Source organism: Hevea brasiliensis, chromosome 4, assembly GCF_030052815.1.
Source record: "Hevea brasiliensis isolate MT/VB/25A 57/8 chromosome 4, ASM3005281v1, whole genome shotgun sequence".
NCBI lineage: Eukaryota > Viridiplantae > Streptophyta > Magnoliopsida > Malpighiales > Euphorbiaceae > Hevea > Hevea brasiliensis.
The window spans coordinates 47,598,521-47,886,878 of record NC_079496.1 but is presented as its reverse complement, the minus strand read 5'-3'; the positions used below and the strand labels follow the sequence as shown (position 1 = coordinate 47,886,878).

At 36.7% G+C, this 288,358-nt stretch overlaps 1 non-coding gene across 1 annotated transcript; it reads right to left on the bottom strand.

Moving 5' to 3' along the window:
* Positions 1-12,100: 12,100 nt before the first annotated feature.
* On the bottom strand, positions 12,101-12,207 carry LOC131179641 (small nucleolar RNA R71). The gene has a single exon (XR_009148530.1). It is a non-coding gene; the product is annotated as a small nucleolar RNA R71 (small nucleolar RNA).
* Between the last annotated feature and the right edge of the window lie 276,151 nt (positions 12,208-288,358).

The window sequence follows — 288,358 nt, the reverse complement described above, 5'->3', positions numbered from 1 at the left end:
CATTTATACTCTAAACAATCCATTTGTGTTAATTACATTTTATATTTCAAGTTGTATTACTTATGTAATATGTGTCATTTTGTTTACTATTCACTTTACTAGTCAACCAAAATGTTGACTTTTTCATACACAATAAATTTATTGAACCTAAGTTCTCCAAGATACCACATTTTGCATTTAAAACTTGTTGGAATTGAGCACCCATACCATTTCTAAACTTAAAACCAAGGGAAACAAAATTTTTAGTTTTTGAAGCTTAAATTTACTATTCCATTAAACACTGTTACAGTGGGAATTTGAGGAAATGATAAACATGAAAGTTGTTCCTTATTTTGTCTAGTTGAATTTCGTTTTTTGAATCACTCCATTTGGAGTTTTGTAGCTCAAGTTATGGCCAAAATAAGTTTACTGTTCACGTGTACTGTTCCTGCTGAAATTTTGGGTTTTCGCAGATTTTGGTCCAACTTTGGTCAGTAATTTGACCAAGTTAAGTTCATAATTTGGTCTAACTTTCTTCATATGAAATGTTCTACCATGCCTTAGGTTTCCATCGGTTCAAGAATCGCCTAAATCCGAGTTTTCTAGAGAGAGTTATAGCCATCCAAACATTACTGTTCAAATGTAAATCTGCAGAGTTGCAGGTTTGATAACTCAACTTTGTTCAATAATTTGAATGGGTTAATGGCATAATTTGGGGTGATGTTCTTCATGAAAGTTGTTTGTCTATATCATATCTTATTGCTGTAAAAATTTCAGGTCAATTGACCATATCTACAGTGAGTTATGGCCAAATGAACAATTACTATTCATTTGGTCATTTCTGCAGGTGCTGTTGCAGGGTATCCGGATTGGGGCCAACTTTTGGTCCTCTTGCTTTAGTCTTTTGGGCATGGTTTCTTCAGCAAAAATGTGCCATTATAAGCCTAGTTTCATGTCCAATTGACCAAACACCAATTGGACCAACACAGCCAAAGATATGGCAGTCCAAGTAGACTAAAATTTCAGTCACTCTGCTGCTGTCCTTAGGCAGCCTACACATTTACTTTGCCATGCTATATTTCAGTCCAAATTGTGGTCAACTTACCTAAAATGGTCACTAATTGACCCTTATAATTTTCTTTCACAATTTCATAAGCTAAATCCAAGTTTCACACCTCAAAACCCTAATTTCCATTATAAATTTTCACAACTACCTTAATTAATCACTTTCATTCCTTACATATATATATATATATATATATATATATATATATATTTAAACATACTCTCTAGTTCACTCTAAGTCCATCAAGACACTCAATCATGTTCCTTCTTTAGGGCTGCCAAAAATCATGGTGGACATACACATAACTTTTATTCATTTAAGTTACAAATTCATACTTGTTTCAAGTCTCTAGCATGGGATTAAAGAGTTTTAAGTATATATGTGCACTAACCTCTTGTAGGGCAGAATTTTCCCAAGTTAATCTTCACTTTCTTTCCCTTTCTAGGCTGTCAAACACTTCCCAAGAGGTAGAGACAAGTTTTTAGTGAAGGGACTTAGGGTTTTGGGGTGAGGAAAGCATGGAAATTGAAGCTTTAGAAAGTTTGTTAATGGAGTGAGGGAGGAGGTGAAAACTGTTTTTGAAGGAGAAGAAGGGCTGCTGTTTGCTTTTTAATTCTTTGGTCTCTTTTTATTAATTAATTTGATAGTTACTTAATTGTGATTGGTGGACAATTTTAAATGACCTCATAATATGTCATAATTGGCATTTTATTGTATTTTCTTTTCTCTTCTTCTCTACTCACTTTCAATTAATTTTTTTATCAATATTAATTCATATTTTATGTCATAATAATTATTTACTCAACTGGACAAGTCGGCCAAAAATCACCTCTGAAGGCGAAATGACCAAAATGCCCTCTGTTTGGCTTAACGGGTCAAAATTGTCTGTACCGATTGAAAAAATTTTCTAAGTATTTTCTTGGCATTCTAATGCCATGGGAACCTCAATGACCCTTCTCTGGAGTCCCAAAAATAATTTTATGAATTTTTACCTGGGTCTAGGGCTCCTCGTTGCGAGAACCGCAACTCCCCTCTGGGTTACCCATCGCTAGGGCACCGGCTCATTTAACTTGGTTGTATTTTATTTCAAAAATTTTTACTAAATTTTTCTTATTAATATTTGAATTAATTATGGTTCCTGACTTTAGTTTAAATATTTTTCCAGACGTTCTAGCTATCCGGACCGACACCGGTCACTGGAACAGTAGAATGTACGGAGTTGCTACCGGGAGGGTGTTACACTAGCTGTGTTATTCCTCATTAGCCATCGGCTCTTGGGATGAATTGGACTTTGGAATATAATTAAGCTATGTGTGATTTATTGATATTCATTGTGATATTGTGAAATGGAGTTTAAATTCTTATTGATATTCACTGTCTTTTGAATTTAATTATGGTTTTAAGTATCCACTATTTATATGACTTATGATTTATGTTTTAAAGTTGTATTTTGTTAATGTTGTGTGCCACTGAGACATTGGCTCAGCGATAGCTTTTCATTGCTGTCGCAGGTAGACAGATAAACAGAGCAGTAGACTAGGCTGCTAGTACTACACTGAGAGATCATCGGGTATATTGAGTATACCATATTTTGCATTTTGTATTATAATGTATATTCACTGTATGTATATAGTGTTCTTGGTTTTGAGCAGTTGTAAATTAAAATTATACATTGAAGTTGTAAAATAAATTGTGAATTATTTTGGCTTGTAAAATTTGTAATATATTCTTTTATCTCAGCTTTTGAAAACACTGGAAAAGTTATTGCGGATTTGAGTTGGCAAATGTTGAGAAACATATTGTGTTGATTGAACGTTGGAGTTTGAGATTGAGAAATATATTTGGAGTGTTTTATTTTTTACAGGTTTTTGAAGAACTATTTTATTCAAAATACAGATGGCACTCTGCCAAAATTTTTACAGAAATTATTAATTCTTCAAATGTATTATCTGGTTTCACTTCAGTTAAAAAATTTTTAATACCTGTAAATAGTGCTCACTACTGTAAAAAGAAGTAAGAAAAGGTTTAAAATCTCTTGTAGTGTATTTAATTGGTTGTCAGTAGACGAAGTTGGTAATTCATTAGGTATACTACGGGATCATATTATGCCTTACGGAGGGGTAGGGTGTGACATGTTTTAGTAGTATCAGAGCTAGTTTTTAAATTCTATTTTCACCTGTAATTTGAATATTCTTTCTTCATAGTGCAACTGCTTAATGTCATTGTTTGATACATACAGTACATTACATTATAAAAATGCACTAACAGGAGGAAATCTCCTTATGTTATTTGTTCAGGAGGTCTAAGATCCTCAAATTGACTATGGAAGAGGGTGATCGTTCAGTTGATCAATTGATAGAGGCTGAGGTACAAGGGGATGCCCCAGCCCTACACAATGTCAGTGGATCAGTCGCACCAGCTCCCTGAGTACTGCAGTTCCCTACTCAGTTCGCTAAGCAGATGGCTCCAACAAATGGGTGGTAACATGCCTACTCAAGTCCCACTACAGACACCAATGGTACAACCATAGTCTTCAGCTAGGCAGTATGACAAGTTGATTAAATATGGGGCTACTGAGTTCAAGGGGACAGTAGATCCTCTAGAGGCAGAACAGTGGTTAGAGAGAATGGATAGGGTGTTCAAGAAGCTACATTGTATAGAGGAGCTCAGATTTGAATATTAAGTGTCTCTGCTACAGGGGGATGCATATGACTAGTGGAAAACCATTCCCCATAGTCTGGTAGAACCTTCAGTGCTAACATGGAATGACTTTCTCAGGGAGTTCAGACAAAAATATATCCCTGATGCTTATGTGGACCAGAAACTGCAAGAGTTCCTAAGTCTAAAATAGGGGAGTAGATCGGTGGCTGAATATGAAAGGGAATTTTCCCACCTGAGCCATTATGCAGTAAGTCTACTTTCTACTAGTAGGGAGAGATGTAAGAGGTTTGAAACCGGCTTAAAGCCTAGTATCAGATTACAAGTGGTCGGATTCAAACATAGTAACTTCTTTGAGCTTATTTCTCAAGCACTGGAATTAGAGAGAATTGAGTTAGAAGCGGCCCCAGAGAAAAAGAAATAAGAGAAGACAGAAAAAAAGGGAAAGTCAGTAGAACAGAGTTCCAGTGGTCCTACTGGAAAGAGGAAGAACCATGGGGGACACAGCAGAGGTGGTAAAAAGTTCGGTAGGGGAAGATATTCAGGACAGAAACCTCCTCTATCTGGTCAGCAGAGTACCAGAACTTCTTACCCTCCCCGCCAATGTGAAACTTGTGGAAGAAATCATGGTGGGGTGTGCTACAAGTCCATAGGAGCCTGTTATAACTGTGGAGGCACAGGGCACTTTGCCAAAGACTGTACCAGTAGTCGTAGAGTTGGACCACCTCTTACTACTGCTGAAGGGTCAGTTCAGAATCCTGTTACCAAAGGTTCACAACCACCTAGCAAAGGTAAAGGCAGGGGTAGAGGTAGTCCAGTGACGACCAAGGCACGATGAATCAATCGAACAAAGGCGGTGCTCGGTCAGAGTCTATGCAATGAGACAGAGAGAAGAGGCCGAGACATCTGATATTGTGGTTGGTACCTTCTCAACTTTTAATCAAGATGTATTTGTGTTATTTGATCCGAGTTTTACCCATTCCTATGTGAGTGCTAGCATCATTGATTGCATTGTTGTTCCATGTACAAAAATGGACTTTGAGGTGCTAGTAATAAGTCGGCTAGGATAAGAGGTCAGGGTTAATAGAATGTATAGAGATTGTCATTTGATGATCCAAGGACACACTTTTCTATCTGATCTCATTGAAATGCCCTTCAAAGATTATGATATCATCTTGGGCATGGATTGGTTAGCCAGGCATCATGCCATGATTGATTTGTAGGCGATGTGATCACTTTTCGTCTTCCTCGATGCTGATGATGTGGTAATACATGGGGAGAGGCAACTATTGCCATCAAACATCATTTCGGCTGTACTAGCCAGAAAAATGATTAGAAAGGGGTGTGAAGCATAGTTGGCACATGTGGTAGACAACCAAGTGGGGAGTCCAGTGTTGAGGGACATCCCTACAGTATATGACTTTTCATATGTGTTTTCTGATGAATTGCCAAGATTACCTCCAGAAAGAGAGGTGCAGTTTGAAATTAATGTTATGCCTGGTGTGGATCCAATCTCCATAACACCATACAGAATGGCACTAGCAGAGTTGAAGGAGTTGAAGGTACAGTTGCAAGAACTACTTGAAAAGGGCTTCATCCGCCCTAGTGTGTCACCTTGGGGAGCACCAGTATTGTTTGTTAAGAAGAAAGATGGCACTCTTCGCTTATGTATTGACTACCTACATTTGAATAAGGTGACAATAAAGAATAGATATCCAATGCCTCGCATTGATGATCTGTTTGATCAGTTGAAGGGTGCAGCTGTATTCTCCAAAATTTATTTGCAATCTAGTTATTATCAGTTAAAAGTGCAAGAGCAGAGTATTCCAAAAACTACTTTCAGAACTCGGTATGGCCACTATGAGTTTCTAGTAATGCCATTCGGGTTAACTAATGCTCCAGCTGCTTTTATGGATCTGATGAACACTATTTTCATACCATATCTCGACCAATTTGTGGTGGTGTTTATTGATGATATTTTGATATATTCGAGGAATGCAGAGGAGCATGACAGACATTTGCGGATTGTACAGCAGACCTTAAGGGAGAAACAGCTATACACCAAATTATCGAAATGTGAATTTTGGCTGAAAGAAATCTCCTTATTGGGACATGTTGTGTCGGCTGAAGGGATCAAGGTAGATTCCAGCAAGGTAGAAGCTATCCTTAATTGGAAGCTGCCCAGGAATATCACAGAAAATCGCAGTTTTCTGGGTTTAGCTGTATATTACCGTCGATTTGTGAAAGGGTTTTCTATGTTAGCTTCTCCACTGATCAAGCTGCTTCGGAAAGATGTAAAATTTCAGTGGACAGATAAATGCCAGCAAAGTTTTGATGAGTTGAAGAGGTGTTTGACTAAAGCTCCAGTCCTTACTTTACCTATACCGGGTAAAGAATACACAGTTTATAGTGATGCTTCTCATAATGGGTTAGGCTGTGTGCTGATGCAATATTGGAATGTCATTGCTTATGCATCACGCCAGCTGAAACCGCATGAGAGGAACTACCCAACACATGATTTGGAGCTTGTAGCTATTGTTCTTGCTCTAAAGATCTGGAGACACTATTTGTATGGGGAGAAATGCTACATTTACGCAGATCACAAGAGCTTGAAGTACTTGGGCACCGAGAAGGAATTGAACTTGAGGCAGAGGAGATGGTTAGAACTGATTAAAGACTACGATTGCTTAATAGACTATAAGCCTGGGAAAGCAAATATGGTGGCTGACGCCTTAAGTCGCAAGACTATGGCAAGTCTCAGAGTTTCTTCTTTGCCCATGGTACATGAGTTGAAAGCACAGCATGCCAGTTTGGAGATTGATGATGAGGGACAGACAGAAGTTGCATGGCATGTACAGTTAGTGTTGATTGATCAGATCAGAATGGTTGTTTAGAGTGATGAAAAATATCAGAAGCTACTGAAAGAAGTCCAGCAAGGCAAGAAACCTGAATTTTCTATGAGGGATGATGGTTTATTGCTACATCAGGGCAGAATGTGCATTCCTAGTGATGTGGAATTGAGACAGATCATTATGAAGGAAGAACATGAGTCTCCTTTTGCTATGCACCCTGGTGGAACTAAAATGTACAGAGGACTGAAAGAGCATTACTGGTGGATGGGTATGAAGAAGGATATAGCTGAATTTATTTCCAAATGTCTAACTTGTCAGCAAGTAAAGGCCAAACATCAAGTACCAGCAGGTTTGTTACATCCATTGCCAATACCAGAGTGGAAATGGGAATGAATAACTATGGATTTTGTGATGGGACTTCCGAGGACACATAATAGTCATGATACATTATGGGTTATAGTTGATAGACTAACCAAGTCTGCTCACTTTTTGCCAGTTCGGATGGACTATAGTTTAGAGAGATTGGCTAGATTGTACATAAATGAGATTGTAAGACTGCATGGAGTGCTAGTATCGATTGTATCTGACAGAGATCCTAGGTTCACTTCTAGATTCTGGGGAAGTCTTCAGAGAGCCCTAGGAACTAGATTGAACTTCAGCACAACATTCCACCCACAGACAGATGGCCAGTCTGAGAGGGTAATTCAGATATTGGAGGATATGCTATGACTTTGTGTGATTGAGTTTGAAGGTAGTTGGGATACACACTTGCCTTTGATTGAGTTTGCTTATAACAACAACTGCCAATCAAGCATTGGGATGCCTCCATATGAAGCTTTGTATGGCAGAAAGTGCAGAACTCCCCTATGTTGGGATGAAGTAGGTGAAAAAAAGATGATTGGGCCAGAAATTATTCAGCAGACAGAGGAAAAGATCAGATTGATCAGAGATCGACTCAAGGCTGCATCAGACCGTCAGAAGTCCTATGTTGATCTGAAGAGAAGAGATATTGAATATGCAGTGGGTGATAAGGTATTCCTTAAAGTTTCTCCTTGGAAAAGGATTATGAGATTTGGCAGAAAGGGGAAACTGAGTCCTCATTTTATCAAACCATATGAGGTTCTGGAAAGAGTAGGTCCTTTGGCATATCGACTAGCATTACCTCCAGAGCTAGAAAGGATACACAGTGTCTTCCATGTGTCCATGTTAAGGAGGTATAAATCTGATCCATCTCATGTTCTATCAGTTGAAGAGATTGAGGTAAATCTAGACCTCTCATATGAGGAAGAACCCATAGAAATTCTGGTATATGAGGTGAAGCAGTTGAGAACAAACAGATAAACCTGGTTAAAGTGCTGTGGAACCATCATTCAGGCCCGGAAGCTACTTGGGAACGTGAAGAGCACATGAGGAGACAGCACCCACAGCTGTTCAGAAACTAATGCCAGGTAAAATTTCAAGACAAAATTTATATTAAGGGGGGGGAGAATTGTAACACCCCTATGTTCGGTAGTGCGTTCTACTGTTCTAGTGACCAGTGTTGTCCGAATAGCTAGAATGCCTAGAACTACACTTAAATATTGATGAGGAGACATAAAATAATGAAATACAAGAAAAATAAAGGAAAAATAATAGCAATGAAATGTAACCAAGTTAAACGAGCCAAGAACCCTAGCGATGGGTGACTGCGCTGGGAAGTTGCGGCGTTGATCGTTTACTAGCCCTGGACCGTGGGGAACCTTGAAAAATATTTTTAGGACTTAAATAAACATCTATTGAAGTATAGATGTCATTAGAAATATCAAAGAAAAATTAATTAATTAGTACAAAGAAAAACGAGAAATTGAGAAAATAACAAAACTCGGTGTTATCGAAAAATCGGGAATGCAACCCAAACAGGGGCATTGTGGCCATTTGACACCCTGAGTTGCCTTTTGACCTAAATGCCCATTAAAAATAAATGATATTACACTTGGAAAATATCATGAAAAATTAAAATATTGGTACATAATCTAAATAGCAAAAGATAGGACGAAAATGAGGAAAATTGGAAAGTTTAACATTAAAAATTATTTTTAATCCTATTAGTGCTCCGCTAACACCACTAAAGTAGACCATTAAACATAAAAAGGGACTTTAATTGTTGTAAATGGGACTTTGGAAAATTCTGTACTATAATGTGTATATTGAGAGTGGTTATAACCTGCCAAAATGACCAAAAATGTGTTGCTAAATGTGTTAATGTTATGGTACAAACCAGAATTGGCATGGAAGAGTGAACTTGGTAAGCATAGGATGTGTAATTGGTAAAGGATGAACAAATTGTAATAGGGCAGTGTATGTTTTGGCTTAGAACCTTAAGTGTGTGACTCCAATTGGTATGAGACCAATTGGAGGTGAAACTAGGCACAAAATGTGCCAACTTTCATGAAGGAAGCTTATGAAAATTTTTCCTAGAAGGTGACTTGAAAAATGACAAAATCCGGATTAGTGCTTTGAAATCCTGAAAATTGACTATTTGGGCAGTAGTTAGTGTTTTGACCATAACTTACTCAAAACAAGTCCAATGGACCAGAAATTTTTACCATGAATAGATGAGACATATATCTACAATTCTTATGAAGACACCAAAGCCTATAAATGGCCAGAACCAAGCCAAATAGGTTGCACAAGTTCAGGTCCAAAAACTGGCCGAACCAAAAGTGACATAAAAATGACCTAAAGTTACCATTTTGGTACATTCTGTCCAGCATTGGTAAATTGACAATAACTTGGTCTACACAACTCAGAATTACCTGAAATTTTTCCCCACGTGCAATAAGACATAGACCTACAAGTTTGTAGTTTGGACCGAAACCTGAAAACCGAGGGAACTAGGTCATCCGGTTAGGTCAAATTAGCATACCGAAATCCGACAAATTGCAATAAAATGTAATATACTTGAAAATGAATTCGGTAAAATGTACCAACATTAAAAGGCTATTAAATGTAACATATTGGTAACATTAAACCTAATTCACCTAGAGTGGATCGAGTGTCAACATTTTAGGTTCACTAAGGAAAATAATAGAATTCAATAAATTAATTATTAGGCCTTGTTGTTAGAGACAGTTTAAATGAGTACTGAAACACTCCAAATTGTGTGTTTCAATTAGCAAAGACTCAGGGAAGGGGAAGGAAACACTGAGTGAGGGCCAAGAGGCTACAATTCAGAGGTTTGTCTACAACAGTTATTTCTTTTGAATTTTTCAATTGAAATAATTATGATTATTTGTATGTTATTGTTTTAAATTGTGAAAAATTGTTTGAATGGATATTTGATGGATACTTATTGCTTGAAAAACATTGTAAATGGTTTGAAACCACAGCTATCATGTATATTGATTGAATTCCTCGCTAGCTTGTCTAGTGGGATGAATTGACTTTGAATTCCCTCTCTGGCTGAAGTGTTGAGGTGTATGCCTGTTGAGGACGAATAGAATGAGTACTCATATTATTGCTAGCTAGCTATCTTATTCCTCATTAGCCATCGGCTCTTGGGATGAATTGGACTTTGGAACATGATTAAACTGTGTGTGATTCATTGGTATTCATTGTGATATTGTGTAATGGAGTTTAAATTCTTATTGACATTCACTGTCTTTTGAATTTAACTATGGTTTTAAGTATTCACTTTTTATATGACTTATGATTTATGTTTTAAAGTTATATTTTGTTAATGTTGTGCACCACTGAGACATTGGCTCAGCGATAGCTTTTCATTGCTGTCGTAGGTAGACAGATTGACAGGGCAGCAGACTAGGCTACTAGTATTACACTGAGAGATCATCGGGTATATTGAGTATACCATATTTTGCATTTTGTATTGTAATTTATGTTCACTGCATGTATATAGTGTTCTTGGTTTTGAGCAGTTGTAAATTAAAATTGTACATTGAAGTTGTAAAATAAATTGTGAATTATTTTGGCTTGTAAAATTTGTAATATATTCTTTTATCTTAGCTTTTGAAAACACTGGAAAAGTTATTATGGATTTGAGTTGACAAATGTTGAGAAACATATTGTGTTGATTGAATGTTGGAGTTTGAGATTGAGAAATATATTTAGAGTGTTTTTTTTTTTTTACAGGTTTTTGAAGAACTGTTTTATTCAAAATACAGATGGCACTCTGTCAAAATTTTTACAAAAATTATTAATTCTTCAAATGTATTATCTGGTTTCACTTCAGTTAAAAAATTTTTAACACCTGTAAATAGTGCTTACCATTGTAAAAAGAAGTAAGAAAAGGTTTAAAATCCGTTGTAGTGTATTTAATGGGTTATCAGTAGACAAAGTTGGTAATTGATTAGGTATACTATGGGATCATGTTATGCCTTACGGAGGGGTAGGTTGTGACAAAAATCAAGATCTTGAACCTAGGAATTCTGACCTAGACATAGGCTGATACCTTTGTGGAACTTCAAAATTGGTCAAAAATCTTAATGAGTTTTAATTAATTTGATCACCACGAAAGTAGGGTTTGAGTTAATTAGAATACACCCTAGGTGCCTTGAGAGAGGATCTAGGATAACTTAGGACTGATTTCCATTAAGGAAAACGATCCTCAATTCAGTAAATAAACGAGATAACATCCCTAGTAAGATTCAAGTGTGAAATCTTAATTTCAGAATTGTTCCAAAATAGATTACTTCATTTTAAGTTTACCCTTCTAGTGTTTAAGGTTAACAAACTTTATTCCCTAAGTATTCGATAGCCTAGACAGTCAAAATTACTGTGTAGATTGGTACTTGCTAAACAAATTCCTCGTGGGAACGATACTCTACTCATCACTTTATTACTTGTTAGCGATCTGTGCACTTGCGGGGTTGTAAAACCAGCGAAGCAAGTTTTTGGCGCCGTTGTCGGGGATTTTTGGTTTTAGTAATATCAAGCGATAGGCAATTTAGCTGATTTAGGCAATTATATTTATTATCTAATTTTATTTTACTGGTTGTATTTCTCTTCTTTTCTTTTAGGTGCCCAATCTGGTATATGACCAGAACAAGGCCAGAAGAAGAAATTTTGGATTATGATCTGGAGATAGGCAGAACTCTGAGAACCATTAGGAGGGAAAAGGAAACATCAAGAGCATGGTCAAGGAGATCCTGAAATTCCAACCATGGCCGATAATAATGACAGACCAAGACTCTTGAGAGATTATGGAGCTCCGTCTGTCCAAGGATTTCAGCCTAGTGTCACTAGACCCATAGTGGAAGCCAAAAACTTTGAATTAAAACCAGCATGGCTCCAAATGATTCAACAAACCCAGTTTGCAGGTTCACCAACAGAAGACCCACATTATCACCTCCAGTGCTTTCTTGCCCTTTGTGACACATTGAAGATGAATGCAATGTCTGATCAAGCAATAAGACTCAGAGCATTCCCATTCTCCCTTCGGGACAGAGCAAGGAAGTAGTTACTTTCTCAACTGGCTAGAACGTTCACCACTTGGGAAAACCTCTCTCAAGCTTTTTTAGCAAGATATTTTCCAACTGTAAAGACTGCAAAACTAAGGCTTGAGCTCAACAGCTTCAGACAAAAGGAAGGAGAATCACTCTATGATGCATGGTAAAGATATAAAGACCTACAGAGGTAATGTCCACACCATGGCATAGAAGATTGACTATTAGTGCAAAATTTCTATAATGGATTACTACCCTCTACAAGGAGCACAGTTGATTCAGCTGCAGAGGGTGATCTAATGGAGAAAATAGTGACACAAGCACTTGAACTTCTAGAAAGGGTTGCATACCATAATTATGAGTGGTCAAATGAAAAAGGAAATGCAAGGAGAACTACAGGGGTCCTTGAAGTAGACGCCCTAAGCATGATAAATGCTCTTTGATCAACTCACAAAGAAACTCGAAAGAATGCAAGCCAACACAGTTGGTACAAACAGTCAATATGAGGACAGCTATGGAGGAGGATACATGAGTTCATAATACAACAATTTCAATAAACCCTCCATAGAATAGATGAACTATGTGAATAATGGAGGAAACTTCAATCGGAGGTAGCCCAACAATCCATATTCAAATACTTAGAACCCTGGATGGAGGAACCACCCAAATATCTCATGGTTCAATCAGCAGAACCAGCCAATAAACAAGTAACAAGGGTACAAACCACTAGCACCCCTTGGATTTCAGAACAGAGGTCAAAACTTTGCACAGCCATCACTACCTCCAACTTCAACAACCTGAACTGAAAATGACCATGGAAACCATGATGGAAGGATTCCTAGCAGCTCAACAACAACAAAATGAATTGATTAAATAGTTGACTTCCAGAGTGGACCAACTTGCTACTCATAACGAGATGCTAGAAAATCAAATCGCTTAGCAAGCAAGTTATTCAAGTAAGGCTGCTGGCAAACTGCTTAGCTAACCAAAAATGAACCCAAGGGAGCATTATAAGGCAGTTACACTGAGGAATGGGAGAACTCTAGTACAACCAGAGGTAGAACCGACAGAGGAAACCATAGAAAAATCTAAAGGCCAAGCAGAGAAAAAGGAGGAAGAAGCTAAGAAAGATCAAGAAGAGGAAGCAAGGAAGATAAAGAAATTACCAGAGCCACACTCGCCTCCCCTACCTTTTCCTTAGAGATTTCAGAAAGCCAAATTGGACAAGCAGTTTGGGAAGTTTTTGGAGGTTTAATAAAAACTTTACATCAACATCCCCTTCACTGAAGCACTTTCTCAGATGCCATCCTATGCCAAATTTCTTAAGGAAATTCAGTCAAAGAAAAGAAAGCTAGAAGACTATGGAACAGTAGCTCTAACAGAGGAATGCAGTGCCATACTACAAAACAAACTGCCTCCAAAGTTGAAGAATCCAGGAAGCTTCTCATACCCTGCCTCATTGGTAATAAGAAAATAGACAAGGCCCTCTGCGATCTTGGGGCAAGCGTCAGTTCAATACCTCTATCAATATGCAAAAAGCTGGAGATCAGAACTGAAGCCCACAACAATCTCATTGCAATTGGCTGATCGATCTGTTAAATATCCTATGGGAATACTTGAGAACATTCCTATCAAAGTAGGCAAATTCTTCATTCTAGTGGACTTTGTTGTCCTTGAGATGGAAGAAGATGTTCAAATTCCTATCATCTTGGGAAGGCCATTCTTGGCAACCGCCGAAGCCATCATAGAAGTCAAAAATGGGTGACTAACCCTCAAGGTAGGAGAAGAAGAAGTGGAGTTCAACTTGTTCGATACAATGAAACACAAATTTGAACCTGATGAATGCTTCAAGGTTGACATAATTGACGAACAAGTTGAAAAGGAATTTCATAAGACACATCCTAAAGATCCTCTTGAAGCATGTATTATGCACAGCCACACAGTGGATAATGAAAATACAGAAATAGCAGCCTTTGCATAGCTCATCCACCCTTACCCTTAGCTAAGGCTTTCGAGATGGAGAAGTTAAAAGAGGAACAAACCAAAGGTAAGCTCCAGGAAAATGCCAAACAAGTAGAGCTTAAACCTCTCCTCACTAACGTACACATTTCTAGACTCAAATTCTAAATATCTTGTTATAATCAATGCTAGCCTATCAAAGTTAGAAGAGGAAAAATTGTTAAGAGAACTTAGGATCCATAGCAAAGCCATAAGGTATAAAATAGAAGACCTGAAGGGAATCAACCCTTCGATTTGCATGCATAGGATACCCATGGAAGAAAACAGTAAACCCATGATCGAACACCAAAGAAGACTTAACCCAAACATGAAAGAAGTAGTCAAGAAAGAAATTTTAAAACTATTAGATGTAGGTATCATATACCCAATTTTTGATAGTAAATGGGTTAGTCCAGTACATGTAGTTCCTAAGAAAGGTGGGACAACTGTTATAAAAAATGCAAACAATGAACTAATCCCTACTAGAGTAGTCGCTGATTGGCGAATGTGCATAGATTATAGAAAATTGAACAGTGCTACTAGAAAAGACCATTTCCTTCTCCCTTCATCGACCAAATGTTAGAAAGGTTAGCGAAACACTCTTATTTCTGTTATCTAGATGGGTATTCGGGATTCTTTCAAATTCCTATTCACCCAGAAGACCAAGAAAAGACAACATTCACTTGTCCCTATGGAACATTTGCATATAGGAGGATGCTTTTTGGTCTTTGTAATGCCCCTGCTACCTTTCAAAGATGCATGATGGCTATCTTTTTTTTATTATATTGAAGATATCATGGAAGTTTTTTATGGATGATTTTTCTATCTATGGAACTACTTTTGATGATTGCCTAGCTAATTTATCTAAGGTGTTGCAAAGATGTAAAGAATCAAGCTTGGTCCTAAATTGGGAAAAATGCCACTTCATGGTAAGGGAAGGCATAGTTCTTGGACATTTGATATCAGAAAGAGGAATTGAAGTTGATAAGGCAAAAATTGAGATCATTGAAAACATGCCACCCCCAATATCAGTCAAGGGAGTGCGAAGCTTTTTGGGACATGTAGGATTCTACAGAAGATTCATCAAGGACTTTTCCAAAATAGCTAAGTAACTTACCAACTTGTTAAGTGAAGATGTTCCCTTTAATTTTGATGAAAATTACCTTGTCTCCTTTAAAAGGATCAAAGAGGCCTTGATATCAGCACTAATAATGCAACCACCAAATTGGGAGCTACCATTCGAGGTGATGTGTGACGCGAGTGACTTTGTAGTTGAATTAGTGCTCGGGCAAAGAAAAGATAAAAAGCTCCATGCTATCTATTATGCTAGCAAGACATTCGATGATGCGCAAATTAATTATGCCACCACAGAGTAGGAATTCCTAGCAGTGGTGTTTGTAATGGATAAGTTCAGATCTTACCTCATTAGGTCAAAAGTCATTGTATTCAAAGATCATGCTGCAATATGGTACCTTTTGAACAAGAAGGAAACAAAACCAAGGCTGATTCGATAGATTTTACTCCTGCAAGAATTTGACCTTGAAATCAAGGACCAAAAAGGATATGAAAATGTAGTAGCTGACCATCTTTCCAGACTAAAATTGGAGTACATAGAGGACTTTGAAGATTTTCCAATTGATGATTCATTTCCTGATGAGCAATTACTTGCATTCTCCAATGCTCCATGGTATGCTGACTTTGTTAATTTTCTTGTATGCAGGGTACTGCCTCCAAACATGACTTATCAGCAAAGGAAGAAATTCCTACATGATGTGAGATATTACATATGGGAGGAACCTCTACTGTACAAGATATGTAATGATGGGCTGATAAGAAGATGCATACCAAAGGAAGATATGGAAAGTATCATTCATCACTGCCATTCATCACTGTATGGAGGACACTTCGGCACCTCAAAAACTGCAGTCAAGATTTTGCAAGTAGGGTTTTACTGGCCACATTTGTTTAAGGATGTAAGATCCTTTGTGCTAGGTTGTGATCAATGCCAAAAAACAAGTAATAGTTCAAAAAGGAATGAAATGCCATGGCATGGTATACTTGAGATAGAATTATTTGATACATGGGGAATAGACTGCATGGGACCATTTCCCTCTTCCCGTGCAAACAAGTATATTCTGGTTGGAGTTAATTATGTGTCAAAATGGGTAGAAGCAATTGCATCACCAACCAACGATGTTAGAGTGGTCACAAGGTTCCTTAAGAAGAACATCTTCACAAGATTTGGCACACCACGAGCAATAATCAGCGATAGAAGAAGTCATTTCTGCAACCAACAATTCGAAACACTACTGAAAAAGTATGGAGTGACTCACAAGGTGGCCACACCTTATCATCCTCAAACCAGCGGTCAAGTAGAAATCTCAAACAGGGAACTGAAGCAGATTTTAGAGAAAACTGTAAACAAATCCATGAAGGACTGGTGCATGAAGTTAGATGATGCACTATGGGCATACCAAACTGCATATAAAACCCCAATTGGCGCAACACCCTTTCGACTAGTTTATGGAAAATTATGCCATCTCCTTGTTGAACTTAATCATAAAGCTTATTGGGCAATTCAAATCCTAAACTTTGACCTTAAAGCTACTGGTGAGAAAAGACTCCTACAACTGAATGAGTTGGAAAAAATTAGACAGGATGCATACGAAAACGCCAAAATTTTCAAGAATAAAACCAAAAGATGGCATGACAGGCACATAGCAAGGAAAGAAATAAAAGAAGGAGATCTTTTCCTCTTATTCAACTCTAGATTGAAACTCTTTCCAAGGAAGCTAAAATCAAAATGGTCCGGACCTTTCAAGGTCACCCAAGTCTTCCCACATGGAGCAGTAAAAGTGTGGAGCGAAACCTTAGGTGCATTTAAGGTCAATGGGCAGAGGTTGAAGCCTTACTTTCAGGGAGAACCTATAGAAATGGGAGTCAATTGCACCCTTGACCATCCTACTGACAGACCATAAACAAGCAAAGTCCAGCTAAAGACTATAAACAAGCACTTTTTGGGAGGCAACCCAAAAATTTTTCTGAACTTTTCTTCTTTTTTTTTCTCCTTTTTCATATTAATTTTTGTTTTATACTTATTAGCATTTCATTTTGTAGGATTTTTTTTGGAAATGGGAGTAAAGAACAAGAGAGGAAGGAATCACCAAGTCAAAACCACAAAAGGGAAATTTGGACAAAACCAGGGAAGTAGCTCTATTGCTAAACTTTACATCCATTTCATATGTTGTGATGATAAAACTTTTCATTTGACAAAAATTTGGAAAATCAGAAAATTACACAGGTCGAGTACTGGTTTTACACACCTCGTGTAACTTTTTAGAAGTCCGTAAATTTCTAGCATTTTTAACTCTGAGGGAGATAAAAAGTTACACGGGTCCATAACCCAATTTACACGGACCTTGTAATGTCTCTAGCAGAATAACTTAAAGCCAGGGAGTTACACGAGCCTCCTTGTATTTGACACGGGCCGTGTAACATATCCAGTAAAGCATCTTGGGAGACAGAAAGTTACATGGGTCCCAGAGCTCATTTACACGAGCTGTGTACTATGACAGAATTTGAAATTTTCATGCAGAAATTTACACGGCCTTACATGTCGGGACCCTTGTAGTGATACATGACCCATGTATCATGTCGCAAACGCGACTCCTGGGGCACGAAACGAAGAGTCCTAACGGCTCTTTAAATGCACCCCTAGCATTAAAACCATTCATAAAGGCAAAACCCTTCATCTCCACCCCTCCTAGGCTATAAAAACCCCTCAAATCTCATCTCCCTTCACCAAACCCTACTCTTCTCCTTCCCAAAAACTCATCAATGGCTCCTGCAAAGCGATCTGCGAGAAGAATTGGCTCTTCCTCAAGGCAAAGAGGAGAATCCTCATCTTCTCCACCTCAGCCTCCACCCCAATGCCCAAGAACAAAGGTAGCCTCTCCCCAACCATCTCAACCAGTGCATCCTCCACCGTAACCCCAACCACAAGCTGTTCCACAACCTGAAATCTCTATTCCTTGGGGATTCCATAATGATGCCCATAAGGCAATGTGCACCCGTCTTCACACCCAAAAAATAAGCTCCACTAAATACATGGATTTTCCACTGCTAGAGCAAATTGGGCTGCAGAATGAAATCAATGGGCCACTCGATAGAGTCGGGTGGATAAGGTTCGGCCAACTCCAATTTCGAACATACAAGGACACCACACTGGAGTTTTTGGGCAATTTCAAGGCCACCTTATGGCCTACCGACAAGGAGGATAAGGGCAGGATTGAATTTCGCCTCCTCGGTGTCGACCGGGTGATGAACATAGATGAGTTCAATGCCATCTTCAGCTTTGACAGCGTCGGCCACCAGGAGATCCCTAGAAGTCGCATGCTCTACAATAGCATCAACTTCTGGAGTTCCATTGCCCCAAACACAGAGCCATATAACTCCAGCAAGTCCAAATCCATAGGCATCACAAGTCCAGCCTTGCGCTATATGCATCGGTTTGCAACCCATGCCATCATGAGCTGTGGGGACAGCCTTGGCGTTGTAAATGCCAACGAGCTATTCTTCTAGTCGTGTATGGACACCGGACAGCGGTGCAACATTGGCTTCTTTTTGTGCAACCATCTCTGATGCCTCTGTCATCAGTCTACCGGGCACATCGTGCTTGGTGGCCTTGTCACAACCATTGCCCTCCACTTCGGCTTCGTTCCAGGACATCACAGGCTTCGCTCTATCACTGGAATGTTAAGAATAGATTAAACTATCTGTATATCCATGGGGATATGTAAGAAGGTGGGCAACACATGCTACCTATTGGATGCCGAAGGAAATGCCATCCCTCAGAGAGATGAAGCACAAGAAGGACCTGGCGAGACTTCACAACCTCAAGAAGAAGGCCAAGAGCGGATGTTTCAAGAGTCCCCCGTTCGAGTGTCTCCATACACACCACCACCAATAGACTCGGTCCTCGCATACCTACAGTGCATGGAAACCACAATATACAGTAGAATGCGAGCAATCGAGGACAGCCTTCAGGAAGCCCATAATAAATTGGACATGCTAATGGAGAAGCTAGATGATGAGGAGGACGAGCCAGCATCGCCGTCATCACCATCAGAAACCTTTTAGAGCTAGGACTATAGGATAGGATCTTTATTGTAATATTTTACATGCCTTAGTCCTAAGTTGCAATCATAGGTCTCTTTTATATGCTTAATGTCCAAACTTTTCAATACCTAATAAATAATATGCTTCCTTATAATCTTTGTACATTTTCTATGATTTTGCATATTATTTTAACATTGAGGACAACGTCTGGTTTGAGTTTTGGGGGGGGGGGGGGGATATCATTACATTTGCATATCATTACATGCACATCATTACATTGTTTAAATTCAGCTACATTATTCTTGTGTATCAAAATTTTTAAAAATTTTTGAAAAATTTTGAACTTAAAATTGTTGAAAAATTTTGGACTTTAAATTGTGAAACTTAGCACTATAACCAAATTCTAGTAAGCTAATAATTGGACTCCACGGGATAGAGCAATGAACATATCTTGATAGGCAAAAAGGGATTCTATCATGTTGTTTGTGAAGAAACTAATCTCTTTAATGGAACTAAACTAGTTAAACCTCTTCATAACTACTAATTTATCACATTGAACTTGTAACATTAGGAGAATAATTTTTAAAATACAAGCAAACCTAAAAAATGCCTCACTAGCACTAGAACATATCTCTTAGACCTATCAAGGCAAAATCCTAGCATATGCTTGATGAAGAAATGATTAAGGCATTCTTTGATATAGCCTCACTAAGCTTTAGCCACCCCTAATTAAAATTTATATCCCTTGTAGCCAACTTGAAGTCTATGTTTATCCCTTAAAATTTATTGCTTACCCATGTTATTTACCTAGCACCTAGCCTAAACACCTACCATACCCTTTTGAGGAAGCAAACTGCATAAGGAAAATGAAGAGGGGATGTAGAACTCAAGAAAGAGTGCAAGTGTGCAATTGAAATCAAAGAGAAATTTGCTTTTCCAACCCAGCAAAAGCAATGAGTTTGGGGGAGAAGACAAAAGGGACATCAAAAAAAAAAAAAGAGAGAAAAGAGAAGAAGTCCCAAGATAAGTATCATGGAAGCATGCTTAGCACTATAAAAAAAAAAAAAAAAAAAAAACCAAAGCCCCTCTTCTCTATACAAAATATATAGAAACGAACTTAGTATACTTGGTATTTTATGCATACATGCTATCCTCATATTTGCATTTCCTAAAAACCTTTCATTGGCAATCAAGTCATTATCCCCTTAGCCCCTTTACAACCCTTTTTAAAGACCTTTTGATCTTTTGAAAAGTGCATGTTATATTAGTGGAGATAGAAAATTGAGATATGCCTATGGAGTTGGAATTGAATTACTTCATCATAATTATTCACAAAAGAGACAAATTTGGGAGAGTTAGTGTTTCTCAAATCTATCCTGATAAAGCAGGCTATTTGTGACTTATTAATGGCCTTGCAAAGAGGAATAATTAGTTGAAACACCATGAAAGGAGGTGAAGTTCTAAACAAGCAGCTATTAGAACCCTTATGCCTTGAAAGAGGGAAATTGGTATGAAGGTTGAAGGAGTTCAATTCTATGCTTATTAAATTGTTGGTTATATTCCTAAGTATCCCTTGAAATTTGTTTTAAAATAGAGTTTTACTTTGCTTGAGGACAAGCAAAAGTTTGAGTTTGGGGGTATTTGATACACTTGAATTGTATAGATGTTTTTAAGCACGTTTGTATACTATCTCATAGCATTTAGGCAAGTATTTTCATGCATAGTAGTTGATTTCATTAGTTTTTGTAATTTATATTATCAAGCCCTTAATTCCATGTCTTCTACATCGTTTCAGGTGTTTGGGTAAAGCCCCACAATATAGGAGTGCAAAAGGAAGCTTGTAGAGGTCAAGAGACTGAGTATTGCTGTTGATACAAAGTACACGAGTCATGTATTCCAAGCCCCAGACTCGTGTAACTTTCTGCCAGAAGAAAGCCAGATAGCCAATGGAGAAAAAAAAGTACACGGGTCGTGTAATTAGACCCGTGTAATCTGCAGGGACCCATGTAAGTCTCTGCTAGGTGCAAGCTTGAAAAACCTTATGGGAACAATAGTACACGGGCCATGTAACCAGGCCCGTGTAGTTGGCGCAGACCCGTGTAACTCTCTGTGCCAATGCAAGACTCCGTAGTTCCACTCCAGCAAGTTACATGGCCTTGGGCCGTGTAGTGACACATGGGCCGTGTACTATGTGGTAGCCAGTTTTATAACTCGAATTCTCTCTCTTGTTTTCTGATTCAAATGAGACTCCTAAAGCCATTTGAACTCAAAATGACCTAACCCTAGAGCAACCATTATAAATAGAAGAGAAAACATCAAAAAAAGGGGCTGGCTCTCTCTCTTTTTATCTTTCGACAGCGCTTTTAGGAGTTTTAGAGAAACTCACATTCTGCACTCTCTCCAGCTGTCCTAAGGAGAAGAACATCAGTATCAAGGGGAGTTCTCCAGCTGAAGCTCCATAAGATCAAAGCTGCATACTCTCTTCGGTTCCTTTATTTCATCTCCCTAGACAGATTTTTATTGTTTTAGTTCTTCTACATGATTTTTTTTTTACTATTTTTACCTTTTACTGTAACACCCTCACTGTAGCAATTTCGTACATTCTACTGTTCAGGTGATCAGTGTCGGTCTGGACAGTTAGAACGTCTGAAAAAAATATTTAGACTCAAGTGAGGAGCTATAATTAACTCAAATATTAATAAGAAAAATGCAGAAAAAATTTTAGAAATAAAATACAACCAAGTTAAATGAGCCGATGCCCTAGCGATAGGGAACCCAGTGGGAAGTTGCGGTCCTCGCAGCTAGGAGCCCTAAAGCCAGGAGAAAATTCATGAAATAATTTTTGAGACTCTAGAGAAGAGTCATTGAGGTTTCGATGGCATTAGAATGCCAAGAAAATACTTAGAAAATTTTTGAGATTTGTACAGACGATTTTGGCTCAATAAGCCAAACGGAGGACATTTTTGTCATTTCGTCTTTAGAGATGAGTTTTGGCCAACTTGTCCAGTTAAGTAAATAATTTTTATGACATAAAATATGAATAAATATTGCTAAAAATTGAATTGAAAATGAATAAAAAGAAAAAAAAAAGGAAAAATTGAAGAAAAATGAGACTTTTGACATCATATGATGTCAATTAAAATCCCTCCACCAATCACACTTTAACAAACATACTTAAAACTAATTAAAAGAGAGGAAAATGAGGAACAAACATAAAAGAACCATCTGCTTCTTCTTCCTTCCATACCCAGCCAAAACCCATCTCTAAGCCATTCCTCCATTAAAGCTTTATCAAGCTTTATATCCCACTCCATTTTACCTCAAAATCCCTCACTCTCTTCACTAAAATTTTTCCTCACCCCTTAAACTCTCTCTAGCCAGCAAAAAGAAGAAGGAAAATGAAGGTTTTGCAAGCTTGGGAGTTAGCTCCAGCAAGGTTAGTGCCAATTTGATTTCATAATAGTTGTGTATAGCTACCATTGAACATGATTTTGGTGTTTTAATTCATGGATTGTATGTATATAGAGAATTGAAATTGTTGGAGTTAGGGTTTGGGAAAAAGCTAGGGTTTTGCTCATATATTGGTGAAAGGAAATTCTAATGGTCAATTAGTGACCATTTGGTAATGTTTGAGTAGGAATTGAAGTGAATTGTGCCATGGGAGTTGAGGTTAGAGATGTTGCCTTGAGTGCCCTGTAGGTCTAGATGTAAGTCCAGCATGTTAGGGCAGCTATAAATTGAGTTGTGTATGTTCAATTGATTCAAGGCCAATTGGACATGAAATTAGACACATAATGGCACAACTTTGATGGAGAAACCCTGTCCAGAAAGCAAACTTAGGATGCCCTAAAAATTGATCAAATCCGAGTAACTTACATTCTACCTGGGCAGAATGACCAAATGAACACTGTTCATTCATTTTGGTCATAACTTAGTGTAAAAAGGTCCAATTGGTCATATCAATGAAAGCTTAGACAATTTAGAACAACTTTTATGTTGAACACAAACTCTAATTCTGGACTTAACTAAATGAAATTATTGGCTAAATTTGAACTACCAAATCTGGCAGAATGGTATTCTGCCCAGAATTTCTGAGTAGATACCAATCTGGCCAGCCTTGGACAAAATGGCATATCTTGAGCTAGAAAACTCCAAATGGAGTGATTTAAAAAGTGAAATGTAACTAGACACAATAAAGAACAACTTTGATTAAGAACACTTGGCCAAATTCTCACTGTAGAATGGCTTAATGGAACAGTGAATTCTAGCACCCAAAAACTGAAATTTTGATTTATTCTCCATTGGTTAGAAGTATGGATTGGCAACTAATGCCAACACTTTTGGGAATCAAAATATGGTAAATTTATGTGATTAGGACTCATGTAACTATTATGCGTTGGAAAGTCAATAATTTGACCAAAATAGTAAACTGGATAGTAACCTTACATGTAAAACATGAAAATTCAATCAATAACTTTATAATGTGCCCTAGTACACCTAGTAAGATTGGTTTGGATAGGGTGGCATGCCAAAAGGGTTCAGTTAGCAGCACTGCACATGGCATCATGACATTCTGTGATTTTATGGCTTTTAGCCATTCTGATATTATGATGATACTTGGCCTTGTGCCTAATGTTTATTACAGCTTATCAGCTGTTCTGTTGCACACCTGGAGACACATTGTGACAGATGGTGTGATGGCCAGAGGTACTTAGTACCCAGTGCCAGTTTACCCGTATATCCAGTCCAGTCATCCAGTATAGGTTACTTGGGCAACCAAAAATGGAAGTTGATAAATTTAATGAAATAATCGATATAACAAGTAGCAAATAAATAGAATACAAGTAATTACTAAAAATTTGTCTACATGAGACATCAATATATACACTGCATGTTTATTTCTTTTTAGTTCTTTTTATTTTATTATTGGCACCACTAAGCATTATTGCTTAGCGCGTTGCTTTTTGCCACGCGTAGGTTCTGGAGAGACTGACAGAGAGCCAGTAGACCATAGATTGGGTGAGGCCATTCACAGTTCTGCATAGTGTCCGTGTCACCTCACAGACTTCAGTGCATTGGTAGGATACTAGGTGCCATTTTGGTATTTTGTACTGTTTGTATTTTGTAATTAAACTTTTATTTTCTTATGTATAGTTGAAACTCATGTAATATATTTTGGTATTAATGCAAATATTTGTAATTTGTGTTTATAAATGAAAATTGAATATTTATTTATGATTTGTACATGATTATCATGTGAAATGAATGAATGACAAATGGAACCATTTTTGAGAAATGGTTGAGAAATATTGAGATCATGTTGATACAATGGAGTTTGAGAATGATTGAAAATGTATTGGAAGTGTTTTTCACAGGTTCCGAAGAACTATTTTCTCCATTTTTAGCCGGTACTCTGCCGGATTTTCTAAAAAATTTTCGAAACCTCAAATGAATTTATAATTTCAATAAATGACTTAAATGAGTTAAATTTCACAAATTACAATTCATAACCATGAAGAAATAAATTAAGGAAGGACAAAAATAATTGAGATAAAATATGGTGTTCCGGTACACTGTGTGGCATATCTTGCTCGGCTATACTGTAAACGGTAAATGGGTGTCATATTTATCATGATGTTTGCTGAACTCACCATGAGTGAGTAGTTTTCTTATTTTGGATTTAGGAGAGTAATGCTTGTAATTATTATTATGGATGAACACTAAGTTTTATTTATTGGATTTGAGATTCGTTCCTTGATTTAATTTCTTGTGATCTTAATGCATGCTATGTGCTGATACCCACTTAGCCATGATTGTAGATGTTAATTGAAGGACTGAAAGGTGAAGATTAATATTAGAAAATCAAGATCTTAAACCTAGGAATTCTAACCTAGACATAGGCTGATACCTTTGTGGGACTTCAAAATTGGTCAAAAATCTTAATGGGTTTTAATTAATTTGATCACCATGAAAGTAGGGCTTGAGTTAATTAGAATACACCCTAGGTGCCTTGAGAGAGGATCTAGGATAACTTAGGACTGATTTCCATCAAGGAAAACGATCCTCAATTCAGTAAATAAATGAGATAACATCCATAGTAAGATTCAAGTGTGAAATCTTAATTTCAGAATTGTTCCAAAATAGATTACTTCATTTTAAGTTTACCATTCTAGTGTTTAAGGTTAACAAACTTCATTCCCTAAGTATTTGATAGCCTAGACAGTCAAAATTACTGTGTAGATTGGTACTTGCTAAACAAAATCCTTGTGGAAACGATACTCTACTCATCACTTTATTACTTGTTAGTGATCCGTGCACTTGCAGGGTTGTAAAACCAGCAAAACAGAGTTCTCATGGCTTTTCACAACAGCATGAGAATCCTGAGTTTTCAGGCATGGAAAGAATGGGAGAACATAGTTTTTTTGAGGGAGGAGATGAGTCAAAATTCGTGTCTCCACCTAAACAAGGGTATGGGTTTGGATATGGTTACCCATAATAGGGAAGTTTTGGATACCTTGGGTTTACAGGCTACCCCTAATATCCCTCTTTTATGCCCTACCCACCTTACTTCCTGCCTTTTAGCCTATATCCCATGTATCCTCCCCAATAATGCCCCCAAAGTTCTTTAACCACCATGAGAACTCAAAACTCCATGGAGGGAGTTACAAGAGAGTAAGTGCTACCACCACCTCCTATAGACCTAACATTTCCTACACAAGAGACTAGAATAAAGGGTCAAGGCAAGGCAAAGATGATAAACTACTTGAAGCTGGATGCAACTAAATGCAAGGAAAGAGATGACCCTTTCAAGTATGTTAAGATTGTCAAAATGATAGCTGATGAGTTAGGCACTAGTAATAATAGAGCCATTCAAATGGCCAATTTTACCTTGAAATGTAAAAATCAAATGAATGGTATAAGACCTATGTTGTTGATAAGGCCGATAGCATGACCTGGTTTTAATTTGTGATAAAATTTACCATTAGTGCTTTTCCAGGGAGCTCTAGGGAGCTAAAGGTGGTAGAGTTTGAACAGTTGAGACAGATTACTAGTATAAGTATGGATGAATACATAGACAAGTTCATGGATCTCTTATAGTATGTGAGACAAGAGTATGATACTGATGAAAAGAAGGCAAAGAGGTACAGCCAGAGGCTACATTCTAGATACTCATTGATTTTGGCTGCAGAAACCCACTGTTTCCATTCAATAGTAGATGCTGCAAGGAAGATAAAAGCATGGGCTATCATTGAAAGGAGTCTAAAGCTAAAAAGTATAAAGACTGAACAGTCTGCAATTCCTAAGGCTATAAATGCAGGGAGGTTTAGACGCTTAACAAAAATTGTTTCCTCATTCGAAACCAAGAAGGATAAAGTAGGGAAGTTTGGCAAGAAATAAAAAAAGAATAAGTTCTGAAGCAAAATCAAATCAGGCTTCAGATGGGAATCGAATCTAGTTTGGGTTCAGACACTTCGAGTTGTGTTGGATGCGAGAAACCTCATCAGAGACCTTGTAGGTTTGAAACCTCATAGTGTTACAGTTGTGGTCAGGAGGGACACATGTCAAAGGAGTTTCCCAATATGGAAAGGGTGCCTTCATAACAGTAGATAAGGTCAGGTAGTGTGGCCCAACTAGTAGTGAGACAGACATTTATGGGTCCCGCTTCAGGAAAGGGATAGGGTAGAGGACAAGGTTTTTCTTCCTTCATGGCAGGCTCATAAGGGAGGGGTTCAACGGCACTAGTTTAGATCTTCACCATGAAACCACAGGAAGCCAACACTTCCAACATGTTGGTAACAAGTAATCTTCTTATAAGAAGTTTTGATGTGCATGTTTTTACTGATCCATCACACTCTTTTGTTTTAACCAAAGTAGTCCAAAGGCTAGGATTGGTAGTCTCAAGTTTAGAATGTCCGTTGCTTGTTAGTGGACCAAATTGTAACCCTTCGATAACAAAAATGATTTGTTATGCATGTCTAGTTATGGTTAATGATAGATGTTTTCCAACTAACCTAGTAGTTCTAGAATTGACAGATTTTGATGTCATGTTAGGAATGGATTGGCTTTCAGCCAATTATGCTATCCTCGACTATAGAGGCAAGATAGTAGAGTTTATAGGACAAGATGGATCAGTTGCAGTGTTCTAAAGAGATCAGGTAGCACCTGTAAAGGGTATGATCTCAGCCATGCAAGCCAGGAAGAGGTGTAGAAGGTTTTTAGCCCATGTCAGATAAGTTGTGGGGAACATAAGTGGGCCAAGGTTAGTTCCTTTGGTAAGAGTGTTTCTAGATGTGTTTCCAGAGGAACTATTTGGTTTACCACCTAAGAGGGAGATAGATTTCAATATTGATCTCGTGCCAAGTAATAGACCCATATCTATCCTCCTTATAAGATGGCTCATATAGAGTTGAAAGAGTTAAAGGAACAGCCACGAGATTTAGTGGATAAAGGGTTCATCAAACCAATTACCTCTCCTCGAGGTGCTCTTGTTTTATTTGTGAATAAGAAAGATGGATCCTTAAGACTGTGCATAAACTACAGATAGTTGAATAGAATGACCACAAGGAACAAGTACCTTTTGCTCTATATTGATGATTTGTTTGATCAACTAACTAGAGCTAGTTGATTTTCTAAGGTAGATTTAAGGTCTGGATATCATTAGTCGAGGATCAAGGAGATGGACATTCCGATTACTACTTTTTAGACTAGGTACTAGCATTATGAGTTTTTTATGATGTTGTTTGGGTTAACTAATGCCCTAACTGCATTTATAGATCTCATGAATAGGGTATTCAGACCTTATCTGGATCATTTTGTGATCGTATTGATTGATAACATATTAGTGTATTTCAGAAGTCCTGAAGAACATGCACAACATCTAAGAATGATTCTACAAATTTTGAGGGAGTATCAATTGTATGCCAAGTTCTCTAATTGTGAGTTATGGCTAAAAAGCATATCTTTCTTGAGACATGTATTGTTAGAGAATGGAATTAAAATGGATCCCCATAAGGTTAAAGTAGTGGGAGATTGGCTGAGACCAATTACAGTGACTAAGATCAAGAGTTTTTTAGATTTGGCTGGCTATTATAAGAGATATGTGTCTGATTTCTCCAAGATAGCTACTCCAATAACTAGGTTAACTCAAAAAAATAAGAAGTTTTAATTGATTAATTAGTGTGAAGAGAGCTTCCAAAAGCTTAAAGAGTCTTTAACTATGGTACAACTGTTGGCTTTGCCTTCAGGCAATGAAGATTTTACTATTTACTGTGACATCTCCAGAGTTGGTTTAGGATGTGTTCTTATGTAGAAGGGTAGAGTAATAGCCTATGCTTTGAGGCAATTAGAGAAGCATAAAGCTAATTATCCCACTCATAATTTAGAGATGATAGTTGTAGTTTTCGCCCTAAAGATGCGAAGGCACTATCTGTATGAAGCTATGTGAAATCTTCACAAACCACAAAAGTCTCCAATACATCTTTAATTAGAAAGAGCTGAATCTTAAGTAATGGAGATAGGTAAAATTTCATAGTAATTATGATTGTACTATTCAATAACACATGGGTAAGGCAAATGTAGTTGCTGATGCCCTCAGTCAAAAATCATTTAGTAGTTTAGCCCACATATTAGTGGAAAGAAGACCAACTATGAAGGAGTTACACCAGCTAATTAGAGAGGGGTTATAACTAGAATTATCAGCTAAGGGTACCTGGATAGCTCAGATGAAGTTAACACCAGTGTACCTAAAGCAAATAGCAAAGAAACAACATGAAGACCGTAAGTTGGTAAGGATAGCAGAGACAGTATAGAAACATAAGATCAGTGAGTTTTGATTTAATGGGAAAGGGGTGCTAAGGTATGGCAACAGATTGTGTGTACTAGATGATATTGGACTTAAGGGAGACATTATGAGAAAAGCTCAAAATGCTAGGTACAGTGTGTACCCAGGAGCCACCAAAATGTATCAAGTTTTAAAGAAGGTGTATTGGTGGCCTTCTATGAAGAAAAAGATTGCGAAGTTTGTGTCTGCTTGTAAGGTCTATCAGAAAGTGAAGTTGGAACATTAGAAATCTATAGGGATGCTTAACCCACTACCCATTTTAGAGTTGAAGGGAAAATATAGCAATGAACTTTATTGTGGAGTCACCAGTAACCTCCAATAGACATGACTCGATATAGGTGATTATGGACAAGTTGACCAAGATTGCTCACTTCATTCCTATAAGAGCTAACTACTCTATGGATAAGTTGATTTAGGTGTACGTAGCAGAGATAGTAAGGTTATATGGAGCTCCAGTGACAATATTCTCTGATTGAGGATCACAATTCATATCAAGGTTTTGGCACTATCTTCAGAATGAGTTAGGAACTAGGTTGGACTTTAACATAACTTTCCATCTCAAATAAATGGACAGAAAGAACTATACAGACCTTGGAGGATATGCTAAGAATGTGTGTACTTGACTTTGGAGGAACATGGAAAAAGTATATTCCTCTAGTTGAGTTCACATACAATAATAGTTATCACTCGAGCTTCGGAATGACACTATATGAAGCTCTCTATGGAAGAAAGTGTAGGTCTCCTATGTGTTGGGAAAAAGTAGGTGAAAAGAGTTTAACAAGGACAGAGTTGGTGGAAATCACCAATCAAGCCATGCCTTTAATTAGGGCAAGGTTGAAGATAGCTACAAATAAATAAAAAAGCTATACGAATCTTGATAAAAGAGAAGTGATCTTCCAGGAGGGGGATATGGTGCTTTTAAAAGTATCTCTGATGAAAGGTGTTATCCAATTTAGGAAGAAAAGCAAACTAACTCTGAGGTATATTAGACTACATAAAGTTTTGCAAAGGGTCAAAAATATATCTTACAAGCTAGCCTTGCCACTAAAAATGGAGAGGACACATATGGTGTTTCATGTTTCCATGTTACAGAAGAATGTGTTAAATCCGAACAAGGTTATAAGTGAACCCGATATGGAAATTTCAAAAGATCTTTCTTATGTCAAACAACCCGTCAAGATTATGGACACACAGATAAGTAAGTTCAGGAACAAGGAGATACCTATGGTCAAAGTGTTGTGGAATCGCCAAAACATGGAAGAATGTACATGGGAATCTCATAACTCCATGTTATAACAATTTCCCCATCTGTTTTAGATATGTATATTACATATGTTATGTTTGTAAGCTGATATATTATGTTATGTTGCTGCGTGAGTTGCTTTAACATTCGAGGATGAATGTTCTTAAGGGGGGAGAATGTAACACCCACCATTTTCTGATATTGGAATATCTGTTATTGACAGAAAATTCTTGTAAAATTTAAAATTACATGGACTAGGCAACGGTGGTAGGATATGAACATATATGTATGAATGTTTTTGGTTATGTGTAGATGTATAAGGTGTTGGGAGAGTTTAAGTGCATGTTTAGAGTAAGTGAGAAATTCAAGTTTCACTTTTGTATAGAATGACTTTTGGCAGTTATAAGCATGACTTTTGGCAGCCAAAAGTCCCTTGATAGTAAGGGTATAAAAGGGACAAAGACTCTTTTCTGGCAAAAAGAAACTTAGTTTTCTCTCTTTTCTCCCTCTAGCTATTGTTACATGCAAAAGAGTCTTTGAAGAGGAATTTCATGTTTGCATGCTTGATCCTTCTTTTGGAAGTCTACAGAGAGTGGATTGAAGCTTGGATTGTCATTTCTCCTCTTCCTCAAGGTCAAAGGAATAAGAGGTAATTCTTCTTTTCTTTTGATCTTTTAGAAGGATCTAAACTTATTTATGAATGTTAGGTTGTTTGGTCTTATTTTCATGTGTGGTGAGAGGAGCTTTTGGTTTTTGGTTAAGTTAAAAGAGATTCTTGCATGATTAGGGTTACGATTTTTGGCATCTTATCAAAATTGTATGTTTTGCTTGAAATCTGCCAAATTTAAGTGTCTATAAGCCTTAAATGGAAAGTTTCCTTTGATGGATTCAAGAATTTCTTAATGGTATTATGTTTGAAGTTTGGTTAAATCTTGAATTCAAGTTCGAATTGTATTGCGTGTGTAAATTGAGCTTGATTTCAAGTTGTTTTTTGCCCCAATCATGAGTTTATATGATTGGATTGTGTTTTAGAACTTTGTGGTGGGTTTAGGTGCTGTTGGGAGATGTTTTTTGTAGGTTTTTGACTTAGGAATTCTAGAAATTCTTAGGTTCAGCTGTCAAAAACTATTATTTCGATAGCCAAAGCATGCAATTTCTTTAGAAAATCTAGAAAATTTTTAAGTTCAGCGGCCAAAGTCTAAGACTTTGCCAGCTGCAGTGGCTATTGGACTAAAGAGCCAGGCAATTGATTTTATGGTTCCTAAAAGCCTAGAATAAGATATTTTATATGTGTATAGAGTTTTAGAGCTTCAAATAACTCTTTAGGGTCCGATGTTGTAAGATCAGGCTTTAGGGACTCAGAAATTTAAGGATTCGAGGATAGCTTCCATTTGTGTTAGGTGGTTGATAGGCTATAAGAGGTGAGTAGCTCTAACCTTAACAAATATAAATTCCTTAAATGTAATACATGATCATCCACATGCATCATTTCATTTTTTGCTAGGATGTATCTATTGAAAGCATAAATATGTTGCATTTTTGCATAACTGTTATTGATGTATTATGGAATTTAGATGACCCACTGATTCCCCCTATCTTATGTATATGTTATGCTTATGATGTGATCATACATGATCTGCGGTGTTACGACCCGGTGAGGCCTAATAAGCCCCTGGTGCACTACTTTTAAACGAAAGTCCTGAGAAGCCTCTATATGAGCCAAGCACATTGGATATATTAAGCGAAAGTCCTGAAGAGTCTTTGTATGAGTTGGGCACATTAGATCTGGGGAATCACTGTTGATAAGTCCATTTTATATGGAATATTTTTATGTGAAAACTCATTTGGATGATGTATTGCATATGTATGAAATGAATGTTATAATTAAATTATATTGGTTAGTTTACTCACTGAGCTTGTATAAGCTTACCCCTTTCCTCTAAACCCAGATGTACGAGTGTAAGAATAGAAGAGTTCTTGGAGAATGAGCAGTAAGAGTAGCTGTAGAATTTTTCTATGTATGTTATATGTTTAATTGGACTTTTAAACTGTAAATGGATAGTTACTGTGCTAATATTCAAGATTATTGATAAATTTTTTATCTTAAGTATAAGTGATGTAATTATGAATGTTTGAAATCTAAGCTAACTTGTAATACCCCTCACCCGTCTACAGTGTAACCGAGCAAAGCGTGTCACACGGAGTGTTGGAGCACCTGATCTTATCTGATTTCATTATAGTTCTAGATTTACTTGTTCAAAAACTTTATCTGAGGTTTAGACTATTTTTACTGTTTATCAAAATCTGACTAATTTGGAAAATTCAAAAATTTTAATGACAATCCAGCAGAGTGCCAGCAGTAATTTGGACTAACAGTTCTTCTGAACCTGCTAAAAACAATTTCAATATATGCTCAAATTCATAACTCAGATTATCTAAAAGCATTCTCATCAGTTTCTCAAACTCAGATTCAGTCTCAAAATTTCTCAAACTCTGTCTCATTCAGAATCATTATGATTACATAATCAATTTAAATATCAGAATTCTTATATTTCATTAACTTATACAAATTTGCTAATTAAGCACATAAATTTATCAAGTACAGGATAGACAAATGAAATTACAATTACTAATTCACATTACAATAATAGCAGTAATTATAATGTACAGATTATAAAACATGCTTAAAATGAGCCCTATCTACATGCATTGCTGAGGAGGTGACAACCTTGAACTCTTCTAACACTTCTGCAGATCTGGACTCCAAAATTCTCAGTACACAGTCTACTGGTTTTACCTTCAGTGCCTGCTTGAGGAAGCAATTCCATTGCGGTAAGCATTTTTGCTTAGTGGTGCAATAGTATAACAAGAAATAATATATACAATTAAAGAAAGAAATAAATCATAATTCGAATACTCAAGAATCAATTTAATTTGGTATGGTATTTCTAGTATCAACGATCTTATATACTAGTTTGTTCCTCTTTGGAAGTGCTTAGTTTATAACTTTTCAATAATACTACCTAGTATACAAATTATTCTAACTGTATTGTATTTCAAGTCTCTACGGTTCTGCAATTTATATTTTTGTTATGTTTCCTTTGCTAATCTCTTTTACTCATTAATTCAATACTTAATTTAATTGTACTGAAATTTCATTATACTTAACTTAGCTTCCTGAATTGAATAATGTTTTAAATGACTGCCCATATAACCTATACACTGACCAAACTGGATAAATGGATATACTAGCACTGGGTACCTAGTACCTCGGACCGTCACACTATCGGTCACAAAGTATCTTCTGGTGTGCAAACAGTGTGGCTAAAAAGCCATATAATCAATCAGGCCTTAAGCCGAGTATAATAACACAAACTGTATAGCAATAGGCTATTAAAATCATAGTATGGCATAATAAGCCATAAAACACAATATGACGTAAAGTCATTTACAGAACAGCTGTCGGAATCCTATTGCATGCCAACCTAGCCAAACTAGTCAACTAGGCAAATTAGAGCATAGTACAAGATTAAATATTTATTTTTAGGGTTTACTGGTCATTATACAATTCACTGGTCAATGAAAATGTTGACCTTTTCATACATCATGCATAAGTTGATTCTAGTATCAACATGTCACAATTCGTAATTCAATATGCTGCTAGTATAGTGCAATTTACCATTTTACAAGTTGGCATTCATTGCCAAATTGCTTTAAGCATCATTGTATGTAAATGTCAAATTCTCAATTTTAGTGTGCTAGATTGGTCTAGCTTAAAGTCTTATTTTTCTTGGTTTTTAGCTTCTAGTCAAAGAAGCAAAATTGTAGCTCTATGTCTTATTGCACTCAGGGCAAAATTTCAGGTCATTCTGAATTGTATAGACCAAGATATAATCAATTTACTAAAGTTAGATAGATTGCACCTTTAGTGCAAAATTTGATCAATTTTAGGTCACTTTTAGTTCTGGCAGTTTTGGTACCCAAACTTGTGATAGCTATTTGACTTGATTCTGGCCATTTGTGGGCTTTGGTGTCTTTATAAGAATTTTAGCTCGATGTCTTATTGCACTCGAGGCAAAATTTCAGGCCATTCTGAATTGTATAGACCAAGATATGGTCAATTTACTAAAGCTAGACAGATTGCACCTTTAGTGCAAAATTTGGTCAATTTTAGGTCACTTTTAGTTTTAGCAGTTTTGGTACCTGAACTTGTGCAAGCTATTTGACTTGGTTCTGGACATTTCTGGGCTTTGGTGTCTTCATAAGAATTGTAGCTCTATGTCTTATTGCACTCGAGGCAAAATTACAGGTCATTCTGAGTTGTATAGACCAAGATATGGTCAATTTACTAAAGTTGGACAGATTGTACCTTTAGTGCAAAATTTGGTCAATTTTAGGTCACTTTTAGTTTTGGCAGTTTTGGTACCTGAATTTGTGCAAGTTATTTGACTTGGTTTTAGACATTTCTGGGCTTTGGTGTCTTCATAAGAATTGTAGCTCTATGTCTTATTGCACTCGGAGAAAAATTTCAGGTCATTCTGAGTTGTATATACCAAGATATGGTCAATTTACTAAAGCTCGACAAATTGCACCTTTAGTGCAAAATTTGGTCAATTTTAGGTCACTTTTAGTTTTGGCAGTTTTGGTATCCGAATTTGTGTAAGCTATTTGACTTGGTTCTGGCCATTTTTGGGCTTTGGTGTCTTCATAAGAATTGTAGCTCTATATCTAATCTATCCATGGTAAAAATTTCAGGTCAATTGGACTTGTTTTGAGTGAGTTATGGTCATCCCAGTGACTACTATTCATATGGTCAAAAATCTAGGTTTGTAAGGTTGCCATTCTGGATTTGGTCATTTTTAAGGTCAGTTTCTAGGCAGAATTTTGGCAACATTTCTACATGAAAGTTGGCCTATTTGGTGTCTAGTTTCACCCCCCATTGGCCTCATACCAATTGGGTTCACAGTTTTGTACTTATGACCTAATTTAGGTGCTGCCAACATACACAACCTGCATTTGAACATCACACTTCCAATTTTGACAATTCTGCTCCTCCCAATACTTCAACATTTAATCATGGAACTTCTATATATATTGTACACAATTCCAGCAAGGTATTTTGAATAGAACACTCTAGTGTTCAATGCACACAATACACCATTCAAGTTCAACATTTACTTCCACCAAAATTCAACATACCTCAATATCAATCCTACACATACACTTCCATGGCAATTACACAAGCTGCCCACCATTCAACACCATCATATTTCATTGATAAATTTCATAAACTCACACACAAATTCATGATATTTAAGGTTTCCCAACATGGCAGTTTACTAAAGCATCAAAGTCCCACTATTAAACCCTTAATTCAAGCACTAACATACACATACTTGGATATTAACTTACTATAACTTCCATTTGAGTTAATCAACCTTGATTCCCATCCATTAAATATAAGAATAAGTCACTAACCATGCATTTTCATGGCTGCCAAACTAAGGTTCACCAATACTCAATCATTTCCTCAAATTTTCTTAGCAATTCAACTTACCCAAAGCTCAACACAAGGATTAGTGAAGGAAAATGGAAAGATTAAGCACTAACCTTTATTTGGAGTTTGCTAAACCTCACCAAAACTTCTTCTTTTTGCTGCCTATGTGTTGCCCATGATGTGTACACTAACCTTAATGAAGAACTCTTGAAGAAACTAGGGCTTGATCATGGAGGATTAGAGCTTCATGCATGAATGGCCATGGAGTTTTATGGGATAGCATTTTCAGCCATGGATGAAGAATTGAAGGAAATGAAATGAGTTAGTGGAGAAATCTATCCACTTTAGCCCTTTTATACCCCATTATCTTTAGGTTAATTAATGTATATTATGCTCCACTAACCTTAGGTTAATTAGTTTAATAATCCACTTTTAATTATTCCAAATTATACCACTCATTTTTCCTTAATTGCAAATATCATGTATAATTTCATTTTTCATGAAATTTTCAAAATTTAATTTTTAATGGACATTGAGGTCAAAAGTCAACTCTAGGTGTCAAATGACCAAAATGCCCCTCTTCGGGTCAAATTCGGACTTTTTCGGTAACACCGATTTACTCCTTGTACCGCCGATTTCTTTAATTTTTGTTTTTCATTTATACTAACTTATTAATTTTTCTTTGACATTTTCAATGTCAATTACACCTCAGTAGACCTTTAATTATGTCTTGAAAATATTTTCCTAAGTTCCCCGCAGTCCAAGGCTAGTCAACGATCTTCGCCATAACTTCCCGGTGCGGTCACCCATCGCTACGAGTTTGGCTCATTTAACTTAGTCACATTTTATCTCTTTTATTTTTTCTTAATTTTTCTCTTCACATATTTCATTATTTTATACTTCCTCACTGTCAATTAAGTGTTGTTCTAGACATTCTGACTTTCTGAGGCAGACATTAGTCGTCGAAACAGTGAAACATGCGGACTACGAAAATGAGGATATTACATAACTCCTCATTTGAGTATGTATGTATGAATTAATTGCACTTTAGTGAATTTATGTATGTAAAGGTTCAAATTTTAAACCACATTTATGTTAAGAATTTTTAAGTATGAATGAAATGACTCAAGTGTAATGGTTTGGCATAATGCCCCGAATTTGCAGACTGTATTCATTATATTTTAGTGAGAATTCAAATATTAAATATGGTATATAAATTGGGTTAAATGAGAGGTTAAATTAAAATTTTGAAAAAGATACCTACAGACTTTGCTGCAAAATTAATGAAGTTTGGGGGAGGAAAATTAAAATTTCTGAACTTAACACATAATTGAGTTTAATTAGAATTATTAAGTATGATTTATTAAGTTAATTAATCACTAATTAAACAAATCAAAGAAAGGACCAATGGCAACCTAACACATGTAAAGAAGAAAGAAAAATCTAAGCATATAAAACAAAATGGTCTTCTTCCTTCATCTTCACCCAACCGGCCATACTTCTTTCTACTCCTCCATATTCTTTCGCCTAAATCCAAATATAAACCCTAATTCATTAATTTAAGATGATGCTTTGTGTTGGAATTGAAGGATTTTATGATCAAAGCATGAAATCAAAGTGAAAGTAAAGAAAGGATTCAAGATTGGTGAGGCAAAATTTTTGATGTGCCTGATCAAGATCCATATACTGATTTGGCTTTGAGATTTTTAGTGAAAAGTGGTTGTAATTGGGAGTATATTACTAGAACTAGGTTGAGGTAATTGCTTGTGATGACCCAATCTGGGAAAGCAGTCCAATGAGGATGGGGAGTGGCATAAGAGAGTAAACTCCTAGCAGGCTTTTAGGATGGGGAGGCTACCTAGGGTAGTGAAATATGGGGCACAGAAATGAATCAAATCATATATTGAAATAGGAGAAACTAATCACTAGAGGCACCTTTTGATGGAATGACATGGAGAGTTAGAAGAACTTCGGGATTAAGTGTGCTTGCTTGAGAGAAATCCTAGGATGGGTGACCTCCTGAGAAGTTCTCCATTCCACCTATGGGACAAAACCGTGAGGCTCAAGATGGGGTGGCCCAAAGTGGACAATTTCTCTAGTGGTTGGAGCAGGGGCATTACAGTTGGTATCAGAGCCGGACCCCCTCTAATAGATGTGTAGTTCAAGGACGAACCAAGCGAAAGCTGGTGAGCTTGTGACGACCCGGGAAAGCGGTCCAATGAGGGCAAGGAGTGGCATAAGAGAGTAAGCTTCTGGTAGGCTTCTAGGATGGCGAGGCTACCTAAGGTAATGGAATACGAGGCACAAGAATAAATCAAATCATTCATTGAAAAGGGGGAAACTAATCACTAGAGGCGCCTTTTGGTGGAATGGCCTAGAGAGTTGGAAGAACTCCGAGGTTAAGTATGCTCGCTTGAGAGAAATCCTAGGATAAGTGACCTCCTAGGAAGTTCTCCATTCCACCTATGGGACAAAATCATGAGGCTCAGGATAGGGTGGGCTAAAGCAGACAATTCCTCTAGTGGTTAGAATAGGGGCATTGTAGTGCTTGTCTAAGCTTGTTATATAAATTGTTACTTTATGAGTTTTTTGGTGATGGCTGCTAAAATAGTATATCCAGTGAGTAGTCTATACTAATTTCGTTATAAGTTGAGTTATAGAGCTCCAATTGATATGTAATTTATAGCAAATTTTTCTTAAAACATAGACCTACAATTTTTATGTTTTGACCCAGACTTAATTCTTAGGGCAAAGTGGTTGAAATTTTACAGTAAATTGGAGTTGTAAAATTGGAATTCCTTGAATTCCAACAATTAGTGCTGCGACCTCTGTGCAGTAAACAGGGCATATCTTCCTCTGTACAACTCTAATTGAGGTGATACAAGATGATTTAGAAACTTAAGACATAGGCCTAAAACTTTGCTTTAGAGACCCTATACAAATTATGGACGTAAAGTATTTAATGTTGAGTGCAAATTTGAGTTGAAAATTTGGAAACCTGGAATTCTTAGGGCTCTGTATCCGTGAACAGTAGGTGGTAATTTAGCTATAACTCATGATTTAGGCCTCTAAATTAGATGATTGTTGAACCATTGGAACCTTAATACATGTAGGGACATATCTTATGAGGACTACATTGATTGAATCTGTCTTTAAGATGGTCAAATTGGCCTATGAATAGGAACTATAAATTCTTATTGTATCTGCACTTAGTCAGGTAGAAATTGAACAATATGCAAAAAAATGAGCATAACTTAAGATCTAAACCTTGAAATGGGGTCATTATTGATTTAAATGAAAGCTAGACATAAGGCTAAAATTGTGGGTAAGTAACTTTAAAATTAACAAGAAAATAGGGCATAGAATCTGGAACCTGGTAGGAGTGCATTCTAGACTATCCGGAATAAAAAGGGTATAACTTACCTTAGGGAACTCCAAATGATATGATTCTTATTTAGTGGGAAAGCTAAGATCCAAGGCATCAACTTTCATGGAGAATAAATTAGCAAAATCTGATTGCAACTTGTTCAAATCTAGACTCTAAAACATATCCAGAATCTGCCATGTAACTGGTGACGTTGAAATTTTGCTTAAGGACAGCTGTTGATTAATTGACCATAACTTTTGATCCTTTAATCCAAATTAAGTGATTCAAAAACTATATTAAAGTTAAGATAGATTTAAAAATCTCATGAAAAATGTTGAATTTAAATCCTACAAATACTGGGTCAAAATGCTTGAGCAAAGTAATGCATAAAATCTGATTTTTGTTAGATTTTGACAATGGACATCATAGGTGTGAATTTTGTGTAAGAGTATGAAATTTACATGCATGCAATATGAAAATACGATAATGGCATAAGTTTATGTGCATACAAGTATTATTGATTACATCATGTGAAAAATAGAAATGATAATTACGTTATTAAGCCCAGGTAAACCTAAACAGTGAATTATAGTTTTTGATAGATTGAAATGCCAACAGGGGACATCATTAGCAGTAGTGCATTAATTATGTTACTGGATTGATAAATGTCTATTAGAGGCACCAAGTGCCCATTGTTGAACTGGTCAGAGACACCGAGTGTTCAGTACCGGGAGCTCCACATCTAGACAGTTATATAGAGGCACCGAGTGCCCATTGTTAAACCGGTCAGAGGCACAGAGTGTCTAGTGCCAGGAGTCCCATATCCATTCCATATAGTTCTCTCATAGGTTACTATGGGCACATGACAAATCTTAAATTGTGATTTTAATTAAGAAAATGCACATAAATATAATAAGAACTATGTTAAACCTTGAGCATTATTTATAAAATCTCTTATGATATATATATAAGTTTTGCTTTTATTCTTTTTAAATTATTAGTGCACCACTAAGTTGTTAAGCTTAGCATGTGGGCTTTTCCTTGCATAGGTATAGAAGGTAAAGAATAGATAACCAGAGATAGGAGAAGAGGGAGTGGATCTACAGGAAAGTTCGAAGTCACCTCATACTTGGACTTTGTGGTAGATATACTGCCAACACTAGATGTAATTTTGGTTGCTCATTTTTGTATTCCAATTGTCATATATCAAAATACTAGATGTAAATTTATTTTGGATGACTGTAAATTGAGTATAAACATACTTTGTCACATTTACCAATTTATGTCTAAATACATGTTATGTAAATATTTGCATTGTAACACCCCTATTTGTATAGCCTAGTATATTTCACTATTCCGGTGACCGGTGTCGATCTGGACAATTAAAAGGATTAGAACCACACTTAAGACAACTAGGTAAGCCCTGAACACAAATAATTAGTAATTTCCAATTAGTTAATTATAAATAAGAAAAATAGAACATAAGAAGTTAAATGAGCTGGGAGTCACAGTGATGGGTGACCTTCTCAGGAAGGATTGCAAGGTCGATTTAAACTCAAATTTTGAGTCGTAAAATGTGACGCTGCGGTCCTTAGGACTATTGCAAATACAGTGGAAAAGAGAAAATCATGAAAAAGAATTGTTAAGCCAGTCAAATAATTAGATCAAGGAGCCGGAAGAAATATTGAATTATTTACAAACCGGGTTGAACCGGCTAGGGGCAATTTGGTCAATTGACCCCGAGAGCTGACTCCTAACCTAACTGTCAAATAAAATCAGAGAAAAGAAAATTTCAGAATCGGAAATTAAATTAAAGAACTAATGGAAAAATAAATAGAAAAAAAAGAAAATGAAAAAGTGAAAAGAGATGACATCATGCATGATGCCATAAATATTATAATTAAAAATTTATTTAATTTAATTTATGGTCTTCCTAATACACATAAAAGAAAAGAAAAAAAAATAAAACTCATTTATCTTCATCTTGTTGCCGTCCCTCTCCCTTAGCTCTCTCTCTCTCATTTTTCTTTCTTGAAACCACCATGGGAGCTCACCTCAAGCTCTCATAAACCCTAAATTCAGCCACAAATTCCCTAATCCTCTTAAGCAAACCTTGCAAGTGGACCTTGATATGAAGCTTGGATGCCATTAAAACCAACAAAGTGAGGAGAATTGAAGATTAAAAATCTACACTAAGGTTAGTGATCCAACTTGAATTTTTTTGGTTTGATTCTAGTGTTTATGATTGAATGAACTTGGAAATAAACTTAAAATGAAATAAAAATAAGTGTTAGGGGAAAAAGTTAAATTTCAGCTAGCTAGGGTTTGATGGGTGTATACATGTGTTTTGATTGAATTAAAAGTGTAGGTAAGTTGTATGAGTGTGGAAGTGATGTTGGTATGCTTAGAATTAATTAAGTGTAACAAATTGGTGAATTAGGGTTTGGACCTAGGGTTTGGAAGACAAAAATTTGGAGAATGATGTGTTTGACCTCGTTTGCGATGAAAAATGATCATTTGTGACCAATTGAGGTATGTTAGAAGTGTTAGAATTACGCTTGAATTCGGATTGGTTGTGGGTAGCCTGTAGGCAGTAGGACCAAGGTCCCTTTCAGGGACCAAAACTGAAAATTTACAAGTCCAATTGGTGTGAGGCTAATTGGGAATGAAACTAGACACAAAATGACACATTTTTCATTTAGGAATCATGCCCAAAAAGTGACCAAAACCGAGTGAACAAATTGACCAAATCCGGATTAGGCAATCTGACCTGTACAAAAATGACCAAATGAACAGTGTTTGTTCATCTGCTCATAACTTGGGCTAGGCAGGTCTAAATGACATGAAAGTTTACCAGTGGAAAGTTGAGATATAGACCTAAAACTTTCATGAGGATCACAAACCCAAATTATGCCCTTAACCAAGTTATTTGGCCACCCAAATTTGGTGACCTAAAACTGCCAGAACCAGTTTGGTGGCCAGAAATCTGGGTTAAGTCCAATCCTGTAGCCATGATTCAAATGGCTATAACTTGAGCTACAAAACTCTAATTGGACTGATTCAAAAAGAAGAATAAATTTAAGACAATAAGGAACAATTTCTTTGAAGAAACCTTAGCCAAATTCTAACAACAACATGACCAATGGAACAGTACAAAATAGGACACCAAAACTGAAAATTGGCAATTTTGCTTAAAAGACTTAAGTTTTGAGAAGACAACCAAAACCAATAAAATTGGTGACTAAAATGTGGTATGTGGGTAAAGTTGTATTTCTCATACCTATTAAGCCTTAGAAAGTCAACAAATTGACTTGAATAATATCATGAATAGTAACCTCAACATGAAATTGCAAGAATGCAAGTTTAAACATATTGAAATTATTTAATGGAATTGTTATGAAGTAAAGATACTGAGACATTATAAATTTTGTGTTTCAGCTTAAAAAGACTCGGAAAGTCTAAGAGACTGAGTCAAGGCCTAGAGGGGACTCACATTAGGTTTGTGCACAATAAACTCTATTTAAGCATTTTATCATTGAAAAATTGATTTAGTATGCATTATGAGTTTAAGAACTTTTGTGTTGCCACTTTGTGAATGAAAATGTAATTTTGGAAATTGATTTGATTTTTGTATGCAATATTTGAATAAATTGTTTAAATTGATTTCAGATTCACACTTAGCATGACTGTGCCATATTATTCCCCCATTTATGGGGTTGAGATCGATTATTTTCCTCTCTCTCTGGTTTACCAGTTGAGGTTGTAGATCCGATGAGTACTCATTAGCTAGCTAGCCACCTCCCTCATTGATTTCGATTAATGGGGTTGTAGATTGCTTTTGTAATACCCCTATTTGCATAGCCTGGTATATTTCGCTATTCTAGTGACCAGTGTCGGTCCAGATAATTAAGGGGATTAGAACCACAATTAAGACAACTAGATAAGCTATAAACACAAATAATTCGTAATTGCCAATCAGTTAAGTATAAATAAGAAAAACATAACATAAGAAGTTAAACAAGCCGAGAGTCATAGCGATGGGTGACCTTCTTAGGAAGGACTGCGAAGTCGATTTAAACTCAAATTTTGACTCGTAAAATGTGACGCCATGGTCCTTAGGACCATTATGAACACAGTGGAAAAGAGAAAATTAAGAAAAAGAATTGTTAAGTCAGTCAAATAATTAGGTCAGGAAGCCGAAAGAAATATTGAATTATTTACAAACCAGGTTTAACCAGCGAGGGGCAATTTGGTCAATTGACCCCGAGAGCTAACTCCTGACCTAACTATCAAATAAAATTGGAGAAAAAAAAATTTTAAAATCGAAAATTAAATTAAAGAACTAGGGAAAAATAAATAAAAAAAAGAAGAAAAAAAAGAAAAGTTGAAATGAGTGACATCATGCATGATGTCATAAATACTAATATAATTAAAACTTAAATTTTGGATAATTATAGTCTTCCATAGGACTAAAAACATAAAAGAAAAGGAAAAAAAATAAGGAAAAACCCTCATCTCTTCTTCCTTGTCGCCCTCACTCTCTTTCACCCTCCCTCTCAAAATTTCCATTAAAGCTCATTTTGGGCTTGAAGAAACCAAACCTTAGCCATAAAAATTGCAAATCCCTTAATTAAACTTGGTCTTTTAGTCTTGAAAAGAAGTTTGAGCAAGAAAGAAAGAAGAAAGGAAGGAGTTGAAGATGAAAAAAATTATGCAATTCAAGGTTAGTGAGTTCACTTTAAGTTTTTAGTTTAATTTAAGTATTTATAGCATGAAGAACTTGGAAATATGCTTAAATTGAAAAGAAATTAATTATTGGAGGATTAGAGGAAAATTCAGTCAGCTAGGGTTTTGATGTGTGTGCATGAATTTGATTGAATTCAAAGTGAAGGTAAGCTTGCATGAGTATAGAAGCAATGCTAGTATGCTTGAAATTAGTTAAATGCATCAAGTAGGTGAACTAGGGTTTTGGCATCTAGGGTTTTGGAGAAAAAAATGTGAGAATGTGTTAAATGGTGTGTTGGACATGGTTTGAGGTGAGAAATGGTCATTTGTGACCAATTGGAGTATGTTAGAAGTGTTGGAACCAATTGCAAATTCGGATTGTTTAAGGTCATGCTGCAGGCAGTAGGACCAAGGTCCCTTTGAGGGACCAAAACTGAAAATTTACTAGTCCAATTGGTATGAGACCAATTGGGAATGAAAATAGACACAAAATGACACAATTTTCATTTAGGAATCATGCCCAAAAAGTGACCAAAACCTAGTGAACAAATTGACCAAATCCAGATTTTTGCAGTCTGACCTGTACAAAAATGACCAAATAAACAGTGTTTGTTCATTTGGCCATAACTTGAGCTAGTCAGGTCTAAATGATCTGAAATTTTACCAGTGGACAGTTGAGATATAGACCAAAAACTTTCATGGAGAACACCAATCCAAATTATGCCCTTAACCAAGTCATTTAGCCACCCAAAATTGGTGACTCAAAACTGCCAGAACCAGAATTTGCCCATAAATCTGGGTTAAGTCCAATCTGGCAGCCATGATTCAAATGGCTATAACTTGAGCTAAAAAACTCCAATTGGAGTGATTTAAAGAGGAGAATAAAATTAAGACAATAGGGAACATTTTCTATGAAGAAAATTTTGCCAAATTCTAACAGCAAAATGACCAATGGAACGGTGCAACCTAAGACACTAAAATTGAAAATTTGCAATTTTGCCTAAAAGACCTAAGTTTTGAGAAAATGACCAAAACCAACAAGTTTGGTAACCAAAATGTGATATGTGGGTGAAGTTGGAGTTCCCATACCTATTAAGCCGTAGAAAGTCAACAAATTGACTTGAATAGTACCATGAATAGTAACCTCAACATGAAATTTACAAGAATATATGTTTAAACATATTGGAATTAATTATTGGAATTGTTATGAAGTAAAGATACTGAGACACTATAAATTTTGTATTTCAGCTGAAAAAGACTTAGAAGGTCTGAGAAACTGAGTCAAGGCCTAGAAGCGACTCACGTCAGGTTTGTGCACAATAAACCCTATTTAAGCATTTTATCCTTGAAAAATTGATTTAGTGCGCATTATGGGCCTAAGAACTTTTGTGTTGCCACTTTGTAATGAAATTGTAACTTTGGAAATTGATTTGATTTTTGTATGCAATATTTGAATAAAATGTTTGAAATGGATTTTTGATTCACACTTAGCATGATAGTGCCTTATTATTCCTCCCCCAATTATGGGGTTGAGATCGATTATTTTCCTCCCTCTCTGGGTTACCAGTTGAGGTTGTAGATCGGATGAGTACTCATTAGCTAGCTAGCCACCTCCCTCATTGATTTCGATTAGTGGGGTTGTAGATTACTTTGTCATGGTGTACAACACGGCATTGATAAGAAATTTTGTGTCATGGCTTAAGTTGTGTATGAATTGGCAACACTGTGTTTATTAAATTATTTGACCTAAAAATTTTACTATAATGAGTTTTGATAATTGGTGAAATATAATTGTGCAATATTTAAATTGTGTTTTGTCAATGAATGATTTATGTATTGTATTTTAAATTTTTATTGTGCACCACTGAGTATTTTTATATTCAGCGATAGCTTGTTTTGCTGTCGCAGATAAGGGCAAGGAAAAAGTAGCAGAGTGAGCTACTAGATTGGCAAGAACTTCTTGATCACTTTTGTACAGGTATTTATTTATACCCTTGTAATTATTTGATGTAAAAATTTTAATGTTGTATGTATCAATGTAAAGTTGAGCAGTTGTATAATAAATTGTAATAATATTATTTTTTGTATTTAATATCTGTAAATTAAACTTGTGAATGTAAATTAGCTTTATTGAATGAAATGATGAAATGTTTTGAGATGACAAACTTGGATTAAATTTTGGAATTATTTTAAAGTGGAATTGACTTGAGTTATGTTGAATTGAGATTATTTGGAGGTTGGGAGTTGTGGAAAAATTTATTGGAAGTGTTTTTACAGGTTTTTGAAGAATTGTTTCTCTAAATACAGACGGCACTCTGCCAAAATTTTTATAAAATTTGAGGAAGAATAAAATGGATAAAAATTTTTACTAATTTTGAGACTTCAATTAAATATTTTTAATTCCTACCAAAATGCTCACCACTTCCAAAATGTAAGAAAATGGTTTTAAAATCCCTTGTAGTGTACTTAATGAATTATCGGTAGGTGAAGTTCGGTAGTTCATTAGGTATTCTACGGGATTGTGTTGTGCCTTATAGAGGGGTAAGGTGTGACAGTTTTGTCGTGGTGTACAACACGACATTGATCAGAAATTTTGTGTCATGACTTAAGTTGTGTATGAATTGGCAACACTGTGTTTATTAAATTATTTGACCCAAAATTGTGCTATGATGAGTTTTGATAATTTGTGAAATGTAATTATGCAATATTTAAATTGTGTTTTGTCAATGAATGTTTTATTTATTGTATTTCAAATTTTTATTGTACACCACCGAGTATTTTTATACTCAGCAATAGCTTATTTTACTGTCGCAGATAAGGGCAAGGAAAAAGCAGCATAGTGAGCTACTAGATTGGCAAGAACTTCTTTGATCATTTTTGTACGGGTATTTATTTATACCCCTGTAATTATTTGATGTAAATATTGTAATGTTTTATGTATCAATGTAAAGTTGAGCAGTTGTATAATAAATTGTAATAATATTATTTTTGTATTTTATATCTGTAAATTAAAACTGTGAATGTAAATTAGCTTTATTGAATGAAATGATGAAATATTTTAAGATGAAAAACTTGGATTAAATTGTGGAATTATTTTGAAGTGGTTTGATTTGAGAATTTTGAGTTGATTTGAGTTGGGAGTTGTGGAGAAATTTATTGGAAGTGTTTTTCTTAGGTATTTGAAGAACTGTTTTCTCAAAATACAGACGGCACTCTGCCGAAATTTTTATAAAATTTACAGAAAAAAATGGGCAAAAGTTTTAACTAGTTTTGAAACTTCAATGAAATGATTTTAATTCCTACCTAAATGCTTACCACTTCCAAAATGTAAGAAAATGGTTTCAAAATCCCTTGTAGTGTACTTAATGAATTATTGGTAGGTGAAGTTCGATAGTTCATTAGGTATTCTACGGGATCATATTATGCCTTACAGAGGGGTAAGGTGTGACATATTTTAGTGGTATCAGAGCATGGTTTTCCAATAAATTTTGACTATTTATGTGAAAATTTCTTTGATAAGTACAACTGATCAAGTGTCTTTAATTGATACATATGACATATTTACATCATGAATATGCACTAACGGAGGTCAACCTCCTTGTGTTTGATCTCAGGAAGTAGAAATTTTTGGGAAATGGAATGGAAGAAGGAGATCATTCCGTAGAACAATCTGTTGAGGCTAAGGTTCAAGGGGAAGCCCTGGCACTCCAGAACGTGAGTGGGTCAACCACTCTAGCTCCTACTCCAGCACTGCAATTTCCTGCTCAGTTTGCACAGCAGATGGCTGCATTTTTCCAACAACTGGCGGGAAATGTGCCACCTTAAGCTTAGATGTAAGCACCTGTAGCACAACCACAGCCCTCGGCTCGGCAATATGAAAAATTTCTGAAATTTGGGGCCACTGAGTTTAAGGGCACTGTGGATCCACTAGAGGCAGAACAGTGGTTAGAGCGAATGGAACGGGTTTTCAGAAAGCTGCAATGTGCAGAAGAGCTGAAGTTCGAGTACTCTGTTTCTTTGTTGCAAGGGGATGCATATGAATAGTGAAAGACCATCCCCCACAGCCTGGTTGAGCCACCTGTGTTGACTTGGTCAGACTTTTTTAGGGAGTTTCGACAGAAGTGGGTTCCCGATACTTATGTGGATATGAAGTTACAGGAATTCCTGAGTTTGAAATAAGGGGATAAAATAATAGCAGAGTATGAACGGGACTTTTCAAGGCTAAGCCACTATGCTGGAAGCTTAGTCTCCTCCCCCAGAGATAGATGTAAGAGGTTTGAGGCTAGGTTCAGGCCTAGCTTAAGAATGCAAGTTGTGGGATTCAGATACCAGAATTTTTTTGAGCTGATTTCACAATCCCTGGAACTGGAAAGGATAGAATCAGAAGGGTCAGTGAAGAAGGGTACACAAGAGAAAGAGAATATTGAAAAGACTGCTAGTCAAGCACCTAAAAGTGGTTCAGGGAAGAGGAAACAGTTAGGGGGATCTAGCTCTCGTAGATCTGGCAGAGGCAGATTCTCAGGCCAAAGACCACCCCGGTCTGGTCAGCAGACCCAACAAGCTTCTCGAGGATCTTTATCAGTCCGGCAGTGTGAAACCTATGGCAGAACACATGGTGGGGTGTGTTTCAAGGCCATAGGTGCATGCTATAACTGTGGAGGGAGCGGACATTTTGCCAAGGATTGTACTAGTCTGCGCTGGTCTAGACCTTCTGCTACATTTGAGGGATCAGCCCAAGTCTCTACACCTAGAGGTCACGATCGGTGGTAGAGGTAGAGAGCAGGTAGGGGTCCCGTAATACTCACGGAAGTCAAAGCACATTAACCAGCCCGGTACCAGTGGTGCACCAGTCAGAGTGTATACAATGCGTCAGAGGGAGGAGGCTGAAACATCAGACGTAGTAGCTGGTATTTTCTCCATCCTTGACTAAGATGTATATGTGTTGTTTGATCCTGGCTCCACACATTCATATGTCAGTGCCAGTGTGATATGTTCTACTGCTATTCAGTGTGTACCAATGGACTATGATGTGCTAGTAACTAGTCCATTAGGCTAGGAGGTCAGGGTAAATATACTATATAGGGATTGTCCTCTGGTGATCCAAGGACACACTTTTCTGTCTAGTTTGATTGAAATGCCCTTCAGAGATTATGACATTATCTTGGGCATGGATTGGTTAGCCAAGCATCATGCAATGATTAACTTTAGACTGAAGACAGTCACTTTTGGTCTCCCTTAGTATGGTGATGTAGTAATACATGGGGAGAGGCAGTTATTGCTATCAAACATTATTTCAGCTACACTGGCCAGAAAAATGATTAGGAAGGGTTGTGAGGCGTACTTGGCACATGTGATAGACACCCAAGTTGGTAGTCCAACATTGAGGGACATCCCTACGGTATGTGACTTTCTGGATGTATTTCCTGATGAATTGCCAGGATTACCTCCAGAAAGAAAAGTGCAATTTGAGATTGATGTTATGCTTGGTGTGGACCCAATCTCCATAACGCTATACAGAATAGCACCAGCGGAACTAAAAGAATTGAAAGTGCAGTTGCAAGAGCTGCTTGACAAGGGCTTTATCCGCCCTAGTGTGTCGCCTTGGGGAGCGCCAGTGTTGTTTGTAAAGAAGAAATATGGCACTCTTCTGTTATGCATTGACTATCGGCAATTGAATAAGGTGATAATAAAGAATAGATACCCATTGCCCTGCATTGATGACTTATTTGATCAGTTGAGGGGTGCAGTTATGTTCTCTAAAATTGACCTGAGATCAGGTTATTATCAGCTGAAAGTACAAGAGCAGAGTATTTCTAAAACTGCCTTTAGAACCCGCTATGGCCATTATGAGTTCTTGGTCATGCCATTCGGGTTAACTAATGCTCCGGCTACTTTTATGGATCTGATGAATACTATCTTCAGACCATACCTTGACCAGTTTGTTGTGGTATTTATAGATGATATATTGGTCTATTCGAGGAATGCAGAAGAGCATGATAGACATTTGCGGATTGTACTGCAAACTTTGAGGGAGAAACAGCTATATGCCAAATTAACGAAGTGTGAATTTTGGCTGAAGGAGATATCCTTTTTGGGACACATAGTATCAGCAGAGGGTATTAAGGTAGATCCTAGCAAGATAGAAGCTGTCCTTAATTGGAAGCCACCCAAAAATATCATGGAGATTCATAGTTTTCTAGGTTTAGCTGGATACTAATGTCGATTTGTGAAGGGATTCTCCATGTTGGCATCTCCATTGACCAAGCTACTTAGGAAAGATGTGAAATTCTAGTGGACAGATAAATGCCAGTAGAGTTTTGATGAATTGAAGAGGTGTTTGACTAAGGCTCCAGTCCTAACTTTAACTACACCGGGTAAAGAATATACAGTTTACAGTGATGCTTCTCACAATGGGTTAGGCTATGTGTTGATGCAAGATCGAAATGTCATTGCCTATGCATCACGTCAGCTAAAACCGCATAAGAGGAATTATCCGACACACAACTTGGAGCTTGTAGCTATTGTGTTTACTCTTAAGATCTAGAGGCACTATTTGTATGGGGAGAAATGCTACATCTACACAGATCATAAGAGTTTGAAGTATTTGGGCACTCAGAAAGAACTGAATTTGAGACAGAGAAGATGGTTAGAGTTAATAAAAGACTATGATTGTCTGATAGACTATCAGCCAGGGAAAGCTAATGTTGTGGCTGATACCTTAAGTCGTAAGACTATGGCAAGTCTATGGGTTACTCCTTTGTCTATGGTACATGAGTTGAGATCATTACATGCCAACTTAGAGATTAATGATGAGGGGCAGACAGCAGTTGCATGGCATGTACAACCATTGTTGATTTATCATATCAGAATGGCTGCTCAGAATAATCAGAAGTATTAGAGGCTGTTGGAAGAAGTCCAGCAGGGCAAGAAACCAGAATTCTCAATAAGAGATGATGGTCTATTGCTACACCAGGGCAGAATGTGTATTCCTAATGATGTTGATTTAAGGCAGATCATTTTGAAAAAAGCACATGAGTCTCCTTTTGCCATGCACCTTGGTGGTACAAAAAAGTATAGAGGGCTAAAGGAGCATTACTGGTGAATGGGTATAAAGATAGATGTGGCAGAGTTTGTTTCCAAGTGCCTAACTTGTTAGCAAGTGAAGGCAGAGCATCAAGTAGCAACTGGGTTGTTACATCCACTACCAGTACCAGAATGGAAATGGGAGAGAATAACAATGGATTTTGTGATGGGACTTCCGAGGACACAGAAGAGTCATGATGCAGTTTGGGTCATTGTTGACAAACTGACTAAGTTTGCTCATTTTCTGCCAGTTCGAATGGACTCCAATTTAGAAAGATTAGCCAAGCTGTACATTGATGAGATTGTGAGACTACACGAAGTGCTTGTATCCATCGTATCATACAGAGATCCTAGGTTCACTTTTAGATTCTGGGGTAGTCTTCAGAGAGCCCTAGGAACTAGATTGAACTTCAATACGGCATGTCACACCCTACCCCTCTGTAAGGCATAACATGATCCCGTAGTATACCTAATGAATTATCAACTCCGTCTACTGATAACCCATTAAATACACTACAAGGAATTTTCAAAACTTTTCTTACTTCTTTTACAGTGGTGAGCACTATTTACAGGTGTTAAAAACCTTTTTGAACTGAAGTGATAAAACTGACACATTTGACTTAATTGGAGTTTCTGTAAAAATTTTGGCAGAGTGCCATCTGTATTTTGGATAAAACAGTTCTTGAAAAACTGTAAAAGCACTTCAATATGTATTTGCAAATCTCAACTCCAATATATTTCTCAACACAACATATTTCTCAATTCAAATCCATAGTGATTTTTCAAAGACTGAGATACAAGAAATATAATACAAAACTATTTAAGTAAATGAAATCTCAGATTTACATTCACGATAATTTACATTTACTTACAGACCAAAATATTTTACAAGAGTTTCTATACAATGCTCAAATAATTTACATACATATTATTACATGCTTACATCAAAACCTATGTACATGGGTATATCTATGATATACAGGTGATCTGAATGTATCCTCAAAGCAACTTAATCAACGCTCTATGCTCTTACCTGCGACGAGATACAAAGCTATCATTGAGTGGTGAACTCGATGGTGCACAACTATAATTTAAAACATAGTACAATATCGTTGACAAATTTCTGATAAATAATTTGAGAATCGAATCTGATCAAATTTCACAACTCAAAATATTCATTGCCAATAATGTAAATCATTTGTATAAATAACTTGGAGCACAAAATTCAATTTATCAAATCTTGACTATCCATTTAAGTAATTCCAACAAAATCAATTACACACAAATCATAATTGAAATCACCATTCCTTACCATTCAAAAGCCATTACGTATCTCAAAATCATTTTGTATCTCAAAATCATCTTTGTATCTCAAAAGTCATTATGCATCTCAAAAACCATGTTGTATCTCAAACATCAATCTTTATCTCACTAACTATGCAAGACTAATCCGAAAGGGCCATATTCGATGTGATTCTAACTCCCTATGGTCGGGGAGGTCGAATCTGATTCTAACTCCCTATGGTCGGGAGGTCGAATCATCGTGCCTGATACCATCACAATAATGAATCTTCCGCAAGGGCCATAACGATAAAATAAACTTAGATCTAACCTCAAATCAGAGGAAAATCTAAGCCTGTGCATGTACCATGGTAATCAAAACACAACTAACTCCATTGTCTTCTCAACAAATGAGAGAGCGGGTAATAACCTAGTCAAGCATCTATAGTGAGATATAAAACAATATCACAATCCATTTAGTGAGCATAAATCACAATACAATTCGATTCAAAGTCAATTTCAATATCCAATAAAGTTTTATGCTCATCACAATTCAAATCATACAATTGCATTTTCCATGAAAATTGCCATCACAATTCAAAACATGTTCTATCACAATTTTCCAAAACATAATTTGTTCAATCCATAACAATGCTTAATACTTGTGGAAATACCATTTCACAAAGCTGAATTCATACATACTATAACAATTTCAATAATCATTGAATTAAATCCAATGCTTGGTAAACATAATTCATAAGAAAAATATATCATTTAATCATATGAAATATTCAAAACAAAATCGATTAAAAACTAGTTGTGCACAAACCTCGATGATCGTCTCCACGATCCGACTCGGTGTTTCCTTCCCTTTTCTTTGAGTCCTTGTTAATCGAGAAACACAATTTGAAGTGTTTGATTACTAAATTAAGCTCTCTATCGATGGTGTTTGGTAAATAATGCACTGAACTCAATTATTCACTTAATCACCTAATATACCGACCCTCATTGCGTTTTAGGTAAATTAGGTTTTAGTGTCGTTAATATGTCACATTCGATAGGGTTTTAGGTTTGGTACGTTTTACCAAAGTCATTTCCTTGTTTAGTGCATTTTAATGCAAATTGCTGGATTCCGGAACACTGGTTTGACCTAACCGGACGATCTAGTTCCCTCGGCTTTCGGGTCTCGGTGGAAACTACAAACTTGTAGATCTAGGTCTTATTGCACGCGGTGCAAAATTTCAGGTCAATCCGAGTTAAGTAGACCAAGTTATGGTCATTACACTATTGCTGGTCAAGTGGTACCATTTTAGGTCAATTTTAGGTCAAATTGGTCAATTCTGGTTCGGCCAGTTTTTGGACCCGAACTTGTGCAAGTTGTTTGACTTGCTTATGGTCATTTCTGGGCTTTGGTGTCTTCATAAGACTTGTAGGTATGGGTCTTAACTATTCTTGGTTAAAATTTCAGGTCAATTGGACCTGGTTTGAGTGAGTTATGGCCTAAACACTCACTGCTGCCCAATTGGTCATTTTTCAGGTCCTAATTGCACCTAATCCGAATTGGTTATTTTTTTAGGTCACCTTGCAAGCAGAATTTTGGCATGGTTTCTCAATGAAAGTTGGCACATTTTGTGCCTAGTTTCACCTCAAATTGGTCTCATACCAATTGAGGTTACACATTCAAGGTTATAGGCTAAAATATACACTGCCCTCAATATGCATTTCACACCCCAACTTCAAACACACACTTACCTTTGCCATTTGTTTACTTACCTACCAAACTTTTTTGGCACATTACCAAAAGCATTTTCTACATTACATTAGCATTATTTTGGGCAGATTCCAATCACCCTCAACACACCAAATATCATTCACAATTACAATTTCTAAGTACCATTACAAACACACCTAAACATTACAAACTTTACATACACTTTACAATGTTAATTTACATACATATCATCAATCCTTCTAGGTCAATATTCTGCCCACACTTCCTTCAATATATACCATTACTCAAGTGTCCACAAGCTGCCACAAACCATTCTTCAACATCACATTCCCAACCATATACCAATCCCCATAAAGTGCATAATTCAAAATATAAACATGAAATAATTCACTAAGTTACTAAATCACCATGATTAACATTATTTCTCATCAATTATATGCACAAATACCTCATCAAAAACGTGACTCATGGCTGTCCAAAATGAAAACAACAATAACCCTTCAAACTCAAAATTTTCCTTCACCAATCTAACACCCATAACATGAACATAAACTTTAACAAAGAATTTCTCAAAAATGCAAACTTACCTTTAATTGTAACTTGCTAAACCTTCACCAAACTTCTCAAAATTGGTATCAATATCTTCCTTGTGGTGTTTAGACCATGTTTTGTGAATGAACTTAAAGGATTGGAGTTGAAAATGGGAGGTTAAGAGAGCTTGCATGAAAAATGGCCATGGTTTTTTTCATTTCCTCTCAATTCGGCAACTTTGGTTGTTTTGGAGAAGATGACTATTTCTGCTGGTTTAGTGGAGTTACAGCTACCCTATTATGTATTTAATTTATGCATTAGTGGTCCACTCACAAATTTAATCATTTTATAAACTTAACTCCCACTTATTCCACATTTAACCCATGATTTTAGCTATTTACTTTAGGTACCACTAAACTAATTTTTCATTTTATTTTCTAAGTGTAATATTATTTATTTTTAATGGACATTTAGGTCAAAAGACAATTCGGGATGTCAAATGACCATAATGCCCTGTTAGATTCGTTCGATTTTTCTGTAACACCGGTTTTTCTGCTTTTTGATTTCTCACTTTTCTTTGTACTAATTATTTAAGTTCTCCTTGATATTTCTAATGATATTTATACTTCAATAAGGTTCTATTTAAGTCCTAAAAATGTTTTTCGTGGTTCCCATGATCCGAGAGCTAGTCAACGGTCCACGCCGTGACTTCCTGTCTGATCACCCATCGCTAGGTTTCCGGCTTAACTTGATCACATTTCTTTGCTATTATCTTTCCTTTGTTTTTCTTGTATTTTCTTTTCTTGTATTTCATTATTTTATGTCTCCTCACTCATATTGAGGTACGGTTCTAGGCATCCTAGCTGTCCGGACAACACTGGTCACCGGAGCAGCAGAGCGCATTACCGAACTTTGGGGTGTTACACGGCATTCCACCCATAAGCAGATGGCCAGTCTGAGAGGGTAATTCAGATCTTGGAGGACATGCTACGAGCTTGTGTGATTGAGTTTGAGGGCAGTTGGGACACACACTTACCTTTGATTGAGTTTGCTTATAACAACAGCTACCAATTAAGCATTGGGATGCCTCCACAAGAAAATGTAGAACCCCATTGCGTTGGAATGTCGTGGGTGAAAGAAAGATGACTAGGCCCGAAATTGTTCAGCAAACTGAGGAGAAAATCAGGGTGATCAGAGATCGACTTAAGACTGCATCAAACCGTCAGAAGTCCTATGTTGATCTGAAGAGAAGGGATATTGAATATGCAGCGGGTGACAAGTATTCCTCAAGGTTTCCCCTTGGAAGAGAATTATGAGATTCGGCAGAAAGGGGAAACTGAGTCCTCGTTTCATTGGGCCATATGAGGTTCTGGAAAGAGTGGGTCCTTTGGCATATCGGTTGGCACTACCTCTAGAGTTAGAGAAGATACATAATGTCTTCCATGTGTCTATGTTGAGGAGGTATCGATCAAACCCATCTCATGTACTACTAGTAGAGGAAATTGAAGTGAATCCAGACCTCACATATGTGGAAGAACCCATAGAGATTCTGGCTTATGAAGTGAAGCAGCGATGGAACAAGCAGATTCCATTAGTGAAAGTACTGTGGAACCATCATTCGGCCTAAGAGGCTACTTGGGAACAAGAGGAGGACATGAGGAGACAGCACCCACAGCTATTCAGAGATTGATACCAGGTAAAATTTCGAGACGAAATTTATTTTAAGGGGGGGAGAATTATAACACCCCTATTTGCATAGCCTGGTATATTTCACTATTTCGGTGACCGGTGTCGGTCTGGACAATTAAGGAGATTAGAACCACACTTAAGATAACTAGGTAAGCCCTGAACACAAATAATTAGTAATTGCCAATTAGTTAAGTATAAATAAGAAAAAAGAATATAAGAAGTTAAATGAGCCGAGAGTCACAGCAATGGGTGACCTTCTCGGGAAGGATTGCGAGGTCGATTTAAACTCAAATTTCGAACCGTAAAATGTGACGCCGCGGTACTTAGGACTATTGCAAACACAGTGGAAAAGAGAAAATCAAGAAAAAGAATTGTTAAGCCAGTCAAATAATTAGGTCAAGGAGCCGGAAGAAATATTGAATTATTTGCAAACCAGGTCGAACCGCCGAGGGGCAATTTGGTCAATTGACCCCGAGAGCTGACTCCTAACTTAACTGTCAAATAAAATCGAAGAAAAGAAATTTTCAGAATCGAGAATTAAATTAAAGAACTAATGAAAAAATAAATAGAGGAAAAAAAAATAAAATTCATTTATCTTCATCTTGTTGTCGTCCCTCTCCCTTAGCTCTCTCTCTCTCTCATTTTTCTTTCTTGAAACCACCATGGGAGCTCACCTCAAGCTCTCATAAACCCTAAATTCAGCCACAAATTCCCTAACCCCCTTAGGCAAACCTTGCAAGTGGACCTTGATATGAAGCTTGGATGCCATTAAAACCATCAAAGTGAGGAGAATTGAATATTAAAATTCTGCACTAAGGTTAGTGATCCAACTTGAATTTTTTTGGTTTGATTCTAATGTTTATGATTGAATGAACTTGGAAATAAAGTTAAAATGAAATGAAAATAAGTGTTGGGGGACAAAGTTAAATTTCGGCCAGCTAGGGTTTGATGGGTGTATACATGTGTTTTGATTGAATTAAAAGTGTAGGTAAGTTGTATGAGTGTGGAAGTGATGTTGGTATGCTTAGAATTAATTAAGTGTAACAAATTGGTGAATTAGGGTTTGGAAGACAAAAATTTGGAGAAATGGTCAAATTATGTGTTTAACCTTGTTTGAGATGAAAAATGGTCATTTGTGACCAATTAAGGTATGTTGGAAATGTTAGAATTAGGCTTGAAATCGGATTAGTTGTGGGCAGCCTGCAGGCAGCAGGACCAAGGTCCCTTTTAGGGACCAAAACTAAAAATTTACAAGTCCAATTGGTGTGAGGCCAATTGGTAATGAAACTAGATACAAAATGACACATTTTTCATTTAGGAATCATTCTCAAAAAGTGACCAAAACAGAGTGAACAAATTGACCAAATCTGGATTAGGCAATCTGACCTATACAAAAATGACCAAACGAACAATGTTTGTTCATTTGGCCATAACTTGGGCTAGGCAGGTCTAAATGACCTGAAATTTTACCAGTAGAAAGCTGTGATATAAACCTAAAACTTTCATGAAGAACATAAACCCAAGTCATTTTGTCACTTAAAATTGGTGACCTAAAACTGCCAGAACTAGTTTGGTGCCCAGAAATCTAGGTTAAGTCCAATCCGGCAGCCATGATTCAAATGGCTATAACTTGAGCTACAAAACTCCAATTGGAGTGATTAAAAAAGGAGAATAAAGTTAAGACAATAAGGAACAATTTCTATGAAGAAATCTTAGCCAAATTCTAACAGCAACATGACCAATGGAATAGTACAAAACAGGACACCAAAACTGAAAATTGGCAATTTTGCTTAAAAGACTTAAGTTTTGAGAAAACAGCCAAAACCAACAAAATTGGTGACCAAAATGTAGTATGTGGGTGAAGTTGGAGTTCCCATACCTATTAAGCCTTAAAAAGTCAACAAATTGACTTGAATAGTACCATGAATAGTAACCTCAACACGAAATTGCAAGAATGTAAGTTTAAACATATTGGAATTAGTTATTGGAATTGTTATGAAGATACTGAGACACTATAAATTTTGTGTTTCAGCTAAAAAAGACTCAGAAAGTCTAAGAGACTGAGTCAAGACCTAGAGGCAACTCACGTCAGGTTTGTGCACAATAAACCCTATTTAAGCATTTTATCATTGAAAAATTGATTTAGTACACATTATGAGTTTAAGAACTTTTGTGTTGCCACTTTGTGAATGAAAATGTAATTTTGGAAATTGATTTGATTTTTGTATGTGATAGTTGAATAAATTGTTTAAATTGATTTCGGATTCACACTTAGCATAACAGTGCCATATTATTCGCCCATTTATGGGGTTGAGATCGATTATTTTCCTCCCTCTCTGGTTTACCAGTTGAGATTGTAGATCGGATGAGTACTCATTAGCTAGCTAGCCAACTCCCTCATTGATTTTGATTAATGGGGTTGTAGATTGCTTTGTCGTGGTGTACAACACGGTATTGATAAAAAATTTTGTGTCACGGCTTAAGTTGTGTATGAATTGACAACACTGTGTTTATTAAATTATTTGACCCAAAATTGTGCTATAATGAGTTTTGATAATTTGTGAAATATAATTGTGCAATATTTAAATTGTGTTTTGTCAATGAATGTTTTAAGTATTATATTTCAAATTTTTATTGTGCACTACTGAGTATTTTTATACTCAGTGATAGCTTATTTTGCTATCGCAGATAAGGGTAAGGAAAAAGCAGCAGAGTGAGCTGCTGGATTGGCAAGAACTTCTTTGATCACTTTTGTACGGGTATTTATTTATACCCTTGTAATTATTTGATGTAAATATTGTAATGTTTTACGTATCAATGTAAAGTTGAGCAGTTGTATAATAAATTGTAATAATATTATTTTTGTATTTTATATCTATAAATTAAACTTGTGAATGTAAATTAGCTTTATTGAATGAAATGATGAAATATTTTGAGATGACAAACTTGGATTAAATTGTGGAATTATTTTGAAGTGGTTTGATTTGAGAATTTTGAGTTGATTTGGGTTGGGAGTTGTGGAGAAATTTATTGAAAGTGTTTTTCTCAGGTATTTGAAGAACTGTTTTCTCAAAATACAGACAGCACTCTGCCAAAATTTTTATAAAATTTGCGGAAAAAAAAGGGCAAAAGTTTTAACTAGTTTTGAAACTTCAATTAAATGATTTTAATTCCTACCCAAATGCTCACCACTTCCAAAATGTAAGAAAATGGTTTCAAAATCCCTTGTAGTGTACTTAATGAATTATCAGTAGGTGAAGTTCAGCAGTTCATTAGATATTCTATGGGATCATGTTATGCCTTACAGAGGGGTAAGGTGTGACATGCATATGATGAGGAAATGAATATGATTACAAGTATGATGAGAGTTGATTAGCAATATTATTGCAATTGAAAATATGAGTATTAACAGGTGGATGTTTAAAGTTTAGGGGAAACTCTTTTAGTTTTTTCCTTTCAAATTTATGATTAAAAATTAAAAGTAAACATAAATTAAGTAAATTGTTCAAATACAAGTTTAGGTGCTTCATGCATAGAATGTGGCATTCCTTGCTCAGTTTCACTGTAGATCTAGTAAGGAGTACTACATTTAGTGATATCAGAGCTTTGGTTTAGCCATTCCTAGACCGAGATAAATAGAAAGACATGACATATGTGTCATCATGCATTGCATCTATAGGAAATTAAAGTGACACAGATGCATATCTACTCTCTTATCTATTTTTTGTTAAGAAAATGGAGTCAGAATCACAAAGGGCTATTGATGAAGAGGTAGAAAGTCATTCCCCTAGTAGTAGTGGTGACAAAGGCATGAGAGATCTAGCTACATAGGCATCTGGACAGCCTGCATAGCCGCAGCAGTTATTTTTCCATCAAATGATTGATTTCTTGAGTGAGATGATAGGAGCCATCCCACAGGCTCAGCCTTCACAGAAGTCCCACTTGGAGAAGTTTAGGAAATATGGGGCAGTGGATTTTAAGGGAAAGAAGGAAGATGATCTAGCAACTACTGAGTATTGGATGGAGAGGATAGAGAGGATTCTCCAGCAGTTGCATTATACTCCTAAGCAGAGTTTAGAATGTGCAGTTGCCTTACTTCAAGAAGATGTATATTAGTAGTGGGACACAGTATCACATGTGGTCCAGCCTGCTGAGTTGACCTGGGAGTTCTTTTTGGATGAGTTCAGAAAGAAATATATCAGCCATATTTATCTTGAAGATAGGAGGAGAGAATTCATTAACTTGACATAGAGACATCTCACTGTGGCAGAATATGAGAGGGAGTTTATTTAGCTTAGCAGATATGCTAGGGAGATTGTGCCTACAGAGGCTGATAGATGCAAGAGATTTGCGAAGGGTCTTAATGATAACATTAAGCTCCACATCACAGCACTACAAATGAAGGAATTCACTCAGCTAGCTGTTGCAGCTATGAGTGTTAAGAAAATAAAAGATAATGAGCAGAGTAGGAGGACTCAAGAGTAGCAGAAGAAAGGTATTTGGCAGTCCAATTCTACCTATACAACTAGTAAGAGACCCAAGGGACCCCAAAGATAGGCACAGTCCCAGAGACAGGGATAAGGGTCTACATTGAGGAGGAGTCAGCCAGTAGCTTCAGTGGCTAGTGCTCCAGGGTCTGCAGTGAGGGGACTAGCCCCCAGCCATGTGTGGCCATTATGGGAAGAGGCATATAGGCAAGTGTTGGCAACTGACTAGTGCCTATTATAGATATGGCGCCACTGATCACTTTTAGAGAGATTGCCCCAAAAAGAGGACTACCACTGCACCATCGATAAAGAGGTCCATTCCTACAGCACAGAAGGGTAGGGGACCTAGCAGATCTGAGGTAGCTGGGGGTGCTCAGAGAGCTGCATCTGAGACAGTAGCGAGACCTGACACCCAGACACCAATACATGCCTATGCCATCAGAGCCCGTAACGAGCAAGACGCACCCGATGTGATTATTGGTATATTTATACTTTTTAACTCCTTAGTACATGCATTGATAGATCCATGTTCTAAACATTCATATATTTGTAACCCTATACCTACAAGAGGGTATAATTGAACAAGATATTCTATTTACAAACCCTTTAGGCCATAGTGTGATAGTGAACAGGGTCTATAGGGATTGTCCTGTAAGAAATCAAGGACATGAGTTTCTAACTGATTTGATAGCATTACCTTTTCATGAGTTTGATGTGATTTTGGGGATGGATTGGTTGTCAAAGCACTAAGTTATTGTGGATTGTTGCCTAAAAAGAATCACATTGAGAACTTCAAACAATGAAGAGGTAATAGTTGTGGGTGAGAGAACAGATGATCTCGCTAATGTCATATCAGCCATTACAGCAAGGAAGTTGATAAGGAAGGGTTGTGAAGCTTACTTAGCTAGTGTGGTTGATACTAGGAAGGCAGGGCCTAGTATTTATGACATACCCACAATGTGTGATTTCCTGGATGTATTTCCTAGGAATTGCCTGGTTTACCACCAGAAAGAGAAGTGGAATTCACCATTGAGGTGATGCTTGGTACAGCACCAATATCTGTTGCTCCTTATAGGATGGCACCCACTGAGTTAAAGGAGTTAAAAATACAGTTGCAGGACTTACTTGATAAAGGGTTTATACACCTTAGTGTGTCACCCTGGGGAGCACCGGTGTTATTTGTGAACAAGAAGGACGGCACACTCATATTTTGTATTGATTACAGATAACTAAATAAGGTGACTGTGAAGAACAAATTTCCCTTACCTAGGATAGATGACTTGTTTGATTAGCTAAAGGGAGCAAGCATCTTTTCTAAGATTGATCTTAGTTCTGGGTATTACCAATTGGGAGTAAAGGAGTCTGATGTACCTAAAACAGCCTTCAAAACCCGCTATGGGCATTATGAGTTCCTAATGATGCCATTTGGGCTAACTAATGCACCAGCAGCTTTCATGGACCTTATGAACCACATCTTTCATTATTACCTGGATCGATTTGTAGTGGTCTTTATTGATGACATTTTGGTATATTCTAAGAACCGGGAGGAACATGGTGAACATCTGAGGATTGTACTATAGGCATTGAGGGAGAAAAAGCTATATGCTAAGTTATCCAAGGGTGAGTTCTAGTTGAATGAAATTTCTTTCCTTGGACATACAGTGTCAACTGATGGGATTGGGGTTGATCCCAGAAAGATAGAAGCCATTGTGGAGTGAAAGTTGCCTTAGAATGTGATAGAAGTTAGAAGTTTCTTAGGGTTAGCAGGTTACTATAGGAGATTTGTGAAGGGGTTCTCACTCATTGCAACTCCATTGACCAGATTATTGCATAAGAATGTCAAGTTTGAATAGAATTATAAATGTCAAGCAAGCTTTGAGAAGTTAAAGGCAATGCTTACAGAAACACCCATTCTTACACAACTAGTTTCGAGGAAAGACTTTGTGATCTATAATGATGCCTCACACAATGGACTAGGGTGTGTGCTAATGCAAGATGGGAAAGTGGTTGCTTATGCTTCCAGGCAACTTAAGCCACATGAAAAGAATTACCCAACTCACAATTTAGAACTTATAGCAATCATGTTTGCATTAAAGATATGGAGGCATTATCTATATAGGGAGAAGTGCTATATCTATACGATCACAAAAGTATCAAATACTTGCCAACTCAAAAGGAGCTAAATTTGAGGCAAAGAAGATGGATCGAATTCTAGAAAGATTATGATTGCATAATTGATTACCACCCTAGGAAGGCAAATGTAGTAGCTGATGCTTTAAGTAGGAAATCACTAGTAGCTTTGAGAGCTATGAATGCTCACCTAACCCTAGCACCAAATGGAGCTATTGTAGCTAAGCTGCAAGTAAAGCTAAGTTTATTACAGCAAATTCAAGAAGCTCAGAAGCTAAATGAAAGATTGGTAACTATTATTAAACAAATACAAGAAGGGAAAGAGAGTGAGTATGAGATCAAAGGAAATGGTCACTTATATTATAAAGGGAAGATATATGTTCTAAATGATGAAGAACTTAAGAGAAACATTCTTAAAGAGGCACATAGCAGCTTTTATGCCATGCATCTAGGAAGCACCAAGATGTACAGAAACTTGAAGACTCATTATCGATGGCCTGGTATAAAGAAAGATATTGCCAATTATGTGACAAAATGCCTAATGTGTCAATAAGTCAAGGCTGAACATTAAGTTCCATCGGGTTTGTTGCAACCAATCGCAATGCTCAAGTGGAAATGGGATCGCATCACAATGGGCTTTATCATTGGTCTACCTCTTACACAGAAGAAGCGTGATGCAGTATGGGTGATAGTTGAAAGGTTAACCAAGTCTGCTCACTTTTTATCTATCAAAACTAACTACTTATTAAAGAAGTTAGTAGAGCTGTACATAAATGAGATAGTTCAGTTACATGGAGTGCCTGCATCCATCATATCTGATAGAGACCCAAGGTTCACATCGAGGTTTTGGAAAAAGCTATATGAAGCCTTAGGTATTAAGTTGAATTTTAGCACAGCTTTCCATCCACAAATAGATGATCAGTCAGAAAGAGTGATTTAGGTACTTGAGGAAATACTTAGAAATTGTATTATTGATTTTGGAGGCAGCTAAGATAGGTACCTCCCATTGATAGAATTTGCATACAATAATAGTTATCAATCAAGCATAAAGATGGCGCCATATAAGGCTTTGTATGGAAAAAAATGTAGAATACCTCTATGTTAGACTGAGCTTGGTGAAGATAAGTTAATAGGACCAGACTTAGTGAGACAAACTGAGGAGAAAATAAATATCATCAAGGATAGTTTGAAAGTTGCCTTAGATAGACAGAAGTCTTATGCAGATTTGAAAAGGAAGATATAGAGTACGAGATTGGTGATAATGTCTTCTTGAAGGTGTCACCATGGAAGATAGTGCTCAGATTTGGGAAGAAGAGTAAGTTGACCCCTAGGTTTATTGGTCCATACGAGATCATTGAACGTGTGGGTTTAGTAGCCTATAGGCTAGCATTACCACCAGAGCTAAACAAGATTCACAATCTATTTCATGTCTTGATACTAAGGAGATACAGATCAAATCCCTCACATGTCTTATCGACGAAGACCATTGATATACTTGACATATGAAGAGGAACCAGTAAAGATCTTAGCATGAGAAATCAAGGAGCTAAGGAATAAAAGAATTTCATTTGTGAAAGTGCTTTAGAGAAACCACAAAGTGGAGGAAGCGACATGGGAGAGCGAAGAGATTATGAGATAACAACATCCATAGTTATTTGAATCGGGTAAATTTTAAGGACGAAATATCCTAAGAGGGGGAGAATTGTAATACCTTGAATTTACATACCATATTCAGTATATTTCAATGAGAATTCAAATAATGAAAATGGTATGTAAATTGGGTTAAATGAGGGGTTAAATTAAAATTTTGAAAAAGATACCTATGAACTTTATTGCAAAATTAATGAAGTTTGGGGGAGGAAAATTAAAATTTCTCAACTTAGCACATAATTGAGTTTAATTAGAATCATTAAGTATGATTTATTAAGTCAATTAATCTCTAATTAAAGAAATCAAAAAGAGGACCAATGGCAACCCAACACATGTAAAAAAGAAAGAAAAATCTAGGCATATAAAACAAAATGGCCTTCTTCCTTCATCTTCATCCAGCCGACCATACCTCTCTCTACTCCTCCATTTTCTTTCACCTAAACCCAAATACAAAACCTAATTCATAGATCTAAGATGATGTTTTGTGTTGGAATTAAAGGATTTGATGATCAAAGCATGAAATCAAAGTGAAAGTGAAGAAAGGATTCAAGGTTGGTGAGGCAAAATTTTTGGTGTGCCTGATCAAGATCCATATACTAATTTGGCTTGGAGATTTTTTGTGAAATGTGGTTGCAATTGGGAGTATATTGCTAGAACTAGGTTGTGGTAAGTGCTTGTCTAAGCTTGTTATAGAAATTGTTACTTTATGAATCCTTGGTTGGTGGCTGTCGGGATAGTATATCCAGTAAGCAGTCTGTACTAATTTAGTTATAAGTTGAGTTATAGAGCTCTAATTGAGATGTAATTTATACCAAATTTTTTTTAAGACATAGACCTATAATTTCTATGTTTTGACTGGACCTAATTCTTACGACAAAGTGGTTGAAATTTTAGAGTAAGTTGGAGTTGTAAAACTGGAATTCCTGGAATTCTAGCAATCAGTCCTATGACCTCCATGGAGTAAACAGGGTATATCTTCCTCTATACAACTCCAATTGAGGTGATATAAGATGATTTAGAAACTTAAGACGTAGGCCTAAAACTTTGCTTTCGAGACCCTATACAAATTATGGACGTAAAGTATTTAAATGTTAAGTGCAAATATGAGTTGGAAATCTGGAAACCTGGAATTCTCAGGACTCTATATCCATGAATAGTAGGTAGTAATTTAGCTATAACTCATGATTTAGGCCTCCAAATTAGGTAATTCTTGAACCATTGGAAACTTAAAACATGTAGGGACATATCTTATGGAGACTACTTTGATTGAATCTATCTTTAATATGGTCAAATTGGCCTATGAATGGGAATCATGAATTCTGATTGTATCTAGACCTGGTCAGGTAGAAAATGAATAGTATGTAGAAAAATGAGCATAACTTGAGATCTAGACCTTGAAATGGAGTGATCCTTGATTTAAATGAAAGCTAAGATATAAGGCTGAAACTTTCATGAGGGAATGCTATCCAAAAATTGTGAGTAAGTAACCTTAAAATTAATGAGAAAATAGAGCACAGAATCTAGAACCTGGTAGAAGTGCATTCTGGACTATCCGGAGTAAAAAGGGTATAACTTACCCTAGAAAACTCCAAATTAGATTCTTGTTTTGTTGGAAAGCTAAAATCCAAGGGATCAACTTTCATAAAGAATGAATTGGCAAAATCTGATTGCAACTTTTTAAAATCCGGACTCCAAAATGTTTTCAAAATCTGCCCTAGAACTGTTGAAGTTGAAATTTTACTAAAGGACAGTTATTGATTAATTGGCCATAAATTTTGATCTATGAATCCAAATTAAGTGATTCAAAAACTATATTAAAGTTAAGATATAGATTTAAAAATCTCATGAAGAAAGTTGAATTTAAATCCAGCAATTACTGGGTCAAAATGCTTGAGCAAAGTAATGCATAAAATCTGTTTTTTGTTGGAATTTGACAATGAACACCATAGGTGTGAATTTTGTGTATGTGTATGAAATTTACATGCATGCGATATGAAAATATAATAATGGCATAAGTTTATGTGCATACTGAAGGAGCGGAAGCATGAAAAACATAAGTTTAGATTATTGAATTCAAAAATTTTTCTTCTAGGGTCTCATGCATCATGCAAGATTCGTTTTTATCTATTTGATTTCAATGTTAAACAGTATATTAAAACTCTTTTAATATGTTATTGAATCTACATTTGCCATTTAAGATTTTAGAATTAATAGATTAATTCACTAGAACCCTAGATTAAATCAAGAACAAGTGCACTAACCTTTTGATGCACTGTGGTTGTATTTGGTACCTTTGGGATGCACCTAAGACACCAGATGTTATCCCTCTTGCTTGTCCACAATAAGATCACCAATGGCAGCCCCTTGAACAGCTTCTCAAGCCTTTCCAATCAATTAGAAATTTAGGTTTTGCCTTTAGAGAGATTACAAATGTATACAGGCTACTATAAATAATTTCTAGCAATTTTAATTTAAGAGAATGTTGGCAATTCTCTTTGAATTGATGAGAGATGAAGAAGAAGAGAGGAAGAGCACTCCAAGGGTGGCAGCAACTATGAAGAATAGCAGCTTGTTATTTTACTATATTATAACAACACATTATATAGCTAGGTCACCACTTAAAACCCTTGCCACATGTCACCTTCTGATTGGCTCTTAGTTTAATTGACCCAATCACATTATGCCAAGTGTCAAACTTAGATTTAATCTTGACTTTGATCATCTTACATGATTAGAAGACAATTGGCAAGCTTATGTGTAGCGCCATGTGTCACCATCTCATGGTGCCATATGTCACCCTGTGAAATGACCAAAATACTCGTGTCTTAATTTTGAGTTCTCAACCCAAAACAATTATTTCTCTTCTTCTAATCAATTTATATCAAATATAAATTAATTAATTAATCTCTATTAATTAATTTCTCATAATTAAATTCATATTTAAACACTTTAAATATAAATTTAACTTATACAATACATCCAATAACCTAGATTTGGTTTCAAGCCATGCTAGGGACTTTGCAATCTAATTGCAAACCAAACCTATTTAATAAATCAATTAAACTCTTTAATTAATTAATTAAATCACTTTGAACTTGGTGATTACTTGTGTATGTGTGTGACTCACTAGGCTCATCACTAATTGGCAATGAGATATGATATTAACTCTTAATATCATCAGAACTCTTTCTTACCATAAATGATTTCTCTAAATCATTTTATGCACCTCATAGACCATGGTTAACACCTAGCATAGCATGCCATGGCCACTCAATTATTAATAAGGAATACCTTAAATGAACCTTTAATCATATGTTACCATGCACTAGAATATCTCTGTTACAAAATCCCAATTCGAGCTGGAGTCATGATTTATGTCAAACCCCATTTGCTATGAATATTATGTTCTCTTTTAATTCCAGTTCTTGATTAAAAAGATTTTCTCATCAGAAACTCTTTTCTTATTAAATCTATCTGTCTTGGCCAGGAACTTTAAACATCAAGAATAATTAAATAAACATAGGATTTTATCCCTATTTACTTAGGGTAACAGATTCCATCTTGATCAACACCTACTGCCATTTATAACTAGTAGGAGCCAACACATGCCCATATACCCATACACAGTACAAGTATGAAAGCAGTATCAAACTCAAACCACTTATATACAAGATAACTGTGCTATCTCAGGTCTAAAAATTATATGCACTGATATAATTTATGACAATACATTGACAAGAGTAAACTCCATGTGATTGTCATAAATGTCACTGGTTCAGCCTACTTATCATGTATAAGTGTCTATCATATTTGTTATATGGCATAAGACTCACCATTCCATCTTATTTACATCTCATATAAATAACTTGGGAATAAACATGATTATAATCTTTCTGGATAAGTCATATCCTTATTGTGAAGTATCCTCGATTGTGAACCAATTTATGATACTTTGTGCTAGAAATATTATCACTCATATTCTTAACAACTTAAGTAACAAAATATCAATGGACCTTTTCTATTACACATAAATATGTTATGTAAACGGAAAAGTGAAAATGCATTTTATTAATAAAACATGTACGAGATATATACTAAATGATATGCTCTAGGGCATACTACTAACAATCTCCCACTAGCACTAGAGCCATTCATTACAATACCTTAAACCTATCTTTTCAGGATGTCAGTCTAACTGTGCTTGTGACGCAAGCTTAGTGAATGGATCAGCTGGATTTTCAGCTGCTGCTATTTTCTGCATGGCTTCATCGCCTCGCCCAACTATTTCTCTAATAATGTGGTAGCACCCTTCTATGTGTTTGGATTTCTAGTGAGACCGGGGTTTTGTTATATCCAAACAACTTCTTTTGTAGCATCTGATGCAGCAATATACTCTGCCTCTGTAGTGGAATCAGCAGTCGTACTCTGTTTGGAACTCTTCCAACTAACTGCACTTTCATTACAAATGAACACAAACCTAGAGGTAGGCTTTCTATCATCGATATCTCATTGGAAATCAGAATCATTATAACCATCCAATTGTAAGTCACCACCTCCATATATCAAGAATAAATCCTTAGTTCTTTTCAAGTACTTAAGGATATTCTTGATAGCTATCCAGTGTTCCAAACCTGGATTGGATTGGTACCTGCTAGTCAATCTAACTGCATATGCGATATCCGACCTAGTACACAACATTGCATACATCAAACTTCCAATAGCCGAAGCATATGGAATCCTGGCCATTTTATCTCTTTCTTCAAGTGTCTTTGGAGACATCTCTTTAGAAAGGTGGATACCATGCCTCACTGGTAACAATCTTCTCTTGGAATCAAGCATGTTAAACCTCTTTAATACCTTTTCCAAGTATAGACTTTGGGATAAACCAATTATTCTTTTTGCTCTATCTCTATAGATGCGAATCCTAAGAATATAGGTTAACTCTCCTAAGTCTTTCATGGAGAATGTATTTGACAACTATACCTTTATAGTTGTCAACATACATGTGATAGCACTATCAGTAACCTTCTTATATACACATGGCTCATTCTCATTTTTTATAAAGCTAAATGACTTAATGGCTTCATCAAAATGGATGTTCCAACTCCTTGAATGTTATTTTAACCCATAAATGGATCACTTTAGCTTGCGCACTTTGGAACCATCTTGGGATTCAAAAAACCCCTAGGTTGTTCCATGAAAATGTTTTCTTTAATATATCCATTGAGAAAAGTTGTTTTGACATCCATCTGCTAAGTCTCATAATCATGGCATTCAGCTATTGCTAATAGAATCCTAATTAATTTAAGCATGGCATCAGGCGAGAAAATCTCCTCATAGTCGATTCCTTACCTTTGGCGAAACCCTTTCGCTACTAGCCTTGCTTTATAGGTCTCTACCTTTCCATGAGAACCAATTTTCTTCTTGAAAACCCATTTGTTCTATATAGGTACAATACCTTCAGGTGGGTCAACAAGATCCCAAACTTGATTCTTATACATGGAATCAATCTCGGATTTCATAGCATCAATCCATTTTGAAGAGTCTATATCTGATATAGCTTCTTCATAGGTAAATAGATCATCTCCATGATCTACTTCTTCATGAGTAAACAACTCTTATTCTTCTTCATAAAGGAAACCATATCTCACTGGTGGGTGAGATACCCTGGTTGATTTACGAGGAACAACTGTAGATGTTTCATCAATAGGTATAGGTTGACTAGATGGATCTATATCCATCTGATCTGTTAGTTGGTCAGAACTCTCCAATTCTAACTTTATTTGCCTTCCTTTGCCTCTTTGAACAAACTGTTATTCAAAAAATGTGGCATCTCTACTTACCACAACCTTTTGTGATGTACGCAAATAAAAATAATATCCAAAACTATCTTTTGGATATCCAACAAATCGACCCTTTTTCTGATCTGGTTTCCAATTTATCAGTGTTCAGCTTTTTGATATAAGCTAGACAACCCCAAATCTTAACATGCTTAAGACTTGGTTTTCTTCCATGCCATATCTCATAAGGTATGGAAGATACTGATTTTGATGGAATCCTATTCAGAATATACAAAGCTGATTCTAATGCAAATTCCCAAAAGGAGATTGGCATATCAATATAACTCATCGTACTACATACCATATCCAATAGGGTACGATTTCTCATTTCAAATATACCATTCAGCTGTGGTGTTCCTGGAGGAGTCAGCTAGGAAACAATGCCATGTTCTTTCAAGTATTCATCAAATTCAGTATTCAAGTATTCACCTCTTCGATCTGATCGAAGAGCTTTAATACTTTTTCCTGTTTGATTTTCTACTTCAGATTTAAATTCTTTGAACTTTTCAAAGGATTCATGTTTGTATTTCATCAAATACAAATACATAAACCTTTAATTTATCATCAGTAAAGGTAATAAAGTAATGAAAACTGCCTCTAACCATTTCCTTAAATGGACCACATACATCACTATGTATTAGTTCCAAAATATTTTCAGCTCTTAGTCCTTGTCCAACAAAGGGTGATCTAGTCATTTTTCCCTGAAGGCATAATTCATAAGTTGGAGTAAGCTCAGAGCCCAATGAGGATAAAATTGCCATTTTCTCTAGTTTTGCAATCCTATCTTTTGCAACCTGACCTATGTTAGTAGTATGCCCTAGAGCATATCATTTAGTATGTATCTTGTACATATTTTTATTAATAAAAGGCATTTCCACTTTTCCGTTTACATAATATATTTTATGTGTGATAGAAAAGGTCCATTGATATTTTGTTAGAAATATTATTCTTAAGTTGTTAAGAATATGAGTGACAATATTTCTAGCACAAAGTATCATAAATAGGTTCACAATCGAGGATACTTCATAATAAGGACATGACTTATCCAGAAAGATTGTATTCATATTTGTTCCCAAGTTATTTATATGAGATATAAATCAGAATGATTGGTGAGTCTCATGCCATATAACAAACATGATAGGCACTTATAAATGATAACTAGGCCGAACCAGTGACACTTATGATAAGCACATGGAGTTTACTCTTGTCAATGTTTTGTCATAAATCATATCAGTGCATATAATCTTTAGACCTGAGATAGCACAGTTATCTTATATATAGGTAGTTTGAGTTTGATACTGCTTTAATACTTGTACTATGTATGGGTATATGGGCATGTGTTGGCCCCTACTAGTTATATATGGAGGTAGGTGTTGATCAAGATGGAATCTGTTCCTCTTAGTAAATAGAGATAAAATCCTATGTTCATTTAATTGTTCTTAATGTTTCAAGTTCCTAGCCAGGACAGATAGAGTTATTCAGAAAAGAGTTTCTGATGAGAAAATCTTTTTAATCAGGAACTGGAATTAAAAGAGAACATAATATTCATAGCAAATGGAGTTTGACATAAACCATGACTCCAGCTTGAGTTGGGATTTTGTAACCGAGAAATTATAGTGCAGTGTAACATATGATTATAGGTTCATTTAAGGTAAACCTTATTACTAATTGGGTGGCCATGGCATGCTATGCTAGGTGTTAACCATGGTCTATGAGGTTCATAAAATGATTTAGAGAAATCATTTATGGTAAGAAAGAGTTCTGATGATATTAAGAGTTGATATCATGTCTCATTGCCAATTAGTGATGAGCCTAGTAAGTCACACACATACACAAGTTATCACCTATTTAAATATGATTTAATTAATTAATTAAAGAGTTTAATTGATTAATTAAATAGGTTTGGTTTGCAATTAAATTGCAAAGTCCCTAGCATGACTTGAAACCAAATCTAGATTATTAGATGTATAGTATAAGTTAAATTTATATTTAAAGTGTTTAAATATGAATTTAATTAATGAGAAATTAATTAATAGAGATTAATTAATTAATTTATATTTGATATAAATTGATTAGAAGAAGAAAAATAATTATTTTGGGTTAAGAACTCAAAATTAAGACACAGGGGCATTTTGATCATTTCACAGTGTGACACGTGGCATGATGAGATGGTGACATATGGGATTACACATAAGCTTGCCAAATGTTTTTTAATTATGTAAGATGATTAAAATCAAGATTAAATATAGGTTTGACACTTGGCACAATGTGATTGGGTCACTTAAACCTAGAGCTAATCAAAGGGTGGCATGTGACAAGGGTTTAATGTGTTAACCTAGCTATTTAAGTGTTGTTATGAAAAGAAAAAGCAACCAGCAGCCACTCCTCTCCTTTGTCATGCCACTTTGGGGCTTTTCATCTATTGTTCTTTATCTTTCATCAATTCAAAGAAATTAGCCATCAATCTCTTGAATTAAGAACACTAGAAATTGTTTCTAGTGTCCTGTTTACATCTCTAATCTCTTAAAAGGCAGAACTTGAATTTCTAATTAATAGAAAAGCTTTAGAAGCTGTTCAAGGGCTGCCATATGTGTTCTTGGTGTGGACAAGCTAGAGGGAAAACATCTGGTGTCCTGAAGACGAATCTCAAAGGCGCAAACACGCTGCAGTGCATCAAGAGGTTAGTGTAATCGTTCTTGATTTAATCTAGGATTCTATAATTAATCTGATTAATTTTAAAATCTTAAATGGCAAATACAGATCCAAAAACATATTAAAAGAGTTTTAATATGTTGTTTATAATTGAAATCAAATAGATAAAAATAAATCTTGCATGATGCATGTGACCCTAGGTGAAAAGTTTTTTAATTCAATGGTATAAACTTGTGTTTTTCACGCTTCCGTTCCTTCAATTGGTATCAGAGCCACTATATTTGCCATTTAGATTGTTGATTATATGATTTAATTGTGTGATTTGATCATGAGATGATTGATCCATTGCTGGTTGGATCAAGAGGTGTGGCGGCATGCATGATGAACTCCAACATGGTGCGCATGGCTTGGGAAGATCATGGTGCGCATGGTTGTTATTAAATTATGCAATTGTTGCATGATGAAAGGTTCATCATATGACTAATTAAAATGTTTAATTAGGATTTTTAATCACACAATTAAATTATGATTCAAATCAGATTTTTAAAAATTGTTTGAATGTGATTCAAATATAAATTTTAAAAGTTGTTTGAATGTGATTCAAATCTGAATTTTTAAAGTTGTTTGAATCATATTTAAATCTGATTTTTTAAAATTGATGAATAAAATTCAGATCTGATTTTTTAAAAAATGTTTGAATGTGATTCAAATCTAAATTTTTAAAGTTGTTTGAATGTGATTCAAATTTGAATTTTTTAAATTTGTTTGAATGAGATTCAAATATGAATTTTTAAATTTATTTGAATCATATTCAAATCTGGATTTTTAAGTTGAATATGAGATATTCAATTTAATTTAAGTATGTATGTTTTATTTAATTGTTAAATAGTGATATGCATGATGGATGATCATGGACTATAAAAGACCAATGTGATTGGATTTATTTCTTTTATGTTTCTTTGGGATTGTAAATTAATTAATTTATTTTAGTTTATTTTGGGCACGTATTATTAAATTTGTAATAATTTTTGGGTTGTAATTTCATTTATTTAAGTTCTTGTAAATTCACCTTGGTATGCCAAGGATTACTATGTAATATTGGATTGCAAGAAGTTCAAGGAGGTCAAGAGCATTGGTGGGACCAGTGGGAGGAATTCAAGATCAAGTGTTGATTATGTACTCCTTCAGCAACTCTTGTAAAATGAATGAATGAATGGAATGCACCTAGGAATGCCCTGATTCAATTCTTGGTGGCTCAAAATTGAATCCCTTAGAAAGTCCATGATCATACCATATTTATTGCTTATCCATGAATGCATGAGATGTATGGGAATGTATGCTATTATATGATATATGCATGCTAATTGGATAATGTGCAAAGTGAGACCTTAATAGTAATTAGAATGACCATAAAATCTTCCAAACAAATGATTAAGTTGAAAATGCTATAATTAAAGTAATTATAACATAGGCCCTCCATTAGGGCAATTATTTTAAGAAATTTTAAATAGTTGCATGAGATGCAATTAATTTAAGAGATTTTCTTAAGAATAATTGTTAAGCATGAGATGTTGTAAATATGTAAATGGTTTAGTGGCCAATATTGGATGTACCTGAGGACATTAAAATTATTTGCATAATTACTGGCTCAATGGGATCAACTTAACTAATGCAAGATAAGTCAATAATGGATGTACCTGACATTTTGAGCATTAGGGGCAAGGTAAAGCATTGAACCTCACATGAGATGTGATGGGCAAGGAGTTGCTCACTTATAGTTTATTGTAATTCCAATAATGGATGTACCTGAGGATGATCAATAGAATTATAAGAATTCAATCACCCACTAGAAATCTATCCAACTAGGATTTCCATTTTCTACTTTGGAAGTGTAGGATTCGCTAAGTTAGTGGGAGGACCAATTTTATTAAAAGACCATAATCATTTTGGTTAATTATATGATACATTTACTAATTAATATTGTTATTTTCTGCAGTTAATTTTCTGATAAAAATGAGCACAAAACAACCACCACCATCTAATATCCTTGCAAGCATACTTGATCACAATAGGTTAACAGGACCTAATCTGTCTGATTGGCTAAGAAATTTGAAACTTGTCCTGAACCTTGAACATATAGGATATGTTCTAGATTCAAATGTTCCTAGTCCCTTAACTCCAGAGGCCACACAAGAGGAACATGAAACTTTTGACAAGTGGAAGGAGCATGATATGAGAGCTAAGTGTTACATGCTTGCTTCCATGAGTAATGAGTTACAGAAGCAACATGAGAACATGCAGAGTGCGAGTGAGATCCTTCCTCACCTACAAGAGTTGTATGGTGAGCACAACAGGAATGCTAGGTATGAGATATCTAGACAGCTATTCCGTATGAGGATGTGTGAGGGACAGAATGTTGGGGATCATGTCCACAAGATGATTCAGCTGATTGAGCAGTTGGAACATCTTGACTTCAACATGGATTTCCAACTACAGACGGATTTGATCCTTCAGTCCCTTCCTGAGTCTTTTGGGAATTTTGTGACAAATTTTGATATGACTAAACAGGAATGCATCTTAACTGGTTTACTCAACATGCTACTTATTGCCCAAAAGAATATGCCAGGCAATAAAGAAAAAGAGGTAGCTTTGGTTGCATCTTCTTCTGCTGGAAAGTCCAACAAGAAGAAGGGCAATAAGAAAAAGAAACCTCAGATTCCTGGTCCTTCCAAGAAAATAGCTAAACAGAAAAGGAAGACTAAAGCTGATGGAGGCAAAGGAAAGTGTTTCCACTGCCAAAAGGATGAGCACTGGAAAAGGAACTGCTCAGAGTATCTTGCTTCTCTGAAGGACAAGAAGGATACACATTCGGAACGTATGTCCATATCTTGTTATTTAGATTCTGATGATACTCATAGTTCATCTACAGCTTGGGTTTTAGATACTGGTGCCAGTTCTCACATTTCTAATGATATGCAGGAACTAGCAAACAGTAGCAGCTTGCGTTCTCAAGATATTAGAGTCCGGATTGGCAATGGCTCAACTATTGAAGCTTTAGCCATAGGATCTAAATCTTTTTACATGTTTAGACATGTTTTGTGTTTGGATAATATTTTATATGTACCTGATGCTTTTAAGAACATCATTTCTATATCTAGTTTGACTAGAAATGGCTATGAATTTCAGTTCACAGATGATGTTTGCAATATTTATTTTGGAAATAAGTATGTTGGTTCGGGTTATATGAATGATGGTCTTTATTATTTGGATAATAATGACAAACACAAATTGAATGCAAGTGATCTAAAAGAATGCAATGCCATGGTGAAAACCAACTCAAGTTCAAAATATATTTGGCACTTAAGGTTATGTCATGTTGCAGAAGATAGGATTGCAAAACTGGAGAAAATGGGGATTCTATCCTCATTGGGCTCTGAGCCTACTCCAACTTATGAGTTTTGCCTTTAGGGCAAAATGACTAGATCACCCTTTGTTGGATAAGGGCTAAGAGCTGAAAATATTTTGGAGCTAATACATAGTGATGTATGTGGTCCATTTAAAGAAATGGCTAGAGGGGGTTTTCATTATTTTATTACCTTTACTGATGATAAATCAAGGTTTGGGTATTTGTATTTGATGAAATACAAACATGAATCCTCTGAAAAATTTAAGGAATTTAAATCTGAAGTAGAAAATCAAACAGGAAAGAGTATTAAAGCTCTTCGATCAGATCGTGGAGGTGAATATTTGAGTACTAAATTTGATGAATACTTGAGAGAGCATTGCATTGTTTCTCAGCTGACTCCTCCAGGAACGCCACAGCTGAATGGTGTATCAGAAAGGAGAAATCGTATCCTATTGGATATGGTACGTAGTATGATGAGCTATACTGATATGCCAATCTTCTTTTGGGGATTTGCATTAGAATCAGCTTTATATATTCTGAATAGGATTCCATCAAAATCAGTTTCTTCCACACCTTATGAGATATGGCATGGAAGAAAACCAAGTCTTAAGCATGTTAAGATTTGGGTTGTCCAACTTATATCAAAAAGCTGAACACTGATAAATTGGAGACCAGATCAGAAAAAGGTCGATTTGTTGGATATCCAAAAGATAGTTTTGGATATTATTTTTATTTACCTACTTCACAAAAGGTTGTGATAAGTAGAGATGCCACATTTCTTGAACAACAGTTTGTTCAAGAAGGAGGCAAAGGAAGGCAAATAGAGTTAGAATTGGAGAATTCTGACCAACCAACAGATCAGATGGATATAGATCCATTTAGTCAACCTATACCCGTTGATGAAACATCTACAGCTGTTCCTCGTAGAACAACCAGGGTATCTCACCCACCAGTGAGATATGGTTTTCTTCATGAAGAAAAACAAAAGTTGTCTACTCGTGAAGAAGTAGATCATGCAGATGATCCACTTACCTATGAAGAAGCTATATCAGATATAGATTCTTCAAAATGGATTGATGCTATGAAATACAAAATTGATTCCATGTATAAGAATCAAGTTTGGGATCTTATTGACCCACCTGAAGGTATTGTACCTATAGGGAACAAATGGGTTTTCAAGAAGAAAATTGGTTCTGATGGAAAGGTAGAGACCTATAAGGCATGGCTAGTAGCAAAATGGTTTCGCCAAAGGCAAGGAATCGACTATGAGGAGACTTTCTCGCCTGTTGCCATGCTTAAATCAATTAGGATTTTATTAGCAATAGCTGCATACTATGATTATGAGATTTGGCAGATTGATGTCAAAACAGCTTTTCTCAATGGATACATTGAAGAAAACATTTTCATGGAACAACCTAGGGGTTTTGAATACCAAGATAGTTCCAAGGTATGCAAGCTAAAGCGATCCATTTATGGGTTGAAACAAGCTTCGAGGAGTTGGAACATCCGTTTTGATGAAGCCATTAAATCCTTTGGTTCTATCAAAAATGAGGATGAGCCATGTGTATATAAGAAGGTTAGTGACAGTGCTATCACTTTCCTTGTCTTATATGTGGATGACATATTGTTGATGGGTAATGACACAGGTATGTTGACAACTATAAAGGTATGGTTGTCAAATACATTCTCCATGAAAGACTTAGGGGAGGCAACCTATATTCTTGGGATTCACATCTATAGAGATAGAGCAAAAAGAATAATTGGTTTATCTCAAAGTCTATACTTGGAAAAGGTGTTAAAGAGGTTTAACATGCTTGAATCCAAGAGAGGATTGTTAACAGTGAGACATGGTATCCATCTTTCTAAAGAGATGTCTCCAAAGACACCTGAAGAAAGAGATAAGATGGCCAGGATTCCATATGCTTCGGCTATTGGAAGTTTAATGTATGCAATGTTGTGCACTAGGCCGGATATCGCATATGCTGTTAGTTTGACTAGCAGGTATCAATCCAATCTAGGTTTGGAACATCGATAGTCAAGAATATCCTTAAGTACTTGAGAAGAACTAAGGATTTATTCTTGATTTATGGAGTGGAGACTTGCAATTGGATGGTTATCACGATTCGATTTCCAATCAGATATCGATGATAGAAAGTCTACCTCTGGATATGTGTTCATTTGTAATGGAGGTGCAATCAGTTGGAAGAGTTCCAAACAGAGCACGACTGCAGATTCCACTACAGAGACTGAGTATATTACTGCATCAGATGTTGCAAAGGAAGCTGTTTGGATAAAGAAGTTCATGACAAAACTTACAGTAGTTCCTTCCATTGAGTCAGCAGTTCCACTACACTGTGACAATAATGAAGCAGTCATACAGGCTAAGGAACCAAGGTCTCATCAGAAATCCAAACACATAGAAAGGCGCTACCACATTATCAGAGAAATAGTTGGGCGAGGCGATGTAGCCATGCAGAAAATAGCATCAGCTGAAAATCCAGCTGATCCATTCACTAAGCCTATGTCACAGACTCAGTTAGACCGACATCTTGAGAAGATAGGTCTAAGATATTGTAATGAATGGCTCTAGAGCTAGTGGGAGATTGTTAGTAGTATGCCCTAGAGCATATCATTTAGTATGTATCTTGTACATATTTTTATTAATAAAAGGCATTTCCACTTTTCCGTTTACATAATATATTTTATGTGTAATAGAAAAGGTCCATTGTTATTTTGTTAGAAATATTATTCTTAAATTGTTAAGAATATGAGTGACAATATTTCTAGCACAAAGTATCATAAATAGGTTCACAATCGAGGATACTTCATAATAAGGATATGACTTATCCAGAAAGATTGTATTCATATTTGTTCCCAAGTTATTTATATGAGATATAAATAAGGTGGATTGGTGAGTCTCATGGCATATAACAAACATGATAGGCACTTATAAATGATAAGTAGGCCGAACCAGTGACACTTATGACAAGCACATGGAGTTTACTCTTGTCAATGTTTTGTCATAAATCATATCAGTGCATATAATCTTTAGACCTGAGATAGCACAGTTATCTTGTATATAGGTAGTTTGAGTTTGATACTACTTTCATACTTGTACTATGTATGGGTATATGGGCATGTGTTGGCCCCTACTAGTTATATATGGAGGTAGGTGTTGATCAAGATGGAATCTGTTCCTCTAAGTAAATAGAGATAAAATCCTATGTTCCTTTAATTGTTCTTGATGTTTCAAGTTCCTGGCCAGGAAAGATAGATTTATTCAAAAAAGAGTTTCTGACGAGAAAATCTTTTTAATCAAGAACTAGAATTAAAAGAGAACATAATATTCATAGCAAATGGAGTTTGACATAAACCATGACTCCAGCTTGAGTTGGGATTTTGTAACAGAGAGATTCTAGTGCATGGTAACATATGATTATAGGTTCATTTAAGGTAAACTTTATTACTAATTGGGTGGCCATGGCATGCTATGCTAGGTGTTAACCATGATCTATGAGGTTCATAAAATGATTTAGAGAAATCATTTATGGTAAGAAAGAGTTCTGATGATATTAAGAGTTGATATCATGTCTCATTGCCAATTAGTGATGAGCCTAGTAAGTCACACACATACACAAGTTATCACCTATTTAAATATGATTTAATTAATTAATTAAAGAGTTTAATTGATTAATTAAATAGGTTTGGTTTGCAATTAAATTGCAAATTCCCTAGCATGACTTGAAACCAAATCTAGATTATTGGATGTACAGTATAAGTTAAATTTATATTTAAAGTGTTTAAATATGAATTTAATTAATGAGAAATTAATTAATAGAGATTAATTAATTAATTTATATTTGATATAAATTGATTAGAAGAAGAAAAATAATTATTTTGGGTTAAGAACTCAAAATTAAGACACAGGGGCATTTTGGTCATTTCACAGTGTGACACGTGGCATCATGAGATGGTGACATATGGGATTACACATAAGCTTGCCAAATGTTTTTTAATTATGTAAGATGATTAAAATCAAGATTAAATATAGGTTTGACACTTGGCACAATGTGATTGGGTCACCTAAATCTAGAGCTAATCAAAGGGTGACATGTGGCAAGGGTTTAATGTGTTAACCTAGCTATTTAAGTGTTGTTATGAAAAGAAAAAGCAACCAGCAGCCACTCCTCTCCTTTGTCACGCCACTTTGAGGCTTTTCATCTATTCTTCTTCATCTTTCATCAATTCAAAGAGATTAGCCATCAATCTCTTGAATTAAGAACACTAGAAATTGTTTCTAGTGTCTTGTTTACATCTCAAATCTCTTAAAAGGTAGAACTTGAATTTCAAATTAATAGAAAAGCTTTAGAAGCTGTTCAAGGGCTGCCATAGGTGTTCTTGGTGTGGACAAGCTAGAGGGACAACATCTGGTGTCCTGAAGACGAATCTCAAAGGCGCAGACACGCTGCAGTGCATCAAGAGCTTAGTGTAATCGTTCTTGATTTAATCTAGGGTTCTAAAATTAATCTGATTAATTTTGAAATCTTAAATGGCAAATACAGATCCAAAAACATATTAAAAGAGTTTTAATATGTTGTTTATAATTGAAATCAAATAGATAAAAATAAATCTTGCATGATGCATGTGACCCTAGGTGAAAAGTTTTTGAATTCAATGGTATAAACTTGTGTTTTTCATGCTTCCGTTCCTTCAACCTAATCTTAAGTGCCAAATATATTTTGAACTTGTGTTGATTTTCATCATGGCATTGCATTCTTTTAGTTTGCTATACACTGGGCAGTCCCTTTCCAGTGCCCATCCTGCTGGCAGTGGAAACACTTTCCTTTACCTTTGTCAGCTTTGATCTTTGTTTTTCTGTTTGGCTATCTTCTTGGAAGATCCTGGAACTTGAGGTTTCTTTTTCTAATTGCCCTTCTTCTTGTTGGACTTTCCAGCAGAAGAAGATGCAATCAAAGCTGCCTCTTTTCCTTTATTACCCGACATATTCTTTTTGGCAATAACCAGCATGTTAAGTAAACCAACCAAGGTGCATTCCTACTTAGTCATATGAAAATTTGCCACAAAATTCCCAAATGACACGGGAAGGGAATGAAGAATCAAATTCGTTTGCAGTTGGAAATCCATGTTAAAGTCAAGATGTTCCAGCTGCTTAATCAGCTGAATCATCTTATGGACATGATCCCTAACATTCTGTCCCTCAGACATCCTCATGCGGAACAACTGTCTAGATATCTCATACCTAGCATTCCTATTGTGCTCACCATACAACTCTTGTAGGTGAAGAAGGATCTCAGTAACTCATTACTCATAGAAGCAAGCATGTAACACTTAGCTCTCATATCATGCTTCTTCCACTTGTCCAAAGTTTCATGTTCCTCTTGAGTGGCCTCTGGAGGTAAGGGACCAGGAACATTTGAGTCTAGAACATATCCTATATGTTCAAGGTTCAGGACAAGTTTCAAATTTCTTAGCCAATCAGATAGATTAGGTCCTGTCAACCTATTGCGATCAAGTATGCTTGCAAGGATATTGGATGGTGGAGGTTGTGGTGTGCTCATTATTATTAGAAAATTAACTGCAGAAAATAACCAGATTAATTAGTAAATGTATCATGTAATTAACCAAAATGATTATGGTCTTTTAATCAAATTGGTCCTCCCACTAACTTAGTGAATCCTACACTTCCAAAGTAGAAAACGAAAATCCTAATTGGATGGATTTCGAATGGGTGATTGAATTCTTATAATCCTATTGATCATCCTCAGGTACATCCATTATTGGAATTACAATAAACTATAAGTGAGTAACTCCTTGCCCATCACATCTCATGTGAGGTTCAATCCTTTACCTAGCCCCTAATGCTCAAAATCTCAGGTACATCCAATATTGACTTATCTTGCATTATTTAAGTTGATCCCATTGAGCCAGTAAACATGTAAATAATTTTAATATCCTCAGGTACATCCAATATTGGCCACCAAACCATTTACATATTTACAATATCTCATGCTTAACAATTATTCTTAAGAAAATCTCTTAAATTAATTGCATCATATGCAAGTATTTAAAATTTCTTAAAATAATTACCTTAATGGAGGGCCCATGCTATAATTAGTTTAATTATACAATTTCCAACTTAATCATTTGTTTGGAAGATTTTGTGGTCGGCCTAATTACTATTTGAAGGAGCGGAAGCGTGAAAAACACAAGTTTATACCATTGAATTCAAAAATTTTCACCTAGGGTCACATGCACCATGCAAGATTTATTTTTATCTATTTGATTTCAATGATAAACAACATATTAAAACTCTTTTAATATGTTTTTGGATCTGTATTTGCCATTTAAGATTTTAAAATTAATCAGATTAATTTTAGAACCCTAGATTAAATCAAGAACGATTACACTATCCTCTTGATGTGCTGCAGCGTGTCTGCGCCTTTGAGATTCGTCTTCAGGACACCAGATGTTGTCCCTCTAGCTTGTCCACACCAAGAACACCTATGGCAGCCCTTGAATAGCTTCTAAAGCCATTTCTATTAATTAGAAATTCAAGTTCTTCCTTTTAAGAGATTAGAGATGTAAACAGGACACTAGAAATAATTTCTAGTGTTCTTAATTCAAGAGATTGATGGCTAATCTCTTTGAATTGATGAGAGATAAAGAGAAAAAGCTGGAGAGGCTCAAAGTGGCGTGACAATTTAGAGGAGAGGCTGCTGGTTATGTTTTCTTTTCATAACCACACTTAAATAGCTAGGTTAACACATTAAACCCTAGCCACATGTCACCTTTTGATTAGCTCTAGGTTTAAGTGACCCAATCACATTGTGCCAAGTGTCAAACCTATATTTAATCTTGATTTTAATCATCTTACATGATCAAAAAACATTTGGCAAGCTTATGTGTTATGCCATGTGTCACCATCTCATGGTGCCACGTGTCACACTGTGAAATGACCAAAATGCCCCTGTGTCTTAATTTTGAGTTCTTAACCCAAAATAATTATTTTCTTCTTCTAATTAATTTATATCAAATATAAATTAATTAATTAATCTCTATTAATTAATTTCTCATCAATTAAATTCATATTTAAACACTTTAAATATAAATTTAATTTATACTACACATCCAATAATCTAGATTTGGTTTCAAGTCATGCTAGGGACTTTACAATTTAATTGCAAACCAAATCTATTTAATTAATCAATTAAACTCTTTAATTAATTAATTAAATCATATTTAAATAGGTGATAACTTGTGTATGTGTGTGACTTACTAGGCTCATCACTAATTGGCAATGAGACATGATATCAACTCTTAATATCATCAGAACTCTTTCTTACCATAAATGATTTCTCTAAATCATTTTATGAACCTCATAGACCATGGTTAACACCTAGCATAGCATGCCATGGCCACCCAATTAGTAATAAGATTTACCTTAAATGAACCTATAATCATATGTTACCATGCACTAGAATCTCTCTGTTACAAAATCCCAACTAAAGCTGGAGTCATGGTTTATGTCAAACTCCATTTGCTATGAATATTATGTTCTCTTTTAATTCCAGTTCTTGATTAAAAGATTTTTCTCATCAGAAACTCTTTTCTGAATAAATCTATCTGTCCTGGCCAGGAACTTGAAACATCAAGAACAATTAAATGAACATAGGATTTTATCTCTATTTACTTAGAGGAACAGATTCCTTATTGATCAACACCTACCTCCATATATAACTAGCAGGAGCCAACACATGCCCATATACCCATACATAGTACAAGTATGAAAGCAGTATCAAACTCAAACTACCTATATACAAGATAATTGTGCTATCTCAGGTCTAAAGATTATATGCACTGATATGATTTATGACAAAACATTGAAAAGAGTAAACTCCATGTGCTTGTCATAAGTGTCACTTGTTCGGCCTACTTATCATTTATAAGTGCCTATCAAGTTTGTTATATGGCATGAGACTCACCACTCCATCTTATTTATATCTCATATAAATAACTTGAGAACAAACATGAATACAATCTTTCTGGATAAGTCATGTCCTTATTATGAAGTATCCTCGATTGTGAACCTATTTATGATACTTTGTGCTAGAAATATTGTCACTCATATTCTTAACAACTTAAGAATAATATTTCTAACAAAATATCAATGGACCTTTTCTATTACACATAAATATATTATGTAAACGGAAAAGTGGAAATGCCTTTTATTATTAAAAATATGTACAAGATACATACTAAATGATATGCTCTAGGGCATACTACTAACAATCTCCCACTAGCACTAGAGCCATTCATTACAATATCTTAGACCTATCTTCTCAAGATGTCGGTCTAACTGAGTCTGTGACATAGGCTTAGTGAATGGATCAGCTGGATTTTCAGCTGATGCTATTTTCTGCATGGCTACATCGCCTCGCCCAACTATTTCTCTGATAATATGGTAGCGCCTTTCTATGTGTTTGGATTTCTGGTGAGACCTTGGTTCCTTAGCTTTGTATGATCGCTCCATTATTGTCACGGTGTAATGGAACTCTTGACTCAATGGAAGGAACTCATGTAAGTTACATCACGAACTTCTTTATCCAAACGACTTCCTTTGCGGCATCGATGCAGAATATACTCACCTCGATGGTGGAATCTGCAATCGTGCTCTGTTTGGAACTCTTCCAATGATCGCACCTCCATTACAAATGAACACATATCCAGAGGTAGACTTTCTATCATCGATATCTGATTGGAAATCAGAATCAGTATAACCATCCAATTGCAAGTCTCCACCTCCATATATCAAGAATAAATCCTTAGTTCTTCTCAAGTACTTAAGGATATTCTTGATAGCTATCCAGTGTTCCAAACCTGGATTGGATTGATACCTGCTAGTCAAACTAACAGCATATGCGATATCCGGCCTAGTACACAACATTGCATACATTAAGCTTCCAATAGCCGAAGCATATGGAATCCTGGCCATCTTATCTCTTTCTTCAGGTGTCTTTGGAGACATCTCTTTAGAAAGGTGGATACCATGTCTCACTGGTAACAATCCTCTCTTGGAATCAAGCATGTTAAACCTCTTTAACACCTTTTCCAAGTATAGACTTTGGGATAAACCAATTATTCTTTTCGCTCTATCTCTATAGATGCGAATCCCAAGAATATAGGTTGCCTCCCCTAAGTCTTTCATGGAGAATGTATTTGACAACCATACCTTTATAGTCGTCAACATACCTGTATCATTACCCATCAACAGTATGTCATCCACATATAAGACAAGGAAAGTGATAGCACTGTCACTAACCTTCTTATATACACATGGCTCATCCTCATTTTTGATAAAGCCAAAAGATTTAATGGCTTCATCAAAACGGATGTTCCAACTCCTCGAAGCTTGTTTCAACCTATAAATGGATCGCTTTAGCTTGCATACCTTGGAACCATCTTGGGATTCAAATCCCCTAGGTTGTTCCATGAAAATGTTTTCTTCAATGTATCCATTGAGAAAAGTCGCTTTGACATCCATCCGCCAAATCTCATAATCATAGTATGCATATTGCTAATAAAATCCTAATTGATTTAATCATTGCAACTTGCTTGAAAGTCTCCTCATAGTCTATTCCTTGCCTTTTGCGAATCCCGTTAGCTACTATCCTTGCCTTATAGGTCTCTACCTTTACTTCTGAACCAATTTTATTCTTGAAAACCCATTTGTTCCCTATAGGTACAATACCTTCTGTGGGTCAACAAGATCCCAAACTTGATTCTTATACATGGAATCAATCTCGATTTCATAGCATCAATCCATTTTGAAGAGTCTCAGACGATATAGCTTCTTCATAGGTAAGTGGATCATCTCCATGATCTACTTCTTCATGAGTAGACAACTCTTGTTCTTCTTCATGAAGAAAACCATATCTCACCGTGGGTGAGATACCTGGTTGTTCTACGAGGAACAATTGTAGATGTTTCACAATGGGTATAGGTTGACTAGATGGATCTATATCCATCTCGATCTGCTGGTTGGTCGAATTCTCCAATTCTAACTCTATTTGCCTTCCTTTGCCTCCTTCTTGAACAAACCGTTGTTCAAGAAATGTGGCATCTCTACTTATCACAACCTTTGTGAAGTAGGCAATAAAAATAATATCCAAAACTATCTTTTGGATATCCAACAAATCGACCTCTTTCTGATATGGTCTCCAATTTATCAGTGTTCAGCTTTTTGATATAAGCTGGACAACCCCAAATCTTAACATGCTTAAGACTTGGTTTTCTTCCATGCCATATCTCATAAGGTGTGGAAGAAACTGATTTTGATGGAATCCTATTCAGAATATATAAAGCTGATTCTAATGCAAATCCCCAATAGGAGATTGGCATATCAGTATAGCTCATCATACTACGTACCATATCCAATAGGGTACGATTTCTCCTTTCAGATACACCATTCACCGTATGGCGTTCTGGAGGAGTCACCGAGAAACAATACCATGCTCTCTCAAGTATTCATCAAATTCAGTACTCAAATATTCACCTCCACGATCTAATCGAAGAGCTTTAATACTTTTTCCTGTTTGATTTTCTACTTCAGATTTAAATTCCTTAAACTTTTCAAAGGATTCATTTTTGTATTTCATCAAATACAAATACCCAAACCTTGATTTATCATCAGTAAAGGTAATAAAATAATGAAAGCCCCCTCTAGCCATATCTTTAAACGGACCACATACATCACTATGTATTAGTTTCAAAATATTTTCAGCTCTTAGCCCTTGTCCAACAAAGGGTGATCTAGTTATTTTGCCTTGAAGGCAAGATTCACAAGTTGGAGTAGGCTCAGAGCCCAATGAGGATAGAATCCCCATTTTCTCCAATTTTGCAATCCTATCTTCTGCAACATGACATAACCTTAAGTGCCAAATATATTTTGAACTTGAGTTGGTTTTCACCATGGCATTGTATTCTTTTAGATTGCTATACTCTGGCCAGTGGAAACACTTTCTTCGCACTGGAAACACTTTCCTATTGGCAATGGAAACACTTTCCTGCTGGCAGTGGAAACACTTTCCTTTGCCTTTATCAGCTTTAGTCTTCCTTTTCTGCTTAGCTATTTTCTTGGAAGGACCAGGAATCTGAGGTTTCTTTTTCTTATTGCCCTTCTTCTTGTTGGACTTTCCAGCAGAAGAAGATGCAACCAAAGCTATCTCTTTTCCTTTATTGCCTGGCATATTTTTTTGGGCAATAACCAGCATGTTGAGTAATTCAGTTAAGGTGCATTCCTGTTTAGTCATGTAGAAATTTGTCACAAAATTCCCAAAAGACTCAGGAAGGGACTGAAGGATCAAATCCGTTTGTAGTTGGAAATCCATGTTGAAGTCAAGATGTTCCAACTGCTCAATCAGCCGAATCATCTTGTGGACATGATCCCCAACATTCTGTCCCTCAGACATCCTCATACGGAATAGCTGTCTAGATATCTCATACCTAGCATTCCTGCTGTGCTCACCATACAACTCTTGTAGGTGAAGGAGGATCTCACTCGCACTCTGCATGTTCTCATGTTGCTTCTGTAACTCATTACTCATAGAAGCAAGCATGTAACACTTAGCTCTCATATCATGCTCCTTCCACTTGTCCAAAGTTTCATGTTCCTCTTGTGTGGCCTCTGGAGGTAAGGGACCAGGAACATTTGAATATAGAACATATCCTATATGTTCAAAGTTCAGGACAAGTTTCAAATTTCTTAGCCAATCGCATGATTAGGTCCTGTCAACTGTTGTGATCAAGTATGCTTGCAAGGATATTGGATGGTGGTGGTTGTTTTGTGCTCATTTTTATCGTAAAATTAATCGCATAAAATAACCAGATTAATTAGTAAATGTATCATGTAATTAACCAAAATGATTATGGTCTTTTAATCAAATTGGTCCTCCCACTAACTTAGCGAATCCTACACTTCCAAAGTAGAAAACGGAAATCCTAGTTGGATGGATTTCTAGTGGGTGATTGAATTCTTATAATTCTATTGATCATCCTCAGGTACATCCATTATTGGAATTACAATAAACTATAACTAAACAAAACCATGCCCATCACATCTCATGTGAGGTTCAATCCATTACCTAGCCCCTAATGCTCAAAATCTCAGGTACATCCATTATTGACTTATCTTGCATTAGTTAAGTTGATCCCATTGAGCCAGTAATTATGCAAATAATTTTAATGTCCTCAGGTACATCCAATATTGGCCACCAAACCATTTACATATTTACAACATCTCATGCTTAACAATTATTCTTAAGAAAATCTCTTAAATTAATTGCATCTCATGCAACTATTTAAAATTTCTTAAAATAATTGCCCCAATGGAGGGCTTATGTTATAATTACTTTAATTATAGCATTTCAAACTTAATCATTTGTTTGGAAGATTTTATAGCCATCCTAATTACTATTAAGGTCTCACTTTGCACATTATCCATTTAGCATGCATATATCATATAATTGCATACATTCCCATACATCTCATGCATTCATGGATAAGCAGTAAATATGGTATAATCATGGACTTTCTAAGGGATTCAATTCTGAGCCACCAAGAATTGAATCAGGGCATTCCTAGGTGCATTTCATTCATTCATTTTACAAGAGTTGCTGAAGGAGTACATAATCAACACTTGATATTGAATTCCTCCCACTGGTCCCACCAATGCTCTTGACCTCCTTGAACTTCTTGCAATCCAATATTACATAGTAATCCTTGGTATACCAAGGCGAATTTACAAGAACTTAAATAAATGAAATTACAACCCAAAAAATATTACAAACTTAATAATATATGCCCAAAATAAATTAAAATAAATTAATTAATTTACAATCCCAAAGAAACATAAAAGAAATAAATCCAATCACATTGGTCTTTTATAGTCCATGATCATCCATCATGCATATCACTATTTAACAATTAAATAAAACATACATACTTAAATTAAATTGAATATCTAATATTCAACTTAAAAATCCAGATTTGAATATGATTCAAATAAATTTAAAAATTCAGATTTGAATCTCATTCAAACAAATTTAAAAATTCAGATTTGAATCACATTCAAACAACTTCAAAAATTCAGATTTGAATCACATTCAAACATTTTTTAAAAAATCAGATTTGAATCACATTCAAATATTTTTTAAAAAATCAGATCTGAATTTTATTGTATCAATTTTAAAAAATCAGATTTAAATATGATTCAAACAACTTTAAAAATTCAGATTTGAATCACATTCAAACAACTTTTAAAATTCAGATTTGAATCACATTCAAACAATTTTTAAAATTCTGATTTGAATCATAATTTAATTGTGTGATTAAAACAACTAATTAAACACTTTAATTAGTCAAAGAATAGGCCTTAGATCATACAACAATTGCAGAATTAAAAGCCAAACCTTGAACCACCCAAGGAACCATTGTTGCCGCCACCAATGGTGGCTTCACCATGTGTGACGCCACATCTCATGATCCAACCAGCAATGAATCTCTTGATCTCATGATCAAACACACAATTAAATTATATAATCAACAATCTAAATGGCAAATAACCTGGCTCTGATACCAATTGAAGGAGCGGAAGCGTGAAAAACACAAGTTTATACCATTGAATTCAAAAATTTTCACCTAGGGTCACATGCACCATGCAAGATTTATTTTTATCTATTTGATTTCAATGATAAACAACATATTAAAACTCTTTTAATATGTTTTTGGATCTGTATTTGCCATTTAAGATTTTAAAATTAATCAGATTAATTTTAGAACCCTAGATTAAATCAAGAACGATTACACTAACCTCTTGATGTGCTGCAGTGTCTACGCCATTGAGATTCGTCTTCAGGACACCAGATGTTGTCCCTCTAGCTTGTCCACACCAAGAACACCTATGGCAGCCCTTGAACAGCTTCTAAAGCCTTTTCTATTAATTAGAAATTCAAGTTCTACCTTTTAAGAGATTAGAGATGTAAACAGGACACTAGAAACAATTTCTAGTGTTCTTAATTCAAGAGATTGATGGCTAATCTCTTTGAATTGATGAGAGATGAAGAGAAAAAGCTGGAGAGGCTCAAAGTGGCGTGACAATTGAGAGGAGAGGCTGCTGGTTATGTTTTCTTTTCATAACCATACTTAAATAGCTAGGTTAACACATTAAACCCTAGCTACATGTCACCTTTTGATTAGCTCTAGGTTTAAGTGACCCAATCACATTGTGCCAAGTGTCAAACCTATATTTAATCTTGATTTTAATCATCTTACATGATCAAAAAACATTTGGCAAGCTTATGTGTTATGCCATGTGTCACCATCTCATGGTGCCACGTGTCACACTGTGAAATGACCAAAATGCCCCTGTGTCTTAATTTTGAGTTCTTAACCCAAAATAATTATTTTCTTCTTCTAATTAATTTATATCAAATATAAATTAATTAATTAATCTCTATTAATTAATTTCTCATCAATTAAATTCATATTTAAACACTTTAAATATAAATTTAATTTATACTACACATCCAATAATCTAGATTTGGTTTCAAGTCATGCTAGGGACTTTGCAATTTAATTGCAAACCAAATCTATTTAATTAATCAATTAAACTCTTTAATTAATTAATTAAATCATATTTAAATAGGTGATAACTTGTGTATGTGTGTGACTTACTAGGCTCATCACTAATTGGCAATGAGACATGATATCAACTCTTAATATCATCAGAACTCTTTCTTACCATAAATGATTTCTCTAAATCATTTTATGAACCTCATAGACCATGGTTAACACCTAGCATAGCATGCCGTGGCCACCCAATTAGTAATAAGATTTACCTTAAATGAACCTATAATCATATGTTACCATGCACTAGAATCTCTCTGTTACAAAATCCCAACTCAAGCTGGAGTCATGGTTTATGTCAAACTCCATTTGCTATGAATATTATGTTCTCTTTTAATTCCAGTTCTTGATTAAAAGATTTTTCTCATCAGAAACTCTTTTCTGAATAAATCTATCTGTCCTGGCCAGGAACTTGAAACATCAAGAACAATTAAATGAACATAGGATTTTATCTCTATTTACTTAGAGGAACATATTCCTTCTTGATCAACACCTACCTCCATATATAACTAGCAGGAGCCAACACATGCCCATATACCCATACATAGTACAAGTATGAAAGCAGTATCAAACTCAAACTACCTATATACAAGATAACTGTGCTATCTCAGGTCTAAAGATTATATGCACTGATATGATTTATGACAAAACATTGACAAGAGTAAACTCCATGTGCTTGTCATAAGTGTCACTTGTTCGGCCTACTTATCATTTATAAGTGCCTATCAAGTTTGTTATATGGCATGAGACTCACCACTCCATCTTATTTATATCTCATATAAATAACTTGGGAACAAACATGAATACAATCTTTCTGGATAAGTCATGTCCTTATTATGAAGTATCCTCGATTGTGAACCTATTTATGATACTTTGTGCTAGAAATATTGTCACTCATATTCTTAACAACTTAAGAATAATATTTCTAACAAAATATCAATGGACCTTTTCTATTACACATAAATATATTATGTAAACGGAAAAGTGGAAATGCCTTTTATTATTAAAAATATGTACAAGATACATACTAAATGATATGCTCTAGGGCATACTACTAACACTATTATGGTCTCACTTTGCACATTATCCATTTAGCATGCATATATCATATACTTGCATACATTCCCATACATCTCATGCATTCATGGATAAACAATAAATATGTTATGATCATGGACTTTTTAAGGGATTCAATTCTGAGCCACTAAGAATTGAATCAGGGCATTCCTAGGTGCATTTTATTCATTCATATTACAAGAGTTGCTGAAGGAGTACATAATCAACACTTTATCTTGAATTCCTCCCAACTAGTCCCACAAATGCTCTTGACCTCCTTGATCTTCTTGCAATCCAATTACATAGTAATCCTTGGCATGCCAAGGCGAATTTACAGGAACTAAATAAATGAAATTACAACCAAAAAAATATTAAAACCTTTATAATACATGCCCAAAATAAATTAAAATAAATTAATTAATTTACAATCTAAAGAAACATAAAAGAAATAAATCCAATCACATTGATCTTTTATTGTCCATAATTATCCATCATGCATATCATTATTTAACAATTAAATAAAACATACATACTTAAATTAAATTGAATATCTCATATTCAACTTAAAAATCCAGATTTGAATATGGTTCCAACAAATTTAAAAATTTAGATTTGAATCACATATAAACAAATTTAAAAATTCAGATTTGAATCACATTTAAACAAATTTAAAAATTCATATTTGAATCAAAATTTAATTGTGTGATTAAAACTCCTAATTAAACACTTTAATTAGTCATGGGCCTAATTATGGGCCTTGAAACAAAGCCCACATTCAAGCCCAAACAGCCATGCGCACCCTAGGTTTGAACAACCATGGACGTCGCCACCCATGGTAACTCCAAACAAGCATGCCGCCACCATGTTGGTCCAACCAGCAATGAAACAATTATCTCATGATCAAATCACACAATTAAATCATATAATCAACAATCTAAATGGCAAATATAGTGGCACTTATACCAATTGAAGGAGCGGAAGCATAAAAAGCGTAAGTTTGGATCATTGAATTCAAAAATTTTTCCTCTAGGGTCTCATGCATCATGCAAGATTCATTTTTATCTATTTGATTTCAATGTTAAACAGCATATTAAAACTCTTTTAATATGTTTTTGGATCTACATTTGCCATTTAAGAATTTAGAATTAATAGATTAATTCATTAGAACCCTAGATTAAATCAAGAACAAGTGCACTAACCTTTTGATGCACTGTGGTTGTATTTGGTACATTTGGGATGCACCTAGGACACCAGATGTTGTCCCTTTAGCTTGTCCACACTAAGATCACCAATGGCAGCCCCTTGAATAGATTCTCAAGCCTTTCTAATCAATTAGAAATTCAGGTTTTGCCTTCGGAGAGATTACAAATGTATACAGGACACTAGAAATGATTTCTAGCAATTTTAATTCAAGAAAATGTTGGCAATTCACTTTGAATTGATGAGAGATGAAGAAGAAGAGAGGAAGAGCACTCCAAGGGTGGCGGCACGTATGAAGAGCAGCAGCTTGTTATTTTACTCTTTCATAACAACACATTATATAGCTAGGTCACCACTTAAAACTCTTGCCAGATGTCACCTTATAATTGGCTCTTAGTTTAATTGACCCAATCACATTGTGCCAAGTGTTAAACTTAGATTTAATTTTAACTTTGATCATCTTACATGATTAAAAGACAATCGGCAAGCTTATGTGCAGTACCATGTGTTACCATCTCATGGTGCCACATGTCACCCTGTGAAATGACCAAAATACCCCTACGTTTTAATTTTGAGTTCTCAACCCAAAATAGTTATTTCTCTTCTTCTAATCAATTTATATCAAATATAAATTAATTAATTAATCTCTATTAATTAATTTCTCATAATTAAATTCATATTTAAACACTTTAAATATAAATTTAACTTATACTATACATCTAATAACCTAGATTTGGTTTCAAGCCATGCTAGGGACTTTGCAATCTAATTGCAAACCAAACCTATTTAATTAATCAATTAAACTCTTTAATTAATTAATTAAATCACTTTAAACTTGGTGATTACTTGTGTATGTGTGTGGCTCACTAGGCTCATCACTAATTGGCAATGAGATATGATATTAACTCTTAATATCATTAGAACTATTTCTTACCATAAATGATTTCTCTAAATCATTTTATGCACCTCATAGACCATGGTTAACACGTAGCATAGCATGCCATGGCCACCCAATTAGTAATAAGGAATATCTTAAATGAACCTTTAACCATATGTTACCATGCACTAGAATCTCTCTGTTACAAAATCCCAATTCAAGCTGGAGTCATGGTTTATGTCAAACCCCATTTGCTATGAATATTATATTCTCTTTTAATTTCAGTTCTTGATTAAAAAGATTTTCTCATCAGAAACTCTTTTCTTATTAAATCTATCTGTCCTGGCCAGAAACTTGAAACATCAAGAACAATTAAATGAACATAGGATTTTATCCCTATTTACTTAGCGTAACATATTCTATCTTGATCAATACCTACGTCCATATATAATTAGTAGGAGCCAACACATGCCCATATACCCATACACAGTACAAATATGAAAGCAGTATCAAACTCAAGTCACCTATATATAAGATAACTGTACTATCTCAGGTCTAAAGATTATATGCACTGATATGATTTATGACAATACATTAACAAGAGTAAACTCTATATGCCTATCATAAATGTCACTGGTTCGGCCTAATTATCATTTATACCTATCATGTTTGTTATATGGCATGAGACTCACCATTCCATCTTATTTACATCTCATATAAATAACTTGGGAACAAACATGATTACAATCTTTCTGGATAAGTCATGTCCTTATTGTGAAGTATCCTCGATTGTGAATTAATTTATGATACTTTGTGCTAGAAATAATGTCACTCATATTCTTAACATCTTAAGAATAGAATTTCTAACAAAATATCAATGGACCTTTTCTTTTACACATAAATATGTTATGTAAACGAAAAAAGTGAAAGTGCCTTTTATTAATAAAACATGTACAAGATACATACTAAATGATATGCTCTAAGGCATACTACTAACACATACAAGTATTGTTGATTACATCATGTGCAAAAAAGAAATGATAATTACGTTATTAAGCCCAGGTAAACCTAAATAGTGAATTATAGTTTTTGATAGATTGGCATGCCAACAAGGGACATCATTAGTAGTACTGCATTAATTATATTACTAGATTGAAAAATGTCTATTAGAGGCACCGAGTGCCCATTGTTGGACCGGTCAGAGACACCGAGTGTTCAATACCGGGAGCTCCATATCCAAATAGTTATATAGAGGCACCGAGTGCCCATTGTTAAATCGGTCAGAAGCATCGAGTGTCTAGTACTAAGAGTCTCATATCCAGTCCTTATAGTTCTATCATAGGTTATTATAGGCACATGACAAATCTTAAAATGGGATTTTAATTAAGAAAATGCATATAAATATAATAAGAACTATGTTAAACCTTGAGCATTATTTATAAAATCTCTTATGATATATATACAATTTCTGCTTTTATTCTTTTTAAATTATTACTGCATCGCTAAGCTGTGAAGCTTAGTGCATAGGTTTTTCCTCGTGTAGGTACAGAAGGTAAAGAGTAGATAACCAGAGATAGGAGAAGAGGAAGTGGATCTACAGAAAAGTCTTAAGTCACCTCATACTTGGACTTTGTGGTAGATGCACTACCAACACTAGATGCAATTTTGGTCAGTCATTTTTGTAATCTAATTATCATGCATCAAAATACTTGATGTAAATTTATTTTGGATGACTGTAAATTAAGTATAAACATACTTTGTCACATTTACCAATTTATGTCTGAATACATGTTATGCAAATATTTACATATGATGAGGAAATGAATATGATTACAAGTATGATGAGAGTTGATTAGCAATATTGTTGCAATTGAAAATATGATTATTAATTGGTGTTATTAGTAGGTGGATGTTAAAAGTTTAGGGGAAACTCTTGCAGTTTTTCCCTTTGAAATTTATGATTAAAAATTAAAAGTAAACATAAATTAAGTAAATTGTTCAAATACAAGTTTAGGTGCTCCATGCACAGAATGTGGCATTCCTTGCTTGATTTCACTGTAAATTGGGCAGGGGGTGTTACATTTAGAGTATGCTTGGATTGTGACATATAGGAAAATGTTTATGTTTAACAGGTTTTTAAGCTTACAACGGGTTCTGACAACCTTAAGCTAACCCAATCTCTAGCGCCAATAACAGCCCCCTAGTTTGAGTCGTTGCAAAATATGTTCGGTAAAACAAATTGTTATTTTATGTGGCATGAATTTATTTAATGCAACTATTGTATATACAAGTGATACACTTTCACCATTATATTTTAAAATTTTTCCATAGGCACAAGAGGAGTTCATAAGAAAGAATGTTACTTGGTCATTAGTATCAGTATTTTCTATTTACTTGCATTTGGACATTGCCAAAGATAGGTTCGATAAAACTAATTGTTATTTTATGTGGCATGAATTTTGAAGGTCTTTCATGGACCTAAATTGTTACACCCTTACCTTAGGTAGTCCGTATATCCTACTGTTTCGACGACTAATGTTTGTTCAGACAGCTAGAATGTCTGGAACTACACTTAAACAAGGGTGATGAGACATAAATTGATGAAATAAAGACCAAGAAAAATTAAAGAAAAATAAAAGAAATAAAATGTAACTAGATTAAAGGAGCCGAGACTACGGCAATGGGTGACCTTACTGGAAAGTAACTGAGAAGTCAGTTACTGACCCCAGACCCGTGAGGAACCCTAGGAAATATTTTTTAGAACTTAATTAAAGGTTTACTAAAGTACAAATGACATTCAAAATGTCAAAGAAAATTCAGGAAAATTTAGTTAATTGGTACAAATGAAAATAAAAAATGAATTAGACAGTATAAAAATTAAAGAAACTATCGTGTCAGGGATTTAATCAGTATTATTAAAAAAGTTGGACTATAACCCGAAGAGGGGCATTTTGGTCATTGGCACTTAGAATTGACTTTTGACCTAAATGTCCATTAAAATGAGTGACATTAAAATTTTAAAAATTTCATGAAAACATAAAGCTATATGTAAAGTAATTAAAGGAACATAAAGGGAATTATTAGAAATGTTAAAATTATATTTATTATAATTAATAAATAAATTTTTATTAGCATAAATGGGACTATATAAGGACAAAATTCATTAATCAAAAGCCATCTTCTTCCCATTTCTTCCCTTGAGGCCGAAACTCCATGGGAGTTTTCTTCCTTCACTTTTCCAGCTTTCAAGCTTGATTTCTCTAGCCAATCTCACCCTAAATTTCATAAGTCCCAACATTAAACCTTAATCTTTCATCTTGGAGAAGCTAGTAGTGGCAAAAAGAAAGGAGAATATAGAAGATTTTCAAGCTTGGAAAATTCTTGAACAAGGTTAGTGCATGATTTATCTTACCTCTCTTCTTTAATCATGCTAAGCATATTGAAATGGGTTGGTATGATAAGAAATATGAAGAAAATCATGAGTGTTTGAGAACCCTAGAATTTGGCAGCCTTGGGAAACATGGGAGTTTGATAACTTCATGCATGTAAATGGTGATTTTTGATGTTCATGAATAAGTAGATGTGAGTTATATGTTGAGTGATGAAGTTACATGTACTAGAAATTTGATTGCATGTGTATATTTGAGATTGACAATTTGAGTTAGGGTTTTGACCTAACTATTGGAGATTTTGTATAATTGCTAGAATTTGACTTTCTTGAGATGAGTTGATGATGTTTATAAGTGCAGTGAATGCCAATTTGTAGTTTGGGAGTTGGACGAAATGAAATTTAGAAGTGTACATTTCTTTGCAGGCATAGGACTTTATAATCCAGTGTATGTTTTAAGCCATGATTGAATTTGTTTTGCTCCAATTGGTATGAGGCTAGTTAGAGGTCAAAATAGACCTAAAATGATCCATTTTTCATGAAGAAACCATGCCCAAACTCTGTCCATAACTTGACCTAATTACTGTCCCAATCCGGCTGACCATATAATGAACCCAGAAAAATGACCAAATGAACAGTACACATTCATTTGGTCATAACTCTTTCTAGACAGATCCAAATGACTTGAATTTTATACCATTAGAAAGATTAGACATAGGACTACAACTTTTATGAAGAACACAGAGCCCAAAAATTCTTCTAACCAAACTAAGTTGCTTGCCCAAGTTAAGTCACCCAACTATCCAGAACCATATTGTCCAAAAATTGCTGGACATAGGCTTACCTGACCAGTTTTAGCAAAAAGGCCATAACTTGGTCAACAAAAATGCAAATACAATGAAACTAGTGTCACAATTTCCACAAGACATAAATCTATAATAATGGTATTTTGAACAAAACCCAAAAATCAAGGGAAATAGGTCAATTAGCTAGGTCAATTTAATATGCAAATTCTGGAAATTACCTAAGTGACCACTTGACCCCAGAACAGTCTTTTAGTCATATCTCCCACAAGGAAACTCCAATTGGGATGACCCATATTATTCTGAAAACCAAAGAAATAGGGCTCCAACCTTGTTTCAGACACTTTCCTCAAATTATGTATGTAAGAATCCTAAAGGTTGAGTCAAAGCCACTGACCCGAACTGGAATCCTGTTGGCATAGGCTACATGAGTCCAGGCTAGTGATTTGGCTATAATTAATTCTAAAAAACTTGAAAAATTGCAATCCAAAATTCTGAGTAACCATATGACATAGGGCAACAATTTTTATGAAGAACACTAAGCCTAAAAGTGTAACATCCTCACTTTAGCTAGTCCGTACAGCCTAATGTTCCGGTGACCAATGTCAGTCCGGGCAGCTAGAATGTTTGAAATTATAATTAGACTAAAATGGGGAGTTATAAAGAAACTAAATAATGCTCATAAAAATCAAGGAAAAATTTTTAGAAACGAAATACACTAAGGTTAAACGAGCCGAAACCCCAGTGATGAGTAACCCGAAGGGGAAGTGACGGTGAAGGCCGTTAGCAACCCTAAACGAGGGGAAAAAATTATAAAATAATTTTTAGGACTCCATAGAAGGGTCATTGAGCTTTTTATGGCATTAGAATGCCAAGAAAATGCTTAGAAAAATTTTTCTATTGGTACACACAATTTCGGCTCGTTAAACCCAACGGAGGGTATTTTAGTCATTTCGTCTTCAGAGATGATTTTTGGCCAACTTGTCCAGTTAAATAAATAATTTATATGACATAAAATGTGCATAAATATCATTAAAAATTTAATTGAAATTAAATAGACAAGAAAAGGATAGAAAATGAGAAAAAAATGAGGATTATGACATCATTATGATGTCATTACTATTCTCCCACCCAATCAAATGTTGACACATGGCACTAATTTGTTTAAAAAGACTTAATGGGCAGAAAAGAAAAGAAAAAAAAATCAGAAAGCTCTTGCATCTTCTTCTTGCCGTCCTACCTCACTCCCATGCCCACCATTTTCAAGCTAACCAAAGCTTGATTTCCTTGGTTCTCATCCATTAAAACCTAAGTTTCCCAACACAAAAACTTGTTCTTTCATCTTGGTAAATATTTTGGCAGCAAAAAGAAGAGAAAAAGAAGAACCCTAGCAAGTTTGAATTTCACTCCATTAGAGGTTAGTGACTTAAACTTGTTTTTCTCTTTAAATTCATGTTGAAGGAGTGGTAATTGATGCAAATTTGCAAGAAAATTTAGTAAACATTATGTGTATGTCTTGCTCTAAATTCCAGCAGCCTTGAACTTGGTAGTGTTTTGAAGAATTCTTAGAATTAAAGTGGTATAGTGGCTGCCCTTAACATTAATTTATTGGTTAGGATAGTGAAAGGTAAGTGAATGCAAGTTTTGAGATGGTTGAGCTAGGGTTTGAGCTTGAGATTGAGACTTGTTCATGTATCTGGTGAAAGAGAGTTTTAATGGTCAATTATTGACCATTTGGCTATGTGTGAATAAAAAATGAAGTGGTTTGTGTAGTAGGAATTGAGTTTGGTGTGGCTGCCCTTAGTGACCTGCAGGACTGGGCATGAGTCCAGCAGGTTTGGGAAGCAATAAATGGAGTTGTAGAGGCTTAATTGGTGTAAGGGCAATTTTACATGAGACTAGACACATAATGGCACAACTTTGGTAAAGAAACCATGCCCATAAAACTAAACCAAGTTGACCTAAAGATTGCCCTAATCCGGATGACCTGCATTCTGCCTGGGCAAAATGACTAAATGAACACTGTTTAGTTATTTGATCATAACTCAGTGTAGAAAGGTCCAATTGACCTAAAATTTTACCAGCAATAAGCTGAGATATGGACCTACAATTTTATGAAGAAACCTAACCCAAATTATGACCATAACATATTCAAAAAGTGACTTGCACTCACTATTCAAACTATTATAGATTTGGTCAATCCAGAAATTCTGGAAAAATTATAATCCGGCTAGTTGTGGTTTTTGGGCCATACCTTGAGCTATAAAACTCCAAATGGCGTGATTCAAAAAAGTAAATGTAACTAGACAAAATAAGGAACAACTTTCATGTTTCTCATTTTGCCAAATTCCCACTGTAAAAATGACTAATGGAACAGTAAACACAAAGCTTGAAAACTGAAAATTTTGAACAATTAACATTAAACTTAGAAATGGTATTGGCAACCAATACCAACAATTTTAGAATGCAAAATGTGGTATATTGGGAGTATTAGAACCAATGTACCTATTGCCTATGCAAAAGTCAACATTTTAGTTGACTAATGAAATGAATAGTAACGCCTAAACTTAAATTTCTAGAATTGTACAATTTAAAAGTGTAACATGCCCTAGTACACCTAGCAAGATTGGTTTGGATAAGTTGGCATGCCAATAGGGTTCTATTAGCAGTACTGCATATGGCTTTATGCCATTCTGTGTTTTATGGCCTCACGTGCCATTTTGTGATAAAATAGCCTTTGGCTATGTTGATTGAGGCATTATACTTGGATTTCATCCCCGATAATTATTACAGCTTATTAGCTATTCTGTGGCACACCAGCAGACACAATGTGACCGATGGTGTGATGGTCCGAGGTACTTAGTACCTAGTGCCAGTTTACCCGTTTATCCAGTCCAGTCGACTAGTAAGGGTTACTCGGGCAATGATAATAAATCTTACCAAATTTTAATCGAATAATACTGCAATAAATATCAGGAATTAAGTCTACCAAAAATGTAAACACACATTCTGCATATTTACTTTATTTTAGTTATTTTGTTTTATATTGTCACCACTAAGCAGAATTGCTTAGCGCGTCGCTTTTGCCATGTGCAGGTACTTGAGACATAGCTGGGGAGTCCAGCAGACCTCATACAGGGTGAGCTTTCAGATCTGCACACGGAGTCCAGAGTCACCTCACAATTGCAGTGTATTTGGTAGGACATTAGGCCACTTTTGGTATTTTGATATTTTGGTATTTCGTATTTTGTAAACTTTTGTAATGTATATTATAAACTCATGTAATTATTTTTTTTTATGTAATTATCTATGAACTATGTTTAGTAATAAATGTGAGCATTTCTCATTGAATTGAGTGTGATATGAAATGAATTGAATTTTGAGATACTGAAGTCATTTGAGAAATTGTTGAGAATATATTCGTGGTTGACTGAGAATGATGTGATGATTTTATTGGATGTGTTTTTAACAGATTCAGAAGAATTATTTTTCCAATTTACAGCAGGCACTCTGCCAGTTTTTCTATAAAATTTGTGAAAAAATTCAGATTAATAAAAAATTGTAAATAAATAAGTAAAAAGGGTAAATTGAATTGAAATATGATTTGGTGCTCCGGCACACTGTGTGGCATATCTTGCTCAGCTACACTGTAGATGGGTAAGGGGTGTCACATTTAGTGGTATCAGAGCATCGGTTTAGGTGTTTCTGTGCCTAGATAGAGTGCATACCATTGCATTGCATTTGTAAGTGTTGAGGTGATACTGATGCAGATTTGTTTGTTTTCTTACTTTGAATATGATATGGATCCTACTTCTCAAAGAGCAGTTGATGAAGAGGTGGAGAGTCATGCTCCACCAAGGGCTGAATTTGGAGGCAGGGGAGAATCTGCTCCACCAGCAGCTGAGGCACCTGCCCAACCTCAGTTTGCACTATTTCAGCAAATGACTGAGTTTTGCCAGCAAATGATGGGGGCAATTCCACCACCATAACTACAACCACAACCTCCACCAGCACCACAGAAGTCGCATATAGAGAAACTGCGAAAACATGGGGCTGTGGATTTCTTTGGGAAGAAGGAGGATGATCCCATGACAGTAGAAAATTGGTTGGATAGAACAATCAGAGTGCTGAAACAGCTTAATTGCACCCCCGAGCAGAACCTGGAGGGTATTGTGTCCCTACTTCAGGATGATGCATATCAGTGCTGGGACACAGTAACCAGTGAGGTGCAACTAAAACGGATCACCTGGGAATTCTTCCTCACAGAGTTCAGGAAGAAATATATCAGTAAAGTATATTTAGAAGAGAGAAGAAGAGAATTTATTAGTCTGAGATAGAGGCAATTATCAGTGGTAGAGTATGAGTGTGAGTTTGTCAGACTGAGCCGATATGGGAGGGAGATAGTCCCTACAGAGGCAGAAAGGTGCAGAAGGTTCGAAGAAGGGCTCAATGACAATATCAAGGTCATGATAACAACGTTGGAGATTACGAATTTTGCTAAGCCAGGTGATACTGCAACGAAAGTAGAAAGAGTCCAAATAAATGAACAAAATAGAAGGGAAAGACAGCAGAAGAGGGGTCCAGGTCAGTTCAGTACATTTTTTGCTCCCAGTAAGAAGAGTAAGGGTCCTCCTGCTCAGGGTTCAGGACAACCACAAGGTCAGGGTCAGTCTTAGGGGCCCAGACCACAGTTTACACCTAGCAGAGGCCAGTCCACACCATCAGTGGGCAGCTCTCCAGGGATGGTGTTTAGGGGACAACCCTAGCATCTTCTGCATGTCCGTACTGCCAGAAGTGGCATAAGGGGGACTGTTGTCGAGTGACTAGTGCATGCTTACGGTGTGGATCTATAAAACATCAGATCAAGAATTGTCCGAAGAGAACTACTACAGTTGCTCCAACACAAACTAACAGACCTGCTCCTGCACCACAAAGGGGTAGAAAACCTGGTAAATCTGAGGCAGCTGGTCCATCACTGAGGCCTGCATCTGAATCAGCTGAGAGGCCAAAGACTAGAGTACCTGCCAAGGCCTATGCCATCAGAGGTCAGGAGGAGCAAGATGCCCTGGATGTCATCAGGGGTACGTTCTTCCTCTACAACACTTTTGTACATGCATTGGTGGATCCAGGATCCGTTCATTCACGTATCTGCATCAAACAACCCGTAGAGAGGGGAGTTCCAGTAGAGGAGAGTGATCAAGACATTCTGGTCACAAATCCACTAGGCCACAGTGTGGTAGTGAATAAGGTGTATAAAGGTTGCCCGTTGAGGATTCAAGGGTATGAATTCTCGGCATACCTAATTGAATTACCCTTCCACGAGTTTGATGTGATTTTGGGAATGGACTGGTTATCACATCATCAAGCAATAGTTGACTACAAATTGAAGAGGATTTCTTTGAAAACTTCTGAGGATAATGAGATTACTGTTATGGGTGAAAGGACAGATTTCCTGTCTAATGTTATCTCAGCCACAGTTGCAAGAAGATTGATAAGAAAAGGCTGTGAAGCTTACCTAGCACATGTGGTTGATACTAGGCAGGCTAAGCCAAACCTGTGTGATATACCCATAGTAAGAGACTTCCCATATGTATTTCCTGAAGAGTTGCCTGGTTTACCACCAGAAAGGGAAGTCGAGTTTGCTATTGAGGTAATGCCGGGTATAGCACCGATTTCTATTGCCCCTTATAGGATGGCACCCACTGAATTGAGGGAGTTGAAAATTCAGTTGTAGGAGTTACTCGATAAGGGGTTCATATGCCCCAGTGTGTCACCATGGGGAGCTCCGGTGCTGTTTGTGAAGAAGAAGGATGGAACCTTGAGATTGTGTATTGATTATCGACAACAAAGTAACTGTGAAGAATAAATATCCATTGCCCAGAATTGATGATCTGTTTGATCACTTGAAGGGAACCGGTGTATTTTCAAAAATTGATCTCAAATCAGGGTTGTATCCGTACAGTCTACTGTTCCGGTGACCAGTGTCGGTCCGGACAGCTAGAACGTTTAGAAAAAAAAAATATTTAAACTAAAGTGAGGAACCATAATTAACTCAAATATTAATAAGAAAAATTTAGAAAAAATTTTAGAAATAAAATACAACCAAGTTAAATGAGCCGGTGCCCTAGCGATGGGTAACCTAGTGAGAAGTTGCGGTTCTCGCAACCAGGAGCCCTAGACCCAGGGAAAAAAATTATAAATTAATTTTTGAGACTCCAGAGAAGGGTTATTGAGGTTCTTATGGCATTAGAATGCCAAGAAAATACTTAAAAAAAAAATTTTCAATCGGTAAAGACAATTTTGGCCCGTTAAGCCAAACGGATGACATTTTGGTCATTTCATCTTCAGAGATGATTTTTGGGCCAACTTGTTCAGTTAAATAAATAATTTATATAACATAAAATATGATTAAATATTGTTAAAAATTTAATTGCAATTAAATAGACAAGAAATGGAGTAAAAATGAAAGAAAATAGATTTATGACATCACCATGAAGTCATTTAAAATTCTCCCAACCAACCCAATGTTGACACATGGCATAAGCTCACTTAAAAGAGACAAATGGGCTGGAAATGGAACAAAAAAATCAGACTTCTTCAACCTTTGGGGCAGCAAAAAACGTGGAGAGAGAGAGAGAGAAGAAGAAGAAACTCCATTAAAGCTCACCCAAGCTCCCAACCTCACCAAATCTCACTCCAAAACCCTAGCCTTCTTCACAAAAAAATTAACCTAGCACCTTGAGGACACTTTGGGCAGCAAAAAGAAAGAAAAATCAAGAATTTTTCTAAGCGAGGGAAACTCTCCAACAAAGGTTAGTGACCTAACCCTAAATTTTTTACTTTGAATACATGTTTAGGGACTTGAATAAGTGTGAATTGCAAAGAAAAATTATTGAATACCATTTGGATGGAAACCCTAGATTTTGGGAAGCCATGGTTAGGGTTTGATTGGGTTGAGTTTAATGAAATTAAAAGACCATTATGGCTGCCCACAACATGTATTTACTAAGTGGATTGATGAAATGCAAGTTAAATGCATGATTTGAGATGTTAGGGTTAGGGTTTGGGGTGGAAAAATGGGACTTTGAGCATGTAATGATGAAAGTGAGATTTAATAGTCAATTAGTGACCATTTAGTTCTGTTTAAATTAAAAATGAAGTGTGTTGAGCGATGGGATTGGGTTTGGTGTGGCTGCCATTAAAGGGACCTGCAGAATAGAGTGACCTGCAGAATTAGACTTGAGTCCAGCAGGTTTGGGCAGCCATAACTTGAATTGTAGAGGTTCAATTGGTGCAAGGCCAATTGGATATGAAACTAGACACATAATGGCACAACTTTCATGAAGAAATCATGCCCATAAAACCAAACCAAGTGGACCAAAAGCTTGCTCAAATCCTAGTGACCTGCAGGCTGTTTCTGCAGAATGACCAAATGGACAGTCTGTTCATTTGGCCATAACTCAATGTAGAAAGGTCCAATTGACCTGAAATTTTACCAAAAATAAGATTAGATATAGACCAACAACTTTCATGAAGAACCCTACCCCAAATTATGAACATAACCTATCCAATAAGTGAGTTGCAGTCAATGACCTGCAGTCTGATTCTGCAGAATGACCAAATGAACAGTGATTATTCATTTGGCCATAACTCAATGTAGAAAGGTCCAATTGACCTGAAATTTTACCAGAAACAAGCTAAGATATAGACCAACAACTTTCATGAAGAAATCTATCCCAAATTATGAACAGAACCTATCCAATAAGTGAGTTCCAGTCAGTGACCTGCAGTCTGATTCTGCAGAATGACCAAATGAAAAGTGATTGTTCATTTGGCCATAACTCAATGTAGAAAGGTCCAATTGACCTGAAATTTTACCAACAACAAGCTAAGATATAGACCAACAACTTTCATGAAGAAACCTACCCAAAATTATGACCAGAACCTATCCAACAAGTGAGTTGCAGTCACTGTTCACTGCACTGTAGATATGGTCAGCCCAGAAAAATTTTAATCCGGCCAGTTGTGATTTTTGGACCATAACTTGAGCTAAAAAACTCCAAATGGAGTGATTCAAAATAGGAAATTCAACTAAACAAAATAAGAAACAACTTTCATGTTGATCATTTTGCCAAATTCCCACTAAAAAAATGACTAATAAAACAGTAAAAATGAAGCAAGAAAACTGAAATTTCTGCTCAATTAGCATTAAGCTTAGAAATGGTATGGACAACCAATACCAACAAATTTTGAATGCAAAATGTGGTATGTTGGGAGTATTAAAACCAATGTACCTATTGTCTATGCAAAAATAAACATTTTGATTGATTAATGAAGTGAATAGTAACACCAAAACTTGAAATTCAAAAATTGTAAAACTCAAAAGTGTAAAATGCCCTAGTATACCTAACAAGATTGGTTTGGATAGCTTGGCATGCCAATAGGATTCTGTTAGCGATCGCATATGGCTTTATGCCATTACGTGTTTCATGGCTTTCCCATGCCATTCAGGAAATAATAGCCTTTGGCTATGTTATTTGAGTTGATATACTTGGGTTTTAACTCGATCATTATTACGACTTATTAGTACATTGCACACCGGGAGACACAATGTGACCGATGGTGTGATGGTCCGAGGTACTTAGTACCCAGTGCCAGTTTACCCATTTATCCAGTCCAATCACTTAGTATGGGTTACTTGGGCAATGTTAAAGAACCTTACCAAAATTTTAATTGAATAATAATGCAAATAGTATCAGAAGTTAAGTCTACCAAAAATTGTAAACACACATTCTGCATCTTTGTTTTATTTTATTTTATTTCATTTTATTTTATTTTATATTGTCACCACTAAGCAGAATTGCTTAGCGCGTCGCTTTTGCCATGCGCAGGTACTGGAGACCTAGCTGGTGAGCCCAGTAGACATCAGGCCGGGTGAGCCTTCAGATTTGCATCCGGAGTCCCGAGTCATCTCACACCTGCAGTGCATATGGTAGGACGTAGGATTTTGGGAGTATTTTGTATTTTGGCATTTTGTATTAATTTGGATTGTAACTATAAACTCCTGTAATTATGTATTAATGTAAATATATGAAATTTCATATTATTGAGATTTTCTGCATTATATATGTTGATAAATGAAATGTTGAGAATTATTTGTGAATATGCTTCAAGTGATGAAGTAAACAGAAAAGTTTTGAAAATAATATTGTGTGATTGAGATTGAGATTTTGAGATTGACTTGAATATATATAATGGAGTTTGGATTTGGAAATTATTTTGGAAGTGTTTTTAAGCAGGTTCAGAAGAACTGTTTTTCCAATTTACAGCAGGCACCCTGCCGGATTTTCTATAAAATTTGCGATTAAATTCAGATTTATCAAAATTGAAAATAAATGAATTATGAAGGGATAAATTGTAATAGAAACATAAATTGGTGCTCCGACACACTGAGTGGCATAACTTGCTCGGCTACACTGTAGACGGGTAAGGGGTGTCACAAGGGTATCATCAGTTGAGGGTAAAGGATGCAGATGTGTCAAAAACTGCATTCAAAACCTAGTATGGGCATTATGAATTTCTAGTGATGCCGTTTGGGTTAACAAATGCACCAGCAGCATTTATGGACCTTATGAACCGTATCTTTCATCCATATTTAGATCGGCTTGTAGTGGTCTTTATTGATGATATTCTGATGTATTCCAAGACCAGGGAAGAACATGATGAACATTTGAGGATTGTTCTGCAAACCCTGCGAGAAAAGAAGCTATATGCTAAGTTGTCTAAGTGTGACTTCTGGATGAGTGAAATCTCTTTCCTTGGACACATAGTATCAATAGAGGGGATTAGAGTGGATCCCAGAAAGATAGAAGCAGTGATGGAATGGAAGCCTCCCAGAAATACAACTGAGGTCAGAAGTTTCTTAGGGCTAGCTGGGTATTACATAAGATTTGTGAAGGGGTTCTCTCTTATAGCTGCTCTAATGACCAAGTTGTTGCACAAGAATGTGAAATTTGGCTGGAACGACAAGTGCCAACCCAGTTTTGAAAGGCTGAAGGCTATGTTGACAGAAGTTCCAGTGTTAACACAGCCAGTGTCGAGAAAAGACTTTGTGGTCTACAGTGATGCCTCACATAATGGGCTTGGGTGTGTATTGATGCAAGAGGGGAAAGTGGTTGCCTATGCTTCCAGGCAGTTAAGGCCACATGAACAAAACTACCCTACTCATGACTTGGAGTTAGCAGCAATTATCTTCGCATTGAAGATATGGAGGCATTATTTATATGGTGAAAAATGCTACATCTATACAAACCACAAGAGTCTAAAATATTTGCCAACCCAGAAGGAGCTCAATCTTAGACAGAGGCGATGGATTGAGTTCCTAAAGGACTATGATTGTGTGATAGATTATCATCCTGGGAAGGCAAATGTAGTTGCTGATGCCTTGAGCAGAAAATCCATCATAGCTTTAAGATCATTAAATGCCTGTCTGTCCTTAGCTCAAAATGGAGCTATTTTGGCTGAGTTACAAGTGAGGCCATACCTACTATAACAGATACAAGATGGGCAGAAGTCCGATGACAAATTGATGGCTATTGTGGGTAAAATTCCAGAGGGAAAGGAAACTGATTATTAGGTGAAAGCAAATGGGTGTCTGTACTACAGAGGAAGAGTGTGTGTACCAGATGATGGGGAACTAAAGACTAGTATTCTGAAAGAAGCACACACTAGTGTTTATGTTATGCACCCAGGAAGCACAAAAATGTATAATGATTTGAAGCCTTATTATTGGTGGCCTGGTATGAAGAAGGATATAGCTGACTATGTGACTAAGTGTTTGACATATCAGCAAGTTAAAGCAGAACATCAAGTTCCATCAGGATTGCTATAACCTATAAGCATACCTGAATGGAAATGGGACCGGGTCATTATGGATTTTGTTAGTGGTCTACCTCTCACCTAGAAGAAGCATGATGCAGTATGGGTGATGGTGGATAGATTGACGAAGTCAGCATATTTTCTGCTAGTTAGGACTAACTACTCACTAGAGAAGTTAGCAGAATTATATATCAGTGAGATAGTTATACTGCATGGAATCCCACTTTCCATCATATCTGACCGAGACCCAAGGTTTACATCGAGATTCTGGAAAACGTTATAAGAAGCCTTAGGCACACAACTGTGCTTTAGCACGGCTTTTCATCCTCAAACGGATGGACAGTCAGAACGAGTAATCCAGGTAAACCTAAGAACGAATTGAATTTTCATAGTTAATAAATTGAAATGACAGTAACAATTTGAATTATGTGATAGATCCTGGAGGATATGCTAAGGAGTTGTGTCATTGAGTTTGAGGGGAGTTGGGATAGATACCTCCCACTGGCACAATTCGCATATAACAATAGCTACCAAGCTATCATTCAAATGGGTCCGTATGAAGCACTGTATGGGAGGAAATATAGAACCCCAGTGTGTTAGACTGAATTGGGCGAAGATAAGCTGGTAGGACCAGACCTGGTGAAACAGACTGAGGAGAAAATGAAGATAATCAAAGCTAACTTGAAGGTTGCCTCGGATAGATAGAAATCTTATGCCGACTTGAAGAGAAAAGAGAAAGAGTATGCAGTTGGCAATAAAGTGTTTCTCAAAGTCTCACCATGGAAGAAAGTACTGAGGTTTAGAAGAAAGGGTAAGTTAAGCCCTAGGTTCATTGGCCCATTGAAGTCATTGAACGTGTGGGACCAGAGGCCTATCGACTAGCTTTACCACCAGAACTGGATAAAATCCATAATGTATTCCATGTTTCTATGCTGAAAAGATATCGTTCAGACCCTTCACATGTCATCTCCATGGAAGAGATTGAAATCCAATCGGACTTGACATATACAGAAGAACCTATACAGATCCTAGCTCGGGAAGTGAAGGAACTGAGAAATAAACAAAATCCACTGGTAAAAGTGCTTTGGAGGCACCACAACACTAAAGAGGCAACTTGGGAAAGTGAAGAGACGATGAGGCAACAGTTCCCTCAACTGTTTGCATCAGGTAAATTTCAAGGACGAAATTTTTATTAGAGGGGAAGAGTTGCAACATCCTCACTTTAGCTAGTCTGTACAGTCTATTGTTCTGGTAACCAATGTCGGTCTGGGCAGCTAGAATGTTTGAAATTATAATTAGACTAAAGTGGGGAGTTATAAAGAAACTAAATAATGCTCATAAAAATCAAGGAAAAATTTTTAGAAACGAAATACACTAAGGTTAAACGAGCCGAAACCCCAGTGATGAGTAACCCGAAGGGGAAGTGACGATGAAAGCCGTTAGTAACCCTAAACTCAAGGAAAAAATTATAAAATAATTTTTGGGACTCCAGAGAAGGGTCATTGAGCTTCTTATGGCATTAGAATGCCAAGAAAATGCTTAAAAAAAAATTTCTATCGGTACACACAATTTTGGCTCGTTAAGCCCAATGGAGGGCATTTTGGTCATTTCGTCTTCAGAGATGATTTTTAGCCAACTTGTCCAGTTAAATAAATAATTTATATGACATAAAATGTGAATAAATATTGTTAAAAATTTAATTGAAATGAAATAGACAAAAAAAGGATAGAAAATGAGAAAAAATGAGGATTATGACATCATTATGATGTCATTACTATTCTCCCACCCAATTAAATGTTGACACATGGCACTAATTTGTTTAAAAAGACTTAATGGGTAGAAAAGAAAAGAAAAAAAATTAGAAAGCTCTTGCATCTTCTTCTTACCGTCCTACCTCACTCCCATGCCCACCATTTTCAAGCAAAGCAAAGCAAAGCTTGATTTCCTTGGTTCTCATCCATTAAAACCTAAGCTTCCCAACACAAAAACTTATTCTTTCATCTTAGTAAATCTTTTGGGAGCAAAAAGAATAGAAAAAGAAGAACCCTAGCAAGTTTGAATTTCATTCCATTAGAGGTTAGTGACTTAAACTTGTTTTTCTCTTTAAATTCATGTTGAAGGAGTGGTAATTGATGCAAATTTGCAAGAAAATTTAGTAAACATTATGTGTATGTCTTGCTCTAAATTCTAGCAGCCTTGAACTTGGTAGTGTTTTGAATAATTCTTAGAATTAAAGTGGTATAGTGGCTGCCCTTAACATTAATTTATTGGTTAGGATAGTGAAAGGTAAGTGAATGCAAGTTTTAAATGGTTGAGCTAGGGTTTGAGTTTGAAATTGAGACTTATTCATCTATTTGGTGAAAGAGAGTTTTAATGGTCAATTATTGACCATTTGGCTGGGTGTGAATTAAAAATGAAGTGGTTTGTGTAGTGGGAATTGAGTTTGGTGTGATTGCCCTTGGTAACCTGCAGGACTGGGCATGAGTCCAGCAGGTTTGGGCAGCAATAACTAGAGTTGTAGAGGCTTAATTGGTGTAAGGAAAATTGGGCATGAAACTAGACACATAATGGCACAACTTTGGTGAAGAAACCATGCCTAGAAAACCAAACCAAGTTGACCTAAAGATTGCCCTAATCCGAGTGACCAGCATTCTGCCTAGGCAACATGACCAAATAAGTAGTGTTAGTCATTTGATCATAACTCAGTGTAGAAAGGTCCAATTGACCTGAACTTTTACCAGCAACAAGCTGAGATATAGACCTACAACTTTCATGAAGAAACCTAACCCAAATTATGACTATAACATATTCAAAAAGTGACTTGCATTCACTATTCAAAATATTGTAGATTTGGTCAGTCCAGAAATTCTAAAAAAATTATAATCCGGCCAGTTGTAGTTTTTGGGCCATAACTTGAGCTACAAAACTCCAAATGGAGTGATTCAAAAAAGGAAATGTAACTAGACAAAATAAAGAACAACTTTCATGTTGATCATTTTGCCAAATTCCCAATAAAAAAATGACTAATGGAACAGTAAACACAAAGCTTGAAAACTGAAAATTTTGAATAATTAACATTAAACTTAGAAATGGTATTGGAAACCAATGCCAACAATTTTAGAATGCAAAATGTGGCATATTGGGAGTATAAGAACCAATGTACCTATTTCCTATGCAAAAGTCAACATTTTAGTTGACTAATGAAATGAATAGTAACACCTAAACTTAAATTTCTAGAATTGTACAATTTAAAAGTGTAACATGCCCTAGTACACCTAGCAAGATTGGTTTGGATAGGTTGGCATGCCAATAGGGTTCTGTTAGCAGTACTGCATATGGCTTCATGCCATTCTGCGTTTTATGGCCTCACGTGCCATTTTGTGTTAAAATAGCCTTTGGCTATGTTGATTGAGATATTATACTTGGATTTCATCCCTGATAATTATTACAGCTTATTAGCTGTTTTGTTGCACACCAGGAGACACTATGTGACCGATGGTGTGATGGTCCGAAGTACTTAGTACCCAGTGCCAGTTTACCCATTTATCTAGTCCAGTCGACTAGTAAGGGTTACTCGGGCAATGATAATAAATCTTACCAAATTTTAATCGAATGATACTGTAATAAATATCAGGAATTAAGTCTACCAAAAATGTAAACACACATTCTGCATATTTACTTTATTTTAGTTATTTTATTTTATATTGTCACCACTAAGCAGAATTGATTAGCACGTCGCTTTTGCCACGCGTAGGTACTGGAGACATAGCTGGGGAGTCCAGCAGACCTCATACAGGGTGAGCTTTTAGATCTGCACACGGAGTCCAGAGTCACCTCACATTTGCAGTGTATTTGGTAGGACATTAGGCCACTTTTGGTACTTTGGTATTTTGGTATTTCGTATTTTATAATTTTCTGTAATGTATATTATAAACTCATGTAATTATATTTTTGATGTAATTATCTATAAACTATGTTCAGTAATAAATGTGAGCATTTCTCATTGAATTGAGTGTGATATGAAATGAATTGAATTTTGAGATACTGAAGTCATTTGAGAAATTGTTGAGAATATATTGGTGGTTGACTGACAATGATGTGATGATTTTATTAGAAGTTTTTTTAATAGATACAGAAAAATTGTTTTTTCAATTTATAGCCGGCATGTAACACCCTCTCTGTAGCAATTCCATACATTCTACTGTTCCGGTGATCGGTGTCAGTCCGGACAGCTAGAACGTCTAGAAAAATATTTAAACTAAAGTGAGGAACCATAATTAACTCAAATATTAACAAGAAAAATTTAGAAAAATTTTTAGAAATAAAATACAACCAAGTTAAATGAGCCGGTGCCCAAGTGATGGGTAACCTAGTGAGAAGTTACGGTTCTCGCAACTAGGAGCCCTAGACCCGGGGGAAAAATTATAAAATAATTTTTGGGACTCCAGAGAAGGGTCATTGAGGTTCTTACGGCATTAGAATGCCAAGAAAATACTTAGAAAATTTTTTCAATCGGTACAGACAATTTTAGTCTTTTAAGCAAAACGGAGGGCATTTTGGTCATTTCGCCTTCAGAGGTGATTTTTGGCCGACTTGTCCAGTTAAGTAAATAATTATTATGACATAAAATGTGAATAAATATTGCTAAAAATTGAATTGAAAATGAGTAGCAAAGAAAAGAAAAAAAATAAATTAAAATTACAATTTTGACCTCATGCTTATGTCACTAAACACTCTCACCCAATCACATTGTGACACATGTCCATAAACCACTTAAAAAGAGTCAAATGGGCAGAAAATTGAAATGAAAAACTGAATTCTTCTTCCTCATTTGCCATCCACCATAGCCAAGAAGCTTTCTCTCCATTTTTTTTCTTTTAAAGGTTGATTTTCCTAAGCTTCCTCACCTCAAAACCTTATCCTTCCTTTACTAAAAATTATACCCACACCAAGGAGAAGTATTTGGCAGCCAAGAAAGAGTAAGAAAGTAAAGAAAAATTGAAGTCTTCGTTAGCTTGGATTTAAGCTACAAGAGGTTAGTGCATATTTTCATATCTCTCACTCTTTATTCCATGTTAGAGGCTTAAATTGAGTAAGAAATTATAAGGAATTGAAATAAAATATATGTGTATGAACACCAAGAAATTTGGCAGCCATGGGAGGAGTTTGGAAATTATTGATTTGTTTGAGGTAAATAGCTTAGAAATGGTTGTTGATAAGGATATTTGAGCTAGATGTTGATTTGGGTATGTTAGATAAAGTGATGGATTGTTAGGGTTATGGTTTTGAGATTTAATTGAGGATTTAATGCTTAGATGTTTAAATTAAATTCTAATGGTCAATTAGTAACCATTTGATGAATTTTGACCTTAAATTGGAGACTGTTGTGGTATTGGAATTGAAATGGTATGCTGCCCATGGCTGACCTGCAGAATTGGACATGAGTCCAGCAGGTTTGGGCAGCCATAACTTGAATTGTAGAGGTTCAATTGGTGTTTGGCCAATTGTACATGAAACTAGACACATAATGGCACAACTTTGGTGAAGAAACCATGTCCATAAGACCAAACCAAGTGGACCAAAAGCTTGCCCCAATCCGGGTGACCTGCAATCTATTTCTGCAGAATGAGCAAATGAACAGTGATTGTTCATTTGGCCATAACTCAGTGTAGAATGTTCCAATTGACCTGAAATTTTACCAGCAACAAGCTAAGATATAGACCAACAACTTTCATGAAGAAATCTACCCCAAATTATGACCATAATCTATCCAACAAGGGAGTTATAGTCACTGTTCACTGCACTATAGATATGGTCAGTCCAGAAAAATTGCAATCCGGCAAGTTGTGGTTTTTGGACCATAACTTGAGCTATAAAACTCCAAATGGAGTGATTCAAAAAAGGAAATTCAACTAGACAAAATAAGGAACAAATTTCATGTTGATCATTTTGCCAAATTCCCACTGCAAAATTGACCAATGGAACAGTAAATATAAGGCATAAAAACTGAAAATTCTGCCCAACTAACTTTAAGCTTAGAAATGGTATTGGCAACCAATACCAACAAATTTTGAATGCAAAATGTGGTATGTTGATGATATTAAAACCAATGTACGTATTGCCTATGCAAAAGTCAACATTTTTGTTGATCAATGAATGGAATAGTAACACTAAAACTTAAATTCCAAAAATTGTGAAACTTAAAAGTGTTAAATGCCCTAGTATACCTAACAAGATTGGTTTGGATAGCTTGGCATCCCAATAGGGTTCAGTTAGCAGTACTGCACATGGCATTATGCCATTCTGTGATTTCATGGCTTTTAGCCATTCTGACATTGTGTTGATACTTGGCCTTGTGCCTAATGTTATTACAACTTATTAGCTGTTCTGTTGCGCACGGAGAGACACATACGTGACCGATGGTGTGATGTCCCGAGGTACTTGGTACCCAGTGCCAGTTTACCCTTTTATCCAGTCCAGTCGTCCATTATAGGTTACTTGGGCAACCAAAAATGAAAGTGGACAAATTTAATGAAATAATGAATATAACAAGTACAAAATAAGTAAGACTACAAATACTCATCGAAAATTTATTTGCAATAAGAAATCAATATATTCACTGCATATTTATTTTATGTTATTTCTTTTTATTTTATTATTAGCACAGCTAAGAATTATTGCTTAGCTCGTTGCTTTTGCCACGCGTAGGTTCTGGAGAGATTGACCGAGAGCACAGTAGACCACAAACTGGGTGAGACCTTCTGCAGCTCTGCATAGTGTCCGTGACACCTCACCGACGTCAGTGCATTGGTAGGACACTAGGTTTTATTTTGATATTTTGTAATTAACTTTTATTTTCTCATATGTAATTGAAACGTATGTAATGTATTTTGGTATTAATGTAAATAGTGAAAATTGTGTTTATGAATGGAAAATTGAGTATTTATTTATTGCTTATATATGAATACCATGAGAAATGAATGATTGAGAAATGGAAATGTTGTGGAAAATATTGAGATTTTGATAATTATTGGAGTTTGAGAATGATTAGAAATGATTATTGGAAGTGTTTTTAACAGGTTCCGAAGAACTATTTTCTCCATTTTTAACCGGTACTCTGCCGGATTTTCTATAAAATTTGCGGAACCTCAAATAAATTTATGACTTCAATAAATGACTGAAATGAATTATATTTCACAAATTATACTCCATAACTATGAAAAAAAAAATCAATTAGGAAGAATAAAAAAGATTAAATTAAAATAGGGTGTTCTGGTACGCTGTGTGGCATATCTTGCTCGGCTACACTGTAGACGGGTAAGGGGTGTCACATTTAGTGGTATCAAAGCATAGTTTAGGCATTTCTGGGCCTAGATTGAGTCCATAGTATGCATTGCATTTGTAAGAGTCGAGGTGACACTAATGCAGATTTGTTTGTCTTTGTTATTTTGATTAGGATATGGACCCCACATCTCAGAGGGCAGTTGAGGAGGAAGTGGAGAGTCATGCTCCACCTGTAGTAGCTGAGACTGGGGGTAGGGGAGAAGCTGCTCCACCAGCTCCATCAGAGCCTGCTCAACCTCCACAGGCCGTGTTCCAGCAAATGGCCGAATTCTTCAAACAAATGGCTAGGGTAATGCCACCACCACCACCACCTCCACAACCGAAGTCACACCTGGAAAGATTGAGAAAATTTGGAGCAGTGGACTTCTTCGGCAAGAGAGAAGATGATTCTGTTGCAGTCGAAAATTGGTTGAACAGAACAGGCAGAGTTTTAAAACAACTCCACTGCACTCCTGAACAAAATCTAGAAGCTGCTGTATCTCTATTGCAAGATGATGCATATGAATGGTGGGATACGGTGTCCAGTGAGGTACAGCCAGAAGTAATAACTTGGGACTTCTTCCTCTCCGAATTCAAGAAGAAATATGTGGGTAGTGTATATCTAGAAGAAAGAAGAAGGGAATTCATTAACCTAAGGCAGAGACAGTTGACAGTGGCCGAGTATGAAAAGGAATTTGTCAGATTGAGTCGCTACGGAAGGGAGATAGTCCCTAATGAGGCCGAAAGGTGTAAGAGATTTGAAGAGGGATTAAATGACAACATAAAGATCATGATCACTGCCTTGGGAATCACCGACTTCACCAAGTTAGTGGAAGCTGCAATAAAAGTTGAAAAAGTAAGAAAAAGTGAGCAGACCAGAAGAGAGAGACAGAAGAAGAGGGGCCCAGGTCAGTCTAGTTCATCTCCTGCATCTGGGAAGAAGTTCAAGGGTCCACCTGTACAGAGTTCAGGTCAACCACAAGGTCAGGGTCAGTCTCAGGGGCCTAGGCCATAGTTTACCCCTAGGAGAGGTCAGTCCACACTATCAGTGGGCAGCTCTCCAGGGATGGGGTTCAGGGGACCAGCCCCAGCATCTTCTGCATGTCCATATTGTCTGAAATGGCATAAGGGGGAGTGTTGGAGAGTGACTGGTGCCTGCTTAAGGTGTGGGTCGATAGAGCATTAGCTGAGGAACTGTCCACGCAGAACTACTACAGCTGCTCCAACACAAACAGACAGACCTGCTCTTGCACCACAAAGGGGTAGGAAATCTGGCAAATCTGAGGCAGTGGGACCATCACAGAGGCCTGCATCTGAGCCAGCAGAGAGGCCTGAGGGCAGACCACCTGCCAGAGCCTATGCCATGAGAGCTCAGGAGGAGCAAGATGCCCCGGACGTCATCAGGGGTACGTTCTCCCTCTACAACACATCTGTGCATGCATTGGTGGATCCAGGATCCACTCATTCATACATCTGCATCAACTTACCTATAGAAAGGGAGATATTAGTAGGGGAGAGTGACCAAGACATTCTGGTCACTAATCCATTGGGCCACAGTGTAGTGGTGAACAAAGTATACAAGGGTTGCCCGTTAAGGATTCAGGGGTATAAATTCTTGGCAGACCTGATTGAGTTGCCTTTCCATGAGATTGACGTGATTTTGGGAATGGACTGGTTGTCACGTCATCAACCAATGGTTGGTTGTAAATTGAAGAGAATTTCTTTGAAAACTCCTGAGGGTAATGAGATTATAGTTATGGGGGAAAGGACAGATTTCTTGTCCAATGTTATCTCAGCCACAGTTGCAAGAAAACTGATGAGAAAAGGCTGTGAAGCCTACCTAGCACATGTGGTGGATACTAGGCAGGCTAAGCCAGATCTGTGTGACATACCCACAGTAAAAGACTTCCCAGATGTGTTCCCTAAAGAATTGCCTGGTTTGCCACCAGAAAGGGAAGTTGAATTTTCTATTGAGACACTGATGGGTACAACACCAATATCTATTGCTCCTTATAGGATGGCAGCCACAGAATTGAAGGAACTGAAAATCCAATTACAGGAGTTGCTGGATAAGGGGTTCATACGCTCTAGTGTGTCACCATGGGGAGCTCCAGTGCTGTTTGTAAAGAAGAAAGATGGGACTTTGAGGTTATGCATCGATTACCGGCAGTTGAATAAAGTGACTGTGAAGAACAAATATCTATTGCCTAGAATTGATGATCTGTTTGATCAGTTAAAGGGAGCAGGAGTATTTTCTAAAATTGATCTCAGATCAGGGTACCATCAGTTGAGGGTGAAGGATGCAGATGTGCCAAAGACTGCATTCAGGACCCGATATGGGCATTATGAGTTCCTAGTGATGCCCTTTGGCCTAACAAATGCACCTGCGGCATTTATGGACCTTATGAACCGTATCTTCCATCCATACCTAGATCGGTTCGTAGTGGTCTTTATTGATGATATTTTGGTGTATTCCAAGACCAAGGAAGAGCATGATGAACATTTGAGGATTGTTCTACAAACCCTGAGAGAAAAGAAGCTGTATGCTAAGTTGTTAAAGTGTGACTTCTGGTTAAATGAAATTGCATTCCTTGGACACATAGTGTCAGTTGATGGGATTATAGTGGATCGCAAGAAAATAGAAGCAGTGATGGAATGGAAGCCTCCCAGAAATACAACTGAGGTCAGAAGCTTCTTGGGGCTAGCTGGGTATTACAGGAGATTTGTGAAGGAATTTTCCTTAATAGCTGCTCCAATGACCTAGTTGTTACACAAGAATGTCAGATTTGACTGGAATGACAAGTGTCAGACTAGTTTTGAGAAGTTGAAGGCTATGTTGACAGAGGCAACAGTGTTAACACAGCCAGTGTCAGGAAAGGACTTTGTGGTCTACAGTGATGCCTCTCATAATGGGTTAGGGTGTGTATTGATGCAAGAGGGGAAGGTGGTCGCTTATGCTTCCAGGCAGTTAAGGCCACATGAACAGAATTACCCTACCCATGATTTAGAACTTGCAGCAATTATCTTCGCACTAAAGATATGGAGGCATTACTTGTATGGTGAAAAGTGCTACATTTACACAGACCACAAAAGCTTGAAATACTTGCCAACCTAGAAGGAGCTCAACCTTAGACAAAGGCGATGGATTGAGTTCCTGAAGGACTATGATTGTGTAATTGACTACCATCCTAGGAAGGCAAATGTAGTTGTTGATGCTTTAAGCAGAAAATCCATCACAGCTTTGAGATCATTGAATGCCTGTCTATCTTTGGTTCGAGATGGAGCTATTTTGGCTGAGTTACAAGTGAGGCCAAACCTGCTACAGTAGATTTTAGATGGGCAGAAGGTAGATGAGAAGCTAAAGGCTATTATGAGAAAAATCCTAGAAGGGAAAGAAATTGACTATGAAGTGAAAATAGATGGGTGTTTATACTACAAAGGAAGACTGTGTGTACCAGATGATGGGGAATTGAAGGCCAGTATTCTAAAAGAGGCACATTCCAGTGTTTATGCTATGCACCCAGGAAGTACAAAAATGTATCATGATTTGAAGCTTCAGTATTGGTGGCCTGGTATGAAGAAGGACATAGCTGACTATGTGACTAAATGCTTGATATGTCAGCAAGTTAAGGCAGAACATCAAGTTCCATCGGGTTTGCTACAGCCTATACGCATACCTGAATGGAAATGGGATCGGGTCACCATGGATTTTGTAAGTGGTCTACCTCTCACCCAGAAGAAACATGATGCAGTATGGGTGATAGTAGATAGATTGACGGTCAAGACACTTTCTCGCGATTAGGACTGACTACTCACTAGAGAAGTTAGTAGAATTATATATCAGTGAGATAGTTAGACTGCATGGAATTCCACTTTCCATCATATCTGATCGAGACCCAAGGTTTACATCAAGATTTTGGAAGAAGTTGCATGAGTCCTTGGGTACACAACTCCACTTCAGCACAGCTTTCCATCCTCAGACGGATGGGCAATCAGAAAGAGTAATCCAGGTAAATAATTGAAACCAATTGAATTAATACAAATATTGACCTAAAATGATAATAATAACATGAAATATATGTCAGGTCCTTGAGGATATGCTGAGGAGTTGTGTCATTGAGTTTGAGGGAAGTTGGGATAGATATCTTCCACTGGCAGAATTTGCATACAATAATAGCTACCAAGCTAGCATCCAAATGGCCCCATATGAAGCACTGTATGGGAGGAAATGTAGAACTCCAGTGTGCTGGACTGAATTGGGCGAAGACAAACTGGTTGGGCCCGACCTGGTGAAACAGATTGAGGAGAAAGTAAAACTAATCAAAGCCAATCTAAAGGTTGCCTCAGATAGACAGAAATCTTGTGCCGACCTAAAGAGAAAAGAAATAGAATATGTGGTTGGCGACAAAGTGTTCCTCAAGGTGTCACCGTGGAAAAAGGTACTGAGGTTTGGAAGAAAAGGTAAGTTGAGCCCTAGGTTTATTGGCCCATATGAAGTCATTGAACGTGTGGGACCAGTAGCCTACAGGCTAGCTTTACCACCAGAGCTAGACAAGAACCACAATGTATTCCACGTGTCTATGCTAAGAAGATACCACTCAGATCCTTCACATGTCATCTCCATGGAAGAAATTGAAGTACAACTGGATTTGACATATGAAGAAGAACCCATACGGATCCTGGCTCGGGAAGTGAAATAGTTGATAAATAAGCAGATTCCACCGGTGAAAGTGCTTTGGAGGCACCACAACACCGAGGAGGCAACTTGGCAAAGTGAAGAGACGATGAGGCAACAGTTCTCTCAACTGTTTGCATCAGGTAAATTTCGAGGACGAAATTTAAATTAGAGGGGAAGAGTTGTAACACCCTCCGTACATTCTAATGTTCCGGTGATCGGTGTCGGTCTGGACAGCTAGAACGTCTGGAAAAATATTTAAACTAAAGTGAGGAACCATAATTAACTCAAATATTAATAAGAAAAATTTAGAAAAAATTTTAGAAATAAAATACAACCAAGTTAAATGAGCCGATGCCCAAGTGATGGGTAACCTAGTGAGAAGTTGCGGTTCTCACAACTAGGAGCCCTAGACCAGGGGGAAAATTATAAAATAATTTTTGGGACTCCAGAGAAGGGTCATTGAGGTTCTTACGGCATTAGAATGCCAAGAAAATACTTAGAAAAATTTTTCAATCAGTACAGACAATTTTAGTCTGTTAAGCCAAACGGAGGGCATTTTGATCATTTCGCCTTCATAGGTGATTTTTGGCCGACTTGTCCAGTTAAGTAAATAATTATTATGATATAAAATGTGAATAAATATTGCTAAAAATTGAATTGAAAATGAGTAGCAAAGAAAAGAAAAAAAAAATGAATTAAAATTACAATTTTGACCTCATGCTTATGTCACTAAGCACTCTCACCCAATCACATTGTGACACATGTCCATAAACCACTTAAAATGAGTCAAATGGGCAGAAAATTGAAATGAAAAACTGAATTCTTCTTCCTCATTTCCCGTCCACCATAGCCAAGAAGCTTTCTCTCCATTTTTTTCTTTTACAGGTTGATTTTCCTAAGCTTCCTCACCTCAAAACCTTATCCTTCCTTCACTAAAAATTATACCCACACCAAGGAGAAGTTTTTGGCAGCCAAGAAAGAGTAAGAAAGTAAAGAAAAAATTGAAGTCTTGGTTAGCTTGGATTTAAGCTACAAGAGGTTAGTGCATATTTTCATATCTCTCACTCTTTATTCCATGTTATAGGCTTAAATTGAGTAAGAAATTATAAGGAATTGAAATAAAATATATGTGTATGAACACCAAGAAATTTGTCAGCCATGGGAGGAGTTTGGAAATTATAGATTTGTTTGAGCTAAATAGCTTAGAAATGGTTGTTGATAAGGATATTTGAGCTAGATGTTGATTTGGGTATGTTAGATAAAGTGATGGATTGTTAGGGTTAGGGTTTTGAGATTTAATTGAGGATTTAATGCTTAGATGTTTAAATTAAATTCTAATGGTCAATTGGTAACCATTTGATGAATTTTGACCTTAAATTGGAGACTGTTGTGGTATTGGAATTGAAATGGTATGCTGCCCATGGCTGACCTGCAGAATTGGACATGAGTCCAGCAGGTTTGGGCAGCCATAACTTGAATTGTAGATGTTCAATTGGTGTTTGGCCAATTTTACATGAAATTAGACACATAATGGCACAACTTTGGTGAAGAAACCATGTCCATAAGACCAAACCAAGTGGACCAAAAGCTTGCCCCAATCCGGGTGACCTGCAATCTGTTTCTGCAGAATGACCAAATGAACAGTGATTATTCATTTGGCCATAACTCAGTGTAGAATGGTCCAATTGACCTGAAATTTTACCAGCAACAAGCTAAGATATAGGCCAACAACTTTCATGAAGAAACCTACCCCAAATTATGACCAGAACCTATCCAACAAGGGAGTTGCAATCACTGTTCACTGCACTACAGATATGGTCAGTCCAGAAAAATTTCAATCCGGCCAGTTGTGGTTTTTGGACCATAACTTGAGCTACAAAACTCCAAATGTAGTGATTCAAAAAAGGAAATTGAACTAGACAAAATAAGGAACAACTTTCATGTTGATCATTTTGCCAAATTCCTACTGCAAAATTGACCAATGGAACAGTAAAAGTAAGACATAAAAACTGAAAATTCTGCCCAACTAACTTTAAGCTTATAAATGGTATTGGCAACCAATACCAACAAATTTTGAATGCAAAATGTGGTATGTTGATGATATTAAAACCAATGTACCTATTGCCTATGCAAAAGTCAACATTTTTGGTTGACCAATGAATGGAATAGTAACACTAAAACTTAAATTCCAAAAATTGTGAAACTTAAAAGTGTGAAATGCCCTAGTATACCTAACAAGATTGGTTTGGATAGCTTGGCATGCCAATAGGGTTCAGTTGGCAGTACTGCACATGGCATTATGCCATTCTGTGATTTCATGGCTTTTAGCCATTCTGACATTATGTTGATACTTAGCCTTGTGCCTAATATTATTACAGCTTATTAGCTGTTCTGTTGCACACCGAGAGACACATATGTGACCGATAGTGTGACGGCGCGAGGTACTTGATACCCAGTGCCAGTTTACCCGTTTATCCAGTCCAGTCATCCATTATAGGTTACTTGGGCAACCAAAAATGAAAGTGGACAAATTTAATGAAATAATGAATATAACAAGTACAAAATAATTAAGACTACAAATACTCATCGAAAATTTATTTGCAATAAGAAATCAATATATTCACTGCATATTTATTTTATGTTATTTCTTTTTATTTTATTATTGGCACCACCAAGCATTATTGCTTAGCGCGTTGCTTTTGCCACGCGTAGGTTCTGGAGAGATCGACCGAGAGCCCAGTAGACCACAGACTGGGTGAGACCTTCTGCAGCTCTGCATAGTGTCCGTGACACCTCACCGACGTTAGTGCATTGGTAGGACACTAGGTTTTATTTTGATATTTTGTAATTAACTTTTATTTTCTCATATGTAATTGAAACTTATGTAATGTATTTTGGTATTAATGTAAATAGTGAAAATTGTGTTTATAAATGGAAAAATTGAGTATTTATTTATTGCTTATATATGAATACCATGAGAAATGAATGATTGAGAAATGGAAATGTTGTGGAAAATATTGAGATTTTGATAATTATTGGAGTTTGAGAATGATTGGAAATGATTATTGGAAGTGTTTTTAACAGGTTTCGAAGAACTCTTTTCTCCATTTTTAACCGGTACTCTGCCGGATTTTCTATAAAATTTGCGGAACCTCAAATAAATTTATGACTTCAATAAATGACTGAAATGAATTATATTTCACAAATTATACTCCATAACTATGAAAAAAAAATCAATTAGGAAGAATAAAAATGATTAAATTAAAATAGGGTGTTCCGGTACGCTGTGTGGCATATCTTGCTCGGCTACACTGTAGACGAGTAAGGGGTGTCACACGGCACTCTACTGGATTTTCTATAAAATTTGTGGAAAAATTCATATTAATCAAAAATTGTAAATAAATAAGTAAAAAGTGTAAGTTGAATTGAAATGTGATTTGGTGCTCCGGCACATTGCGTGGCATATCTTGCTTGGCTACACTGTAGACGGGTAAGGGGTGTCACAAAAAGTGGTTGGAACCTGTTCCATTAATTAGGTAAAATCTAAGTCCAAAAGTTGCCTAGTTAAGGAACCAGAATTAGGAAATGAACCAGTTATGGTTATTTGACCATAACTTGAGTTCTAGGAATCCAATTGACATGATTCAAAAAGAGAAAACAAAGGCAAGACATAAAGGAACAACTTCCATGAAGGAAGTATGGCCAAACAGTGGCCACAATTTGACCAAATTGATAAGTAAATTTAAGACATTAAAACTGGGCCTAAAGAAAGGTTCACAGGACAAATTATTTTATAGTAGGGTTTAACCCTAATATGTTGCTAAACACTAAATTACATGAAATAGATATGTGGGACCCACTATCCCACTACAAATTGACATGAAATTTCTAATAAGAAATTAATAATGCTTAATTGCCCAAAGTAAACCTAGGCTTATGTATATAGTTTGGATCAATTGGTATATCAATTAGGGACTACAGATAGCAGTACTGCCTACATGAATAATCATTTATCGACAAAATATGTCTGATATGATTGTTCTATAGGTTATATGCCTGCCCATTGGCCATTGGGCCTAATTTCATTTCTGGCTTTAAAAGCCTGCCCGCTGGCCTTGTGCCTGACATGACAGTTATATACAGGGTTGACATATGGTTGTCTAACCAGTATACTCCCGTGTATCCAGCCTTTATAGTCTATTATGGGTTACTTGGGCACTGATATGATTTTCAAAAGACTAAAAATGAAATAAATGCACAGATAAGATTCTGATAAATAAATTGATTCCAAAGTTAAATAAACCTGTAAAGACTTAGAATTTATGAAATTTACCTAGAATTATTATTTTACTTATTTAGTCACTTTTATTTAAAGTTATGCACCACTAAGCAATTTGTTTGGCGCATTAGTTTTCCATCGCGTAGGTACTGGAGACTAGACATAGCCGCAGCAGTAGCCGCAGCAGTAGTGCCCTGACCGAGATTGACTAGATTTGCCAGTGTCTGCTAGTCACCTCAGTAGTTTATATTTTTTTGGTAGGGCCCATATATTAGATTTTGTATTTTGGTTTATTGTACATAAATATCATATAATTACTGTAACACCCCTATTTGTATAGCCTAGTATATTTCACTATTCCGGTGACCGGAGTCGGTCCAGACCATTAAGTGGATTAGAACCACACCTAAGACAACTAGAGAAGCCATAAAAATAAATAATTAGTAATTGTCAATTAGTTAAGTATAAATAAGAAAAACAGAACATAAGAAGTTAAACGAGCCATGAGTCACAGCGATAGGTGACCTTCTCGGGAACGACTGCAAAGTCATTTTAAACTCAAATTTCGAACAGTAAAATGTGATGCTGCGGTCCTTAGGACCCTTACAAACACATTGGAAAAGAGAAAATCACGAAAAAGAACTGTTAAGCTAGTTAAATCATTAGGTCAAGGAACCGGAAGGAATATTGAATTATTTGCAAACCAGGTTGAACCGACGAGGGGCAATTTGGTCAATTGACCCTGAGAGGTGACTCTTGATCTAACTGTCAAATAAAATCAGAGAAAAGAAAATTTCAGAGTCGGGAATTAAATCAAAGAACTAATGGAAAAACAAATGAAAAAAAAAGAAAAGAAAATGAAAAAGTGAAGAGAGATGACATCATGCATGATGCCATAAATATTATAATTAAAAATTTATTTAATTTGATTTATGGTCTTCCTAAGACATAAAAAAGAAAAGAAAGGAAAAGAAAAAAAAATTTAAAAGTCTTCTTCTTTCTATAACCTTGCCGCCTCACTCTCACTCTCACTCTCCCTCTCCCTCACCAAAACCTCCATTAAAGCTCATTTTGATCTTGATCAAACCCACAATCCCACCATAGAAAGTTAAACCACCAACATTAAACCTTGATTTCAAGCTTTGATAGAGGACTTGACAACAAAAAAAAAAAAAAAAGAAGAGAATTGAGGAAGAGGAACTTCAAGTGAGGTAAGCAATCTAAATTGACAATTTTAGTTTATTGGTTATGTTTGTGGTTTGGGTAACCTAGAAATTTATTTACAATCAAAAGAAAACATTTGTGGAGGACAAAAGGGAATTTCAGCCAGCCTATGAAGGGGATGAATTGCATGAGTTTGATTGCATTAAACTTGTTAGAATGCTTGAATGAGATGTAAGAGTATGTTAAGATGTGTTGAATCAATCAAATGTAACAATTAGTGTGAATTAGGGTTTTGGACCAAGGGTTTGGGAGACAAAATTTGGAGAAATGGTGAAATGATGTGTTTGACCTAGTTTGAGGTGAGAAATGGTCATTTGTGACCAAATGAAGTGTTTTGGAAGTGTTGGAGTTGAGTTTAAATTTGGATTCAATGTGGTCATGCTGCTGGCAGCAGGACCAAGTTACCTTTGAGGGACCAAAAATGAAAATTTACAAGTCCAATTGGTATGAGACCAATTGGGAATGAAAATAGACACTAAATGATACAATTTTCATTTAGGAAGCATGCTCAAAAAGTGACCAAAACCTAGTGAACAAATTGACCAAACTTGGAAAATCTCAATCTGCCCTATATAAACTGACCAAATGAACAATATTTGTTCATTTGGCCATAAGTTGAGCTAGGCTGGTCTAAATGACTTGAAATTTAACTAGTGGATAGTTGAGATATAGGCCTAAAACTTTCATTAAAGAACACAAATCCAAATTTTGCCATTAACCAAGTCATTTGGCCACCCCAAATTGGTGACCTAAAACTGCCAAAACCAAAATTGCCCACAAAATCTGGGTTGAGTCTAATCTGGCAGCCATGGTTCAAATGGCTATAACATGAGCTACAAAACTCCAATTGGAGTGATTCAAAAAGGAGAATAAACTTAAGACAATAGGGAACATTTTCTAAAAAGGAAGTTTTGCCAAATTCTAACAGAAAAATGACCAATGGAACAGTGCAACCTTAGACACCAAAATTGAAAATTTATCAAATTGCCTAAAAGACTTAGAATTTGAGTAAACAACCAAAACCAACAAATTTAGTGACCAAATTGTGGTATGCGGGTGAAGTTGGGATTCCCATACCTTTTAAGCTTTAAAAAGTCAACAATTTGACTTGAATAGTGTAGTGAATAGTAACCCCGAAACACAAAATTTAAAGAACGCCAAGTTTAGCACATTAGAGCTAGGTAAAAGTGAAGTTAAATTTATTTTTGGATTTATGCTAAGTTATGGTACTGCAACACTGTGAAATTATGTGTTTCAGTTGAAAGGAACACCGGGAAAGAACCCGAGGAATCGAGTCAAGGCCAAGAGGCGACTCGTTTAAGGTTTGTGCACAACGTATAAATTACATAAATTATTTCCTGCATATGGTTTTGAATAATTTGATATAGTGAATTGTGACATTATTTATGATGCTTTGATTTAATTGTTGAAAGTTATTGTGTATATTTGAAATGGCAATGTTTGGTAAATTGTTAAGATAAGTTTTGAAACCACAGTGTCATGACCATATATTTGAACACCTCACTAGCATGACTAGTGGGGGTAATCAGTTTCAAATTTTGATTCCTTCTCTGGATGAAGTGTTGAGGTGTGCCAGTAGAAGAGGAATTTGAATGGATATCCATATATTTGAGCTAGCTAGCCTTGTGATGTGACTTCTCCTTAGCCTCTGGCTATTGAGATTATATTTGTTTCGAATGGCATGATATAACTGTGGGTTTTATGAAATGTGTTTTGATACTTCAAAATGAACTTGTTTGGATTAAAATCTCATAATTCATATTTTGTATTTAATTCTTATGCTCGGTCCAATTTTTGAATAAATGTGATTTAAATTCTATATAAAGATTATTTTAGTATGTTGTGCACCACTGAGTCCTAGTACTCAGCGATGACTGTTATTGCTATCGTAGATTTAGAGACTAGAGGAGCAGCAGAGTGAGCTGCTGAGGATTGTGGAGAGACTTACCTTGAAGTTATATCATGTAACATCCCTAAGTTCGGTAGTGCGTTCTGCTGTTCCGGTGACCAGTGCTGTTTGGACAGCTAGGATGCCTAGAACTACACTTCGTTATGAGTGAGGAGACATAAAATAATGAAATACAAGAAAAGAAAATACAAGAAAAACAAAGGAAAAATAATAGCAAAGAAATGTAACCAAGTTAAGCTAGTCGAGAACCCTAGCGATGGGTGACCGCACCGGGACGTCACGGCGTGGACCGTTGACTAGCCCTGGACTGCAGGGAACCCTGGAAAATATTTTTAGGGCTCAAATAAATATTTATTGAAGTATAAATATCATTAGAAATATCAAAGAAAAATTAATTAATTAGTGCAAAGAAAAGTGAGAAATCGAAAAACGGACAAAACCCGGTGTTACCGAAAAATCAGGAATGCAACCTGAACAGGGGCATTGTGGTCATTTGACATCCCGAGTTGTCTTTTGACCTAAATGTCCATTAAAAATAAATAATATTACACTTGGAAAATGTCAAAGAAAAATTAGTAAGTCAATATAAATAAAAATGAAAATTTAGAAATCGATGGGTCAAGGATTTAATCGGTAACACTAAAAATTTCAAAATACAAACCGAATAAGGGCATTTTGGTCAATTGATACCCCGAGTTGACTTTTGACTTAAATGTCCATGAAAAATTAGTAGTATTAAAAATTTAATAATGCAAAAAAAAAAAAAAATGAAGTCAAATGTGTGGAGTAATTAAGAGGAATTAAGGGTAAAATGTGGAATAATTAAAAATTTAGATTATTTAAATGTTAATTATGTTAGTGGAGCACTACTTATCAAGCAAATAATTTAGGTTTGTGCACATATATTAGGTGATTAAGCAAATAATAGATTTCAGTGAACTACTTATCAAGCATTATCGATAGAGACAATTTAATTTAGTACTGAAACACTTTAAATTGTGTTTCTCAGTTAGTAAAGACTCAGGGAAAGGGAAGGAAACACTGAGTCCGCATCAGAGACAGTCATCGAGGTTTGTGCACAACTAGTTTTCAACGATTTTACTCAATAAGATTTCATATGATTAATTGTATGTTATTGTTTTAAATTGTGTTTGTGCACAACTAGTTTTCAACTGATTTTACTCTGAATAAGATTTCATATGATTAATTGTATGTTATTGTTTTAAATTGTGTTTGTGCACAACTAGTTTTCAACTGATTTTACTCTGAATAAGATTTCATATGATTAATTGTATGTTATTGTTTTAAATTGTGTTTGTGCACAACTAGTTTTTAACTGATTTTGTTTTGAATATTTCATATGATTAAATGACATATTTTCTTATGTATTATATTTAACAAGCATTGGATTTAATTCAAGGATTATGGAAAATTGTTATAGTATGTATGAATTTAGCTTTGTGAAATGGTATTTCCACAAGTATTAAGCATTGTTATGGATTGAATAAATTATGTTTTGAAAAATTGTGATAGAACATGTTTTGAATTGTGATGGTAATTTTCATAGAAAAATGCAAATTTATGATTTGAATTGTGTTGAGCATAAAAATTATTGGATATTGGAATTGACTTTGAATCGAATTATATTGTGATTTATGCTCACTAAAAGGATTGTGATATTGTTTTATATCTCACTATAGATGCTTGACTAGGTTATTACCCGTCTCTCTCATTTGTTGAGAAGACAATGGAGTTAGTTGTGTTTTGATTACCATGGTACGTGCACAGGCTTAGATTTTCCTCTGATTTGAGGTTAGATCTAAGTTTATTTTATCGTTATGGCCGTTGCGGAAGATTCATTATTGTGATGGTACTGTGCACGATGATTCGACCTCCCCGACCATAGGGAGTTAGAATCTGATTCGACCTCCCCGACTATAGGGAGATAGAATCACATCGAAGATGGCCCTATCGGATTAGTCTTGCATAGTTAGTGAGATAAAGAATGATTTGTGAGATACAGTATGGTTTTTGAGCTACAGCATGGTTTTTGAGATACAACATGGTTTTTGAGATACAACATGGTTTTGAGATAAGGATTGATTTTTGAGATACATAATGATTTTGAGATACAGAATGACTTTTGAATGGTAAAGAATTGTGATTTCAATTATGGGTTATGTATAATTGATTTTGTTGGAATTACTTAAATGGTTAGTCATGATTTGATAAATTGAATTTTGTGATCAAAGTCATTTATACAAATGATTTACATTATTGGCAAGGAATATTTTGAGTTTTAGAATTTGATGAGTATTCAGATTTCCAAATTATTTACTGTAAATTTTGTCAATGTATATTGTACTATGTTTTAAATTATAGTTGTGCACCACTGAGTTCACCACTCAGCGATAGCTTTGTATGCTGTCGCAGGTAAGAAGAGCATAGAGCAGTGAGTAAGTTTCTTTGAAGACACTTTCAGACCAGCTCCAGGTATATTATAGGTATACCCATGTACATAGGTCTGATGTATGCATGTAATAATATGTATGTAAATTATTTGAGCAGTTGTAAATTAAAATTGTACATTGAAGTTGTAAAGTGAATTATGAGTTATTTTGACTTGTAAAATTTGTATTATATTTCTTTTATCTCATCCTTTGAAAATACTGAAAAATTGTTGTGGATTGAGTTGAGAAAAATATTGTGTTGAATTTTGTTGGAGTTGATATTTGGAAAAATATTGAAGTGCTTTTTACAGGTTTTCTGAAGAACTGTTTTATCCAAAATACAGATGGCACTCTGCCAAAATTTTTACAGAAATTCCAAATAAGTCAAATGTGTTAGTTCTATCACTTCGGTTCACAAAAGTTTTTAACACCTGTAAATAGTGCTCACCACTGTGAAAGAAGTAAGAAAAGTTTTTAAAATCCCTTGTAGTGTATTAATGGGTTATCAGTAGACGGAGTTGATAATTCATTAGGTATACTACGGGATCATGTCATGCCTTACAAAGGGGTAGGGTGTGACATGTTTAAGTGGTATCAGAGCAATGGTTTTAAAGTAAATTTTGAACTGTGAATTTGAAATCTTTTTGTCGGTAACTACAACTGCTCAAATGTTTGATACATATAGTACATTTACATCATAAATGTGAACTAATGGAGAGGAATCTCCTTGTGTTGGTTGTACAGGAATAGAAAATTCTGTGAGAAAAATGGAAGAGAAGAATGAGATAATAGAACAGTCTATGATGGCAGAAGAACAAGTTGAGGCCCCAGCTCCACAAAATGTCGAAGGCCTGACTGTACCAGTTTTACCGGTACAAATTACTGTAAAAATGGCCCAGCAAATGGCCACTTTCTTTCAATAAGCCCAACTACAGACCCAACCCCCACAAGGGCAGTGTGAAATGGAAAAGAGGGAGAAACCTATGGGTCAGAGTTCGAACAGTAATTTGGGGAAGAGAAAAAAATTTGAGGAGCCCCGAACTCAGAAATATGATAGAGGCGGATCATCAGGGCAGAGACCACCAAAATCTAGTCGTCGAACAACCAGAAGTTCCTATCTTGCCCGTTTCTGCCATGTTTGTGGTAAGCTACATGGAGGTATTTGTCGTAAGGCCTCTGGAGCCTGTTACAATTGTGGAAAACTTGGACACTTTGCTAAAGATTGTGCTAAACCACCTCGATCTGCTCTCCGGAGTTCACAGACCGTCAGTCAGAGTCAAGATAGAAATAGAGTTGGTACTCCTCACCACTATAACACAGTGAATCAACCCGAATATAGTAGCACACTAGTCGGAGAGTCCACTATGTGTAACACCCCTAAGTTCGGTAGTGCGTTCTGCTGCTCCGGTGACCAGTGTTGTTCGAACAGCTAGGATGCCTAGAACTACACTTCAATATGAGTGAGGAGACATAAAATAATGAAATACAAGAAAAGAAAATACAAGAAAAACAAAGGGAAAATAATAGCAAAGAATTGTAACCAAGTTAAGCGAGCCGAGAACCCTAGCGATGGGTGACACTTAGGAAGTCACGGTGTGGACCGTTGACTAATACTGGATGCGGAAACCACGGAGAACATTTTTAGGACTTAAATAGACCCTTATAGAAGAATAAATATCATTAGGAAGATCAAAGAAAAATTAAATAATTAGTACAAAGAAAAGTGAGAAATCGAAAAACGGACAAAACCCGGTGTTACCGAAAAATCGGGAATGCAACCCGAACAGGGGCATTATGGTCATTTGACATCCTGAATTGTCTTTTGACCTAAATGTCCACTAAAAATAAATAATATTACACTTAGAAAATAAAATGAAAAATTAAATTGGGGGTACTTAATACAAATAGCAAAAAATGGAGTGAAAAATGTGTAAATAACACATGTAAGCTTATTATATAGTTAAATTTGAGTGAGTGGGCCACTAAAGGAATAAACTAAGGATAATGGGGCAGGTGTACACCCATTATACCATCTGCATTTCATCTTCCTCATTTGGATTCAAAGTTGCCGAAATGGAGAGCTAAGGAAGAACTCCATGGCCGTTTTCTTCAAGCTCTCTTTACTCCTCCATTTTAACTCCAATCACTTAGGGTTTGTAACACCCTCCCGGTAGCAACTCCGTACATTCTACTGTTCCGGTGACCGGTGTCGGTCCGCACAGCTAGAACGTCCGGAAAAGTATTTAAACTAAAGTCAAGAAGCAAAATTAACTCAAATATTAATAAGAAAAATTTAGGAAAAATTTTAGAAATAAAATACAACCAAGTCAAATGAGCCGGTGCCCAAGCAATGGGTAACCAAGAGAGAAGTTGCGGTTCTCGCAACGAGGAGCCCTAGACCCGGGAAAAAATTCATAAAATAATTTTTGGGACTCCAGAGAAGGGTCATTAAGGTTCCTATGGCATTAGAATGCCAAGAAAATATTTAGAAAAATTTTACAATCGGTACAGACAATTTTGACCCGTTAAGCCAAACGGAGGGCATTTTGGTCATTTCGCCTTCAGAGGTGATTTTTGGCCGACTTGTCCAGTTAAGTAAATAATTAATATGACATAAAATATGAATAAACATTACTAAAAATGAAATTGGAAATGAGTAGTGGATAAAAGAAAAGGAAAATGAAATAAAAAGCAATTTATGACATCTTGATGATGTCATTTAAAAGCCATAACCAATCACAATTAAGTAACCATTTGACTAATTAATAAAAGAGATAAATAAAGACCAAGGAAGACCAAAAACAAGCAGCCATCTTCTTCTTCAAAACGTGATCCTCTCCTCCATAACCCTCCATGGAAGTTTTCTTTAATTACTTCCATTTTCCCATAAATTTGCACTATAAAACCCTAAGTCCCTTCACTAAAAACTTGTCTCTACCTCTTCGGAAGTGTTTGGCAGCCTAGAAAGGGAAAGAAAGTGAAGATTAACTTGGGAAAATTCTGCCCTACAAGAGGTTAGTGCACATATATACTTAAAACTCTTTAATCCCATGCTAGAGACTTGAAACAAGTATGAATTTGTAACTTAAATGAATAAAAGTTATGTGTATGTCCACCATGATTTTTGGCAGCCCTAAAGAAGGAACATGATTGAGTGTCTTGATGAACTTAGAGTGAACTAGAGAGTATGTTTAAAAATATATATATATATATGTAAGGAATGAAAGTGATTAATTAAGGTAGTTATGAAAATTTATAATGGAAATTAGGGTTTTGAGGTGTGAAACTTGGATTTAGCTTATAAAATTGTGAAAGAACATTATAAGGGTCAATTAGTGACTATTTTCGGTAAGTTGAGCACAATTTGGAATGAAAAATAGGATTGCAAAGTGAAGATGTAGGCTGCCCTAGGACAGCAGCAGAGGGACTGAAAATTCAGTCCACTTGGACTGCCATAACTTGGGCTGTGTTGGTCCAATTGGTGTTTGGTCAATTGGACATGAAACTAGGCTTATAATGGCACATTTTTGCTGAAGAAACCATGCCCAAAAGACCAAAGCAAGAGGACCAAAAGTTGGCCCCATTCCGGACACCCTGCAAACAGCCCCTGCAGAATGATCAAATGAACAGTAACTGTTCATTTGGCCATAACTCACTGTAGAATGGTCAAATTGACCTGAAAGTTATACAGCAACAAGATATGATATAGACAAACAACTTTCATGAAGAACATCACCCCAAATTATGCCATTAACCCATTCAAATTATTGGGCAAAGTTAAGTTATCAAACCTGCAACTCTGCAGATTTTCACTTGAGCAGTAATGTTTGGATGGCTATAACTCTCTCTAGAAAACTCGGATTTAGGTGATTCTTGAACCGATGGAAACCTAAGGTATGGTAGAACATTTCATAAGAAGAAAGTTAGACCAAATTATGAACTTAACTTGATCAAATTACTGACCAAAGTTGGACCAAAAATCTACCAGACCCAAAATCTCAGCATGAGCGATTGCGTGAACAGTAAACTTATTTTGGCCATAACTTGAGCTAAAAAACTCCAAATGGAGTGATTCAAAAAAGGAAATTCAACTAGACAAAATAAGGAACAACTTTCATGTTTGCCATTTCTTCAAATTCGCCTTATGCGATTGCTTAATGGAATAGTAAAGTTAAGCTTCACAAACTGAAAATTCTGCTTCCCTTGGTTTAAACTTAGAAATGGTAATAGTAATCAATTCCAACAAGTTTTAAATACAAAATGTGGTATGTTTGGGTGTTAAAACCAATACACCTATTTTCTATCCAAAAGTCAACATTTTTGTTGACCAATGAGGTGAATAGTGATACCAAAACTTGAAATTCAAAATTTGAAAAATTTAAAAGTATCAAATGCCCTAGTATATCTAACTAGATTGGTTTGGATAGTTTGGCATGCCAATAGGGTATTGTTTTAGCAGTACTGCGAAAGGAAAGGCTTTGTGCCTGTATTCATGGCTTTATGCCCATATCCATGGCTTTTATGCCCGTATTCATGGCTTTTATACCCGATTATGTGATATCATAGCTTTTAGCTATATTGACTGCATACGTGGTTGACGTTCTGCGTCCCATGGTATGACGGCCCGAGGCACCGCGGTGCCCAGTGCCAACGACCCGTTATCCAGTCCAGTCATCCAGTATAGGTTACTTGGGCAACCAAATGAATGGAAAAGTATAACTGTGAACTGATTATTAAAGAAAATACGAAAATTAAGTATTAGGAATGATTACAAAAATACAAGGAAGCTCAAGATCATGAAAAAAAAAAAAATTAACGAAATGCATGAAGAAGTTAATATCATAAAACATGATTAGCCCTCGACTAAACAATAAGTTAGTAATTACTCATTTCTTATGAACACAATAGCAAGCTTTATGCTTAGCGCGTTGCTTTTGCAACGCGTAGGTACTGAAGATTTGGACAGAGGGCCCAGTAGACCACTGATTCGGTAAGGCAGTTCACAGTTCTACATAGTGTCCGTGTCACCTCACCGTCTACAGTGCATTTGTAGGACACTAGACTTCATTTTGGTATTTTGTAATTGATTTTTATTTTCCTTTGTGTAAATGAAACTTATGTAATGTATTTTGATTTTCATGTAAATAATGCAAAATTGTGTTTGTAAATGGAAAAGTGAATATTGATCTGTGACTGTTACATGACTATCAGATGTGATGAATGATTGAGAAACGAATGGTTGAAAAATATTGAGATTTTGATATTGGAGTTTGTGAATAGATGAATATGATTATTAGAAGTGTTTTTCACAGGTTCCGAAGAACTGTTTTCTCCATTTTTAGTCGGTACGCCGCCGGATTTTCTTTAAAATTTTCTGAACCTCAAATAAATTACAATTTCAATAAATGAATTATATTTCACAAGTTATATTCAAAACTACGATAAAAATGAATTAAGATAAAATAGAGTGCTCCGGCACACTGAGTGGCATAACTTGCTCGGCTACACTGTAGTCGGGTAAGGGGTGTCACAGGGTTCTTCATTAAAGTTTGTCTACACATCATAAGGAAGAACTTGATACCAAAATCAAGAAGTTTAATCAAGGTTTAACAAGTTCCAACCATAAGGTAAGTTAGCATTTTTGAAGATAGCTTTGTTAAACTTTGTGTTCATGTTATGGGTGTTGGTTTTGTGAAGAAAATTTTTAAGTTTGAAGAGTTATTGAGATGTTCATTTTGGACAGCCATGGAGTTATGTATTTGATGAAATATTTGTGCATATATTTGATGAGAAATGATGTTGGTTATGGTGATTTAATATCCTAGTAAATTACTTCATATGTATATGGTGATTTTTGCACTTGGATGGAAATTGATGAATTGTAGGACACTTTGGTATTGAGAAACATTTTCGGCAGCCTTGGGACACTTGGATAAATGTGTGTGTTCATGAAGGTGTTGGCAGAATATTGACATAGAAGGTTGATGGACATGTATATAGATTGATTGTGTAAAGTGTATGTAAGAACTAGTAAGGTTTAGGTGTGTATGTGATTGTATTTAGACTTTGTAAATGTAAATTTTAATTGGTGTATTAAGGATGTTTGTAATCTGCCAAAGTGATGTTAATGTAAAGTGGAATATGGTTTTGGTAATGAACCAAAACAGAATTGGTAAGGGAAGTGGACATATAGTAAAATAAGTGTGTAATTAATGTATGTTAAGTAAGGTAGTTAAGGGCAGTATGTATTTTAGTCTATACCTTTACATGTGTAACGTCAATTGGTATGAGACCAATTGGAGGTAAAACTAGGCACAAAATGTGCCAACTTTCATTGAGAAAGCATACCAAAATTCTGCTTGCAAGGTGACATAAGAAAATGACCAATTCGGATTAAGTGCAAGTGAGGCCTGAAAATTGACCATTTGGGCAGCAATTAGTGTTTAGGTCATAACTCACTCAAAACAGGTCCAATTGACCTGAAATTTTAACCATGAATATTTAAGACCCATACCTACAAGTCTTATGAAGACACAAAAGCCCATAAATGACCAGAAGTAAGTCAAACAGCTTGCACAAGTTCGGGTCCAAAAACTAGCCGAACCAAAGTTGACCAAATTGACCTAAAATTGACCTAATTTGATGCCATTTGACCAGCAATAGTGTAATGACCATAACTTGGTCTACTTAACTCGGATTGACCTAAAATTTTGCCCCGCGTTCCATAAGGCATAGATCTACAAGTTTGTAGTTTTGACTGAAACCCGAAAACCGAGGGAACTAGGTCGTCCAGCTAGGTCAAACTAGTATCCCAGAATTCAGCAAGTTGCATTAAAACGCAGTATACATAGAAATGAGTTTGGTAAAACGTACCAACCCTAAAACCCTATCGAATGTGACATATTAATGACACTAAGACCTAATTTACCTAAAACGCATCGAGGGTCAGTATATTAGGTGATTGAGCAAATAATAGCCTTCAGTGAATTACTTATCGAACATTATCGTTAGAGACAGTTTAATTTAGTACTGAAACACTTCAAATTGTGTTTCTCAGTTACCAAAGACTCGGAAAAAGGGAAGGAAATACTGAGTCCAGACCCGGAGACAGTTATCAGAGGTTTGTGCACAACTAGTTTCAACTGATTTTGCTCTGAATAATATTTCCTATGATTAATTGTATGTTATTGTTTTAAATTGTGTTTGTGCACAACAACTATTTCTTTTGAATTTTTCAATTGAAATAAATTATGACTATTTGTACATTATTGTTTTAAATTTTGGAAATGTGTTTGAATGGATATTTATCGCTTGAAAAGTACTGTCAATGGTTTGAAACCACAGCTATCATGTATATTGATTGTATTCCTCGCTAGCTTGTCTAGTGGGACGAATTGAATTTCCTCTCTGGCTGAAGTGTTGAGGTGTGTGCCTATTGAGGACGAATTGGATGAGTACTCATATTTTTGCTAGCTAGCTATGTTATTCCTCATTAGTCATTCACTTTTGGGATGAATTGAATACCTCATTAGCCATCGGCTTTTGGGATGAATTGAACTTGGGAACATGATTAAAGCTGTGTGTGATTTATTGATTTGTATTGTGAGATTGTGAAATGAATTTAAACTCTTATTGACATATACTGTCTTTTGAATTCAACCATGATCTGACTTATTGAAATTTATTGTGATATTGAGAAATGGAGTTTAAATTCTTGTTGACAATTATTGTCTTGAAATTAACTATGGTTTTAAGTATCCACTATTTACATGACTTATGAATTGTGATTTAAATTGTATTTGGTTAATGTTGTGCACCACTGAGACATTTTCTCGTGATAGCTTTATTATTTGTCGCAGTGAAATGAGACAGGCAACAGACTAGGTCGCTAGTACCTCTAGCGAGACTACCGTATAATGAGTATACCAATATTTTGTATTTTGTAATGTAATGATGTTCCTTTGTATGTACATATTGTTGTTGGTTTTGAGCAGTTGTAAATTAAAATTGTACATTGAAGTTGTAAAGTAAATTATGAGATATTTTGACTTGTAAAAATTGTATTATATTTTCTCTATCTCAGTCCTTGAAAAATTACTGTGAATTTGACTTGAGAAATGTGTTGAGTTGAGAAAAATGTTGAAGTTGAGATTTGGAAATTTATTGAAGTGCTTTTTACAGGTTTCTGAAGAACTGTTTTATCCAAAATACAGATGGCACTCTGTCAAAATTTTTACAGAAATTCTAAATAATTCAAATGTGTTAGTTCTATCACTACAATTTAAAAAGGTTTTTAATACCTGTAAATAGTGCTCACCACGGTAAAAGAAGTAAGAAAAGTTTTTAAATTCCCTTGTAGTGTATTTAATGGATTATCAGTAGACGGAGTTGGTAATTCATTAGGTATACTACGGGATCATGTTATGCCTTACAGAGGGGTAGGGTGTGACATGTTTTAGTGGTATCAGAGCAAAGTTTTTAAATTCTGTTTTCACTTGTTATTTGAATATTCTTTCTTCATAGTACAACTGCTCAATATCATTGTTTGATACATACAGTATATTACATTATAAATATGCACTAACGGGAGGAAATCTCCTTGTGTTATCTGTTCAGGAGATCTAAAATCCTCACATTGACTATGGAAGAGAGTGATCGTTCAGTCGATCAATCTATTAAGGCTGAGGTGCAAGGGGATGGCCCAGGCCTACAAAATGTTAGTGGTTCAGCTGCACCAGCCCCTGCAGCACCGCAATTTCCTGCTCAGTTCGCTCAGCAGATGGCTGCAATGTTTCAACAAATGGCTGGCAATGTACCTACTCAAGTCCCAATACAGACACCAGTGGTACAACCACAGTCTCCTACTAGGCAGTATGATAAATTGATGAAATATGGGGCTACAGAGTTTAAGGGGACAGTAGATCCTCTAGAAGCTGAACAATGGTTAGAGAGGATGGATAGGGTATTCAAGAAATTGCATTGCACGGAGGAGCTCAAATTCGAATACTCTGTATCTTTGCTACAGGGGGGATGCTTATGACTGGTGGAAAACCATTCCCCACAGTCTGGTAGAACCAGCAGTATTAACATGGAATGACTTTCTTAGGGAATTCAGACAGAAATATGTCCCTGATGCTTTATGTAGACCAAAAGCTGCAAGAGTTCCTAAGTGCAAGCAGGCGGATCGGTGGTGAGTATGAAAGAGAATTTTCTCGCCTTAGCCATTATGCAGTGAGTCTACTCTCTACCAGCAGGGAGAGATGCAAGAGGTTTGAAACTGGCTTGAAGCCCAGTATCAGAGTACAAGTAGTCGGCTTCAAACACACTAACTTCTCTAAACTTATTTCTCAAGCTCTAGAGTTGGAAAGAATTGAGATTGAGACTGCTCCTGAGAAAAAGAAATCAGAGAAGACAGAGAAAGAGGAAAGTCGGAGAAACGAGTTCCGGTGGTTATCTTGGGAAGAGGAAGAACCATGGGGACATGGCGGAGGTGGCAAGAAATGCGGTAGGGAAGATATTCGGGACGAGACCTCCCTATCCAGTCGTGAGTACCGAAGTTCCTACTCTCCCCGCCAATGTGAAACTTATGGAAAAAATCATGGTGGGATATGCTATAAGGCTATTGGAGCCTGTTATAACTGTGGAGGCACAGGACACTTTGCCAAGGATTGCACCAGTAGTCGTAGAGTTGGACCACCTCCTACTACTGCAGAAGGGTCAGTTCATAGCCCTGTCACCAGAAGTTCATAACCACCCAGCAGAGGTAGAGGCAGGGGTAGAGGTAGCCCAGCAGGCAGCCAATGCATAGTGAAACAATCAGAGCAAGACAGTGCTCCAATCAGAATGTATGCAATGAGACAGAGGGAAGAGGCCGAGACATCTGATGTTGTGGCTGGTACCTTCTCAACTTTTAACCAAAATGTGTTTGTGTTATTTGATCCGGGCTCTACCCATTCTTATGTGAGTGCTAGCATCATTGATTGCATTGCTGTTCCATGTACAAAAATGGACTTTGAGGTGCTAGTAACAAGTCCACTAGGACAGGAAGTCAGGGTTAATAAGATGTATAGAGATTGTCCTTTGGTGATCCAAGGACACACTTTTCTGTCCGATCTCATTGAAATGCCCTTCAGAGATTATGATATCATCTTGGGCATGGATTGGTTAGCTAGGCATCATGCCATGATTGACTGTAAGTGAAAACGATCATTTTGGCCTTCCTCGGTATAGTGATGTGGTATACTGAGGAGAGGCGATTATTGCCATCAAACATCATTTCGGCACTAGCCGGAAAAATGATCGAAAGGGTGTGAAGCCTACTTGGCACATGTGGTAGACACCCAAGTGGAGTCGGCATTGAAGGACATCCCTACGATACATGACTTTCGGATGTGTTTCTGATGAATTGCGGGATTACCTCGGAAGAGAAGTGCAGTTTGAAATTAATGTTATGCCTGGTGTGGATCCAATTTCCATAACGCCATATAGAATGGCACCAGCAGAGTTGAAGGAGTTGAAGATACAATTGCAAGAATTACTTGAAAAGGGCTTCATTCGCCCTCGTATGTCACCTTGGGGAGCACCAGTGTTGTTTGTTAAGAAGAAGGATGGTACTCTCTGCTTATGTATTGACTACCGACAGTTGAATAAGGTGACAATAAAGAACAGATATCCATTGCCTCGCATTGATGATCTGTTTGATCGATTGAAGGTGCATTGTATTCTCCAAAATTGATTTGCGATCTGGTTATTATCGATTGAAGGTGCAAGAGCGAGTATTCAAAAGCGCTTTCAGAACTCGGTATGGCCACTATGAGTTTCTAGTAATGCCATTCGGGTTAACAAATGCTCCAGTTGCTTTTATGGATCTGATGAACACTATCTTCAGACAATATCTTGATCAATTTGTGGTGGTGTTTATTGATGACATTTTGATATATTCAAGGAATGCAAAGGAGCATGACAGATATCTGCGGATTGTACTGCAGACTTTAAGGGAGAAACAGTTATACGCCAAATTGTCGAAATGTGAATTTTGGCTGAAGGAAATCTCCTTTTTGGGACATGTTGTGTCAGCTGAAGGGATCAAGGTAGATTCCAGCAAGGTAGAAGCTATCCTTAATTGGAAGCCGCCCAGGAATATCACTGAAATTCGCAGTTTTCTGGGTTTAGCTGGATATTACCATCGGTTTGTGAAGGGGTTTTCTATGTTATCTTCTCCACTGACCAAGCTGCTTCGGAAAGATGTAAAATTTCAGTGGACAGATAAATGTCAACAAAGTTTTGATGAGTTGAAGAGGTGTTTAACTGAAGCTTCAGTCCTCACTTTACCTACTTCGGGTAAAGAATACATAGTTTATAATCATGCTTCTCACAATGGGTTAGGCTGTGTACTGATGCAAGATTGGAATGTCATTGCTTATGCATCACGCCAGCTGAAACCGCATGAGAGGAATTACCCAACACATGACCTGGAGTTAGCAGCTATTGTTTTTGCTCTGAAGATCTGGAGACACTATTTGTATGGAGAGAAATGCTACATTTACACAGATCACAAGAGCTTGAAGTACTTAGGCACCCAGAAGGAATTAAATTTGAGGCAGAGGAGATGGTTAGAACTCATTAAAGACTATGATTGCTTAATAGACTATCAACCAGGGAAAGCAAATATGGTGGCTGACGCCTTAAGTCGCAAGACTATAGCAAGTCTCAGAGTTTCTCCTTTGTCCATGGTGTGTGAATTGAAAGCACAGCATGCCAGTTTAGAGATTGATGATGAGGGACAGACAGTAGTTGCTTGGCATGTACAGCCAGTGTTGATTGATCAGATCAGAATGGCTGCTTAGAGTGATGAAAAATGTCAGAAGCTACTGAAAGAAGTCCAGCAGGGCAAGAAACCTGAATTCTCTGTGAGAGATGAAGGTTTATTGCTACATCAGGGCAGAATGTGCATTCCTAGTGATGTGGAATTGAGACAAATCATTATGAAGGAAGCACATGAGTCTCCATTTGCTATGCACCCTGGTGGAACTAAAATGTACAGAGAAATTTGAAAGAGCATTCTTGGTGGATGGGCATGAAAAGAGATATAGCTGAATTTGTTTCCAAATGCCTAACTTGTCGGCAAGTAAAGCGAGAACATCAAGTTCAGTGGTTTGTTACATCCTTTGTCGATGCAGTGGAAATGGGAACGAATAACTATGGATTTTGTTACAGGACTTCCAAGGACACAGAGTAGTCATGATGCAGTATGGGTTATAGTTGACAGATTGACCAAGTCTTCTCACTTTTTGCCAGTTCGGATGGACTATAGCCTAGAAAGATTGGCCAGATTGTACATATATGAGATTGTAAAATTGCATGGAGTGCCAGTATCAATTGTGTCTGACAGAGATCCTAGGTTCACTTCTAGATTCTGGGGTAGTCTTCAGAGAGCCCTAGGAACTAGATTGAACTTCAGCACAACATTCCACCCACAGACAGATGGCCAGTCTGAAAGGGTTATTCAGATATTGGAGGATATGCTACGGGCTTGTGTGATTGAATTTGAAGGTAGTTGGGATACACACATGCCTTTGATTGAGTTTGCTTATAACAACAGCTACCAATCAAGCATTGGGATGCCTCCATATGAAGCATTGTATGGCAGGAAGTGCAGAACTCCCTTATGTTGGGATGAAGTAGGTGAAAGGAAGATGATTGGGCTAGAAATTGTCCAGCAGACAGAGGAAAAGATTAGATTGATTAGAGATAGACTCAAGGCTGCATCAGACCGTCAGAAGTCCTATGTTGATTTGAAAAGAAGAGATATTGAATATGCAGTGGGTGATAAGGTATTCCTCAAAGTTTCTCCTTGGAAGAGGATTATGAGATTTGGCAGAAAGGGGAAACTAAGTCCTCGTTTCATCGGACCATATGAGATTCTGGAAAGAGTGGGTCCTTTGGCATATCGGTTGGCATTACCTCCAGAGCTAGCAAGGATACACAGTGTCTTCCATGTGTCCATGTTAAGGAGGTACAGATCTGACCCATCTCATGTACTATCGATAGAAGAGATTGAGGTAAATCCAGACCTCTCATATGAGGAAGAACCCATAAAAATTCTGGCACATGAGGTGAAGCGGTGAGAATAAGCAGATACACACAGTTAAAGTCTTTGTGGAACCATCATTCAGGCCAGGAAGCTACTTGGGAACATGAAGAGGATATGAGGAGACAGCACACACAGCTGTTTAGAGACTAATACCAGGTAAAATTTCAAGACGAAATTTATTTAAGGGGAGGAGAATTGTAACACCCCTAAGTTCGGTAGTGCGTTCTGCTGCTCCGGTGACCAGTGTTGTCCGAACAGCTAGGATGCCTAGAACTACACTTCAATATGAGTGAGGAGACATAAAATAATGAAATACAAGAAAAGAAAATACAAGAAAAACAAAGGAAAAATAATAGCAAAGAAATGTAACCAAGTTAAGCGAGCCGAGAACCCTAGGGATGGGTGACCGCACCGGGAAGTCACGGCGTGGACCGTTGACTAGCCCTGGACTACGGGAAACCCTAGAAAACATTTTTAGGACTTAAATAGACCCTTATAGAAGAATAAATATCATTAGGAAGATCAAAGAAAAATTAAATAATTAGTACAAAGAAAAGTGAGAAATCGAAAAACGGACAAAACCCGGTGTTACTGAAAAATCGGGAATGCAACCCGAACAGGGGCATTATGGTCATTTGACATCCCAAATTGTCTTTTGACCTAAATGTCCACTAAAAATAAATAATATTACACTTAGAAAATAAAATGAAAAATTAAATTGGGGGTACTTAATACAAATAGCCAAAAATGGAGTGAAAAATGTGTAAATAACACATGTAAGCTTATTATATAGTTAAATTTGAGAGAGTGGGCCACTAAAGGAATAAACTAAGGATAATGGGGCAGGTGTACACCCATTATACCATCTGCATTTCATCTTCCTCATTTGGATTCAAAGTTGCCGAAATGGAGAGCTAAGGAAGAACTCCATGGCCGTTTTCTTCAAGCTCTCTTAACTCCTCCATTTTAACTCCAATCACTTAGGGTTCTTCATTAAAGTTTGTCTACACATCATAAGGAAGAACTTGATACCAAAATCAAGAAGTTTAATCAAGGTTTAACAAGTTCCAACCATAAGGTAAGTTAGCATTTTTTAAGATAGCATTTTTGAAGATAGCTTTGTTAAACTTTGTGTTCATGTTATGGGTGTTGGTTTTGTGAAGAAAATTTTTAAGTTTGAAGAGTTATTGAGATGTTCATTTTGGACAGCCATGGAGTTATGTATTTGATGAAATATTTGTGCATATATTTGATGAGAAATGATGTTGGTTATGGTGATTTAATATCCTAGTAAATTACTTCATATGTATATGGTGATTTTTGCACTTGGATGGAAATTGATGAATTGTAGGACACTTTGGTATTGAGAAACATTTTCGGCAGCCTTGGGACACTTGGATAAATGTGTGTGTTCATGAAGGTGTTGGCAGAATATTGACATAGAAGGTTGATGGACATGTATATAGATTGATTGTGTAAAGTGTATGTAAGAACTAGTAAGGTTTAGGTGTGTATGTGATTGTATTTAGACTTTGTAAATGTAAATTTTAATTGGTGTATTAAGGATGTTTGTAATCTACCAAAGTGATGTTAATGTAAAGTGGAATATGGTTTTGGTAATGAACCAAAACAGAATTGGTAAGGGAAGTGGACATATAGTAAAATAAGTGTGTAATTGATGTATGTTAAGTAAGGTAGTTAAGGGCAGTATGTATTTTAGTCTATACCTTTACATGTGTAACCTCAATTGGTATGAGACCAATTGGAGGTAAAACTAGGCACAAAATGTGCCAACTTTCATTGAGAAAGAATACCAAAATTCTGCTTGCAAGGTGACATAAGAAAATGACCAATTCGGATTAAGTGCAAGTGAGGCCTGAAAATGACTATTTGGGCAGCAGTTAGTGTTTAGGCCATAACTCACTCAAAACAGGTCCAATTGATCTGAAATTTTAACCATGAATAGTTAAGACCCATACCTACAAGTCTTATGAAGACACCAAAGCCCATAAATGACCAGAAGTAAGTCAAACAGCTTGCACAAGTTCGGGTCCAAAAACTGGCCGAACCAAAGTTGACCAAATTGACCTAAAATTGACCTAATTTGATGCCATTTGACCAGCAATAGTGTAATGACCATAACTTGGTCTACTTAACTCGGATTGACCTAAAATTTTGCTCCATGTTCCATAAGACATAGATCTACAAGTTTGTAGTTTTGACCAAAACCCGAAAACTGAGGGAACTAGGTCGTCCGGCTAGGTCAAACTAGTATCCCGGAATCCAGCAAGTTGCATTAAAACGCAGTATACATAGAAATGAGTTTGGTAAAAGGTACCAACCCTAAAACCCTATCGAATGTGACATATTAATGACACTAAGACCTAATTTACCTAAAACGCATCGAGGGTCGGTATATTAGGTGATTGAGCAAATAATACCCTGCAGTGAATTACTTATCGAACATTATCGTTAGAGACAGTTTAATTTAGTACTGAAACACTTCAAATTGTGTTTCTCAGTTACCAAAGAATCGGAAAAAGGGAAGGAAATACTGAGTCCAGACCCGGAGACAGCTATCAGAGGTTTGTGCACAACTAGTTTTCAACTGATTTTTCTCTGAATAATATTTCCTATGATTAATTGTATGTTATTGTTTTAAATTGTGTTTGTGCACAACAACTATTTCTTTTGAATTTTTCAATTGAAATAAATTATGACTATTTGTACATTGTTGTTTTAAATTGTGGAAATGTGTTTGAATGGATATTTATCGCTTGAAAAGTACTGTAAATGGTTTGAAACCACAGCTATCATGTATATTGATTGTATTCCTCGCTAGCTTGTCTAGTGGGACGAATTGAATTCCCTCTCTGGCTGAAGTGTTGAGGTGTGTGTCTGTTGAGGACGAATTGGATGAGTACTCATATTTTTGCTAGCTAGCTATGTTATTCCTCCTTAGTCATTCACTTTTAGGATGAATTGAATACCTCATTAGCCATCGGCTTTTGGGATGAATTGAACTTGGGAACATGATTAAAGCTGTGTGTGATTTATTGATTTGTATTGTGAGATTGTGAAATGAATTTAAACTCTTATTGACATATACTGTCTTTTGAATTCAACCATGATCTGACTTATTGAAATTTATTGTGATATTGAGAAATGGAGTTTAAATTCTTGTTGACAATTATTGTCTTGAAATTAACTATGGTTTTAAGTATCCACTATTTACATGACTTATGAATTGTGATTTAAATTGTATTTGGTTAATGTTGTGCACCACTGAGACATTGTCTCAGCGATAGCTTTTTCTTTGTCGCAGTAGGCAGACAGAGCAGGCGGACTAAGGTCGCTAGTACCTCTAGCGAGAGACTACCGGGTATAATGAGTATACCAATATTTTGTATTTTGTAATGTAATGATGTTCACTGTATGTACATATTGTTGTTGGTTTTGAGCAGTTGTAAATTAAAATTGTACATTGAAGTTGTAAAGTAAATTATGAGATATTTTGACTTGTAAAAATTGTATTATATTTTCTCTATCTCAGTCCTTGAAAAATTACTGTGAATGTCACTTGAGAAATGTGTTGAGTTGAGAAAAATGTTGAAGTTGAGATTTGGAAATTTATTGAAGTGCTTTTTATAGGTTTCTGAAGAACTGTTTTATCCAAAATACAGATGGCACTCTACCAAAATTTTTACAAAAATTCCAAATAATTCAAATGTGTTAGTTCTATCACTACAATTTAAAAAGGTTTTTAATACCTGTAAATAGTGCTCACCACGGTAAAAGAAGTAAGAAAAGTTTTTAAAATCCCTTGTAGTGTATTTAATGGATTATCAGTAGACGGAGTTGGTAATTCATTAGGTATACTACGGGATCATGTTATGCCTTAGAGAGGGGTAGGGTGTGACACTATGCGCCAAGTAAAAGGAGCAGAAACTTTAGATCTACTGGTAAGTTCTTAATTTTTGAAAGAAACAATTAGTTATTAATTGATCCCAGCACTACTTAGCTGTGTGTTAGTGTCAGAACTATATGTTTTGTTGTTATTCCTTTATATGGAAATGAATTTTGATGTATTAGTGACTAGTCCTTTAGGATAATAACTACAATAACAAGTATGGTTGACATTAATTTTGGAAGAATTGTTAGCTAAAAGTATTTTCTAACATACCGTAAATTATAAAGCTAATTGGCGAGCCTACTTAATGTAAGGCAAGAGGACCTAAAAGTAAGTTACAGTAATAGAATTGCTCTAGATGAGGGCAAAGATGTTACTGTTAGTAATTGTCAAAGGAAATTGTAATCAGAATCGGTTTGGGATATTAGTGGATTCGAGAAAGATAAGATGTTAGAAAACCTAGTCCATGAGGTTATAACGTAGTGACTATGTAATGTTCTCGATGTTTGTATTATAAGCTGCAGATTACAGTACCAACATGGGATTATTGTGTAGAGCTACGTACTTCCTAGTGGTATAATAAATTAAGAATATTTGTAAGTAATCTATAAATTGATACAGTTGCACCCGAATAGAGTACTATTACTGGAAATAAATGTGAAAATTTTAGTCAGAAATGTAAAACTTCAGAACTAGCCTATCAAACGACTACACTTGTAAGGTAGCTAGAGTCAGTGACTCAATTATATTAATGTGAATTATCTGTACCACAGTAATTGCTATAAGCTTAAAGATATCAGTACGACTTATCATCCTTAAACGGATGGACAGTCGAAACAAGTAATTCAGGTAATTTCGGAAACTCATTGAGCTCCTATAAATAATGAAATGAAATGATAATAATAACCAGTAAAATGTGATAAGCCCTTAAGAATATATTGAGAACTTGTGTCATTGAATCCGAGAGGAGATGGGACAGATACATCCCACTAACAGAATTTGTATACATTAATAAGTGTCAAGCTAGCATACAAGTGGCACCCTATGAAACATTGTAAGGGAACATATAACTATGGATCTTGTGATGAGATTTCTGAGGACATAGAATAGTCATGATGCAGTATAGGTTATAGTTGATAGACTAACCAAGTCTAATCACTTTTTGCCAGTTCGGATGGACTATAGCCTGGAAAGATTGGCCAGATTCTACATAAATGAAATTGTAAAACTGCATGGAGTGCCAGTATCAATTGTATCTGACAGAGAGCCCTAAGAACTTAGGTTCACTTCTAGATTCTGGGGTAGTCTTCAGAGAGCCCTAAGAACTAGATTGAACTTCAGCACAGTATTCCTCCCACAGACAGATGGCCAGTCTGAAAGGGTTATTCAGACATTGGAGGATATGCTATGGGCTTGTGTGATTGAATTTGAAGGTAGTTGGGATACACACTTGCCTTTGATTGAGTTTGCTTATAACAATAGCTACCAATCAAGCATTGGAATGCCTCCATATGAAGCATTGTATGGCAGGAAGTGCAGAACTCCCTTATGTTGGGATGAAATAGGTGAAAGGAAGATGATTGGGCCAGAAATTGTTCAGCAGACAGAGGAAAAGATCAGATTAATTAGAGATAAACTTAAGGCTGCATCAAACCGTCAGAAGTCCTATGTTGATTTGAAAAGAAGAGATATTGAATATGCAGTGGGTGATAAGGTATTCCTCAAAGTTTCTCCTTGGAAGAGGATTATGAGATTTGGCAGAAAGGGGAAACTGAGTCCTCGTTTCATCGGACCATATGAGGTTCTAGAAAGAGTGGGTCCTTTGGCATATCGGTTGGCATTACCTCCAGAGTTAGCAAGGATACACAATGTCTTCCATGTGTCCATGTTAAGGAGGTACAGATCAGACCCATCTCATGTACTATTAGTTGAAGAGATTGAAGTAAATCCAGACCTCTCATACGAGGAAGAACCCATAAAAATTCTGGCTTATGAGGTGAAGCAGCTGAGGAGTAAACAGATACACCTGGTTAAAGTGCTGTGGAACCATCATTCAGGCCAGGAAGCTACTTGGGAAAGTGAAGAGGATATGAGCAGACAGCACCCACAGCTGTTCAGAGACTAATACCAGGTAAAATTTCGAGACGAAATTTATTTAAGGGGAGGAGAATTGTAGCACCCCTAAGTTCGATAGCGCGTTCTGCTGTTCCGGTGACCAGTGCTGTCCGGACAGCTAGGATGCCTAGAACTACACTTCATTATGAGTGAGGAGACATAAAATAATGAAATACAAGAAAACAAAATACAAGAAAAACAAAGGAAAAATAATAGCAAAGAAATGTAACCAAGTTAAGCGAGTCGAGAACCCTAGCGATGGGTGACCGCACCGGGAAGTCACGGCGTGGACCGTTGACTAGCCCTGGACTGTGGGGAACCCTGGAAAATATTTTTAGAACTCAAATAAATATTAATTGAAGTATAAATATCATTAGAAATATCAAAGAAAAATTAATTAATTAGTGCAAAGAAAAGTGAGAAATCGAAAAACGGACAAAACCCGGTGTTACCGAAAAATTGGGAATGCAACCCGAACATGGGCATTGTGGTCATTTGACATCCCGAGTTGTCTTTTGACCTAAATATCCATTAAAAATAAGTAATATTACACTTGGAAAATGTCAAAGAAAAATTAGTAAGTCAATATAAATAAAAATGAAAATTTAGAAATCGATGGGTCAAGGATTTAATCGGTAACACTAAAAATTTCGAAATACAAACCGAATAAGGGCATTTTGGTCAATTGATACCCCGAGTTGACTTTTGACTTAAATGTCCATGAAAAATTAGTAGTGTTAAAAATTTAATAATGCAAAAAAAAAATTTGAAGTCAAATGTGTGGAGTAATAAAGAGGAATTAAGGGTAAAATGTGGAATAATTAAAAATTTAGATTATTTAAATGTTAATTATGTTAGTGGAGCACTGTGGATTATTTAAACTCATTAAGTGGACAGAATATCCACTAACCAAGTCACCTTCTTCAACCTTTGAAACCCATTGCCGAATTCAAATCTCTCTCTCCAAACTTCCATAGCCAACTTTCATGCAAAGCTTAATCTCTCCCCTTTCATGCCATAAATCCAACAAGTCCCTTCTTGAAAGTTTATCCTCACATCAAGAACAATCCTTGGGCAGCCATTAGGAGAGGAAATAGTGGAGTTGTCAAGGGCAGCAAGGGTCACACATATGAGGTAAGTGCAAAGAACCCCCACCCTTCCTTCTTTAAAGTTTATGAGCTTCATGAGGTGAGTTGAATTCTCTTGAAATTTAAGAGAAATGATAAGTCCACACTCCTTCTAATTTCTGGTAGCCTTGAGGAGAGCTAGGTTTAGATGGTTTTGAATGATTAAACTTGCTAAATGATGCTTGAGAGTGAATATAGACATGTATATAGGTTGAATTGTATGTATAATTGAAATTGAAAAATTATTAGGGTTTTAATATTAAATTGGGGATGTTTAATTATGATGAAATTTTGATGATGACTTGATGAAATTGAGAGTATTTAATGAGTATTAGAAGTGCCATGTATGCTTATTTGGAGTTTGGAAGAAGGAGGATTGCCAAATTGGAAGTGCAAATTGTGTGCAGGTTGTGTGATTGATGAATGCAGAGTATAAATTAGGTTATAAGTGTAAAGTTGTGACTCCAATTGGTATGAGACCAATTGGAGGTAAAACTAGGCACAAAATGTGCCAACTTTCATTGAGAAAGCATACCAAAATTCTGCTTGCAAGGTGGCATAAAAAAATGACCAATTCGGATTAAGTGCAAGTGAAACCTGAAAACTGACCATTTGGGCAGCAGTTAGTGTTTAGGCCATAACTCACTCAAAACAGGTCTAATTGACCTGAAATTTTAACCATGAATAGTTACGACCCATACCTACAAGTCTTATGAAGACACCAAAGCCCAGAAATGACCATAAGCAAGTCAAACAGCTTGCACAAGTTCGGGTCCAAAAACTAGCCGAACCAAAGTTGACCAAAATTGACCTAAAATGACCTAATTTGATGCCATTTGACCAGCAATAGTAAAATGACAATAACTTGGTCCACATAACTCAGAATGACCTAACATTTTGCCCCGCGTTCCATAAGACATAGATCTACAAGTTTGTAGTTTTGACCAAAACCCGAAAACCGAGGGAACTAGGTTGTCCGGCTAGGTCAAACTAGTATATCGGAATACAACAATTTGCAATAAAATGCACTAAACAAGGAAATGAAATTGGTAACGAGTACCAACCCTAAAACACTATCGAATGTGACATATTAGTGACACTAAAACCTAAATTACCTAGAACACATCGAGGGTCGATATATTAGGTGATTAAGCAAATAATAGATTTCAGTGAACTACTTATCAAGCATTATCGATAGAGACAATTTAATTTAGTACTGAAACACTTTAAATTGTGTTTCTCAGTTAGTAAAGACTCAGGGAAAGGGAAGGAAACACGAGTCGGACTGTGAGACAGTCATCAGAGGTTTGTGCACAACTAGTTTTCAACTGATTTTACTCTGAATAAGATTTCATATGTTTAATTGTATGTTATTGTTTTAAATTGTGTTTGTGCACAACTAGTTTTCAACTGATTTTACTCTGAATAAGATTTCATATGATTAATTGTATGTTATTGTTTTAAATTGTGTTTGTGCACAACTAGTTTTCAACTGATTTTACTCTGAATAAGATTTCATATGATTAATTATATGTTATTGTTTTAAATTGTGTTTGTGCACAACTAGTTTTTAACTGATTTTGTTTTGAATATTTCGTATGATTAAATGACATATTTTCTTATGTATTATGTTTAACAAGCATTGGATTTAATTCAAGGATTATGGAAAATTGTTATAGTATGTATGAATTTAGCTTTGTGAAATGGTATTTCCACAAGTATTAAGCATTGTTATGGATTGAATAAATTATGTTTTGAAAAATTGTGATAGAACATGTTTTGAATTGTGATGGTAATTTTCATGGAAAAATGCAAATTTATTATTTGAATTGTGTTGAGCATAAAAATTATTGGATATTGGAATTGACTTTGAATCGAATTATATTGTGATTTATGCTCACTAAAAGGATTGTGATATTGTTTTATATCTCACTATAGATGCTTAACTAGGTTATTACCCGTCTCTCTCATTTGTTGAGAAGACAATGGAGTTAGTTGTGTTTTGATTACCATGGTACGTGCACAGGCTTAGATTTTCCTCTGATTTGAGGTTAGATCTAAGTTTATTTTATCGTTATGGCCCTTGCGGAAGATTCATTATTGTGATGGTGCGTGCGATGATTCGACCTCCCGACCATAGGGAGTTAGAATCACATCGAAGATGGCCCTATCGGATTAGTCTTGCATAGTTAGTGAGATAAAGAATGATTTGTGAGATCTGACATGGTCTTTGAGCTCTGACATGGTTTTGAGATACTGACATGGTTTTGAGATACAACATGGTTTTGAGATAAGGATTGATTTTTGAGATACATAATGATTTTGAGATACAGAATGACTTTTGAATGGTAAAGAATTGTGATTTCAATTATGGGTTATGTATAATTGATTTTGTTGGAATTACTTAAATGGTTAGTCATGATTTGATAAATTGAATTTTGTGTTCAAAGTCATTTATACAAATGATTTACATTATTGGCAAGGAATATTTTGAGTTTTGGAATTTGATGAGTATTCAAATTTCCAAATTATTTACTGTAAATTTTGTCAATGTATATTGTACTATGTTTTAAATTATAGTTGTGCACCACTGAGTTCACCACTCAGCGATAGCTTTGTATGCTATCGCAGGTAAGAAGAGCATAGAGCAGTGAGTAAGTTTCTTTGAAGACACTTTCAGACCAGCTCCAGGTATATTATAGGTATACCCATGTACATAGGTCTGATGTATGCATGTAATAATATGTATGTAAATTATTTGAGCAGTTGTAAATTAAAATTGTACATTGAAGTTGTAAAGTGAATTATGAGTTATTTTGACTTGTAAAATTTGTATTATATTTCTTTTATCTCATCCTTTGAAAATACTGAAAAATTGTTGTGGATTGAGTTGAGAAAAATATTGTGTTGAATTTTGTTGGAGTTGATATTTGGAAAAATATTGAAGTGCTTTTACAGTTTTACAAGAACTGTTTTATCCAAAATACAGATGGCACTCTGCCAAAATTTTTACAGAAATTCCAAATAAGTCAAATGTGTTAGTTCTATCACTTCAGTTCACAAAAGTTTTTAACACCTGTAAATAGTGCTCACCACTGTGAAAGAAGTAAGAAAAGTTTTTAAAATCCCTTGTAGTGTATTAATGGGTTATCAGTAGACGGAGTTGATAATTCATTAGGTATACTACGGGATCATGTCATGCCTTACAGAGGGGTAGGGTGTGACATGTTTAAGTGGTATCAGAGCAATGGTTTTAAAGTAAATTTTGAACTGTGAATTTGAAATCTTTTTGTCGGTAACTACAACTGCTCAAATGTTTGATACATATAGTACATTTACATCATAAATGTGAACTAATGGAGAGGAATCTCCTTGTGTTGACTGTAGAAATTTATTTTGATGTATATGATGTACGTAATTGTATGGACATGTAAAATTGGTCTTGAGCAGCTTGTATAAAGTTTGTATAAAATTTGTAATAAAATTTAGTTTGAATTTCTTTTAATGTAAATTTTTGCAATGATGTATATAAATTACTTTGTCATTAATGAAATATGAATGGTAGTATTTTATTTTGAATTGAATGAAATTCATTAATGGTATTTGATGATTGTTGGATATTGAAAATGGTGGATTTGAATTTTTGGAAGTTGTTGAATGTGTTGAAATTGATTGAGATGATTGTGAATTTGAAGAAGTTGTTGAGAAAAATGATTGGAAGTGCTTTTTTTTCAGGTATTTGAAGAACTGTTTTCTCAAAATACAGACGGAACTCAAAATTTGCAGAAAAAATAAAATGGGCCAAAAATTTCAACTAGCTTTCAACTTGAATTAAATGTTTTAATCCCTATTAGAAAATGCTCACCACTTATCAAAAATAAGAAAATTATTTTAAAATCCCTTGTAGGGTACTTAATGAGTTATCGGTAGGTGAAGTTCGGTAGTTCATTAGGTATTCTACAGGATCATTTTATGCCTTACATAGGGGTAAGGTGTGACATGTTTTAGTGGTATCAGAGCAAAATTTTTGAAGTATGTTTTAACTTATGAATTTGTGTCTTTTTTTTTTTTATTAAGTACAACTGCTCAATGTCCATATTTGTTACATACAGTGCATTACATCATAAATATGAACTAACGGAGGGAATCTCCATGTGTTATTTGTTCCGGAGATATCCTACTCCAGACTGAAATGGAAGAAGGGGATCGTTTAGTCGAGCAATCTGTTGAAGCTGAGGCACAAAGGGAAGCCCCATCTTTACAGAATGTCAGTGGGTCAGTAGCACCACCAGTAAATGCATGATTTCCTACACGGTTGCAATGATGTGCGATGTTTCAACAAATGGCTGGGGATATGCCTGCTCAAGCTCCACCCCAAACACTTGTGGCACAACCACTGCCTTCAGCCAGACAGTATGAAAAGTTATTGAAGTATGGGGCTACTGAATTTAAGGGTACAGTGGACCCTCTAGAGGCAGAGCAATGGCTTGAAAGGATGGATAGAGTATTTAAGAAGCTGCATTACCAAGATGAATTGAAGTTTGAATACTCTGTGTCTCTACTGCAAGGGGATGCATATGATTGGTGGAAGACCATCCCCCACAGCTTAGCTGAACCACGATCTTGACACAGGATGACTTCATCAGAGAATTCAGACAGAAATACATCCCAGATGCATATGTTGATCAAAAATTGCAAGAATTTTTTAGTTTGAAACAAGGGAACCAATCAGTGGCAGAGTATGAGAGGGAGTTCTCCCACTTAAGTCATTATGCTGGGAGTCTCCTTTCTACCAGTAAGGCAAGATGCAAGAGATTTGAGACTAGTTTGAAGCCCAGTTTGAGAATGCAAGTAGTGGGATTCAGACACAGCAACTTTTCAGAACTCATGTCTCAAGCACTCGAGTTAGAAAGGATTGAATCAGAAGCAACCCCAATAAAAGAAAAATAAAAAAAAAGTTGAAAAATCAGAGAAAAACAAAGGGGAAAAATCAGTTGAACAGAGTTCTGGTGCTACCTCTGGAAAGAAGAAGAAATTTAATGGACCCAGCAGGGGTCGAGGTAGCAGATTTGGTAGGGGCAGATTTTTTGGACAGAGACCCCCTAGGTCTGATCAGCAGTCAAGCAGGGGTTCATATTCTGCCCTCCCCTGTGAGACTTGTGGCAAGATTCATATGGGGGAATGCTATTGGGCCACTGGAGCCTATTTTAACTGTGGAGGCTGAAGGAGCGGAAGCGTGAAAAACACAAGTTTATACCATTGAATTCAAAAATTTTCACCTAGGGTCACATGCACCATGCAAGATTTATTTTTATCTATTTGATTTCAATGATAAACAACATATTAAAACTCTTTTAATATGTTTTTGGATCTGTATTTGCCATTTAAGATTTTAAAATTAATCAGATTAATTTTAGAACCCTAGATTAAATCAAGAACGATTACACTAACCTCTTGATGTCTTTGCGGCGTGTCTGCTTTGAGATTCGTCTTCAGGACACCAGATGTTGTTCCTCTAGCTCGTCCACACCAAGAACACCTATGGTAGCCCTTGAACAGCTTCTAAAGCCTTTTCTATTAATTAGAAATTCAAGTTCTGCCTTTTAAGAGATTAGAGATGTAAACAGGACACTAGAAACAATTTCTAGTGTTCTTAATTCAAAAGATTGATGGCTAATCTCTTTGAATTGATGAGAGATGAAGAGAAATAGCTGGAGAGGCTCAAAGTGGCGTGAAAATTGAGAGGAGAGGCTGCTGGTTATGTTTTCTTTTCATAACCACACTTAAATAGCTAGGTTAACACATTAAACCCTAGCCACATGTCACCTTTTGATTAGCTCTAGGTTTAAGTGACCCAATCACATTGTGCCAAGTGTCAAACCTATATTTAATCTTGATTTTAATCATCTTACATGATTAAAAACATTTGGCAAGCTTATGTGTTATGCCATGTGTCACCATCTCATGGTGCCACGTGTTACACTGTGAAATGACCAAAATGCCCCTGTGTCTTAATTTTGAGTTCTTAACCCAAAATAATTATTTTCTTCTTCTAATTAATTTATATCAAATATAAATTAATTAATTAATCTCTATTAATTAATTTCTCATCAATTAAATTCATATTTAAACACTTTAAATATAAATTTAATTTATACTACACATCCAATAATCTAGATTTGGTTTCAAGTCATGCTAGGGACTTTGCAATTTAATTGCAAACCAAATCTATTTAATTAATCAATTAAAATCTTTAATTAATTAATTAAATCATATTTAAATAGGTGATAACTTGTGTATGTGTGTGACTTACTAGGCTCATCACTAATTGGCAATGAGACATGATATCAACTCTTAATATCATCAGAACTCTTTCTTACCATAAATGATTTCTCTAAATCATTTTATGAACCTCATAGACCATGGTTAACACCTAGCATAGCATGCCATGGCCACCCAATTAGTAATAAGATTTACCTTAAATGAACCTATAATCATATGTTACCATGCACTAGAATCTCTCTGTTACAAAATCCCAACTCAAGCCGAGTCATGGTTTATGTCAAACTCCATTTGATATGTATTTTATGTTCTCTTTTAATTCCATTTCTTGTTTAAAAATATTTTTCTCATAATAAACTATTTTCTGAATAAATCTATCTGTCATGGCCTTGAAATTGAAACATCAAGAACAATTAAATGAACATATGATTTTATCTCTATTTACTTAGAGGAACAGATTCCTTCTTGATCAACACCTACCTCCATATATAACTAGCAGGAGCCAACACATGCCCATATACCCATACATAGTACAAGTATGAAAGCAGTATCAAACTCAAACTACCTATATACAAGATAACTGTGCTATCTCAGTCTAAAGATTATATGCATCGATATGATTTATGACAAAACATTGACAAGAGTAAACTCCATGTGCTTGTCATAAGTGTCACTGGTTCGGCCTACTTATCATTTATAAGTGCCTATCATGTTTGTTATATGGCATGAGACTCACCATTCCATCTTATTTATATCTCATATAAATAACTTGGGAACAAACATGAATACAATCTTTCTGGATAAGTCATGTCCTTATTATGAAGTATCCTCGATTGTGAACCTATTTATGATACTTTGTGCTAGAAATATTGTCACTCATATTCTTAACAACTTAAGAATAATATTTCTAACAAAATATCAATGGACCTTTTCTATTACACATAAATATATTATGTAAACGGAAAAGTGGAAATGCCTTTTATTATTAAAATATGTACAAGATACATACTAAATGATATGCTCTGGGGCATACTACTAACAATCTCCCACTAGCACTAGAGCCATTCATTACAATACCTTAGTCCCATCTTCTCAAGATGTTGGTCTAACTGAACTTGTGACAAAAGCTTAGTGAATGGATCAGCTGGATTTTTCAGCTGATGTTATTTTTTCTGCATGGCTATATCGCCTTGCCCAACTATATCTCTGATAATATGGTAGTGCCTTTCTATGTGTTTGGATTTCTGGTGAGACCTTGGTTCCTTAGCCTGTATGACTGCTCCATTGTTATCACAGTGTAATGGAACTGCTGACTCAATGGAAGGAACTACTGTAAGTTCTGTCACGAACTTCTTTATCCAACAGACTTCTTTTGCAAGATTCGATGCAAAGAATATACTCACCTTAGTAGTGGAATCTGCGATGTGCTCGCTTGGAACTCTTCCAACCGATCGCACCTCCATTACAAATGAACACATATCCAGAGGTAGACTTTCTATCATCGATATCCGATTGGAAATCGTAATCGAGATAACCATCCAATTGCAAGTCTCCACCTCCATAAATCAAGAATAAATCCTTAGTTTTTCTCAAGTACTTAAGGATATTCTTGATGACTATCGATGTTCCAAACCTGGATTGGATTGATACCTGCTTGTCAAACTAACAGCATAGGCGATATCCGGCCTAGTACACAACATTGCATACATTAAACTTCCAATAGCCGAAGCATATGGAATCCTGGCCATCTTATCTCTATCTTCAGGTGTCTTTGGAGATATCTCTTTAGAAAGGTGGATACCATGTCTCACTGGTAACAATCCTCTCTTGGAATCAAGCATGTTAAACCTCTTTAACACCTTTTCCAAGTATAGACTTTGGGATAAACCAATTATTCTTTTCGCTCTATCTCTATAGATGCGAATCCCAAGAATATAGGTTGCCTCCCCTAAGTCTTTCATGGAGAATGTATTTGACAATCATACCTTTATAGTTGTCAACATACCTGTATCATTACCCATCAACAGTATGTCATCAACATATAAGACAAGGAAAGTGATAGCACTGTCACTAACCTTCTTATATACACATGGCTCATCCTCATTTTTGATAAAACCAAAAGATTTAATGGCTTCATCAAAACGGATGTTCCAACTCCTCGAAGCTTGTTTCAACCCATAAATGGATCGCTTTAGCTTGCATACCTTGGAACCATCTTGGGATTCAAATCCCCTAGGTTGTTCCATGAAAATGTTTTCTTCAATGTATCCATTGAGAAAAGCTATTTTGACATCCATTTGCCAAATCTCATAATCATAGTATGTAGCTATTGCTAATAAAATCCTAATTGATTTAAGCATGGCAACAGGCGAGAAATTCTCCTTATAGTCTATTCCTTGCCTTTGGCGAAACCCTTTCGCTACTAGCCTTGCCTTATAGGTCTCTACCTTTCCATCAGAACCAATTTTCTTCTTGAAAACCCATTTGTTCCCTATAGGTACAATACCTTCAGGTGGGTCAACAAGATCCCAAACTTGATTCTTATACATGGAATCAATCTCGGATTTCATAGCATCAATCCATTTTGAAGAGTCTATATCTGATATAGCTTCTTCATAGGTAAGTGGATCATCTCCATGATCTACTTCTTCATGAGTAGACAACTCTTGTTGATCTTCATAAAGAACACCATATAACACTCGTGGGTGAGATATCCCGTTGTTCTACGAGGAACAGCTGTAGATGTTTCATCAATGGGTATAGGTTGACTAGATGGATCTATATCCATCTGATCTGTTGGTTGGTCAGAATTCTCCAATTCTAACTCTATTTGCCTTCCTTTGCCTCCTTCTTGAACAAACTGTTGTTCAAGAAATGTGGCATCTCTACTTATCACAACCTTTTTGTGAAGTAGGCAAATAAAAATAATATCCAAAACTATCTTTGGATATCCAACAAATCGACCTCTTTCTGATCTGGTCTCCAATTTATCAGTGTTCAGCTTTTTGATATAAGCTGGACAACCCCAAATCTTAACATGCTTAAGACTTGGTTTTCTTCCATGCCATATCTCATAAGGTGTGGAAGAAACTGATTTTGATGGAATCCTATTCAGAATATATAAAGCTGATTCTAATGCAAATCCCCAAAAGGAGATTGGCATATCAGTATAGCTCATCATACTACGTACCATATCCAATAGGGTACGATTTCTCCTTTCAGATACACCATTCAGCTGTGGCGTTCCTGGAGGAGTCAGCTGAGAAACAATGCCATGCTCTCTCAAGTATTCATCAAATTCAGTACTCAAATATTCACCTCCACGATCTGATCGAAGAGCTTTAATACTTTTTCCTGTTTGATTTTCTACTTCAGATTTAAATTCCTTAAACTTTTCAAAGGATTCATGTTTGTATTTCATCAAATACAAACACCCAAACCTTGATTTATCATCAGTAAAGGTAATAAAATAATGAAATCCCCCTCTAGCCATTTCTTTAAACGGACCACATACATCACTATGTATTAGTTCCAAAATATTTTCAGCTCTTAGCCCTTGTCCAACAAAGGGTGATCTAGTCATTTTGCCTTGAAGGCAAGATTCACAAGTTGGAGTAGGCTCAGAGCCCAATGAGGATAGAATCCCCATTTTCTCCAATTTTTCAATCCTATCTTCTGCAACATGACATAACCTTAAGTGCCAAATATATTTTGAACTTGAGTTGGTTTTCACCATGGCATTGTATTCTTTTAGATCACTTGCATTCAATTTGTGTTTGTCATTATTATCCAAATAATAAAGACCATCATTCATATAACCTGAACCAACATATTTATTTCCAAAATAAATATTGCAAACATCATCTGTGAACTGAAATTCATAGCCATTTCTAGTCAAACTAGATATAGAAATGATGTTCTTAAAAGCATCAGGTACATATAAAATATTATCCAAACACAAAACATGTCCAAACATGTAAAAAGATTTAGATCCTATGGCTAAAGCTTCAACAGTTGAGCCATTGCCAATCCGACTCTAATATCTTGAGAACGCAAGTCGCCATCGCTTGCTAGTTCCTGCATATCATTAGAAATGTGAGAAGCGGCACCAAGATCTAAAACCCAAGTCGTAGATGAACTATGAGTATCATCGAATCTAAATAACAAGATATGGACATACCTTCCGAAGGTGTATCCTTCTTGTCCTTTAGAGAAGCAAGATACTCAGGCGGTTCCTTTTCCAAAGGCCCATCCTTTTGGCAAGTGGAAACACTTTCCTTTGCCTTTCATCGCCTTTAGTCTTTCCTTTTGTTTAGCTATTTTCTTGGAAGGACCAGAATGAGGTTTCTTTTTCTTATTGCCCTTCTTCTTGTTGGACTTTCCAGTAAGAAGATGCAACCAAATCTTCCTCTTTTCCTTTATTGCCTTGCATATTCTTTTGGGCAATAACCAGCATGTTGAGTAATTCAGCTAAGGTGCATTCCTGTTTAGTCATATGAAAATTTGTCACAAAATTCCCAAAAGACTCAGGAAGGGACTGAAGGATCAAATCCGTTAGTAGTTGGAAATCCATGTGCAAGTTAAGATGTTCCAACTGCTCAATCAGCCGAATCATCTTGTAGACATGATCTCCAACATTCTGTCCCTCAGACATCCTCATGCGGAATAGCTGCCTAGATATCTCATACCTAGCATTTCTGCTGTGCTCACCATACAACTCTTGTAGGTGAAGGAGGATCTCTCTTGCACTCTGTATGTTTCCATGCTGCTTCTGTAACTCATTACTCATGGAAGCAAGCATGTAACACTTAGCTCTCATATTATGCTCCTTCCACTTGTCCAAAGTTTCATGTTCCTCTTGTGTGGCCTCTGGAGGTAAGGGACCAGGAACATTTAAGTCTAGAACATATCCTATATGTTCAAGGTTCAGGACAAGTTTCAAATTTTTTAGCCAATCATAGAGATTAGGTCCTGTCAACCTATTGCGATTAAGTATTCTTGCAAGAATATATGGTGGTGGTTGTTTTGTGCTCATTTTTATCAGAAAATTAACTGCAGAAAATAACCAGATTAATTAGCAAATGTATCATGTAATTAACCAAAATGATTATGGTCTTTTAATCAAATTGGTCCTCCCACTAACTTAGCGAATCCTACACTTCCAAAGTAGAAAACGGAAATCCTAGTTGGATGGATTTCTAGTGGGTGATTGAATTCTTATAATTCTATTGATTATCCTCAGGTACATCCATTATTGGAATTACAATAAACTATAAGTGAGCAACTCCTTGCCCATCACATCTCATGTGAGGTTCAATCCTTTACCTAGCCCCTAATGCTCAAAATCTCAGGAACATCCATTATTGACTTATCTTGCATTAGTTAAGTTGATCCCATTGAGCCAGTAATTATGCAAATAATTTTAATGTCCTCAGGTACATCCAATATTGGCCACCAAACCATTTACATATTTACAACATCTCATGCTTAACAATTATTCTTAAGAAAATCTCTTAAATTAATTGCATCTCATGCAACTATTTAAAATTTCTTAAAATAATTGCCCTAATGGAGGGCTTATGTTATAATTACTTTAATTATAGCATTTCCAACTTAATCATTTGTTTGGAAGATTTTATAGCCATCCTAATTACTATTAAGGTCTCACTTTGCACATTATCCATTTAGCATGCATATATCATATAATTGCATACATTCCCATACATCTCATGCATTCATGGATAAGCAGTAAATATGGTATGATCATGGACTTTCTAAGGGATTCAATTCTGAGCCACCAAGAATTGAATCAGGGCATTCCTAGGTGCATTTCATTCATTCATTTTACAAGAGTTGCTGAAGGAGTACATAATCAACACTTGATATTGAATTCCTCCCACTGGTCCCACCAATGCTCTTGACCTCCTTGAACTTCTTGTAATCCAATATTACATTGTAATCCTTGGCATATCAAGGCGAATTTACAAGAACTTAAATAAATGAAATTACAACCCAAAAATATTACAAACTTAATAATACATGCCCAAAATAAATTAAAATAAATTAATTAATTTACAATCCCAAAGAAACATAAAAGAAATAAATCCAATCACATTGGTCTTTTATAGTCCATGATCATCCATCATGCATATCACTATTTAACAATTAAATAAAACATACATACTTAAATTAAGTTGAATATCTCATATTCAACTTAAAAATCCAGATTTGAATATGATTCAAATAAATTTAAAAATTCAGATTTGAATCTCATTCAAACAAATTTAAAAATTCAGATTTGAATCACATTCAAACAACTTCAAAAATTCAGATTTGAATCACATTCAAACATTTTTTAAAAAATCAGATTTGAATCACATTCAAATATTTTTAAAAAAATCAGATCTGAATTTTATTGAATCAATTTTAAAAAATCAGATTTAAATATGATTCAAACAACTTTAAAAATTCAGATTTGAATCACATTCAAACAACTTTTAAAATTCAGATTTGAATCACATTCAAACATTTTTTAAAATTCTGATTTGAATCATAATTTAATTGTGTGATTAAAACAACTAATTAAACACTTTAATTAGTCAAAGAATAGGCCTTAGATCATACAACAATTGCAGAATTAAAAGCCAAACCTTGAACCACCCATGGAACCATTGTTGCCGCCACCAATGGTGGCTTCACCATGTGTGACGCCACACCTCATGATCCAACCAGCAATGAATCTCTTGATCTCATGATCAAACACACAATTAAATCATATAATCAACAATCTAAATGGCAAATATAGTGGCTCTGATACCAATTGAAGGAGAGGAAGCATGAAAAACACAAGTTTATACCATTGAATTCAAAAATTTTCACCTAGGGTCACATGCACCATGCAAGATTTATTTTTATCTATTTGATTTCAATGATAAATAACATATTAAAACTCTTTTAATATGTTTTTGGAACTGTATTTGCCATTTAAGATTTTAAAATTAATCAGATTAATTTTAGAACCCTAGATTAAATCAAGAACGATTACACTAACCTCTTGATGTGCTGCAGCGTGTCTGCGCCTTTGAGATTCGTCTTCAGGACACCAGATGTTGTCCCTCTAGCTCGTCCACACCAAGAACACCTATGGCAGCCCTTGAACAGCTTCTAAAGCCTTTTCTATTAATTAGAAATTCAAGTTCTGCCTTTTAAGAGATTAGAGATGTAAACAGGACACTAGAAACAATTTCTAGTGTTCTTAATTCAAGAGATTGATGGCTAATCTCTTTGAATTGATGAGAGATGAAGAGAAATAGCTGGAGAGGCTCAAAGTGGCGTGAAAATTGAGAGGAGAGGCTGCTGGTTATGTTTTCTTTTCATAACCACACTTAAATAGCTAGGTTAACACATTAAACCCTAGCCACATGTCACCTTTTGATTAGCTCTAGGTTTAAGTGACCCAATCACATTGTGCCAAGTGTCAAACCTATATTTAATCTTGATTTTAATCATCTTACATGATTAAAAAACATTTGGCAAGCTTATGTGTTATGCCATGTGTCACCATCTCATGGTGCCACGTGTTACACTGTGAAATGACCAAAATGCCCCTGTGTCTTAATTTTGAGTTCTTAACCCAAAATAATTATTTTCTTCTTCTAATTAATTTATATCAAATATAAATTAATTAATTAATCTCTATTAATTAATTTCTCATCAATTAAATTCATATTTAAACACTTTAAATATAAATTTAATTTATACTACACATCCAATAATCTAGATTTGGTTTCAAGTCATGCTAGGGACTTTGCAATTTAATTGCAAACCAAATCTATTTAATTAATCAATTAAAATCTTTAATTAATTAATTAAATCATATTTAAATAGGTGATAACTTGTGTATGTGTGTGACTTACTAGGCTCATCACTAATTGGCAATGAGACATGATATCAACTCTTAATATCATCAGAACTCTTTCTTACCATAAATGATTTCTCTAAATCATTTTATGAACCTCATAGACCATGGTTAACACCTAGCATAGCATGCCATGGCCACCCAATTAGTAATAAGATTTACCTTAAATGAACCTATAATCATATGTTACCATGCACTAGAATCTCTCTCTGCTACAAAATCCCAACTCAAGCCGAGTCATGGTTTATGTCAAACTCCATTTGCTATGAATATTATGTTCTCTTTTAATTCCAGTTCTTGATTAAAAGATTTTTCTCATCGTAAACTCTTTCAATAAATCTATCTGTCTCCTGCCAGAACTTGAAACATCAAGAACAATTAAATGAACATAGGATTTTATCTCTATTTACTTAGAGGAACAGATTCCTTCTTGATCAACACCTACCTCCATATATAACTAGCAGGAGCCAACACATGCCCATATACCCATACATAGTACAAGTATGAAAGCAGTATCAAACTCAAACTACCTATATACAAGATAACTGTGCTATCTCAAGTCTAAAGATTATATGCACTGATATGATTTATGACAAAACATTGACAAGAGTAAACTCCATGTGCTTGTCATAAGTGTTACTGGTTCGGCCTACTTATCATTTATAAGTGCCTATCATGTTTGTTATATGGCATGAGACTCACCATTCCATCTTATTTATATCTCATATAAATAACTTGGGAACAAACATGAATACAATCTTTCTGGATAAGTCATGTCCTTATTATGAAGTATCCTCGATTGTGAACCTATTTATGATACTTTGTGCTAGAAATATTGTCACTCATATTCTTAACAACTTAAGAATAATATTTCTAACAAAATATCAATGGACCTTTTCTATTACACATAAATATATTATGTAAACGGAAAAGTGGAAATGCCTTTTATTATTAAAATATGTACAAGATACATACTAAATGATATGCTCTGGGGCATACTACTAACAGAGGCAAGGGCCATTTAGCAAAAGACTGCACTAGTGCTCCTAAGTATGGTCCAGCTCCTACTACTGTCGAAGTATCTATTCAGAGTCCTGCTTCCAGAAGTGCACAACCTATTTGCAGAGGAAGAGGCAGAGGTAGAGGCACTGCTTCTGGCAGTCAGGGTATGGTTAGTCAGTTAGGGTAAGGTTGGTCAGTCAGCACAAGGAAGTGCTTCAGCCAGAGTTTACACGATGAGACAGCGAGAAGAGGCTGAGACTTCTGATGTGGTAGCCGGTACATTCTCTATCTCTGATCAAGATGTATTTGTGTTATTTGATCCGGGTTCAACCCATTCATATGTTAGTGCTAGCATAGTAAGTTCAATTGCTGTTTCATGTGTCCAAATGAGTTTTGAAGTGCTAGTAACTAGTCCGTTAGGACAAGACGTCCGAGTAAATAGAATTTATAGAGACTATCCTTTGGTGATCCAAGGACATGTTTTTCTGTCAGATTTGATTGAAATGCCCTTTAGAGATTATGATATTATCTTGGGCATGGATTGGTTAGCCAGGCATCACGCCATGATTGACTGTAGACTAAATGTAACACCCTCCTGGTAGCAACTCCGTACATTCTACTGTTCCGGTGACCGGTGTCGGTCCGGACAGCTAGAACGTCCGGAAAAATAATTAAACTAAAGTCAGGAACCATAATTAACTCAAATATTAGTAAGAAAAATTTAATAAAAATTTTAGAAATAAAATACAAACAAGTTCAACGAGCCGGTGCCCTAGCGATGGGTAACCCAGAGGAAAGTTGCGGTTCTCGCAACGAGGAGCCCTAGACCCGGGGGAAAAATTCTAAAATAATTTTTGGGACTCCAGAGAAGGGTCATTGGGGTTCCTATGGCATTAGAATGCCAAGAAAATATTTAGAAAAATTTTTCAATCGGTACAGATAATTTTGACCCGTTAAGCTAAACGGAGGGCATTTTGGTCATTTTGCCTTCAGAGGTGATTTTTGGCCAACTTGGCCAGTTGAGTAAATAATTAATATGACATAAAATATGAATAAACTTTACTAGAAATTAAATTGAAATTTGATAGAAAAGAAAAGAAAGAAAAAGGAGCTAAATTGGGAATTATGATGTCATGCTTAGGTAATTAAAAGTGTATTGGCCAATCAAATTTAAGCAAGTCCATTAAAATGAAATAAAAATGGGTAAATGAAGCAGAATTCTAGAAACCCAAAACCAGCTCCCTCTCTTCTTCTTCATGCCGTCCACTCACCCTTACCCATTCCACCATTAACAACCTTTCGTCCTTCATCTTTCTTAGCTTTCTTCCACTAAAAACCCTAACTACCAACACAAAAATTCATTCTATCATCTTGGTGATTATTGTGGGAGCAAAAAGAAAAGGAAACCAAGACTTTGAGGAAGGGAAAAATCTGCCCTATTCAAGGTTAGTGCAATTATATACATGAAACTCATTAATTTCATGATTTGTGACTTGAAACTTAATAGGAATTGTAATTTGAATGAACAAAAACTCATGTGTATGAGTATATAAATTTTGGCTGCCCTAGCTATGGAATGGGAGGGAGTGTTTTTGATGAGCTTGAAGTGAACTAGAATCATGTTGGAAGTTTATAAACACAAGAATAATGAATTAAAAGCTAACTAAGGTAAATTGTATAAAACATGAATTTGAATTAGGGTTTTGTGAGCAAAATGTAAACTTGGTTTAGGAAATTATTAGAGAACATTTTAATGGTCAATTAGTGACCATTTTAGGTAAATTGACCATAAAATGGACTGAAAAATAGGATTGCAAAGTGAAGTTGCAGTCGCCCTAGACAGAAAGCAGAGGGACTGAAAATTCAGTCCACTTGCACTGCCATAACTTGGGCTGTGTTGATTCAATTGGTGTTTGGCCAATTGGACATGAAACTAGGCTTATAATGGCACATTTTTGCTGAAGAAACCATGCCCAAAAGACCAAAGCAAGAGGACCAAAACTTGGCCCCAATCCGGATACCCTGTAACTGATTATGCAGAATGACCAAATGAACAGTGGCCATAACTCACTGTATATTTGGTCAATTGACCTGAACTTTTTACAGCAACAAGTTAAGACATATACAAACAACTTTCATGAAGAAACCTACCCCAAATTATGGCCAGAACCTAATCCAAATGGCAGTGGAAGTCACTGTTCATGTTACTATAGATATGGTCAATTCTGCAGATTGGCAATCCGGCTAGCTGTGGTTTTTGAGCCATATCTGGAGCTACAAAACTCCAAATGGAGTGATTCAAAAAAGGAAATTCAACTAGACAAAATAAGGAACAACTTTCATGTTTGTCATTTCTTCAAATTCCCACTGCAACAGTGTTTAATGGAACAGTAAATATATGCTTCAAAAACTGAAATTTTCTGCCCTCTTGGTTTTAAGTTAGAAATGGTAAATGTGACCAATCCCAACAAGTGTAAACAGCAAAATGTGGTTTGTTGCGAGTGCCAAAACCAATGTACCTAATTTCTACCTAAAAGTCAACATTTTAGTTGACCAAAGAGGTGAATAGTGACACCGAAACTTGAAATTCAAAGATTGAAGAATTTTAAAGTATCGAATGCCCTAGTATACCTAACAAGATTGGTTTGGATAGTTTGGCATGCCAATAGGGTTCAGTTAGCAGTACTGCACATGGCGATATGCCATTCTGTGATTTCATGGCTTTTAGCCATTCTGACTTTGTATTGAGACTTGGCCTTGTGCCTGATATTATTTACAGCTTGTTAGCTGCTCACATTACACCGGGAGATGCATATGTGACCGATGGTGTGACGGCCCGAGGTACTAGGTACCCAAAGGCGGTTACCCATTATCCACCGATTGCCTAGTGTAGGTTACTTGGGGCAACCAAATGAATAAAAGTGAACAAAGTTAATGAAATAATGAATATACCAACACCAAACAAAGAAAGCATACACATTCTATACACATTTATTTTCTTGCTATTTTCCTTTATTATATTATTGCACCACTAAGCATTATTGCTTAGCGCATTGCTTTTGCCACGCGTAGGTACTGGAGATCCCGATCGTGAGCCCAGTAGACCACGATCGGGTGAGTCCATCCTGCAGCTCGCACGCTGTCCTTGTCACCTCAACTTCGCAGTTGCATTGGTAGGACACTAGGTGTCATTTTGATATTTTGTAGCAAATTTTTTACTTTCTCATATGTATTTGAACTTATGTAATATATTTTGATGTTCATGTAAAGAATGAAAGTTATGACTATGAATGCAAAATTTGAGTATTTATTTATTGCTTGTATATGAGTATTATGAGAAATGGATGTTTGAAAAATGAAAAGGTTGTTGAGAACTGAAATTGAGAAATATTGTTGAGATTTTGGATATTGGAGTTTGAAATGATGGAATACAAATATTGAAAGTGTTTTTAACAGGTTCCGAAGAACTGTTTTCTCCATTTTTAGCCGGTACTCCGCCGGATTTTCTTTAAAATCTTCGGAACCTCAAATAAATAATACTTTTAATAAATGGCTAAAATAAATTATATTTCATAAATTATATTCACAAGCATGGTATAAATTAAGTAAGGTATATTAGAATGTGCCGGTACACCGTGTGGCATTACTTACTCGGGTATCGTACACGGTAAGGGTGTCACATTTAGTGGTATCAGAGCACGGTTTAGGCGTTTCTGGGCCTAGATTGAGTCCATACCATGCATTGCATTTGTAAGAGTCGAGGTGACACTAATGCAGATCTGTTTGTCTTTCTTATTTTGAATAGGATATGGACCCTACATCACAAAGAGCAATCGAGGAGGAAGTGGAGAGTCATGCTCCACCTGCAGCAACTGAGACTGGGGGCATGAGAGAATCTGCTCCGCCAGCTCAAGCAGAGCCTGCTCAGCCTCCACAGGCCATGTTCCAACAAATGCCAGCACCACCACCACCACCAACTCCACAGCAGAAATCACATCTGGAAAGGCTAAGGAAGTTTGGAGCAGTGGACTTCTATGGCAAGAGAGAAGATGACTCTGTTGCAGCCGAAAATTGGTTGAACAGAACAGGCAGAGTTCTAAAACAATTCCACTGCACTCCAAAGCAAAACCTGGAAGCTGCCATATCTTTGCTGCAAGATGATGCTTATGAGTGGTGGGACACGGTGTCCATTGAAGTGCAGCCAGAAGCTGTAACTTGGGATTTCTTCCTTTCTGAATTCAAGAAGAAATATGTGGGTACTGTATACCTGGAAGAGAGAAGAAGAGAGTTCATTAACCTGAGGCAGAGACAGCTATCAGTGGCCGAGTATGAGAAGGAATTTGTCCGATTAAGCCGCTACGGAAGGGAGATAGTCCCTAATGAAGTTGAAAGGTGCAAGAGATTTGAAGAGGGACTAAATGACAACATCAAGATCCAATTCACTGCCTTGGGAATCACAGAATTTACCAAGTTAGTGAAAGATGCAATAAAGGTTGAAAAAGTAAGAATTAGTGAGCAGACTAGAAGGGAAAGACAGCAGAAGAGGGGCCCAGGTCAGTCTAGTTCAGCTCCTGCACCTGGGAAGAAGTTCAGAGGTCCACCTGCACAGAGTTCAGGTCAGCCACGTGGTCAAGGTCAGTCTCAAGGGCCCAGGCCACAGTTCACACCTAGAACAGGTCAGTCCACACCATCAGTGGGCAGCTCTCCAGGGATGGGGTTCAGGGGACCAGCCCCAACATCTTCTGCATGTCCACACTGTCTGAAATGGCACAAGGGGGAGTGTTGGAGAGTGATTGGTGCCTGCTTGAGATGTGGGTCAACAGAGCATCAGTTGAAGAACTGTCCAAGCAGAACTACTACAGCTGCTCCAACACAAGCAGAAAGATCTGCCTCCGCACTACGTAGAGGTAGAAAATCCGCAGATCTCGACGCAGCGGGGACCATCACAGGCTCAGACTGAGCCGCCAGAGAGGCCGATAATGCACCACCCGCCGAAATTATGCCTTGAGAGCTCAGGAGGAGCAAGATGCCCCGGACGTCATTAGGGGTACGTTTTCCCTCTACAATACTCCTGTGCATGCATTGGTGGATCCAGGATCCACTCATTCCTACATTTGCATCAACTTACCCGTAGAAAGGGGGATACTAGTAGGGGAGAGTGACCAAGACATTCTGGTCACTAATCCATTGGGCCATAGTATAGTGGTGAACAAAGTGTACAAGGGTTGCCCGTTAAGGATTCAGGGGTATGAATTCTTGGCAGACCTGATTGAGTTGCCCTTCCACGAGTTTGACGTGATTTTGGGAATGGACTGGTTGTCACGTCATCAGGCAATAGTTGATTGCAAATTGAAGAGAATTTCTTTGAAAACTCCTGAGGGTAATGAGATCACAGTTGTGGGGGAAAGGACAGATTTCTTGTCCAATGTCATCTCAGCCACCGTTGCAAGAAGAATGATGATAAAAGGCTGCAAAGCCTACCTAGCACATGTGGTGGATACTAGGCAGGCTAAGCCAAACCTGGGTGACATACCCACAGTAAGAGACTTCCCAGAGGTATTTCCCGAAGAGTTGCCTGGTTTGCCACCAGAAAGGGAAGTTGAATTTGCTATTGAGACACTGCCGGGTACAGCACCCATTTCCATTGCTCCTTATAGGATGGCACCCACTGAATTGAGGGAGTTGAAAACTGAAGGAACGGAAGCGTGAAAAACACAAGATTATACCATTGAATTCAAAAATTTTCACCTAGGGTCACAAGCACCATGCAAGATTTATTTTTATCTATTTGATTTCAATGATAAACAACATATTAAAACTCTTTTAATATGTTTTTGGATCTGTATTTGCCATTTAAGATTTTAAAATTAATCAGATTAATTTTAGAACCCTAGATTAAATCAAGAACGATTACACTAACCTCTTGATGTGCCGCAGCTGTCGCGCTTTGAGATTCGTCTTCAGGACACCAGATGTTGTCCCTCTAGCTTGTCCACACCAAGAACACCTATGGCAGCCCTTGAACAGCTTCTAAAGCCTTTTCTATTAATTAGAAATTCAAGTTCTGTCTTTTAAGAGATTAGAGATGCAAACAGGACACTAGAAACAATTTCTAGTGTTCTTAATTCAAGAGATTGATGGCTAATCTCTTTGAATTGATGAGAGATGAAGAGAAATAGCTGGAGAGGCTCAAAGTGGCGTGACATATGAGAGGAGAGGCTGCTGGTTGTGTTTTCTTTTCATAACCCCACTTAAATAGCTAGGTTAACACATTAAACCCTAGCCACATGTCACCTTTGATTAGCTCTAGGTTTAAGTGACCCAATCACATTGTGCCAAGTGTCAAACCTATATTTAATCTTGATTTTAATCATCTTACATGATTAAAAATATTTGGCAAGCTTATGTGTTATGCCATGTGTCACCATCTCATGGTGCCACGTGTCACAATCGCAAAATGACCAAAATGCCCTCGTGTCTTAATTTTGAGTTCTTAACCCAAAATAATTATTTTCTTCTTCTAATTAATTTATATCAAATATAAATTAATTAATTAATCTCTATTAATTAATTTCTCATCAATTAAATTCATATTTAAACACTTTAAATATAAATTTAACTTATACTACACATCCAATAATCTAGATTTGGTTTCAAGTCATGCTAGGGACTTTGCAATTTTATTGCAAACCAAATCTATTTAATTAATCAATTAAACTCTTTAATTAATTAATTAAATCATATTTAAATAGGTGATAACTTGTGTATGTGTGTGACTTACTAGGCTCATCACTAATTGGCAATGAGAAATGATATCAACTCTTAATATCATCAGAACTCTTTCTTACCATAAATGATTTCTCTAAATCATTTTATGAACCTCATAGACCATGGTTAACACCTAGCATAGCATGCCATGGCCACCCAATTAGTAATAAGATTTACCTTAAATGAACCTATAATCATATGTTACCATGCACTAGAATCTCTCTCATACAAAATCCCAACTCAAGCCGAGTCATGGTTTATGTCAAACTCCATTTGCTATGAATATTATGTTCTCTTTTAATTCCAGTTCTTGATTAAAAGATTTTTCTCATCGTAAACTCTTTCTCGAATAAATCTATCTGTCTGCCAGAACTTGCAACATCAAGAACAATTAAATGAACATAGGATTTTATCTCTATTTACTTAGAGGAACAGATTCCATCTTGATCAACACCTACCTCCATATATAACTAGTAGGAGCCAACACATGCCCATATACCCATACATAGTACAAGTATGAAAGCGATCAAACTCAAACTACCTATATACAAGATAATCGTGCTATCTCAGTCTAAAGATTATATGCATCGATATGATTTATGACAAAACATTGACAAGAGTAAACTCCATGTGCTTGTCATAAGCGCCACTGGTTCGGCCTACTTATCATTTATAAGTGCCTATCATGTTTGTTCTATGGCATGAGACTAAAAATTCCATCTTATTTATATCTCATATAAATAACTTGGGAACAAACATGAATACAATCTTTCTGGATAAGTCATGTCCTTATTATGAAGTATCCTCGATTGTGAACCTATTTATGATACTTCGTGCTAGAAATATTGTCACTCATATTCTTAACAACTTAAGAATAATATTTCTAACAAAATATCAATGGACCTTTTCTATTACACATAAATATATTATGTAAACGGAAAAGTGGAAATGCCTTTATTAATAAAAATATGTACAAGATACATACTAAATGATATGCTCTAGGGCATATTACTAACAATCTCCCACTAGCACTAGAGCCATTCATTACAATATCTTAGACCCATCTTCTCAAGATGTCAGTCTAACTAAGATTATGACAAAGGCTTAGTGAATGGATCAGCTGTTTTTTTTCAGCTGATGTTATTTTTCTGCATGGCTATATCGCCTTTGCACAACTATATGTCTGATAATGTGGTAGTGCCTTTCTATGTGTTTGGATTTTGGGTGAGACCTTAGTTCCTTAGCCTGTATGACTGTTCCATTATTGTCACAGTGTAATGGAACTGCTGACTAAATGGAAGGAACTACTGTAAGTTTTGTCACGAACTTCTTTATCCAAACAGCTTCCTTTGCAGCATCTAATGCGAATATACTCGACCTCGATGGTGGAATCTGCAATCGTGCTCGCTTGGAACTCTTCCAACCGATCGCACCTCCATTACAAATGAACACATATCGGTAGACTTTCTATCATCGATATCTGATTGGAAATCAGAATCAGTATAACCATCCAATTTCAAGTCTCCACCTACATAAATCAAGAATAAATCCTTAGTTCTTATTAAGTACTTAAGAATATTCTTGACAGCTATCCAGTGTTCCAAAACTGGATTGGATTGATACCGCTAGTCAAACTAACGACATATGCGATATCCGCCTAGTACACAACATTGCATACATTAAACTTCCAATAGCCAAGCATATGGAATCCTGGCCATCTTATCTCTTTCTTCGGATGTCTTTGGAGACATCTCTTTAGAAAGATGGATACCATGTCTCACTGTAACAATCCTCTCTTGGAATCAAGCATGTTAAACCTCTTTAACACCTTTTCCAAGTATAGACTTTGTGATAAACCAATTATCCTTTTCGCTCTATCTCTATAGATGCGAATCCCAAGAATATAGGTTGCCTCCTCTAAGTCTTTCATGGAGAATGTATTTGACAACCATACCTTTATAGTCGTCAACATACCGTATCATTACCCATCAACGAGATGTCATCCACATATAAGACAAGGAAAATGATAGCACTGTCACTAACCTTCTTATATACACATGGCTCATCCTCATTTTTGATAAAACTAAAGGATTTAATGGCTTCATCAAAACGGATGTTCCAACTCCTCAAGCTTGTTTCAACCCATAAATGGATCGCTTTAGCTTGCATACCTTGGAACCATCTTGGGATTCAAATCCCTAGGTTGTTCCATGAAAATGTTTTCTTCAATGTATCCATTAAGAAAAGTCGCTTTGACATCCATCCGCCAAATCTCATAATCATAGTATGCAGCTATTGCTAATAAAATCCTAATTGATTTAAGCATGGCAACAAAGTAGAAAGTCTCCTCATAGTCTATTCCTTGCCTTTGGCGAAACCCTTTCGCTACTAGCCTTGCCTTATAGGTCTCTACCTTTCCATCAGAACCAATTTTCTTCTTGAAAACCCATTTGTTCCCTCTAGGTACAATACCTTTAGGTGGGTCAACAAGATCCCAAACTTGATTCTTATACATGGAATCAATCTCGGATTTCATAGCATCAATCCATTTTGAAGAGTCTATATCTGATATAGCTTCTTCATAGGTAAGTGGATCATCTCCATGATCTACTTCTTCATGAGTAGACAACTCTTGTTCTTCTTCATGAAGAAAACCATATCTCACCGTGGGTGAGATATCACAGTTGTTCTACGAGGAACAGCTGTAGATGTTTCATCAATGGGTATAGGTTGACTAGATGGATCTATATCAATCTGATCTGTTGGTTGGTCAGAATTCTCCAATTCTAACTCTATTTGCCTTCCTTTGCCTCCTTCTTGAACAAACTGTTGTTCAAGCTTATATCAAAAAGCTGAACACTGATAAATTGGAGACCAGATCAGAAAAAGGTCGATTTGTTGGATATCCAAAAGATAGTTTTGGATATTATTTTTATGGGCCGACGTCACAACAGGTTGTGATAAGTAGAGATGCCACATTCTTGAACAACAGTTTGTTCAAGAAGGAGGCAAAGGAAGGCAAATAGAGTTAGAATTGGAGATCAGTTGATATAGATCCATCTAGTCAACCTATACCCATTGATGAAACATCTACAAGTTCCTCGTAGAACAACCAGGGTATCTCACCCACCAGTGAGATATGGTTTTCTTCATGAAGAAGAACAAGAGTTGTCTACTCATGAAGAAGTAGATCATGGAGATGATCCACTTACCTATGAAGAGTCTATATCTGATATAGCTTCTTCATAGGTAAGTGGATCATCTCCATGATCTACTTCTTCATGAGTAGACAACTCTTGTTCTTCTTCATGAAGAAAACCATATCTCACCGTGGGTGAGATACCGGTTGTTCTACGAGGAACAAATGTAGATGTTTCATCAATGGGTATAGGTTGACTAGATGGATCTATATCAACTGACCGCTGGTTGGTCGAATTCTCCAATTCTAACTCTATTTGCCTTCCTTTGCCTCCTTCTTGAACAAACCGTTGTTCAAGAATGTGGCATCTCTACTTATCACAACCTTTGTGAAGTAGGCAAATAAAAATAATATCCAAAACTATCTTTGGATATCCAACAAATCGACCTTTTCTCGATCCGTCTCCAATTTATCGATGTTCACTTTTTGATATAAGTCGACAACCCCAAATCTTATCATGCTTAAGACTTGGTTTTCTTCCATGCCATATCTCATAAGGTGTGGAAGAAACTGATTTTGATGGAGTCCTATTCAGAATATAAAAAGCTGAGTCTAATGCAAATCCCCACACGGAGATTGGCATATCAAGATAGCTCATCATACTACGTACCATATCCAATAGGGTACGATTTCTCCTTTCGGATACACCATTCTTGTGGCGTTCCTGGAGGAGTCAGCTGAGAAACAATACCATGCTCTCTCAAGTATTCATCAAATTCAGTACTCAAATATTCACCTCCACGATCTGATCGAAGAGCTTTAATATTTTTCCTGTTTGATTTACTACTTCAGATTTAAATTTCTTAAACTTTTCAAAGGATTCATGTTTGTATTTCATCAAATACAAATACCCAAACCTTGATTTATCATCAGTAAAGGTAATAAAATAATGAAAGCCCTCTAGCCATTTCTTTAAATGGACCACATACATCACTATGTATTAGCTCCAAAATATTTTCAACTCTTAGCCCTTGTCCAACAAAGGGTGATCTAGTCATTTGCCACGAAGGCAAGATTCACAAGTTGGAGTAGGCTCAGAGCCCAATGAGGATAGAATCCCCATTTTCTCCAATTTTGCAATCCTATCTTCTGCAACATGACCTAACCTTAAGTGCCAAGTATATTTTGAACTTGAGTTGGTTTTCACCATGGCATTGCTTTCATTTAGATTGCTTTACTCTGGCCAGTGGAAACACTTTCTTACTGGCAATGGAAACACTTTCCTGTTGGCAGTGGAAACACTTTCCTTTGCCTCCATCAGCTTTAGTCTTACTTTTCTGTTTAGCTATTTTCTTGGAAGGACCAGGAATCTGAGGTTTCTTTTTCTTATTGCGCTTCTTCTTATTGGACTTTCCAGTAGAAGAAGATGCAATCAAAGCTACCTCTTTTCCTTTATTGCCCGGCATATTCTTTTGGGCAATAACCAGCATGTTGAGTAATTTAGCTAAGGTGCATTCCTGTTTAGTCATATGGAAATTTGTCACAAAATTCCCAAAAGACTGAGGAAGGGACTGAAGGATCAAATCCGTTTGTAGTTGGAAATCCATGTTGAAGTCAAGATGTTCCAACTGCTCAATCAGCCGAATCATCTTGTGGACATGATCCCCAACATTCTGTCCCTCAGACATCCTCATACGGAATAACTGTTTAGATATCTCATACCTAGCATTCCTGCTGTGCTCACCATACAACTCTTGTAGGTGAAGGAGGATCTCACTAGCACTCTGCATGTTCTCATGTTGCTTCTGTAACTCATTACTCATGGAAGCAAGCATGTAACACTTAGCTCTCATATCATGCTCCTTCCACTTGTCCAAAGTATCATGTTCCTCTTGTGTGGCCTCTGGAGGTAAGGGACCAGGAACATTTGAATCTAGAACATATCCTATATGTTCAAGGTTCAAGACAAGTTTCAAATTTCTTAGCCAATCAGACAGATTAGGTCCTGTCAACCTATTGCGATCAAGTATGCTTGCAAGGATATTGGATGGTGGTGGTTGTTCTGTGCTCATTATTATCAGAAAATTTAATGCGGAAATAACTAGATTAATTAGTAAATGTATCATGTAATTAACCAAATATGATTATGGTCTTTTAATCAAATTGGTCCTCCCACTAACTTAGCGAATCCTACACTTCCAAAGTAGAAAACGGAAATCCTAGTTGGATGGATTTCTAGTGGGTGATTGAATTCTTATAATTCTATTGATCATCCTCAGGTAAATCCATAATTGGAATTACAATAAAATATAATTGAGCAACTCCTTGCCCATCACATCTCATGTGAGCTACAATCCTTATACTAGCCCCTAATTCTCAAAATCTCCGGTACATCCAATATTGACTTATCTTGCATTAGTTAAGTTGATCCCATTGAGCCAGTAATTATGCAAATAATTTTAATGTCCTCAGGTACATCCAATATTGGCCACCAAACCATTTACATATTTACAACATCTCATGCTTAACAATTATTCTTAAGAAAATCTCTTAAATTAATTGCATCTCATGCAACTATTTAAAATTTCTTAAAATAATTGCCCCAATGGAGGGCTTATGTTATAATTACTTTAATTATAGCATTTCCAACTTAATCATTTGTTTGGAAGATTTTATGGTCATTCTATTTACTATTAAGGTCTCACTTTGCACATTATCCATTTAGCATGCATATATCATATAATTGCATACATTCCCATACATCTCATGCATTCATGGATAAGCAGTAAATATGGTATGATCATGGACTTTCTAAGGGATTCAATTCTGAGCCACCAAGAATTGAATCAGGGCATTCCTAGGTGCATTTCATTCATTCATTTTACAAGAGTTGCTGAAGGAGTACATAATCAACACTTGATATTGAATTCTCCCACCGGTCCCACCAATGCTCTTGACCTCCTTGAACTTCTTGCAATCCAATATTACATAGTAATCCTTGGCATACCAAGGCGAATTTACAAGAACTTAAATAAATGAAATTACAACCCAAAAATATTACAAACTTAATAATACATGCCCAAAATACATTAAAATAAATTAATTAATTTACAATCCCAAAGAAACATAAAACAAATAAATCCAATCACATTGGTCTTTTATAGTCCATGATCATCCATCATGCATATCACTATTTAACAATTAAATAAAACATACATACTTAAATTAAATTGAATATCTCATATTCAACTTAAAAATCCAGATTTGAATATGATTCAAATAAATTTAAAATTCAGATTTGAATCTCATTCAAACAAATTTAAAAATTCAGATTTGAATCACATTCAAACATCTTCAAAAATTCCGATGTGATTCTCTTTCTATGATTTTTTATAAAATAAGATGTGAATCACATTCTATCATTTTTTAATAAATCAGATCTGAATTTTATTGAATCAATTTTAAAAAATCAGATTTAAATATGATTCAAACAACTTTAAAAATTCAGATTTGAATCACATTCAAACAACTTTTAAAATTCAGATTTGAATCACATTCAAACAATTTTTAAAATTCTGATTTGAATCATAATTTAATTGTGTGATTAAAACAACTAATTAAACACTTTAATTAGTCAAAGAATAGGCCTTAGATCATACAACAATTGCAGAATTAAAAGCCAAACCTTGAACCACCCATGGAACCATTGTTGCCGCCACCAATGGTGGCTTCTCCATGTGTGACGCCACATCTCATGATCCAACCAGCAATGAATCTCTTGATCTCATGATCAAACACACAATTAAATTATATAATCAACAATCTAAATGGCAAATATAGTGGCTCTGATACCAATTGAAGGAACGGAAGCGTGAAAAACACAAGATTATACCATTGAATTCAAAAATTTTCACCTAGGGTCACAAGCACCATGCAAGATTTATTTTTATCTATTTGATTTCAATGATAAACAACATATTAAAACTCTTTTAATATGTTTTTGGATCTGTATTTGCCATTTAAGATTTTAAAATTAATCAGATTAATTTTAGAACCCTAGATTAAATCAAGAACGATTACACTAACCTCTTGATGTGCTGCAGCGTGTCTGCGCCTTTGAGATTCGTCTTCAGGATACCAGATGTTGTCCCTCTAGCTTGTCCACACCAAGAACACCTATGGCAGCCCTTGAACAGCTTCTAAAGCCTTTTCTATTAATTAGAAATTCAAGTTCTGTCTTTTAAGAGATTAGAGATGCAAACAGGACACTAGAAACAATTTCTAGTGTTCTTAATTCAAGAGATTGATGGCTAATCTCTTTGAATTGATGAGAGATGAAGAGAAATAGCTGGAGAGGCTCAAAGTGGCGTGACATATGAGAGGAGAGGCTGCTGGTTGTGTTTTCTTTTCATAACCCCACTTAAATAGCTAGGTTAACACATTAAACCCTAGCCACATGTCACCTTTTGATTAGCTCTAGGTTTAAGTGACCCAATCACATTGTGCCAAGTGTCAAACCTATATTTAATCTTGATTTTAATCATCTTACATGATTAAAAATATTTGGCAAGCTTATGTGTTATGCCATGTGTCACCATCTCATGGTGCCACGTGTCACACTGCAAAATGACCAAAATGCTCCTGTGTCTTAATTTTGAGTTCTTAACCCAAAATAATTATTTTCTTCTTCTAATTAATTTATATCAAATATAAATTAATTAATTAATCTCTATTAATTAATTTCTCATCAATTAAATTCATATTTAAACACTTTAAATATAAATTTAACTTATACTACACATCCAATAATCTAGATTTGGTTTCAAGTCATGCTAGGGACTTTGCAATTTTATTGCAAACCAAATCTATTTAATTAATCAATTAAACTCTTTAATTAATTAATTAAATCATATTTAAATAGGTGATAACTTGTGTATGTGTGTGACTTACTAGGCTCATCACTAATTGGCAATGAGAAATGATATAAACTCTTAATATAATCGTAACTCTTTCTTACCATAAATGATTTCTCTAAATCATTTTATGAACCTCATAGACCATGGTTAACACCTAGCATAGCATGCCATGGCCACCCAATTAGTAATAAGATTTACCTTAAATGAACCTATAATCATATGTTACCATGCACTAGAATCTCTCTGTTACAAAATCCCAACTCAAGCCGAGTCATGGTTTATGTCAAACTCCATTTGCTATGAATATTATGTTCTCTTTTAATTCCAGTTCTTGATTAAAAGATTTTTCTCATCGAAACTCTTTTCGAATAAATCTATCTGTCTGGCCAGAACTTGAAACATCAAGAACAATTAAATGAACATAGGATTTTATCTCTATTTACTTAGAGGAACATATTCCATCTTGATCAACACCTACCTCCATATATAACTAGTAGAGCCAACACATGCCCATATACCCATACATAGTACAAGTATGAAAGCAGATCAAACTCAAACTACCTATATACAAGATAACTGTGCTATCTCAGGTCTAAAGATTATATGCACTGATATGATTTATGACAAAACATTGACAAGAGTAAACTCCATGTGCTTGTCATAAGCGTCACTGGTTCGGCCTACTTATCATTTATAAGTGCCTATCATGTTTGTTATATGGCATGAGACTCACCATTCCATCTTATTTATATCTCATATAAATAACTTGGGAACAAACATGAATACAATCTTTCTGGATAAGTCATGTCCTTATTATGAAGTATCCTCGATTGTGAACCTATTTATGATACTTCGTGCTAGAAATATTGTCACTCATATTCTTAACAACTTAAGAATAATATTTCTAACAAAATATCAATGGACCTTTTCTATTACACATAAATATATTATGTAAACGGAAAAGTGGAAATGCCTTTATTAATAAAAATATGTACAAGATACATACTAAATGATATGCTCTAGGGCATATTACTAACAAAAACTCAGTTGCAAGAGTTGCTGGACAAGGGGTTCATACGCCCCAGTGTGTCACCATGGGGAACTCCAGTGCTGTTTGTAAAGAAGAAGGATGGGACTTTGAGGCTATGCATTGATTACCAGCAGTTGAATAAAGTGACTGTGAAGAACAAATATCCGTTGCCTAGAATTGATGATCTGTTTGATCAGTTGAAGGGAGCAGGAGTATTTTCTAAGATTGATCTCAGATCAGGGTATCATCAGTTGAGGGTAAAGGATGCAGATGTGCCAAAGACTACATTCAGGACCCGATATGGGCATTATGAGTTTCTAGTGATGCCTTTCGGCCTAACAAATGCACCAGCAGCATTCGTGGACTTTATGAACCGTATCTTCCATCCATACCTAGATCGGTTCGTAGTGGTCTTTATTGATGATATTTTGGTGTATTCCAAGACCAGGGAAGAACATGATGAGCATTTGAGGATTGTTCTGCAAACCCTGAGAGAAAAGAAGCTGTATGCTAAATTGTCCAAGTGTGACTTTTGGTTGAATGAGATTACATTCCTTAGACACATAGTGTCAGCTGATGGGATTAGGGTGGATCCCAAGAAAATAGAAGTAGTGATGGAATGGAAGCCTCCCAGAAACACAACTGAGGTCAAAAGCTTTTTGGGGCTAGCTGGGTATTATAGAAGATTTGTGAAGGGATTTTCCCTAATAGCTGCTCCAATGACCAAGTTGTTACACAAGAATGTCAGATTTGACTGGAATGACAAGTGTCAGACCAGTTTTGAGAAGTTGAAAGCTATGTTGACAGAGGCACCAGTGTTAACACAGCCAGTGTCAGGAAAGGACTTTGTGGTCTACAATGATGCCTCTCATAATGGGTTAGGGTGTGTATTGATGCAAGAGGGGAAGGTGGTCGCTTATGATTCCAGGCAGCTAAGGCCACATGAACAAAATTATCCTACCCATGATCTAGAACTTGCAGCAATTATCTTCGCACTGAAGATATGGAGGCATTACTTGTATGGTGAAAAGTGCTACATTTACACAGACCACAAGAGCCTGAAATACTTGCCAACCCATAAGGAGCTCAACCTTAGACAGAGCCGATGGATTGAGTTCTTGAAGGACTATGATTGTGTAATTGACTACCATCCTGGGAAGGCAAATGTAGTTGCTGATGCCTTGAGCAGAAAATCCATGACAGCTTTGAGATCATTGAATGCCCGTCTAACTTTGGTTCGAGATGGAGCTATTTTGGCTGAGTTGCAAGTGAGACCAAACCTGCTACAGCAGATTTTAGATGGGCAGAAGGTAGATGAGAAGCTAATGGCTATAATGAGCAAAATCTCAGAGGGAAAAGCAACTGACTATGAGGTGAAGGCAGATGGATGTCTGTATTACAAAGGAAGACTGTGTGTACCAGATAATGGGGAATTGAAGGCCAGTATTCTAAAAGAGGCACACACCAGTGTATATGCTATGCACCCAAGAAGTACAAAGATGTATCATGATCTGAAGCTTCAGTATTGGTGGCCTGGTATGAAAAAGGACATAGCTGACTATGTGACTAAATGCTTGACATGTCAGCAAGTCAAGGCAGAACATCAAGTTCCATCGGGTTTGCTACAACCTATACACATACCTGAATGGAAGTGGGATCGGGTCACCATGGATTTTGTAAGTGGTCTACCTCTCACCCGGAAGAAACATGATGCAGCATGGGTAATAGTGGATAGATTGACAAAGTCAGCACACTTTGTGCCAGTTAGGACTGACTACTCACTGGAGAAGTTAGCAGAATTGTATATCAGTGAGATAGTTAGACTGCATGGAATCCCACTTTCCATCATATCTGATCGAGACCCAAGTTTACATCGAGATTTTGGAAGAAGTTGCATGAATCCTTGGGTACACAACTCCACTTCAGCATAGCCTTCCATCCTCAGACGGATGGGCAATCAGAAAGAGTAATCCAGGTAAATAATTGAAACCAATGAAATTGATACAAATATTGAATTAAAATGATAACAATAATGTGAAATATATGTCAGGTCCTTGAGGATATGCTGAGGAGTTGTGTCATTGAGTTTGAGGGAAGCTGGGATAGATACCTCCCACTGGCAGAATTTGCATACAACAATAGCTACCAAGCTAGCATCCAAATGGCCCCATATGAAGCACTGTATGGGAGAAAATGTAGAACTCCAGTGTGCTGGACTGAATTGGGCGAAGACAAACTGGTAGGGCCAGACCTGGTGAAACAGGCTGAGGAGAAAGTGAAACTAATCAAAGCCAACTTGAAGGTTGCCTCAGATAGACAGAAATCTTATGCCGACCTGAAGAGAAAAAGAAATAGAATATATGGTTGGCGACAAAGTGTTCCTCAAGGTGTCACCGTGGAAGAAAGTATTGAGGTTTGGAAGGAAAGGTAAGTTGAGCCCTAGGTTTATTGGCCCATATGAAGTCATTGAACGTGTGGGACCAAAGAGCTCTGAGCTAGCTTTACCACCAGAGCTGGACAAGATCCACAATGTATTCCACGTGTCCATGCTTAGAAGATACCGCTCAGATCCTTCACATGTCATCTGCAGGGAAGAAATTGAAATACAACAGGATTTGACTTTTGAAGAAGAACCTCTACGGATCCTAGCTCGGGAAGTAAAAGAATTAAGGAACAAGCAGATTCCACTGGTGAAAGTGCTTTGGAGGCACCACAACACCGAGGAGGCAACTTGGGAAAGTGAAGAGACGATGAGGCAACAGTTCCCTCAACTGTTTGCATCAGGTAAATTTTGAGGACGAAATTTAAATTAGAGGGGAAGAGTTGTAACACCCTCCCGGTAGCAACTCCGTACATTCTACTGTTCCGGTGACCGGTGTCGGTCCGGACAGCTAGAACGTCCGGAAAAATAATTAAACTAAAGTCAGGAACCATAATTAACTCAAATATTAATAAGAAAAATTTAATAAAAATTTTAGAAATAAAATACAAACAAGTTCAACGAGCCGGTGCCCTAGCGATGGGTAACCCAGAGGGAAGTTGCGGTTCTCGCAACGAGGAGCCCTAGACCCGGGGGAAAAATTCTAAAATAATTTTTGGGACTCCAGAGAAGGGTCATTGGGGTTCCTATGGCATTAGAATGCCAAGAAAATATTTAGAAAAATTTTTCAATCGGTACAGACAATTTTGACCCGTTAAGCCAAACGGAGGGCATTTTGGTCATTTCGCCTTCAGAGGTGATTTTTGGCCGACTTGTCCAGTTGAGTAAATAATTAATATGACATAAAATATGAATAAACATTACTAGAAATTACATTGAAATTTGATAGAAAAGAAAAGAAAGAAAAAGGAGCTAAATTGGGAATTATGATGTCATGCTTAGGTAATTAAAAGTGTATTGGCCAATCAAATTTAAGCAAGTCCATTAAAATGAAATAAAAATGGGTAAATGAAGCAGAATTCTAGAAACCCAAAACCAGCTCCCTCTCTTCTTCTTCATGCCGTCCACTCACCCTTACCCATTCCACCATTAACAACCTTTCATCCTTCATCTTTCTTAGCTTTCTTCCACTAAAAACCCTAACTACCAAAACAAAAATTCATTCTATCATCTTGGTGATTATTGTGGGAGCAAAAAGAAAAGGAAACCAAGACTTTGAGGAAGGGAAAAATCTGCCCTATTCAAGGTTAGTGCAATTATATACATGAAACTCATTAATTTCATGATTTGTGACTTGAAACTTAGTAGGAATTGTAATTTGAATGAACAAAAACTCATGTGTATGAGTATATAAATTTCGGCTGCCCTAGCTATGGAATGGGAGGGAGTGGTTTTGATGAGCTTGAAGTGAACTAGAATCATGTTGGAAGTTTATAAACACAAGAATAATGAATTAAAAGCTAACTAAGGTAAATTGTATAAAACATGAATTTGAATTAGGGTATTGTGAGCAAAATGTAAACTTGGTTTAGGAAATTATTAGAGAACATTTTAATGGTCAATTAGTGACCATTTTAGGTAAGTTGACCATAAAATGGACTGAAAAATAGGATTGCAAAGTGAAGTTGCAGTCGCCTCTAGACAGCAGAGGAACTGAAAATTCAGTCCACTTGCACTGCCATAACTTGGGCTGTGTTGGTTCAATTGGTGTTTGGCCAATTGGACATGAAACTAGGATTATAATGGCACATTTTTGCTGAAGAAACCATGCCCAAAAGACCAAAGCAAGAGGATCAAAACTTGGCCCCAATCCGGATACCACTGAATCGATTATGCAGATGACCAAATGAACAAGAATCGCTCATTTGGCCATAACTCACTGTAGATTTGGTCAATTGACCTGAAATTTTTACAGCAACAATTAAGACATATACAAACAACTTTCATGAAGAAACCTACCCCAAATTATGGCCAGAACCTAACCCAAATGGCAGTGGAAGTCACTGTTCATGTTACTGTAGATATGGTCAATTCTGCAGATTGACAATCCGGCCAGTTGTGGTTTTTGAGCCATATCTGGAGCTACAAAACTCCAAATGGAGTGATTCAAAAAAGGAAATTCAACTAGACAAAATAAGGAACAACTTTCATGTTTGTCATTTCTTCAAATTCCCACTATAACAGTGTTTAATGGAACAGTAAACATATGCTTCAAAAACTGAAATTTTCTGCCCTCTTGGTTTTAAGTTAGAAATGGTAAATGTGACCAATCCCAACAAGTGTAAATAGCAAAATGTGGTTTGTTAGGAGTGCCAAAGCCAATGTACCTAATTTCTACCTAAAAGTCAACATTTTAGTTGACCAAAGAGGTGAATAGTGACACCGAAACTTGAAATTCAAATATTGAAGAATTTTAAAGTATCGAATGCCCTAGTATACCTAACAAGATTGGTTTGGATAGTTTGGCATGCCAATAGGGTTCAGTTAGCAGTACTGCACATGGCGATATGCCATTCTGTGATTTCATGGCTTTTAGCCATTCTGACTTTGTATTGAGACTTGGCCTTGTGCCTGATATTATTCTACATTGTTAGCTCGCTGCACACCGAGAGATGCATATGTGACCGATGGTGTGACGGCCCGAGGTACTAGGTACCCAGTGCCAGTTTACCCGTTATCCAGTCCAGTCGTCTAGTGTATGTTACTTGGGGCAACCAAATGAATAAAAGTGAACAAAGTTAATGAAATAATGAATATACCAACACCAAACAAAGAAAGCATACACATTCTATACACATTTATTTTCTTGCTATTTTCCTTTATTATATTATTGTACCACTAAGCATTATTGCTTAGATCGTTGCTTTTGCCACGCGTAGGTACTGGAGATCCCGATCGTGAGCCCAGTAGACCACAGACTGGGTGAGTCCATCCTGCAGTTTTGCACAGTGTCCTTGTCACCTCAACTTCTGCAGTGCATTGGTAGGACACTAGGTGTCATTTTGATATTTTGTAGCAAATTTTTACTTTCTCATATGTATTTGAACTTATGTAATATATTTTGATGTTCATGTAAATAATGAAAGTTATGACTATGAATGCAAAATTTGATTATTTATTTATTGCTTGTATATGAGTATTATGAGAAATGGATGTTTGAGAAATGAAAAGGTTGTTGAGAGCTGAAATTGAGAAATATTGTTGAGATTTTGGATATTGGAGTTTGAAATGATGGAATACAAATATTGGAAGTGTTTTTAACAGTTCAAGAAGCTTTCTCCATTTTTAGCCGGTACTCTGCCGGATTTTCTTTAAAATCTTCGGAACCTCAAATAAATAATACTTTTGATAAATGGCTAAAATAAATTATATTTCATAAATTATATTCACAAGCATGGTATAAATTAAGTAAGGTATATTAGAATGTACCGGTACACCGTGTGGCATTACTTACTCGGGTATACTGTACACGGGTAAGGGGTGTCACACTAAAGATAGCCACTTTTGGTCTCCCTCTGTACGGTGATGTGGTAATACATGGGGAGAGGCATTTACTGCCATCAAACATCAATTTGGCTGCACTAGCCAGAAGGATGATCAGAAAGGGGTGTGAAGCATACTTAGCACATGTGATAGACACCCAAGTGGGGAGTCCAGCACTAAGGGACATCCCTATTGTATGTGACTTTCCGGATGTGTTTCCTGATGAATTGCTAGGATTACCACTAGAAAGAGAGGTGCAGTTTGAAATTGATGTTATGCTTGGTGTGGACCCAATCTCCATAACGCCATATAGAATGGCACCCGTAGAATTAAAAGAATTGAAAGTGCAGTTACAAGAGCTGCTTGATAAGGGCTTTATCCGCCCTAGTGTGTCACCTTGGGGAGAGCTAGTGTTGTTTGTAAAGAAGAAGGATAGCACTCTCCGCTTGTGTATTGATTATCGACAGTTGAATAAGGTGACAATAAAGAATAGATACCCATTGCCCCACATTAATGACTTGTTTGATCAGTTAAGGGGTGCAGCTATGTTCTCCTAAATTGACCTGAGATCAGGTTATTATCAGCTGAAAGTACAAGAGCAGAGTATTCCTAAAACTGCCTTTAAAACCCGCTATGGCCATTATGAGTTCTTGGTCATGCCATTCGGGTTAACTAATGCTCTGGCTGCTTTCATGGATCTGATGAACACTATCTTCAGAACATACCTCGATCAGTTTTTTGTGGTATTCATAGATGATATATTGGTCTATTCGAGGAGTGCAGAAGAGCATGGTAAACATCTACGGATTGTACTACGGACTTTGAGGGAGAAATAGCTATATGCCAAATTGTCAAAATGTGAATTTTGACTGAAGGAAATATCTTTCTTGGGGCATGTATTATCAGAAGAGGGCATCAAGGTAGATCCAAGTAAGATAGAAGCTATCCTTAATTGGAGGCCACCCAGAAATATCACAGAGATTCGTAGTTTTTTGGGTTTAGCTGGATACTATCATCGATTTGTGAATGGATTCTCCATGTTGGCATCTCCATTGACTAAGCTGCTTAGAAAAGATGTGAAATTTCAGTGGACGGATAAATGCCAACAGAGTTTTGATGAATTGAAGAAATGTTTGACTGAAGCTCTAGTCCTGACTTTACCTACACCGGGTAAAGAATATACAATTTATAGTGATGCTTCTCACAATGGGTTAGGCTGTGTATTGATGCAAGATCGAAATGTCATTGCCTATGCATCATGCCAGCTAAAACCGCATGAGAGGAATTATCCGACACATGACTTGGAGCTTGCAGCTATTGTATTTGCTCTTAAGATCTGGAGACACTATTTGTATGGGGAGAAATGTTACATCTACACAGTTCATAAGAGTTTGAAGTATTTGGGCACCTAGAAAGAGTTGAATTTGAAACAAAGGATATGGTTAGAGTTGATAAAAGACTATGATTGTCTGATAGACTATCAGCCAGGGAAAGCTAATGTTGTGGTTGACGCCTTAAGTCGCAAGATTATAGCAAGTCTTCGGGTTACTCCTTTGTCTATGGTACATGAGTTGAGATCATTACATGCCAGCTTAGCGATTAATGATGAGGGGCAGACAGCAGTTGCATGGCATGTACAGCCAGTGTTGATTGATCGGTCGAATGGTGCTCGTAATGACCGTAAGTATCAGAAATTATTGGAAGAAGTCCGGCAGGGCAAGAAACCAAAATTCTCAATCAGAGATGATAGTCTACTGCTACACCAGGGCAGAATGTGTGTTTCTAATGATGTCGATTTGAGGGAAATCATTTTGAAAGAAGCACATGAGTCTCCTTTTGCCATGCACCCTGGTGGTACAAAAATGTATAGAGGGCTAAAGGAGCATTACTGGTGGATGGGTATGAAAAGAGATGTGGCAGAGTTTGTTTCAAATGCCTAACTTATCAGCAAGTGAAGGCAGAGCATCAAGTACCCGCTGGTTTGTTACATCCATTACTAGTACCAGAATAGAAATGGGAGAGAATAATGATGAATTTTGTTGTGGGACTTCCGAGGACACAGAAGAGTCATGATACAGTTTGGGTCATTGTTGACAGACTAACTAAGTCTGCTCATTTTCTGCCAGTGTGGATGGACTACAGTTTAGAAAGATTGGCCAAGTTATACATTGATGAGATATTGAGACTACATGGAGTGCCAGTATCCATCGTATCAGACAGAAATCCTAGGTTCACTTATAGATTCTGGGGTAGTCTTCAGAGAGCCCTAGGAACTAGATTGAACTTCAGTACTGCATTCCACCCATAGACAGATGGCCAGTCTGAGAGGGTAATTCAGATCTTGGAGGACATGCTACGGGCTTGTGTGATTGAATTTGAGGGCAGTTGGGACACACACTTGCCTTTGATTGAGTTTGCTTACAACAACAGCTACCAATCAAGCATTGGGATGCCTCCATATGAAGCTTTGTATGCCAGAAAATGTAGAACCCCGTTGTGTTGGGATGACATGGGTGAAAGAAAAATGATTGGACCCGAAATTGTTCAGCAAACTAAGGAGAAGATCAGAGTAATCAGAGATCGACTTAAGACTGCATCAGACCGTCAGAAGTCCTACATTGATTTGAAGAGAAGAGATATTGAGTATGCAGTGGGTGAGAAAGTTTTCCTCAAAGTTTCTCCTTGGAAGAGAATTATGAGATTCGGCAGAAAGGGGAAACTGAGTCCTTGTTTCATTGGGCCATATGAGGTTCTGGAAAGAGTGGGTCCTTTGGCATATCGTTTGGCACTACCTTCAAAATTGGAGAAGATACATAATGTCTTCCATGTATCGATGTTGAGGAGGTATCGATCAGACCCATCTCATGTACTACCAGTAGAGGAAATTGAAGTGAATCCAAACCTCACATACGAGGAAGAACCCATAGAGATTATGGCTTATAAGATGAAGCAGCTATGGAACAAGCAGATACCGTTGGTAAAAGTGTTGTGGAACCATCATTCGGGCCAAGAAGCTACTTGGGAATGAGAGGAGGACATGAGGAGACAACACCCACAACTGTTCAAAGATTGATGCTAGGTAAAATTTCAAGACGAAATTTAATTAAGGGGGGGGGGGGGGGAGAATTGTAACACCCCTATTTGTATAGCCTGGTATATTTTACTATTCCAGTGATCGGAGTCGGTCCGGACCATTAAGGGGATTAGAACCACACCTAAGACAACTAGAGAAGCCATAAAAACAAATAATTAGTAATTGTCAATTAGTTAAGTATAAATAAGAAAAACAGAACATAAGAAGTTAAACGAGCCGAGAGTCACAGCGATGGGTGACCTTCTCGGGAATGACTGCGAAGTCTTTTTAAACTTAAATTTCGAACCGTAAAATGTGACGCTGCGGTCCTTAGAACCCTTACAAACATAGTGGAAAAGAGAAAATCACGAAAAAGAACTGTTAAGCTAGTCAAATAATTAGGTCAAGGAGCCGGAAGGAATATTGAATTATTTGCAAACCGGGTTGAACCGGCGTGGGGCAATTTGGTCATTGACCCTGAGAGTTGACTCTTGACCCAACTGTCAAATAAAATCAGAGAAAAGAAAATTTTGGGGTCGGGAATTAAATTAAAGAACTAATAGAAAAATAAATGAAAAAAAAAATGAAAATGAAAAAGTGAAGAGAGATGAAATCATGCATGACATCATGCATGATGCCATAAATATTATAATTAAAAATTTATTTAATTTAATTTATGGTCTTCCTAAGACATAAAAAAGAAAAGAAAAGAAAAGAAAAAAAAAAAATAAAAGTCTTCTTCTTTCTCTAACCTTGCCGCCTCACTCTCACTCTCCCTCTCCCTCACCAAAACCTCCATTAAAGCTCATTTTGAGCTTGATCAAACCCACAATCCCACCGTAGAAAGTTAAACCTCCAATATTAAACCTTGATTTCAAGCTTTGATAGAGGACTTGACAAAAAAAAAAAAAGAAGAGAATTGAGGAAGAGGAATTTCAAGTGAGGTAAGCAATCTAAATTGACAATTTTAGTTTATTGGTTATGTTTGTGGTTAGAGTAACCTAGAAATTTATTTACAATCAAAAGAAAACATTTGTGTAGGACAAAAGGGAATTTTGGCCAACCTATGAAGGGGATGAATTGCATGAGTTTGATTGCATTAAACTTGTTAGAATGCTTGAATGAAATGTAAGAGTATGTTAAGATGTGTTGAATCAATCAAATGTAACAATTAGTGTGAATTACGATTTTGGACCTAGGGTTTGGGAGACAAAATTTGGAGAAATGGTGAAATGATGTGTTTGACCTAGTTTGAGATGAGAAATGGTCATTTATGACCAAATGAAGTGTGTTGGAAGTGTTGGAGTTGAGTTTAAATTCGGATTCAATGTGGTCATGCCGCTGGCGGTAGGACCAAGTTACTTTTGAGGGACCAAAAATGAAAATTTACAAGTCCAATTGGTATGAGACCAATTGGGAATGAAAATAGACACTAAATGACACAATTTTTATTTTGGAAGCATGCCCAAAAAGTGACCAAAACCTAGTGAACAAATTGACCAAAATTGGAAAATCTAAGTCTGCCCTGTACAAACTGACCAAATGAACAGTGTTTGTTCATTTGTCCTTAACTTGAGCTAGGCAGGTCTAAATGACCTGAAATTTGACCAGTGGCCTATAGACCTAAAACTTTCATGAAGAACACAAATCCAAATTATGCTATTAACCAAGTCATTTGGCCACCCCAAGTTGGTGACCTAAAACTGCCATAACCAAAATTGCCCAGAAAATCTAGGTTGAGTCCAATCCGGCAGCCATGGTTCAAATGGCTATAACTTGAGCTACAAAACTCCAATTGGAGTGATTCAAAAAAGAGAATAAACTTAAGACAATAGAGAACATTTTCTAAGAAGGAAGTTTTACCAAATTCTAATAAAAAAATGACCAATGGAACAGTGCAACCTTAGACACCAAAATTGAAAATTTATCAAATTGCCTAAAAGACTTAGAATTTGAGTAAACAACCAAAACTAACAAATTTAGTGACCAAAATGTGTTATGTGGGTGAAGTTGGGATTCCCATACCTATTAAGCTTTAAAAAGTCAACAATTTGACTTGAATAGTATAGTGAATAGTAACTTTGAACACACAAAATTTAAAGAACGCCAAGTTTAGCACATTAGAGCTAGGTAAAAGTGAAGTTAAATTTATTTTTGGATTTATGCTAAGTTATGGTACTGAAACACTGTGAAATTGTGTGTTTCAGTTGAAAAGAACAACGGGAAAGAACCCGAGGAATCGAGTCAAGGCCAAGAGGTGACTCGTTTAAGGTTTGTGCACAACGTATAAATTATGTAAATTATTTTCTGCATATGGTTTTGAATAATTTGATATAGTGAATTGTGGCATTATTTATGATGCTTTGATTTAATTGTTGAAAGTTATTATGTATATTTGAAATGGCAATGTCTGGTAAATTGTTAAGATAAGTTTTGAAACCACAGTGTCATGACCATATATTTGAACACCTCACTAGCATGACAAGTGGGGGGTAATCAATTTCGAATTTTGATTCCTTCTCTGGATGAAGTGTTGAGGTGTGCCAGTAGAAGAGGAATTTGAATGGATATCCATATATTTGAGCTAGCTAGCCTTGTGATGTGACTTCTCCTTAGCCTCTGGCTATTAAGATTATATTTATTTCGAATGGCATGATATAACTGTGGGTTTTATGAAATGTGTTTTGATACTTTGAAATGAACTTGTTTGCATTAAAATCTCATAATTCATGTTTTGTATTTAATTCTTATGCTCAGTCCAATTTTTGAATAAATGTGATTTAAATTCTGCATAAAGATTATTTTAATATGTTGTGCACCATTGAGTCCTCGTACTCAGCGATGGCTGTTATTGCTGTCGCAGATTTAGAGACTAGAGGAGTAGCAGAGTGAGCTGCTAAGGATTGTGGAGCGACTTACCTTGAAGTTATATCTGGTATAATTTATATCCTGACTGTAAAAATTTATTTTGATGTATATGATGTACCTAATTGTATGGACATGTAAAATTGGTCTTGAACAGCTTCTACAAAGTTTGTATAAAATTTGTAATAATATTTATTTTGAATTTCTTTTAATGTAAATTTTTACAATGATGTATATAAATTACTTTGTCATTAATGAAATATGAAAGGTAGTATTTTATTTTGAATTGAATGAAATTCATTAATGGTATTTGATGATTATTGGATATTAAAAATGGTGGATTTGAATTTTTGGAAGTTGTTAAATTTGTTGAAATTGATTGAGATGATTGTGAATTTGAAGAAGTTGTTGAGAAAAATTATTAGAAGTGCTTTTTTTTTTTCAGGTATTTGAAGAATTATTTTCTCAAAATATAGACAGAACTCTGGCAAAATTTTTATAAAATTTGAGGAAAAATAAAATGGGCTAAAAATTTCAACTAGCTTTCAACTTGAATTAAATGTTTTAATACCTATTAGAAAATGCTCACTACTTATCAAAAATAAGAAAATTGTTTTAAAATCCCTTGTAAGGTACTTAATGAGTTATCGGTGGGTGAAGTTCGGTAGTTCATTAGGTATTCTACGGGATCATGTTATACCTTACAGAGGGGTAAGGTGTGACAATTACATTTTGAGATTGTAAATGAAATTATAAATTATTGTGTATAAACTTTTATATGAATGATTGTGAGTAAATTATATGAATGTTTGATGACATAACATGACATGGAAAAATATGAATGGAATATGATTATGTTAACAGGTAAATATTAGAACTCGCCAGATGCTAATAAAATAGAGGAGGCTTTATCTGGTCTCCACAGAAATAAATTGTGATTAAAAAAAAATCATGTAATTACATTTTAAGATTGTAAATGAAATTGTAAATTATTGTGTATAAACTTTTATATGAATGATTATGAGTAAATTACATGAATGTTTAATGACATAACATGACATGGAAAAATATGAATGGAATATGATTATGTTGACAGGTAAATATTGGAACTCGCTAGATGCTAATAAAACAGAGGAGGCTCTGTCCGCGTCTCCACAAAAATAAATTATGATAAAAAAAATTTACCACATATTTTCTATGAAGTTTAAAATTAACAATGAACAGGACAAGATAAGATAGGGTGCTCCGGCACAGAATGTGGCATGCTTTACTCAACCACACTGTAGACGGGTGAGGGGCATCACATTTAGTGGTATCAGAGTAAAGGTTTAGGTAGTCCTAGACCTAGATAAGTAGAAATAGATAGAGTGCATCACATGCATGGGCCGTTAAATAGAGTCGAGGTTGTAACACCCCTATGTTCAGTAGTGCGTTCTACTGTTCCAGTGACCAGTATTGTCCGGACAGCTAGGATGCCTAGAACGACACTTCAATATGAGTGAGGAGACATAAAATAATGAAATACATGAAAAGAAAATACAAGAAAAACAAAGGAAAAATAATAGTAAAGAAATGCAATCAAGTTAAGCGAGCCGAGATCCCTAGCGATGGGTAACCGCACCGGGAAGTCGCGGCGTGGACCGTTGACTAGCCCTAGACTGCGGGGAACCCTAGAAAATATTTTTAGGACTTAAATAGACCCCTATTGAAGTATAAATATCATTAGAAATATCAAAGAAAAATTAAATAATTAGTACAAAGAAAAGTGAGAAATCGAAAAACGGACAAAACCCGGTGTTACCGAAAAATCGGGAATGCAACCCGAACAGGGGCATTGTGGTCATTTGACATCCCGAATTGTCTTTTGACCTAAATTTCCATTAAAAATAAATAATATTACACTTGGAAAATATAATGAAAAATTAATTTAGGGGTACCTAATGTAAATAGTAAAAAAGGAGGGTAAATTGACTAATTATCACCTTTAAACATAAAATATAATTGATTTTGTGTAAGTGGACCACTAAGGATTATAATATGCATTTAGTGGGTAGATTAATCCACTAAACTTCATCTTCAACCTCCATTCTCCTCCCATGCCAAATTGAATCCCCTCACAACCTCCATGACAGAAACTTGAAGAAGCTTCATCATCTCCTCCATTTCACCCCCAAACACCAAAGTTCCTTCATTAATCTTGATCCCCACTTCACAAGGAAGAAGTAGATACCAATATTAAGAAGTTTTAGTGAAGATTTAGCAAGTCCCAACAATAGGTAAGTTTGAGTTTTTGATTATTGCTTTGTTAAAGTTTGTAAGGATGTTATGGGTGTTTGATTTATGGAGAAACTTTTGAGGTTTGATGTTGAATGGGAGTGTGTACTTTTGGCAGCCATGGAAACACCCTGAAGGGAGTTTATTTGTGCTTGTAAATGGTGAATTAAATGATTGATTAAATGTATATTGTGTAGGAAATTGTTTGGGTGATGTATACTTAGTATATGTAAATGTAAAATGAAATTTAAAGCTTGGAAAGTAATGGAATGTAAGTGCACCATTGTGGCAGTTTGCTAACTCTTGAAGAATTCTGGAATTCATGCTTGGTTTATGGAATAATGATGTTAAAATGTGTTGGTTGTTATGGCAGTTTGAGTGTGTATATGGTGGTGTGAAGGGGGACATGTAAATGAGCATGAATAGGTGATTGAATTGTTGTAAGTTGGATTGAAAAATTATGCACTTGTTGGTGTATATTGAATGTAATTGTAAGCTGCCAAAATGACCTATAATATGTTGTAAATTATGTTTAGATTGTGGTACAACCAGAATTGGCTTGAATGTTAAGTTTGGTAAGTGTTAAAAGTGATGCTTGATGTGTATGAAAGAAATGCAATAAGGCAGTTTGTGTTTTAGGCCTAGAACTTTAAGTGTGTGGCTCCAATTGGTATGAGACCAATTGGAGGTGAAACTAGGCACAAAATGTGCCAACTTTCATGAAGAAAGCTTGCAAAAAATTCTGCTTGCAAGGTAGCTTGAAAAATGACCAAATCCGGATTAAGTGCAAATGAGGCTTGAAAATTGACCATTTGGGCAGCAGTTAATGTTTAGGCCATAAATCACTCAAAACAGGTCCAATTGACCTGAAATTTTAACCATGAATAGTTAAGACCCATATCTACAAGTCTTATGAAGACACCAAAGCTCAGAAATGACCATACGCAAGTCAAACAGCTTGCACAATTTCGAGTCCAAAAACTGGCCGAACCTAAAATGACCTAAAGTGACCAATTTTGGTGCAATTTGACCAGCAATAGTAAAATGACCATAACTAGGTCTACATAACTCAGAATGACCTGAAATTTTGCCCTGCGATCCATAAGACATAGATCTAAAAGTTTGTAGTTTTGACCAAAACCCGAAAATTGAGGGAACTAGGTCGTCTAGCTAGGTCAAACTAGTATCCCGGAATCCAGCAAATTGCAAGAAAATGCAGTATATACGGAAATGAACTTGGTAACATGTACCAACCCTAAAAGACTATCGAATGTGACATGTTAGTAACATTAAAACCTAATTTACCTAGAATGCATCGAGGGTCGATATATTAGGTTGATTAAGCAAATAATAACATTCAGTGAATTATTTATCAAACATTATCGTTAGAGACAGTTTAATTAAGTACTATAACACTTCAAATTGTGTTTCTCAGTTAGCAAAGACTCAGAAAAAGGGAAGGAAACACTGAGTCAAGACCAGGAGACAGTTATCAGAGGTATGTGCACAACAACTATTTCTTTTGAATTTTTCAATTGAAATGAATTATGACTATTTGTATATTATTGTTTTAAATTGTGGAAATGTGTTTGAATGAATATTTATTGCTTGAAAAGCATTGTAAATGGTTTGAAACTGGGAAAAATTGTTTGAATGATATTGATGGATAATTATTGATTGAAAAGCATTAGAAATGATTTGAAACCACAACTATCATGTATATTGATTGTATTCCTCGCTAGCTTGTCTAGTGGGACAAATTGAATTCCCTCTCTAGCTGAAGTGTTGAGGTGTGTGCCTGTTGATGACGAATTGGATGAGTACTCATATTTTTGATAGCTAGCTATGTTATTCCTCATTAGTCGTTGACTTTTGGGACAAATTGAATACCTCATTAGCCATCGGCTTTTGGGATGAATTGAACTTTGAAACATGATTTCAAGCTGTGTGTGATTTATTGATACGTATTGTAAGATTGTGAAATGGAGTTTAAAGTCTTATTGACATTCACTGTCTTTTGAATTTAACTATGTTTTGATTACTGAGATTTATTGTGATATTGTGTTAAATTCCTTCTGACATTCATTGTCTTGAATTTAACTATGATTTTACGTATCCATCATTTAAATGATTTATGAATTATGATTTAAAGTTGTATTTAGTTAATGTTGTGCACCACTGAGACATTGTCTCAGTGATAGCTTTTTATTGCTGTCGCAGGTAGACAGACGGACAGGGCAGCAGACTAGGCTGCTAGTACATCCAGCGAGAGATTATCGGGTATAATGAGTATATCACATTTTGCATTTTGTACTGTAATGTATAACCACTATATGTACATAGTGTTCTTGGTTTTGAGTAGTTGTAAATTAAAATTGTACATTGAAGTTGTAAAGTAAATTATGAGTTATTTTGACTTGTAAAAATTGTTTTATATTTCTTGTATCTCAGTCTTTGAAAAATCACCGTGGATTTGAGTTGAGAAATATGTTGTGTTGAGAAATATGTTGGAGTTGAGATTTGAAAATATATTGAAGTGCTTTTTACAGGTTTTCTGAAGAACTATTTTATCCAAAATACAGATGTCACTCTGCCAAAATTTTTACAGAAATTCCAAATAATTCAAATGTGTTAGTTCTATCACTTCAGTTCAAAAAGGTTTTTAACACCTGTAAATAGTGCTCACCACTGTAAAAGAAGTAAGAAAAGTTTTTAAAATCCCTTGTAGTGTATTTAATGGGTTATCAGTAGACGGAGTTGGTAATTCATTAGGTATACTACGGGATCATGTTATGCCTTACAGAGGGGTAGGGTGTGACATGTTTTAGTGGTATCAGAGCTAGTTTTTAAATTATGTTTTCGCATGTTATTTGAATATTCTTTCTTCATAGTACAACTGCTCAACATCATTGTTTGATACGTACAGTACATTACATTATAAATATGCACTAACGGGAGGAAATCTCCTTGTGTTGTTTGTTCAGGAGATCTAAAATCCTCGCATTGACTATGGAAGAGGGTGATCGTTCAGTCGATCAATCTATTGAGGCTGAGGTGCAAGGGGATGCCCCAGGCCTACACAATGTCAGTGGTTCAGCAGCACCAGCCCCTGCAGCACCGCAGTTTCCTGCTCAGTTCGCTCAGCAGATGGCTGCAATGTTCCAACAAATGGCTGGTAATGTGCCTACTCAAGTCCCAATATAGCCACCAGTGGTACAACCACACTCTCCTGCTAGGCAGTATGACAAATTAATGAAATATGGGGCTACAGAGTTCAGGGGGACAGTAGATCCTCTAGAGGCTGAACAGTGGTTAGAGAGGATGGATAGGGTATTCATGAAATTGCACTGCACAGAGGAGCTCAGATTTGAATACTCAGTATCTTTGCTACATGGGGATGCTTATGACTGGTGGAAAACCATTCCCCATAGTCTGGTAGAACCTGCAGTGCTAACATGGAATGACTTTCTCAGGGAATTCAGACAAAAGTATGTCCCTGATGCTTATGTAGATCAGAAGTTATAAGAATTCCTAAGTCTGAAATAGGGGAACAGATCAGTGGCTGAGTATGAAAGAGAATTTTCCCGCCTGAGCCATTATGCAGTGAGTCTACTTTCTACTAGCAGGAAGAGATGCAAGAGGTTTGAAACCGGCTTGAAGCCCAGTATCAGACTACAAGTAGTCGGATTCAAACACACTAACTTCTCTGAACTTATTTCTCAAGCCCTAGAATTGGAAAGAATCGAGTCTGAAGCTGCTCCTGAGAAAAAGAAATCAAAGAAGATAGAGAAAGAGGGAAAATCAGTAGAACAGAGTTCTAGTGGTCCTACTGGAAAGAGGAAGAACCATGGGGGACATGGCAGAGGTGGCAAGAAGTGCAGTAGGGAAGATATTGAGCGAAGCCTCCTCTATCTGGTCGGATGCAGAGATTCCTACCCTCCCCGCCAATGTGAAACTTGTGGAAGAAATCATGGTGGGATATGCTACAAGGCTATTGGAGCCTGTTATAACTGTGGAGGCACAGGACACTTTGCCAAGGACTGCACCAGTAGTCGCAGAGTTGGACCACCTCCTACTACTGTAGAAGGATCAGTTCAGAGCCCTGTCACCAGAAGTTCACAACCACCCAGCAGAGGTAGAGGCAGGGGTAGAGGTAGCCCAGTAGGCAGCCAAGGCACAGTGAAACATTCAGAGTAAGATAGTGCTCATGTCAAAATCTATGCAATGAGACAGAGAGAAGAGGCCGAGACATCTGATGTTGTGGCTGGTCCTTCTCAACTTTTAATCAGAATGTGTTTGTGTTATTTGATCCGGGTTCCACACATTCTTATGTGAGTGCCAGCATCATTGATTGCATTGCTGTTCCATGTACAAAAATGGACTTTGAGGTGCTAGTAACAAGTCCACTAAGACAAGAAGTCAGGGTTAATAGAATGTGTAGAGATTGTCCTTTGGTGATCCAAGGACACACTTTTCTGTCTGATTTCATTAAAATGCCCTTCAGAGATTATGATATCATATTGGGCATGGATTGGTTAGCTAGGCATCATGCCATGATTGATGTAAGGTCGATGATCACTTTTGGTCTCCTCGATGCTGATGTGGTAATACATGGGGAGAGGCAGTTATTGGCATCAAACATCATTTCGGCTGCACTAGCCAGAAAAATGATCAAAAAGGGGTGTGAAGCATACTTGGCACATGTGGTAGACACCCAAGTGGGAAGTCCAGCATTGAAAGACATCCCTACAGTACATGACTTTCCAGATGTATTTCCTGATGAATTGCTAGGATTACCTCCGGAAAGAGAAGTACAATTTGAAATTAATGTTATGCCTGGTGTGGATCCAATCTCCATAACACCATATAGAATGGCACCAGCAGAGTTGAAGGAGTTGAAGATACAGTTGCAAGAATTACTTGAAAAGGGCTTCATTCACCCTAGTGTGTCACCTTGGGGAGCACCAGTGTTGTTTGTTAAGAAGAAGGATGGTACTCTCCACTTATGCATTGACTACCGGCAGTTGAATAAGGTGACAATAAAGAACAGATATCCGTTGCCTCGCATTGATGATCTGTTTGATCAGTTGAAGGGTGCAGCTGTATTCTCCAAAATTGATTTGCGATCTGGTTATTATCAGTTGAAGGTGCAAGAGCAGAGTATTCCAAAAACTACTTTCAGAACTCTGTATGGCCACTATGAGTTTCTAGTAATGCCATTCGGGTTAACAAATGCTCCAGCTACTTTTATGGATCTGATGAACACTATCTTCAGACCATATCTCGACCAATTAGTGGTGGTTTTTATTGATGACATTTTGATATACTCGAGGAATGCAGAGGAGCATGACTGACATCTGCGGATTGTACTGCAGACTTTAAGGGAGAAACAGCTATACGCCAAATTGTCGAAGTGTGAATTTTGGCTGAACGAAATCTCCTTTTTGGGACATGTTGTGTCAGCTGAAGGGATCAAGGTAGATTCCAGCAAGGTAGAAGCTATCCTTAATTGGAAGCTGCCTAGGAACATCACAGAAATTCGCAGTTTTCTGGGTTTAGCTGGATATTACCATCGGTTTGTGAAAGGGTTTTCTATGTTACCTTCTCCAGTGACCAAACTGCTTCGGAAAGATGTAAAATTTCAATGGACAGATAAATGCCAGCAAAGTTTTGATGAGTTGAAGAGGTGTTTGACTGAAGCTCCAGTCCTCACTTTACCTACTCCGGGTAAAGAATACACAGTTTATAGTGATGCTTCTCACAATGGGTTAGGCTGTGTACTGATGCAAGATCGAAATGTCATTGCTTATGCATCACGCCAGCTGAAACTGCATAAGAGGAACTACCCAACACATGATCTGGAGCTAGCAGCTATTGTTTTTGCTCTGAAGATCTGGAGACACTATTTGTGTGGGGAGAAATGCTACATTTACACAGATCACAAGAGCTTGAAGTACTTAGGCACCCAGAAGGAATTAAATTTGAGGCAGAGGAGATGGTTAGAAATCATTAAAGATTATGATTGCTTAATAGACTATCAGCCAGGGAAAGCAAATGTGGTGGCTGACGCCTTAAGTCGCAAGACTATGGCAAGTTTCAGAGTTTCTCCTTTGTCCATGGTATATGAATTGAAAGCATAGCATGCCAGTTTAGAGATTGATGATGAGGGACAGACAGTCTTTGCATGGCATGTACAGCCAGTGTTGATTGGTCAGATCAGAATGGCTGCTCAGAGTGATGATAAATATCAGAAGCTACTGAAAGAAGTCCAACAGGGCAAGAAACCTGAATTTTCTGTGAGAGATGATGGTTTATTGCTATATCAGGGCAGAATGTTCGTTCCTAGTGATGTGGAATTGAGATAGATCATTATGAAGGAAGCACATGAGTCTCCCTTTGCTATGCACCCTGGTGGAACTAAAATGTATAGAGGGCTGAAAGAGCATTACTGGTCGATGGGTATGAAGAGAGATATAGCTGAATTTGTTTCCAAATGCCTAACTTGTCAGCAAGTAAAGGCAGAACATCAAGTTCCAGCTGGTTTGTTACATCCTTTGTCAGTACAAGAGTAGAAATGGGAACGAATAACTATGGATTTTGTTACAGGACTTCCAAGGACACAGAGTAGTCATGATGCAGTATGGGTTATAGTTGACAGATTGACCAAGTCTGCTCACTTTTGCGATTCGGATGGACTATAGCATGGAAAGATTGGCCAGATTGTACATATATGAGATTGTAAAATTGCATGGAGTGCCAGTATCAATTGTGTCTGACAGGGATCCTAAGTTCACTTCTAGATTCTGGGGTAGTCTTCAGAGAGCCCTAGGAACAAGATTGAACTTTAGTACAGCATTCCACCCACAGAAAGATGGCCAGTCTGAGAGAGTTATTCAGATATTGGAGGATATGCTGCGGGCTTGTGTGATTGAGTTTGAAGGTAGTCGGGATACACACTTTCCTTTGATTGAGTTTGCTTATAACAACAGCTACCAATCAAGCATTGGGATGCCTCCATATAAAGCTTTGTATGGCAGAAAGTGCAGAACTCCCTTATGTTGGGATGAAGTAGGTAAAAGGAAGATGATTGGGCCAGAAATTGTTCAGCAGACAGAGGAAAAGATCATATTGATCAGAGATAGACTCAAGGCTGCATCAGACCGTCAGAAGTCCTATGTTGATCTGAAGAGAAGAGATATTGAATATGCAGTGGGTGATAAGGTATTCCTCAAAGTTTCTCCTTGGAAGAGGATTATGAGATTTGGCAGAAAAGGAAAACTGAGTCCTCGTTTCATCGGACCATATGAGGTTCTGGAAAGAGTGGGTCCTCTGGCATATCGATTGGCATTACCTCTAGAGCTAGCAAGGATAGACAATGTCTTCCATGTGTCCATGTTAAGGAGGTACATATCTGACCCATCTCATGTACTATCAGTTGAAGAGATTGAGGTAAATCCAGACCTCTCATATGAGGAAGAACCCATAAAAATTCTGGCTTATGAGGTGAAGCAACTGAGAAATAAAACATATACACCTGGTTAAAGAGCTATGGAACCATCATTCAGGCTAGGAAGCTACTTGGGAACGTGAAGAGGATATGAGGAGACAACACCCACAGCTGTTCAGAGACTAATGCCAGGTAAAATTTCGAGACGAAATTTTTTTTAAGGGGGGGAGAATTGTAACACCCCTATGTTCGGTAGTGCGTTCTACTGTTCCAGTGATCAGTATTATCCGGACAGCTAGGATGCCTAGAACTAAACTTCAATATGAGTGAGGAGACATAAAATAATGAAATACAAGAAAAGAAAATACAAGAAAAACAAAGGAAAAATAATAGTAAAGAAATGCAATCAAGTTAAGCGAGCCGAGAACCCTAACGATGGGTGATCGCACCGGGAAGTCACGGCGTGGACCGTGGACTAGCCCTGGACTGTGGGGAACCCTGGAAAATATTTTTAGGACTTAAATAGACCCCTATTGAAGTATAAATATCATTAGAAGTATCAAAGAAAAATTAAATAATTAGTACAAAGAAAAGTGAGAAATCAAAAAACGGACAAAACCCGGTGTTACCGAAAAATCGGGAATGCAACCCAAACAGGGGCATTGTGGTCATTTGACATCCCGAATTGTCTTTTGACCTAAATGTTAATTAAAAATAAATAATATTGCACTTGGAAAATATAATGAAAAATTAATTTAGGGGTACGTAACGTAAATAGTAAAAAAGGAGGGTAAATTGACTAATTATCACATTTAAACATAAAATATAATTGATTTTGTGTAAGTGGACAACTAAGGATTATAATATGTATTTAGTGGGCAGATTAATCCACTAAACTTCATCTTCAACCTCCATTCTCCTCCCATGCCAAATTGAATTCCCTCACAACCTCCATGACCGAAACTTGAATAAGCTTCATCATCTCCTCCATTTCACCCCCAAACACCAAAGTTCCTTCATTAATCTTGATCCCCACTTCACAAGGAAGAAGTAGATACCAATATTAAGAAGTTTTAGTGAAGATTTAGCAAGTCCCAAAAATAGGTAAGTTTGAGTTTTTGATTATTGCTTTGTTAAAGTTTGTAAGGATGTTATGGGTGTTTGATTTATGGAGAAACTTTTGAGGTTTGATGTTGAATGGGAGTGTGTACTTTTGGCAGCCATGGAAACACCTTGAGGGCAGTTTATTTGTGCTTGTAAATGGTGAATTAAATGATTTATTAAATGTATATTATGTAGGAAATTATTTGGGTAATGTATACTTAGTATATGTAAATGTAAAATGAAATTTAATGCTTGGAAAGTAATGGAATGTAAGTGCACCATTGTGGTAGTTTGCTAACTCTTGAAGAATGCTGGAATTCATGCTTGGTTTATGGAATAATGATGTTAAAATGTGTTGGTTGTTATGGCAGTTTGAGTGTGTGTATGGTGGTGTGAAGTGGGACATGTAAATGAGCATGAATAGGTGATTGAATTGTTGTAAGTTGGATTGAAAAATTCTGCACTTGTTGGTGTATATTGTGTCACATCCCGACTTAGCGGGCCCCAGCTCAAGCCCCTCTCTGGGTGGCCATCTTGCCGGCGTACCCCCCTAGAGGCCGGCGGTGCGACTCACAAGGTACTGTCCGCTCTGGTGGAGTTCAATCCCTTCGCCTGCAGCTAGGATTCGAACCCATATCACCTCACGGTTGCTTAGCCTCTTACCAATTGGTGCGGCTCAATTGGTAGAAGCGGCTCATCCGTGAGGTGATATGGGTTCAATCCTAGCTGCAGGCGAAGGGATTGAACTCCACTAAGCGACAAGATGCATTTGAGTTGCATCGCCGCCTCTAGAAGGTCGCCGGCAGATGGCCACCATAGAAGGCTTGAGTCAGCCAACTAAGCCTGGGTGTGACATATTGAATGTAATTGTAAGCTGCCAAAATGACCTATAATATGTTGTAAATTATGTTTAGATTGTGGTACAACCAGAATTGGCTTGAATGTTAAGTTTGGTAAGTGTTAAAAGTGATGCTTTATGTGTATGAAGAAATGCAATAAGGCAGTTTGTGTTTTAGGCCTAGAACTTTAAGTGTGTGGCTCCAATTGGTATGAGACCAATTGGAGGTGAAACTAGGCACAAAATGTGCCAACTTTCATGAAGAAAGCTTGCAAAAAATTCTGCTTGCAAGGTAGCTTGAAAAATGACCAAATCCGGATTAAGTGCAAATGAGGCTTGAAAATTGACCATTTGGGCAGCAGTTAATTTTTAGGCCATAACTCACTCAAAACAGGTCCAATTGACCTGAACTTTTAACCATGAATAGTTAAGACCCATATCTACAAGTCTTATGAAGACACCAAAGCCCAGAAATGATCATAAGTAAGTCAAACAGCTTCCACAAGTTTAGGTCCAAAAACTGGCCGAACCTAAAATGACCTAAAGTGACCAATTTTGGTGCAATTTGACCAGCAATAGTAAAATGACCATAACTTGGTCTACATAACTCAGAATGACTGAAATTTTGCCCCGCGTTCCATAAGACATAGATCTACAAGTTTTTAGTTTTGACTGAAACTCGAAAACCGAGGGAACTAGGTTGTCCTGCTAGGTCAAACTAGTATCCCGGAATCCAACAAATTGCAAGAAAATGCAGTATATATGGAAATGAACTTGGTAACATGTACCAACCCTAAAAGACTATCGAATGTGACATGTTAGTAACATTAAAACCTAATTTACCTAGAATGCATTGAGGGTCGATATATTAGGTTGATTAAGCAAATAATAACATTCAGTGAATTATTTATCAAACATTATCGTTAGAGACAGTTTAATTAAGTACTGAAACACTTCAAATTGTGTTTCTCAGTTAGCAAAGACTCAGAAAAAGGAAGGAAACACTGAGTCAAGACCAGGAGACAGTTATCAGAGGTTTGTGCACAACAACTATTTCTTTTGAATTTTACAATTGCAATGAATTATGACTATTTGTATATTATTGTTTTAAATTGTGGAAATGTGTTTGAATGAATATTTATTGCTTGAAAAGCATTGTAAATGGTTTGAAACTGTGAAAAAATTGTTTGAATGATATTGATGGATACTTATTGATTGAAAAGCATTGGAAATGATTTGAAACCACAGCTATCATGTATATTGATTTTATTCCTCGCTAGCTTGTCTAGTGGGACGAATTGAATTCCCTCTCTGGCTGAAGTGTTGAGGTGTGTGCCTGTTGAGGACGAATTGGATGAGTACTCATATTTTTGCTAGCTAGCTATGTTATTCCTCATTAGTCATTGACTTTTGGGACAAATTGAATACCTCATTAGCCATCGGCTTTTGGGATGAATTGAACTTTGGAACATGATTTCAAGCTGTGTGTGATTTATTGATACGTATTGTAAGATTGTGAAATGGAGTTTAAAGTCTTATTGACATTCACTGTCTTTTGAATTTAACTATGTTTTGATTACTGAGATTTATTGTGATATTGTGTTAAATTCCTTCTGACATTCATTGTCTTGAATTTAACTATGATTTTACGTATCCATCATTTAAATGATTTATGAATTGTGATTTAAAATTGTATTTGGTTAATGTTGTGCACCACTGAGACATTGTCTCAGTGATAGCTTTATTATTGTCGCAGTAGCAGACAGACGAGCGGCAGACTAGGCTGCTAGTATATCCAGCGAGAGATTATCGGGTATAATGAGTATACCACATTTTGCATTTTGTACTGTAATGTATAACCACTGTATGTACATAGTGTTCTTGGTTTTGAGCAGTTGTAAATTAAAATTGTACATTGAAGTTGTAAAGTAAATTATGAGTTATTTTGACTTGTAAAAATTGTTTTATATTTCTTGTATCTCAGTCTTTGAAAAATCACCGTGGATTTGAGTTGAGAAATATGTTGTGTTGAGAAATATGTTGGAGTTGAGATTTGGAAATTTATTGAAGTGCTTTTTTCAGGTTTTCTGAAGAACTATTTTATCCAAAATACAGATGTCACTCTGCCAAAATTTTTACAGAAATTCCAAATAATTCAAATGTGTTAGTTCTATCACTTCAGTTCAAAAAGGTTTTTAACACCTGTAAATAGTGCTCACCACTGTGAAAGAAGTAAGAAAAGTTTTTAAAATCCCTTGTAGTGTATTTAATGGGTTATCGATGAAGCGGAGTTGGTAATTCATTAGGTATACTACGGGATCATGTTATGCCTTCTGGAGGGTAGGGTGTGACATGTTTTAGTGGTATCAGAGCTAGTTTTTAAATTATGTTTTCGCATGTTATTTGAATATTCTTTCTTCATAGTACAACTGCTCAACATCATTGTTTGATACGTACAGTACATTACATTATAAATATGCACTAACGGGAGGAAATCTCCTTGTGTTGTTTGTTCAGGAGATCTAAAATCCTCGCATTGACTATGGAAGAGGGTGATCGTTCAGTCGATCAATCTATTGGCTGAGGTGCAAGGGATGCCCTGTGCCTACACAATGTCGGTGGTTGTGACACCGACCCCTGCACTCGCAGATTTCTGCTCGATTCGCTCGTGAGATGGTCGCAATGTTCCAACAAATGGCTGGTAATGTGCCTACTCAAGTCCCAATATAGCCACCAGTGGTACAACCACACTCTCCTGCTAGGCAGTATGACAAATTAATGAAATATGGGGCTACAGAGTTCGAGGGACAGTAGATCCTCTAGAGGCTGAACAGTGGTTAGAGAGGATGGATAGGGTATTCATGAAATTGCACTGCACAGAGGAGCTCAGATTTGAATACTCAGTATCTTTGCTACATGGGGATGCTTATGACTGGTGGAAAACCATTCCCCATAGTCTGGTAGAACCTGCAGTGCTAACATGGAATGACTTTCTCAGGGAATTCAGACAAAAGTATGTCCCTGATGCTTATGTAGATCAGAAGTTATAAGAATTCCTAAGTCTGAAATAGGGGAACAGATCAGTGGCTGAGTATGAAAGAGAATTTTCCCGCCTGAGCCATTATGCAGTGAGTCTACTTTCTACTAGCAGGAAGAGATGCAAGAGGTTTGAAACCGGCTTGAAGCCCAGTATCAGACTACAAGTAGTCGAATTCAAACACACTAACTTCTCTGAACTTATTTCTCAAGCCCTAGAATTGGAAAGAATCGAGTCTGAAGCTGCTCCTGAGAAAAAGAAATCAAAGAAGATAGAGAAAGAGGGAAAATCAGTAGAACAGAGTTCTAGTGGTCCTACTGGAAAGAGGAAGAACCATGGGGGACATGGCAGAGGTGGCAAGAAGTCTGGTAGGGGAAGATATTCAGAACAGAAGCCTCCTCTATCTGGTCAGCAGAGTACCAGAGATTCCTACCCTCCCCGCCAATGTGAAACTTGTGGAAGAAATCATGGTGGGATATGCTACAAGGCTATTGGAGCCTGTTATAACTGTGGAGGCACAGGACACTTTGCCAAAGACTGCACCAGTAGTCGCAGAGTTGGACCACCTCCTACTCATAGAAGGATCGATTGAGCCACATCACTAGAAGTTCACAACCACCCAGCAGAGGTAGAGGCAGGGGTAGAGGTAGCCCAGCAGGCAGCCAAGGCACAGTGAAACATTCAGAGCAAGACAGTGCTCCAGTCAGAATCTATGCAATGAGACAGAGAGAATAGGCCGAGACATCTGATGTTGTGGCTGGTCCTTCTCAACTTTTAATCAGAATGTGTTTGTGTTATTTGATCCGGGTTCCACCCATTCTTATGTGAGTGCCAGCATCATTGATTGCATTGCTGTTCCATGTACAAAAATGGACTTTGAGGTGCTAGTAACAAGTCCACTAGGACAAGAAGTCAGGGTTAATAGAATGTGTAGAGATTGTCCTTTGGTGATCCAAGGACACACTTTTCTGTCTGATTTCATTAAAATGCCCTTCAGAGATTATGATATCATATTGGGCATGGATTGGTTAGCTAGGCATCATGCCATGATTGACTGTAGGTCAAAAGGATCACTTTTGGTCTCCCTCAGTACAGTGATGTGGTAATACATGGGGAGAGGCAGTTATTGGCATCAAACATCATTTCGGCTGCACTAGCCAGAAAAATGATCAGAAAGGGGTGTGAAGCATACTTGGCACATGTGGTAGACACCCAAGTGGGAAGTCCAGCATTGAAAGACATCCCTACAGTACATGACTTTCCAGATGTTTTTCCTGATGAATTGCTAGGATTACCTCCGGAAAGAGAAGTACAGTTTGAAATTAATGTTATGCCTGGTGTGGATCCAATCTCCATAACACCATATAGAATGGAACCAGCAGAGTTGAAGGAGTTGAAGATACAGTTGCAAGAATTACTTGAAAAGGGCTTCATCCGCCCTAGTGTGTCACCTTGGGGAGCACCAGTATTGTTTGTTAAGAAGAAGGATGGTACTCTCCACTTATGCATTGACTACCGGCAGTTGAATAAGGTGACAATAAAGAATAGATATCCGTTGCCTCAGATTGATGATCTGTTTGATCAGTTGAAGGGTGCAGTTGTACTCTCCAAAATTGATTTGCGATCTGGTTATTATCAGTTGAAGGTGCAAGAGCAGAGTATTCCAAAAACTGCTTTCAGAACTCGGCATAGCCACTATGACTTTCTAGTAATGCCATTCGGGTTAACAAGTGCTCCAGCTGCTTTTATGGATCTGATGAACACTATCTTCAGACCATATCTCGACCAATTTGTGGTGGTGTTTATTTATGACATTTTGATATAGAAAGCCGCCCAGGAACATCATAGAAATTCACAGTTTTCTGGGTTTAGCTGGATATTACCGTCGGTTTGTGAAAGGGTTTTCTATGTTATCTTCTCCACTGACCAAACTGCTTCGGAAAGATGTAAAATTTCAGTGGACAGATAAATGCCAGCAAAGTTTTGATGAGTTGAAGAGGTGTTTGACTGAAGCTCCAGTCCTCACTTTATCTACTCCGGGTAAAGAATACACAATTTATAGTGATGCTTCTCACAATGGGTTAGGCTGTGTACTGATGCAAGATCGGAATGTCATTGCTTATGCATCACACCAGCTGAAACCGCATGAGAGGAACTACCCAACACATGATCTGGAGCTAGCAGCTATTGTTTTTGCTTTGAAGATCTGGAGACACTATTTGTATGGGGAGAAATGCTACATTTACACAGATCACAAGAGCTTGAAGTACTTAGGCACCCAGAAGGAATTAAATTTGAGGCAGAGGAGATGGTTAGAACTCATTAAAGATTATGATTGCTTAATAGACTATCAGCCAGGGAAAGCAAATGTGGTGGCTGACGCCTTAAGTCGCAAGACTATGGCAAGTTTCAGAGTTTCTCCTTTGTCCATGGTATATGAATTGAAAGCACAGCATGCCAGTTTAGAGATTGATGATGAGGGACAGACAATAGTTGCTTGGCATGTACAGCCAGTGTTGATTGGTCAGATCAGAATGGCTGCTCAGAGTGATGATAAATATTAGAAGCTACTGAAAGAAGTCTAGCAGGGCAAGAAACCTGAATTTTCTATGAGAGATGATGGTTTATTGCTACATCAGGGCAGAATGTGCGTTCCTAGTGATGTGGAATTGAGACAGATCATTATGAAGGAAGCACATGAGTCTCCCTTTGCTATGCATCCTGGTGGAACTAAAATGTATAGAGGGGTGAAAAAGCATTACTGGTCGATGGGTATGAAGAGAGATATAGCTGAATTTGTTTCCAAATGCCTAACTTGTCAGCAAGTAAAGGCAGAACATCAAGTTCCAGCTAGTTTGTTACATCCTTTGTCAGTACCAGAGTGGAAATGGGAACGAATAACTATGGATTTTGTTACAGGACTTCCAAGGACACAGAGTAGTCAAGATGCAGTATGGGTTATAGTTGACAGATTGACCAAGTCTGCTCACTTTTTGCCAGTTCGGATGGACTATAGGCTGGAAAGATTGGCCAGATTGTACATTGTTAGTAGTATGCCCTAGAGCATATCATTTAGTATGTATCTTGTATATATTTTTATTAATAAAAGGCATTTCCACTTTTCCGTTTACATAATATATTTATGTGTAATAGAAAAGGTCCAATGATAATTTGTTAGAAATATTATTCTTAAGTTGTTAAGAATATGAGTGACAATATTTCTAGCACAAAGTATCATAAATAGGTTCACAATCAAGGATACTTCATAATAAGGACATGACTTATCCAGAAAGATTGTATTCATGTTTGTTCCCAAGTTATTTATATGAGATATAAATAAGATGGAATGGTGAGTCTCATGCCATATAACAAACATGATAGGCACTTATAAATGATAAGTAGGCCGAACCAGTGACACTTATGACAAGCACATGGAGTTTACTCTTGTCAATGTTTTGTCATAAATCATATCAGTGCATATAATCTTTAGACCTAAGATAACACAGTTATCTTGTATATAGGTAGTTTGAGTTTGATACTGCTTTCATACTTGTACTGTGTATGGGTATATGGGCATGTGTTGGCTCCTACTAGTTATATATGGAGGTAGGTGTTGATCAAGAGATAAAATCCTATATTCATTTAATTGTTCTTGATATTTCAAGTTCCTGGCCAGGACAGATAGATTTATTCAGAAAAGAGTTTCTGATGAGAAAATCTTTTTAATCAAGAACTGGAATTAAAAGAGAACATAATATTCAGAGCAAATGGAGTTTGACATAAACCATGACTCCAGCTTGAGTTGGGATTTTGTAACAGAGAGATTCTAGTGCATGGTAACATATGATTATAGGTTCATTTAAGGTAAACCTTATTACTAATTGGGTGTCTATGGCATGCTATGCTAGGTGTTAACCATGGTCTATGAGGTTCATAAAATGATTTAGAGAAATCATTTATGGTAAGAAAGAGTTTTGATGATATTAAGAGTTGATATCATGTCTCATTGCCAATTAGTGATGAGCCTAGTAAGTCACACACATGCACAACTTATCACCTAATTAAATATGATTTAATTAATTAATTAAAGAGTTTAATTGATTAATTAAATAGGTTTGGTTTGCAATTAGATTGCAAAGTCCCTAGCATGACTTGAAACCAAATCTAGATTATTGAATGTATAATATAAGTTAAATTTATATTTAAAGTGTTTAAATATGAATTTAATTAATGGGAAATTAATTAATAGAGATTAATTAATTAATTTATATTTGATATAAATTAATTAGAAGAAGAAAAATAATTATTTTGGGTTGAGAACTCAAAATTAAGACATAGGGACATTTTGGTCATTTTGTAGTGTGACACGTGGCACCATGAGATGGTGACACATGGCATAACACATAAGCTTGCCAAATGTTTTTTAATCATGTAAGATGATTAAAATCAAGATTAAATATAGGTTTGACACTTGGCACAATGTGATTGGGTCACTTAAACCTAGAGCTAATCAAAGGGTGACATGTGGCAAGGGTTTAATGTGTTAACCTAGCTATTTAAGTGTTGTTATGAGAAAATAAAAGATAACCAGCAGCCACACTCCTTTGTCACGCCACTTTGAGGGTTTTCATCTCTTCTTCTTCATCTCTTATCAATTTAAAGAGATTAGCCATCAATCTCTTGAATTAAGAACACTAGAAATTGTTTCTAGTGTCCTGTTTACATCTTTAATCTCTTAAAAGCGTAACTTGATTTTCTAATTAATAGAAAAAGCTTTAGAAGCTATTCACGGGCTGCCATAGGTGTTCTTGGTGTGGACAAGCTAGAGGACAACATCCGTGTCCCAAGACGAATCTCAAAGGCGCGAACATTGCGAAGGCATCAAGAGGTTAGTGTAATCGTTCTTGATTTAATCTAGGGTTCTAAAATTAATCTGATTGATTTTAAAATCTTAAATGGAAAATACAGATCCAAAAACATATTAAAAGAGTTTTAATATATTGTTTATCATTGAAATCAAATAGATAAAAATAAATCTTGCATGATGCATGTGACCCTAGGTGAAAATTTTTGAATTCAATGGTATAAACTTGTGTTTTTCACGCTTCCGTTCCTTTAATTGGTATCAGAGCCACTATATTTGCCATTTAGATTGATGTTTATATGATTTAATTGTGTGTTTGATCATGAGATCAAGAGTTTATTGCTGGTTGCAAAGTCAAAGTGGCGGCACAAATGATGAACACCTTGGTGTGCATGGTTGATGCATCACACTGGTGTGCAAAGGTAAATGGATGGTGAATGTGCAATTGTTGTATGATTTAAGATCCATTTTATGTCTAATTAAATTGTTTAATTAGAATTTTTATCATACAATTAAATTATGATTCAAATCAGAATTTTAAAAATTGTTTGAATGTGATTCAAATCTGAATTTTAAAAGTTGTTTGAATGTGATTCAAATCTGAATTTTTAAAGTTGTTTGAATCATATTTAAATCTGATTTTTTAAAATTGATTGAATAAAATTCAGATCTGATTTTTTAAAAAATATTTTAATGTGATTCAAATCTGATTTTTTAAAAAATGTTTGAATGTGATTCAAATCTGAATTTTTAAAGTTGTTTGAATGTGATTCAAATCTGAATTTTTAAATTTGTTTGAATGAGATTCAAATCTGAATTTTTAAATTTATTTGAATCATATTCAAATCTGAATTTTTAAGTTGAATATGAGATATTCAATTTAATTTAAGTATGTATGTTTTATTTAATTGTTAAATAGTGATATGCATGATGGATGATCATGGACTATAAAAGACCAATGTGATTGGATTTATTTCTTTTATGTTTCTTTGGGATTGTAAATTAATTAATTTATTTTAATTTATTTTGGGCATGTATTATTATGTTTGTAATAATTTTTGGGTTGTAATTTCATTTATTTAAGTTCTTGTAAATTCGCCTTGGTATGCCAAGGATTACTATGTAATATTGGATTACAAGAAGTTCAAGGAGGTCAAGAGCATTGGTGGGACCAGTGGGAGGAATTCAAGATCAAGTGTTGATTATGTACTCCTTCAGCAACTCTTGTAAAATGAATGAATGAAATGCACCTAGGAATGCCCTGATTCAATTCTTGGTGGCTCAGAATTGAATCCCTTAGAAAGTCCATGATCATACCATATTTACTGGTTATCCATGAATGCATGAGATATATGGGAATGTATGCAATTATATGATATATGCATGCTAAATGGATAATGTGCAAAGTGAGACCTTAATAGTAAATAGAATGACCATAAAATCTTCCAAACAAATGATTAAGTTGGAAATGCTATAATTAAAGTAATTATAACATAGGCCCTCCATTGGGGCAATTATTTTAAGAAATTTTAAATAGTTGCATAAGATGCAATTTATTTAAGAGATTTTCTTAAGAATAATTGTTAAGCATGAGATGTTGTAAATATGTAAATGGTTTAGTGGCCAATATTGGATGTACCTGAGGACATTAAAATTATTTGCATAATTACTGGCTCAATGGGATCAACTTAACTAATGCAAGATAAGTCAATAATGGATGTACCTGAGATTTTGAGCATTAGGGGCTAGGTAAAGAATTGAACCTCACATGAGATGTGATGGGCAAAGAGTTGCTCACGTATAGTTTATTGTAATTCCAATAATGGATGTACCTGAGGATGATCAATAGAATTATAAGAATTCAATCACCCACTAGAAATCCATCCAACTAGGATTTCCGTTTTCTACTTTGGAAGTGTAGGATTCGCTAAGTTAGTGGGAGGACCAATTTGATTAAAAGACCATAATCATTTTGGTTAATTACATGATACATTTACTAATTAATCTGGTTATTTTCTGCAGTTAATTTTCTGATAAAAATGATCACAAAACAACCACCACCATCCAATATCCTTGCAAGCATACTTGATCACAATAGTTTGACAGACCTAATCATGCGATTGGCTAAGCAATTTGAAACTTGTCCTGAACCTTGAACATATAGGATATGTTCTAGATTCAAATGTTCCTAGTCCCTTACCTCCAGAGGCCACACAAGAGGAACATGAAACTTTGGACAAGTGGAAGGAGAATGATATGACAGCTAAGTGTTACATGCTTGCTTCCATGAGTAATGAGTTACAAAAGCAACATGAGAACATGCAGAGTGCGAGTGAGATCCTCCTTCACCTACAAGAGTTGTATGGTGAGCACAAAGAGAATGCTAGGTATGAGATATCTAGGCAAATTGTTCGCATGAGGATGTCTGAGGGACAGAATGTTGGGGATCATGTCCACAAGATGATTCGGCTGATTGAGCAGTTGGAATATCTTGACTTCAACATGGATTTCCAACTACAGACGGATTTGATCCTTCAGTCCCTTCCTGGGTCTTTTGGGAAATTTTGTGACAAATTTCCATATGACTCAACAGGAATGCACCTTAGCTGGTTTACTCAACATGCTGGTTATTGCCCAAAACAATATGCCAGGCAATAAAGGAAAAGAGGTAGCTTTGGTTGCATCTTCTTCTGCTGGAAAGTCCAACAAGAAGAAGGGCAATAAGAAAAAGAAACCTCAAATTCTTGGTCCTTCTAAGAAAATAGCTAAACAGAAAAGGAAGACTAAAGCTGATGAAGGCAAAGGAAAGTGTTTCCACTGCCAACAGGAAAGTGTTTCCATTGCCAATAAGAAAGTGTTTCCATTACCAGTAAGAAAGTGTTTCCACTGGCCAGAGTATAGCAATCTAAATGAAAGCAATGCCGTGGTGAAAAACAACTCAAGTTCAAAATATATTTGGCACTTAAGGTTATGTCATGTTGCAGAAGATAGGATTAAAAAATTGGAGAGAATGGGGATTCTATCCTTATTGGACTCTGAGCCTACTCCAACTTGTGAATCTTGCCTTCAGGGCAAAATGACTAGATCACCCTTTATTGGACAGGGGCTAAGAGCTGAAAATATTTTGGAGCTAATACATAGTGATGTATGTGGTCCATTTAAAGAAATGGCTAGAGGGGGCTTTCATTATTTTATTACCTTTACTGATGATAAATCAAGGTTTGGGTATTTGTATTTGATGAAATACAAATATGAATCTTTTGAAAAGTTCAAAGAATTTAAATCTGAAGTAGAAAATCAAACAGGAAAGAGTATTAAAGCTCTTCGATCAGATCGTGGAGGTGAATATTTGAGTACTGAATTTGATGAATACTTGAGAGAGCATGGCATTGTTTCTCGGTGACTCCTCCAGAACACCACAACTGAATGGTGTATCTGAAAGGAGAAATCGTACCCTATTGGATATGGTACGTAGTATGATGAGCTATACTGATATGCCAATCTCCTTTTGGGGATTTGCATTAGAATCAGCTTTGTATATTCTGAATAGGATTCCATCAAAATCAGTTTCTTCCACACCTTATGAGATATGGCATGGAAGAAAACCAAGTCTTAAGCATGTTAAGATTTGGGGTTGTCCAATTATATCAAAAAGCTAAACACCGATAAACGGAGACCCGGATCGTAAAAGGGTCGATTTGTTGGATATCCAAAAGATAGTTTTGGATATTATTTTTATTGCCTACTTCACAAAAGGTTGTGATAAGTAGAGATGCCACATTTCTTGAATAACAGTTTGTTCAAGAAGGAGGCAAAGGAAGGCAAATAGAGTTAGAATTGGAGAATTCTGACCAACCAACAGATCAGATGGATATAGATCCATCTAGTCAACCTATACCCGTTGATGAAACATCTACAGCTGTTCCTCGTAGAACAACCGGTATCTCACCCACCGATGAGATATGGTTTTCTTCATGAAGAAGAACAAGAGTTGTCTACTCATGAAGAAGTAGATCATGGAGATGATCCACTTACCTATGAATAAGCTATATCAGATATAGACTCTTCAAAATGGATTGATGCTATGAAATCCGAGATTGATTCCATGTATAAGAATCAAGTTTGGGATCTTGTTGACCCACCTGAAGGTATTGTACCTATAGGGAACAAATGGGTTTTCAAGAAGAAAATTGGTTCTGATGGAAAGGTAGAGACCTATAAGGCAAGGCTAGTAGCGAAAGGGTTTCGCCAAAGGCAAGGAATCGACTATGAGGAGACTTTCTCACCTGTTGCCATGCTTAAATCAATTAGGATTTTATTAGCAATAGCTGCGTACTATGATTATGAGATTTGGCAGATGGATGTCAAAGCAGCTTTTCTCAATGGATACATTGAAGAAAACATTTTCATGGAACAACCTAGGGGATTTGAATCCCGAGATGGTTCCAAGGTATGCAAGCTAAAACGATCCATTTATGGGTTGAAACAAGCTTCGAGGAGTTGGAACATCCATTTTGATGAAGCCATTAAATCCTTTGATTTTATAAAAAATGAGGATGAGCCATGTGTATATAAGAAGGTTAGTAATAGTGCTATCACTTTCCTTGTCTTATATGTGAATGACATACTATTGATGGGTAATGACACAGGTATGTTGACAACTATAAAGGTATGGTTGTCAAATACATTCTCCATGAAAGACTTAGGGGAGGCAACCTATATTCTTGGGATTCGCATCTATAGAGATAAAGCGAAAAGAATAATTGGTTTATCCCAAAGTCTATACTTGGAAAAGGTGTTAAAGAGATTTAACATGCTTGATTCCAAGAGAGGATTGTTACCAGTGAGACATGGTATCCATCTTTCTAAAGAGATGTCTCCAAAGACACCTGAAGAAAGAGATAAGATGGCCAGGATTCCATATGCTTCGGCTATTGGAAGTATAATGTATGCAATGTTGTGTACTAGGCCGGATATCGCATATCTTTGTTAGTTTGACTAGCGGTATCAATCCAATCCAGTTTGGAACATCGATAGTCACAAGAATATCCTTAAGTACTTGAGAAGAACTAAGGATTTATTCTTGATTTATGGAGGTGGAGACTTGCAATTGGATGGTTGTACTGATTCTGATTTCCAATCAGATATCGATGATAGAAAGTCTACCTCTGGATATGTGTTCATTTGTAATGGAGGTGCAGTCAGTTGGAAGAGTTCCAAACAGAGCACGACTGCAGATTCCACTACAGAGGCTGAGTATATTGTCGCATCGATAATCGCAGGAAGTCGCTTAGATAAAGAAGTTCGTGACATAACTTACAATAGTTCCTTCCATTGAGTCAGCAGTTCCACTACACTGTGACAACAATGGAGCAGTCATACAGGCTAAGGAACTAAGGTCTCACCCAAAATCCAAACACATAGAAAGGCACTACCACATTATCAGACATATAGTTGGGCAAAGGTGATATAGCCATGCAGAAAAATAACATCAGCTGAAAAAATTCAGCTGATCCATGCACTAAGCCTTTGTCACAAGCTCAATTAGACTGACATCTTGAGAAGATGGATCTAAGGTATTGTAATGAATGGCTCTAGTGTTAGTGGGAGATTGTTAGTAGTATGCCCTAGAGCATATCATTTAGTATGTATCTTGTATATATTTTTATTAATAAAAGGCATTTCCACTTTTCCGTTTACATAATATATTTATGCGTAATAGAAAAGGTCCAATGATATTTTGTTAGAAATATTATTCTTAAGTTGTTAAGAATATGAGTGACAATGTTTCTAGCACAAAGTATCATAAATAGGTTCACACTCGAGGATACTTCATAATAAGGACATGACTTATCCAGAAAGATTGTATTCATGTTTATTCCTAAGTTATTTATATGAGATATAAAAAAGATGGAATGGTGAGTCTCATGCCATATAACAAACATGATAGGCACTTATAAATGATAAGTAGGCCAAACCAGTGACACTTATGACAAGCACATGGAGTTTACTCTTGTCAATGTTTTGTCATAAATCATATCAGTGCATATAATCTTTAGACCTGAGATAACACAGTTATCTTGTATATAGGTAGTTTGAGTTTGATACTGCTTTCATACTTGTACTGTGTATGGGTATATGGGCATGTGTTGGCTCCTACTAGTTATATATGGAGGTAGGTGTTGATCAAGATGGAATCTGTTCCTCTAAGTAAATAGAGATAAAATCCTATGTTCATTTAATTGTTCTTGATGTTTCAAGTTCCTAGCCATGACAGATAGATTTATTCAGAAAAGAGTTTCTGATGAGAAAATCTTTTTAATCAAGAACTGGAATTAAAAGAGAACATAATATTCATAGCAAATGGAGTTTGACATAAACCATGACTCCATCTTGAGTTGGGATTTTGTAACAGAGAGATTCTAGTGCATGGTAACATATGATTATAGGTTCATTTAAGGTAAACCTTATTACTAATTGGGTGGCTATGGCATGCTATGCTAGGTGTTAACCATGGTCTATGAGGTTCATAAAATGATTTAGAGAAATCATTTATGGTAAGAAAGAGTTTTGATGATATTAAGAGTTGATATCATGTCTCATTGCCAATTAGTGATGAGCCTAGTAAGTCACACACATGCACAAGTTATCACCTAATTAAATATGATTTAATTAATTAATTAAAGAGTTTAATTGATTAATTAAATAGGTTTGGTTTGCAATTAGATTGCAAAGTCCCTAGCATGACTTGAAACCAAATATAGATTATTGGATGTATAATATAAGTTAAATTTATATTTAAACTGTTTAAATATGAATTTAATTAATGAGAAATTAATTAATAGATATTAATTAATTAATTTATATTTGATATAAATTAATTAGAAGAAGAAAAATAATTATTTTGGGTTGAGAACTCAAAATTAAGACACATGGGCATTTTGGTCATTTTGCAGTGTGACCCGTGGCACCATGAGATGGTGACACATGGCATAACACATAAGCTTGCCAAATGTTTTTTAATCGTGTAAGATGATTAAAATCAAGATTAAATATAGGTTTGACACTTGGCACAATGTGATTGGGTCACTTAAACCTAGAGCTAATCAAAGGGTGACATGTGGCAAGGGTTTAATGTGTTAACCTAGCTATTTAAGTGTTGTTATGAGAAAATAAAAGATAACCAGCAGCCACACTCCTTTGTCACGCCACTTTGAGGGTTTTCATCTCTTCTTCTTCATCTCTTATCAATTCAAAGAGATTAGCCATCAATCTCTTGAATTAAGAACACTAGAAATTGTTTCTAGTGTCCTGTTTACATCTTTAATCTCTTAAAAGGCAGAACTTGATTTTCTAATTAATAGAAAAAGCTTTAGAAGCTATTCACGGGCTGCCATAGGTGTTCTTGGTGTGGACAAGCTAGAGGGACAACATCTGGTGTCCTGAAGACGAATCTCAAAGGCGCAGACATGCTGCAGTGCATCAAGAGGTTAGTGTAATCGTTCTTGATTTAATCTAGGGTTCTAAAATTAATCTGATTAATTTTAAAATCTTAAATGGCAAATACAGATCCAAAAACATATTAAAAGAGTTTTAATATGTTGTTTATCATTGAAATCAAATAGATAAAAATAAATCTTGCATGATGCATGTGACCCTAGGTGAAAATTTTTGAATTCAATGGTATAAACTTGTGTTTTTCACGCTTCCGTTCCTTTATACATATATGAGATTGTAAAATTGCATGGAGTGCCAGTATCAATTGTGTCTGACAGAGATCCTAGGTTCACTTCTAGATTCTGGGGTAGTCTTCAGAGAGCCCTAGGAACTAGATTGAACTTCAGCACAGCATTCCACCCACAGACAGATGGCCAGTCTGAGAGAGTTATTCAGATATTGGAGGATGTGCTATGGGCTTGTGTGATTGAGTTTGAAGGTAGTTGGGATACACACTTTCCTTTGATTGAGTTTGCTTATAACAACAGCTACCAATCAAGCATTGGGATGCCTCCATATGAAGCTTTGTATGGCAGAAAGTGCAGAACTCCCTTATGTTGGGATAAAGTAGGTAAAAGGAAGATGATTGGGCCAGAAATTGTTCAGCAAACAGAGGAAAAGATTAGATTGATCAGAGATAGACTGAAGGCTGCATCAGACCGTCAAAAATCCTATGTTGATCTGAAGAGAAGAGATATTGAATATGCAGTGGGTGATAAGGTATTCCTCAAAGTTTCTCCTTGGAATAGGATTATGAGATTTGGTAGAAAGGGAAAACTGAGTCCTCGTTTCATCGGACCATATGAGGTTCTGGAAAGAGTGGGTCCTTTGGCATATCGATTAGCATTACCTCCAGAGCTAGCAAGGATACACAATGTCTTCCATGTGTCCATGTTAAGGAGGTACAGATCTGACCCATCTCATGTACTATCAGTTGAAGAGATTGAGGTAAATCCAGACCTCTCATATGAGGAAGAACCCATAAAAATTCTGGCTTATGAGGTGAAGCAGCTGAGAAATAAATAGATACACCTGGTTAAAGTGCTGTGGAACCATCATTCAGGCCTGGAAGCTACTTGGGAACATGAAGAGGATATGAGGAGACAACACCCACAGCTATTCAGAGACTAATGCCAGGTAAAATTTTGAGACAAAATTTTTTTTAAGGGGGGGAGAATTGTAACACCCCTATGTTCGGTAGTGCGTTCTACTGTTCCAGTGACCAGTATTGTCCGGACAGCTAGGATGCCTAGAACTACACTTCAATGTGAGTGAGGAGACATAAAATAATGAAATACAAGAAAAGAAAATACAAGAAAAACAAAGGAAAAATAATAGTAAAGAAATGCAATCAAGTTAAGCGAGCCGAGAACCCTAGCGATGGTGATCAGACCGAAGTCACGGCGTGGACCGTTGACTAGCTCCGATCATGGGAACCCTGGAAAATATTTTTAGGACTTAAATAGACCCCTATTGAAGTATAAATATCATTAGAAATATCAAAGAAAAATTAAATAATTAGTACAAAGAAAAGTAAGAAATTGAAAAACGGACAAAACCCGGTGTTATAGAAAAATCGAGAATGCAACCCGAATAGCGGCATTGTGGTCATTTGACATCCCGAATTATCTTTTGACCTAAATGTCCATTAAAAATAAATAATATTACACTTGGAAAATATAATGAAAAATTAATTTAGGGGTACCTAATGTAAATAGTAAAAAAGGAGGGTAAATTGACTAATTATCACATTTAAACATAAAATATAATTGATTTTGTGTAAGTGGACCACTAAGGATTATAATATGTATTTAGTGGGCAGATTAATCCACTAAACTTCATCTTCAACCTCCATTCTCCTCCCATGCCGAATTGAATTCCCTCACAACCTCCATGGCCGAAAGTTGAAGAAGCTTCATCATCTCCTCCATTTCACCCCCAAACACCAAAGTTCCTTCATTAATCTTGATCCCCACTTCACAAGGAAGAAGTAGATACCAACATTAAGAAGTTTTAGTGAAGATTTAGCTAGTCCCAACAATAGGTAAGTTTGAGTTTTTGATTATTGCTTTGTTAAAGTTTGTAAGGATGTTATGGGTGTTTGATTTATGGGGAAACTTTTGAGGTTTGATGTTGAATGGGAGTGTGTACTTTTGGCAGCCATGGAAACACCTTGAGGGCAGTTTATTTGTTCTTGTAAATGGTGAATTAAATGATTGATTAAATGTATATTGTGTAGGAAATTGTTTGGGTGATGTATACTTAGTATATGTAAATGTAAAATGAAATTTAAAGCTTGGAAAGTAATGGAATGTAAGTGCACCATTGTGGCAGTTTGCTAACTCTTGAAGAATGATGGAATTCATGCTTGGTTTATGGAATAATGATGTTAAAATGTGTTGGTTGTTATGGCAGTTTGAGTGTGTGTATGGTGGTGTGAAGTGGGACATGTAAATGAGCATGAATAGGTGATTGAATTGTTGTAAGTTGGATTGAAAAATTCTGCACTTGTTGGTGTATATTGAATGTAATTGTAAGCTTCCAAAATGACCTATAATATGTTGTAAATTATGTTTAGATTGTGGTACAACCAGAATTGGCTTGAATGTTAAGTTTGGTAAGTGTTAAAAGTGATGCTTGATGTGTATGAAAGAAATGCAATAAGGCAGTTTGTGTTTTAGGCCTAGAACTTTAAGTGTGTGGCTCCAATTGGTATGAGACCAATTGGAAGTGAAACTAGGCACAAAATGTGCCAACTTTCATGAAGAAAGCTTGCAAAAAATTCTGCTTGCAAGGTAGCTTAAAAAATGACCAAATCTAGATTAAGTGCAAATGAGGCTTGAAAATTGACCATTTGGGCAGCAGTTAATATTTAGGCCATAACTCACTCAAAACAAGTCCAATTGACCTGAAATTTTAACCATGAATAGTTAAGACCCATATCTACAAGTCTTATGAAGACACCAAAGCCCAGAAATGACCATAAGCAAGTCAAACAGCTTGCACAAGTTCGAGCCCAAAAACTGGCCGAACCTAAAATGACCTAAAGTGACCAATTTTGGTGCAATTTGACCAGCAATAGTAAAATAACCATAACTTGGTCCACATATCTCAGAATGACCTGAAATTTTGCCCCGCGTTCCATAAGACATAGATCTACAAGTTTTTAGTTTTGACCAAAACCCGAAAACTGAGGGAACTAGGTTGTCCAGCTAGGTTAAACTAGTATCCCGGAATCCAGCAAATTGCAAGAAAATGAAGTATATACGGAAATGAACTTGGTAACATGTACCAACCCTAAAAGACTATCGAATGTGACATGTTAGTAACATTAAAACCTAATTTACCTAGAATGCATCGAGGGTCGATATATTAGGTTGATTAAGCAAATAATAACATTCAGTGAATTATTTATCAAACATTATCATTAGAGACAGTTTAATTAAGTACTGAAACACTTCAAATTGTGTTTCTCAGTTCGCAAAGACTCAGAAAAAGGGAAGGAAACACTGAGTCAAGACTAGGAGACAGTTATCAGAGGTTTGTGCACAACAACTATTTCTTTTGAATTTTTCAATTGAAATGAATTATGACTATTTGTATATTATTGTTTTAAATTGTGGAAATGTGTTTGAATGAATATTTATTGCTTGAAAAGCATTATAAATGGTTTGAAACTGTGAAAAATTGTTTGAATGATATTGATGGATACTTATTGATTGAAAAGCATTGGAAATGATGGGATATGCTACAAGGCTATTGGAGCCTGTTATAACTGTGGAGGCACAGGACACTTTGCCAAGGACTGCACCAGTAGTCGCAGAGTTGGACCACCTCCTACTACTACAGAAGGGTCAGTTCAGAGCCCTGTCACCAGAAGTTCTGTGACACCCCTTACCCGTCTACAGTGTAGCCGAGCAAGCTATGTCACACGGTGTACCGGCACACTCTATTATACCTTACTAAATTTTCATCAATAATTTTGATTATAGCTTGTGGAATATGTTTTATTTAAGTCATTAGTGAAATTATAATTTATTTGAGGTTCCGAAAATTTTATAGAAAATCCGGCAGAGTACCGGCTAAAAATGGAGAAACTAGTTCTTCGGAACCTGTGAAAAACACTTCCTATATTTATATTCCATCATCTCAACTCCATTTATCAAATTCTCAACATTTTTCAATCATTCATTCCTCATATACAAACAATAAATAAATGCTCAAGTTTTGCATTTATAACCATAACTTTCATTATTTACATAAACATCAAAATACATTACATAGATCCAAATACATATGAGAAAATCAAAATTAATTACAGAATGCCAAAATGACACCTAGTGTCCTACCAATGCACTGCAGAAGTTGAGGTGACAAGGACACTGAGCAGAACTGCAGGACGGACTCACCTAGTCTGTGGTCTACTGGGCTCACAATCGGGATCTCCAGTACCTACGCGTGGCAAAAGCAACGCGTTAAGCAATGATGCTTAGTGGTGCAATAATATAATAGAAGAAAATAGCAAGAAATTAAATGTGTATGGAATGTGTATGCTTTCTTTGTTTGGTATTGGTACATTCGTGATTTCATTAACGTTGTTCACTTTTATTCATTTGGTTACCCCAAGTAACCTACACTAGACTACTGGACTGGATAACGGGTAAACTGGCACTGGGTACCTAGTACCTCGGGCCGTCACACCATCGGTCACATATGCATCTCCCGGTGTAACAATGCCTAACAAGTCAGAATAATATCGTGCACAAGGCCAAGTCTCAATACAAAGTCGAATGGCTAAAAGCCATGAAATCACTGAATGGCATATTGCCATGTGCGATCTTGCTAACTGAACCCTATTGGCATGCCAAACTATCCAAACCAATCTTGTTAGGTATACTAGGGCATTTGAAACTTTTAAATTCTTCAATTTGTGAATTTCATGTTTTGGTATTACTATTCACCTCATTGGTCAACAAAAATGTTGACTTTTGGATAGAAAATATGTACATTGACTTTGGCACTCCCAACATACCACTTTTGGTGTTTAAAACTTATTGGCATTAAGTGTTAATACCATTTCAAAGTGTAAACCCACACAAGCAGAATTTTCAGTTTTGGTGAGTCAATTTCACTGTTCCATTGGACACTGTTACTGTGGGAATTTGAAGAAATGTAAAACATGAAAGTTGTTCCTTATTTTGTCTAGTTGAATTTATTTTTTTGAATCACTCCATTTGGAGTTTTGTACTTCTAGATATGGTCCAAAAACCACAGCTGGCCGGATTCCCATTCTGCAGAAAATACCATATCTACAGTAACAGGAACAGTAACTTCCACTACCATTTGGGTTAGGTTCTGGCCATAATTTGGGGTAGGTTCCTTCATGAAAGTTGTTTGTCTATGTCTTAACTTACTGCTGTAAACATTTCAGGTCAATTGACCATATCTACAGCGAGTTATGGCCAAATGAACAGTTACTGTTCATTTGGTCAATTCTGCAGAACCAGTTGCAGGGTATCCGGATTGGGGCCAAGTTTTGGTCCTCTTGCTTTGGTCTTTTGGGCATGGTTTCTTCAGCAAAAATGTGCCATTATAAGCCTAATTTAATGTCCAATTGGCCAAACACCAATTGGACTAACACAACCCAAGTTATGGCGGTGCAAATGGACTGAATTTTCAGTCCCTATGCTGCTGTCCTAGGGCAGCCTGCAACCTCACTTTGCAACCTCATTTTTCAGTTCATTTGTTAGTCAAATTACCTAAAATGGTCACTAATTGACCATTAAAAGGTTCTTTAACAATTGCATAGGCCAAGTTCACATTTTACTCCAAAAACCCTAGTTCAAAGTCATGATTTCTACACTTTACCTTAGTTAGCTATTAATTCACCATTCTTATGTTTATAAACTTCAAACATGGTTTCTAATTCACTTTAAGCTCATCAAAAACACTTCCTCCTATTCCATAGCTAGGGCTGCCGAAATTCACAAGCTCAAACACATAGGTTTATGTTCATTTAAACCACAATTCTCACTAAGTTTCAAGTCCCAAACCATGAAAATAAAGAGTTTAATGGATATAAGTGCACTAACCTCAAGTGGCAGAATTTTCCAAGCCCTTAAACCTCACTTTCTTTCTCCTTCTTGGCTGCCAAAAGCTTTAGCAAGGTGCTAGGGCAAATTTTAGTGAAGGGTTTCTAGGGTTTTAGGGTGAATTGAAGAGGAAATTGAAGGTTTGGAGTGAACATCAATGGAGGGAGGAGTTGAGGAAGTTTCGCTGGTTTTCTTGAAAGGGAGATGTCTGCTGCATTTTATCAATTTGGTCTTCTCTTATCTCTTTTAATAGTTAGTCAAATAATGGCTTAATTTTGATTGGTCATTGTTTTCTTAATGACATCACCATGATGTCATAAATACCTCTTTTCCTCATTTTCTTTTCTTTCCTCCACTACTCATTTTCAATTTAATTTCTAGTAATGTTTATTCATATTTTATGTTATATTAATTATTTACTCAACTGGACAAGTCGGCCAAAAATCACCTCGGAAGGCAAAATGACCAAAATGCCCTCCGTTTGGCTTAACGGGTCAAAATTGTCTGTACCGATTGAAAAATTTTTCTAGGTATTTTCTTGGCATTCTAATGCCATGGGAACCTCAATAACCCTTCTCTGAGTCCCAAAAATTATTTTATAATTTTCCCTCAGTCTAAGGCTCCTCGTTGCGAGAACGCAACTTCCCTCTGTTACCCTTCGCTAGGCACCATTGTTTAACTTGGTTGTATTTTATTTCTAAAATTTTTACTAAATTTTTCTTATTAATATTTGAGTTAATTTTGGTTCCTGACTTTAATTTAAATATTTTTCCGGACATTCTAGCTGTCCGGACCGACACCGATCACCGGAACAGTAGGATGTACAGAGTAGTTACCGGGAGGGTGTTACAACTCTTTCCCTCTAATTTAAATTTCGTCCTCGAAATTTACCTGATGCAAACAGTTGAGGGAACTGTTGCCTCATCGTCTCTTCACTTTCCCAAGTTGCCTCCTCGGTGTTGTGGTGCCTCCAAAGCACTTTCACCAATGGAATTTGCTTGTTTCTCAACTCTTTCACTTCCCGAGCCAAGATCCGTAGAGGTTCTTCTTCGTATGTCAAATCCGGCTGTATTTCAATTTCTTCTCTAGAGATGACATGTGAAGGATCTGAGCGGTATCTTCTGAGCATAGACACGTGGAACACATTGTGGATCTTCTCCAACTCTGGTGGTAAAGCTAGCCTATAGGTCACTGGACCCACACGTTCAATGACTTCATATGGGCCAATGAACCTAGGGCTCAACTTACCTTTTCTTCCAAACCTCAGTACTTTCTTCCATGGTGACACCTTGAGGAACACTTTGTCGCCAACCACATATTCTATTTCTTTCCTCTTCAGGTCGGCATAAGATTTACATGCATGCGAGGCAACCTTTAAGTTGGCTTTGATTGATTTTACCTTCTCCTCACTGTTTCACAGTGCAGCCCTACCGATTTGTCTTCGCCCAATTCAGTCCAAAGACTGCTGAGTTCTACATTTTCTCCCATACAGTGTTTCATATGGGGCCATTTGGATGCTAGCTTGGTAGCTATTGTTGTATGCAAATTCTGCCAGTGGGAGGTATCTATCCCAACTTCCCTCAAATTCAATGACACAACTCCTCAGCATATCCGCAAGGACTGACATATATTTCATGTTATTGTTATCATTTCAGTTCAATATTTGTACTAATTCAATTGGTTCAATTGTTTACCTGGATTACTCTTTCGGATTGCCCATCCGTCTGAGGATGGAAAAGGCATCTTTGAAATGGAGTTGTGTACCCAAGGATTCATGCAACTTCTTCCAAAATCTCGATGTAAACCTTGGGTCTCGATCAGATATGATGGAAAGTGAGATTCCATGCAGTCTAACTATCTCACTGATATACAATTCTGCTAACTTCTCCAGTGAGTAGTCAGTCCTAACTGGCAGAAAGTGTGCTGACTTTGTCAATCTATCAACTATCACCCATGCTGCATCATGTTTCTTCCGGGTGAGAGGTAGACCACTTACAAAATCTATGGTGACCCGATCCCATTTCCATTCAGGTATGCTTATAGGCTGTAGCAAACCTGATGGAACTTGATGTTCTGCCTTAATTTGCTGACATGTCAAGCATTTAGTCACATAGTCAGCTATATCCCTCTTCATACCAGGCCACCAATACTGAAGCTTCAGATCATGATACATCTTTGTACTTCCTGGGTGCATAGCATATACACTGGTGTGTGCCTCTTTTAGAATACTGGTCTTCATTTCCCCATCATCTGGTACACACAGTCTTCCTTTGTAGTACAGACACCCATCTGCTTTTACCCCATAATCAGTTGCTTTTCCTTCTGGGATTTTGCTCATAATGGCCGTTAACTTTTCATCTGCCTTTTGCCCATCCAAAATCTGCTGTAGCAGGTTTGGCCTCACTTGCAACTCAGCCAAAATAGCTCCATCTCGAATCAAAGATAGACGGGCATTCAATGATCTCAAAGCTGTGATAGACTTTCTGCTCAAAGCATCAGCAACTACATTTGCCTTCCTAGGATGATAGTCAATCACACAATCATAGTCCTTCAGGAACTCAATCCATCGCCTCTGTCTAAGGTTGAGCTCCCTCTGAGTTGGCAAATATTTTAGACTCTTGTGGTCTGTGTAAATGTAGCACTTTTCACCATACAAGTAATGCCTCCATATCTTGATCACGAAGATAATTCTTTGCAAGCTCTAGATCATGGGTAAGGTAGTTCTGTTCATGTGGCCTTAACTGCCTGGAAGCATAGGCGACCACCTTTCCCTCTTGCATCAATACACACCCTAACCCATTATGAGAGGCATCACTGTAGACCACAAAGTCCTTTCCCGACACTGGCTGTGTTAATACTGGTGCCTCTGTCAACATAGCTTTCAACTTCTCAAAACTGGTCTGACACTTGTCATTCCAGTCAAATCTGGCATTCTTGTGTAACAACTTGGTCATTGGAGCAGCTATTAGGGAAAATCCCTTCACAAATCTTCTGTAATACCCAGCTAGCCCCAAGAAGCTTCTGACCTCAGTTGTATTCCTTGGAGGCTTCCATTCCATCACTGCTTCTATTTTCTTGGGATCCACCCTAATCCCATCAGCTGACACTATGTGTCCAAGGAATACTATCTCATTCAGCCAAAAGTCACACTTGGACAACTTAGCATACAGCTTCTTTTCTCTTAGGGTTTGCAGAACAATCCTCAAATGCTCATCATGTTCTTCACTGGTCTTGGAATACACCAAAATATCGTCAATAAAGACCACTACGAACCGATCTAGGTATGGATGAAAGATACGGTTCATAAGGTCCATAAATGCCGCTGGTGCATTTGTTAGGCCAAAGGGCATCACTAGGAACTCATAATGCCCATACCGGGTCCTGAATGCAGTCTTTGGCACATCTGCATCCTTCACTCTCAACTGATGATATCCTGATCTGAGGTCAATCTTAGAAAATACTCCTGCCCCCTTTAACTGATCAAACAGATCATCAATTCTAGGCAACGGATATTTGTTCTTCACAGTCACTTTATTCAACTGCCGGTAGTCAATACAAAGTCTCAAAGTCCCATCCTTCTTTTTCACAAACAGCACTGGAGCTCCCCATGGTGACACACTGGGGCGTATGAACCCCTTATCAAGCAACTCTTGCAACTGAGTTTTCAACTCCCTCAATTCAGTAGGTGCCATCCTATAAGGAGCAATGGAAATGGGTCTTTGTGCCGGCAGTGTCTCAATAGCAAATTCGACTTCCCTTTCTGGTGGCAAACCAGGCAACTCTTCAGGAAATACCTCTGGGAAGTCTCTCACTGTGGGTATGTCACTCAGGTTTGGCTTAGCCTGCCTAGTATCCACCACATGTGCTAGGTAGGCTTCACAGCCTTTTCTCATCATTCTTCTTGCAACTGTGGCTGAGATGACATTGGACAAGAAATCTGTCCTTTCCCCCACAACTGTGATCTCATTACCCTTTGAAGTTTTTAGAGAAATTCTCTTCAATTTGCAATCAACTATTGCCTGATGACGTGACAACCAGTCCATTCCCAATATCACGTCAAACTCATGGAAGGGTAACTCAATTAGGTCTGCCAAGAATTCATACCCCTGAATCCTCAACGGGCAACCCTTGTATACTTTGTTCACTACCACACCGTGGCCCAATGGATTAGTGACCAGAATGTCTTGGTCACTCTCCCCTACCAATATCCCCCTTTCTACGGGTAGGTTGATGCAAATGTAGGAATGAGTGGATCCTGGATCCACCAATGCATGCACAGGAGTATTGTAGAGGGAGAGCATTACCCACGATGACGTCAGGGCATCTTGCTCCTCCCGAGCTCTCGTGGCATAATTTCGCGGTGGTGCATTATCCGCCTCTCTGCTGGCTTAGATGCAGGCCTCTGTGATGGTCCCACTGCGTCAGATTTGCCAGATTTTCTACCTCTCTGTGGTGCAGGAGCAGTTGTAGTGGTTCTGCGTGGGCAATTTCTCAGCTGATGCTCTGTCGACCCACATCTCAAGCAGGCACCAGTTACTCTCCAACACTCCCTCTTGTTCCATTTAAGGCAGTGTGGACATGCAGAAGATGTTGGGGCTGGTCCCCTGAACCCCATCCCTGGAGAGCTGCCCACTGATGGTGTGGGTGACCTCTCTAGGGGTGAGCGTGGCACAGGCCTGAGACCGACCACGACCATGTGGTGAGCTGAACTCGTGCGAGATGGACCCTTGAACTTCTTTCCAAATGCAGTGAGCTAGGCGACCGGTCCCCTCTTCTGCTGTCTCTCCCTTACAGTGCTCCTTGATTCTTACTTTTTCCACCTTTATTGCAGCTTCCACTAACTTGGTAAATTCTGTGATTCCCAAGGCAGTGAGCTGGATCTTGATGTTTTCATTTAGTCCCTCTTCAAATCTCTTGCATCTTTCAACTTCATTAGGGACTATCTCCCTTCCATAACGGCTTAATCGAACAAACTCCTTCTCATACTCGGCCACTGACAACTGCCTCTGCCTCAGATTAATGAACTCTCTTCTTCTCTCTTCCAGGTATATAGTACCCACATATTTCTTCTTGAATTCGGAGAGGAAGAAGTCCCAAGTTACAGCTTCGGGCTGCACTTCACTGGACATAGTGTCCCACCATTTGTAGGCATCGTCTTGTAACAAGGATACAGCAGCTTCTAAGTTCTGCTCTGGGGTGCAGTGGAGTTGTTTTAAGACTCTGCCCGTTCTGTTCAACCAATTTTAATGCATGAGTCATCTTCCCTCTTGCCGAAGAAATCCACCGCCCCAAACTTTCTTAGCCTTTCCAGGTGTGATTTCTGCTGTGGAGCTAGTGGTGGTGGTGGTGGTGCTGGCATTACTCCGGCCATTTGTCTAAAGAAGTCGGCCATTTGTTGGAACATGGCCTGTGGGGGCTGAGCAGGCTCTGCCAGAGCTGGCGGAGTAGGTTCTCCCCTACCCCCAGTCTCAGCTACTACCGGTGGAGCATGACTCTCCACTTCCTCCTCAACTGCCCTCTGAGATGAAGGGTCCATATCCTATTCAAAATAACAAAAACAAACAGATCTGCATTAGTGTCACCTCGACTCTTACAAATGCAATGCATGGTATGGACTCAATCTAGGCCCAGAAATGCCTAAACCGTGCTCTGATACCACTAAATGTGACACTCCTTACCCGTTTACAGTGTAGCCGAGCAAGCTATGTCACACGGTGTACCGGCACACTCTATTATACCTTACTAAATTTTCATCAATAATTTTGATTATAGCTTGTGGAATATGTTTTATTTAAGTCATTAGTGAAATTATAATTTATTTGAGGTTCCGAAAATTTTATAGAAAATCCGGCAGAGTACCGGCTAAAAATGGAGAAACCAGTTCTTCGGAACCTGTGAAAAACACTTCCTATATTCATATTCCATCATCTCAACTCCATTTATCAAATTCTCAACATTTTTCAATCATTCATTCCTCATATACAAACAATAAATAAATGCTCAAGTTTTGCATTTATAACCATAACTTTCATTATTTACATAAACATCAAAATACATTACATAGATCCAAATACATATGAGAAAATCAAAATTAATTACAGAATGCCAAAATGACACCTAGTGTCCTACCAATGCACTGCAGAAGTTGAGGTGACAAGGACAGCGAAGCTGCAGGGCGGACTCACCCGATCACGTGGTCTCACGGGCTCACGATCGGGATCTCCAGTACCTACGTGTGGCAAAAGCAACGCGTTAAGCAATGATGCTTAGTGGTGCAATAATATAATAGAAGAAAATAGCAAGAAATTAAATGTGTATGGAATGTGTATGCTTTCTTTGTTTGGTATTGGTACATTCGTGATTTCATTAACGTTGTTCACTTTTATTCATTTGGTTACCCCAAGTAACCTACACTAGACTACTGGACTAGATAACGGGTAAACTGGCACTGGGTACCTAGTACCTCGGGCCGTCACACCATCGGTCACATATGCATCTCCTGTGCAGTAGCGGCTAACAAGTCAGAATAATATCGAGCACAAGGCCAAGTCTCAATACAAAGTCAAAATGGCTAAAAGCCATGAAATCACTGAATGGCATATTGCCATGTGCGATCGCTAACTGAACCCTATTGGCATGCCAAACTATCCAAACCAATCTTGTTAGGTATACTAGGGCATTTGAAACTTTTAAATTCTTCAATTTGTGAATTTGATGTTTTGGTGTTACTATTCACCTCATTGGTCAACAAAAATGTTGACTTTTGGATAGAAAATATGTACATTGACTTTGGCACTCCCAACATACCACTTTTGGTGTTTAAAACTTGTTGGCATTAAGTGTTAATACCATTTCAAAGTGTAAACCCACACAAGCAGAATTTTCAGTTTTGGTGAGTCAAATTCACTATTCCATTGGACACTGTTACTGTGGGAATTTGAAGAAATGTAAAACATGAAAGTTGTTCCTTATTTTGTCTAGTTGAATTTCTTTTTTTGAATCACTCCATTTGGAGTTTTGTACTTCTAGATATGGTCCAAAAACCACAGCTGGCCGGATTCCCATTCTGCAGAAAATACCAAATCTACAGATATGAGAATGAGAACTTCCACTACCATTTGGGTTAGGTTCTGGCCATAATTTGGGGTAGGTTCCTTCATGAAAGTTGTTTTTCTATGTCTTAAATTATTGCTGTAAAAATTTCAGGTCAATTGACCATATCTACAGTGAGTTATGGCCAAAATTACTGTTCATTTGGTCAATTCTGCAGAACCAGTTGCAGGGTATCCGGATTGGGGCTAAGTTTTGGTCCTCTTGCTTTGGTCTTTTGGGCATGGTTTCTTCAGCAAAAATGTGCCATTATAAGCCTAATTTAATGTCCAATTGGCCAAACACCAATTGGACTAACACAGCCCAAGTTATGGCAGTGCAAATAGACTGAATTTTCAGTCCCTATGCTGCTGTCCTAGGGCAGCCTGCAACCTCACTTTGCAACCTCATTTTTCAGTCCATTTGTTAGTCAAATTACCTAAAATGGTCACTAATTGACCATTAAAAGGTTCTTTAACAATTGCATAGGCCAAGTTCACATTTTACTCCAAAAACCCTAGTTCAAAGTCATGATTTCTACACTTTACCTTAGTTAGCTATTAATTCACCATTCTTATGTTTATAAACTTCAAACATGGTTTCTAATTCACTTTAAGCTCATCAAAAACACTTCCTCCTATTCCATAGCTAGGGCTGCCGAAATTCACAAGCTCAAACACATAGGTTTATGTTCATTTAAACCACAATTCTCACTAAGTTTCAAGTCCCAAACCATGAAAATAAAGAGTTTAATGGATATAAGTGCACTAACCTCAAGTGGCAGAATTTTCCAAGCCCTTAAACCTCACTTTCTTTCTCCTTCTTGGCTGCCAAAAGCTTTAGCAAGGTGCTAGGGCAAATTTTAGTGAAGGGTTTCTAGGGTTTTAGGGTGAATTGAAGAGGAAATTGAAGGTTTGGAGTGAACATCAATGGAGGGAGGAGTTGAGGAAGTTTCGGCTGGTTTTCTTGAAGGGAGATGGCTGCTGCATTTTATCAATTTGGTCTTCTCTTATCTCTTTTAATAGTTAGTCAAATAATGGCTTAATTTTGATTGGTCATTGTTTTCTTAATGACATCACCATGATGTCATAAATACCTCTTTTCCTCATTTTCTTTTCTTTCCTCCACTACTCATTTTCAATTTAATTTCTAGTAATGTTTATTCATATTTTATGTTATATTAATTATTTACTTAACTGGACAAGTCGGCCAAAAATCACCTCGGAAGGCGAAATGACCAAAATGCCCTCCGTTTGGCTTAACGGGTCAAAATTGTCTGTACCGATTGAAAAATTTTTCTAGGTATTTTCATGGCATTCTAATGCCATGGGAACCTCAATAACCCTTCTCTGGAGTCCCAAAAATTATTTTATAATTTTTTCCCCGGGTCTAAGGCTCCTCGTTGAAAGAACCGCAACTTCCCTCTGGTTACCCATCGCTAGGGCACCGGCTCGTTTAACTTGGTTGTATTTTATTTCTAAAATTTTTACTAAATTTTTCTTATTAATATTTGAGTTAATTTTGGTTCCTGACTTTAATTTAAATATTTTTCCGGACATTCTAGCTATCCGGACCGACACCGGTCACCGGAACAGTAGGATGTACGGAGTAGTTACCGGGAGGGTGTTACAAGTTCACAACCACCCAGCAGAGGTAGAGGCAGGGGTAGAGGTAGCTCAAAGTAGCCAAGGCACGATGAAACATTCAGAGCAAGACAGTGCTCCAGTCAGAATCTATGTAATGAGACAGAGAGAAGAGGCCGAGACATCTGATGTTGTGGCTGGTCCTTCTCAACTTTTAATCAGAATGTGTTTGTGTTATTTGATCCGGGTTCTGCCCATTCTTATGTGAGTGCTAGCATCATTGATTGCATTGTTGTTCCATGTACAAAAAATAGACTTTGAAGTGCTAGTAACAAGTCCACTAGGACAGGAAGTCAAGGTTAATAGAATGTATAGAGATTGTCCTTTGGTGATCCAAGGACACACTTTTCTGTCTGATTTCATTAAAATGCCCTTCAGAGATTATGATATCATCTTGGGCATGGATTGGTTAGCTAGGCATCATGCCATGATTGACTGTAGGCTGAAGACAATCACTTTTGGTCTCCCTCAGTACAGTGATGTGGTAATACATGGGAAGAGGCAGTTATTGCCATCAAACATCATTTAATTTTGTACTAGCGGAAAAATGATCGAGAAAGGGTGTGAAGCATACTTGGCACATGTGGTAGACACCCAAGTGGGAGTCGGCATTGAAAGACATCCCTAGTAGATGACTTTCGGATGTATTTCATGATGAATTGCGTGATTACCTCCGGAAAGAAATGATTTGAAATTAATGTTATGCCTGGTATGGATCCAATCTCCATAACACCATATAGAATGGCACCAGCAGAGTTGAAGGAGTTGAAGATACAGTTGCAAGAATTACTTGAAAAGGACTTCATCCGCCCTAGTGTGTCACCTTGGGGAGCACCAGTGTTGTTTGTTAAGAAGAAGGATGGTACTCTCCACTTATGCATTGACTACCGGTAGTTGAATAAGGTGACAATAAAGAACAGATATCCGTTGCCTCGCATTGATGATCTGTTTGATCAGTTGAAGGGTGCAGCTGTATTCTCCAAAATTGATTTGCGATCTAGTTATTATCAGTTGAAGGTGCAAGAGCAGAGTATTCCAAAAACTGCTTTCAGAACTCGGCATGGCCACTATGAGTTTCTAGTAATGCCATTCGGGTTAACAAATGCTCTAGCTGCTTTTATGGATCTGATGAACACTATCTTTAGACCATATCTCGACCAATTTGTGGTGGTGTTTATTGATGACATTTTGATATACTCGAGGAAAGCAGAGGAGCATGACAGACATTTGCGGATTGTACTGCAGACTTTAAGGGAGAAACAGCTATACGCCAAATTGTTAAAGTGTGAATTTTGGCTGAAAGAAATCTTCTTTTTGGGACATGTTGTGTCAGCTGAAGGGATCAAGGTAGATTCCAGCAAGGTAGAAGCTATCCTTAATTGGAAGCCGCCCAAGAACATCACAGAAATTCACAGTTTTCTGGGTTTAGCTGGATATTACCGTCGGTTTGTGAAAGGGTTTTCTATGTTATCTTCTCCACTAACCAAACTGCTTCAGAAAGATGTAAAATTTCAGTGGACAGATAAATGCCAGCAAAGTTTTGATGAGTTGAAGAGGTGTTTGACTGAAGCTCCAGTCCTCACTTTACCTACTCCGGGTAAAGAATACACAGTTTATAGTGATGCTTCTCACAATGGGTTAGGCTGTGTACTGATGCAAGATTGGAATGTCATTGCTTATGCATCACGCCAGCTGAAACTGCATGAGAGGAACTACCCAACACATGATCTGGAGCTAGCAGCTATTGTTTTTGCTTTGAAGATCTGGAGACACTATTTGTATGGGGAGAAATGCTACATTTACATAGATCACAAGAGCTTGAAGTACTTAGGCACCCAGAAGGAATTAAATTTTAGGTAGAGGAGATGGTTAGAACTCATTAAAGATTATGATTGCTTAATAGACTATCAGCCAGGGAAAGCAAATGTGGTGGCTGACGCCTTAAGTCGCAAGACTATGGCAAGTTTCAGAGTTTCTCCTTTGTCCATGGTATATGAATTGAAAGCACAGCATGCCAGTTTAGAGATTGATGATGAGGGACAGACAATAGTTGCATGGCATGTACAGCCAGTGTTGATTGGTCAGATCAGAATGGCTGCTCAGAGTGATGATAAATATCAGAAGCTACTGAAAGAAGTCCAGCAGGGCAAGAAACCTGAATTTTCTGTGAGAGATGATGGTTTATTGCTACATCAGGGCAGAATGTGTGTTCCTAGTGATGTGGAATTGAGACAGATCATTATGAAGGAATCACATGAGTCTCCCTTTGCTATGCACCCTGGTGGAACTAAAATGTATAGAGGGCTGAAAGAGCATTACTGGTGGATGGGTATAAAGAGAGATATAGCTGAATTTGTTTCCAAATGCCTAACTTGTCAGCAAGCAAAAGCAGAACATCAAGTTCCAGCTGGTTTGTTACATCCTTTGTCAGTACCAGAGTGGAAATGGGAACGAATAACTATGGATTTTGTTATAGGACTTCCAAGGACATAGAGTAGTCATGATGCAGTATGGGTTATAGTTGACAGATTGACCAAGTCTGCTCACTTTTTGCCAGTTCGGATGGATTATAGCCTGGAAAGATTGGCCAGATTGTACATATATGAGATTGTAAAATTGCATGGAGTGCCAGTATCAATTGTGCCTGACAGAGATCCTAGGTTCACTTCTAGATTCTGGGGTAGTCTTCAGAGAGCCCTAGGAACTAGATTGAACTTCAGCACAACATTCCACCCACAGACAGATGGCCAGTCTGAGAGAGTTATTCAGATATTGGAGGATATGCTACGGGCTTGTGTGATTGAGTTTGAAGGTAGTTGGGATACACACTTGCCTTTGATTGAGTTTTCTTATAACAACAGCTACCAATCAAGCATTGGGATGCCTCCATATGAAGCTTTGTATGGCAGAAAGTGCAGAACTCCCTTATGTTGGGATAAATAAGGTGAAAGGAAGATGATTAGGCCATAAATTGTTCAGCAGACAGAGGAAAAGATCAGATTGATCAGAGATAGACTCAAGGCTGCATCAGACCGTCAGAAGTCCTATGGTGATCTGAAGAGAAGAGATATTGAATATGCAGTGGGTGATAAGGTATTCCTCAAAGTTTCTCCTTGGAATAGGATTATGAGATTTGGTAGAAAGGGAAAACTGAGTCCTCGTTTCATCGAACCATATGAGGTTCTGGAAAGAGTGGGTCCTTTGGCATATCGATTAACATTACCTCCAGAGCTAGCAAGGATACACAATGTCTTCCATGTGTCCATGTTAAAGAGGTACAGATCTGACCCATCTCATGTACTATCAGTTGAAGAGATTGAGCTAAATCCAGACCTCTCATATGAGGAAGAACCCATAAAAATTCTGGCTTATGAGGTGAAGCAGCTGAGAAATAAACAGATACACCTGGTTAAAGTGCTGTGGAACCATCATTCAGGCCAGGAAGCTACTTGGGAACGTGAAGAGGATATGAGGAGACAACACCTACAGCTGTTTAGAGACTAATGCCAGGTAAAATTTCGAGACGAAATTTTTTTTTAAGGGGGGGAGAATTGTAACACCCCTATGTTCGGTAGTGCGTTCTACTGTTCCAGTGACCAGTATTGTCCGGACAGCTAGGATGCCTAGAACTACACTTCAATATGAGTGAGGAGACATAAAATAATGAAATACAAGAAAAGAAAATACAAGAAAAACAAAGGAAAAATAATAGTAAAGAAATGCAATCAAGTTAAGCGAGCCGAGAACCCTAGCGATGGGTGACCGCACCGGGAAGTCACGGCGTGGACCGTTGACTAGCCCTAGACAACGGGGAACCCTGGAAAGTATTTTTAGGACTTAAATAGACCCCTATTGTAGTATAAATATTATTAGAAATATAAAAAAAAATTAAATAATTAGTACAAAGAAAAGTGAGAAATCGAAAAACGGACAAAACCCGGTGTTACCGAAAAATCGAGAATGCAACCCGAACAGGGGTATTGTGGTCATTTGACATTGTGAATTGTCTTTTGACCTAAATGTCCATTAAAAATAAATAATATTACACTTGGAAAATATAATGAAAAATTAATTTAGGGGTACCTAATGTAAATAGTAAAAAAGGAGGGTAAATTGACTAATTATCACATTTAAACATAAAATATAATTGATTTTGTGTAAGTGGACCACTAAGGATTATAATATGTATTTAGTGGGCAGATTAATCCACTAAACTTCATCTTCAACCTCCATTCTCCCCCCATGCCGAATTGAATTCCCTCACAACCTCCATGGCCAAAACTTGAAGAAGCTTCATCATCTCCTCCATTTCACCCCCAAACACCAAAGTTCCTTCATTAATCTTGATCCCCACTTCACAAGGAAGAAGTAGATACCAATATTAAGAAGTTTTAGTGAAGATTTAGCAAGTCCCAACAATAGGTAAGTTTGAGTTTTTTATTATTTCTTTGTTAAAGTTTGTAAGGATGTTATGGGTGTTTGATTTATGGAGAAACTTTTGAGGTTTGATATTGAATGGGAGTGTGTACTTTTGGCAGCCATGGAAACACCTTGAGGGCAGTTTATTTGTGCTTGTAAATGGTGAATTAAGTGATTGATTAAATGTATATTGTGTAGGAAATTGTTTGGGTGATGTATACTTAGTATATGTAAATGTAAAATGAAATTTAAAGCTTGGAAAGTAATGGAATGTAAGTGCACCATTGTGGCAGTTTGCTAACTCTTGAAGAATGCTGGAATTCATGCTTGGTTTATGGAATAATGATGTTAAAATGTGTTGGTTGTTATGACAATTTGAGTGTGTGTATGGTGGTGTGAAGTGGGACATGTAAATGAGCATGAATAGGTGATTGAATTGTTGTAAGTTGGATTGAAAAATTCTGCACTTGTTGGTGTATATTGAATGTAATTGTAAGCTGCCAAAATGACCTATAATATGTTGTAAATTATGTTTAGATTGTGGTACAACCAGAATTGGCTTGAATGTTAAGTTTGGTAAGTGTTAAAAGTGATGCTTGATGTGTATGAAAGAAATGCAATAAGGCAGTTTGTGTTTTAGGCCTAGAACTTTAAGTGTGTGGCTCCAATTGGTATGAGACCAATTGGAAGTGAAACTAGGCACAAAATGTGCCAACTTTCATCAAGAAAGCTTGCAAAAAATTCTGCTTGCAAGGTAGCTTAAAAAATGACCAAATCTAGATTAAGTGCAAATGAGACTTGAAAATTGACCATTTGGGCAGCAGTTAATGTTTAGGCCATAACTCACTCAAAACAGGTCCAATTGACCTGAAATTTTAACCATGAATAGTTAAGACCCATATCTACAAGCCTTATGAAGACAACAAAGCCCAGAAATGACCATAAGCAAGTCAAACAGCTTGAACAAGTTAGGGTCCAAAAACTGGCCGAACCTAAAATGACCTAAAGTGACCAATTTTGGTGCAATTTGACCAGCAATAGTAAAATGACCATAACATGGTCTACATAACTCAGAATGACCTGAAATTTTGCCCCGCATTCCATAAGACATAGATCTACAAGTTTGTAGTTTTGACCGAAACCCGAAAACCGAGGGAACTAGGTCGTCCGGCTAGGTCAAACTATATCCCGGAATCCAGCAAATTGCAAGAAAATGAAGTATATACGGAAATGAACTTGGTAACATGTACCAACCCTAAAAGACTATCGAATGTGACATGTTAGTAACATTAAAACCTAATTTACCTAGAATGCATCGAGGGTCAATATATTAGGTTGATTAAGCAAATAATAACATTCAGTGAATTATTTATCAAACATTATCGTTAGAGACAGTTTAATTAAGTAGTGAAACACTTCAAATTGTGTTTCTCAGTTAGCAAAGACTCAGAAAAAGGGAAGGAAACACTGAGTCAAGACCAGGAGACAGTTATCAGAGGTTTGTGCACAACAACTATTTCTTTTGAATTTTTCAATTGAAATGAATTATGACTATTTGTATATTATTGTTTTAAATTGTGGAAATGTGTTTGAATGAATATTTATTACTTGAAAAGCATTGTAAATGGTTTGAAACTGTGAAAAATTGTTTGAATGATATTGATGGATACTTATTGATTGAAAAGCATTGGAAAGGATTTGCAACCACGGTTATCATGTATATTGATTGTATTCCTCGCTAGCTTGTCTAGTGGGACGAATTGAATTCCCTCTCTGGCTGAAGTGTTGAGGTGTGTGCCTGTTGAGGACGAATTGGATGAGTACTCATATTTTTGCTAGCTAGCTATGTTATTCCTCATTAGTCATTGAATTTTGGGCCAAATTGAATACCTCATTAGCCATCGGCTTTTGGGATGAATTGAACTTTGGAACATGATTTCAAGCTGTGTGTGATTTATTGATACGTATTGTAAGATTGTGAAATGGAGTTTAAAGTCTCATTAACATTCACTATCTTTTGAATTTAACTATGTTTTGATTACTGAGATTTATTATGATATTGTGTTAAATTCCTTCTGACATTCATTGTCTAGAATTTAACTATGATTTTACGTATCCATCATTTAAATGATTTATGAATTGTGATTTAAAGTTGTATTTGGTTAATGTTGTGCACCTCTGAGACATTGTCTCAGTGATAGCTTTTTATTGCTGTCGCAGGTAGACAGACGGACAGGGCAGCAGACTAGGCTGCTAGTACATCCAGTCAGAGATTATCGGGTATAATGAGTATACCACATTTTGCATTTTGTACCGTAATGTATGACCACTGTATGTACATAGTGTTCTTGGTTTTGAGCAGTTGTAAATTAAAATTGTACATTGAAGTTGTAAAGTAAATTATGAGTTATTTTGACTTGTAAAAATTGTATAATATTTTTTGTATCTCAGTCTTTGAAAAATCACTGCGGACTTGAGTTGAGAAATATGTTGTGTTGAGAAATATGTTGGAGTTGAGATTTGGAAATATATTGAAGTGCTTTTATGTGTTTTACAAGAACTGTTTTATCCAAAATACAGATGACACTCTGCCAAAATTTTTACAGAAATTCCAAATAATTCAAATGTGTTAGTTCTATCACTTTAGTTGAAAAAGGTTTTTAACACCTGTAAATAGTGCTCACCACTGTAAAAGAAGTAAGAAAAGTTTTTAAAATCCCTTGTAGTGTATTTAATGGGTTATCAGTAGACGGAGTTGGTAATTCATTAGGGATACTATGGGATCATGTTATGCCTTACAGAGGGGTAGGGTTTGACATGTTTTAGTGGTACCAGAGCTAGTTTTTAAATTCTGTTTTCACATGTTATTTGAATATTCTTTCTTCATAGTACAACTGCTCAACATCATTGTTTGATACATACAGTACATTACATTATAAATATGCACTAACGGGAGGAAATCTCCTTGTGTTGTTTGTTCAGGAGATCTAAAATCCTCGCATTGACTATGGAAGAGGGTGATCGTTCAGTCGATCAATCTATTGAGGCTGAGGTGCAAGGGGATGCCCTAAGCCTACACAATGTCAGTGGTTCAGCAGCACCAACCCCTGCAGCACCACAGTTTCCTGCTCAGTTCGCTCAGCAGATGGCTGCAATGTTCCAACAAATGGCTGGTAATGTGCCTACTCAAGTCCCAATACAGCCACCACTGGTACAACCACAGTCTCCTGCTAGGCAGTATGACAAATTGATGAAATATGGGCTATAGAGTTCAAGGGGACAGTAGATCCTCTAGAGGCTGAACAGTGGTTACAGAGGATGGATAGGGTATTCAAGAAATTGCACTGCACAGAGGAGCTCAGATTTGAATACTCAGTATCTTTGCTACAGGGGGATGCTTATGACTGGTGGAAAACCATTCCCCATAGTCTGGTAGAACCTGTAGTGCTAACATGGAATGACTTTCTCATGGAATTCAGACAAAAGTATGTCCCTGATGCTTATGTAGATCAGAAGTTATAAGAATTCCTAAGTCTGAAACAGGGGAACAGATCAGTGGCTGAGTATCAAAGAGAATTTTCTTGCCTGAGCCATTATGCAGTGAGTCTACTTTCTACTAGCAGGAAGAGATGCAAGAGGTTTGAAACCGGCTTGAAGCCCAGTATCAGACTACAAGTAGTCGGATTCAAACACACTAACTTCTCTGAACTTATTTCTCAAGCCCTGGAGTTGGAAAGAATCAAGTCTGAAGCTGCTCCTGAGAAAAAGAAATCAGAGAAGATAGAGAAAGAGGGAAAATCAGTAGAACAGAGTTCCAGTGGTCCTACTGGAAAGAGGAAGAACCATGGGGGACATGGCAGAGGTGGCAATGTTAGTAGTATGCCCTAGAGCATATCATTTAGTATGTATCTTGTACATATTTTATTAATAAAAGGCATTTCCACTTTTCCGTTTACATAATATATTTATGTGTAATAGAAAAGGTCCATTGATATTTTGTTAGAAATATTATTCTTAAGTTGTTAAGAATATGAGTGACAATATTTCTAGCACGAAGTATCATAAATAGGTTCACAATCGAGGATATTTCATAATAAGGACATGACTTATCCAGAAAGATTGTATTTATGTTTGTTCCCAAGTTATTTATATGAGATATAAATAAGATGGAATGGTGAGTCTCATGCCATATAACAAACATGATAGGCACTTATAAATGATAAGTAGGCCGAACCAGTGACACTTATGACAAGCACATGGAGTTTACTCTTGTCAATGTTTTGTCATAAATCATATCGAGGCATATAATCTTTAGACACGAGATAGCACAGTTATCTTGTATATAGGTAGTTTGAGTTTGATACTGCTTTCATACTTGTACTATGTATGGGTATATGGGCATGTGTTGGCTCCTACTAGTTATATATGGAGGTAGGTGTTGATCAAGATGGAATCTGTTCCTCTAAGTAAATAGAGATAAAATCCTATGTTCATTTAATTGTTCTTGATGTTTCAAGTTCTGGCAGACAGATAGATTTATTCATAAAAGAGTTTCTGATGATAAAAATCTTTTAATCAAGAACTGGAATTAAAAGAGAACATAATATTCATAGCAAATGGAGTTTGACATAAACCATGACTCCAGCTTGAGTTGGGATTTTGTAACAGAGAGATTCTAGTGCATGGTAACATATGATTATAGGTTCATTTAAGGTAAATCTTATTACTAATTGGGTGGCCATGGCATGCTATGCTAGGTGTTAACCATGGTCTATGAGGTTCATAAAATGATTTAGAGAAATCATTTATGGTAAGAAAGAGTTCTGATGATATTAAGAGTTGATATCATGTCTCATTGCCAATTAGTGATGAGCCTAGTAAGTCACACACATACACAAGTTATCACCTATTTAAATATGATTTAATTAATTAATTAAAGAGTTTAATTGATTAATTAAATAGATTTGGTTTGCAATTAAATTGCAAAGTCACTAGCATGACTTGAAACCAAATATAGATTATTGGATGTGTAGTATAAATTAAATTTATATTTAAAGTGTTTAAATATGAATTTAATTGATGAGAAATTAATTAATAGAGATTAATTAATTAATTTATATTTGATATAAATTAATTAGAAGAAGAAAATAATTATTTTGGGTTAAGAACTCAAAATTAAGACACAGGGGTATTTTGGTCATTTTGCAGTGTGACACGTGGCACCATGAGATGGTGACACATGGCATAACACATAAGCTTGCCAAATGTTTTTTAATCATGTAAGATGATTAAAATCAAGATTAAATATAGGTTTGACACTTGGCACAATGTGATTGGGTCACTTAAACCTAGAGCTAATCAAAAGGTGACATGTGGCTAGGGTTTAATGTGTTAACCTAGCTATTTAAGTGGGGTTATGAAAAGAAAACACAACCAGCAGCCTCTCCTCTCATATGTCACGCCACTTTGAGCCTCTCCAGCCATTCTTCTTCATCTCTCATCAATTCAAAGAGATTAGCCATCAATCTCTTGAATTAAGAACACTAGAAATTGTTTCTAGTGTCCTGTTTGCATCTCTAATCTCTTAAAAGGCAGAACTTGAATTTCTAATTAATAGAAAAGGCTTTAGAAGCTGTTCAAGGGCTGCCATAGGTGTTCTTGGTGTGGACAAGCTAGAGGGACAACATCTGGTGTCCTAAAGATGAATCTCAAAGGCGCAGAACATTGCGACACATTAAGAGGTTAGTGTAATCGTTCTTGATTTAATCTAGGGTTCTAAAATTAATCTGATTAATTTTAAAATCTTAAATGGCAAATACAGATCCAAAAACATATTAAAAGAGTTTTAATATGTTGTTTATCATTGAAATCAAATAGATAAAAATAAATCTTGCATGGTGGTTGTGACCCTAGGTGAAAATTTTTGAATTCAATGGTATAATCTTGTGTTTTTCACGCTTCCGTTCCTTCAATTGGTATCAGAGCCACTATATTTGCCATTTAGATTGTTGATTATCTAATTTAATTGTGTGTTTGATCATGAGATCAAGAGATTCATTGCTGGTTGGATCATGAGATGTGGCGTCACACATGGAGAAGCCACCATTGGTGGCGGCAACAATGGTTCCATGGGTGGTTCAAGGTTTGGCTTTTAATTCTGCAATTGTTGTATGATCTAAGGCCTATTCTTTGACTAATTAAAGTGTTTAATTAGTTGTTTTAATCACACAATTAAATTATGATTCAAATCTGAATTTTAAAAGTTGTTTGAATGTGATTCAAATCTGAATTTTTAAAGTTGTTTGAATCATATTTAAATCTGATTTTTTAAAATTGAATCAATAAAATTCAGATCTGATTTTTTAAGAAATATTTGAATGTGATTCAAATCTGATTTTTTAAAAAATGTTTGAATGTGATTCAAATCTGAATTTTTGAAGTTGTTTGAATGTGATTCAAATCTGAATTTTTAAATTTGTTTGAATGAGATTCAAATCTGAATTTTTAAATTTATTTGAATCATATTCAAATCTGGATTTTTAAATTGAATATGAGATATTCAATTTAATTTAAGTATGTATGTTTTATTTAATTGTTAAATAGTGATATGCATGATGGATGATCATGGACTATAAAAGACCAATGTGATTGGATTTATTTCTTTTATGTTTCTTTGGGATTGTAAATTAATTAATTTATTTTAATTTATTTTGGGCATGTATTATTAAGTTTGTAATAATTTTTGGGTTGTAATTTCATTTATTTAAGTTCTTGTAAATTCGCCTTGGTATGCCAAGGATTACTATGTAATATTGGATTGCAAGAAGTTCAAGGAGGTCAAGAGCATTGGTGGGACCAGTGGGAGGAATTCAATATCAAGTGTTGATTATGTACTCCTTCAGCAACTCTTGTAAAATGAATGAATGAATGAAATGCACCTAGGAATGCCCTGATTCAATTCTTGGTGGCTCGTAATTGAATCCTTAGAAAGTCCATGATCATACCATATTTACTGCTTATCCATGAATGCATGAGATGTATGGGAATGTATGCAATTATATGATATATGCATGCTAAATGGATAATGTGCAAAGTGAGACCTTAATAGTATTTAGGACGGCTATAAAATCTTCCAAACAAATGATTAAGTTGGAAATGCTATAATTAAAGTAATTATAACATAAGCCCTCCATTGGGGCAATTATTTTAAGAAATTTTAAATAGTTGCATGAGATGCAATTAATTTAAGAGATTTTCTTAAGAATAATTGTTAAACATGAGATGTTGTAAATATGTAAATGGTTTGGTGGCCAATATTGGATGTACCTGAGGACATTAAAATTATTTGCATAATTACTGGCTCAATGGGATCAACTTAACTAATGCAAGATAAGTCAATAATGGATGTACCTGAGATTTTGAGCATTAGGGGCTAGGTAAAGGATTGAACCTCACATGAGATGTGATGGGCAAGGAGTTGCTCACTTATAGTTTATTGTAATTCCAATAATGGATGTACCTGAGGATGATCAATAGAATTATAAGAATTCAATCACCCACTAGAAATCCATCCAACTAGGATTTCCGTTTTCTACTTTGGAAGTGTAGGATTCGCTAAGTTAGTGGGAGAACCAATTTGATTAAAAGACCATAATCATTTTGGTTCATTACATGATACATTTACTAATTAATCTGGTTATTTTCTGCAATTAATTTTCTGATAATAATGAGCACAAAACAACCACCACCAACCAATATCCTTGCAAGCATACTTGATCACAACAGGTTGACAGGACCTAATCTGTCTGATTGGCTAAGAAATTTGTAACTTGTCCTGAACCTTGAACATATGGGATATGTTCTAGATTCAAATGTTCCTGGTCCCTTACCTCCAGAGGCCACACAAGAGGAACATGAAACTTTGGACAAGTGGAAGGAGCATGATATGAGAGCTAAGTGTTACATGCTTGCTTCCATGAGTAATGAGTAACAGAAGCAACATGAGAACATACAAAGTGCGAGTGAGATCCTCCTTCACCTACAAGAGTTGTGTGGTGAGCACAGCAGGAATGCTAGGTATGAGATATCTAGGCAGCTGTTCCGCATGAGGATGTCTGAGGGACAGAATGTTGGGGATCATGTCCACAAGATGATTCGGCTGATTGAGCAGTTGGAACATCTTGACTTCAACATGGATTTCCAACTACAGACGGATTTGATCCTTTAGTCCCTTCCTGGGTCTTTTAGGAAATTTTGTAACAAATTTCTATATGACTAAACAGGAATGCACCTTAGCTGGTTTACTCAACATGCTGGTTATTGCCCAAAACAATATGCCAGGCAATAAAGGAAAAGAGGTAGCTTTGGTTGCATCTTCTTCTGCTGGAAAGTCCAACAAGAAGAAGCGCAATAAGAAAAAGAAATCTCAGATTCCTGGTCCTTCCAAGAAAATAGCTAAACAGAAAAGGAAGATTAAAGCTGATAAAGGCAAAGGAAAGTGTCTCCACTGCCAACAGGAAAGTGTTTCCACTGCCAACAGGAAAGTGTTTCCATTGCCAGTAAGAAAGTGTTTCCACTGGCTAGAGTATAGCAATCTAAATGAATGCAATGCCATGGTGAAAACCAACTCAAGTTCAAAATATTTTTGGCACTTAAGGTTATATCATGTTGCAGAAGATAGGATTGCAAAACTGGAGAAAATGGGGATTCTATCCTCATTGGGTTCTGAGCCTACTCCAACTTGTGAATCTTGCCTTCAGGGCAAAATGACTAGATCACCCTTTGTTGGACAAGGGCTAAGAGCTGAAAATATTTTGGAGCTAATACATAGTGATGTATGTGGTCCATTTAAAGAAATGGCTAGAGGGTGTTTTCATTATTTTATTACCTTTACTGATGATAAATCAAGGTTTGGGTATTTGTATTTGATGAAATACAAACATGAATCTTTTGAAAAGTTCAAAGAATTTAAATCTGAAGTAGAAAATCAAATAGGAAAGAATATTAAAGTTCTTCGATCAGATCGTGGAGGTGAATATTTGAGTACTGAATTTGATGAATACTTGAGAGAGCATGGCATTGTTTCTCAGCTGACTCCTCCAGGAACGCCACAGCTAAATGGTGTATCTGAAAGGAGAAATCGTACCCTATTGGATATGGTACGTAGTATGATGAGCTGTACTGATATGCCAATCTCTTTTTTGGGGATTTGCATTAGAATCAGCTTTATATATTCTGAATAGGATTCCATCAAAATCAGTTTCTTCCACACCTTATGAGATATGGCATGGAAGAAAACCAAGTCTTAAGCATGTTAAGATTTGGGGTTGTCGAGCTTATATCAAAAAGCTAAAAACTGATAAATTGGAGACCAGATCAGAAAAAGGTCGATTTGTTGGATATCCAAAAGATAGTTTTGGATATTATTTTTATTTGCCTACTTCACAAAAGGTTGTGATAAGTAGAGATGCCACATTTCTTGAACAACAGTTTGTTCAAGAAGGAGGCAAAAGAAGGCAAATAGAGTTAGAATTGGAGAATTTTGACCAACCAACAGATCAGATGGATATAGATCCATCTAGTCAACCTATACCCATTGATGAAACATCTACAGCTGGTCCTCGTAGAACAACCAGGGTATCTCACCCACCAGTGAGATATGGTTTTCTTCATGAAGAAGAACAAGAGTTGTCTACTCATGAAGAAGTAGATCATGGAGATGATCCACTTACCAATGAAGAAGCTATATCAGATATAGACTCTTCAAAATGGATTGATGCTATGAAATCCGAGATTGATTCCATGTATAAGAATCAAGTTTGTGATCTTGTTGACCCACCTGAAGGTATTGTACCTATAGGGAACAAATGGGTTTTCAAGAAGAAAATTGGTTCTGATGGAAAGGTAGAGACCTATAAGGCAAGGCTAGTAGCGAAAGGGTTTCGCCAAAGGCAAGGAATAGACTATGAGGAGACTTTCTCACTGTTGCCATGCTTAAATCAATTAGGATTTTATTAGCAATAGTTGCATACTATGATTATGAGATTTGGCGGATGGATGTCAAAGCGAGCTTTTCTCAATGGATACATTGAAGAAAACATTTTCATGGAACAACCTAGGGGATTTGAATCTCAAGATGGTTCCAAGGTATGCAAGCTAAAGCGATCCATTTATGGGTTGAAACAAGCTTCGAGGAGTTGGAACATCCGTTTTGATGAAGCCATTAAATCTTTTGGTTTTATAAAAAATGAGGATGAGCCATGTGTATATAAGAAGGTTAGTGACAGTGCTATCACTTTCCTTGTCTTATATGTAGATGACATACTGTTGATGGGTAATGATACAGGTATATTGACGACTATAAAGATATGATTGTCAAATACATTCTCCATGAAAGACTTAGGGGAGGCAACCTATATTCTTGGGATTCGCATCTATAGAGATAGAGTGAAAAGAATAATTGGTTTATCCCAAAGTCTATACTTGGAAAAAGGTGTTAAAGAGGTTTAACATGCTTGATTCCAAGAGAGGATTGTTACCAGTGAGACATGGTATCCATCTTTCAAAAGAGATGTCTCCAAAGACATCTGAAGAAAGAGATAAGATGGCCAGGATTCCATATGCTTCGGCTATTGGAAGTTTAATGTATGCAATGTTGTGTACTAGGCCGGATATCGCATATGCTGTTAGTTTGACTAGCAGGTGTCAATCCAATCCAGGTTTGGAACACTGGATAGCTGTCAAGAATATTCTTAAGTACTTAAGAAGAACTAAGGATTTATTCTTGATTTATGGAGGTGGAGACTTGCAATTGGATGGTTATACTGATTCTGATTTCCAATCAGATATCGATGATAGAAAGTCTACCTCTGGATATGTGTTCATTTGTAATGGAGGTGCAGTCAGTTGGAAGAGTTCCAAACAGAGCACGCATCGCAGATTCCACTCATCGAGGTCGAGTATATTGCTGCATCAGATGCTGCAAAGGAAGTTGTTTGGATAAAGAAGTTCGTAACAGAACTTATAGTAGTTCCTTCCATTAAGTCAGCAGTTCCACTACACTGTGACAACAATGGAGCAGTCATACAGGCTAAGGAACCAAGGTCTCACCCAAAATCCAAACACATAGAAAAGCACTACCACATTATCAGAGATATAGTTGGGCAAGGCGATATAGCCATGCAGAAAAATAACATCAGCTAAAAAATTCAGCTGATCCATTCACTAAGCTTTTGTCACAAGTTCAGTTAGACCGACATCTTGAGAAGATAGGTCTAAGGTATTGTAATGAATGGCTCTAGTGTTAGTGGGAGATTGTTAGTAGTATGCCCTAGAGCATATCATTTAGTATGTATCTTGTACATATTTTATTAATAAAAGGCATTTCCACTTTTCCGTTTACATAATATATTTATGTGTAATAGAAAAGGTCCATTGATATTTTGTTAGAAATATTATTCTTAAGTTGTTAAGAATATGAGTGACAATATTTCTAGCACGAAGTATCATAAATAGGTTCACAATCGAGGATACTTCATAATAAGGACATGACTTATCCAGAAAGATTGTATTCATGTTTGTTCCCAAGTTATTTATATGAGATATAAATAAGATGGAATGGTGAGTCTCATGCCATATAACAAACATGATAGGCACTTATAAATGATAAGTAGGCCGAACCAGTGACACTTATGACAAGCACATGGAGTTTACTCTTGTCAATGTTTTGTCATAAATCATATCAAGGCATATAATCTTTAGACCTGAGATAGCAGCTTATCTTGTATATAGGTAGTTTGAGTTTGATATCGCTTTCATACTTGTACTATGTATGGGTATATGGGCATGTGTTGGCTCCTACTAGTTATATATGGAGGTAGGTGTTGATCAAGATGGAATCTGCCTCTAAGTAAATAGAGTTAAAATCCTATGTTCATTTAATTGTTCTTGATGTTTCAAGTTCCTGGCCAGGACAGATAGATTTATTCATAAAAGAGTTTCTGATGATAAAAATCTTTTAATCAAGAACTGGAATTAAAAGAGAACATAATATTCATAGCAAATGGAGTTTGACATAAACCATGACTAAATATTGAGTAGGGATATATTAACATAGAGATTCTAGTGCATGGTAACATATGATTATAGGTTCATTTAAGGTAAATCTTATTACTAATTGGGTGGCCATGGCATGCTATGCTAGGTGTTAACCATGGTCTATGAGGTTCATAAAATGATTTAGAGAAATCATTTATGGTAAGAAAGAGTTCTGATGATATTAAGAGTTGATATCATGTCTCATTGCCAATTAGTGATGAGCCTAGTAAGTCACACACATACACAAGTTATCACCTATTTAAATATGATTTAATTAATTAATTAAAGAGTTTAATTGATTAATTAAATAGATTTGGTTTGCAATTAAATTGCAAAGTCCCTAGCATGACTTGAAACCAAATATAGATTATTGGATGTGTAGTATAAATTAAATTTATATTTAAAGTGTTTAAATATGAATTTAATTGATGAGAAATTAATTAATAGAGATTAATTAATTAATTTATATTTGATATAAATTAATTAGAAGAAGAAAATAATTATTTTGGGTTAAGAACTCAAAATTAAGACACGAGGCATTTTGGTCATTTTGCAGTGTGACACGTGGCACCATGAGATGGTGACACATGGCATAACACATAAGCTTGCCAAATGTTTTTAATCATGTAAGATGATTAAAATCAAGATTAAATATAGGTTTGACACTTGGCACAATGTGATTGGGTCACTTAAACCTAGAGCTAATCAAAAGGTGACATGTGGCTAGGGTTTAATGTGTTAACCTAGCTATTTAAGTGGGGTTATGAAAAGAAAACACAACCAGCAGCCTCTCCTCTCATATGTCACGCCACTTTGAGCCTCTCCAGCCATTCTTCTTCATCTCTCATCAATTCAAAGAGATTAGCCATCAATCTCTTGAATTAAGAACACTAGAAATTGTTTCTAGTGTCCTGTTTGCATCTCTAATCTCTTAAAAGGCAGAACTTGAATTTCTAATTAATAGAAAAGGCTTTAGAAGCTGTTCAAGGGCTGCCATAGGTGTTCTTGGTGTGGACAAGCTAGAGGGACAACATCTGGTGTCCTGAAGATGAATCTCAAAGGCGCAGACACGCTGCAGCACATTAAGAGGTTAGTGTAATCGTTCTTGATTTAATCTAGGGTTCTAAAATTAATCTGATTAATTTTAAAATCTTAAATGGCAAATACAGATCCAAAAACATATTAAAAGAGTTTTAATATGTTGTTTATCATTGAAATCAAATAGATAAAAATAAATCTTGCATGGTGGTTGTGACCCTAGGTGAAAATTTTTGAATTCAATGGTATAATCTTGTGTTTTTCACGCTTCCATTCCTTCAGGCAAGAATTCTGGTAGGGGAAGATATTTAGAACAGAAGTCTCCTATATCTGGTCAGCAGAGTACCAGAGATTCCTACCCTCCCTGCCAGTGTGAAACTTGTGGAAGAAATCATGGTGGGATATGCTATAAGGCTATTGGAGCCTGTTATAACTGTGGAGTCACAGGACACTTTGCCAAGGACTGCACCAGTAGTCCCAGAGTTGGACCACCTCCTACTACTGCTGCGGAAGTCGATTCGAGCCCTGTCACCAGAAGTTCACAACTACCCAGCAGAAGTAGAGGCAGGGGTAGAGGTAGCCCAGCAGGCAGCCAAGGCACAGAGAAACATTCAGAGCAAGACAGTGCTCCAGTCAGAATCTATGCAATGAGACAGAGAGAAGAGGTCGAGACATCTGATGTTGTGGCTGGTCCTTCTCAACTTTTAATCAGAATGCGTTTGTGTTATTTGATCCGGGTTCTACCCTTTCTTATGTGAGTGCTAGCATCATTGATTGCATTGTTGTTCCATGTACAAAAATGGACTTTGAGGTGCTAGTAACAAGTCCACTAGGACAGGAAGTCAGGGTTAATAGAATGTATAGAGATTGTCCTTTGGTGATCCAAGGACACACTTTTCTGTCTGATTTCATTAAAATGCCCTTCAGAGATTATGATATCATCTTGGGCATGGATTGGTTAGCTAGGCATCATGCCATGATTGATTTGTAGGTCAAGACGTCACTTTTGGTCTCCTCGATGCTGATGATGTGGTAATACATGGGGAGAAGCGGTTTTACCATCAAACATCATTTCGATCGCACTAGCGGAAAAATGATCGAAAGGGATGTGAAGCATACTTGGCACATGTGGTAGACACCCAAGTGGGAGTCCAAAGATTGAAAGACATCCCTACTGACATGACTTTCCAAATGTATTTCTGATGAATTGCCGTGATTACCTCGGAAGAGAAGTATGATTTGAAATTAATGTTATGCACAGTGTGGATCCAATCTCCATAACACCATATAGAATGGCACCAGCAGAGTTGAAGGAGTTGAAGATACAGTTGCAAGAATTACTTGAAAAGGGCTTCATCCGCCCTAGTGTGTCACCTTGGGGAGCACCAGTGTTGTTTGTTAAGAAGAAGGATGGTACTCTCCACTTATGCATTGACTCTGGCGGTTGAATAAGGTGACAATAAAAGAATGATATCCATTGCCTCGCATTGATGATCATTGGATCGATTGAAGGGTGCATTTGTATTCTCCAAAATTGATTTGCGATCTGGTTATTATCGATTGAAGGTGCAAGAGCGAGTATTCCAAAAGCGCTTTGAACTCGGTATGGCCACTATGAGTTTCTAGTAATGCCATTCGGGTTAACAAATGCTCCAGCTACTTTTATGGATCTGATGAACACTATCTTCAGACCATATCTCGACCAATTTGTGGTGGTGTTTATTGATGACATTTTGATATACTCGAGGAATGCAGAAGAGCATGACAGACATCTGCTGTCACACCCTACCCCTCTGTAAGGCATGACATGATCCCATAGTATACCTAATGAATTATCAACTTCGTCTACTGATAACCCATTAAATACACTACAAGGGATTTTAAAAACTTTTCTTACTTCTTTCACAGTGGTGAGCACTATTTACAGGTGTTAAAAACTTTTGTGAACTGAAGTGATAGAACTAACACATTTGACTTATTTGGAATTTCTGTAAAAACTTTGGCAGAGTGCCATCTGTATTTTGGATAAAACAGTTCTTCAGAAAACCTATAAAAAGCACTTCAATATTTTTCCCAATCTCAACTCCAACAAAATTCAACACAATATTTTTCTCAACTCAATCCACAACAATTTTTCAATATTTTCAAAGGATGAGATAAAAGAAATATAATTCAAATTTTACAAGTCAAAATAACTCATAATTCACTTTACAACTTCAATGTACAATTTTAATTTACAACTGCTCAAATAATTTACATACATATTATTACATGCATACATCAGACCTATGTACATGGGTATACCTATAATATACTTGGAGCTGGTCTGAAAGTGTCTTCAAAGAAACTTACTCACTGCTCTATGCTTTTCTTACCTGCGACAGCATACAAAGCTATCGCTGAGTGGTGAACTCAGTGGTGCACAACTATAATTTAAAACATAGTACAATATACATTGACAAAATTTACAGTAAATAATTTGGAAATCTGAATACTCATCAAATTCCAAAACTCAAAATATTCATTGCCAATAATGTAAATCATTTGTATAAATGACTTTGATCACAAAATTCAATTTATCAAATCATGACTAACCATTTAAGTAATTCCAACAAAATCAATTATACATAAACCATAATTGAAATCACAATTCTTTACCATTTAAAAGCCATTCTGTATCTCAAAAATCATTATGTATCTCAAAAATCATTCTTTATCTCAAAACCATGTTGTATCTCAAAAACCATGCTGTAGCTCAAAAACCATGCTGTATCTCACAAATCATTCTTTATCTCACTAACTATGCAAGACTAATCCGATAGGGCCATCTTCGATGTGATTCTAACTCCCTATGGTCGGGGAGGTCGAATCAGATTCTAACTCCCTATGGTTGGGGAGGTCGAATCATCGTGCACAGTACCATCACAATAATGAATCTTCGACAAGGGCCATAACGATAAAATAAACTTAGATCTAACCTCAAATCAGAGGAAAATCTAAGCCTGTGCACGTGCCATGGTAATCAAAACATAACTAACTCCATTGTCTTCTCATCAAATGAGAGAGACGGGTAATAACCTAGTCAAGCATCTATAGTGAGATATAAAACAATATCACAATCCCTTTAGTGAGCATAAATCACAATATAATTCGATTCAAATTCGATTCCAATATCCAATAATTTTTATGCTCAACACAATTCAAATCATAAATTTGCATTTTTCCATGAAAATTACCATCACAATTCAAAACATGTTCTATCACAATTTTCCAAAACATAATTTATTCAATCCATAACAATGCTTAATACTTGTGGAAATACTATTTCACAAAGCTAAATTCACACATACTATAACAATTTCAATAATCATTGAATCAAATCCAATGCTTGTTAAACATAATACATAAGAAAAATATGTCATTTAATCATATGAAATATTCAAAACAAAATCAGTAAAAAACTAGTTGTGCACAAACCTCTGATAACTGTCTCTTGGTCTTGACTCAGTGTTTCCTTCCCTCTCCCTGAGTCTTTGCTAACTGAGAAACACAATTTGAAGTGTTTCAGTACTTAATTAAACTGTTTCTAACGATAATGCTTGATAAGTAGTTCACTGAAATCTATTATTTGCTTAATCACCTAATATATCGACCCTCGATGTGTTCTAGGTAAATTAGGTTTTAGTGTCACTAATATGTCACATTCGATAGTGTTTTAGGGTTGGTACACGTTACCAATTTCATTTCCATGTTTAGTGCATTTTCTTGCAATTTGCTAGATTCCGGGATACTAATTTGACCTAGCCGGACGACTTAGTTCCCTCGGTTTTTGGGTTTTGGTCAAAACTACAAACTTGTAGATCTATGTCTTATGGAACGCGGGGCAAAAGTTTAGGTCATTTTGAGTTATGTAGACCAAGTTATGGTCATTTTACTATTGCTGGTCAAATGGCATCAAATTAGGTCATTTTAGGTCAATTTTGGTCAACTTTGGTTCGGCCAGTTTTTGGACCCGAACTTGTGCAAGCTGTTTGACTTGCTTATGGTCATTTCTGGGATTTGGTGTCTTCATAAGACTTGTAGGTATGGGTCTTAACTATTCATGGTTAAAATTTTAGGTCAATTGGACCTGTTTTGAGTGAGTTATGGCCTAAACACTAACTGCTGTCCAATTGGTCAGTTTTCAGGCCTCACTTGCACTTAATCCGAATTGGTCATTTTTCATGTCACATTGCAAGCAGAATTTTGGTATTCTTTCTCAATGAAAGTTGGCACATTTTGTGCCTAGTTTCACCTCGAATTGGTCTCATACCAATTGAGGTTACACATTTAAAGTTATAGACTAAAATGCATACTGCCCTTAATTACCTTACTTATACATGTATCCATTACACATTTAATTGCTATATGTCCACTTCCCTTACCAATTCTGTTTTGGTACATTACCAAAACCACATACCTCTTCACTTTAAAGTCACTTTGGGCAGATTACAATTATCCTCAATACACCAATTAAAACTCAAATTTACAAAGTCTAAGTACAATCACATATACACCTAAACATTACTCATTCTTACATACACTTTACACAACCAATCTATATACATATCCATCAATCCTCAATGTCAATATTCTGCCAATACCTTCATGAACTCATACATTTATCAAAGTGTCCCAAGGCTGCCGAAATGTTCTACAACGCCAAAGTGTCCCGCAATTCGTCAATCTCCAATTTAAGTGCACAATCACCACATTTTCATGGAAATAACTTACTAGGATATTAAATCCCTCTACTCAACATGAATTTACATCAAATATATGTAATAATAAATCATTAAATACATAACTCCATGGCTGTCCAAAATGGACATATCAATAACTCCTCAAACTTGAAAATTTTCTTCACAAATCCAACACCCATAACATGTACACAAAGTTTAACAAAGCAATATTCAAAAATGTAAACTTACCTATGGTTGGAACTTGCTAAACCTTGATTAAACTTCTTGATTTTGGTATCAAGCTCTTCCTTATGATGTGTAGACAATCTTTAATGAAGCAATCTAAGTGATTGGAGATGAAATGGAGGGATGGATCAAGCTCCAAGTGAAATGGCAATGGAGTTCTTCTTTCTTCTCAAATCGGCATGGTTGAGGAACTTTGAAGTAATGAATTTGCAGATTGCATATTAGGTGTACACATGCCCCATTTAACTTAGTTTATTCCTTTAGTGGCCCACTCACACTTATTAAATCATATAATAAGTTAAATGTGTTATTTACACCTTTTTCACTCCACTTTTGGCTATTTGTATTAGGTACCACCAAATTAATTTTTCATTTTATTTTCTAAGTGTAATATTATTTATTTTTAATGGAAATATTGGTCAAAAGACAATTCGGGATGTCGATTGACCATAATGCCCCCGTTCGGGTTGCATTCCCGATTTTTCGGTAACACCTGGTTTTGTCTATTTTTCGATTTCTCACTTTTCTTTGTACTAATTATTTAATTTTTTTTGATCTTCCTAATGATATTTATTCTTCAATAAGGGTCTATTTAAGTCCTAAAAATGTTTTCCAGGGTTCACCGCAGTCCAGGGCTAGTCAACGGTCCATGCCGTGACTTCCCGGTGCGGTCACCCATCGCTAGGGTTCTCAGCTCGCTTAACTTGGTTACATTTCTTTGCTATTATTTTTCCTTTGTTTTTCTTATATTTTCTTTTCTCGTATTTCATTATTTTATGTCTCCTCACTCGTAACGAAGTGTAGTTCTAGGCATCCTAGCTGTCCGGACAGCACTTGTTACCAGAACAGTAGAACGCACTACCGAACTTAGGGGTGTTACATCTGCGGATTGTACTGCAGACTTTAAGGGAGAAACAGCTATACGCCAAATTGTCAAAGTGTGAATTTTGGCTGAAAGAAATCTCCTTTTTGGGACATGTTGTGTCAGCTGAAGGGATCAAGGTAGATTCCAGAAAGGTAGAAGTTATCCTTAATTGGAAGCCGCCCAGGAACATCACAGAAATTCACAGTTTTCTGGGTTTAGCTAGATATTACCGTCGGTTTGTGAAAGGGTTTTCTATGTTATCTTCTCCACTAACCAAACTGCTTCGGAAAGATGTAAAATTTTAGTGGACAGATAAATGCCAGCAAAGTTTTGATGAGTGGAAGAGGTGTTTGACTAAAGCTCCAGTCCTCACTTTACCTACTCCGGGTAAAGAATACACAGTTTATAGTGATGCTTCTCACAATGAGTTAGGCTGTGTACTGATGCAAGATCGGAATGTCATTGCTTATGCATCACGCCAGCTGAAACCGTATGAGAGGAACTACCCATCACATGATCTGGAGCTAGCAGCTATTGTTTTTGCTCTGAAGATGTGGAGACACTATTTGTATAGGGAGAAATGCTACATTTACACAGATCACAAGAGCTTGAAGTACTTAGGCACCCAGAAGGAATTAAATTTTAGGCAGAGGAGATGGTTAGAACTCATTAAAGATTATGATTGCTTAATAGACTATCAGCCAGGGAAAGCAAATGTGGTGGCTGACGCCTTAAGTCGCAAGACTATGGCAAGTTTCAGAGTTTCTCCTTTGTCCATGGTATATGAATTAAAAGCACAGCATGCCAGTTTAGAGATTGATGATGAGGGACAGACAGTAGTTGCATGGCATGTACAGCCAGTGTTGATTGGTCAGATCAGAATGGCTACTCAGAGTGATGATAAATATCAGAAGCTACTGAAAGAAGTCCAGCAGGGCAAGAAACCTGAATTTTCTGTGAGAGATGATGGTTTATTGCTACATCAGGGCAGAATGTGCGTTCCTAGTGATGTGGAATTGAGACAGATCATTATGAAGGAAGCACATGAGTCTCCCTTTGCTATGCACCCTGGTGGAACTAAAATGTATAGAGGGTTGAAAGAGCATTACTGGTGGATGGGTATGAAGAGAGATATAGCTGAATTTGTTTCCAAATGCCTAACTTGTCAGCAAGCAAAAGCAGAACATCAAGTTCCAGCTGGTTTGTTACATCCTTTGTCAGTACCAGAGTGGAAATGGGAACGAATAACTATGGATTTTGTTATAGGACTTCCAAGGACATAGAGTAGTCATGATGCAGTATGGGTTATAGTTGACAGATTGACCAAGTCTGCTCACTTTTTGCCAGTTCAGATGGACTATAGCCTGGAAAGATTGGCCAGATTATACATATATGAGATTGTAAAATTGCATGGAGTGCCAGTATCAATTGTGTCTGACAGAGATCCTAGGTTCACTTCTAGATTCTGGGGTAGTCTTCAGAGAGCCCTAGGAACTAGATTGAACTTCAGCACAGCATTCCACCCACAGACAGATGGCCAGTCTGAGAGAGTTATTCAGATATTGGAGGATGTGCTATGGGCTTGTGTGATTGAGTTTGAAGGTAGTTGGGATACACACTTTCCTTTGATTGAGTTTGCTTATAACAACAGCTACCAATCAAGCATTGGGATGCCTCCATATGAAGCTTTGTATGGCAGAAAGTGCAGAACTCCCTTATGTTGGGATGAAGTAGGTGAAAGAAAGATGATTGGGCCAGAAATTGTTCGATGAAGCGGAGGAATAGATCATATTGATCATTGATAGAATCAATGCTGCATCAGAACGTCATAAGTCCTATGTTGATCTGAAGAGAAGAGATATTGAATATGCAGTGGGTGATAAGGTATTCCTCAAAAATGTGCCATTATAAGCCTAATTTAATGTCCAATTGGCCAAACACCAATTGGACTAACACAGCCCAAGTTATGGCAGTGCAAATGGACTGAATTTTCAGTCCCTATGCTACTCTCCTAGGGCAGCCTGCAACCTCACTTTGCAACCTCATTTTTCAGTCCATTTGTTAGTCAAATTACCTAAAATGGTCACTAATTGACCATTAAAAGGTTCTTTAACAATTGCATAGGCCAAGTTCACATTTTACTCCAAAAACCCTAGTTCAAAGTCATGATTTCTACACTTTACCTTAGTTAGCTATTAATTCACCATTCTTATGTTTATAAACTTCAAACATGGTTTCTAATTCACTTTAAGCTCATCAAAAACACTTCCTCCTATTCCATAGCTAGTGCTTCAGAAATTCACAAGCTCAAACACATAGGTTTATGTTCATTTAAACCACAATTCTCACTAAGTTTCAAGTCCCAAACCATGAAAATAAAGAGTTTAATGGATATAAGTGCACTAACCTCAAGTGGCAGAATTTTCCAAGCCCTTAAACCTCACTTTCTTTCTCCTTCTTGGCTGCCAAAAGCTTTAGCAAGGTGCTAGGGCAAATTTTAGTGAAGGGTTTCTAGGGTTTTAGGGTGAATTGAAGAGGAAATTGAAGGTTTGGAGTGAACATCAATGGAGGGAGGAGTTGAGGAAGTTTCAGCTGGTTTTCTTGAAAGGGAGATGGCTGCTGCATTTTATCAATTTGGTCTTCTCTTATCTCTTTTAATAGTTAGTCAAATAATGGCTTAATTTTGATTGGTCATTGTTTTCTTAATGACATCACCATGATGTCATAAATACCTCTTTTCCTCATTTTCTTTTCTTTCCTCCACTACTCATTTTCAATTTAATTTCTAGTAATGTTTATTCATATTTTATGTTATATTAATTATTTACTCAACTGGACAAGTCGGCCAAAAATCACCTCGGAAGGCGAAATGACCAAAATGCCCTCCGTTTGGCTTAACGGGTCAAAATTGTCTGTACCGATTGAAAAATTTTTTTAGGTATTTTCTTGGCATTCTAATGCCATGGGAACCTCAATAACCCTTCTCTGGAGTTCCAATAATTATTTTTTAATTTTTCCCCCGGGTCTAAGGCTCCTCGTTGAAAGAACCGCAACTTCCCTCTGGTTACCCATCGCTAGGGCACCGGCTCGTTTAACTTGGTTGTATTTTATTTCTAAAATTTTTACTAAATTTTTCTTATTAATATTTGAGTTAATTTTGGTTCCTGACTTTAATTTAAATATTTTTCCGGACATTCTAGCTGTCCGGACCGACACCGGTCACCGGAACAGTAGGATGTACGGAGTAGTTACCGGGAGGGTGTTACAAGTTCACAACCACCCAGCAGAGGTAGAGGCAGGGGTAGAGGTAGCCCACCAGGCAGCCAAGGCACAGTGAAACATTCAGAGCAAGACAGTGCTCCAGTCAGAATCTATGTAATGAGACCGAGAGAAGAGGCCGAGACATCTGATGTTGTGGCTGGTCCTTCTCAACTTTTAATCAGAATGTGTTTGTGTTATTTGATCCGGGTTCTGCCCATTCTTATGTGAGTGCTAGCATCATTGATTGCATTGTTGTTCCATGTACAAAAAATGGACTTTCAGGTGCTAGTAACAAGTCCACTAGGATAGGAAGTCAAGGTTAATAGAATGTATAGAGATTGTCCTTTGGTGATCCAAGGACACACTTTCTGTCGATTTCATTAAAATGCCCTTCAGAGATTATGATATCATCTTGGGCATGGATTGGTTAGCTAGGCATCATGCCATGATTGACTGTAGGCTGAAGACAGTCACTTTTGGTCTCCCTCAGTACAGTGATGTGGTAATACATGGGAAGAGGCAGTTATTGCCATCAAACATCATTTATTTTGCACTAGCGGAAAAATGATCGAGAAAAGGGTGTGAAGCATACTTGGCACATGTGGTAGACACCCAAGTGGGAGTCCAAGATTGAAAGACATCCCTACAGAGATGACTTTCGGATGTATTTCATGATGAATTGCGTGATTACCTCGGAAAGAAATGCAGTTTGAAATTAATGTTATGCAGTGTGGATCCAATCTCCATAACACCATATAGAATGGCACCAGCAGAGTTGAAGGAGTTGAAGATACAGTTGCAAGAATTACTTGAAAAGGACTTCATCCGCCCTAGTGTGTCACCTTGGGGAGCACCAGTGTTGTTTGTTAAGAAGAAGGATGGTACTCTCCACTTATGCATTGACTACCGGTAGTTGAATAAGGTGACAATAAGAAACGAATATCCGTTGCCTCGCATTGATGATCTGTTTGATCATTGAAGGGTGCAATCGTATTCTAAAAATTGATTTGCGATCTGGTTATTATCGGTTGAAGGTGCAAGAGCGAGTATTCCAAAAGCGCTTTTAGAACTTCGGCATGGCCACTATGAGTTTCTAGTAATGCCATTCGGGTTAACAAATGCTCCACCGCTTTTATGGATCGATGAACACTATCTTTAGACCATATCTCACCAATTTGTGGTGGTGTTTATTGATGACATTTTGATATACTCGAGGAATGCAGAGGAGCATGACAGACATTTGCGGATTATCTGCAGACTTTAAGGGAGAAAGCACTATACGCCAAATTGTCAAAGTGTGAATTTTGGTGAAAGAAATCTTCTTTTTGGGATATGTTGTGTCATTTGAAGGGATCAAGGTAGATTCGGCAAGGTAGAAGCTATCCTTAATTGGAAGCCCCAGAACATCACGAGAAATTCACGATTTTAGATTTAGCTGGATATTACCGTCAGTTTGTGAAAGGGTTTTCTATGTTATCTTCTCCACTGACCAAACTGCTTCAGAAAGATGTAAAATTTCAGTGGACAGATAAATGCCAGCAAAGTTTTGATGAGTTGAAGAGGTGTTTGACTGAAGCTCCAGTCCTCACTTTACCTACTCCAGGTAAAGAATACACAGTTTATAGTGATGCTTCTCACAATGGGTTAGGCTGTGTACTGATGCAAGATTGGAATGTCATTGCTTATGCATCCCGCCAGCCGAAACTGCATGAGAGGAACTACCCAACACATGATCTAGAGCTAGCAGCTATTGTTTTTGCTCTGAAGATCTGAAAACACTATTTGTATGGGGAGAAATGCTACATATACACAGATCACAAGAGCTTGAAGTACTTAGGCACCCAGAAGGAATTAAATTTGAGGCAGAGGAGATGGTTAGAACTCATTAAAGATTATGATTACTTAATAGACTATCAACCAGGGAAAGCAAATGTGGTGGCTGACGCCTTAAGTCGCAAGACTATGGCAAGTTTCAGAGTTTCTCCTTTGTCCATTGTATATGAATTGAAAGCACAGCATGCCAGTTTAGAGATTGATGATGAGGGACAGACAGTAGTTGCATGGCATCTACAGCCAGTGTTGATTGGTCAGATCAGAATGGCTGCTCAGAGTGATGATAAATATCAGAAGCTACTGAAAGAAGTCCAGTAGGGCAAGAAACCTGAATTTTCTGTGAGAGATGATGGTTTATTGCTACATCAGGGCAGAATGTGCGTTCCTAGTGATGTGGAATTGAGACATATCATTATGAAGGAATCACATGAGTCTCCCTTTGCTATGCACCCTGGTGGAACTAAAATGTATAGAGGGCTGAAAGAGCATTACTGGTGGATGGGTATGAAGAGAGATATAGCTGAATTTGTTTCCAAATGCCTAACTTGTCAGCAAGCAAAAGCAGAACATCAAGTTCCAGCTGGTTTGTTACATCCTTTGTCAGTACCAGAGTGGAAATGGGAACGAATAACTATGGATTTTGTTATAGGACTTCCAAGGACATAGAGTAGTCATGATGCAGTATGGGTTATAGTTGACAGATTGACCAAGTCTGCTCACTTTTTGCCAGTTCGGATGGATTATAGCCTGGAAAGATTGGCCAGATTGTACATATATGAGATTGTAAAATTGCATGGAGTGCCAGTATCAATTGTGTCAGCGAGAGATCCTAGGTTCACTTCTAGATTCGGGTAGTCTTGAGAGAGCCCTAGGAACTAGATTGAACTTCAAGACAAAGATTCCACCCACGCATGCATGGCCAGTCTGAGAGAGTTATTCAGATATTGGAGGATGTGCTATGGGCTTGTGTGATTGAGTTTGAAGGTAGTTAGGATACACACTTTCCTTTGATTGAGTTTGCTTATAACAACAGCTACCAATCAAGCATTGGGATGCCTCCATATGAAGCTTTGTATGGCAGAAAGTGCAGAACTCCCTTATGTTGGGATAAAGTAGGTGAAAGGAAGATGATTGGGCCAGAAATTGTTCAGTAGACAGAGGAAAAGATCAGATTGATCAGAGATAGACTCAAGGCTGCATCAGACCGTCAGAAGTCCTATGTTGATCTGAAGAGAAGAGATATTGAATATGCAGTGGGTGATAAGGTATTCCTCAAAAATGTGCCATTATAAGCCTAATTTAATGTCCAATTGGCCAAACACCAATTGGACTAACACAGCCCAAGTTATGGCAGTGCAAATGGACTGAATTTTCAGTCCCTATGCTACTGTCCTAGGGCAGCCTGCAACCTCACTTTGCAACCTCATTTTTCAGTCCATTTGTTAGTCAAATTACCTAAAAATGGTCACTAATTGACCATTAAAAGGTTCTTTAACAATTGCATAGGCCAAGTTCACATTTTACTCCAAAAACCCTAGTTCAAAGTCATGATTTCTACACTTTACCTTAGTTAGCTATTAATTCACCATTCTTATGTTTATAAACTTCAAACATGGTTTCTAATTCACTTTAAGCTCATCAAAAACACTTCCTCCTATTCCATAGCTAGGGTCGCCAAATTCACAAGCTCAAACACATAGGTTTATGTTCATTTAAACCACAATTCTCACTAAGTTTCAAGTCCCAAACCATGAAAATAAAGAGTTTAATGGATATAAGTGCACTAACCTCAAGTGGCAGAATTTTCCAAGCCCTTAAACCTCACTTTCTTTCTCCTTCTTGGCTGCCAAAAGCTTTAGCAAGGTGCTAGGGCAAATTTTAGTGAAGGGTTTCTAGGGTTTTAGGGTGAATTGAAGAGGAAATTGAAGGTTTGGAGTGAACATCAATGGAGGGAGGAGTTGAGGAAGTTTCGGCTGGTTTTCTTGAAAGGGAGATGGCTGCTGCATTTTATCAATTTGGTCTTCTCTTATCTCTTTTAATAGTTAGTCAAATAATGGCTTAATTTTGATTGGTCATTGTTTTCTTAATGACATCACCATGATGTCATAAATACCTCTTTTCCTCATTTTCTTTTCTTTCCTCCACTACTCATTTTCAATTTAATTTCTAGTAATGTTTATTCATATTTTATGTTATATTAATTATTTACTCAACTGGACAAGTCGGCCAAAAATCACCTCGGAAGGCGAAATGACCAAAATGCCCTCCGTTTGGCTTAATGGGTCAAAATTGTCTGTACCGATTGAAAAATTTTTTTAGGTATTTTCTTGGCATTCTAATGCCATGGGAACCTCAATAACCTTTCTCTGGAGTCCCAATAATTATTTTATAATTTTTCCCCCGGGTCTAAGGCTCCTGGTTGAAAGAACCGCAACTTCCCTCTGGTTACCCATCGCTAGGGCACCGGCTCGTTTAACTTGGTTGTATTTTATTTCTAAAATTTTTACTAAATTTTTCTTATTAATATTTGAGTTAATTTTGGTTCCTGACTTTAATTTAAATATTTTTCCGGACATTCTAGCTGTCCGGACCGACACCTGATCAGAGCAGTAGGATGTACGGAGTAGTTACCGGGAGGGTGTTACAAGTTCACAACCACCCAGCAGAGGTAGAGGCAGGGGTAGAGGTAGCCCACCAGGCAGCCAAGGCACAGTGAAACATTCAGAGCAAGACAGTGCTCCAGTCAGAATCTATGTAATGAGACAGAGAGAAGAGGCCGAGACATCTGATGTTGTGGCTGGTCCTTCTCAACTTTTAATCAGAATGTGTTTGTGTTATTTGATCCGGGTTCTGCCCATTCTTATGTGAGTGCTAGCATCATTGATTGCATTGTTGTTCCATGTACAAAAAATGGACTTTGAGGTGCTAGTAACAAGTCCACTAGGACAGGAAGTCAAGGTTAATAGAATGTATAGAGATTGTCCTTTGGTGATCCAAGGACACACTTTTCTGTCTGATTTCATTAAAATGCCCTTCAGAGATTATGATATCATCTTGGGCATGGATTGGTTAGCTAGGCATCATGCCATGATTGACTGTAGGCTGAAGACAGTCACTTTTGGTCTCCCTCAGTACAGTGATGTGGTAATACATGGGAAGAGGCAGTTATTGCCATCAAACATCATTTCGGCTGTACTAGCCAGAAAAATGATCAGAAAGGGGTGTGAAGCATACTTGGCACATGTGGTAGACACCCAAGTGGGGAGTCCAGCATTGAAAGACATCCCTACAGTAGATGACTTTCCAGATGTATTTCATGATGAATTGCCAGGATTACCTCCGGAAAGAGAAGTACAGTTTGAAATTAATGTTATGCCTGGTGTGGATCCAATCTCCATAACACCATATAGAATGGCACCAGCAGAGTTGAAGGAGTTGAAGATACAGTTGCAAGAATTACTTGAAAAGGACTTCATCCGCCCTAGTGTGTCACCTTGGGGAGCACCAGTGTTGTTTGTTAAGAAGAAGGATGGTACTCTCCACTTATGCATTGACTACCGGCAGTTGAATAAGGTGACAATAAAGAACAGATATCCGTTGCCTCGCATTGATGATCTGTTTGATCAGTTGAAGGGTGCAACTGTATTCTAAAAAATTGATTTGCGATCTGGTTATTATCAGTTGAAGGTGCAAGAGCAGAGTATTCCAAAAACTGCTTTTAGAACTCGGCATGGCCACTATGAGTTTCTAGTAATGCCATTCGGGTTAACAAATGCTCCAGCTGCTTTTATGGATCTGATGAACACTATCTTTAGACCATATCTCGACCAATTTGTGGTGGTGTTTATTGATGACATTTTGATATACTCGAGGAATGCAGAGGAGCATGACAGACATTTGCGGATTGTACTGCAGACTTTAAGGGAGAAACAGCTATACGCCAAATTGTCAAAGTGTGAATTTTGGCTGAAAGAAATCTTCTTTTTGGGATATGTTGTGTCAGCTGAAGGGATCAAGGTAGATTCCAGCAAGGTAGAAGCTATCCTTAATTGGAAGCCGCCCAGGAACATCACAGAAATTCACAGTTTTCTGGATTTAGCTGGATATTACCGTCAGTTTGTGAAAGGGTTTTCTATGTTATCTTCTCCACTGACCAAACTGCTTCAGAAAGATGTAAAATTTCAGTGGACAGATAAATGCCAGCAAAGTTTTGATGAGTTGAAGAGGTGTTTGACTGAAGCTCCAGTCCTCACTTTACCTACTCCAGGTAAAGAATACACAGTTTATAGTGATGCTTCTCACAATGGGTTAGGCTGTGTACTGATGCAAGATTGGAATGTCATTGCTTATGCATCCCGCCAGCCGAAACTGCATGAGAGGAACTACCCAACACATGATCTGGAGCTAGCAGCTATTGTTTTTGCTCTGAAGATCTGAAAACACTATTTGTATGGGGAGAAATGCTACATATACACAGATCACAAGAGCTTGAAGTACTTAGGCACCCAGAAGGAATTAAATTTGAGGCAGAGGAGATGGTTAGAACTCATTAAAGATTATGATTACTTAATAGACTATCAACCAGGGAAAGCAAATGTGGTGGCTGACGCCTTAAGTCGCAAGACTATGGCAAGTTTCAGAGTTTCTCCTTTGTCCATTGTATATGAATTGAAAGCACAAAGATGCGGTTTAGAGATTGATGATGAGGGACAGGTAGTTGCATGGCATCTACGGCCGGTGTTGATTGGTCGATCGTAATGGTGCTCAGTGATGATAAATATCAGAAGCTACTGAAAGAAGTCCAGTAGGGCAAGAAACCTGAATTTTCTGTGAGAGATGATGGTTTATTGCTACATCAGGGCAGAATGTGCGTTCCTAGTGATGTGGAATTGAGACATATCATTATGAAGGAATCACATGAGTCTCCCTTTGCTATGCACCCTGGTGGAACTAAAATGTATAGAGGGCTGAAAGAGCATTACTGGTGGATGGGTATGAAGAGAGATATAGCTGAATTTGTTTCCAAATGCCTAACTTGTCAGCAAGCAAAGCGAACATCAAGTTCCAGTGGTTTGTTACATCCTTTGTCGATGCAGTGGAAATGGGAACGAATAACTATGGATTTTGTTATAGGACTTCCAAGGACATAGAGTAGTCATGATGCAGTATGGGTTATAGTTGACAGATTGACCAAGTCTGCTCACTTTTTGCCAGTTCGGATGGATTATAGCCTGGAAAGATTGGCCAGATTGTACATATATGAGATTGTAAAATTGCATGGAGTGCCAGTATCAATTGTGTCTGACAGAGATCCTAGGTTCACTTCTAGATTCTGGGGTAGTCTTCAGAGAGCCCTAGGAACTAGATTGAACTTCAGCACAGCATTCCACCCACAGACAGATGGCCAGTCTGAGAGAGTTATTCAGATATTGGAGGATGTGCTATGGGCTTGTGTGATTGAGTTTGAAGGTAGTTGGGATACACACTTTCCTTTGATTGAGTTTGCTTATAACAACAGCTACCAATCAAGCATTGGGATGCCTCCATATGAAGCTTTGTATGGCAGAAAGTGCAGAACTCCCTTATGTTGGGATAAAGTAGGTGAAAGGAAGATGATTGGGCCAGAAATTGTTCGATGAAGCGGAGGAAAAGATCAGATTGATCAGAGATAGACTCAAGGCTGCATCAGACCGTCAGAAGTCCTATGTTGATCTGAAGAGAAGAGATATTGAATATGCAGTGGGTGATAAGGTATTCCTCAAAAATGTGCCATTATAAGCCTAATTTAATGTCCAATTGGCCAAACACCAATTGGACTAACACAGCCCAAGTTATGGCAGTGCAAATGGACTGAATTTTCAGTCCCTATGCTACTGTCCTAGGGCAGCCTGCAACCTCACTTTGCAACCTCATTTTTCAGTCCATTTGTTAGTCAAATTACCTAAAAATGGTCACTAATTGACCATTAAAAGGTTCTTTAACAATTGCATAGGCCAAGTTCACATTTTACTCCAAAAACCCTAGTTCAAAGTCATGATTTCTACACTTTACCTTAGTTAGCTATTAATTCACCATTCTTATGTTTATAAACTTCAAACATGGTTTCTAATTCACTTTAAGCTCATCAAAAACACTTCCTCCTATTCCATAGCTAGGGCTGCCGAAATTCACAAGCTCAAACACATAGGTTTATGTTCATTTAAACCACAATTCTCACTAAGTTTCAAGTCCCAAACCATGAAAATAAAGAGTTTAATGGATATAAGTGCACTAACCTCAAGTGGCAGAATTTTCCAAGCCCTTAAACCTCACTTTCTTTCTCCTTCTTGGCTGCCAAAAGCTTTAGCAAGGTGCTAGGGCAAATTTTAGTGAAGGGTTTCTAGGGTTTTAGGGTGAATTGAAGAGGAAATTGAAGGTTTGGAGTGAACATCAATGGAGGGAGGAGTTGAGGAAGTTTCGGCTGGTTTTCTTGAAAGGGAGATGGCTGCTGCATTTTATCAATTTGGTCTTCTCTTATCTCTTTTAATAGTTAGTCAAATAATGGCTTAATTTTGATTGGTCATTGTTTTCTTAATGACATCACCATGATGTCATAAATACCTCTTTTCCTCATTTTCTTTTCTTTCCTCCACTACTCATTTTCAATTTAATTTCTAGTAATGTTTATTCATATTTTATGTTATATTAATTATTTACTCAACTGGACAAGTCGGCCAAAAATCACCTCGGAAGGCGAAATGACCAAAATGCCCTCCGTTTGGCTTAATGGGTCAAAATTGTCTGTACCGATTGAAAAATTTTTTTAGGTATTTTCTTGGCATTCTAATGCCATGGGAACCTCAATAACCTTTCTCTGGAGTCCCAATAATTATTTTATAATTTTTCCCCCGGGTCTAAGGCTCCTGGTTGAAAGAACCGCAACTTCCCTCTGGTTACCCATCGCTAGGGCACCGGCTCGTTTAACTTGGTTGTATTTTATTTCTAAAATTTTTACTAAATTTTTCTTATTAATATTTGAGTTAATTTTGGTTCCTGACTTTAATTTAAATATTTTTCCGGACATTCTAGCTGTCCGGACCGACACCGGTCACCGGAACAGTAGGATGTACGGAGTAGTTACCGGGAGGGTGTTACAAGTTCACAACCACCCAGCAGAGGTAGAGGCAGGGGTAGAGGTAGCCCACCAGGCAGCCAAGGCACAGTGAAACATTCAGAGCAAGACAGTGCTCCAGTCAGAATCTATGTAATGAGACAGAGAGAAGAGGCCGAGACATCTGATGTTGTGGCTGGTCCTTCTCAACTTTTAATCAGAATGTGTTTGTGTTATTTGATCCGGGTTCTGCCCATTCTTATGTGAGTGCTAGCATCATTGATTGCATTGTTGTTCCATGTACAAAAAATGGACTTTGAGGTGCTAGTAACAAGTCCACTAGGACAGGAAGTCAAGGTTAATAGAATGTATAGAGATTGTCCTTTGGTGATCCAAGGACACACTTTTCTGTCTGATTTCATTAAAATGCCCTTCAGAGATTATGATATCATCTTGGGCATGGATTGGTTAGCTAGGCATCATGCCATGATTGACTGTAGGCTGAAGACAGTCACTTTTGGTCTCCCTCAGTACAGTGATGTGGTAATACATGGAAGAGACAGTTATTGCCATCAAACATCATTTAATTGTACTAGCGTAAAAATGATCAGAAAGGGGTGTGAAGCATACTTGGCACATGTGGTAGACACCCAAGTGGGGAGTCCAGCATTGAAAGACATCCCTACAGTAGATGACTTTCCAGATGTATTTCATGATGAATTGCCAGGATTACCTCCGGAAAGAGAAGTACAGTTTGAAATTAATGTTATGCCTGGTGTGGATCCAATCTCCATAACACCATATAGAATGGCACCAGCAGAGTTGAAGGAGTTGAAGATACAGTTGCAAGAATTACTTGAAAAGGACTTCATCCGCCCTAGTGTGTCACCTTGGGGAGCACCAGTGTTGTTTGTTAAGAAGAAGGATGGTACTCTCCACTTAAGCATTGACTACCGGCAGTTGAATAAGGTGACAATAAAGAACAGATATCCGTTGCCTCGCATTGATGATCTGTTTGATCAGTTGAAGGGTGCAGCTGTATTCTAAAAAATTGATTTGCGATCTGGTTATTATCAGTTGAAGGTGCAAGAGCAGAGTATTCCAAAAACTGCTTTTAGAACTCGGCATGGCCACTATGAGTTTCTAGTAATGCCATTCGGGTTAACAAATGCTCCAGCTGCTTTTATGGATCTGATGAACACTATCTTTAGACCATATCTCGACCAATTTGTGGTGGTGTTTATTGATGACATTTTGATATACTCGAGGAATGCAGAGGAGCATGACAGACATTTGCGGATTGTACTGCAGACTTTAAGGGAGAAACAGCTATACGCCAAATTGTCAAAGTGTGAATTTTGGCTGAAAGAAATCTTCTTTTTGGGACATGTTGTGTCAGCTGAAGGGATCAAGGTAGATTCCAGCAAGGTAGAAGCTATCCTTAATTGGAAGCCGCCCAGGAACATCACAGAAATTCACAGTTTTCTGGGTTTAGCTGGATATTACCGTAGATTTGTGAAAGGGTTTTCTATGTTATCTTCTCCACTGACCAAACCGTCGTAAAGATGTAAAATTTCAAAGGGATGATAAATGCCAGAAAGTTTTGATGAGTTGAAGAGGTGTTTGATCAAGCTCAGTCCTCACTTTACCTACTCCGTAAAGAATACACGATTTATAGTGATGCTTCTCACAATGGGTTAGGCTGTATCGATGCAAGATTGGAATGTCATTGCTTATGCATCACGGCAATGAAATCGCATGAGAGGAACTACCCAACACATGATCCGAGCTAGCAGCTATTGTTTTTGCTCTGAAGATCTGGAGACACTATTTGTATGGGGAGAAATGCTACATTTACACAGATCACAAGAGCTTGAAGTACTTAGGCACCCAGAAGGAATTAAATTTTAGGCAGAGGAGATGGTTAGAACTCATTAAAGATTATGATTGCTTAATAGACTATCAGCCAGGGAAAGCAAATGTGGTGGCTAACGCCTTAAGTCGCAAGACTATGGCAAGTTTCAGAGTTTCTCCTTTGTCCATGGTATATGAATTGAAAGCACAGCATGCCAGTTTAGAGATTGATGATGAGGGACAGACAGTAGTTGCATGGCATATACAGCCAGTGTTGATTGGTCGATCGAATGGTCGCCGAGTGATGATAAATATCAGAAGCTACTGAAAGAAGTCCAGCAGGGCAAGAAACCTGAATTTTCTGTGAGAGATGATGGTTTATTGCTACATCAGGGCAGAATGTGCATTCCTAGTGATGTGGAATTGAGACATATCATTATGAAGGAATCACATGAGTCTCCCTTTGCTATGCACCCTGGTGGAACTAAAATGTATAGAGGGCTGAAAGAGCATTACTGGTGGATGGGTATGAAGAGAGATATAGCTGAATTTGTTTCCAAATGCCTAACTTGTCAGCAAGCAAAAGCAGAACATCAAGTTCCAGCTGGTTTGTTACATCCTTTGTCAGTACCGGAGTGGAAATGGGAACGAATAACTATGGATTTTGTTATAGGACTTCCAAGGACATAGAGTAGTCATGATGCAGTATGGGTTATAGTTGACAGATTGACCAAGTCTGCTCACTTTTTGCCAGTTCGGATGGATTATAGCCTGGAAAGATTGGCCAGATTGTACATATATGAGATTGTAAAATTGCATGGAGTGCCAGTATCAATTGTGTCTGACAGAGATCCTAGGTTCACTTCTAGATTCTGGGGTAGTCTTCAGAGAGCCCTAGGAACTAGATTGAACTTCAAAGACAACATTCCACCCACGCATGCATGGCCAGTCTGAGAGAGTTATTCAGATATTGGAGGATATGCTACGGGCTTGTGTTATTGAGTTTGAAGGTAGTTGGGATACACACTTGCCTTTGATTGAGTTTGCTTATAACAACAGCTACCAATCAAGCATTGGGATGCCTCCATATGAAGCTTTGTATGGCAGAAAGTGCAGAACTCCCTTATGTTGGGATAAAGTAGGTGAAAGGAAGATGATTGGGCCAGAAATTGTTCAGCAGACAGAGGAAAAGATCAGATTGATCAGAGATAGACTCAAGGCTGCATCAGACCATCAGAAGTCCTATGTTGATCTGAAGAGAAGAGATATTGAATATGCAGTGGGTGATAAGGTATTCCTCAAAGTTTCTCCTTGGAATAGGATTATGAGATTTGGTAGAAAGGGAAAACTGAGTCCTCGTTTCATCGGACCATATGAGGTTCTGGAAAGAGTGGGTCCTTTGGCATATCGATTAACATTACCTCCAGAGCTAGCAAGGATACACAATGTCTTCCATGTGTCCATGTTAAAGAGGTACAAATCTGACCCATCTCATGTACTATCAGTTGAAGAGATTGAGGTAAATCAAGACCTCTCATATGAGGAAGAACCCATAAAAATTCTGGCTTATGAGGTGAAGCAGCTGAGAAATAAACAGATACACCTGGTTAAAGTGCTGTAGAACCATCATTCAGGCTAGGAAGCTACTTGGGAACGTGAAGAGGATATGAGGAGACAACACCCACAGCTGTTCAGAGACTAATGCCAGGTAAAATTTCGAGACGAAATTTTTTTTAAGGGGGGGAGAATTGTAACACCCCTATGTTCGGTAGTGCGTTCTACTGTTCCAGTGACCAGTATTGTCCGGACAGCTAGGATGCCTAGAACTACACTTCAATATGAGTGAGGAGACATAAAATAATAAAATATAAGAAAAGAAAATACAAGAAAAACAAAGGAAAAATAATAGTAAAGAAATGCAATCAAGTTAAGCGAGCCGAGAACCCTAGCGATGGGTGACCGCACCGGGAAGTCACGGCGTGGACCGTTGACTAGCCCTAGATAATGGGGAACCCTGGAAAATATTTTTAGGACTTAAATAGACCCCTATTGAAGTATAAATATTATTAGAAATATCAAAAAAAAATTAAATAATTAGTACAAAGAAAAGTGAGAAATCGAAAAACGGACAAAACCCGGTGTTACCGAAAAATCGGGAATGCAACCCGAACAGGGGTATTGTGGTCATTTGACATCCTGAATTGTCTTTTGACCTAAATGTCCATTAAAAATAAATAATATTACACTTGGAAAATATAATGAAAAATTAATTTAGGGGTACCTAATGTAAATAGTAAAAAAGGAGGGTAAATTGACTAATTATCACATTTAAACATAAAATATAATTGATTTTGTGTAAGTGGACCACTAAGGATTATAATATGTATTTAGTGGGCAGATTAATCCACTAAACTTCATCTTCAACCTCCACTCTCCCCCCATGCCGAATTGAATTCCCTCACAACCTCCATGGCCAAAACTTGAAGAAGCTTCATCATCTCCTCCATTTCACCCCCAAACACCAAAGTTCCTTCATTAATCTTGATCCCCACTTCACAAGGAAGAAGTAGATACCAATATTAAGAAGTTTTAGTGAAGATTTAGCAAGTCCCAACAATAGGTAAGTTTGAGTTTTTTATTATTTCTTTGTTAAAGTTTGTAAGGATGTTATGGGTGTTTGATTTATGGAGAAACTTTTGAGGTTTGATGTTGAATGGGAGTGTGTACTTTTGGCAGCCATGGAAACACCTTGAGGGCAGTTTATTTGTGCTTGTAAATGGTGAATTAAATGATTGATTAAATGTATATTGTGTAGGAAATTATTTGGGTGATGTATACTTAGTATATATAAATGTAAAATGAAATTTAAAGCTTGGAAAGTAATGGAATGTAAGTGCACCATTGTGGCAGTTTGCTAACTCTTGAAGAATGCTGGAATTCATGCTTGGATTATGGAATAATGATCTTAAAATGTGTTGGTTGTTATGACAGTTTGAGTGTGTGTATGGTGGTGTGAAGTGGGACATGTAAATGAGCATGAATAGGTGATTGAATTGTTGTAAGTTGGATTGAAAAATTCTGCACTTGTTGGTGTATATTGAATGTAATTGTAAGCTGCCAAAATGACCTATAATATGTTGTAAATTATGTTTAGATTGTGGTACAACCAGAATTGGCTTGAATGTTAAGTTTGGTAAGTGTTAAAAGTGATGCTTGATGTGTATGAAAGAAATGCAATAAGGCAGTTTGTGTTTTAGGCCTAGAACTTTAAGTGTGTGGCTCCAATTGGTATGAGACCAATTGGAAGTGAAACTAGGCACAAAATGTGCCAACTTTCCTGAAGAAAGCTTGCAAAAAATTCTGCTTGCAAGGTAGCTTAAAAAATGACCAAATCTAGATTAAGTGCAAATGAGGCTTGAAAATTGACCATTTGGGCAGCAGTTAATGTTTAGGCCATAACTCACTCAAAACAGGTCCAATTGACCTAAAATTTTAACCATGAATAGTTAAGACCCATATCTACAAGTCTTATGAAGACACCAAAGCCCAAAAATGACCATAAGCAAGTCAAACAGCTTGCACAAGTTAGGGTCCAAAAACTGGCCGAACCTAAAATGACCTAAAATGACCTAAAGTGACCAATTTTGGTGCAATTTGACCAGCAATAGTAAAATGACCATAACATGGCCTACATAACTCAGAATGACCTGAAATTTTGCCCCGCATTCCATAAGACATAGATCTACAAGTTTGTAGTTTTGACCGAAACCCGAAAACCAAGGGAACTAGGTCGTCCGGCTAGGTCAAACTAGTATCCCGAAATCCAGCAAATTGCAAGAAAATGAAGTATATACGGAAATGAACTTGGTAACATGTACCAACCCTAAAAGACTATCGAATGTGACATGTTAGTAACATTAAAACCTAATTTACCTAGAATGCATCGAGGGTCGATATATTAGGTTGATTAAGCAAATAATAACATTCAGTGAATTATTTATCAAACATTATCGTTAGAGACAGTTTAATTAAGTAGTGAAACACTTCAAATTGTGTTTCTCAGTTAGCAAAGACTCAGAAAAAGGGAAGGAAACACTGAGTCAAGACCAGGAGACAGTTATCAGAGGTTTGTGCACAAAAACTATTTCTTTTGAATTTTTCAATTGAAATGAATTATGACTATTTGTATATTATTGTTTTAAATTGTGGAAATGTGTTTGAATGAATAGTTATTGCTTGAAAAGCATTGTAAATGGTTTGAAACTGTGAAAAATTGTTTGAATGATATTGATGGATACTTATTGATTGAAAAGCATTGGAAATGATTTGAAACCACAGCTATCATGTATATTGATTGTATTCCTCGCTAGCTTGTCTAGTGGGACGAATTGAATTCCCTCTCTGGCTGAAGTGTTGAGGTGTGTGCCTGTTGAGGACGAATTGGATGAGTACTCATATTTTTGCTAGCTAGCTATGTTATTCCTCATTAGTCAGTGAATTTTGGGCCAAATTGAATACCTCATTAGCCATCGGCTTTTGGGATGAATTGAACTTTGGAACATGATTTCAAGCTGTGTGTGATTTATTGATACGTATTGTAAGATTGTGAAATGGAGTTTAAAGTCTTATTAACATTCACTGTCTTTTGAATTTAACTATGTTTTGATTACTGAGATTTATTGTGATATTGTGTTAAATTCCTTCTGACATTCATTGTCTTGAATTTAACTATGATTTTACGTATCCATCATTTAAATGATTTATGAATTGTGATTTAAAGTTGTATTTGGTTAATGTTGTGCACCTCTAAGACATTGTCTCAGTGATAGCTTTTTATTGCTGTCGCAGGTAGACAGACGGACAGGGCAGCAGACTAGGTTGCTAGTACATCCAGTGAAAGATTATCGGGTATAATGAGTATACCACATTTTGCATTTTGTACCGTAATGTATGACCACTGTATGTACATAGTGTTCTTGGTTTTGAGTAGTTGTAAATTAAAATTGTACATTGAAGTTGTAAAGTAAATTATGAGTTATTTTGACTTGTAAAAATTGTATAATATTTCTTGTATCTCAGTCTTTGAAAAATCACTGTGGACTTAAGTTGAGAAATATGTTGTGTTGAGAAATATGTTGGAGTTGAGATTTGGAAATATATTGAAGTGCTTTTTACAGGTTTTCTGAAGAACTGTTTTATCCAAAATACAGATGACACTCTGCCAAAATTTTTACAGAAATTCCAAATAATTCAAATGTGTTAGTTCTATCACTTCAGTTGAAAAAGGTTTTTAACACCTGTAAATAGTGCTCACCACTGTAAAAGAAGTAAGAAAAGTTTTTAAAATCCCTTGTAGTGTATTTAATGGGTTATCAGTAGACGGAGTTGGTAATTCATTAGGGATACTACGGGATCATGTTATGCCTTACAGAGGGGTAGGGTGTGACATGTTTTAGTGGTACCAGAGCTAGTTTTTAAATTCTGTTTTCACATGTTATTTGAATATTCTTTCTTCATAGTACAACTGCTCAACATCATTTTTTGATACATACAGTACATTACATTATAAATATGCACTAACGGGAGGAAATCTCCTTGTGTTGTTTGTTCAGGAGATCTAAAATCCTCGCATTGACTATGGAAGAGGGTGATCGTTCAGTCGATCAATCTATTGAGGCTGAGGTGCAAGGGGATGCCTTAAGCCTACAGTGTCGATGGTTCAAAGAAGACCCTGCGGCACGCGATTTCTGCTCGATTCGCTCGGTGAGATGGTCGCAATGTTCCAACAAATGGCTGGTAATGTGCCTACTCAAGTCCCAATACAGCCACCAGTGGTACAACCACAGTCTCCTGCTAGGCAGTATGACAAATTGATGAAATATGGGCTACAGAGTTCAGGGGGACAGTAGATCCTCTAGAGGCTGAACAGTGGTTAGAGAGGATGGATAGGGTATTCAAGAAATTGCACTGCACAGAGGAGCTCAGATTTGAATACTCAGTATCTTTGCTACAGGGCGATGCTTATGATTGGTGGAAAACCATTCCCCATAGTCTGGTAGAACCTGTAGTGCTAACATGGAATGACTTTCTCAGGGAATTCAGACAAAAGTATGTCCCTGATGCTTATGTAGATCAGAAGTTATAAGAATTCCTAAGTCTGAAACAGGGGAACAGATCAGTGGCTGAGTATCAAAGAGAATTTTCCTGCCTGAGCCATTATGCAGTGAGTCTACTTTCTACAAGCAGGAAGAGATGCAAGAGGTTTGAAACCGGCTTGAAGCCCAGTATCAGACTACAAGTAGTCGGATTCAAACACACTAACTTCTCTGAACTTATTTCTCAAGCCCTGGAGTTGGAAAGAATCAAGTCTGAAGCTGCTCCTGAGAAAAAGAAATCAGAGAATATAGAGAAAGAGGGAAAATCAGTAGAACAGAGTTCCAGTGGTCCTACTGGAAAGAGGAAGAACCATGGGGGACATGGCAGAGGTGGCAAGAATTCTGGTAGGGGAAGATATTTAGAACAGAAGTCTCCTCTATCTGGTCAGCAGAGTACCAGAGATTCCTACCCTCCCCACCAGTGTGAAACTTGTGGAAGAAATCATGGTGGGATATGCTACAAGGCTATTGGAGCCTGTTATAACTGTGGAGGCACAGGACACTTTGCCAAGGACTACACCAGTAGTCGTTGAGTTGGACCACCTCCTACTACTGCAGAAGGGTCAGTTCAGAGCCCTGTAACCAGAAGTTCACAACCACCCAGCAGAAGTAGAGGCAGGGGTAGAGGTAGCCCAGTAGGCAGCCAAGGCACAGTGAAACATTCAGAGCAAGACAGTGCTCCAGTCAGAATCTATGCCATGAGACAGAGAGAAGAGGCCGAGACATCTGATGTTGTGGCTGGTCCTTCTCAACTTTTAATCAGAATGTGTTTGTGTTATTTGATCCAGGTTCTACCCATTCTTATGTGAGTGCTAGCATCATTGATTGCATTGTTGTTCCATGTACAAAAATGGACTTTGAGGTGCTAGTAACAAGTCCACTAGGACAGGAAGTCAGGGTTAATAGTATGTATATAGATTATCCTTTGGTGATCCAAGGACACACTTTTCTGTCTGATTTCATTAAAATGCCCTTCAGAGATTATGATATCATCTTGGGCATGGATTGGTTAGCTAGGCATCATGCCATGATTGGATAGAGGTCAAGACAGTCACTTTTGGTCTCCTCGATGCTGATGTGGTAATACATGGGGAGAGGCAGTTATTGCCATCAAACATCATTTCGGCTGCACTAGCCAGAAAAATGATCAGAAAGGGGTGTGAAGTATACTTGGCACATGTGGTAGAAACCCTAGTGGGAAGTCCAGCATTGAAAGACATCCCTACAGTACATGACTTTCCAGATGTATTTCCTGATGAATTGCCAGGATTACCTCCGGAAAGAGAAGTACAGTTTGAAATTAATGTTATGCCTGGTGTGGATCCAATCTCCATAACACCATATAGAATGGCACCAGCAGAGTTGAAGGAGTTGAAGATACAGTTGCAAGAATTACTTGAAAAGGTCTTCATCCGCCCTATTGTGTCACCTTGGGGAGCACCAGTGTTGTTTGTTAAGAAGAAGGATGGTACTCTCCACTTATGCATTGACTACCGGCAGTTGAATAAGGTGACAATAAAGAACAGATATCCGTTGCCTCGCATTGATGATCTGTTGGATCAGTTGAAGGGTGCAGCTGTATTCTCCAAAATTGATTTGCGATCTGGTTATTATCAGTTGAAGGTGCAAGAGCAGAGTATTCCAAAAACTGCTTTCAGAACTCGGCATGGCCACTATGAGTTTCTAGTAATGCCATTCGGGTTAACAAATGCTCCAGCTACTTTTATGGATCTGATGAACACTATCTTCAGACCATATCTCGACCAATTTGTGGTGGTGTTTATTGATGACATTTTGATATACTCGAGGAATGCAGAGGAGCATGACAGACATTTGCTGTCACACCCTACCCCTCTGTAAGGCATGATATGATCCCATAGTATACCTAATGAATTATCAACTTCGTCTACTGATAACCCATTAAATACACTACAAGGGATTTTAAAAACTTTTCTTACTTCTTTCACAGTGGTGAGCTGTGACACCCCTTACTCGTGTACAGTATACCCGAATAAGTAATGCCACACGGTGTACTGGCACACTCTAATATACCTTACTTAATTTGTGTCATGCTTTTGAAATTAATTTATGAAATATGATTTATTTTAACCATTTATCAAAAGTATTATTTCATTTGAGGTTCCGAAGATTTTAAGGAAAATCCGGCGGAGTACCGGCTAAAAATGGAGAAAACAGTTCTTCGGAACCTGTTAAAAACACTTCCAATATACAATTTCATTCATTCTCTACTCCAATATCATCAATAAAACTCAATATCAATATCTCAGTAATTTGTCAATTTCAGGTCTCAACAACCTTTTCATTTTTCAAAACATCCCTTTTCAGGGTTCTTATATATAAACAACCATTAAATACTCAAATTAATACCATACATAACCATAAATCTTTATTATTTACATGAACCTCAAAATACATTACATAAATCCTAAATACATATGAGAAAATAAAAAGTTAATTACAAGATGACAAAATGGCATCTAGTGCCCTACCGATGCTGCGCAGTAGTGAGGTGACACGGACACCGAGCGGAATCGCGGATGGACTCACCCGATCAGTGGTCTCCGGGCTCACGATCGGGATCTCCAGTACCTACGCGTGGCAAAAGCACGCGCTAAGCAATAATGCTTAGTGGTGCAATAATATAATAGAAGAAAATAGCAAGAAAATAAATGTGTATACAATGTGTATGCTTTCTTTGTTTGATCTTGGTATATTCATTAATTCATTAACTTTGTTCACTTTTATTCATTTGGTTGCCCCAAGTAACCTACACTAGACGACTGGACTGGATAACGGGTAAACTGGCACTGGGTACCTAGTACCTCGGGCCGTCACACCATCGGTCACATATGCATCTCGGTGTGCAGCAGCGGCTAACAAGTCAGAATGATATCGAGCACAAGGCCAAGTCTCAATGCAAATTCAGAATGGCTAAAAGCCATGAAATCACAGAATGGCATTTTTGCCATATGCAGTACTGCTAACTGAACCCTATTGGCATGCCAAACTATCCAAACCAATCTTGTTAGGTATACTAGGGCATTTGAAACTCATAACCGTCAATTTGTGAATTTTAACTTTTTGTGTTACTATTCATCATTGGTCAACAAAAATGTTGACTTTTAGCATAAAAATGTGTACATCAACTTTGGCACTCCCAACATACCACATTTGGTGTTTAAAACTTGTTGGCATTAAGTGTTTTTGCAATTTCAAAGTGTAACCCACACTAGCAGAAAATTTCAGTTTTGGTGCCCTAACTTCACTGTTCCATTGGACACTGTTACTGTTGGAATTTGAAGAAATGTAAAACATGAAAGTTGTTCCTTATTTTGTCTAGTTGAATTTCCTTTTTTGAATCACTCCATTTGGAGTTTTGTAGCTCAGATATGGCTCAAAACCCAAGCTGCCCGGATATGCAGTCTGCAGAATTTTACCATATCTACAGTGCATGAACAGTGACTTGAGTCACTTGGTTGAATGGGTTCTGGCCATAATTTGGGATAGGTTCCTTCATGAAAGTTGTTTGCCTATGTCTTAACTTGTTGCTGTAAAAATTTCAGACCAATTGACCAAATCTACAGTGACTTATGGCCAAATGAACAGTTACTGTTCATTTGGCAAATTCTGCAGAATTCAGTTTCAGGGTTCCGGATTGTGGCTGGGTTTTGACCCTTTTGCTTTGGTCTTTTGGGCATGCTTTCTTCAGCAAAAATGTGCCATTATAAGCCTAGTTTCATGTCCAAATGGCCAAACACCAATTGGACTACCACTGCCCAAGTTATGGCAGTGCAAAGGGACTGAAATTTCAGTCCCTATGCTGCTGTCCATAGGGCAGTTTATACCTTCACCTTTCCATCCCATTTTTAGTTCTAATTAGGGTCAACCTACCTAAAATGGTCACTAATTGACCATTAAAAAGTCCTCTAACCATTTCCAAGGCTAATTCACAATTTCACCATCCTAAACCCTAATGTTCAACTAAATTTACTCATACACTTTGATTAACATACTTACTTAAGTCTCCATGCATGTTAATACTTTAACCATGATTTCCAACCATTCTAAGCTTATCAAACAATCAACCTCAATCTCCCATAGGGCTGCCTAAATTCTTGGTAGAGATACACATGGATTTGTTTCATTATTTCACAATTTTTCATTCATTGCAAGCATAGATCATGGAACTAATGAGTTTTAAACTTCATATATGCACTAACCTCACTTAGGGCAGATTTTTCCAAGCTTCTAAACCTCACTTTCCTTCTTCTTCTTGGCTGCCAAGAGCTTCTCCAAGTGATATGGTCAAGGTTTAATGAAAGGGGTTAGGGTTTAGTGGTGAAATGAAGGAAGAAAGTAAGCTTTGGTTGAAAATCAATGGAAGTTTGGCTATGGGATTTGAGAGCTACGGGTGAGCTCTTTGTGAAGGTGAGGGCTGCTGGAAATTTTAGTGATTTTGGTCTTCATTTTGACTCTTTTAAGTGGTTTAAGAAGGCTTGTCAAATTTTGATTGGTTGGGGGTATGTTAATGACATCACATTATGTCAAAATTGGCTTTTTATTTCATTTTTCTTTCCTTTTCTTTTCTACCACATTTTAATTTAATTTTTAGCAATATTTATTCATATTTTGGGTCATAATAATTATTTACTTAACTGGACAAGTCGGCCAAAAATCACCTCTGAAGGCGAAATGACCAAAATGCCCTCCGTTTGGCTTAACGGGTCAAAATTGTCTGTACCGATTGAAAAATTTTTCTAGGTATTTTCTTAGCATTCTAATGCCATGGAAACCTTAATAACCCTTCTCTGGAGTCCCAAAAATTATTTTATAATTTTTCCCCCAGGTCTAGGGCTCCTCGTTGCGAGAACCGCAACTTCCCTCCGGTTACCCATCGCTTGGGCACCGGCTTGTTTTACTTGGTTGTATTTTATTTCTAAAATTTTTATTAAATTTTTCTTATTAATATTTGAGTTAATTTTGGTTCCTGACTTTAGTTTAAATATTTTTCGGACGTTCTAGCTGTCTGGGACCGACACCGGATCATAAAGAGGGATGTACGGAGTGGTTACCGGGAGGGTGTTACATGAGCACTATTTACAGGTGTTAAAAACTTTTGTGAACTGAAGTGATAGAACTAACACATTTGACTTATTTGGAATTTCTGTAAAAATTTTGGCAGAGTGCCATCTGTATTTTGGATAAAACAGTTCTTCAGAAAACCTGTAAAAAGCACTTCAATATTTTTCCCAATCTCAACTCCAACAAAATTCAACACAATATTTTTCTCAACTCAATCCACAACAATTTTTCAATATTTTCAAAGGATGAGATAAAAGAAATATAATACAAATTTTACAAGTCAAAATAACTCATAATTCACTTTACAACTTCAATGTACAATTTTAATTTACAACTGCTCAAATAATTTACATACATATTATTACATGCATACATCAGACCTATGTACATGGGTATACCTATAATATACCCGAGCTGGTGAAAGTGTCTTCAAAGAAACTTACTCACTGCTCTATGCTTTTCTTACCTGCGACAGCATACAAAGCTATCGCTGAGTGGTGAACTCAGTGGTGCACAACGATAATTTAAAACATAGTACAATATACATTGACAAAATTTACAGTAAATAATTTGGAAATCTGAATACTCATCAAATTCCAAAACTCAAAATATTCATTGCCAATAATGTAAATCATTTGTATAAATGACTTTGATCACAAAATTCAATTTATCAAATCATGACTAACCATTTAAGTAATTCCAACAAAATCAATTATACATAAACCATAATTGAAATCACAATTCTTTACCATTCAAAAGCCATTCTATATCTCAAAAATCATTATGTATCTCAAAAATCAATCTTTATCTCAAAACCATGTTGTATCTCAAAACCATCTTGTCAGAGCTCAAAAACCATGCTGTATCTCACAAATCATTCTTTATCTCACTAACTATGCAAGACTAATCCGATAGGGCCATCTTCGATGTGATTCTAACTCCCTATGGTCGGGGAGGTCGAATCAGATTCTAACTCCCTATGGTCGTGGAGGTCGAATCATCATGCACAGTACCATCACAATAATGAATCTTCCACAAGGGCCATAACGATAAAATAAACTTAGATCTAACCTCAAATCAGAGGAAAATCTAAGCCTGTGCACGTGCCATGGTAATCAAAATATAACTAACTCCATTGTCTTCTCAACAAATGAGAGAGACGGGTAATAACCTAGTCAAGCATCTATAGTGAGATATAAAACAATATCACAATCCCTTTAGTGAGCATAAATCACAATATAATTCGATTCAAATTCGATTCCAATATCCAATAATTTTTATGCTCAACACAATTCAAATCATAAATTTGCATTTTTCCATGAAAATTACCATCACAATTCAAAACATGTTCTATCACAATTTTCCAAAACATAATTTATTCAATCCATAACAATGCTTAATACTTGTGGAAATACCATTTTACAAAGCTAAATTCACACATACTATAACAATTTCAATAATCATTGAATCAAATCCAATGCTTGTTAAACATAATACATAAGAAAAATATGTCATTTAATCATATGAAATATTCAAAACAAAATCAGTAAAAAACTAGTTGTGCACAAACCTCTGATAACTGTCTCTTGGTCTTGACTCAGTGTTTCCTTCCCTCTCCTTGAGTCTTTGCTAACTGAGAAACACAATTTGAAGTGTTTCAGTACTTAATTAAACTGTTTCTAACGATAATGCTTGATAAGTAGTTCACTGAAATCTATTATTTGCTTAATCACCTAATATATCGACCCTCGATGTGTTCTAGGTAAATTAGGTTTTAGTGTCACTAATATGTCACATTCGATAGTGTTTTAGGGTTGGTACACGTTACCAATTTCATTTCCTTGTTTAGTGCATTTTCTTGCAATTTGCTGGATTCCGGGATACTAATTTGACCTAGCCGGACGACTTAGTTTTCTCGGTTTTTGGGTTTTGGTCAAAACTACAAACTTGTAGATCTATGTCTTATGGAATGCGAGGCAAAAGTTTAGGTCATTTTGAGTTATGTAGACCAAGTTATGGTCATTTTACTATTGCTGGTCAAATGGCATCAAATTAGGTCATTTTAGGTCAATTTTGGTCAACTTTGGTTCGGCCAGTTTTTGGACCCGAACTTGTGCAAGCTGTTTGACTTGCTTATGGTCATTTCTGGGATTTGGTGTCTTCATAAGACTTGTGGGTATGGGTCTTAACTATTCATGGTTAAAATTTCAGGTCAATTGGACCTGTTTTGAGTGAGTTATGGCCTAAACACTAACTGCTGCCCAATTGGTCAGTTTTCAGGCCTCACTTGCACTTAATCCGAATTGGTCATTTTTCATGTCACATTGCAAGCAGAATTTTGGTATGCTTTCTCAATGAAAGTTGGCACATTTTGTGCCTAGTTTCACCTCCAATTGGTCTCATACCAATTGAGGTTACACATTTAAAGTTATAGACTAAAATGCATACTGCCCTTAATTACCTTACTTATACATGTATCCATTACACATTTAATTGCTATATGTCCACTTCCCTTACCAATTCTGTTTTGGTACATTACCAAAACCACATACCTCTTCACTTTAAAGTCACTTTGGGCAGATTACAATTATCCTCAATACACCAATTAAAACTCAAATTTACAAAGTCTAAGTACAATCACATATACACCTAAACATTACTCATTCTTACATACACTTTACACAACCAATCTATATACATATCCATCAATCCTCAATGTCAATATTCTGCCAATACCTTCATGAACTCATACATTTATCAAAGTGTCCCAAGGCTGCCGAAATGTTCTACAATGCCAAAGTGTCTCATAATTCATCAATCTCCAATTTAAGTGCACAATCACCACATTTTCATGGAAATAACGTACTAGGATATTAAATCCCTCTACTCAACATGAATTTACATCAAATATATGTAATAATAAATCATTAAATACATAACTCCATGGCTGTCCAAAATGGACATATCAATAACTCCTCACACTTGAAAATTTTCTTCACAAATCCAACACCCATAACATGTACACAAAGTTTAACAAAGCAATATTCAAAAATGTAAACTTACCTATGGTTGGAACTTGCTAAACCTTGATTAAACTTCTTGATTTTGGTATCAAGCTCTTCCTTATGATTTGTAGACAATCTTTAATGAAGCAATCTAAGTGATTGGAGATGAAATGGAGGGATGGATCAAGCTCCAAGTGAAACGGCAATGGAGTTCTTCTTTCTTCTCAAATCGGCATGGTTGAGGAACTTTGAAGAAATGAATTTGCAGATTGCATATTAGGTGTACACATGCCCCATTTAACTTAGTTTATTCCTTTAGTGGCCCACTCACACTTATTAAATCATATAATAAGTTAAATGTGTTATTTACACCTTTTTCACTCCACTTTTGGCTATTTGTATTAGGTACCACCAAATTAATTTTTCATTTTATTTTCTAAGTGTAATATTATTTATTTTTAATGGAAATTTTGGTCAAAAGACAATTCGGGATGTCGATTGACCATAATGCCCCCGTTCGGGTTGCATTCCCGATTTTTCGGTAACACCCGGTTTTGTCTGTTTTTCAATT